The 257,487-nt window shown below is 42.4% G+C and overlaps 3 long non-coding RNA genes across 3 annotated transcripts; 1 reads left to right on the top strand and 2 right to left on the bottom strand.

Annotated features, from left to right (window-relative positions):
- Positions 1 to 31,645: 31,645 nt before the first annotated feature.
- LOC132393316 (uncharacterized) lies at positions 31,646 to 74,513 on the top strand. The gene is made up of 3 exons (XR_009511837.1): positions 31,646 to 31,741; positions 64,677 to 64,803; positions 69,928 to 74,513. It is a non-coding gene; the product is annotated as an uncharacterized LOC132393316 (long non-coding RNA).
- A 22,134-nt stretch (positions 74,514 to 96,647) lies between these two features.
- Positions 96,648 to 109,975, bottom strand: LOC132393315 (uncharacterized). Its single transcript, XR_009511836.1, has 4 exons — positions 109,835 to 109,975; positions 103,110 to 103,286; positions 101,672 to 101,806; positions 96,648 to 98,730 (listed from the first exon to the last, which is right to left on the bottom strand). It is a non-coding gene; the product is annotated as an uncharacterized LOC132393315 (long non-coding RNA).
- A 19,319-nt stretch (positions 109,976 to 129,294) lies between these two features.
- On the bottom strand, positions 129,295 to 250,467 carry LOC132393314 (uncharacterized). The gene is made up of 8 exons (XR_009511835.1): positions 249,264 to 250,467; positions 244,029 to 244,394; positions 241,856 to 241,987; positions 211,656 to 211,766; positions 209,937 to 210,077; positions 207,809 to 208,306; positions 144,186 to 144,294; positions 129,295 to 137,021 (listed from the first exon to the last, which is right to left on the bottom strand). It is a non-coding gene; the product is annotated as an uncharacterized LOC132393314 (long non-coding RNA).
- Between the last annotated feature and the right edge of the window lie 7,020 nt (positions 250,468 to 257,487).

The raw sequence follows: 257,487 nt of genomic DNA, 5'->3' as shown, positions 1-257,487 counted from the left end.
AAGACTCCCAGAAAGTTAATTTACAGGTTGAGTCTGTGGTAAAGAATGCAAATGCAATGTTAGCAATTATTTCAAGAAGAATGGAATATAAAAGCAAGGAGATAATGCTGAGCCTTCGTAAGGCGTTAGTCAGGCTGCACGGAGTATTGTCAACAGTTTTGGGCCTCGTATCTCAGAAAGGAAGTGTTGTCTTTGGAGAGAGTCCGGAGAAGGTAATGAATGAAGGGAATGAAGGGGTTAACATATGAGGAGTGTTTGACAGCTTTGGGCCCGTACTCACTGGAATTTAGAAGAATTCGTGGGGATCTCATTGCATTTAAGAAATGCTTTGTGCTTGATGTTTTATGTTCAAGAAACACTTTGTTCTGAAATAGTATGTAATTTATAACTGGGTAAGATAGAAATTGTCTGAGAGAAATTGGGAGATAGAGATTCTTTGTGAATTTTAAACTTTGCTTTAAAAATGTTGTTTGGATTTAAACATGTATCACTGAAAAGAAGTGAACTGCTTTTTTTAAACAAACTTTTTCAGCTGGAAGTTTCTTCTCATTGGTAGGGAAGGATGACCCACTGTTCAGATAGTGGGTATTGGCAGCTAAACTCACAGTGGAGAAAAAACAGGGAACTAAACTCGTCTTTGAAGATTGGGTAGATACAATATAATCTTTCTTTTCTGACTGTACTCATGGCTATTTATGTTTGATAATGTTTAAGGTCTTTGTTTGAGTTTAGAACTTTGCAGTCAGCAAGCTACTGATAGGAAGCAGCAGAGTTTGAGCAGAAGAGATAGCTCGTGTAAGTTCTTGATGCTCACCAAAAGCAGCAGTCTATCAGGGGAAGGCATATTGGTGCTCAGGTGGAACAGTGTTCATTTCCTAGGTGGCATGGTATGTGTTTGTCCGGACTTAAAAATATATCTGTACTATGACTATGCACACAAAGAGTGTGCTTTTTTGTTCTTCTTTCCCAAAGAATATAAAAATTGGATAAGAGGCAATGATAGATTTTCATAATCAGAGGTCTGTACAATGAAGGAGTGAGTCCTGAAGTTCTCTGGAATTTAGAAAGAGAATCAGCCTGGATTATGCACTCAGCTTTCTGGAGTCAATTTTGAATTTATAATCTTTAGCCTTGGAGGCACTGAGTTAAAGCAATGACATAAATAAAAATTAGGTCATATTAAACTTGGATTTCAGAAACTAGTATTATTTATTTGAGGAATGCATTTTATACTATTTAATATGTTAATTAAATTCATATTGCCATCCTTCAAGCAAAGGCTACACTGTTGTGCTGGAAAGTTTGTGAACCCTATAGAATTTTTTCTATTTCTGCATAAATATGAACTAAAATCTTCAGTACGTCCTAAAACTAGATAAAGAAAACCCAATTAAATAAATAACACCAACAACATAATACTTGTTCATTTATTTATTGAGAAACATGTTCCAATATTACAAGTATTTGTTGGAAAAAATAGATGAACCTCTGGGAGTAATGCCTTCTACAAAAGCTACAGTGTTTGGAGTCAGATGTTCCAATCAATGAGATGAGATTGGAGGTGTGGGTTGTACAGGTGCCCCTCCTTATAAAAGAACACATACAAAGTCAGGCTACTGACAGAGCCTGCTTTTCTCAAAAAAGATCTGTTGGTAGCAAGAGGTGGGATCCGGGGTTGGTGGGGTCTTTACTTCTGCTCTTTTTACTCCCAGTATGCATTGTATATAGTTCCTCCACCCAGACCGCACAAGGTACCTGGAAGCCTTTGTATTGTAAATAGCATTTGCCATCCCAGATAAAGATGCTCTTTTGGCCATCAAGTTGACAAGTGGTATTTTTGTAAAGTAGAAGTTACCGCAATAGCGTTCATCAGTCCACAGTGTTACGTACCCCATAACTGCGTCACTTAACAGCAAAGATAGAGAGGTCCGTTGAAGTCTGATGGTACTATTTTTAACAGTATTTATTGATAAAAATACATTGTTGTGGCACATTCTAACACCCCCTTTCTTCAAAGCGTTTTCACCAGCGGTGAAAACGAAGTAGTACAGAGTCTTACAGGATTTTAGAATCTAACACAATACAAAAGTTTTTTTTCTACACAGTAATACAGTTATACATTCAATTCAGCATCTAAACAGTTAATGATTACAGTGTCACTTCCTTTAATATCTTAAGATCTTTCAAACTTAACAGGCAGGCTTCCATGGGGTTGTCTTTATTATTCACATGCTTTGTCGAAATCCAGTAAAACCGGCTTTTACTATTTAAAAATGGCGTCCCCATTAACCCTCGCCTCTTTTCTGGTTAATTCCCACGTGGGGAGCTTGGGCCCCCTGGCAAAATAGGTTTTCGTCCGCTCCTTTCATAGGAGTTATTTTATCAACAATGTGTCCCAAACTTAGACCATCTTCTGAATTTCCACTCAATTCTTTAATTTTACGTAAGTTGCTAGATTTCTCTTCAGGACCCTTCAGGCTATTAGTTTTCAGTTCGAACTCTTTGTTTAAACAGCATTTCAAATTCTGCCTTTTCACACCACACTCTGGAATAACAATAGTGTGTGGGGCCCCGTCACCTTCCAACTCAACCTGTAAGTGATCTGCAGGCTTTGTGGTACCATGCCATTGTCTCTGTAGCCTGGTGGCTACCTTTGATATCAATCCAGCCTTTAAATTTTCTTCATTCATTTTGGGAACTACATATTTCCCGTTTCCTTCAATAATAATATTCATCTCCCCACTTTTAATCTCTGCATTAACTTTTAACACACCTTCGAGCACAAACACCTGGGAACTCTCACTTCCCACTATTACCAAGGTTAACCCTTTCTTCCCTGAACCAAGTCTATCTGACCCACAAGGACTGCATTCCTTTTCAACTGAATCAAATACCTCAGACTTCTTCTGAGCTCCATTACTAGGTTCAGTACCACGTGCATCCACATCTTGGACACACTCAAACGGGACATTTGCCTCTTCCAGGCTTTCAATACCCATACCCGGTCCAAATTCTAAATTCCCCTGATTCTCTCAGCTACTCTCTGGGCAACTCCCTTCTGGAGTAAACTCAACCCCGTGGGCTGAAACAACCTCATCTGCCAACCCAGCAGACTTCTTCAAGGTAAGGGCACCCTTTTCATCTAGGGCTGCCTTCACTTCATTATCGGGAACACCTTTAGAATTTTCAACTTCTTCAAACAGTTCTACCAAACCAGACAGATCATCCATGTCCAACTCTGGACCTTTTAACAGCTCCATCTGTTCCTCATCTTTATTTCCTGCGTCTAGAGCATTTCTCCTCGCTAAGGGCAGGTCTACCTCCTCTCCCTTACTTCCTTTCATTTTCCTTTTCTTCGTTTTACCACCCAATAAACCCTCGTGGTACAGGGTCGGTAGAAACGTCTCGGCCAAATTGATACTGGCCTGATTTAAACTGCTCTCTGTCTCATCTGCCTTTCTCAACATGCTGCTAGTGACCGCGCATGCGGGATAGATCTTGGAATCTAGGGGCGGAGCCTCAACACTCACAGACTGTTTTGTTAGCGTCATTGTTGACCAAACCTTACCACCAGCTAAATCGTTACCAAGAAGGACATCCTCGTCAGTTCTAGGGAATTCTGTTCTCACCCCCATTTCAACTGGTCCAGAGACTAGCTCACAATTCATAATGACCCTATGCAAGGGTACCATTTCCATCCCTTTGCCTATTCCTTTCACAGCTACCATTCCCATCTTGCGACCAAAATCTAGTACCTTACTGCTGATCAATGATAGTTCAGCCCCCGTGTTTCTCCAGATTCGTACGGGAACTGGTGTGTCTCCCTCCCTCATAGACACAGTTCCGTTTGACATACAAGTCTCAGACCCTTCCTGTACTCTATCTACCTGGGGATCTCTTGTCGATTTACTGATTACCACGGCACATCCGATAGGAACCACTGCTTTCCCTTTTCCTGTCTCTTTGCTCAGAGCAAAGCACCTAGATGCAATATGCCCCCCCTTTCCACAATTAAAACAGGTCAAGCCTGGAAATCTCTGGCCGTCTTGCCTTTCCCCCTCAATCTTACCACTAGCTCCTGGCGGGACCTCTGCCTCAGCTGGCGGGCTTTCTCGATCATTCCCATGGTCTCTCTGGGAACTTTTATTCAAGAAAAACTTTGTCTTGTGGGTTAGGGCATATTCATCTGCGAACCTAGCAAATTCTGAGATGGACTTATTCAGCTTCTCATTCAAATACATCTGGATATCCTCCGAAACACAACCTTTAAATTCCTCAATCAGAATTAACTCCCTGAGACGCCAAAGATCCTCTTCAACTATTTCTGCTGTACACCAACGATCCAAGAGCACACCCTTCTCATAGGCAAACTCGGTATACGTCTGATTCCACCCTTTCTTTAAATTCCTGAACTTTTGTCTATACGCTTCAGGCACTAACTCATAACTCCGGAGAATGGCCGCCTTTACTTTGTCATAACTCTCCTCCTCTTCCTCTTCCATGGACAACGCCGTATATGCCCGCTGTGCCTTCCCTTTTAACACACTTTGTAACAACGCCACCCACTGCTCTTTGGGCCACTTCTGATTCACTGCCACCTTTTCAAAATGCAAGAAATAACTATCAACATCGGTCTCCTCGAAAGGAGGTGCTAACCTCAACTCCCGACTAACATTAAACCGCTCCTCTCGGTCTGACCCTTGATCTCTCTGCCCTTGCCTTAACTTCTCCATCTCCAAGTCATGTTTCCTCTGTTTCTCTGCCTCCCCAAAATCTCTCTCCTTCTTGGCTCTCTCATTCTCTTTCTCAGCTGCTTCCAGCTGTTTTAACTTAATTGCATGTTCCAACCTTAATTTTTCCAACTCTAACTGAGCTGTCCCACTAGCTGGTACCTTTTCAGGGATATTTTCCAATGCCTCAGCTGAAAACACATTCTTCCCAATATAATACTGACTTATTGCCCTTCGCACCTCCTGTTTTTTCATGGACAACCTCACCTCTGCAAGGTTTAACCCCTTCGCCAAATTTATCAAGTCCAATTTGGTGGCCACCTCTAGAGTTGGGTTTTCTATAAATTCATCCACGTCCATCTTTGCTGGTTTCCCGTCCGGCTACCCGAGTAACCAGATCCAAGTTTGGACTTACAATCCCGATTCACTGGCCTCCCAATTTGGTGTCAAATCTCGAGACGAGAACCCCAATTGTTACGTACCCCATAACTGGGTCACTTACCAGCAAAGATAGAGAGGTCCGTTGAAGTCTGATGGTACTATTTTTAACAGTATTTATTGATAAAAATACACAAAAATAATATCAATGCAAACATACAGATAATATACGTCGTCAATACTAAATCTAAAAGCGCAGGTATAATAATAATCAATAAGAAATAGCTCTATCGTTGTCTAGGGGATAATGTATTGTCCGATGTAAATATAAAAGTCACTTTAGTTCATTTAAGCTGTAGGCTGCAGCCTTTGGTTGGAGTCAAGAGAGAGAGTTAAACTTGCCCATTCCTTTTATGATGTCAATCCTTCGAGAGTCGTTGGGGGACTGGTTTCCCCTTTGTGGTTAACTAAAGCCAGGCTTCCGTGGTAAAGACCCACCAATTCCGAGGCAAATGGAAAAGGACGCACCTGGGCTGTTTCCACGGCTTTCGCTATTACGCTGTTACAGGAGTTCTAGCATTTCTTCCGGTGCGTCTGAAGGGTCTGTTCCCACAGACCCTCTTTTATCCTGACTCACAGGGTCTCAGATGTCAATCAGGTTGGGATGATGCAATCCCTCCACCAACCCCCCTCCCCTCGGTTCATTGCCTGGGGGCTTCGATGCATTGTACAGGATTCAATACCGTCTCCAAGAAACAATAGCCAGTATCAATGGTTCCGCCTTTCGGAGGCCAGGGCACATTCCAAACTCTTTGTGGATTCTGCATGTCTTTCTCTCATTTCCTGGGTCTCCTGAACTGACTTAATAGTGATCTTGCGATTCTCACAAAGGAGGGGGCTACTTTGTACCCTTCGGCCCCTCAGAGTTGTGGCACATTCATAACAACAGTAAGAAAAATTGTCTACAAATGGAGGAAATTCCATACTGTTACTACTCTCCCTAGATTGTGTTCCTGTAAAGATCACACCAATGCTGAAGGAAATGAAAAAGAACCCAAGGGTAACAGCAAAAGACCTGCAGAAATCTTTAGGATTCGCTAAACTGAACAAGAATAGTGTTCATGGAAGGACACCACAGAGGAAAGCATTGCTCTCCAAAACAAAACATGGTTGCACGTCTCAAGTTTCCCAAAGACCATCTGGATGTTCTACAATGCTTCTGGGACAATGTTCTGTGGGTAGATGAGACAAAAGTTGAACTTTTTGGCAGAAGTAGATATTGCTGTGTTTGGAGGGAAAAAGGGCACTGCACACCAACACCAAAAGCTCATCCCAGCTGTGAAGGATGGTGAAAGGAGCATCAGGGTTTGGGGCTGCTTTGCTGTTTCAGGGCCTGGTCAGCCTGCAATCGTTGAGGGAACAATTAATTCAAAATTGTATCAACACATTTTACAGGAGAATGTCAGGGTAGCAGTCTGTCACCCGAAGCATAATAGAAGTTGCATAATGCAACAAGACCATGAAAGACGAGAGTAAATCAACAAAAGAATGGCTGACAAAGAAACTCCATGATTTGGAATGATCAAGTCAAAGTTCTGACCTTGATCCCATAAAAATGTTTTGGAAGGACCTGAAGCAAGCAGTTCATGCAAGGAAGCCCACCAACATCCCAGAGTTGAAGCAGGTTTGTAAGGAGGAACAGCCTGAAATTCCTCCAAGCTGATGTGCAGGACAGAGTAACCGTTACCAGGAACGATTGGTTGAAGTTATTGCTGTACAAGGGGGTCACAACAGTGACTGAAAGCAAGGGTTCGCATACTTTTTCCAACAACTACATGTCATACTCAATCATTTTTCTCAATAAGTAAATGAACAAGTATAATGTTTTTGTGTTATTTATTTAGTTGGGTTCTCTTTATCTGGTTTTAGGATGTGCATGAGATCTGATCATATGTGAGGTCATACTTATGCAGAAATAGAGAATGTTCTACAGGTTTCACAAACTTTGAAGCACTACTGTATATTCATTTCACTTAGTTGAATGAGCCTTTATGGGAGATGTGTAAGCCTCTGCTTTTTCTCATAAGTGAATTATAATTCCAGCGAGTCAATGTACAAAAGATTTATTCAATTCATAGTGATTTGGCAGATGACACTAAGAATGACAGAAAACATATTATTGCATACAAGTGCTAAATGCTGTTAAATTTGCCTCCCTCCTTTCCATTCCTCATTGTAGAATGGCCAAATCATTTGGGTGTTCCTTTGAGTAGCTGGGATGAAGGTGAAGCTTTCGGTTTTTCAAAAAAAATTTCTACACAAAACAAATTAATATTAGATTCATTTTGTTTTGAAAATTTCTGCTAAATCATCAACTCTTAAACATCAGCTTCCTAAGAATGTTCTTTGACTAAAAGCAAATGCCCTGATGCATCTTTTTATACAGGCATTTTTGTTTATGCTATGAAAAATCAAAAAAAATTATCTGAGTTTTCTGGTAATGTACTGCTTCTAATTGAAATATTTTAAGCCGTAATTTTTAGTATGTCATTTTTTTTATTGATGCACTATAGAAAGCATTTTGTCTGGATGCATAATTGCTTGGGATGGCAACTGTTATACACGTGACCACAAGAAACTGTACAGAGTTGTGGATACAGCTCAGCACATCACAAGAAACAGCCTCCCCTCTGTGCAAACACGAGGAAATCTGCAGAAGCTGGAAATTCAAATAACAACACACACAAAATGCTGGTGGAACACAGCAGGCCAGGCAGCATCTTTAAGGAGAAGCACTGTTGGCATTTCGGGCCGAGACCCTTCGTCATGACTAATCAAAAGAAAAGATAGTAAGAGATCTGAAAGTAGTGAGGGGAGGGAGAAATGTGAAATGATAGGAGAAGACCGGAGGGGGTGGGATGAAACTAAGAGCTGGAAAGGTGATTGGCGAAAGTGATACAGAGCTGGAGAAGGGAAAGGATCATGGGACAGGAGGCCTCAGGAGAAAGAAGGGAGGGGAGGGGAGCACCAGAGGGAGATGGAGAACAGGCAAGCAAATAAATATGTCAGGGGTGGAGTAAGAAGAGGAGGAGAGGCATTAACGGAAGTTAAAGAAGTCAATGTTCTTTAACTATGTTCACCAATGTTCATGCCATCAGGTTGGAGGCTACCCAGCCGGTATATAAGGTGCTGTTCATCCAACCTGAGTTTGGATTCATTTTGACAGTAGAGGAGGCCATGGATAGACATATCAGAATGGGAATGGGACGTGGAATTAAAATGTGTGGCCACTGGGAGATCCTCCTTTTTCTGGCGGACTGAGCGTAGGTGTTCAGCAAAACGGTCTCCCAGTCAGCGTCGGGTCTCACCAATATATAAAAGGCCACACCGGGAGCACTGGACGCAGTATACCACACCAGCCTCCTCACCTGGAAGGACTGTCTGGGACCGTGAATGGTGGTGAGGGAGGAAGTGTAAGGGCAGGTGTAGCACTTGTTCTGCTTACAAGGATAAGTGCCAGGAGGGAGATCGGTGGGAAGGGATGGGGGGGAACGAGTGGACAAGGGAGTCGCGTAGGGAGCAACCCCCGTGGAAAGCAGAAAGAGGGGGGGAGGGAAAGATGTGTTTGGTAGTGGGATCCCGTTGGAGGTGGCGGAAGTTACGGAGAATTATATGTTGGACCTGGAGGCTGGTGGGGTGGTAGGTAAGGACAAGGGGAACCCTATCCCGAGTGGGTGGCAGGTGGATGGGGTGAGGGCAGATGTGCGGGAAATAGGAGAGATGCATTTGAGTGCAGACTATGTTCCCTCTATGTACTCTGTATGTAATTCTCGCAGCCTTAGTAAAGCAACCTGCATTATCAAAGACCCCAGCCTCCTCAGACATTTCCTCTTCTTCCCTCTTCCACTGGCTGAAGAAACAAAAGCTTGAAAACACATACCACCGGACTCGATGACAACTTCTGTCATCAGACTCTGAACGGACCTCTTCTCTGATACAATGGATTCTAGGCCTCACAATCTACCTTGTTGTGATCTTACTCTTTGCTGCTTACAGGCGCTGAACTTTTGCACTTTATTCCTCATCGTTATTCTTTTACCTTTTTCGAGCTCAGGAGTTCCCAAGCTTTTTTATGCCATGGACCCTACCATTAACCAAGGGGTTTGTGGACACCAGCTTGAGAACCCCTGTTCTAGCTTAATGCACTGTGTGATGATTTGAGCTGAATAGACAGTGTGCAAGACAAGCTCTTCACTGCATCTTGGTATGTATGACAATAATAAACCAACACCAATAAGGAACACAGCATGCCAGGAAGGTACTGGTAATCACCTTTATTTATGGGGTAGCAAACAAGTTTGTTTGCCAGTTTTGGTTTTAGTTCCTATTTTGTTTCATGCAATAAAATGGAAGAACTGAATGCTGGAAGAAATATTAATTATTGATGAATATTATTTGCTCAAGTACCTCAAATTTTGCATTAAATTTAAAGCAAAAGTTAATTCTTGATCCTATTATAGTCCTTGCATTTTTACAATACAATGTTGTGGGTTTAAGAATTACTGCAGCATTTGAGTATGAACTAGGCATTCACAAACTTCAGCATGCATACACCAAGAAGTAGGCAAGACTTCACTGGAGTGTGAGGAGAGGAAATTCTACAATGGTGTAATTCCAAGTCTATGTGTGTAAATGATCATGGAGGTGCGGGGTATCTGCTGAAAGTGATATCACAGGGAGGGGTGTAAAGGACATAGTTGATAGTGACAGGCAATTGACAATTAAAGGATTAATGGCATTGAAAGAAGATGGGAAACTGGAGGAGAGCACGTGACTTTGGGACCTCTAATTTGGGACCACACTTCGATGTAGCGATAAGGAAATGTAGACCAGCTTCCAGGAGAGGCTTTAAGCTTAGTTTGCTCTCTTGGAGTCTATCATGATGTGCTTCTTCTTCAACAAAAGCAGGAATTATCCTTCTAACCATCAACAGAAGATTAGAAGTTTTTTTCCATCATGGGCCGCTTTGTAAAACTGTTCACTTACCTAAAAGAAACAGCGTCTGTGTTACAGAAGTACTTTGTATCTGTAGGCATCTGAATTGCTGTTTGAATCAGACTCCCATTTTCTTCATTCTTTGCATTAGCTCGTAATTTCCAGTAATAAGTGGGATGGCCTAATCTGCAATAAATTTAATGAGACAGATAATGGCGGATTCTCTAACTGGTATCTCTGATTGTTTCAGAGCAGGTTTAGAGAAAGCATCAAACTCTATTCACAAGGCTGGGTGTAAACCTGAATGAACCAACATTGAAACCTACTATGATGAATAATGCCCCATCTTTCATGATCAGGATTATGAGAAGATCAGAAACATTGCTAACTGTGATCTTGATCTATGTGGCCCAATCCCAAAAGCTTAACTTGTATGTAACTTCTGTGTTAATTTATTTGGGTTTAGAGGAATGTCTAAATTGCAAGTGATCATATACCATCTGCCCCACAACACCTGAGAGTTATCAGATTTTAGTCATGAAAGAAGGGCAGCTGTTTGTAATTGGCTTTAAAGACCTTAGGATCCTGGAAAAAAATCATGACAAGCACTTTATAATTGAACATCTTTCATTTGTTTTTGCAGTCGACTCAGTTTAAAGGCTGAACACCTCATTCAAAATGTTTCCGAAATCTGAATTTACCTGGAGTTTGAGGATGATGTGGAAATGTGAATGCAGCTGAATGCCAGCATGGTCATAAGTGCTGTCAATATTCATAATGGACACTTCCAACGATGACCTCTGTGTCTGATATCTGGGGTTTTTTTTCTACCTTCCATGATATCCAGATCCACAGAGCATTCACGTTCACTAGGGAAACTGCAGGAAGTAACATAGACAATGCAAGACAAATATTACAGTGAGAGAATGAATGGGGATATTGCAGTTATATTGTAGGTATAGATATTCAGCAAGAATTTTCTAAAATATACACAACCCCTTATAGACTGAAAAGAGGACAATGTTTGCATAGGTATGATAGCCTAGGACTTGAAGCAGAAGGTGGTGATGAAAAGCTCTTGTTTCTGAGAGATGTTTAATGTAATGTTCCCTTAAAGGGAGATTTAGAGTTATTGCTCCCCCTGAAATGGATTTTAAGTATACAGTTCAGAGTTGACACAAATTACAAACAGAGTTAAGGATGAGAAAGGAATTGATATTTCCAATAGTACAACAGTGATTCTACTTCAATAGTTGCGAAGTGTTTCAGGACATGCTGAGGCAGGTTTTCACAAATAAAACAGTGGAGGCATTTTACATTTCAGTAAAACTATAGCAACTCACTTATTGAACACCAAAAGAACGGAACACAAGACCCACTAAAAACCCTTTACTTAATTATGTCATCACGTCGGACGAGGCTCTTAATGTGAAACCCCGACTCAATGTCGGTGGATGTGAATTTTATACATTTCCACCAATTACATTACCTTACACAGCACCCCCCCCCCCACCCACCCCACCAGCATTGTGGGCCTGTTTGGAGCTCAGATGAGACGCCCGGCTCAGGTCCTGTGTTCCAAGGGGGGAGGAACAGCAGGTGTCTCTGGCTTGTCTAGAGGTGTTTTGACGCGCGCACGCATAAGCACACACACACACACACACACACACACACACAATCATGTCTTGACGAAAGGAGCATGGTAGTGGAATCCCCCGAAACCTGGTGGACCAGTTCGAGGTGATCTTCTGAAATATGTTCAGGTTTACCCCTCTTATCAATGATAAAAGTCTTTCCTCCCTTTTCCAAAATATAGAACAGGCCTTTGTCTGGGGCCTAAGGAAATGTTGGTGTGCATCATGGCAGAAAAAACAAATGAGGTGGAATGTAGGACAACAGGAACCCAAGAGTGCTATACGCCATGATAGGAGGTAGAAATTGGTGCAAGGGAATTGAATTTACTGAGGAGGGTGGAATGCTGTTAACAGGTTGACCAGGCAGTCCTGGTGTCAGGAATAAAATTATCTGGCACTCATAATGGCTGCCCGTATTCCAACTCAGCCGTGGACGACTGCAGATCCTCTTTTGGAGCTGTTCTGAGCCATGTGCGAGTGAGGCAAGGAACAGGAGGATTATAAAGATTAATACGTGGCTGAGAGGATGGTGCAGGAGGAAGGGCTTCAGGTTTGTAGATAATTGAGCCTTGTTCCAGGGAAGGTGGGATCTGTTCCCAAGGGACGGTTTACACCTGAACTGGAGCAGTACTAACATTCTTGCAGGGAAGATTGCTAGTGCTTCTTGGGGGGGTTTAAACTAAATTTGCAGGGGGCGGGGATCCAGAATGTGAGAGAGGATAGCGAGAGGAAGAATAAAGGACAGGTGGGGACTACACGGTTCCGGAATATTAAGTGTGTAGTAGAGGAAGGTGGGGCAGAACAAATGTTAAGGAGGACTCGTGTACAGAGGGATGGTCTGACAGAACATGGAGTTAAATGTGTTGAAAGAATAAGTAAATTTAGGAAGGACAACAAAATTCAAGGGGTGTATAGCACGATGGGATTTCAGGGTGCTGGGTTAAGCACAATAGGCAGCGATTCAAACAGAAAGAGGAGAAATGAGTTAAAAATTCTATATCTGAATGCACGAAGTGTCAGGAATAAGGCCAATGAGCTTGACGCCCAGGTGCGAATGGGTAACTATGATGTTGTTGTGATAACGGAGACATGGCTGCAGGGAGATCAGACCTGGGAAATGAATGTACAAGGGTATACGTGCTATCGTAGGGACAGAAATGTGGGCAGAGGGGGTGGGGTGGCCCTGTTGGTGAGGAATGAGATTCAGTCCTTTGCAAGGGGGGACATAGGGTCAGGAGAAGTAGAGTCTGTGTGGATAGAACTGAGGAACAGTAAGGGCAAAAGGACCCAAATGGGTGTTGTCTACAGGCCCCCAAACAGTAGCATGGATATTGGGTGCAAGTTGAATAGGGAGTTAACATTGGCATGTGGCAAAGGTAATGTCGCAGTAGTTATGGGGGATTTCAACATGCAGGTGAACTGGGAGAATCAGGTTGGTGCTGGAGCACAGGATAGGGAGTTTGTAGAGTGCCTACGGGATGCATTCTTGGAACAGCTTGTACGAGAGCCGACCAGGGACAAGACTATTCTGGATTTAGTGTTATGTAAGGAACAGGATTTGATAAGCGATCTTGCAGTAAAGGAGCCATTAGGAGGTAGTGATCAGAATATGATAAGTTTTTATCTGCAATTTGAGAAGGATAAGGGCAGCTCGGAGGTGTCAGTGTTGCAGATGAACAGGGGAAACTATGGAGCCATGAGGGAGGAGCTGGCCAAAGTTGACTGGACGGATAGCCTAGCAGAAAAGACAGTGGAACAGCAATTGCAGGTATTCTTGGGAATAATGCACAAGGTGCAAAATCAGTTCATCCCCCAGAGAAGGAAGGATTCAAAGGGGGGAAAGGGGCCTCAGTGGTTGACAAAGGAAGTCAGAGACTGCATAGCATTAAAAAAAAGGAAATGTGACAGAGCTAAGGTGAGTGGGAGGACAGATGATTGGGAAGTTTTTAAGGAACAACAGAACTTAACTAAAAAGACAATACGGGGAGAAAAAAATGAGGTACGAACACAAGCTAGCCAGGAATATAAAGGAGCATAGCAAAAGCTTTTTTAGGTATGTGAAGAGAAAGAAGATAGTTAAGAACAATGTTGGGCCCTTGAAGAATGAATTGGGTGAAATTGTTATGGGAAACAGAGAAATGGCAGAAGAATTTAATGAGTACTTTAGATCTGTTTTCACTAAGGAAGACACAAGCAATCTCCCAGATGTATGGATGGGCCAAGGACATAGGGTAACAGAGGAAATGAAACAGATTGACATTCGGAAGGAAACGGTAATGAGTAGACTGATGGGACTGAAGGCTGACAAATCCCCAGGTCCAGATGGCCTACACCCTAGGGTACTAAAGGAGGTGGCCCTGGAAATTGGTGATGCATTGGTAATCATTTTTTAATGCTCCTTAGATTCAGGATCAGTTCCTGAGGATTGGAGAATGGCTAATGTTATCCCACTTTTTAAGAAAGGAGGGAGGGAGAAAACAGAGAACTATCGACCTGTCAGCCTGACATCGATGGTGGGAAAGATGCTAGAGTCCATTATTAAGGATGAAATAGTGGCATATCTAGATAGCAGTGATAGGATTGGGCCGAGCCAGCATGGATTTACCAAGGGTAAATCATGCTTGACTAATCTGTTGGAGTTTTTTGAGGATGTAACCAGGAAGTTAGATGGGGGAGATCCAGTGGATGTAGTGTACCTCAATTTTCAGAAGGCATTTGATAAGGTCCCACATAGAAGATTGGTGGGTAAAATCAAAGCTCAGGGCATCGGGGGGAAGGCATTGACATGGATAGAAAACTGGTTGGCAGATAGAAAGCAAAGGGTAGCAGTGAATGGGTGTTTCTCGGAATGGCAGGTGGTGACTAGTGGGGTGCCACAGGGCTCGGTATTGGGACCACAGCTGTTTACCATTTACGTTAACGATTTGGATGAAGGCATAGAAAATAACATCAGCAAATTTGCTGATGATACTAAGCTGGGTGGAAGTGTGACATATGATGAGGATGTTAGAAGAATTCAGGGTGACTTGGATAGGCTGGGTGAGTGGACAGATACTTGGCAGATGATGTTTAATGTGAATAAGTGTGAGGTTATCCACTTTGGGAGTAAGAACAGGAAGGCAGATTATTATCTGAATGGTGTGTTAGGTAAGGGAGATATACAAAGAGATCTAGGAGTCCTTGTTCATCAGTCACTGAAGGTGAATGAGCAAGTGCAGCAGGCAGTGAAGAAGGCTAATGGAATGTTGGCCTTTATTACAAAGGGAATTGAGTACAAGAGCAAGGAAATCCTCTTGCATTTGTACAGAGCCCTGGTGAGACCACACCTGGAGTACTGTGTACAATTTTGGTCTCCAGGGTTAAGGAAGGATATCCTGGCTGTAGAGGAAGTGCAGCATAGATTCACGAGGTTAATTCCTGGGATGTCTGGACTGTCTTACGCAGAGAGGTTAGAGAGACTGGGCTTGTTCACGCTGGAATTAAGGAGATTGAGAGGGGATCTGATTGAAACATATAAGATTATTAAGGGATTGGACAAGATAGAGGCAGGAAATATGTTCCAGATGCTGGGAGAGTCCAGTACCAGAGGGCATGGTTTCAGAATAAGGGGTTGGTCATTTAGGACAGAGTTAAGGAAAAGCTTCTTCTCCCAGAGAGTTGTGGGTGTCTGGAATGCACTGCCTCGGAAGGTAGTGGAGGCCGATTCTCTGGCTGCTTTCAAGAAGGAGTTAGACAGGTATCTTATGGATAGGGGAATCAAGGGATATGGGGACAAGGCAGGAACCGGGTATTGATAGGAATTGATCAGCCATGATCTCAGAATGGTGGTGCAGGCTTGAAGGGCCGAATGGTCTACTTCTGCACCTATTGTCTATTGTCTATTGTCTTTTCCAAGGCCATGCCACACAAACTTTAGTGCAACCCGTTTCTGTCAGAAGCCACAAGTGGAGTCATAAACAGTCTATCTCCAGTTCGTGGACATGGTGGGGCAAGAGCAACCAGTTGAGACATCACACAGGAGAGATACCGCAACTTCCCCAAACTTAATGTCAGCCAGCCATGGGCCTGTGATTGCTACTTGGTAGGCCTTGACCTCTGGGTCAGTAGCTTGTTCAGCTGCCATGCTGGCAGAGTCAACCCCTATGCATATGGCCTCAACGCCTGGCTGTGAGAGGCAATCAGCCACAGAGTTATTTTCTCCCTTGTTATGTTGTACATCAGTTGTGAACTTGGCCAGGTGGCATTGCAACCATGCAGACCAAGGGTCTGATATTTTGCCCATCGCATGCACGAGGTGTTTGTGGTCAACAAATGCTGTAAAATGGCAACCCTCTAAAAGAAATTGAAAATGGTGGACAGCCAGGTAGAGAGCGAGAAGCTCACGGTCAAACATGCTGTTCTCCTTTTCGGGGGGGATGAAGCTGGCGGCTGAAGAAGGCGAGTGGCTGCCACACGCCTCCCACCGACTGTCCTTACACAGCGCCCGCAGCATAGGCTGAAGCAGCAGTAGTAATGGCTATGGGTGCACTGGGGAGTGAGTGCACCAGCACAGCCACATTGGAAAGAACTTGTGTATTATCATCAAATGCCCTGGTTATGTCTGCTGACCAGTCAAGCCCTTGACTACGGGTATTAAGTGCACTATACAGGGGTAGTATAAGTTCAGCAGCTCAGGGAATGAAGTGGTGATGAAATTCACCATGCCTAAAAACTCCTGTAGTTTTTTAGTAGATCTGGGCAGTGGGAAATCCATAACAGTGGCTATTTAGATAGAAGGGTTTCACATCTTTTGCGAAGATGTGATGGCTGAAAAAGTCAATGGCCAAGTCAACCCAACCTGGCATTTAGCAGAGTTAATAATCAACCCGTGTTGGCTTAAGTGCTCAGAGTGTGCAGAGATGGGACACATGTTAGGATTTGGATGTACTGGTGACAAGTATGTTATCCAGGTCAATAAAAAGGAAAAGAAATCTAAGTCTTTTCATACAGAGTCTGTCAGCGGCTGGAAGGTCTGTGCTGCATTTTTCAGCCCAAATGGCATGTGCAGAAACTCAGAGGTCAAATGGGGTTATCACTGCTGTTTTAGGAATGTCTTCTGGGCATACAGGCACCTGATGGTAGCCCTACCTAAATTAACTTTGGAAAAAATTGACTTTCTGGCTAAACGTGTGTAAAAGCCTTGGATGTTTGGGACTGGATAGTGAACAGGCATCATTAAGGTGTTGGTAATAGCCACATGGGCAGCAACCACCATTGGACTTATGGACCATATGGAGTGGTGAAACCCAGGGGCTATTCAACTGGCATACAGTGCCAAGTCTTTTCATGTTGGCAATCTCAGCCTTCGCGGTTGCCAGCTTTTCTGGGTCCTGTCTACGCATGCGGACATGGATTGGCCAACCAGTTGTGGAAATCTGGTGCTCGAACCATGTTTTGCAACTGTTGAGGAGAATGTGGGCTTGGTGATGTTTGGGAATTCACCCAGCAGTCGAGTAAACTGGTGCATGTGCTTGACAGAGTCATTGTGGGGAACTTACTGGGGGAGCAGGGTAATGATCCAAAGTCCCTGCTATCTACAAGCTGGCAGTTCCTAAGATCAACCAACTGTCCTGGGGCACACAGGAAATCTGCACAGACTAGAGGTCTAGCTATTTTAGTCAGGACAACATTACCCACTGAAACAGAGTGTCACCCATCATGTCCTATACGTCTGGATTTTGCTGTCGTTGGGGGCCTCCGGAGAGGTTTCATCACTCTTTGCCTCCTCATCAATAGATAATGCTGGCAGCACAATCACTTAGAACATAGAACACAGAACATAGACATCTACAATACATTACAGGCCATTGAGCTCACAATGTTGTTCCGACTATGAAAACTACTCTGGAAACTGCCTAGAATTCCCCAACCACATAGCCCTCTATTTTTCTAAGCTCCATGTACCTATCTAAGAGTCTCTTAGAAGACCCTATCGTATCCACCTCCACCACCATCACTGGCAGCCCATTCCATGCACTCACCACTCTCTGAGTGAAAAACTTACCCCGATATCCCCCTTGTACCTACTTCCAAGCGCCTTAAAACGATGCCCCCTCGTGTTAGCCATTTCAGCCCTGGGAAAAAGCCTCTGGCTACCCACACAATCAATGACCCTCATCATCTTATATACCTCTATCAGGTCACCTCTCATCCTCCATCGCTGCAAGGAGAAAAGGCCGAGTTCACTCAAGCTATACGCTCAACCTATTCTCACAAGGCATGCTCCCCAATCCAGGCAACATCCTTGTAAATCTCCTCTGCACACTTTCTATAGTATCCACTTGAGCCCCCATATCACACAAGAGGTGTCGCCCTGAAACACCCACGGCACTTCCTAGTGTACCTACCAAAGCAAGCATAGTAAAACCATAGGCCCGGTGTTGTCTGTTTCACAGGCACCAGCGTGCTTAGGCTGGGAGCCTTACTGACTGGGCTTATTGAGGTAGAGAAAGGTGGAGGAATGATACATCTCTGCCCAGTTCAGTGTAGACTATCAGCTATTTTAGCAAGTCCCTACAGTCTATCATGGCTACATCACAGGGGCTATATGAACCTGATTAGGCACTTGCAGCATGAAAAGTTCTTTAAAAATAAAGTGAGGGTGCTGATATTCCAGGAGGGATAGCATGTGGTCCATTAGCTCCAAAGGCTTAGCGTCACCAAGGCTGGCCAAGGAGAGCAGCAGTTTGGCGCGCTCAGACTCCGATAGTCCAAAAGTCTGTAGAAGTTGAGTTTTCAGTGGCCAATATTTATCATGTTCAGGCGGGTGTTCTAGTAGACTCAACACTCTTGCATCTGTGGAGTTGCTGAACAACGCTAGTACAAATTTTGCCTCGGCTTGTATGGACAAAGTGACGGCATTTTGCTCCCAGAACTCTGGCAGTTTCAAAGCGATTGCATTGACCGACATGTTCAATAACTCCGGAATCTTCCTAGAGCAATGGGGTCACCAATGTACGTTTTTGCAAATAAAACAGTGGAGCCATTTTATGTTTCAGAAAAGCTGTAAAACAACTCATTTCTTGAACACCAAAAAATTGAGCACAAAGCACACCAAAAACCCTTCACATAATTACATCATCGTGTCAGACCAGGGTCTTAACTAAAACTCCAACTACATGTTGGTGGTTGTGAATTATGTACATTTCCACCAAATACATTACCCTCCAAAGTAAGTCCCATACAAATACAACCAACTTTAAAAAATTACTACAGTGATATAGAATGAGATGGGGAGCCACAGAGCAGATACAACTTAATGAAGAGAAGTGTGAAGGGAGTTATTGCGTAGGAAGAACAAAGAGGGGAAACTTAAAACAATAGATACAATTTTAAATCAGAGTTAAAAATAAGGTTTGAAAAATACAGAACATGTCAAAAACTGTTAAAATATAGAAGGAATGCTTGACATTCAAAATATAAACATACAATACAAAAATAGAAGTTAAGCCAAAATTTTCTTTTTCAATATTTTTATTAATTTCTACATAGAAGAATACAGAGTTCAAGAAAATACATATTATAAAACAAAAGAAAGATATAACAATACCAAATACATTATATTTAAATCATATTAATGAACTCCTTACCCTATATTCATGTAGATTAGATTAATTTGTATGTTGAGATATGAATAATTTTTTATATAAATATAAAAAAATCTATGCCCACTACCAAAGCTGAAGCTGTTTGGTAAAGAAAAAAAGGAAAGCAAAACCTTTCATTCATTCATTCATTCATATGTTTTGGACATGTCCAAGTCTTGAAAAGTTTTGGAAGGAAGTATTCCAAACTTCTTCTGTACTTATAAAAGTAAGTTTTAAGCCTAATCCTTTGACTGTCTTATTTGGTATTGTTGGAGGGGAAGATATCATTTTGAAGACATCTGACTCGCACATTCTGGCTTTTATCTCTCTTATGGCTAGGACGGCGCTCTTGCTTAAATGAAAGGATGCTGCTCCGCCTAATCACGCTCAGTGGTTACGGGATGTTACGGCATGCTTAAATTTAGAAAAGATTCATTGTTCCATTTCTGAATCTAACCAAGCCTTTCAAAATTTGTGGGGACCGTTTTTGAATTATCTTCAAAACCTTTGATTTCCCATTAAAGTAGAGATGCTGGTTAATAGCATATTTCACTATCTGATCAGCCAAAGTTTTCTAAAGCAGTGCTCTGGCATCAGCTAGACTTCCATGGCTAATTCTACGCAAAATGCTCCAAGTACTCAGTATGGTTCTGGAGACATTTTCTTGGTATCCATCATGAAAGACATAACAATATGTTAACATAAAAAACCCAAGTTTCTTTAGACCATGTATAATTAAATCAAGACATCTTTACACTTGTAGTCAAATACAACAAAGCCAGCCCAATTACTGGCTGCATTTGTATGTTTATTTCTCGTGGTCCATGTACAAGGATAGTGTTCTCTCTGAGAACCAACAACATTCAATCATTCATAACTTAAATACTCCGTTTCTCTAGTTTTTCTACATATTTTTTGTGTATTTTTCCATAGTGTATTCAATATTCCCTCACCCTCTGTGGTGAACTATGTGCCTGTCGGGACACGCCCCTGCTGACTGCTCCTGTGGCTCCTCCCACAGGCCCCTGTATAAAGGAGACCTGCGGCCTGAAGATCGGCCTCAGTCTCCAGGACCTTGTATGATAGACACTCACTCCTGGTTCCTTCTTCCAGTCAATAAAAGCCGATATCTCGCCTACGTCTCAGTGTGAGTTATTGATGGTGCATCAATTTTATTGACTGGAAGTTTTAAAACATGGAACCCGTTTTGCGTCCGGACCGGTTGGATTTGGACCCTCAAGACCCTGACGCAGCTCTCGCTTTTGAACACTGGCTTGCATGCTTCCAATCGTACTTGGCGGAGCTTCGTGCGACTGAACCCGCCGTTATGCACAGAATCCTACTCTCGAGGGTCTCCTCCAAAGTTTACTCCTTTATCCGGGACCTGCCGACCTACGAAGGGGCACTGGACGCCCTCAAACGACAGTACCTGCGGCCGGTGAACACCGTCTACGCAAGACATCGCTTAGCTACCCGGCAACAGCGGCCTGGCGAATCGTGCGCTGAGTTTCTCCGAGCACTACAGACACTCGTCCGAGCTTGTGACTGCAAGACGCTCACGGCAGAACAGCATGCGGAGCTGCTGGTGCGAGACGCCTTTGTGACGGGACTGAGGTCAGTGTACATGCGCCAGCGGCTGCTGGAGAACTCGGATCTTACCTTAAGCTCGGCGATAGAGAAGGCCAACGCTCTAGAAGCTGCGCGGCATAACGCCGACGCTGTCCAGTCGCGCGATTCCCCGCCAGTTTCGTGGACGCCTCAGACCCCGCCACCGCCGGCTCCCGGGAGCGAATTCGCCAACGCCGCCGCCAGTCGCCATTCCACGAGCTCCCCGACCCAGACCACGGCTGTGGCCCGTAAGAAACTCGTGCTTTGTTATTTCTGTGGCCAAAAGAAACATCCTCGACAACGCTGTCCAGCGCGAGAAGCGACCTGCTCCAGCTGCGGAAAGCGGGGCCACTTCGCCAAGGTCTGTAAGTCTCAACCTCGAGCGGAGTGCAGCGCTGCGGGTGAAACGTGGGGGCCGCCATCTTGCATGCCGGGATGTGGGCGGCCATCTTTGTCGACGTCAGCACGCCCCGCCCCCGATCCTCGGATGCTGACCGGGTACCCCGGATGTGAGCGGCCATCTTTGTCGGCGTCAGCATGCCCCGCCCCCGACCCTCCGATGCTGACCGGGTACCCCGACGATCCAACTCTGGCCACTGTGACTCTCGACCAAAGCGCCCCACACCAGCTTGCAAGGTCCATGATGGACATCCAGGTGGAGGGGCACTGGACTGGATGCCTGTTTGACACGGGCAGCACTGGGAGTTTTATTCACCCGGACACAGTGCAACGCTGCGGACTTGCAACGCGGCCGGTCAGTCGGAGGTTCCATTTGGCCTCTGGGTCGCAGTCCGCAGACATCCGGGCGGGTTGTGTAGCGACTTTGGTGGTGCAAGGCACAGAATATCGGGACTTTGAACTGCTGGTCATGCCTAATCTGTGTGCACCTGTGCTATTGGGGCTGGACTTCCAGAGCCATCTCGAAAGTGTGACTATGGTATACGACGGGCCCCTCCCACCATTCACTGTCAAGAATCCTCAGTTTTGTGGGACTTCTTCACATACCCCGCTACTGACCACACACACACACACGGACACACACATCCCATCCAGAACCAGGCCAACAGCTGCGCTACCGACACTTGCAGCCTCTCCACTCTCAAGATCCCTCCCCCACCGCTGTTCGCCAACCTGACCCCCGACTGTAAACCTGTGGCAACCAAAAGCAGGAGGTACAGCGCGGGGGACCAGGCCTTCATTCAGTCGGAGGTGCAGCGGCTGCTCAGGGAGGGGATCATTGAGCCGAGCACAAGCCCTTGGAGGGCCCAGGTGGTTGTTGTTCGGACTGGGCAGAAAAATAGGATGGTGGTGGACTATAGTCAAACCATCAATAGGTTTACGCAGCTTGACGCATACCCCCTACCCCGCATCGCGGATATGGTCAACCAGATTGCTCAGTATAAGGTGTACTCGACAATAGATCTGAAATCCGCTTATCACCAGCTCCCCATCTGCCCAGAGGACCGCCCCTACACCACCTTCGAGGCGGGCGGCCGGCTCTATCACTTCCTGCGCGTCCCTTTCGGTGTCACGAATGGTGTCTCTGTCTTCCAGAGGGAAATGGACCGGATGGTGGACCAGTACCAACTGCAGGCCACATTTCCCTATCTGGATAACATCACCATCTGTGGTCATGACAGGCCAGATCACGACGCCAACCTCCAACGGTTTCTCCAAGTGGCCGCAGCTCTGAACCTTACTTATAACAGGGACAAGTGTGTTTTTGGTACCACCCGCCTTGCTATACTTGGGTATGTCGTGGAAAACGGGGTTATTGGGCCTGATCCCGAACGTATGCGCCCCCTGTTAGAGCTCCCTCTTCCCACCACTCTCAAGGCCCTCAGACGGTGCCTGGGGTTTTTTTCCTATTACGCCCAATGGGTCCCCCATTACGCAGACAAGGCTCGCCCCCTGGTCAAGTCTACCTCGTTTCCCCTCTCTGCTGAGGCCTGCGCGGCCTTCAACTGCATTAAAGCGGACATTGCCAAAGCTACGATGCATGCAGTGGACGAGACCGCTCCCTTCCAAGTGGAGTGTGATGCCTCCGATTTCGCTCTGGCTGCTACCCTTAATCAGGAAGGCAGACCAGTAGCATTCTTTTCTCGCACCCTCCAAGGCTCTGAAATTCGGCACTCCGCGGTGGAGAAAGAAGCCCAGGCCATAGTGGAGGCTGTTAGGCACTGGAGGCACTATCTTGCTGGCAAAAGATTCACTGTGCTGACCGACCAGCGCTCGGTTGCGTTCCTGTTCAGCAACCAACAGCGGGGCAAGATCAAAAATGATAAGATTTTGCGGTGGAGGATAGAACTCTCCACCTACACCTATGATATCCTGTACCGGCCTGGCAGACTCAATGAGCCCCCTGATGCCCTATCCCGGGGAACATGTGCTAGCACACAGCTCGACCAGCTGTACGCCCTTCATGCACAACTTTGCCATCCGGGGGTCACCCGATTTTACCATTTTGTGAAAGCTCGGAACCTGCCGTACTCCCTGGAGGACATCAGGACGATGACCAGGGACTGCCAAATTTGTGCCGAGTGCAAACCGCACTTCTACTGTCCTGACACGGCACAACTTGTCAAGGCCACCCGCCCTTTTGAACGCCTGAGTGTTGACTTTAAGGGCCCCCTTCCCTCCACTGACCGCAATGTCTATTTTCTCAGTGTTATTGACGAGTTCTCACGGTTCCCCTTTGCCATCCCCTGCCCCGACACCACTGCCACGTCCGTCATAAAAGCCCTGCGCCAGCTCTTCACTCTGTTCGGGTATCCCTGCTATATCCACAGTGATAGAGGGTCCTCCTTTATGAGTGAGGAGCTGCGCCAGTACTTGCTAGCTAGGGGCATTGCTACCAGTCGGACCACGAGTTATAATCCCCGGGGTAATGGCCAGGTAGAGCGGGAGAATGCCACAGTGTGGAAGGCCACACTTTTAGCCCTTAAGTCCAAAGGGTTGCCGGTCTCTCGATGGCAGGAGGTCCTCCCTGAGGCACTGCACTCTATCCGCTCTCTGTTATGTACGTCCACCAATGCCACCCCTCACGAACGCCTATTCTCTTTTCCCAGGAAGTCTGTCACTGGGACCACCCTACCAGTTTGGCTGACGTCCCCGGGGCCAGTGCTGCTCCGGAAACATGTGAGGAGCAATAAATACTCCCCGCTGGTGGAGAGGGTTCACCTTCTCCATGCGAACCCCCAGTATGCTTACGTGGTCTTACCTGATGGGCGGGAGGACACGGTCTCCATCCGCGACCTGGCACCCGCAGGTGCAGCAGACCACTACCCTGAAGGCTCTCCGGTAACTGTGAACCCTGCACCAGAGGTGACACCGTACTCACCAGGCCCTACACAGACTCCTCACGACACTTGTATACCGGGCGTTTCGTACGCATTTATACCAGGCGCCTCGCACATGCATGAGGGATCACCGGCGCCTAGTGGGCAAGAACACGCGCAACCCCCGTCCCCTGTGCAATCGCCAATGTTGCCGGCACCTATGCGGTCACAGCCGGTGCTACGTAGATCGCAGCGACAGATTCGACCGCCTGATCGGCTTGACTTGTAAGAACCTTCGCTACATGAGGACTTTTTCAAACGAAGGGGGGGTGAATGTGGTGAACTATGTGCCTGTCGGGACACGCCCCTGCTGACTGCTCCTGTGGCTCCTCCCACAGGCCCCTGTATAAAGGAGACCTGCGGCCTGAAGATCGGCCTCAGTCTCCAGGACCTTGTATGATAGACACTCACTCCTGGTTCCTTCTTCCAGTCAATAAAAGCCGATATCTCGCCTACGTCTCAGTGTGAGTTATTGATGGTGCATCACCCTTTTACCAGCATGTATACATTCTCCTGAAGCCTTTATACATCCATTTTACTACCCAATCTGCCAACTATCTTTTCACAAGCAGCAAACCTGCATATGATACATTTGGTCCCCTTATTCAAATCAGTGATACTGAACATTTTAGCTGACAGGGCCAGTCCCTGTGGTACACCACTTACCACAACCTGAAAACACTTACCCAGCCTGAAAAGGGCCAGTTTTATCCTACTTGACTTTCTGCCCCGTTAACCACCCTCAGTTTATTCCAGTGTATCCCTCCCGATTCAGTTTTGTTCAATAACCTCTTGCATTGCATCTCATCAAAGGCTTACTCAGAATACAGATACACAACCTCTGTTTCCCGCTTATTTTATTCTGCCACTTACAACGCCACAAATTTGGGTTTACTAAATGTTATAGACACAAGGAAGTCTGCAGATGCTGGAAACCCAAAGCAACACAAACACAGAGAATGCTGGAGAAACGCAACAGGTCAGGCAGCATCTATGGAAAAGAATAAACAGTCGATGTTCCGGGCCGAGAGACCGGGACTGACAAGGACTGACAAGGAAGGGGGAAGACACTGGAATAATATGTTGGGGGGGGGGAGGGAAAGGAGGCTAGCTGGAAGGTGATGAGTGAAGAGAGATGGGTGGGAAAGATCAAGAGCTGGACAAGAAGGAATCTGATAGGAGAGGAGAGTGGACCATAGGAGAAAAGGAAAGAGGAGAGGACCCAGGGGAAGTGATTGGCAGGTGAGAGAGATAAAAGGTCAGAGGGTGGAATAGAAGAAGAGATCGATATTCATGCCATCAGGTTGGAGACTACTCAGACGGAACATGAGGTGTTGCTCTTCCACCCTTCTTGGGCCAAGAGGAGGCCAAGAACAGAGCTATCAGAACAGGAATGGGAATTCAAAATGTTGTGCCACTTATGCTGGATGGAGCCAAGGTGTCTGATGAAGCAGTCCCCCAGTTTATAGTGGATCTCACCAGTGTGGAGAATGTTGCAGTGTGAACACCGGACTCAATAGATGACCCCAGCAGATCCGCAGGTGAAGTGTTGCATCACCTGAAAGGACTGTTTGGGGCGCTGAATGGAGGTGAGGGAGGAGGTGTTGGAGCAGGTGTAGCACATAGGCTGCTTGCAGAAGTAAGTGCTGGGAGGAGATTAGTGGGCAGGGGAGAATGGACAAGAGAATCATGGAGGGAATGATCCCTGCAGAAGGTAGAGAGGGGTGAGGAGGTAAGGGGGTGTTAAACATAATTTAGTTTAAAATATTAAACAGAGTGAATGTGGACTAGTGACAGGGGCGTTGTGGATGACAAACTCTGCCTCTATTTTCCTTAATAATGGGTTCCAGTACTTCTCCTCTTCCTCCTCCTGGCTTCATACAGACGTACAACAAAGAAACAGACCCTTTGGCCCAGTGGTCCGATCTGACCAGCAATCATCTATTTACACTAATCCTACATTAATCCTCGTATTTACTTTCATTATCCGTATGTCTGCTGACTGCCCCCGCTCATCTGCATGCTGGTGGTGATTTCCAGTGGCCAGTTAAACTACCAGCCCACAAGTCCTAAGAATGTGGAAGAAAAACTGAGCACTTGGAGGAAACCCGTGTGGTTATAGGGAAAACATGCAAACTCCACACAGACAGCACCCGAGTCAGAATTGAATGTAGGCCTCTGGTGCTGTGAGTCTCCATTTGCTGTGCTACTTTGCCACAGTGTCTGTGATGTCAGGCTAACTGGTCTTTAGTTTGCGATTATGTTCAAACTTGTAAAGTTTCTGTTACATGGAGATGAGCAAGGAGAAACATCTGGGGTTTAAATGGGTTCAGGGAGGAGTACATGAATAATTTGGTATAGGTCAGTATTCAGACTGAGGAAGCCTTAGATGGGCTGCATGAAGGTTGGTAACTCTGCAGGGCCAGAGTGGATGTTGGTAAACACTTAGGGTATCAAAGGTTATGGGGAAGAGAATGAGATGGAGAGGGAAAATAAATCAGCCATGATTGAATGGTGCAGCACACTCAATGGGCTGAATGGCCTAATTCTGCATCTATGTTTTATGGACACGTGCTTGAGGTGAGGGCATGGGTTTAAGGTGAGAGGTGAGAGTTTTAAAGGGGATTTAAGGAAGTGGTTGATGTTTGGAACTCACTGCCAGTGGAGGTGGAGTCACATACAATTCCTATACCTTCAAGGGTCGTTTATACACTCGAACAGAAAAGGCAGAGAAGGATATTGAGATAGGACAGGCAAATATGACTGATGGAAGTTTTGACAAAATAGAACTGTGTAAGTAATTAAAAGAGACAATATTTCAAGCCAAAAAGAAACAGAAGGGTAAGATAAGAAGTTCTTTCTAAGAACTGGTACGCCGCCTATCCTGTTTCTCTTCTGGAAGATTCTATGAATCTATTCTGTAAATATTGCATAATCAAAGTTTAACCCAGCTGTGCAATTAAATTTCAGAGCCTAACATTATTTGCAGATGAAAACATAATTAAATCCCTTACCACATCTACTTGGAGTTAAAACCATTTATAATAAATCTCCAGTCATCCATCTATCATCACGAGTGTCTAGTGAGTGTGAATGGTTACTTTAACATTATGTAATATGAATATTCTAAGATGGTCTTGAGGCTCATTTTTTTATTGATTAATTTACGTGGAGTGTGATGATAAACTATTATCTCAGGCAGCAAAATTACGTTTCAGGATATTTGTGCAGTAAAATAACCAAGGATTAATAAAGCCAACATTCTTATAAACACACTGGGACAATTCCAGCATCGATCTTGCTGGCATTCCTGTTGTTAGCAAGAGGAAGCCTACCTGTTCTGTGCAATTCAGAGCAGATCTCAGCTGACTAACTGTTACACGATGTGATAGAATTTTCTCAGCTTGATATTTATTCATTGTGCATAAGTGATGCAGTTCCAAAGCTGGATTAGCATACAGCTTACTAACAAAGGGTCTTCATATTTTATGAAAACATTTTGTGATGAAAACTCTGCTTTGTCTCCATGGGTGCTTTGACCTCCCACTGAAAATTTATGGACCTGCTAATATTTTGCCAAGAAGCATTCATAACGACAGGGTAGATGTGGAACCGAGAAAGAGACAATTCAAATCAAAAGTTGTAAGTACTTGGTGTGGGACAACATAGGTAACTAAATGTTATTGAGTGTGAAGAACGTGACACCAGCGGCGGAGGGCCTGATCTGAGGTGAATGCTGTCAGTCTTTGACTGTCTGATATACTCTTAATGTCAAACCTGTGTATATAACTACCATCTTAAAGTTGCAGCACACTGATAGTCACTTTGTAATCTTTTGTCTTAGCCTTACAAATTAAAAAGTATTTTTTCTTTGAGAAATATCTCATCAGATGTCTTTTAACTGATAACATTCTGGATAACCCAGAGCAAAACATTTTGTAATGTGGTATTTACATATTTAGTGTTCTACACTAAACAACACAATGGAAGAAAGCAACATTAATTATGCACTGCTGGAATTATTTATTGAATCCATTCAACTGTTCTGTGCACTCTGACATCAATCCATATTTTGCATTTTACATCCTCCATAGGTCCGCTTTCAGTTTTAATATTTTATAACTTTAATCTTGAAGATTGTTAATCATTTCTAGTTCCACCCATAATAGTAATAGAGAATATACTGAGTAGATTTGCCACCGATTTCTGAACTGCTGGTATGGTATATTTCTTCGCACTTCTGAATTTTACAACTCTGAAGGGCATTTACCGCAGTGTGTGGAACATCTTCCCCAGTTTTCTTCCTTCCGCTCTACAGCATTGCTGGAGTACGGTGCACACATGAGCAGACCTCTGCCAATGGGTTTCATGACTATCCTTCTAAAATCTTAATAGATAGTTTATCAGGACATTTAATCTTGAGAAGAACATTGTGACCAACTGATTTTAAGGAAGCAATATGGTTAGATCTGAACTGCAGCTCAATACCTGCAGTACCCATCCACATTCATTAACCTGATCAGCATACAAAGGATAGACAGAGTGTCACTCATGTAAAAGACCCTTGAATGATTTTTAAATGTCTTTGAGATACCTTTCAAATAGCCTTGTCTGAAAAATGTTAATAAATACTTGCCCTAAGTGCAAGAAATTAATTAAAGCATTAGCTCTATAAAGAAAAATAAACATATCTCTTGCTTCTCTTTAATTTATGCAAAATAGACCAGTCTCACTGATCAAAGGTTCAGGCTGCTGCCAAGCCGAGGAGCTGGAATTGAACTGTGTGCCTTCCAGCTCAGCAGTGCAGAGCTCTGCATCTGGACTTGGACCCAAGCTCATTACTGACTTTGTGCTTCAGCATGCATGCTTAAGGATCAGAGCATTTCCACACTGGACCCCGCTGGCAGTTCGCTAATGAACTACCAACTGGAAGTGAGTATGATTCAGGTTACCATGAGCATCCAGAAGAGGAACCATGCCAGTATCAACACAGACGTCAACATGAAGATCAAATTCTTTAACTTCTGGTAACTACTCCCCTCTGTTGCACCCTCTCGCCCACCACACCTCTCAGTTTCTTTTATCCTTGTGGTACCATTAACCATTCTCTCTTTCTCCTCCCCTTCCCTCACAACCTACTCATCACCTTCACTTTCCTCCCTATACCTCTCCACCTCCTTTCCTTCATTCCATTAGTTGGCAATGTCTCCACCCAACCAAGAATAGACACGTAGCAGTGAAAGAGGTTCATTGATCTTGTTTGCCAGTTCACAGCCTCACATGTTATTCAGCTTTCTCTTGGCTTCTTATGTCCTCTAGTCTGTCTTTTTCAGACACTCAATTGCCGGGCAAAACAGAGAAGGAAATCTTCTCCAGACTTTTAACCAATTTGAATGAACAAATGATAAACCAACTGGTAGCATTCAAAGGATTTTCATTCAAAGGGAAAATTCATCTTTCTCTGCCAGTATCTGGAATAATCATATAGAATGTGTGTCCTTATCTTCTTCCAAAAGATGCAGTTGACCAATAACTTCAGCCACTCAATCACCCTCAAAACATGTCCATTTATTTTGGAGGAATTTGGACTTTGACCTGACATTACAGAGATTCATAAAGAACTTTAAAAAATTACTATTTAGAGAATTTCCCAGTTTAACGTATCAGAGAATTCAAGGATGCACAGATTTCATCTCTGGTTTGGGAAGGATCAGTTTGGAACATATCACCATTATTTGGAGTTTGTTCTCCTTGTTCCTTCAGATGGGCCTGGATCAGATCTGGGCCGAGGCAAAGATGACATTATATAGAAGGTATGCACGTGGAGACTTCTGATCCATGTGAACTCCTGGTGAACTCCTGGTTTGGTTTCTATTGCCAGAGTTGAATTTCCAGCCTTATTTTTACAATTATCCCATGATTTTGCCTTTTTAGTTTGACTCTTCCTGGAAATTGCATAGTTGAAGAGCTGAGCTGGGAAAATGATAGTGCTGAAGTTAGGGGTACTAAGGCAGGAAGTTTGCCCTTCTTCATGATGATGTAAAGAATTACCAAGTGGACAGTGAATACTTCTCGCATCAATTTTGCATTTCATCAGAATTATGCTCTCCAAATAGTGAACGGTCCCTTTAAGACTTAATGTAGCTCTGCAGATAAATCTAAAAAAAAGCTAGTATCAGGCAGAATATTCTCAAGCTATTCATGACTGAAATAGATGTTGACAATAACTGCTTTCTGGAATTGTGGTTTTATTTGCTAAACAAATGATGTGGCTGGCAATAAAAGTGTGAGAGACAGCAGAAAACAAATTGCATTGTATAGCAGAGGGTGATGTGAATCACATTGGGGCTGGGGACCAACACAATGTGGAGAAAACAGAAATGAAAATTATACATCAAGTCTTCATTATCCAGCTTATCAAATCCTGTACTTTTAACTTTGAGCTCCTACCAATAAGTGGTCTGGTCTGGTATTCTTCATTTCAATAGCCTGATTACGAAAGTGAGGAGAATGTTGCTTCTAACAGCACTTAATGCTGGGTTGCAAACATGCTAATTGCGTTCAAATTAATTACAAGAGGAAAGATATATTTGAAGTCTGAAACATGATTTATTGAAGTTTCACACAATGTGAAGGACCCCTGTGGGTAAATCAATATGGAGTAATTGTCTTATTACCAAGACTTGTCCTGGTGCCTAATAACATCGCAACACGCATACAATGGTTTTAAATCAGAACAGTAATCATCTCAATGGTCTGAATTCACTGTTCTGAAATTCACCAAAAAAAATCACAAGTTCACTTAACTTTCTGGTAGCTGTGTTTCATTTGTTTCCATTATCTAGGTAGAGACACAGGAGCCTCAGGACCCACACCTCCAGGTTCAGGAACAGTTACTACCCCTCAACTATCTGGTTCATGAACCAATGGGGATAATTTCACTCAACATCACTAATTCCATCACTGACTCGCAGCCTATGGACTCACTTTCAAGGACCCTTCATTTCATGTTCTTGATATTTATTGCTTATGTATTTATTATTATAATTATTTATTTTTCTTTTGTATTTGTAGAGTTTGTTGTCTTTTGCACACTGGCTGTCTGTCTGGCCTGTTGGTCATTGATTCTTCTGAGTTTCTTGGATTTACTTTATATGCCCGCAAGAAAATGAATCTCAGGGTTGTATATGGTGACATATATGTACTGAGATAGTAAATTTACTTTTAACTTTGAGCTTGAAGGATATTATTTAGGATTTGGAATGAAGAGCATGTTTGTGTACTGCAGAAGATACTGTAATAATGGCAAACATTATTCTTTCTTTTCACCCAGGTAGCAAAATGATGCTGCAAGCAGTTGGGTATCTCACAGCTCCAGGCACCCAGCTTCGATTGTGACTTCTGTTGCAGAGTGGAGCTTGTGTATTTTCCATGTGAGTTTCCCCAGACAGCTTCCTCCCTACCCCAAGGAAATGCTGTTTCTTAGGATAATTGGACAATGTATAAATTATTATTCCTGGTGAATTCCTCCTTTCACACACAAACGTAGAGGAAAGACCTTTGACTGCATTAAACTGGTAAAGTCTACTCTCTGCATGAAACCTTGGGCTTTGAGAAATAGATGGAAGGGTGGTGAGAGTATTTGAGAGAATAGGTGGCAAGGCAATGTGGGGAAATGAGGTTGATAAGATTGCTGTCAGAGCCAGTATAGACTCAATGGGCTGAATAGCCTTCTTCTATGTAATGTGGAGAAAAACAGAAAGACCGAAGCCCAATGAGTTTGAGAAATGCAGTGAGAGTTTTACTGTTCCTGATGGATTTCTTGGTTTCCATATTGATCTATTCTTTGAAGTCAACTCTTCATTGATGCATATGCAAGAAACTTGGCAAGAATTGCCCCAGGAAGTTATACAGCCTTTTAATCTCTTCCCCATCCCCCCACCTCATTCACTACACAAACGTTAGCCCTGTGACGGGAAATGTTGCCATTGCTCGGAAATACTAAGTCAATGTTTCTGTGAAGAGTGGGAGAACATCAAGTACTGAACAACACTTTTCTTTATGACTATGTTGAACTGAAATTCAAAGGGACCTATAATTTCCCCCGATGTTTAGTAGAATACAGCTGTAAGCTCAACTATCGTGTGGATGATAAATTTCTATTTGTAACCTCGAAAGGGAAAATCCCCATTGCCCTGCTACTGTGTGAAGTATATGCAGTATGAAAGTTCAAAAGTTAATTTCCATTACTCTTCAACCTAATATGACTATTTTGAAGCCCTCATTCTTCCGTGGGTTGTTATCTGATGCAGTTTATCCAGTTAAAGAGGCCAAGTGAAAGATCAGGGATTTGTAAGTTCCCTTCCTTAACTGTTGACACCAAATGAACTGAAAGGATTGTTTTGTGTTTTTTTTGTCATTTTAACCAAACCCTTCTTTGTAATGATTCAGGATGTTTCCACTCTTTCACAAGTTCCAAAGTGGCCAATAAGTAACAAGGGATATTTAGACTTTAATACTAAAAACACTTCTGTTTGATTCCCTCACTAACCAGAACTGTTTCACCTCCACATTAACTCTTCCATATATAAATTTAAACCTCTATTTCCCAATGTTTTCCCCTCCTGTCCAGTATCCTTGGCTTCTCTCCCCAGTGAGTGTTCAACTATGTGTTCCTTGTCTAACGCCACATGTAGAAAAGAGACCTTACTGTATAAAACAGGTAAAGCCTACTCCTCTGTGTATGAAGCCTTGGGCTTTGTACAGTAGGATTTTGTGATGGTTCATTGCATACAGCCTGTTAAACATAATTTTAGAGTCAAAGGAAAAATTTTGACCCCTATTTCCCTCAAAACATATCCAAGTTTGGTTAACACTCACAGAGATATAACCTGCAAACTTCCTTTTTATAGATCCATACCAAACTGTATAAGGGTTTTAAAGGTGTAAAAAAGAAAGCAGCTGCATTTAGGCCTCCACAAGTTTAGAACAACAAGACATAATGTTTAATTTAATATTTAACCTGCATCCAATTTCCATGTGCACAATTGTGAAAAGGTCTGTTTACAATAGGCAATATATAAATAATTTAAAAACTGATAAGCAACAGATAGCCTTAGAGTAAATGACATCAAAAGCTAATAAAGCCTTGAAACATGTTATGTTATTTCAATATATAAAATCAGATGGCAACTCAGACACAAAATACTTATTCCGTAACTGTAGTGAAACTTGTCTCAGTGACTGCTTATTACTTTCTCAATCGGAACCGGGGATGGACAAAAAAGTGCTGGTCATTTTACCAATGGCCATACCTCATATTATGGAGTTATAGGCTCATAAGAGCGGGATTTCAATTTCTACTTCGTCAGAAAACTGAGGTACTGAAGAGGGGATGCAAGAAACTAAGCACTGTCAGCATCTCCCTGATCATGACTCAAACTATGATCAAATCTGATCTACATGAGGGTAGTAACTTCCATGTTGTAAAATTCCCCAACGTACTTCACAGGAAATGTGACAATGACCTAGAAGAGATTTTGGCACATGCCATCTAAGTGGCTGGTTAAAATGGGATTCTTAGAGGAGGAAAGTGGAGATTCTGGGCCTTGGGGCCTTGGCATATGAGCACACAGTTAGAATTAGAACAGGGATGGAGATGTGAGCTGAAAGTAAAGCCTGAATTGGAAGTTCACTAGATCGTACAGCTGTAAAACACTATGGAGTTGTAAGAAGGCAAGATCATAGACTGATTGGCACATAAAAGGTGAGAATTTTAAATCACAACTGGACATAGTAATAGGCCACTTAGCTCCTTGAGCCTCCTCTGCCGTTGAATAAGCTAACCTGATTTTAACTCCTCATTTTCAGTTCCCCCCCCCCACCCCCGTACCCTTTCACAGACTTGCTTATCAAGCAGTCAGTATTGAAAGACCCAGATAGAGTGGACTCGGAGAGGATTGTCCTGTCATGGGTCAGTCTGAGACCAGAGGAATCAGCCTCAGAATACAAGCACCTCCATTTAGAACAGAAATGAGGAGGAATTTCTTTAACCAAAGGGGGCAAATTTGTGGAATTCATTGCCACGGATGGCTTTTGAGGCCAAGTCATTGGGTATACTTTGTTCTTGATTTTAAGGGCATCAAAGGTTATGGAGAGAATGTTGAGAGGGAGAATAAATCGCCACTCATGGAATGGTGGGTCGGCTGCTGGCGTAGTGACATCAGTGCCGGACTCCAGAGCAAAGGTTCCCAAGTTCAAACCTGGTCGGGCCATTCCCAGGCACGCTTCCCATCCGTGCTGGGTTCAGGGTCGAGCTCGCAACTCAGCCTCACAAAAAAAAACACAACTGCACTGTGAGAAGGACGTGGGGGCCCTCTCTTTCCTCTAAGACAACCACTTGAAAAATGGAATGGTGGAGTAGATTCAATGGGTTGAATGGCCTAATTCTGCTCCTATGTCTTATAGTTCAAGTATTTATCTGCTTCTGCTTTAAAATGCTCAAAGACTCAGACGTTTACCCTTTGAAGAGAGTTTCAATGAATTGTGAGTTTCAGAGAGGGGGAAAATTTTTCAGCCCTGTGTTAAATGGGTAAATCCAAATTCAATGGATTGCTAAATGGGCATACAGCGTGATGGGAAATATGACATAATGTAAGATGGAATGGCAGTAGTAAGGTTTTGGATGAGCTTGTTTCTAGAAGACAAGAGACCAGTCAGCATATTTTTGATACATTCTCTTTTAGCAATCACTTATTCAATGGTTCAATGGTCCCATTTAATGTCAGAGAATGTATATAGTATACAACCTGAAATTCTTACTCTTCACAGACATCATGAAACAGAGAGAAAGTACCATATACTGTGCTGTGTTGTAGGTTTGTAAAATATGCCCTTTTTTTTACAATCTATTGCTCTTATCCTTTAACTAGACATGACCAAACCATTACTCACCCCAAGCACAGCAAGGAAGCTCTAGAAAATGTCCAATATTTGGCATGGGTTATTCAAGCAAGTGAAATGAATTGCTTATGTTGGTCAGATTTCATGAGCAGAATTGGATAACTAGATTTACCTTCAATTGCATTGTGTGCACTTGAATAGAACTCTGTAAATGTGTTCAAGGTTACTTGATAATCAGTAAACCTTTATCAATATCTGTTTATTAAACAGTTAACTTTTTGGCCTGCGGGTTATTAAGAAATACTCAACTCTTTGTGATCAGAGACATGCTGAAAATTTGCACCCTGCAGTTATGTTTCAAATTAACTAGTACACAGGCTATTTAGTATATGATTCAAAAGGGTATTTCCCATTTATATTAGACCATAAGAACATAAAACAAAGGAGCAGAAGTCAGTCATTCGGCAAAGTCAGTCATTCGGTTCATCAAGTCTGCTCTGCTATCTTATCATGAGCTGATCCATTCTCCCATTTAGTCCCACTCCCCACCTTCTCACCAGAACATTTGATGCCCTGACTACTCAGATACCTATCAATCTCTGCCTTAAGTACACCCAATGACTTGGCCTCCACTGCCACCCGTGGCAACAAATTCCACAGATTCACCACCCTCTGGATAAAAAAATATCTTCGCATCTCTGTTCTGAATGGGTACCCTTCAATCCCTAAGTCATGCCCTCTCGTACTAGACTCCCTCACCATGAGAAACAACTTTGCCACATCCACTCTGTCCATGCCTTTTAACATTCGAAATGTTTCTATGAGGTCCCCCCTCATTCTTCTAAACTCCAAGGAGTACAGTCCAAGAGCAGTCAACCGTTCCTCATATGTTAACCCTCTCATTCCCGGAATCATTCTAGTGAATCTTCTCTGAACCCTCTCCAGCCTCACAGCCTTTCTTAAATAAGGAGCACAGAACTGCACACGGTATTCTAGGTGAGGTCTTGCCAGTGCCTTATAGAGCCTCAACATTACCTCCCTGCTCCTATACTCTATTCCTCTAGAAATGAATGCCAACATTGCATTCGCCTTCTTCACCACTGACTCAACCTGGAGGTTAACCTTCAGGGTGGCCTGCATGATGACTCCCAAGTCCCATTGCATCTCAGAACTTTGAATTTTCTCCCCATTTAAATAATATTCTGCCTGTTTATTTCTTCTACCAAAGTGCATGACCGTACACTTTCCAACATTGTAATTCATTTGCCATTTTTTTGCCCATTCTCCCAATCTATCCAAGTCTCTCTGCAGACTCTTTGTTTCCTCAGCACTAACGGCCCCTCCACCTATCTTTGTATCATCAGCAAACTTCACCACAAATCCATCTATTCCATAAACCAAATCATTGATATACAACGTAAAAAGAAGCAGCCCCAACAAGGACCCCTGTGGGACACCACTGGTAACCGGCAGCCAACCAGAATGGGTTCCCTTTATTCCCACTCTCTGTTTCCTGACAATCTGCCAATGCTCTAGCCACGTATGTAACTTTCCCGTAATTCCATGGGCTCTTATCTTGTTTAGCAGCCTCATGTGTGGTGCCTTGTCAAAGGCCTTCTGAAAATCCAAATACACAACATCCACTGCATCTCCCTTGTCTAGCCTACTTGTAATTTCCTCAAAAAATTACAATAGGTTTGTCAGGCAGGATTTTCCTTTAAGGAAACCATGATGAGTTCGGCCTATCTTGTCATATACCTCCAGGTACTCCGTAACCTCATCCTTGACAATCAACTCCAACAATTTCCCAACCACCGAGATCAAGTTAACAGATCTATAATTTCCTTTTTGCTTCCTTGCCCCCTTCTTAAATAGCGGAGTGACATTTGCAATCTTCCAGTCTTCCGGATCCAGGCCAGAATCTGTTGACTTTTGAAAGATCATTGCTAAGGCCTCCGTAATCTCCACCGCTACTTCCTTCAGAACACGAGGGGGCATTCCATCTGGTCCGGGAGATTTATCTACCCTTAGACTATTCAGCTTCCTGAGTACTTTCTCTGTTGTAATTGTGACTGCGCACACTTCTCTTCCCTAACACCCTTGAGTGTCCGGTATACTGCTGATGTCTTCCTCAGTGAAGACTGATGCAAAAGTACTTGTTCAGTTGCTCTGCCATCTCCTTATCTTCCATTACAATTTCTCCAGCTTCATTTTCTATTGGTCCTATATCTACTCTCACCTGTCTTTTACTCTTTATATACTTGAAAAAGCTTTTAGTATCTTCTTTGATATTATTTGCTAGCTTGCTTTCATAGTTCATCTTTTCCCTCTTAATGACCTTCTTAGTTTCCTTTTGAAAGCTTTTAAAAACTTTCCAGTCCTCTGTCACCCCACTAATTTTTGCTTCCTTGTATGCCCTCTCCTTTGCTTTTACTTTGGCTCTGACTTCTCTTGTCAGCCACAGTTGCATCCTTTTTCCATTCAAAAATTTCTTCTTTTTTGGAATATATCTGTCTTGCACCTTCCTCACTTATCACATAAACTCCAGCCACTGCTGCTTTGCCGTCCTTCCTGCTAGCGTCCCTTTCCAGTCACCTTTGGCCAGTTCCTCTCTCATGCCACTGTAATTTCCTTTACTCCACTGAAATACCAACACGTCGGATTTCGGCATCTCTTTCTCAAATTTCACAGTGAAATCAATCATGTTATGATCACTGTCTCCTAAGGGTTCCTTCACCTCAATCTCTCTAATCACCTCTGGTTCAATCCAGTACAGCCAATCCCCTAATGGGCTCAACAACAAGCTGTTCTAAAAAGCCATCTCGTAGACATTCTACAAATACTCTCTCTTGAGATCCAGTGCTGACCTGATTTCCCAATCCACTCGCATGTTAAAATCCCCAACAATTATCATAACACTGCCCTCTGGCAATCCTTTTCTATTTCCTGTTGTAATTTGTAGTCCACATCACTGCCGCTGTTAGGAGGTCTATATATAACTGCCATTAGGGTCCTTTTACCCCTACGATTTCTTAGCTCAACCCATAAAGATTCTGCACCTTCCGATCCTATGTCACCTCTTTCTAATGATTTAATATCATTTCTTACCAATAAAGCCACACCACCCCCTCTGCCTACCTGCCTATCCTTCCGACGCACTGTGTATCGTTGGATGTTCAGCTCATGCATCCTTTAGCCACGTCTCAGTGATGGCCACAATATCATACCTGCCAATCTGTAACTGTACAACAAGATCATCCACTTTATTCCTTATGCTGCGTGCATTTAAGTATAACACCTTAAGTCCAGTATTTGGTACTTTTTGCTTTGATTGCTCTGAAACTCATCCCAATGGCTGCAATTTTGCCCCATCACTTACCTGTCCTTCCTGACATCTTTACTGCTCACTAATCTTAGATTTATTTCTGTTTTCCCCCTCCTCCGCTCTAACATTCCGGTTCCCATCCCCCTGCCAAATTAGTTTAAACCCTCCCTAACAGCTCTGTTAAACCTTCCCGCCAGGATATTGGTCCCCTTTGGGTTCAGGTGTAACCCGTCCTTTTCGAACAGGTCATACTTCTCCCAGAAGAGATCCCAATGATCCAAGAATCTGAAGCCCTGCCCCCTGCACCAGTCTCTCAGCCACGCATTCATCAGCCTGATCTTACTATTCTTGCCCTCGCTAGCACGTGGCACAGTTAGCAATCCTGAGATTACTACCCTGGAGGTCCTGTCTCTCAGCTTCCTTCCTGACTCCCAGAAATCTCTCTTCAGGACCTCCTCCCTTTTACCTTATGTCATTGGTACCAACATGTACCAAGACAGCTGGCTGCTTGCTCTTTCCCTTCAGAATATTCTGGACTCGACCTGAGACATCCCGTATGCTGGCACCTGGGAGGCAGCACACCAGGCGGGTATCTCTATCAGGCTCACAGAGTCTCCTGTCTGTTCCCCTGACTATGGAATCCCCTATGACTACCGCATTCCTCTTCTCCCTCCTTCCCTCCTGCACAACAGTGTCAGGGTCAGTGCCAGAGACCTGGTCACCGTGGCCGTCCCCTGTCAGGACATCCCCCTCAACAGCATCCAAAACGATGGCGTTGCTGAGGGGGGGCAGCCACAGGGGTGCTCTCCACTATCCGGGCATTTCCCTTCTCTCTCCTGACAGTCACCCAGTTTTCTGACCCTGTAGCCTAGGGATGACTATCTCCCTGTAGCTCCTGTTTATCACCTCTTCACTTTCCCTAATAAGCTGTAGGTCATCAAGCTGCAGCTCCAGATCCCTAACACGGTCTCTGAGGAGCTGTAACTCGGTGCACCTGGTGCAGATGTGACCATCAGGGAGGCTGGAGGTCTCCCAGGATTCCCACATCTGACACCCCGAACAAAGCGCTAACCCTGCAGACATGCTACCTAATTCTACAGGAATGAAACAAGGAAAAATAGGTCTACTCACTCATTTACCTCGCCAAACACACAAACTTTTTAAACTGTTAGCTTGTACTGTTAGCGGTGTGAGCCCTGCTTTTCCTCCTTCTGTCTGGGCCGATTCACCAAGGGGAAAGAAAGAGTTGGTGTCTCCCTTTCGCCTCTTCCCGTTACCGCCTAAGCCCATTGAGCCAAAGCCCTGAACTCTGTTGCCACTCACTCCGCTGCCTGCTGTATAGAGTGGTCTTCTTTTTAAACTCTCCACACTGTCCTGTCGACGTCACCCGCCTGCGCAGTCTCGCCCTTCTTGTACTGAAAGAAGTTTTTTAAAAACTGCCTTCCTTCAGAATTTAGCTGTCACACCACCCTTCTTGTCCTGATCCCAAAAAAAATATTAGAAACAACACCGGTCACCAAATCTATTCTGGGCTGTTCAACTCTGAAATCTTCCTGGCATCATTTGTGTACGTATCAATGTCTTCATCCAGGTTTGTCTGTGCTTTAAACGTTGATGGCTGACATTAGGTTACCTGATTAGACACCTTTAAAGCTCAAAGGGATTTGTTTAAATATTGCTCAATTTTATCAGAGTTAATAACAATTCCCAGAGAATATTCTAAATGGCTCATGCCATTATGGCCAAAAATTACAGAAGTATCTTCAGTGGCCACTCCTATATCCATAGATCCTTCAAAGTGTCAAATGCTAGAAATATTGAGTAACACACACAAAATGCTGGAAGAACTCAGCAGGTCAAGAAGCATCTATGAAGAGGAATAGACAGGTCCCGATGAAGGGGCTTAGCCCAAAATATGAAGTGTTTATTCCTCTCCTGAGATGCTGCCTGAACTGCTGAGCTCCTTTGGCATTTTGTGTGTGTTACTCAGATACAGGCATTGCCAATAGGATACCTTTACAAATGTCACCATGTGGCTGCTATCATCGGGGGGAAGGCAATGTTTAAGAATGGTCTGGAGCATGCTCATGCAGCATGTATTGTGTTCTCAAACTTCCTCCATGAAACTGCAGTCCGAACAACAGGGTCTGCACCTGACGCAGTGGTTTCAGTTGGCTCCACACAGTGACAGGTGTAATCAAAATGACGTGAAAACACATTTCAGCTGCAATGTGAATGCATTTATAAGTGTAACAATTGAAACAGCAGAGAAATACTCAAACGAGTAATTTGTCTTAAATGTGAAGTCCCAGAGCTATTGTGGCTCGTTCTCTCACATGTGGGATTCAAGTGCAGGCACCATGTGGCTTTAGCTTAGCTATTGGAAGGCTCCTGCCTCTCCGAGCTCCATAGATGTTCACTTGTCTGGAATACCATGCTCAGACTGATGCCAAAAGCCAATCAGTGGAAAAGCCTGGACTTCTGCTTATCCTGAGGCATGTGAGAGCCTGCTATGAGAACTCAGCGAAGAAAGCAGCCAATGCTCTCAAAATGCCAGAGGAACTCAACAGGTCAGGCAGAAAAGAGTAAACAGTCAATGTTTTAGGCCAAGACCCTTCATTAGCTAACTGCTTACTCTTTTCCAGAGATGTTGCCTGGCCTGCTGAGATCCTCTAGCATTTTTTGTGTGCTGCTTCACCCCATCTTCAAAGTTTTACCCCCGTGAGTTAATTTGATCAACCATTCTAGTTAGTCACCTCCACCTCCCTCTATCTATTACCCCTCTCACTACTCTGTGCGGTAAACACTTTAAACCACTTTTTATAATTTTGATACATTGTGAATACCTGTTGGTATTTATGTATTTATACACATTTTATTCCATGTTCTACTTCAACCTCTAGCATTATTTTTATATGTTTCTTTATAATCATTGAACGTTCCAGTATTTCATTGCAACACACCACAGCAAATCCCTAATCCATGGAAATATGTATGGCAAATAAAGTTGATTCTTGATCCTTGATCCAACTATGGAAGCTCATTGTTTCAAACTCTGCATTCCCATCTGAAGTAACCTCATCGGCAGCTGGGAGGGGAGGATGGTTTCTACTTCTGTATATGAAGCAAATTCCTTCATGTTCTGTTCCCTGGTAGGGAAGAAAGGGCCAGCATCATTGAGATGTTTGTGAGAGCAATGGGTTGATAAGCTGCAACTCTCTCTGATCATGGATAACAGATGGGCTAAACATTGGCAGCATCCCTTTGTTCCCAAGTCTTAATTCTCTGGATTCTGGAGAGATGATGGTTGTTTGGAAAGCTGCACATGTAAAGCCAGTATTCAAGAAAGGAGAGAAGCAGAAAACAGGAAACAATATTCTTTCTGCTTCTGCTTTTCTCTCAGTATAAATAACTCAATAGGTCTGGCAATTCGTTCCATCACCACAAATCATCTAGAAGTATCATCTTTCTGGAATAGGAACAGCTCAACTTTTCCAACACAGGCTAGAAGAATTTTAAAACATCATTATTCTAACTGACAACGGTCAGTTATCATTAGGAAGCTGCAGTCATGGGCCACACCTCTGCTAGAATCTGCCTTGTTATTCATATGGATTCATGCATTAGAGTCTGCAGCATTGCAAGAATAACTGGCATGATCTCAAAGTGCTATCTCTCCACCACTTATGCCTCGAATGACATTAATATGAAGAAGCACAGACACTTGTTACACATACCATGTCTTGTATCATGCACAGATATTGACAATGTAAACACAGTGGAAGTGTGTCCCATCTTGAATCCTGTGGCCATGCCATCCCAACGATGATGTTGCTGGGTAGCACCTCCTTTCTCCACCCATGCAGTTCACCAGTCTCCAGGCCTAGGTAGTTCGTGATCTTGCTAGGAAAGAGCCTACAGATTCTAACTATGTACACAACAGATCTTTAGTTATACACTGTGTCCACTTTATTAGGTGCACCTGTACACCTGCTTGTCAATGCAGGTATCTAAACAGCCAATCATGTGGCAGCAACTCAGTGCAAAAATGCATGCAGACATGGTCAAGCAGCTCAGTTGTTATCCAGACTAAGCATCAAAATGGAGAAGGAATGAGATCTAAGTGACCTTGGCTGTGGAATGATTGTGGGTGACTTGATTATCTCAAAAACTGCTGAGCTCCTGGGATTTTCAGCACAACAGTCCCTCGAGTTTAAAGAGAATGGTGTGAAAACAAAAAGCATCCAGTGAGTGGAAGTTCTTTGGGAGAAAATGCCTTGTTAGGTGAGGGGTCATGGATGAATGGAGAGATTGGTACTGGAGGTGCCTGACAAAGTGGCCACTGAGGGTACTTTTCCAGCATTAAAGCACCTCAAATATCTTCATTCAAAATAATTCCCTTCTCTGTAGATTTACATTGTCTACAAAACCTTAAATGGAATAACACTTTAAAACATTACTTCTCCAATACTTAAATAATAAAGCTGTAGCTTTAAGAAATAATGTTCTGGATGACTTCATTATGCAACATTGTTGGATTAAAGCATTTTTCAATATATTTTTATTTGTGAGTCAGTGGGATACACAGAGCTATATCTATGCCTCTTTTCATCTTGTACACCTCTAGCAAGTTACTCCTCATCCTCCTTCACTCCAAAGAGAATACCCCTAGCTTGCTCAACCTATCCTCATAAGACACGCTCTTTAATCCAGGTAGCGTCCTGGCAAATGTTCTCTGCACCCTCTCTAAAGCAACCACATCCTTCCTATAATAAGTTGACCAGTACAGAACACAATATTCCAAGGGCGGTCCAACCAGTTTCATAGAACCACAACACAATCTTGCGGCTCTTGAACTAATGAAGGGCCACACACCATATGTCTTCTTAATCACCCTATCAACTCACACAACATTTTTAAGGGATCTATGGATGTGGACTTTCCACAGTCCTAAGAATCTTCCCATTAACTCTGACACATTCTGTCAACAAAACAACCTCTCCTTCAATGTAGCAAACACAAAGGAGTTGGTTATGGATTACAGGAGGAATGGAGATGGACTAACCCCTGTTGACATCAATGGATCTGGGGTGGAGAGGGTGAACAGCTTTAAGTTACTTGGCATCCACAATCACCGAGAACCTCACATCGCCTGTCCACACCAGCTGTATGGTGAAAAAGGCTCAACAGCACCTCTTTCACCTCAGACAGTTGAGGAAGTTTGGTATGGTCCCCCAAATTCTAAGAAATTTCTACAGGGGCACAATTGAGAGCATCCTGACTTGCTGCATTACTGCCTGGTATGGGAAATGTACCTTCCACAATCACGGGATTCTGCAGAGAGTGGTGCAAACATCCCAGCGCATCTGTAGATGTGAACTTCCCACTATTCAGGACATTTACAAAAGCAAGTGTGTAAAAAGGGCTCAAAAGATCATTGGAGACCCGAGTCACCCCAACCACAAACTGTTCCAGCTGCTACCATTCGGGAAACGGTACTGCAGCATAAAAGCCAGGACCAACAGGCTCCGAGAAAGTTTATTCCAACAGGCCATCAGACTGATTAACTCATGCTGATTTGACTGCATTTCTATGTTACATTGAATTTTCTATTTATTATAAATTATTATGATTGCATATTGCACATTTAGACAGAGACATAATGTAAAGATTTTTACTCCTCGTGTATGTGAAGGATGTAAAAAATAAAGTCAATTCAATTTAATTCCATATTCTACCTTCAAGTTCGAACTTCTGAAGTGTATTACTTCACTCTTTTCTGAATTAAACACAATCTGTTACTTTTCAGTCCTATTAATGTCCTGTTGTAAACTACAGCAAACTTCTACACTATACTCAGCATCACCAACTACTGGTAAGCCGAATAATTAGAAAAAATTCTGTGACAACATTGTTCAATGTACGTAGGTCTGCTGCTACCTTCCAGTGTTTTACTGACAGGAATTGTTCTGTATCTCCATGTATGCATCAGAAGTCTTTGTTATCCCCATTACAAAGTATAATGTAATTACACATGCTTCAAAAAGTAGCTGAATTTACTTGTCATTTAACTCCAATGAAATAACTAAATACAGACAGTATGAACCATTTTGTTTTCAAATATTAACATTTGATTTGTTCATATTTATAACGTGATGACAAAAATCATAACACCTAATCATTTAAAACGAGTTTCCTAATCATACAGCAAATACCCTCGTTGGCTTGAGAATATGATTTACAAGTGACTGGTCAAGCCGTGACATCCTAAAATTGATTAGGAGAGGTTAAAAGTACTTAAAGGCCAGCAGAACTGATCTATGTTTCAATTATTAATCAGTACGTAGAGTTGTCCTTACCATTTCTTTAAGGAGGAACATATATGAAATCCAAATCAGCCCAGAGAGCCATTGAGGTACAACATGTTTTATTTTAACCATGTTGATGATTTTTGCTATGTTCATCAGCACAGATGCTAGAATATACAAACTTCAGATTCATAGGGCAGATAATGGCATGCATTGTATAAACAGATGAAACTCTGTTTCACAGTCCGTGAACTTCCTGCTCAGACATGGATGAACGATGCCTCTGCAGAATCTGCAGAAACCTCCTTTCCTGCTGCACCTCCACCCCTTCACTCCACAGCATTTCCCAACAACTGTGTCAGCACCATGCCTGGGAGCAGACAGTAAATTTTTAAAAAGCTGCAGATGCAGGAAATCTGAACTAAAAACAGAAGATGCTGGAAACACTCAGTGAAAAAAGAAACTGGGTTAATGTTTCCGCTTCTTTGCCTGAAGATTGCTACATTTTCTGTTTTCTAACAGAGAATTCCCTCTCAAGCTGGCTTGAGACCTAATGCGATTGCCCAAGTACAGAATACAGGAAGAGTAAGATGTCATGCTGGAGGCTTTGCACTGGTCTTAGACAGGCGTCCAGGGGTGGATGTGGCCCTTGTACTGCACCAAAAATTGAGTTCAATGCTCTGAAGTTCAGGGGATTCATCAGGATATTTCAACTTTGCACCATTTCTACTTTTAAAGCTACCTTTGGCAGGATACATTTCAATAAACCAACAAGTTCTGCGGGAAAGACAGGAGATTACCTGAATTTAAGAATAAGCTGAGTTTGAGACTTCAATGCATAGACATTATCAGATTGTCAGTGCTGATATCCTGCACTTTCACGCATGCTATCATTCCAATATACTGTGTGTTTACATTACCCATCCTTCCACCTGGCTGGATGTTTGATGAGTTCTTTTGGTATTTGGAAAAGCATGGGCTAATAAATGAAAACCAAAATAGATTCATTAAAGGTAATACATGTCAAGCTGATTCACTTCTCTGAAGAACCAATGTAAGGGGTAGATGTGGCTAGTGTAGCTGGTGGTGTAAACCTGGGCACAGAGACACAATTTGATTTTATTTAATGCTCTTAGGGCATTCATTTGAATTGTGGGTCAATTTTCAAGCATTGGAATCTCACTAATAGTAAATAGATAATCTTTCTTTTAATCTTTCCATTAATCTTTCTTTGAAGGTTCGAATAAAATACTTTCCTCCTCTGTATATACAGAATGATACAACACAGAAAAACTCCTCGTGCTTATTATAGTTATGTTGGGCATTTTCTGGAAATACAGTATGTTATTGATCCCACTTTCCTGCTCTTTCCCAACATCCACCATACTTTTCCTTTAAAGTGTTTTTTTCAATCCTCTTTTGAATATTATTAAACCTAGTTCCACTGTGTTTAGAGGCAATGCATTTTAGATCACAAAGCATTCTGCAAACATTTCTTCATGTGTCTTTTTTTTATTTAAAAATTTTTTTAATTCAATTTTTTAAGAATTACATAGAATAGAATAATAGAATAATGATATATATCAGCCCTCCCCCCTCCCCTTAACCCTTCCCCCCTCCCCTTAACCCTTCCCCCCTTAACATCCCTATCTAAAAGGAAAAGAAAGAAAGAAAAAAGAAAGTCTGCCTGGATATCGGAAGATCCCCACATGCTCCATGGAATTCAAAATAGCTTTAATATATGTATTTATTTCTTTCCCCAGATGATTAATAACTTTATCTTTGGAGCACCTATATATTTAATCCTATCTTTTGTAAGTAAGGGTGCCAAATTTTCAGAAATATGTCATATTTATTTCTTAAATTATAAGTAATTTTTTAAAGTGAAATGCAGCTAAAAATTTCATTATTCCAACGATCCATAGTTAAGTATGAATCCGATTTCCAAGTAACTGCAATAGCCTTTTTGGCTACTGCCAATGCAATTTTTATGAATTCTTTCTGATATTTGTTCAATTTAGATTCCTTCAATATCACCTAGTAAAAATAATATTGCGTTATGTGGAAATTGTGTTCCAATAATTTGTTCCAGTAAAACTCTTAAATTTATCCAAAAATGTTGAATTTTAGCACAAGACCAAGTAGAGTGTAAAAAAGTACCAATGTCTTGATTACATCGAAAACATTGATCAGATAAGTTTGGATTTAATCTATTTATTTTTTGTGGTGTTGTAGCGGTGTGCTACACGCAGCGCTAAAATTACGACACGGAGTCGGTAACTGCAGTCGAAGGAAAAAACTTTATTCGAAAACTTCAGCCTCACTTTTAAGCCCCCCTCAACCGGCCCCCCATGGCGCAGAGGCTCCAAAGCTCTGTGCTCGCAAACCCCCGTAGGCTATCTAATTGTGAGTCGGTTCGGATGCGCCAGGAAATGGGTCGCCACATAACCCCCCCCAGAACCGGCGATACACCCCCCAATGTCCACAGTCTGGGCCAGAACCTGCTTGGGAGGTCAACCTCTGCACCGAGGTGCCGGAAACTCGGCCAGTTGCGCCAGGTCCACATGGGCCGGTTTGAGGCGGTCCACCGTGAAAACCTCCTCTTTCCCCCCAACGTCCAGCACGAACGTGGACCCGTTGTTCCGGAGCACCATAAACGGCCCCTCGTATGGCCGCTGCAGCGGCGGCTGATGCCCGCCCCTTCGTACAAACACAAACTTACAGTTCTGTAGGTCTTTGGGTACGCAGGTCGGGTGCCGCCCGTGCTGTGAAGTGGGTATGGGGGCCAGGTTACCGAGTTTCTCGCGTAGTCTGCCCAGGACTGCTGCGGGTTCTTCCTCTTGCCCCCTTGGGGCTGGTAGGAACTCCCCGGGGACGACCAGGGGCGCGCCGTATACCAACTCGGCCGACGAGGCATGCAGGTCGTCCTTGGGCGCTGTGCGGATGCCGAGTAGGACCCAGGGAAGCTCGTCCGCCCAGTTGGCTCCTCGCAGGCGGGCCATGAGGGCCGACTTCAGGTGACGGTGGAAACGCTCCACTAGCCCGTTCGACTGTGGGTGGTAGGCAGTTGCGTGGTGCAGCTGAGTCTCCAAAAGGCTGGCCATAGCTGACCACAGGCTGGAGGTGAACTGGGCGCCTCTGTCGGAGGTAATGTGGGCTGGTACACCAAAGCGAGATATCCAGGTGGCGATCAGGGCTCGGGCACAAGATTCGGAGGTGGTGTCGGTGAGCGGGACCGCCTCTGGCCATCTTGTGAACCGGTCCACAATAGTCAGGAGGTGCCGCGCTCCACGCGACACTGGCAGGGGGCCCACAATATCCACATGAATGTGGTCGAAACGCCGGTGGGCGGGATGGAACTGCTGCGGTGGGGCTTTGGTGTGCCGCTGCACCTTGACCGTCTGGCAGTGCATGCACGTTTTGGCCCATTCACTGACCTGTTTGCGGAGTCCGTGCCAAACGAACCTGCTGGAAACCATCCGGACAGTTGTCCGGATGGAGGGATGCGCCAAGTTATGAATGGAGTCGAAAACGCGGCGCCGCCATGCTGTCGGGACGACTGGACGGGGCTGGCCGGTGGCGACGTCACAGAGCAGGGTCCTCTCACCTGGGCCTACGGGGAGGTCCTGGAGCTGCAAACCGGAGACTGCGGTTCTGTAACTCGGAATCTCCTCATCCGCCTGCTGCGCCTCTGCCAGTGCCTCAAAGTCTACCCCTTGGGAAAGGGCATGAACGGTAGGGCGAGAGAGCGCATCCGCCACGACATTGTCCTTACCCGAGACGTGCCGGACATCCGTCGTGTATTCAGAGATGTAGGACAGGTGGCGTTGCTGGCGGGACAACCAGGGGTCGGACGCTTTCGTAAACGCAAAGGTAAGCGGTTTGTGGTCCATGAACGCGGTGAAGGGCCGACCTTCTAGGAAGTACCTGAAATGCCGGATTGCCAGGTAGAGCGCCAACAGTTCCCGGTCGAAAGCACTGTACTTAAGCTCGGGTGGTCGCAGGTGTTTGCTGAAAAACGCCAGGGGTTGCCAGCGACCTGCGATGAGTTGCTCCAGCACCCCACCGACTGCCGTGTTTGATGCGTCCACTGTGAGGGCGGTAGGGGCGTCCATTCTGGGATGTACTAGCATTGCGGCGTCCGCCAAAGCTTCCTTCGTTTGAACGAAAGCGGCGGCGGACTCCTCGTCCCAGGTAATGTCCTTGCTCGGACTCGACATCAGGGCGAACAGGGGGCGCATGATCCGGGCAGCTGAAGGGAGGAAGCAGCGGTAGTAATTGACCATACCTACGAATTCCTGAAGGCCTTTGATCGTGGTGGGTCGGGGAAAGAGGCGGACCGCATCTACCTTAGCGGGCAGAGGGGTTGCCCCGTCTTTAGTAATCCTGTGGCCCAGGAAGTCAATGGTATCGAGTCCGAACTGGCATTTGGCGGGGTTGATTGTACGAACTCCGCGACCTGGGCCGCTGTGTCCTGGTCGAGGGAGCTCACCACGTAGTAGTAGCGGGTGTCTTCTGAGGTGATCTGGCGAACGTGGAATTGGGCTTCGGCTTGCTGGAACCATAGGTCCGGGCGCTGTGTCCAGAAACCCGGCAGTTTCAACGAAACCGCATGAACAGAGGCGGCGTCGGTCATTTCCAGTCCAAAAATCGTTTGGACCATCGGGGTCACCAATTGTAGCGGTGTGCTACACGCAGCGCTAAAATTACGACACGGAGTCGGTAACTGCAGTCGAAGGAAAAAACTTTATTCGAAAACTTCAGCCTCACTTTTAAGCCTCCCTCAACCGGCCCCCCATGGCGCAGAGGCTCCAAAGCTCTGTGCTCGCAAACCCCCCCGTAGGCTATCTAATTGTGAGTCGGTTCGGATGCGCCAGGAAATGGGTCGCCACAGTGTAATATATAATTGATGTAAAAAATTGAATTGTACTAATCTAAGTCGGACATTTATTGTACTTGTCATACTATCAAGACATAGTCTTGACCAACTTGTTTAATCAATTTTAATATTCAAATCAATTTCCCATTTTTGTTTTGACTTATGAATTCCTGCTTTAATTGTCTGTTTTTGAGTCAAATTATACATACAAGAAGTAAATTTTAAAATTTTTCCTTTTTGAATTAAAGTTTCTATTTCATTAGTTTTCGGCATTAACATTGTTTGATCCAGTTTATCTCTTAAATAAGCCCTTAATTGAAAATAACAGAAAAGAGTGTTATTTGATATTTTATATTTATTCCTTAATTGATCAAACAACATCAATATACTTCCTTCAAAATAATCTCCTATATATCTGTGCTGTCTTTACGACAGTTATTTAGTTTATAATATTTTCGCTTAGTAATTCATTCAATAATATTTTCTAGATAGAATTAGAAGTGTTTAAAGTGTATTCATTGCATGTAAAATATATCGGCATGCGATGACGTCACATCCGGTTTCGCCGCGTCTTGTGGGAAAACACCGGTTTGAAATTAGCGCGAGGGTGGGGGCTTTCCACGAGGCTCACCTGAGCAGAAGCAGTTTTGCAGGCATGAGAAATCACAGTGAGAGCAACGCTTTTTCACCATATGTTAATGTGAAGAGTGAACAGTAAATGGTTAATCTTACTGCGATCTGGTTTGCATTGGCTGTGGTTTATCCGGACGTTAAATTCGGCGTTTCGTTACACCCGAAGGAGAACGTTACAGTGAAAAAGCGGCATTATCAGGTGTTTCAAGTGCTGCAATGTCAGCTCAATCCAGCATCAAGTCGACGCCGCCCAGCGACAGGGGCAGTAAACCGACATCAAGTAAGCCCACCCGGGCGTTATCAGGTGTTCCAAGTGCTGCAATGTCAGCTCGATCCGGGATCAAGTCGATGGCGCCCAGCGACAAGGGCAGTAGAACGACATCAAGTAAGTCCGCACAGGCAAGAGCCAAGGCAGAAGCCGCCAAGGTGCGACTGCATTACGCCAAACAAGAAGCAGTTTTGAAAATTAAACTGGCTGCCAGAGAAGCCGAAAGGGCCGCCAGAAAGGCAGAAGCCGCCAAGGTGCTACTGAGTTACGCCAGACAAGAAGCAGTTTTGAAAATGAAACTGGCCACCAGAGAAGCCGAAATCCAGAAAGAAAGGGCCGCCAGAGAAGCCGAAAGGGCCGCCAGACAAAGAGAAGAGGCTGCCAGAGAAGTCGAAATCCAGAAAGAAAGGGCCGCCAGACAAAGAGAAGAGGCTGCCAGAGAAGCCGAAATCCAGAAAGAAAGGGCCGCCAGAGAAGCCGAAAGGGCCGCCAGACAAAGAGAAGAGGCTGCCAGAGAAGCCGAAATCCAAAGAGAACAGGCCGCCAGAGAAGCCGAAACCCAGTTGGAAATGGCAAAAATATCGACAGAGTTGCAAGTGCTGCAGCTAGAAAGAGAAGAAGAAGCAGCCATGGCGGAAGCAAAGTACATAGAAGAGGCTGAAGGGTCGCGTGATTTGACCGAAGTAAGATCTACTTTAGAAGGGACCAGACTGGAGCGCACAAGCGACTATGTACAATCTCAAATAGACAGGCAGGCTCGTCTCCCCTCTCCATACGTATTTGATAACTTCCCCAGCTACGAGGAACCTCAGAGAGTCACGATTGCATCACATCCATACAAGGAAGGAAATTTACCCTCACGGCTCCGTGATGAAGTCAAGAATGAAAGAACCGACAACGCTCCTTCACCCCCACAACAGGACGGCGGGGAGGGAGAGGTTCACTCCAGGACAACAATTGTCGGCTCGAACTGTACAGAAGTTTGCGGTCAAACTCAGTCAAGCCGTTCTTGTTCCGAGATCTGCCTCACTGAGGTGTACCCTAAAGAAGCACAACAAGACATTACCAAGCGTAAAGTAACCGACGAGACGCTAGGTCAGTCAGTTTTCGTTCAAACCGAGGACGGAAACAAACTTGCACAATCAGCTCAAGATACCATTTCTTTAAAACCCAAAGACACCAAGGTCTTCAGAGATGAAGCAAATAATGGGGTTGCCCCATTGCCTATCAGAGAACCATGCCAGCGCTCACCAGATAACAAAGAGCAGGCAGTCAAACAGTTCACGTCCTTACGGAAAACCCGGAAAAGGAAACCTGAGATGCAGCAACACACCCTATTGGCCCACGAGGTACTGTGCACCCTAATGGCAGAGGTCACAGCCATTATAAACGCACAATCATTCCTACCTGTGTCTTCTGACCCAGAAAACCCCTTTATACTTTCGCCATCAACGCTCCTTACGCAGAAGGCAGGAGCACCTCCTCCACCAGGAGACTTCTCAGACAAGAATTTGTACACAAGGCAATGGAGACAAGTCCAGGCTCTGGCAAATCAGTTCTGGCCTCGCTGGAGACAAAAATATCTACCTTTGTTGCAACAGAGACAAAAGTGGACAGAACCCCGAAGGAATCTTCAAGTTGAAGACTTAGTCCTGCTCAGGGACAAGCAAGCCACCCGCAACAGCTGGCCAACGGCCAGAATCACTGCTACATTCCCTATCGGGGATGGACATGTCAGGAAGATCGAATTGAAGACTACCGACCAAGGCGATGTGAAAATTTACCAAGGGCCAGTTACAGAAGTTATTCTACTTCTACCCAATGACTGATTAAGAGACTAAGTTTTGTACTCTGCTCATTGTGACCTTACGAAGGTCAAGCAGGGAGTGTGCTGTCTTTACGACAGTTATTTAGTTTATAATATTTTCGCTTAGTAATTCATTCAATAGTATTTTCTAGTTAGAATTAGAAGTGTTTAAAGTGTATTCATTGCATGTAAAATATATCGGCATGCGATGACGTCACATCCGGTTTCGCTGCGTCTTGTGGGAAAACACCGGTTTGAAATTAGCGCGAGGGTGGGGGCTCACCACGAGGCACACCTGAGCAGAAGCAGTTTTGCAGGCATGAGAAATCACAGTGAGAGCAACGCTGTAAGTTAATAGATAATCGATATATTGAACTAAGATGTTAATGCTGATCCTGTTAGAGGTAACGACGGTAGATAATGTTTATGCTTTCCTTAGTTAAAGAGTCGCGGATAGTTTGCATGGAAGTGTATTTAAAGTAGTCAATGGAGCAGGTAAACTCTGCCTGTATACTGCACCTTAGTGTAATGTAGTTATAGTCACCTTTGCAAGTATTTACACTTGAAATGTGATATTAAGGAAGGAACAAATACTGTATCAATCTTGTATTGTTTTATCAACAGTTTTCACCATATGTTAATGTGAAGAGTGAACAGTAAATGGTTAATCTTACTGCGATCTGGTTCTTATTAACTGTGGTTTATCCGGACGTTAAATTCGGCGTTTCGTTACACCCGAAGGAGAACGTTACAATATCTAATCCCTTGTTGAACAAGACAAATGTTGATAATGAGGTAAAGAAATCTTTATTAGCAAAGAGACCTCTAATTCAAAATAGACTCATTCATGTGTCTCCTTGAATCACCTCCGCTCCTTCTGATAGTGTCATACCTTCCTTGACTCAGAGTCCCTCTCATTGACCACAGCAAAATAATCCATGACTTTGATTTTAGTTGTGACGTCAACTCAGTCAGCATGGACCAGTTCTAAGCTGTATGACTCTGACTCTCTTAGTCTCTGTTCCAACAAGAACTAAAACTTCCCAAGTCTCTCCACGTAACTGGAATTCTTCATCACTCATTCCATCTTAGTAACTTGAATTTCACACTGTATCCATCACTGACTACAGCACCAACATATCAGTCTAGATACATTGTGATCCACTGTGGCTAAAGCTGTAAGAGACAATAGGAAACTTCTAGCCACTGGGGGGGTGGAGGTGTGGGGAGGGGGTGTGTGATGGTGAATTCAAAATAGTGCTATTACTCTTTCCAGGGCTCAGAAAGTAAGTTAGTGTTAGCTGAAAATTGCATAAATTAAATACACTCCATCGTGATATAAAAAACCATCTCCATCACTGTGGAGGAGTCCTGTGGAACTTGACAGTCTGTGTGCTTCCACTCACCCCAGCAGTTCTCAATCTATTTCCCATCTCATGCTCGTGGTGGGATGACTATCCTGAAATGTGGAACAAGCCAGCTACTAACTGAACCAGAGAAAGAGATCATTCAGGATGTTGGGTCTACTCCACCATATGATCATGGCTGCTTTAATATTCCCTCTCAACCCCATTCTCCTACCTTCTCCCCATCACCTTTAATAGCCTTACTAATTAAGAACCCATCAAACACCACTTTAATTATACCCAATATCTTGGCCTCCACAGCTATCTGTGGCAATGAATTGTACCGATTCACCACTCATCAGCTAAAGAAATTCCTCCTCATGTCTATTGGAAAAAGGATATTTGTTTATTCTGAGGACGCACCTTCGTGTTCTAGACTACAGGAATTGTGGGCACACTACCGGAAGCAACCTCTCCATGTATACTCTATCCAGGACTTTCTTCATCCTTCTAAACTCAGTTGAATACGGGCCCAGAACAATCAAATGTTCTTCATACATTATTCCTTTCTCTCTGGACCTCCTCTGGACCCTCGCCAATACTAGTAAATTCTTCCTTAGGTACGGGGGCCAAAATGGCTTACAATATTCCAAATATGAACTAAACGATGTTGGATCTGACTGGTTAATTCCTAGGTTTTTTGTAGACTATTTAATTATTAATTTCTTTGCAGCTTAACAATTAACTTTCTACTAGTATATTAAGTATTTCTGATATGCATGTAACAGTTCAATATACTTCCTAGTGGCCACGGTATGTACATGCGGTTATTATGTCTCCTAGTAGTTATATTGGTATATTTCTGGGAAGATCTGGGAGCTCCTCTCAGTGATGTGTTATTTGAATAAGAGCTTTCTCATTAGTTGATTCTTACCTATGAATTTGAATGGGATTTTCCTTAACTATAATGAGCTGACCACCAGGCCAGCACCATCTTTGTTCTTTTGACTCTCCCTCTCTTCAACGAGTAGGCCTCTATCACTGTCCATGTTCAACACTCTCTGTTCTATTAACACTCAATAAAACAAACATCAAGCAACAAGACTTGTACCTTTTGCCTAACGTCTGAAAGAATCTTGGATTGAAACATCAGAATCTGACACCAATGTCTTATAAAATCTCGACATTAGATCTTTGATTTTTTGGCTTTGCAAAATAAATGCCAACACTGCACTTGTCTTCCTTACTACTGACTCAACTTGCAAATTAACCTTTAGGCAATTCTGCACTATGACTCTCAAGTCCCTTTGTATCTCTGATTTCTGAATTCTCTCCCCATTTAAAAAAATAGTCAATGACTTGATTCTTTCCACCAAAGTGCATGGTCATAAATTACTTTATGTTGTATTCCATTAGCCACCTTGTTCATTCTCCCTACCTGTCCCTGTCCTACTTCAGATTCCCTGCTTCCTTAACACCACCTGTTCCTCCACCTATCATTGTATTGCCTGCAAATTTGGCTGCAAAGCCATCAATTCCATCATCTAGATCATTAATATAAAGCATGAAAAACAGCAGACCCAGCACCAAATCCTGCAGAAAGCCACTAGTCACTACCAGCAAACCGGAAAAGGCCCCCTCTACTCCCACTCTGTCAGCCAGCCAGTTTCCTGACCGTACTGATATCTTCCCTGTAATACCATAGGCTCTGTTTTGTTTAGCAGCCTCATGTTCAGCACCTTGTCAAAGGCCTTCTGAAAATCCAAGTAAACAATGTTCTGCAATTCTCCTTTGTTTATCCGTTGTTACTTCCTCAAGGAAGTCAAAGAGATTTGACAGGCAAAATTTCTGGCAAAGAGTGATGTTGATATTTAAGTATATATATTGGTTGATTAAGAATCCATGTTTGTTTAAACAATTCATGTATAAACACATGAAATACAGACATCATGATGCTTCCATATGATAAACGCATGCTTCACTTAAAAGCAAACCCGAAGTGACGCTCACATTTCAGGCTCCCATGTCTTCCTTTGAATTAGTTTAGTGTTGTGAAGTTACAAAACATAATAGCGGTGTTGAGCTGTTTTTAAAACAAACCCAAGATATTGTTGAAGCACAGCGAGACATTCAAGTTTAAAAAAAAAGCGCAGCAAGAAAGGGCGAGTATAAAAAAGCAGCGCCGCTCTTGCAGAGGTGTCAAGTTAAAAAACAAGAGGCAGAAAACGGAAGAATTCAAAGTTCATAAGGAGTGAGTAGAACAACATAAAACGTAGAAATCTACGTACATCACAGACTCTTCGGCCCACAATGTTGTGCTGATACGTAACCTATGTTAGAAACTGCCTACAAATACCCTACTGCATAGCCCTCTATATTTCTAAGATCCATGTACCTGTCTAAGAGGCTCTTTAAAGACCCTATTGTATCCGTTTCCACCACCACCGCCAACAGTACATTTCACACAGCCACCACCCTCTGTGTGAAGAACCTACCCCTGGTATCCCCTCTGTACCTACTTCCAAGTGCCTTAATACTATGCCCCCTCGAGTTAGCCATTTCAGCCCTGGGGAAAAGCCTCTGGCCATCCACATGATCAATGCCTCTCATTATCTTATACACCTGTATCAGGTCACCTCTCATCCTCCATCGCTCCAAGGAGAAAAGGTCAAGTTCTCTCAACCTATACTTCCAGCCCTATTGACTCCCCAACCATAGGGAGCATCCTCTCCACATCCATTCCATTGAGGCCTTCCAACATTTGATAGGTTTCAATGAGGTCACCCCTTTCATTCTTCTGAATTCCAATGAGTAGAGGCACAGATCTATCAAACACATTTCATATGACAAACGTTTAATTCTGGAATCATTTTTGTGATCTTCCTGGGAGCCCTCTCCAATGTCAGCGCATCCTTTCTTAGAGAAGGGGCCCAAAACTGCTCCTGATATTCCAAATGAGTCCTCACCAGTGCCTTATAAAACCGCAGCATTACATCCTTGCTTTTATACTATAGTCCTCTTGAAATGAATGGTAACATTGCATTTGCCTTCCTCACCACCAACTCAAACTGCAAATTAACCTTTAGGGAATCCTGCAATAGACTCCCAAGTCCATTTGTACCTCAGAATTTTGAAATTTCTCTCCATTTAGAAAACAGTCTACAATGTTATTTCATACACTTCTCTTCAATGTATTCCAACTGCTACTTCTTTGTCCATTTTCCTAATCTGTCTATGTCCTTCTGTAACCTCTCTACCTCCTCAAAGTCACCTGCTCCTCCACCTACCTTTGTATTGCCTGCAGACCTGGCCATAAAACCACCAATTCTGTCATCCAAGACATTGACATATAACAAAAAAAGAAGCGGTCCCAACACAGACCCCTGTGGACACCACTAGTCACCAGCAGCTAACCAGAAAAGGCTCCCTTTACTCCCACTATTTGCCTCCTGCTAAATAGCCACTGCTTTATCCATGCTAGTCTCTTTTCTGTAATAGCATGGGTCCTTAACTTGTTAAGCAGCCTCATGTGTGGCACCTTGTTAAAATCCAAGTACACAACATCCATCAACTCTCCTTTGTCTATCCCACTTGTTATTTCTTTAATGAATTCCAACTGATTTGTCAGGCAAGGTTTTCCCTTAGGGAAACCAGGCCGACAATGGCCTATTTTATCATGTGCCTCCAAGTACCCTGAAACCACATCCTTAACAATTGACTCCAATATCTTCCCAACCACTGAGTTCAGGCTACCTGGCCCAGAATTTCCTTTCTTCTGCCTCTCACCGTTCTTGTAGATTGGTGTGACATTTTCAATTTTCCATTCTTTCTGAACCATGCCAGAAACAATTGACTCTTGAAAGATCATTACTAATGCCTCCACAATATCTTCAGCCACCTCTTTTAGAACCCTTGGGTGTATACTATCTAGTCCAGGTGACTTATCTACCTTCAGACCTTTCAGCTTCTCAAGAGCCTTCAGTCTAGTATTAGCAACATCACTCACTTCGTGAGCCCTGACAAACTTGAACTTCTGGCATACTGCTAGTGTCTTCCATAGTGACAAAAGCTTATTCAGTTTGTTCACCATTTCCTTATCCCACATTACTACCTCCCCAGCATCACTTTCCAGTGGTCCAATATCTACTCATGCCTCTCTTTTACATTTTATGTATCTGAAGAAGCCTTTGGTATTTTCTTTAATGTTATTGGCTAGCTTACTTTCATATTCAATCTTTATCTTCTTCATGACCTTTTAGTTGCCTTCTGTGGTTTTTAAAAACTTCCCAATCCCCTGGCTTTCCACTCATTTTTTGCTCTCCTATATGCCCTCTCTTTGCCTTTTATGTTGGTTTTGACTTCTCTTGTCAGCCACAGTTGTGCCATCAGGCCACTAGAATCTTCTTTCTCCTTAAGACATATATATCCTGTACCTACCGAATTGCTCCCAGAAATTCAAACCATTGCTGCTCTGCCATCATCCCTGCCAGTGTTAATTTGCAATCAATTTTGGCCTGCTCCTCTCTCATGTGCCTTTAATTCCCTTTACTCCACTGTACATCTTAAATGCCCTGAATATTATCTTAACAAAGGTTATGTTATTTAGTGATTTTAATATTTCAAGCACTTTTTCCTGTTCTTACATTGGATCTTGTGATTAAATATAACGTAATTCAGCCTTCCCTCAAACTATTATGGTCACTTTGTAAAACAATAATGTTTTTAGCTGAATTCCATCATTATGTAATCTCAGGATTACTGCCTGTGCCACGTGACAGTGAGAATAGGAATAGGATGAGGTGGAGGATAAATGCGTGGCTGAGGGATTGGAGCAGGGGGCAGGGGTTAAAATTTCTAGATCATTGAGACTTCTTTTGGGGCAGGTGTGACCTGTAAAAAAAGGACGGGTTGCACTTGAATCGCCAATATCCTGGCGGTGAGGTTTGCTAAGGATACTGGGGAGAGTTTAAACTAGAATTGTTGGGGGTGGGAACCAAACTGAAGAGGCTGGGGAAGAGGGGATTAGCTCACAAATAGAGAAAGCTTGTAAACAGTGCAAGAGGGAGGATAGGCAGGTGTTAGAGAAGGGATGCGCTCAGACCGAAGATGCAAGGAGTGTTGTGAACAAGGCAGATGAGTTTAGAGTGTGGATCAGTACCTGGAGATATTATGCAGTGGCTATTTCAGAGACTTGGATGGCTCAGGGACAGGAATGGTTACTTCAAGTGCCGGGTTTTAGGTGTTTCAGAAAAGACAGGGAGGGAGGCAAAAGAGGTGGGGCGTGGCACTTTTGATCAGAGATAGTGTCACGGCTGCAGAAAAGGAGGAAGTCATGGAAGGATCATCTACGGAGTCTCTGTGGGTAGAGGTTAGCAACAGGAAGGGGTCAATAACTTTACTGGGTGTTTTTATAGGCCACCTAAGAGTAACAGGGATATCGAGGAGCGGATACGGAAATAGATCCCGGAAAGGTGTAATAATAACCGAGTTGTCGTGATGTGAGATTTTAATTTCTCAAATATTGATTGGCATCTCCCTAGAGCGAGGGGTTTAGATGGGGTGGAGTTTGTTAGGTGTGTTCAGGAATGTTTCTAGACACAGTATGTAGAAAAGCCTACAAGAGGAGAAGCTGTACTTGATTTGGTATTGGGAAATGAACCTGATCAGGTGTCAGATCTCTCAGTGGGAGAGCATTTTGGAGATAATGATCATAATTCTATCTCCTTTAAAATAACATTGGAGAGAGATAGAAACAGACAAGTTAGAGAAGTGTTTAATTGGAGGAAGGGGAATTATGAGGCTATCAGGCAGGAAATTGTAGGCTTAAACTGGAAACAGATGTTCTCAGGGAAAAGTATAAGAAATGTGGCAAATATTCAGGGGATATTTGTGTAGAGTTCTGTAGAGGTACGTTCCAATGAGACAGAGAAGTTATGTTAGGGTACAGGAACCGTGGTGTACGAAGGCTGGAATAAATCCAGTCAAGAAGAAAAGAAAAGCTTACAAAAGGTTCAGAGAGCTAGGTAATATTAGAGATCTAGAAGATTATAAAGCTGCTAAGAAGGAACTTAAGAAGGAAATTAGGAGAACCAGAAGGGGCCATGAGAAGGCCTTGGCAGGCAGAATTAAGAAAAACCCCAAGGCATTCTACAAGTACGTGAAGAGGAAGAGGATAAAATGTGAAAGAATGGGACCTATCAAGCGTGACAGTGGGAAAGTGTGTATGGAACCGGAGGAAATAGCAGAGGTAATGAATACTTTACTTCAGTATTCACTATGTGATGCACCATCAATAACTCTCGGAGACTGGAAGTGAACGATAGGCTTTTATTAGCAGCAAAAGGGAGCACGGCAGCTCGGAGACTGAGGGAGGAGCCATGCCTCCAATTGCCTTTATGCAGGGGTCTGTGGGAGGAGCCACAGGAGCAGTCAGCAGAGGGGCATGTCCAGATAGGTATACATAGTTTACCACACTATGGAAAAGGATCTTGACAATTGTAGTGATGACTTGCAGCAGACTGAAAAGCTTGAGCATGTAGATATTAAGAAAGAAGATGCGCTGGAGCATTTGGAAAGCATCAAGTTGGATAAGTTGCCGGGACCAGACGAAATGTACCCCAGGCTACTGTGGGAGGCGAGGGAGGAGATTGCTGAGCCTCTGGTGATGATCTTTGCATCAACAATGGCAACGGGAGAGGTTCTGGAGGACTGGAGGTTTGCGGATGTTGTTCCTTTATTCAAGAAAAGGAGTAGAGATAGCCCAGGAAATTAGACCTGTGAGTCTTACTTCAGTGGCTGGTAAATTGACGGAGAAGATCCTGAGAGGCAGGATTTATAAACATTTGGAGAGGTATAATATGATTAGGAGTAGTCAGCATGGCTTTGTCAAGGGCAGGTTGTGCCTTATGAGCCTGATTGTAATTTTTGAGGATGTGACTAAACACATTGATGAAGGAAGAGCAGTAGATGTCGTGTATATGGATTTTAGCAAGGTACTTAATAAGGTACCCCATGCAAGGCTTACTGAGAAAGTAAGGAGGCATGGGATCCAAGGGGACATTGCTTTGTGGATCCAGATCTGACTTGCCCACAGAAGGCAAAGGGTGGTTGTAGATGGGTCATATTCTGCATGAAGGTCAGTCACCAGTGGTGTGTCTCAGATCTGTTCTGGGTCCCCTACCCTTACTCTTTGTGATTTTTATAAATGACCTGGGTGAGGAAGTGGAGGGATGGGTTAGTAAGTTTGCTAATGACACAAAGGTTGGAGGTGTTGTGGATAGTGTGGAGGGAGGTCAGAGGTTACAGCAGGACTTTGATAGGATGCAAAACTGGGCTGAGAAGTGACAGATGGAGTTCAACCCAGATCAGAATCAGAATCAGAATCAGAATCAGACTTTAATCGCCAAGTACCTGTACACATACAAGGAATTTACTTCCGGCAGATGTTGTCTCTCTGCTCATAACAGATGATAAATATAAATGAAAATATAGATTATACATACAAGTAGTGCAATCCAAGTAATAGTTAGCAAAGTGACCGCAGTAGGGAAAAAACTTCTCCAGTGCCTATTAGTCTTAGTCTGGAGGGATCTGAAGCGCCTACCAGACGGAAGCAGTTCAAACAGTCCGTGCGCAGGATGGGAGGAGTCCTTTATGATGTTCCCCGCCCTCTTCTTCAACCTGGAAGAGTACAGGTCCACAATAGAGGGCAGGGAGGCTCCAATGATGTGCTCGGCAGTCCTCACTGTATGCAGATAAGTGTAAAGTGGTTCATTTTGGTAGGTCAAATATGATGGCAGAATATAGTATTAATGGTAAGACTCTTGGCAGCGTGGAGGATCAGAGGGATCTTGGAGTCCGGGTCCAGAGGAAGCTCAAAGCAGCTGCGCAGGTTGACTCTGTGATTAAGAAGGCTCATGGTGTATTGGCCTTCATCAATTGTGGAATTGAATTTAGGAGCCGAGAGGTAATGTTGCAGCTATATACGACTCTGGTCAGACCCCACTTGGAGTATCGCGCTCAGTTCTAGTCACCTCACTATGGGAAGGATATGGAAGCCATAGAAAGGGTGCGGAGGAGATTTGCAAGGAACCCAACTCTCCATGTTGTTAAAATCAGGATATAGATATCAGAGAAATTCTCTGATGGATGGGTGCTTGTGTGTGCTAGTTTGCTGCCACGTGGTGACAGTAACCTCCACTATTTCACGGGACTTCAGTTTTTCTAGAATTCTTATTCAATCAATTCTTTGTCCTTGCTCCTAGAGTTTCCAGACTCCTACAACCAAAACCTGGCACAATTTAATCACTGAATCCAAAGTTAGCCTGCTGCTTTCTTTCCTCCACTTTTATTGCTGGTCCAGACTATGTCCTCAGCCATTCTCTCTGATGCCTCAATGACAAAACAATGTTGTCGCTTACCACAGGAAGTATAAAACATTGCATTAGAGGCACATACCCACCTTGAATGCAAATTTATTTTTTATGATCACAATTGAACAAAGTTTGGTAATTATTTAGCTTGAACATCATGTTAAAGAGATATCAGTTAGAATCATTATATAGACCATAAGACCATAAGATACAGGAGAAGAAGTAGGCCATTCAGCCCATCAAGTCTGCTCCACTATTCAATCATGGGCTGATCCAATTCTTCTAGTCATCCCCACACCCCTGCTTTCACCCCATACCCCTTGATGCCCTGGCTAATCAAGAACCTATCCTTCTCTGTCTTAAATACACCCAATGACTGCCTCCTCAGCTGCTTGTGGCAACAATTTCCACAGATTTACCACCCTTTTACTAGAGTAATTTCTCTGCATCTCAGTTCTCAAAGGACATCCTTCAATCCTGAAGTCATGCCTTCTTGTCCTAGAATCCCCTACCCTGGGAAACAACTTCGTCATATCTAATCTGTTCAGGCCTTTTAACATCTGAATGTTTCTATGATATCAGAATCAGAATCAGGTTTATTATCACTGGCATGTGACGTGAAATTTGTTAACTTAGCAGCAGCAGTTCAATGCAATACATAACCTAGCAGAGAGAGAAAAAAAAACATAATAAATAAACAAGTACATGAATTACATATATTGAATATATTTTTTAAATGTGTGAAAACAGAAATACTGTGTATTAAAAGAAGTGAGGTAGTGTCCAAAGCTTCAATGTCCATTTAGGAATCAAATGGCAGAGGGGAAGAAACTGTTTCTGAATCACTGAGTGTGTGCCTTCAGGCTTCTGTATCTCCTACCTAATGGTAATTCCAGGGAATACAGCCCAAGAGCTGCCAGACATTCCTCATACAGTAACCCTTTCTTTCCTGGAATCATTCTCGTGAATCTTCTCTGAACCCTTTTAGTGTCAGTATATCCTTTCTAAAATAAGGAGGCCAAAACTGCGCGCAATATATGGCTAGAGTAGCTGTTAGAAGAGAAAGTTATTGGTAACTATAGTGTGTATGCCAATTTGTCAATAGTTTCATATTCAAAGTCATGGTTCAAGTAAAATTCTTGATCAAATTATTATACATTAACATATATTACCATGAGATTCATTATCTTGCAGGCACTTACTGGATAATAAAGAAATACAATGGAGTTTACGAAAAACTATTGATAAAGACTGATAATAACCAATGTGCAAAATAAGGTCAATGTTAGTGCATGGTGTTAAGATTTTGATATCCTTATTCCACATGTCTGTGATTCACTGAAGAGACTCCATCTTTATGATAGTCTATACATCAGCAGAACTAAGACAAGAATACTGAGCAAAACAAGCAACAGGATGCACTCAGCAAGTTAGGCCGTTTCTACGGAGAAGAACTGATTCAGAGCTGTGGGGTTGGTTCTGTTACTGCCATTCTACCCTTATACAGTCCAATATTTTCCTTCTTTACATCCAATTTTGCTGATTAAGCTGTCCAATTCATCAAAGACATTTAATTGCGTTCTTTCCTTCTCTCCCAACTTTGCCTCCCTCATTTCCTATATCCCTAACATTGACTGGTTCCAGTTCATATTCTCAGAACATGCAGCATTTTGCTTTTGTATCCCTGAGCCGAGGAATCCAAAGAGGGGAGAAGGATATGAATTCTGTGATTTCTTGGGAGAAGGATGTGATTCTGTGGAAAAGGCAAATTTTGAGGGGGCTTCTTGTCTCTGCAGACTTTGCAGATTTAGTAAAGAAGTGGAAGAGGGTTTAAAGAACAATCTGGCAATCATTGGAACAGCAGACCTGGGCCAGATCGCAGACAGGAAAAAAAAGTTATTCACAATAGACAAGAAGTTCTCTGTAAGAAAAGACTGAAAACAGTTATAATTTTTCCATAGTTTTCCTTTGGTCCTGCTCATCATGAGTCAATGATGGATTACTGTGGTCTGGCAAACAGAGAACTCCCATCTGTTCCTCTTGGATGAAAAGTATTCCAAAAATCAAACAGACCTGTTCTTGGATGAGTGTGGCACATTGCCTGCCAGATCTTTTCTCAATCACATCATGGAGATACTTCAGAGTTGTAAGTGCTGTACATATGTATGTCTGGACCAACACTAAAAGAGTTTGTGTTTATGCCAGGAATAAAAGATCTGTTGCAGTTGCTCCTCAGTAATATATGTTGGGGTAAACAACAACTTATATGAAATTCTTGTTTTCATTCATGTGCCTAGACAGCTTTCTTCCATTGCTCTTGCTCCAAATAATTACATATCTATCTGGATAAGCCCTGGATTCACCACACCTGGAGACAGAGCAGAGTGATGATGGTGCTAAACAATGACTCCCTTTCTTGCATCTTTGGAAACAGCTCTATTTCCATCTTTAATATCTCTATTTTCCCCTTTCAGGGTTCTTTTGAAGACCCTGATCTGGAATTACACGCTGACTCTGGTTCTTTGCAGGAATGGGACCCGCTCCCAGGTTTCATAACCGGCCATTATTGTTCGGCACACCGGGAGCTCGGCCTGAAAGTCCGGCTCAGCGTTGGAAGCCTAGGATCTCGGGGCTCTGGGGATGGGCGAATCAAAGGTCAGTGTCATGGCAGGAGACCCCTACGTCATTGGGGGAGTTGGAATATTAATGGCTGTGTGCCCAGATCTTTGGGCACAGAGCTCAAAAAAAAGTGACATAACAGACTTTTAACATTGTAATCAGCAAGCTGTTATGTCTCCCCTCTCACTGTGAAATCGGAGACACCCCTTTCTCCCTTATTAAGGGGAGAGAGAGAGAGAGAGAGAGAGAGCCTGTGGTATGTCGAATACCGGGTGAAGTGTGAACTCTTTGGAGTACTGCAAGTCTGTGTCTTTCTGTTGCTTTGCTCAGTGAGTGCTCAGTGGCAGGTGCTGATGCTTTTTTTGCTGGTGGGCGAAGGGGGATTGTTGCTTGTTGCTGCTTACGCACAGGAGGGAGGGGAGCTGGGGGTGGAATTTTTGGTGTTCTAACATTTAACTGTCATTCATTCTTTGGGGATGGTTGTGAAAAAGCGTTTGAGGATGTATATTGTATACATTTCTTTGACATTAACTGTACCTTTGAAACCTTTGAAACCCTGCTGAGGCGGGACGGCAACTCTCAGACACCCCTTCTTACTTACCTCTTGAATAGGACCAAACTAAGGAGCATCAGGCCATTGTCTCCTGCACCAACACTGACCTCATTGACTCAGAAGATCTCCCATCCACTACCACCAACCTTATTGTTCACTTACCCTGTACCTACCAGTTCTACCTCCTACCCAAGATCCACAAACCTGACTGTCCAGGTAGACCCATTGTTTCTGCCTGCTCCTGCCCCACAGAACTCCTGTCTACATATCTTGACTGTTTTATCCCCTTTGGTTAAGCCCCTTCCTACCTGCATCTGTGACACTTGCGATCTTTTCAATGACTTTAAGTTCCCTGGCCCCGATTGTCTCACTTTCACTATAGATGTCCAGTCCCCATCAGTAGTTCTCTGCTTCTTTTTCTGGACAACAGTCCCAACCAGCTCTGCTTCATCACCACTGTCCTCCGTCTAGCAGAACTCGTCCTCACCTCAACAGTTTCTCCTTTGGCTCCTCTCTCTTCCTTCAAACCCCAGGTGTAGCCATGGCACTCGTATGGGTCACAGCTACGCCTGTCTTTTCATCAGCTACATGGAACACTCCATGTTCTAAGCCTTCCGTGGCAATGCTCCCTAACTCTTTCTGCTCTACATTGATGACTGCGTTGGTGCTGCCCCTGCACCCATGCTGAGCACATCAATTTTATCAACTTTGCCTCCAACTTCCACCCTGCCCTCAAATTTACCTGGTCCACTTGCAACATCTCTCTCCCCTTTCTCAATCTCTCTGCCTCAATCTCTGAAGTCCGTCTATCTACTGATATCTTTTATAAACCTACTGACTCTCACAGCTATCTAGACAATACATCTCCCTGTCCTGCCAGTTGTAAAAAATGCCATTTCCCCTTAGTTCCTCTTTCTCCACAATATCTGCCATCAATGCTGCCATAGCCCTAATTTCTTTCATTTTACCACATCTACCCTCGCCCATCCTCCCATGCCACACCAGGGATAGGGTTCCTCTTAACCCACCAGCCTCTGCATCCAGCACATAATTCTCCATAACTTCTGCCATTTCCAATGGGATTGCACCACCAAGCACACCTTTCTCTTCCACCCCCCCCACTCCCTCACTTGCCACAGGGATCGCTCCTACATGACTCCCTTATCCACTCATCCCTCCCCACCGACCTCCCTCCCGGTACTTATTGTTGCAAGCAAAAGAAATGCCAGACCTGCCCCTATCCCTCCTCTCTCACTACCATTCAGAGCCTCAAGAGTCCTTATAGGTGAGGTGACTTTTCACCTACAAGTCTCTTGGTATCATCAACCATATCCGGTGCAGGCTTTGGAGAGGGTCCAGAGGAGGTTCACAAGGATGAGTCTGGGAATGAAAAGCTTCTCATATGAGGAAAGTTTGTTAGCTCTGGGGCCTATACTCACTAGAAATTAGAAGGACAAGGGGGGATCTCATTGAATCTTTCAAACGTTGAAAGGCCTATTGAGAATAGATGTGGAAAGGATGTTTCTGTTAGTGAGGAAGTCTAGAACAAGAGGGCATAGCCTCAGGATAGAGAGGTGTCAGTTTAGAATGGAGATGCAGAGAAATATCTTTATTCAGAACGCGGTGAATTTGTGGAATTTCTTATCGTACACAGCTGCGGAGGCAAGGTTGTTGGCTGTATTTAAGACAGAGTTTGATAGGTTCTTGATTGGATGTGGCATCAAAGGTTACGGGGAGAAGGCTGGGGAGTGGGGCTGAGGAGGGGAGAAAAGGATCAGCCATGATTGAATAGTGGAGCAGACTTGATGGGCTGAATGGCCTAATTGTGCTCCTATGTCTTATGATCCTATTTTCTGTATGGTAATCAACCAAAAGTCATGTCAAATCAAAGTAATTTTATCATCAAAGTGTGTGTGTGTGACCATATACTATTTTGAGATGCATGTTTTTGTTGGCACTTACAGGAAAATAAAGAAATACAATAGAATTTATGATAAACTACCCATAAGCAAAAAGAGACAAACAACCAATGTTCAAAGGAAGACAAATTGTGCAAATAAAAATAAATAAATAATACCTAGAAGATGAATTGTAGGTTATGGACACAGTTCATAGTTGAGGTTAATGAAGTTTGTACAACATCTTTACATTTTCTACAATGATTGTACAATACATCATTATGAGCAGACAACATACTTTTGCCCTGAGAGATTCAGCACATTAGTATGAGTGCAGGTCTTTATTTAGTGGCTGGAAAATTGTACACAGCTCTACCGAAATAGTGAGTAAAGGAATGGTGAACAGACACTTTAAACACTGGTCAACTGAATGTGTAAAGTAATTTCTATCACTTAATCATATTTTGTCATCTGAAATTGAATGTGAGATTAGCTGTTATAATATTTTACTAAATTATCATAGGGTTTAAAATTAACATATATATGGAAAAACAAATTTGCTATGACATATCTTTTAAAGGTGATGAATGTAGAAACTCAAGGCCTTTAAGTAGCTGATAAGGGAAGGTTGAATTCACCAGCTGGTCTGTGGTCTGCTCTGGGCTGTCCAGTATCCCAAATTAAACAATGGCAGTATCAGTTTCAACAATACATATAGACTTATGCAAATTTATCAGAAGTAGGATGCTTAACTCTTACATTTCTTTTGCTGTCTCCATGCAAGCAGTGCAGTGAAGAATGATTAAGCATGTGCTCTGTTAAAACATAATCTAATTTGGCAGAGGATGGGATCGATTAGTATACAAGTCGATGCAATGTGCAGAGAGAATATGAGGAAGGATAGCCCGATGATAAAGTAAAATTACAGTCAGAGGGATGAGTTGAAGTGTGACAGAGGGGCAAACTCAAAAAGTTGTTGAATACAGGACAGAAAGTGTTATACTTGCAAAAATTAGTAGGGAATTGTAGGATCAGAAAGCTTTTGACAACCAAAAGAAGAGGAAATATGAAGGTAAGCTAGCCAATGATATAAAATACTTTATCTCAGATATACGTATATAGAGTTATAGAGAGGCGAGAGTAGATATTAGACTTGTGGAAAATGATGCAGTGGGGACAAAGAAATGGTAGATAAACTGAATAAGTATTTTGCATCAGTCTTTACTGTGGAAGTCACCTGCAGCATGATAGCAATTCAAGAGTGTCAGCAGGTAGAAGTGAATGTAGTCACTATTACTAGGGAGAAGGTGTTTGAGAAGCTGAAATGTCTGAAAGTAGGTGTTATCTAGACCTGATGAACTACAACCTAAGGTTCTGAAAGAGGTAGCTGAAGAGACTGTGGAGACATTAGTAATGATGTTTCAAGAATAGGACTGAAAAGTTGCTCATGTCACTCCACTCCTTTAAAATGGAGGGAGGCAAAAGAAAGGAAATTATAGGCAAGTTAGCCATGCGTCAGTGTTTGGGAAGATGTTGGAGTCTATTGTTAAAGATGTGGTTTCGGGATACTCGGAGTCACATGACAAAACAGGCCAAGTCATCATTTTCCTTAAGGGAAAATCTTGCCTTGCAAGTAGACAGGGTGGACAAAAGAGAGTCGGGGGATGTTGCTCCAGTGGATTTTCAGAAGGCCTTTTACAAGGTGCCACATATGAGGCTGCTTAACAAGATAAGAGCCCCTAGTGTTACAGGAAAGATACTAGCATGGACAGAAGATTGTCTGACTGACAGGAGGCAAGGAGTGGAAATAAAAGGGACCTATTCTATAACCTACTCTAGAAATTGCCAAGAATCCTCTTACTGCATAACCTTCTATTTTTTCTAAGTTCCATGTACCTATCTAAGAGTCTCTTAAAAGACCCTATTGTATCCACCTCTACCACTGTTGGAGGTAGTGCATTCCATGCACCCACCGCTCTCTGTGTGAAAAACTTACCTCTGACATCCCCTCGGTACCTATTTCCAAGCACCTTAAACTATGCAACATCGTGTTAGTCATTTCAGCCCTGGGAAAAACCTCTGACAATCCACACAATCAATGCCTCTCATTATCTTATACACCTCCATCAGGTCACCTCTCATCCTCTGTCACTCCAGGGAGAAAAGGCCGAGTTCATTCAAGCTCTTCTCATAAGGCATGCTCTCCAATGCAGGCCACATCCTTGTGAATCTTCTCTGCACTCTCTCTATAGTATCCACACCCTTCCTGTAGTGAGGTGACCAAAACTGAAAACAATACTCCTAGTGGGTCTTATATAAAGTCGTACATAGCTTTAACATTACCTCAAGGCTCTTGAACTCAATCCCATGCTTAAAGAAGGCCACTACACCATAATCCTTCTTAACAACACTGTCAACCTGCACAGCTGCTTTGAGCGTCCTATGGACTTGGACCCCAAGATCCCTCTGATCCTCCACACTGCCAAGAGTCATGCCATTAATATTATATTCTGCCTTCAAATTTGACCTACCAAAATGAATCACTTCACACTTACCTGGGTTGAACTCCATCTGCCACTTTTCAGCCCAATTCTGCATCCTATCGATGTCCCATTGTAACCTTTGAAAACACTCCAGACTATCCACAAAACCACCAACTTTTGTGTCATCAGGAAACTTACTAACCCACCCTTCTACTTCTTCATCCAGGTCATTTAAGAAAATCACGAAGAGGAAGGGTCCCAGAACAGATTCCTGCGGAACACCGCTGGTCATCGACCTTCATGCAGAATTGTCTACTACCACTCTTTGCTGTCTGTGGGCAAGCCAATTCTGGATCCTTGGATCCCATGCCTCCTTACTGTCTGAATGAGCCTTGTATGGGGAACCTTATCAAATGCCTTTCTGAAATCCATATATACTACATCCACTGCTCTACCTTCATCAATCTGTTTTGTTACATCCTCAAAGAATTCATTCAGGCTCGTAAGGCATGACCTGCCCTTGACAAAGCCATGCTGACTATCCCTAATCAGATTAAGTCTCTCCAAACGCTCATAAATCCTGCCTCACAGGATCTTCTCCAACAACTTGCTAAGATTCACTGGTCTATAATTTCCTGGGTTATCTCTACTCCCTTCTTGAACAAGGGAACAACATTTGCAACCCTCCAATCCTCTGGAACTTCTCCCGTCCCTATTCATAATGCATAGATCATGCCAGAGGCTCAGCAATCTCCTCCCTTGCTTCATGCAGTAGCCCGGGGTATATCTTGTCCAGTCCCTGTGACTTATCTAACTTAATGCTTTTCAAAATCTCCAGCACACGTTGAGAAAACAGGGAAGCAGCAGAAAGGCTTAGACAGATTGGAAAAATGAGCAAAGAAGTGCCAGATGGAATACAGTGTAGGAAATTGCATGGACATACATCTTGGTAGAAGGAATAAAAGCATAGACTATTTTGTAAATGGGGAGAAAATTCAAAATCAGAGTTTCAGAGTTACTTGGGAATCCTTGTGCAGTGTGGTAAGGGAAGGAAATGCAATGTTAGGATTTATCCTGAGAGGACTAGAATATAAGAGATAGATAGAGTAGTTAAGGAGGAAATGTTTTCTATAGTGAGTGAATCTAGAACAGAGGGCACAGCCTTAGAATAGATGGATGCCCATTTAGAACGGAGATGAGGAAGAATCTCTTTAGCCAGAGGGTAGTGAATCTGTGGAATTCATTGCCAGAGGTGTCTGTGGAGGCCGATTCATTTAGTATATTTAAGTGGAGGTTGCTAGTTTCTTGATTAGTCAAGGCTTCAAATGTCAGGTGGAGAAGGCAGGGAATGAATTGAAAGGAATACTAAATTAGCCATGATGAAATGACAGAGTAGACTTGATGGGCCAAGTGGCCTAATTCTGCTCCTGTGTCTTACAGACATAAATATGAGTCATAGAACACAACCTCCAAGAGGACCACAAACTTGTTACCTGAAGAACAATGTCGGCTGGAGTCAGGGCCTTGTGATTTGACTTCTGGTAGAGTCACCCATGCCAAACAGATCAAAAGGTAGAGGCCAGACTAAGAGTGGTCCTCTGGTCCTCCAGGTTCAAGGGTTCTGCTTAGGGCTAACAACCCTGGCTGTTCAAAAAAAAATTGTTGCGAAAAGAGCAATGAAGAATCCTATATCTGTGTGTGACAGTATTCCTGAGTGTCCACCTGGGATTTGCATGTCGGACAGTTATGAAAACCGCAAGGAAGCTACTGGCATGTTGAAGAAAGCCCTGAACATGACCAAGATCAAGACCAATATTAGGTTTTGGGACTACACACTTGTTCAAGTATAATACACTAGTTTTAGATGGGCTGGATGGCCTACTCCTGCTCCTATTTCTTATGTTCTTATGCTCTTAACCATGTACAACACTGGCAAGCTAGCAGAAATATCTGCTGAAATTTGTCATTGCAACCTACATATACTGGGTGTCAATGAAAGCAGGTGGACAGGGTCCGACAGGCTAAAGGCAGCAACTGGTGAAGCAGTTTTATACTCAGAAACGGAAGCTGGTACAGTGTCTACACTAAGATGAAGCTGTACCAGAGCTGTGTTCTGTTCGCATTCTTGTATGGGCCAGAACACTGGCACATGACGGGAGAACAAACTTGCCAAGCTGTTGTCATTCCACAGCATGAGTTTTTGGAAGAGTCTTCATATTTTCTGGCCAAGGAAGATCTCCAACCAGGCCCTACTCGTTCAGTGTCACCAAGAGGACATGGCCACAATCATCATGAGGAAACGTTGGAGAAGGATTGGATATGTGATGAGAAGAGATGTCAACTCCATCATTGAGGCAGCACTTTCTTGGACCCTTGAACATGGAGGAAACACGGGAGACCAAAGGCAACTTGGTGCCATACTGTAGGGCTGAAATGAGAGCCCTGAACCACATGGGGCACAATATAGAAGATGGCCAAGGACAGACAGAGGTGGAGGATCTTCATTGCTGCCCTAGACACAAGTGATGTAACAGGCGGTAACTAACTGGAACACAAGGGTTACATTTTCTTTCAAAAATCTCACAAGCCAACCCCACTGAAATGTCAGCATTCCCTAAACTGTCTATCTTTACCATTCACAAGGCAGAACCAGTGAGTGAATATGAACACCACCAGCTGTAAATTCCTTCAATATCATATCACATCCTAACTTAATATACACGTGTCTTTTTTGGGTCAAAAATAATGAAGGCCCTTCCTTCATTATATAGACTGTATCTGTTTTCCCAAAAGCTATAAGCATATCGACTTTGGCTTTGCCTTAGATGCTGATGACACATGACGAATTAAATAAATTCTATGTTCCACTACAATACCCATCTTGCCTTCCCTTTGTAACTGATTAACTCAGTCTGTTTGTTTGACCATAATTATTGACTATAAGACCATCTGAGCTCAACATTTGCTTAGAACATAGCTCCTAAAAGAGTAAACAGGCCCTTTATCCCACGATGCTGTGCAGGACTAATTAAACTAGTAAGAAAATGCCCGACTGAACTAATCCCTTCTGCCTAAGCAATATCCATATATACCTCTAGACTTCTAGTCCTGAGGAATGGTCTTCATTTGAAACATCGCCTGTCCATTTCCTTCTGAGGAAGCTGCCTTGACCTGCTAAGTTCCTGTGGAAAATCACGTGGAAAGTAAATGAGTGTTGGGTGCACGAATGTTGAAATAGATTGTGGCCCACCTCTGTGCTGGAAAGGAGGGGCTGCAGATTCTGTACAAAACACATACTGGTCTATCAAAAGCTCCCTGTTGCATGGAAGGTCCTTGTATTTCATTATACACACCCTTCAGCCCTCAGTGTAGGATGTCCTTATTCAATTCTTTGTAACAGAACTCATTTGTGACCTCGCCCTCCTGGAAAATCAGCATCTGAATTACTCTTTGCCCTTCCCCAGGCTCCAGAATCACTAGGCACAGATCTCGCCTCCAAGCTGATATTAGAGTAAAGAGAGGATCCAATGAGTCGAAACATTGAATTTTTTGAAGGGCACCTTTTTATTAATTACTTGGTACTGTCCCACTGTCTGAACCAAGTGGAAATTACACCATACAACTTGTGAACTCTGAGAGATTGTCAAAAGAAGGGATAAAGAGACATGATAAGGAAGATTGGGTATAAATATACATATATTAACAAAGGGCTCAAGTTTTATATTCATTGAAAGAAGATTCAGTAAGAGCCACTATTGTTTCTGATGACAGGGTAAAATATTCCACCTTCTATTGCAAAAGAGAGAGAGAAGTGTATTCAAGGCCTGCAAATTGTTTCTGTTAATGTACTAGTACAATTGATTGGTTAACAGTATTTGTAAGCTGGAAGTGTTTTGGAATGGTGATGATTGTGTGAGGTCTCTTGCCTATTTGTATGTCAGGTTTCAGCCCTGTATAAACTGAGTAAACCATTCATTTTGATCATGACTAATTTGATTTTAATTTTCTTGTGAATCTCCATAATCCTTGATTTTCCCTTTGGTGCAATATCTTCCCAAGCATGTGTTGGAGGGATATCTATGAGGTTAGTGATGAAGTTGATTGAAAGTGAGGAAAAGTTTGTGATGTATTTTCTGACGTTGAGCCAGTCTGAGAGATCATTGAGCTTCTCTGGCAATATGTCCATATCCTTGGCTACTCATATTGATTGTACAAACTGTTTGTTCCCAGTCCATTTGGATACACATTAAGAAGCTTTCTTGTTTCCTTTGTCTAGAGAACACCCTTTCTATCTCTCTCCTCATTTAGCAGATTTCTATATCCACGTACAAAATCAAGGTGCCTATTCTTACCCTTGCCATCTCTTCCTTCAAGCTTCTATAGCACCAAGAAAGTATTTCATACTGGTCTCAGCCGTAATCTTATCTCATTTAAGAAGTACAGACACAGCTGAGATATGCAATAAGGCAGGAAACAACATGGTTGGCAGAGGCTGGTCACTGAAGTCTTCATAATGTAAGTGCAGCATGAACTCTTGATTTGGATCAAATAAATATTGATTGATCACGTATTGCAATCCTTGCATCTATTTTCTGGCCTCCATGTAACTTCATATCTGTGAATCCAGAAGATTTGGAAAAAACCTGCAGAGGACTGCAAACACAGCCAGCTCCATCATGGGCGATAGCTTTCTCACCGTCGAGGACATCCTCAAAAAGTGATGCCTCGAGAAGCAGCATCCATCATGAAGGATGACCACCATCGGGGACATGCCTCCTTCTCATTATTACCATCAAGGTTAATGTACAGGAGCCTGGAGACAACAGTTAACATTTTAGGAAAAGCTTACCCTCTGGTAGTACTCTCTGGATTGCTGCCTCTGACACACACCATTGAGGACAGGAATAGGATGACTTTGCATCCAATTTGGATGAATGTGTAGCTGAGAAACAGGTACAGGGGTCAGGGGTTCTGATTGATGAATCATTGGAATCTCTTCTGGGGAAGGTATGACCTGTGTAAAAAGGATGGATTACCCCTGAACCCAAGGGAGATCAATAAGCTCCAGCAAACCTTGCAGGCAGTTTTGCTAGAGCAGTTTGGGAGGGTTGAAACTAATTTAGCTAAGGGATGGGAACCAGAGTGTTAGTGCAGAGGATGAGGTAGCTGGTTGACAAACAGAGGCACTGTGTAGTGAGATACCTAGCAAGGAGAGGCTGATGATAGGGCAAAATTTGCAGTCAACAGGATGAGATGTAATGTAAAAGGTGGACAAAATTGAAAAGGGTAAATACAGGACTGAAGGACTTGTATGTGTACAGTATAGGGAATATGCGAGAAAAACTTGAAGCACATTTATTGATAGGCATATATGACGCTGTGGGTGTCACTGAATTGTGGGTGAAAGAAAATTTTAGCTGGGAGATCTATGTCCAAGGATACATATTGTATTGTAAATCTCCTCTGCACCCCAATCCAGGCAACATCCTGACAAATCTCCTCTGCACTCTTACTATGGTTTCATAGAAACATAGAAACATAGAAAATAGGTGCAGGAGTAGGCCATTCGGCCCTTTGAGCCTGCACTGCCATTCAGTATGATCATGGCTGATCATCCAACTCAGAATCCTGTACCTGCTTTCTCGCCATACCCCCTGATCCCTTTAGCCACAAGGGCCATATCTACCTTCCTTTCTTTCTACATCCTTCCTGTAGTGACGCAACCAGAACTGAGCATAGAACTCCAAGTGGGGTCTGACCAGGCTCTGATATAGCTGCAAAATTACCTCTTAGCTCCTAAACTCAATCTCATGATTGATAAAGGCTATTGCACCGTATGCTTTCTTAACCACACAGTCAACCTGTGCTGCAGCTTTGAGTGTCCTATGGACTCAGACCCCAAGATACCTCTGATCCTTCACACTGCCAGGAATCTTATCACTAATACCATATTCTGCCATCATATTTGACCTACCTAAATGAACCACTTCACACTTAACCGGGTTGAACTCCTTCTGCCACTTCTCAGCCCAGTTTAGCATCCTATCAATGTCCTGCTGTAACCTCTGTTAGCCCTCCACACTATCCACAACACACACAACCTTTGTGTCATCAGCAAATTTACTAACCCACCTCTCCACTTCCTCACCCAGGTCATTTATTCTCATTTCCATTTCTCCTGACAGTCACCCGGCTACTCACCTCCTGCAACTTCGGGGTGACCACTTTCCTGTACCTCATATTAATTATCTCCTCACTCTCCCATACAAGCTGAAGGGTCTCCCATGACTCCAACATTCAATAGACAATAGACAATAGGTGCAGAAGTAGACCATTCAGCCCTTCGAGCCTGCACCACCATTCTGAGATCATGGCTGATCAACTACTATCAATACCCGGTTCCTGCCTTGTCCCCATATCCCTTGATTCCCCTATCCATAAGATAACTATCTAGCTCCTTCTTGAAAGCATCCAGAGAATTGGCCTCCACTGCCTTCTGAGGCAGTGCATTCCAGACACCCACAACTCTCTGGGAGAAGAAGCTTTTCCTTAACTCTGTCCTAAATGACCTACCCCTTATTCTCAAACCATGCCCTCTGATACTGGACTCTCCCAGCATCTGGAACATATTTCCTGCCTCTATCTTGTCCAATCCCTTAATAATCTTATATGTTTCAATCAGATCCCCTCTCAATCTCCTTAATTCCAGCGTGTACAAGCCCAGTCTCTCTAACCTCTCTGCGTAAGACAGTCAGGACATTCCAGGAATTAACCTTGTGAATCTACGCTGCACTTCCTCTACAGCCAGGACATCCTTCCTTAACCCTGGAGACCAAAACTGTACACAATACTCCAGGGGTGGTCTCACCAGGGCTCTGTACAAATGCAAGAGGATTTCCTTGCTCTTGTACTCAATTCCCTTTGTAATAAAGGCCAACATTCCATTAGCCTTCTTCACTGCCTGCTGCACTTGCTCATTCACCTTCGGTGACTGATGAACAAGGACTCCTAGATCTCTTTGTATTTCTCCCTTACCTAACTCTACACTGTTCAGATAATAATCTGCCTTCCTGTTCTTACTCCCAAAGTGGATAACCTCACACTTATTCACATTAAATGTCATCTGCCAAGTATCTGCCCACTCACCCAGCCTATCCAAGTCACCCTGAATTCTCCTAACATCCTCATCACATGTCACACTGCCACCCAGCTTAGTATCATCAGCAAATTTGCTGATGTTATTCTCAATGCCTTCATCCAAATTGTTGACATAAATTGTAAACAGCTGTGGTCCCAATACTGAGCCCTGTGGCACCCCACTAGTCACCACCTGCCATTCCGAGAAACACCCATTCACCGCTACCCTTTGCTTTCTATCTGCCAACCAGTTTTCTATCCATGTCAATGTCTTCCCCCGATGCCCTGAGCTCTGATTTTACCCACCAATCTTCTATGTGGGACCTTATCAAATGCCTTCTGAAGAATGCATGAAGAATACACATCGGCCATTTGCTACGCTAAGCAGAGCAAGAGAGAAAAACAAGAGAACCTTAAGAGGCTTCCTTAACAGCAACTCAACCTGCAAGTTAACACTTAGGGACTCCCGTCCCATTGCATCTCCGATTTCTGAAATTACTCCCCATTTAAAAAATAGTTCATGCTATATTCTTTCAACCAAAGAGCATGAATATGCAATTCCATACACAGTAGTGCCAAAAGATTGGATGGGTGACAAATGTTATTCTTTTGATCAAGAAAGGTAATAGGGATAATTTTGGGAATTGTAGACCAATGATTCCTACATCAGTGGTGGGAAAACTATTAGAGAGGGTACTTACAGCCAGGATTTGCAAGCATTTAGAGAAGCATAGTCTGATTAAGGATAACGAGCATGGCTTTGTGAGGGGCAGCTCTTGCCTGTTTGAATTCTTCAAAGAATACTTAAAAACATTGATGAAGGTAGAGCAGTGGATGTGGTGTAAATGGATTTTAGTAAGGCATTTGACAAAGATCCCCATGGTAGACTCATTCAGGATGTTGGGAAGCATCGGATGCAAGGGAACTAGGCTGCGCAGATTCAGAAATGACACCATCAGAAGTCAGAGAGTGGTAGTAGACGGAGATCAGTTGCTAGTGATGTTCCACAGGGATCTGTTCAAAGTTCAAATAAATTCAATATCAAAGTACATATATGTCCACACATACAACTCTGAGATTTATTTTTAACATAGAAAACCCACAGCACAATACAGGCCCTTTGGCCCACAAAGTTGACCTGAACATGTCCCTACCATAGAAAATACTAGGTTTACATATAGCCCTTTATTTTTCTAAGCTCCATGTACCTATCCAAAAGACTCTTAAAAGACCCTATCATATCTGCTTCCACCACCATTGACGGCAGCCCATTCCACGCACTCACCACTCTCTGAGTAAAAAAACTTCCATCTGATATCTCCTCTGTACCTGCTCCCCAGCACCTTAAACCTGTGTCCTCTTGTGGCAACCATTTCAGCCCTGGGAAAAAGCCTCTGACTATCCACATGATCAATGCCTCTCATCATCTTATACACCTCTATCAGGTCACCTCTCATCCTCTGTTGCTCCAAGGAGAAAAGGCTGAATTCACTCATCCTATTCTCATAAGACATGCTCCCCAATCCAGGCAACATCCTTGTAAATCTCCTCTGCACCCTTTCCATGGCTTCCACATCCTTTAATATATAAAATTCTATTTATCTTTTTCTTGAATACATTCAATGACTGTACCTCCATAATAAATTATTTTTTAAAAAGTGAAGAAATTTCTTAACTTCTTTGCCCTAAATAACTTTTTTTTGAATGTAGGTCCTTCCAGACTTGAATATGACATTGGACTGTGCTTAGCTACAGTCATAAGTGTAAAGCAAGTAGAACACACAGCCTAGTGATGCATCACCTGTGCTGATGGAGAATGTGGAATGGGTGTTGTTGGCAATCCGAACTGACAGGGGTCTACAAGTGAGGAAATCAAAAGATCCAACTGCACAGGGAAGTATTGAGGCCAAGTATTGATCAGTCCTAGACCCCTGCTCCTTGTGATTTTTATAAAAGATTTGGGTAAGAAAGTGGAAGGGTGGATCAGTAAGTTTGCAAATGATATGATGATTGGTGATACTGTAGATAATATGAAAGGTTGTCTTCGATTACAACGGGGCCTTGATATGATGCAGAGCTCTGCTGAGAAATGACAGATGGATTTCAATCAGGAAAAGAGTGAGCTGATACACTTTGGAGGTTGAACCTCATTGGCAGGCTTCTTACTGGTATGGACAGACAGTAGGATCTTGGGGTCCATGTCCGTGGAGCTGTCAAAGTTGCTGCACAAGTTGTTGAGGTGGTTAAGTACACACAAGATAATATCTGCAGCTGCTGGGAATCCAAAGAGGACAGTCGGCGTTTCTGGCTAAGGCCCTTCATCAGATATTTTGAGTGTGTTGCTTGATTTTCCAGCATCTGCAGATTCTCTGTTGTTTGTGATTTTAATCATTGTTGCAGGTACAGCTTTTAATTCCTACTTTCAATAGCAGTTAAGCACAACAATAGTTAAAGGAGTTACAATTGATTATTACTGGATGTTTCATACAACTTTTAATGTTACGAAAAGCAATGTCTTCAGAGTATATGATTTCCCAAAATGATGGTATCCAGTATAACTGCTGTGACTTTTACCATAAGCTGCAGAAATACACAGTGTGTTCTACTTTTAGTGGGATAGAATTTTCACATTTAATGAATTATAGAGAAAAATAATTTGAACAATACAGAGGAGTACTTCATATTTTCCATAATAATGTTTTCTCCAAGACCAGTGGAAATCTATAAGAGAATTTTTGCTCTCAAATATTCATTTGTTACCAATAGGCAGAGGGCAGCCCAAGAAGCAATTGGTCATTCACAACACAGACAAAACCATCAAACCCAACCTTCATTCTAATCTTGATTTTCACTGCTGTCATTTTTAGCACACCGAATGCAGCGGCGAACCTGTGGAACTCTTTGCCACAGTTGGCTGTGGTCATTGGTTATATTTAAAGTGGAGGTTGCTAGGTTCTTGTTTAGTAAGGACATCAAATGTTACGAGAGAAAGTAAGATAATTAAATTGAGAGAGGGACAATAAATCATCCATAATGGAATGCAGGAGCAGACTCAATGGGCCAAAAGGCCTAATTCTGTCTGAAAAACGTTTGCCCTGGGGTAAGCAGTGGCTAGCTTCACTTAAGTTACTTTGTGTCATGATCCCAAACATTATTTATTATTCAGGCAGGTCATATATTTGCAGAATAAACCTACTAGCAATTATATTTATAAATAGATATTGGATCAATCTTCCAATTATGTGTCAGAGGTTTTGTTGGACCCATCTAAACATCATTGCTGAAAGCTAATATTGGAGCAGGATTAACTAGTGGTGGCACCTACTCTGCTGAACTCTCCATGGAGTCATTCAGGGCAACAAAGTTATCTGTGGGCTTTCCAGATGGGGCACTTGCCCACTGACTCCATGCCTAGTTAATATTAGTACATGCACAACAGCTTTACTAACCTCAGCAGAAAGAAGTTAGACATGTACATTTTCATTATTTTTAGCAGTACTGAAGTAGTTTTGCTCTATTTTTCATCACAAATGAAAAAAACAAGCATCCTTTCTGGCCTCAAATGGATGTTAAGCCGTGTGATTGTGCTTGTATCTTGGTCAAATCTTATTCCACAAACAAACTCACTTAATGAATTATCAGATCATTAATATCACTGATGCTGAGATGTTTCAGCAAATGAATAGACCATTACCTTAACCTAATCTGAATTTGACTTCTGTATTTACTTGGGAGACAGACACAGAGTCTATAGAAGTGAGGCAAATCAGCAGTGAGGCCACAGACCATACACAGATTACTTCGAGGAAATGCCTGCTGTCTTGAGGCAAATTAGAGTGAATAAATCCCCAGGGCCTGACAAGGTGCTCCCCCAGTCCTTGTGGGGGACAGGTACAAAAATTGCTGGGGCCCAGCAGAGGTATTTAAAATGTCCTTAGCCATGCGTGAGGTGCCAGAGGATTAGAGGATAGCTAATGTTCCGTTGTGTAAGAATGACTCTAAGAATAAGCCAGGAAATTATAGGCCAGTGAGCCTGACACCAGTAATGGGTGAGTTATTGGAAGATATTCCAAGGAACCAGATATATAAGTACAGTATTTGAATATACAGGGACTGATTAGTGATGGTCAACATGGCTTTGTGTCTGGTAGATCATATCTAACCAGTCTTACAGATATTTTGAGGAGGTTACCAGGAAAGTTGGCAAAGGAAAGGCAGTGGATGTTATCTACATGGACTTTAGCAAGGCCTTTGATGATGTCCCACATGGGAGGTTAGTCAAGGGGGTTCAGTCACTTGGCATAGGGGATGAGATAGTAAATTGGATTTTACATTGGCGTCTTGGGAGAAGCCAGAGAGTGTCAGTAGACACTCCTGACAAAGGGTCTTGTCCTGGAACGTCGACTGTACTTCTTCCTGTAGATGCTGCCTGGCCTGCTGCTTTCCACCAGTATTTTGTGTGTGTTGCAGTTTTAGTAGATGCTTGCCTCCCTGATTATTGGTGTGCCACAGGGGTTGGTGCTGTGTCCATTATTGTTTGTAATCTCTATCAATTATCTGCATGATAATGTAGTAAACTGGATCAGTAAATTTGCAGATGACACCAAGATTGGGGGTAGACTGGACAGCAAGGAAGGATATCAAAGCTTGCAGTGGGATCTGGACCAGCTGGAAAAATGGCAAATGGAATTTAATGCAGTCAATTGTGAGTTGCACTTTGGAAGGGCAAACCAGGGTGGAACTCAAACAGTGAACAGTAGGGCACAGAGGAGTGTGGTAGAACAGATGGATCGAGAGTATAAGTCTCTAATTTCTTGAAAGAAGCATCACAGGTTGATAGGGTTGTACATTGGCTTTCATAAATCAAAGTATTCAGTAGAGGACATAATATTGTATAAAACATTGGTGAGGATAATTTGGAGTGTTGTGTGCAGTTTTTGTCAATTATGTACCGGAAAGATATCAATGATTGAAAGAGTACAGAGAAAATTTGCAAGTGTGTTGCTGGGACTTGAGGACATATGTTATATGTATAGGTTAGGACTTTATTCCCTGGAGTGTTGGAGAATGAGGGGAGAGTTGATAAAGATGAGTGATATGGACAGGGTAAATGCAAACAGATTTTTTCCTCTGGGTTTGGGAGAGACTAAAACTAGATATAATGGATTAAGGGCGAAAAGTGAAATGTTGAAGGGGAACATGAAGGGCAACTTCTTCACTGCAGAGGATGGTGAGAGTGTGGAATGAGCTACCAATAGATAGGAGGGGTATGGAGGGCTACGGTCCAGATACAGGTTGCTGGGTCTAGCGAGACTAATAGTTTGGCATGGACTAGATGGGCCGAACGGCCAGTTTCTGTGCTGTTGTGCTCTATGGCACAATGACTCTACCTCCTGATGAGGGGTCTCAGTCCAAAATGTAAAACCATTTATTTCCCTCCATTATTGCTGCCCGACCTGCTGAGTCCTCCAGTTTTTTTGTGTGTGTGTTGCTTAAGATTTCCCACATCTCTTGTGTCAACTTTTCCTCTACCTTGGCAACAGTGCCAGTGTTTCAGATATGAAATACCCTATGTCTCTGTGGGTCTGAAAAATGGTTCACACCGTGAGGACTATCACATTCGTCCAGGAGAGTCAGATGCTATTATTAGTCTACTGGGCAATCAACAGGCACATTAAACTGAGATGATTTGACCATAGGCTGGCACACTCCTCTAAGGGGCAAATGGTTGTTGAATTAAGCTGTGGGCACTAGAATATGGTTTGGCACTTTCTGCTGGTAACATTAGGCAACCAGTTGAAATTCTTCACTGGGACAATCAGATAACCAATCCACATGTTTCCCTGAGGATACTAGATGTTCCTTGCTCGGATTTTGAATGAATGAATGAATGTCATTTAACATTGTCACTCTGTCTCATAGTCTGATGTTTGTCAGCCGGACAGCAACCCGAACTGCTCTTGTGCAACAATTTATCTTAATGCCTGTTTGTAAAATACACACAAGTTTAAACCCAACCACTGTAGGTGATGTATAATTAGGCAGTTTTCATCTGTGGGATGTGACCACAGGCATGATGAGTCATCTACCGAATATTTGCATTGTGCATTTCTGAATCAGTCACATTAAAAAAGCTACCACAGAAGAACACTTCCAGGAACTTGGGCTGATTCAGATTATTACCACGTGGAATTACTAAAATCTACTGACCGCTGGAATTCAGCAGGATCCATGGTTAATCCATGTGGACACAATTTGGATGAGAGTTATAAGATGTACTTCAAGTGAATATTATCTAATGGTACTTATCATGACCAATGCCCCTAGTTCAGTCCATAGCAAATTACAAGCTCAGTACAATGAACTAGTTTTACGTTTATCCAATGCTTTGCAGTACGCCTTTGGTCTTCTTCTGAGAGGATGCTGCTTTTATCCAAAGCTTTAATCTCTCTTTGTGCTTTCCATAGGAAATATAATGATGAATGTCACTAATGTTGTGCCTGAGTTTTGCAATGAACCGAACAGACAGATTGAGTTTACACGAACACACATCTGCTGAGCTACAACCAAGTAAAAAAATTCCATCAATCACTTCATGCTCAGGCAGTCTTTTGAGACCAGTGCAGCCTTCCTTTGAGAAGACAACTGGTCATCATTTGTTTCACTTCGTCACAAAGTGTTAAAAACAAGTGGTTATAATACAGTAAATTGACCTTTAATGAAAGTTTAGCAGGAATATATGTAGTAATAAAAACCTATTTAATATAACACCTGTACGTGTATGTTTGTTCTTAACAATTCTTCCATTGACACGAGAAGTTTCATGGAGCAGGGACCACACATGCTCTTCTCCATAAAAACTTGTTTCATGCTGCGACACTGAGGTGGTAGTGGAAATGTGAGCGTCTTCATATGGTGTGCAGAAGAAAAGCAGATGTACTGGAAAATTCAGGAAACCAGGAGCAGGCAGCTGAGGATCACAAAAGTAGTGGGGAGCTCCAGGTAAGTACTTTGCCACAAAGGCAGGTTCCTGAAGCTGGCACTTAATGCTAATCTTCACAGCCAAGAACCAGCGCAGACAGACCTTTTCCATGTACAGCTGAAGCAATCCTCTCTCAGTTCAGGTGAAAAGTCTTTCCGTTTTGTTGCTTGTCGTTAGATGCCTTTACACAGGTCTAGCACACCCGTGCACAGGCTTGTCAAACACATGTTGGAAGCAGAGGAAAATCATAGATATTGTGTGATACAATAAGTCCATGATTTTCCTTTAAATTGATTTTTATGTTGGAATTGAATCATGTAGCCTTCAAAAAATCCATTTTACACACCTTTATATCTTAATTTCAGGATTTTTATCCTTACTGACTAAAACTTAAGTTATACATAATCAAAGGATTCCAAGGAATTGTTAGTGGGTAGTGGGAGAAGCCAGAATGGTAGTAGGTAGTCTCCTCGCTGACTATGGGCTTCTGACTAGTCCTGTGCCTCAGGATCGGTGATGGGTGTGTTGTTTTTTAGTTATCTATGTTAATGATCTGGATGATAATGTGGTAAACTGGAAGAGCAAATTGGCAGGTTCAGGGGCATAGTGGACAGCAAAAAAAGGCTATCAAAGCTTACAGCTGTATCTGGACCATCTGGGGAAATGGGCTGAAAAAATGGCAGATGGAAGTTAATGCAGACAAGTGAGAGATGTTGCACTTTGGAAGGATAAACCAGGGTACAGAAAGTACTGAGGAGTGTGGTAGATAAAAAAAGGAGTCTAGCAATACAGATGCATAATTGCTTGAAAGCGACATCACGGTTAGATAGTGCTGTAAAGAAAGCTTTTGGCACATTAGCCTTCATAAATCTGAGTACTGAGTGCAGGAGTTTGGATGTTAGCTTAAATCTTAAATCATTGGTGAGGCCAAATTTGGAGTATTGCGTGCAGTTCTGGTCACCTACTTACAGGAAAAATATCAATGAGCTTGAAAGAGTGCAGGGAAAATTTATAAGGGTGTTGCCATCACTTGAGGACCTGAGTTATAGGGAAAGGTTGAATAGGTTAAAACTTTATTCCATAAAATGTAGGAGAATGAGGGGAGATCGAGGTATACAAAATTATGAGGGGTGTAAATAGAAGCAAACTTTTTCCACTGAGAATGGGTGAGAAAGGAACTGGAGTCCACAGGTTAAGATAATTTTAAGGAATAGAGAGAGAATCAGAACAGTTCTAAAAGAGTACACTAGCTTTAGGCCATCTCAAAGCAGGAAAAGCAATGTTGTGGTGATCAAAATCAGGATGTGCAAGAGACTGGAAGCTCCCAACAAGGTTTGGTTGTGAGGATGAAGAAAGCTGTAGCAATTGAAAAGGGGAACCACAGAGAGATTCAAAAATAAGAATGACCATCTTAAAATGAAGGCATTGATTTTCTTCTTCAATAAAATGACGATGTGCGTGGTCACAGCAGTCTCTCTGGGTTCAACCAGTGGTGCGATTGTTTTTTACATCTTTTTTTCTGATTGCAAAATGCTGTTGGATATTAAGAGCTTTGAGTACAGCAAGCTTACCTCACTGGCATGTTGCTGAATAGTGACGGAGCTGGACTTGTTGCATACCGTGTTGTCGCCTGGATTGTTGTTGTGTAGAGGTGGTGTGTTTTGGGCCCTTTTATTGTGATTGCAAAATCCTGTTGGACATTGGTAATGTAGAATACTGAAAGTCCGGTTCATTGGTACATTAGCGACACCAGCAGCAGGGGAGTTGTGTTGCCTCGGTTTTTGAGTGGACCAGACCCTCATGCCACGTGTTGCCTGTTGCAGCCACCCAGGAGAGGGGATGCTGGTGGCAGGGTAGGAGAGGACAAAGGCCTTTGTGGGCGTGCTGGAATCTGCTGGGTCGGGGGCTGGCCCTCCTGTCGGCACTGCTCTCCAGTGTTTACTCACTGGAAGGGAAACTGGATTGTGTTCCTCTGTGGCTGCACTAGTGCACGATGAGGAACTACTACGTGCTTGTATTTGTGGAAACATGGCTCCAGAATAACGTCACATTCATCATCAATCTGCAGGCCATGCCATTCAGAGACTAGCTTATATTAGCATTTTGTGACTGTATGCTTTTTTGCTATCCTGACTCTATGTGTATATTGTGCTCGTAACTCTATGTGCTATATGTTCTTGTAACTCTACGTACTATATGTTCTTGTAACTCTATGTGCTATATGTTCTTTGTGCTGTGTGTAATTGTTGATACTGTGGCACCAGAGGATCGTATTTTCACCAGGGGTGACTGATAAGTTCGCGGCCTAAGATAGGAGATGAGTTATTAACTTCAAACTTTCTGCATAATCACTCAGAGTTGACCTGCATGTGCATGTAAACGGAGCTGTATAACTCATCTCCTTCCACCTTAGGCCATTAACTTATCAATCACTCATCTGTAGACACTTTCTGGGGATCCAAGATCTGTATGCTCCATGACCGCTGGACTAAGTGTGTAACTGTAGGAGGGGACTATGTTGAAAAATAAATGTGCTAGGTTTTCTAAAATTGACTCCTTCTACCTTAGGACACAAACTTATCATTCACCCCTCGTAAGTCAGCAAATGTGATGGATGCTTTGGTCTTGGTGTGAGTAACAGTGGAGAATCTGAATTTTAGCTTAGCTGAGCTCATAACTGACACAGGATGGAAAGTGGGAGACTGGCCAGGAGAGTATGTCAAATGGTTACAAATGCATGCAAAAAGATCCTAGTAGAAAATCACCTAAGATATGCTTGGACATTTGCAATAAGAAGCAATTTTAAATTGTTTTGGAGTATCCAGAAGTTAACTTCATGGTCAAAAAGGAGAAAGAAGTGGTGAGTGGTGGGTTTAGTTTTAAGTAACGGCCAGTCAAAGTGATTCATTGGCTTGGGGCAGGACTATACTTCAGTTGTCCGAAAACTCAGTAGCCAAGTAATTAATTTGTTAAGTAAACTGTTGTCAGAACAGTTATGTGTGGAAAATTAAGCATATGCACATGGATTTTGGTGTGCAAAGTTTCCGTTGCAAAATGTACTTAGCAATGATTTGTGAGCTTTATTTAGCTGTAGTATGTACTTGACTCGGGTAAATGTGTGGGTTTGGAAGTTGCATTAACGTCACTAAGAATAAATATGACTCAGTTTGAATGGGACACTTGTGCTGATGGTTTTGCTCTGCTATAACGTGATGGTTTTCTCACATCCCTGATGTGAAGGGGCAGAAGTTTGCCTTGGCTCACCTTTTGAGCAAAAAATAGCACCAGCTGCACCTTCATGATAATGTGGCTGGGCCATGGCCAGTAAATTGGTCAGGAAGCTTCATTTTCATTAAGTTAGGTCTTCCATTTATATTCAACTGTTTACACCGGTACCTCAAATTAGCTCTGATTCAGAAGTTCAAAGATCAAATTAAATTTATTATCAAACCACCTATCTGTCACCATGTACTACATTAAGATTCATTTTCTTGCAGGCAATGAAACCCGTGAAAAACTACTCACTAGTAAAGACAGACAAAGAAGACAAACCCTGTAAATTAACAAATAAGTGAATGAGTAATACTGACTCATCATTGTGCTTTTGGCCCTCATAGGTGGGTACCCCATTTAAGTTTTAAAAAGGCATTAAGTTTAAAAACTCAGCTACACTGCTCTACAAAAACACTGGCTCTTTCACAGCAATGGAACAAAGGTGCACAGTCCCTCTGGTTAGAGTTAACAAAATGCACACTGATAGGAAGCATGTACAGGCCACCAAACAGAAGCCAGGACAAGGGATATAAATTATAATGAATAATTGAAAGGCATATAAAAAGGGCAATCTCATGATAATCGTGGAGGATTTCAATAGGCAGGTAGACTGGCAAAATCCATTTGGTGCTGGGTCCCAAGAGAGGAAACTTATAGAAAGCCTATAACTTGTAAGAGAAGCTTGTGGATGAGTCCTCCAGGGAAACGGCAATTCAGGATTGGGTGTTGTGTAATGAATCAGACGAAGGAACCCTTGGGAGACAGTGATCATAATATGATAGAATTCATCCTTTGCAGTTTGAGAAGAAAAAGATAAAATTGAATGTATCAGTATTACAGTGGAGTAAAGGATAGAGACCTGAGAGAGTAGCTGACCAAAGTTGATTGGAAGGGGACACTAGCAGGGATGGCAGCAGAACACCAATGGCTGGCGTTTATAGGGGAATTTCAGAACGTGCAGGAAAGATACATCCCAAAGATGAAGAAGTATACTAAAGGTGGGGGTGGATGAGACAACTACAGCTGAGAAGAGAAGTCAATGCAGCATAAAAGCAAAAGAGAGGGGATATACTATAGCAAAAATTAATGGGGAAATTAGAAATTTGGTGAAGTTTTTAAAAACCAACAGAAGGTAACTAAAATAGCCATAAGGAGTCAAAAGATAAAATATGAAGTTAAGCTAGCCAATAATATAAAAGAGGTTACAAAACATTTTTTCAGATATATAAAAAGTAAAAGAGAGACAAGAATGGATATTAGACCACTGGAAAATGACACTGGAGAGGTAGTAATGGGGAACAAAGAAACGGCAGAGGAACTTATTAAGTATTTAGTGTCAGTCTTCACAGTGGACGATACTAACAGAATGCTAGAAATGCAAGATTGTCAGGGGTCAGAAGTTGGTGTCATTGCGTTTACTTAAGGAAGAAGATGCCTAGGAAGCTGAAAGGTCTGAAGATGGATAAGTTACCTGGGCCAGATGGACTACACCCCAGGGATCTGAAAGAGGTAGCTGAAAAGATTGTGGAGGCATTAGTATTAATCTTTCGAAAATCACTAGATTTGGGAATTATTCCTGAGGACTGGAAAACTGCACATATCACTTCACTCTTTAAGAAGGGAGGGAGTCAGAAGAATGGAAATTATAGGCCAGTTAGCCTGATTTCAGTGGTTGGAAAAATGTTGGAGTTAATTATCACGGATGAAGTTTCAGGTGCATGGAAGCATATGATAAAATAGGCCAACATCAGCATGGTTTTTTAAAGAGGAAATCTTGCCTAATAAATCTGTTGGAATTATTTGAGGAAATAACAGGCAGGATAGACAAAGGAGAGAAAGTGGATGCTGTTTATATGGATTTTCAGAAAGCCTTTTAAAGGTTGCTCCCCGTGAGGCTGCTTAGCAAAATAAGAGAGCATGGTATTATAGAAAAGGTACTAAAATGGATAGATGTTTGCTTGACTGGCAGGAGGCAAAGAGAAGGAATTAAGGGGCCCTTTTCTAGTTGGCTTCCGTTGACTAGTGATGTGCTGCAGAGGTTAGTGTTGGGACCTCTTCTTTTCATGATTTATGTCAATGATTTGGATGCAGGAATTGATGGTTTTGTGGCCAAATTTGCAGACAATACTAAGAGAGGTAGAAGGGCAGATAGTGATGACCTGTGATGTCTGCAGAAGGACTTAGACTTAGACAGATTAGAGAATGGGCAAAAGTGGAATATTACATACAATTAAGAGAAGCACATTATCAAGCACTTTGGCAAAATAAATAAATGCGTGGACTGTTTTGAAAAGGGGGAGAAACAGAGGTGCAGAGGGACTTTGGAGTCCTTGCACAGGCTTCCCCAAAGGTTAACTTGCAGGTTGAGTCAATGGTAAGGAAGCCAAATGCAATGTTAGCTTTCGCTTCGAGAGGACAAGAATACAAAAGCAAGGATGTAATGCTGAAGCTTTATAAGGCATTAGTCAGACCACACTTGGAGCATTGTAAGCTGTTTTGCACCCCTTACCCAAGAAAAGATGTGTTGGCATTGGAGAAGGTCCAGAGGAGGGTCACGAAAGTGATCCCAGGAATGAAACGGTCTGTACTCACTGGAGCTTTAGAAGAATGAGGAGGGATCTTATTGCAACCACTTGAATACTGGAAAATCTGGATAAAGTGGATGTGGAGGGGATGTCCCCTACAGTGAGGGAGCCCAGGTCCAAAGGACACAGCCTCAGAAGTAAGGGGCATCCATTTAGAACAGATGAGGAAAATTTTCTTTCGCCAGAGGATGGTGAATCTATGGAAATCATTGCCTCAGATGGCTGTTCAGGCCAAGTCATTGGGTATACTTAATGCGGAGGTTGATAAGTTCTTCATTAAGGTTATGGGGAGAAGGCAGGAGAATGGATTTGAGAGGGATAGTAAATCAGCCATGATGGATTGGCTAAGCAGCTGAATGGCCCAATACTGTTCCTATGTCTTATGGTCTTATGAAACAGGCTGAAGCAGCATGCAGAGGCTGCCTTTAGAAGACCAGTGCCAAGCAGACTAGGGCAAATCATGTCACCTCTGTGTGGCACAGGGCTACACAGTAAATCTGACATCAGACTTGTCACCATGCAGATTCTCAGGGCTGGGGGAAGCTGCGTGGTCAGACAAAGCAGATATGTTTTCTTTCATCACATCCACTGTGAGAGACGGCAGGCTCTGGGTTTTTCAAAGCACGGAGCAGGCACTGCCAATCCCCAGCAATGATCCACAGTCACCAGCGAGCACAGCCCTAAGCTCCACGCTTAGTTGTGAATGGCCACTTCACTCACACCAGTGTTCATAGGCAGCCTCCTCACACTCACTCGGAGGCTCTCCTCAATCTAGGTCGTGTGCTGATGAGCTCACACCAACTATTTCACAGCTACTGTGAGAGAAGCAGGAATGGGCCGAGCCTTCTGCCAAGTTCCTGATTCAGCAGGGAAGGGAATGTTCAAGCCAGCTTCCTAACACAGCAGTGCAAATTGCCCTCAGGGAAAATTCCACTAGAGCTCTCATTGTGAGCACAAGCTGAGAACCAGCCTACGGGATACCTTTAACCTACTAAATGGTCATTATCACCTCTTAAACTGGGTGGCTTGTGGCTGGAGCCAATCTAAATGAAAAAAGCAAAACTAAAAAGGGATCATGCTGGAAAGATTTAGTGGGTATAGTCAACCTCAAGGTAGATTTATTATCAAAGTGCTTTCTTGACAGAAAGACCACAGTCAGTTCCTGTTGGCAGCAACACCTCCAGCTCCATCACGCTGAGCACCAGTGCTATCCAGGGCTGTGTACTTAACCTGCTGCTGTTCACACTGCTGATGCATGACTGCACTGCTAGATCCAGTTCAAATCGTATATGAACCGCCTTATTAACAATGTCGATGAGACAGCATACAGGGTGGAGGTGGAGCAGCTGGTAGAATGGTGCGAGCACAACTCAAGACTAAAGAGACGACTGCGGAGTTTGGGAAGGTACAGACTGACTGCTCCTCACTGCATGTAAATGGCTCCTCTTTGGAGAGAGTTAGGGTTAGAATCATCAAGTGTCTGGGAGTGCCCATAACAGATTATCTCACCTGGCTCCTCAACACCAATACGTAATCAAGAAAGCACAGCAACGTCTCCACTTCCTGAAATTTCCTTTCCCTCCCACCTCCTCCTTTAACAATTTTTTACAGAAATTCCTTTGAGAGTGCCCTGACCAGTTGCATCACCATCTGGTATGGGAATTGCAGCTGATCACAAACCATCTGACAATAAAGGAACTGTTTGTGGACTACAGGAGGAAAGGAGACAGGCTAACCCAGGGGTGGGCAAACTTTTTGACTTGTGGGCCAAAAAGGGTTCTAAAATTTGACGGGGGGCTGGACCAGGAGCAGGTGGACGGAGTGTTTTGGTAATACACCTCATAAGAGAAAATAAAATATCATGGGATATGTAGAAAACATGTGCTTTAATTTCAATTGAAAATGAACAAATGCATTACAACAAAATATCTGTCTTTGAAGTCCCATGGTATTTAGCTATTTATTGAAATGATTTTTAAAACACTGAAAATTAAATGAATAAAATACAGCTTTTTTAATAGTAACAGTTATTATTTTAAAGCACTGAAAATTCTGTTATCCTTCAAGATATTATCATCATCACTCTCCTCCTGACTGTCTTTATTTCAAAAACGGTAGGAGATGCAGGTCGACTTGTCCTGCTCCTTCTTATTCAATTGTCCCCTGTGCCAAAACTCAACAACGACCAGCACAAGGACAGAACAGTGACAGCGCGCCAGTATGTGGAGTGCGTTATTTGATCTGGATCGCATTTTTTATTTTGAGAACATACGTGCACCTGCGCACTACTCATGTCCATCACTTAACAGAAATGACATGTAACATGTAAGGCTTATTGAAAAAAATATTTTCAAATGCACTCTTTACATAACACAACAAAGAAACTTATTTTTAATTTCAGTGGGAACAGTGCTGTTGGTCTCCCTTTTTAGCCAGCGCATCAAAGTCTGGATTTAGTTTTGTTGTGGCGATTCTCAGGATGGATCTGAGGTGTTGGTCAGTTAACTTGGATCTGTGGCTGGCTTTGTTGATGTTCATGACGCTGAACGCCTGTTCACACAAATAGGTCGAGCCGAACAAAGAGTAAAGCGCAAATGTGGAGTAATACGCTGCACCTCAACAAAGGTCAATGGATATAGAGTGCGTCATCTATTGGGAAAATGCCAGAATTGCGGGGAAAAAACGTTAACAAGGTTTATTAATATAATTTCATCAAGTTCTGCGGGCCAGATTAAAAAGCTTAACGGGCCGCATATGGCCCCCGGGCCGTAGTTTGCCCATGCCTGGGCTAACCTCTATTGACATCAATGGATCTGGGGTTGAGGGGGTGAACAGCTTAAAGTTCCTCGGCATTCACATCACTGAGGATCTCACGTGGTCCATACACACCGGCTGTGTGGTGAAAAAAGCATAACAGTGCCTCTTTCACCTCAGACAGTAGAAGAAGTTTGGTACGGCCCCCCCAAATCCCAAGGACTTTCTACAGGGGCACAATTGAGAGCATTCTGTCTGGCTGCATCACTGCCTGGTTTAGGAACTGTACCTCCCTCAATCACAGGACTCTGCAGAGAGTGGTGCGGACAGCCCAGCACATCTGTAGAATGTGAACTTCCCACTATTTAGGACATTTACAATGACAGGTGCATAAAAAGGACCTAAAGGATCATTAGGGACCCGAGTCACCCCAACCACAAACTGTTCCAGCTGCCACCATCCGGGAAAATGGAATCTCAGCATAAAAGCCAGGACCAACAGATTTGGGGACAGCTTCTTCCACCAGGCCATCAGACTGATTAATTCACACTGACGCAATTGTATTTCTATGCTGTATTGACTGTTCTGTTGTTTATCTTACTATTTATTACAAATTACTATAATTTGCACATTGCACATTCAGACAGAGATGTAGCATAAAGATTTTTACTCCTCATGTATGTGAAGGATGTAAGAAATAAAGTCAATTCTTTCAATTCAAGTCCCTACAAAGGATTGAGAGGATTGCTGAGAGGATCATCGTGGTCTCTCGTCCAACCATCAGAGATATTTATCAGGAGCGCTGCATACACAGGACGCTTAGCATGTCCAATGATCCCTCTCATCCATTCAACCATCTCTTTGACCTCCCTACCATCTCTCTGACACCCTACTATCAGGTTGGAGGAACTGTAGCATTAGGAAAAGAGCTGTCAGGATGAGAAACTGTTTCTTTCCTCAGGCCGTAAGACTACCGAACTCCCTGCCACCACCCAGGTCTCATCATGTATGAAGCACCTGTAGCATTATACTGTTTACTTTTTAGCTTTTGTCATAATTATACCTTATTATATATTAATTTATTTGTGGTAGTATTACTTTAAATGTTGTGTGTCAGTTATATGTATGTGTTATGCACCTTGGTTTGGAGGTACGTTGTTTCATTTGGTGATGTACATGAATATGGATTGAATGACAATAAACTTGAACTCGAAATTGATAAACTGTACCTGTGAACTTCACCTGAAAATCTGCTGGGGTCATCTATTGTGTCCGGTGCTCCCGATACGACCTCCTCTGCAATGGTGAGGTCCATTGTAAATGAGGAGACTGCTTCATCGAGTACCTCTGCTCCAGACACTAAAAGCAGAACTTCCTGGTGGCCAAACGTTTCAATTCCCATTCCCATTTTCATTCTGACATGTTTGTTCATGTCCTCCTCTTGTACCACGATGAGGCCACCCTCAGGGTGGAGGATCAACACCTTAAATTCTGTCTTCAACCTGATGGCATGAATATTGATTTTGCTTTCCAATAAAAACAATTCTCTCCCCCTCCCCTCTTCTATTCCTCACTCAAGCCTCTTACCTCTTCCCACCTGCCTGTCACCTCCCATTGGGTCGCCTCCTCCTTCTCTTTCTCCTATGATCCTCTCCTATCAGATTCCTTCCTCTGCGGCCTTTTACCCTTCCCATTCACCTGGCTTCACCTCTCACCTTCTAGTTACCCTCCTGCCCCTCCCTCCACTCTTTTTATTCTGGCATCATCCCCCTTCCTTTCCAGTTCTGAGGAAGGAGCTTGGCCTGAAAAATCAACTATTCATTTCCATAGATGCTGCCTAATGCTGGGTTCCCCCAGGAGTTTGTGTCACAAGATGTTCCCAACCGTGCCAGTGTCCGGGATTTAGTTGTTTTAACTCTCTGGAGTATGGATAGCTGTTGCAGCCCAGTTAAGGGGTCAGAATGGTCCTGATGTTTGGCAATCATGTTTTGGGTGCCAAGAATTGATTATTTAAAGAGCACCTGAACTGTTCGATGCTCAGTCATAAGCCTACTAGTGATCCGGTTTCATCCAGTCTCTCAATCCTTGCTTCGAACCTCCAGCATTTGGGTCCAAACCATCCTCATCAAGGACTCTCATCATGGTATGATTGAACCAATGTGGATCCAGTGGGGTATCAGTGTCTCTCGGCTGCTTAGCCAACCACAGCGAGAGGAATTCCAGACGATACTTGGAGATACACGACCCCCAGGCTGCTATTGCAAGGAGGATTCCACAGGCATTCAGGTGAGACTGTTGGTCACTCTGTGGAGCTAGTACATTTTCTGACCCTGGAGAGATTCGAGGGAGACCCTGGTTCCTGCCACGGCTCCCACATTCAATGGTCACTGGTCTTCAAACTCCAGCTGTCCTGATTCCCTTTGGAGTGCGAAGAAGTGGCTATCATGATCTCTCTCCTGACAAGGAGAGCCCTTGCCTGAGCTGCCGCACATTGGGAATGAAGGTCAGAGATTTGTGTGGATTCAGAGCAATTCATACACCAGGAGACAGGTATTTTATCATCATTCTGGCACAAACAGAGCCTCAGATGTCAGTCAGCTTCTGGCTATGTTGTTGGGTTATGAACTTTGATGCAAGAGAGTGGTTGGAAGAGGCAAGCCTTGACCACTCCGTACTGCCATGGACTCCGGGACAAACTAAAGGATGCCCGCGCCTTGGGAGAGCCAAAAGGGGACTTAGGGGTCCTCTTGACCTTGACAATTAACTGGCAGAGTGTAAGAGGGACTACATTACGAGGCTGAAGAGGGCTAGCACAAACCCAGCCTCAGTCCTTTGTGGTTTGACCGCCCGATCTCAGACCATGACCAGCCCATGTCCTGCTCAGGACTCTGTTAGCTCATGCAGATCAGTTGCACAAGGCTCTCCACTGGTAAGAGGGCCCAGCATCAGATTCAAGGCTACTGTTATTACTGCAGGGACGCAAGCCTTCTGTGGGTGGAATGCCTGAAGCTGAAGTTGTTAAGGTCTCCAATCACAGTATGACCTTTACAAAAGGGACAGGTTACTTTTGAACCCGAGGGGGACTAATATCCTATCGGCAGGTTTGCTGGAACTGTAGGAGAGGGTTTAAACTAATTTAGCAGGGGGGTGAGAAACTGTTAGGTCTGAGGATGAGTTAGTTGGTTTACAAACAGGCTGTCTGCAAATGATAGGCCAAAATGATAGTCAGTGGGATGAGTTGCAGTGTAACATGGGGACAAAATCGAAAAGGGTGATGAGTACAGGACTGAAGGTGACAAATTTACTTGTACACACTATATGGAATAACATAGATGATTGTGTAGGGCAGTTGTGGACATCACTGAGTTGTGTCTGAAAGAGGATTATAGTTGGGAGCTTACCATCTAAGGATACACCTTATATCAGAAGGATAGACTGGTAGGTAGAGGGGATGGAGTGGCTCTGTTGGTAACAAATGAAATCAAATCCTTAGAAAGAGGAGATATAGGATCAGAGGATATCGTGAGTAGAGTTAATGAAATGCAAGGGTAAGAATACCCTGATGGGAATTTAATGCAGGCCTCTGGACAATAGCTGGGATGTGGGCTACAAATTGCAATGGGAGATAGAAAATGTATGTCATAAGGGCAAAGTCACAATAGTCACGGGGGATTTCAATATGCAGGTAGATTGGGAAAATAAAGTTATTGCTGATTTTGGATTCCAAGAGAGAGAATCTGAAGAATGCCTATGAGGTGGATTTTTAGAGCAGCTGGTGGCTGAGCCCACCACGGGATCAGCTATTCTGGACTGGGTGTTGAATAGTGGACCGTTTTTGATTATGGAGCTTAAGGCAAAAGATGGCAATGTTCATAATATGGAATAGAGGGAGAAGCTAAAGTCAAATCTATCAGCATTAAAATGAAGTAAAGGGAATTACAGAGGCATGAGGGAGGAGCTAATCAAAGTTGATTGGAAATGACTACAATTTCTGGGAGCAATTCGGAACGTGAAGAATAGACACTTCCCGAAGACGAAGAACTATTCCAAAGGTAGGTTGATGCAACCATGGTGAGGGAAGTCAAAGCCACAATAAAAAAAGGGAACAAATATTAGCGCAAAAATCAGTGGGAAGTTAGAGGGTTGGAAAGCTGTGAAAAACTAACAGAAGGCAACTGAAAAAAAAAGCCGTGGGGGGGGGGGGGGACAATTAAATATGGAGGTAAGTTAGCCAACAATATCAAAGAGGATACCAAAAGTTTGTATTCAGGTATGTAAAGAGTAAAAGAGAGGCAAAAATAGATATTGGACTACAGGAAAATAAAGCTAAAGAGGTACGAATAGGACACAGAAAAATGGTGGACAAACTGAATAAGTATTTTTCTCCGAATAATCAGTTTTCACTGTGGAAGGCACTAACAGTATGCCAGAAATTTGAGAGTGTCAGGGAGCAGAAGAAAGTGCAGTTGCTATTACTAGGGAGTTGGTGTTGGGAATGTGAAAGGTCTGAAGGTAGCTAAGTCACCTGGACCAGATGTACTTTACCCCAGGGGTAGCTGAAGAGATTGTGGAGGCATTAGTAATGATCTTTCAAGAATCGCTAGATTCTGGCATTGTTCTGGAGCACCGAAAATTTGCAAATGTCACATAACTCTTCATGAAAAAAGGGAGGCAGAAGAAAGGAAATTAGAGACCAATTAGCCTGACATCAGTTGTTAGGATTGAATGTTAGGATGCTATTTCATTGTACTTGGAGGCAGATGATGAAATAAGCCAAATTCAGTGAGGTTTTATTAAGGGATATGCTATTGGAATTATTTGAGGAAATAACAAGCAGACTAGACAAAGGACAATTAGTGGATGTTGTGTACTCTGATTATCAGAAGGCCTTTGACAAGGTGCCACAAATTATTCTGCTTGGCAAGATAAGAGCCCAGGGTATTACAGGAAAGATACTAGCATGGATAGTGCTTTGGCTAATTGGCAGAGAGGGCCTTTTCTGATTAGCTGTCAGGGACAGTGGTGTTCTGCAGTGGCTGGCGTTGGGACCGCTTCTTTTTATATGATATGTCAATGATTTGGATGACAAACTTTGTGGCCAAGTTTGGGGACAATATGAAGATAGGTGGAGGGGTAGGTAGTGTTGAAGAAGCAGGGAGGCTACCGAAGGACTTAGACAGATTAGGACAATGGACAAAGAAGTGGCAGATGGAATACGGTGTCGGAAAGTGTCTGGTTATGCAATTCAGTAGAAAGAATAAAGACATAAACTACTTTTGAAATAGAGAGAAAATTCAAAAATCAGATGTGCAAAAGGACTTGGGAGTCCTTGTCCAGGATTCCCCAAATTTTAACTTGCAGGTTGAGTCAGTGGTGAGGAGGACAAATGCAATGTTAACATTCATTTCAAGAGGTCTAGAATATAAAAACAAGGATCTAATGCTGAGGCCTTTAAGGCACTGATGAGGCCTCACTTGGAGTATTGTGAACAGTTTTTGGTCCCTTACCTAAGAAAGGATGAGCTGTCATTGGACACGGTTCAAAGGAGGTTCATGAAAGTGATTCCACAAGTGAAAGACTCATCATATGAGGAGTGTTTGATGGCTCTGGGACCGTACTTGCTGGAATTGAGAAGAATGCAGGGGGGTGGAGCTAATTAAAACTATCAAATGTTGAAAGGCCTCGATAAAGTGGATGTGGAGAGGATGTTTCATATGATGGAGGGAGTCTAGGACCAGAAGACACAGCCTCAGAATAGAGGGACAAACACTTAGAACAGAGATGAGGAGGAGTTTCTCTAGCCAGGGGGTGGTGAATCTGTGGAAATTGCTGCCAGAAGCGGGCAGTGGAGGCTAGGACATTGGGAGTATTTAAGGCAGAGGTTGATAGATTCTTGATAAGTCAGGACATGATAGGTTACAGGAGAATGGAGTTGAAAGGAAAATGGATCAGCCAGAATCAAATGGTAGAGCAGACTCAATGGGCTGAATGGCCTAATTCTGCTCCTGTATCGTGTGGTCTTATGGTGGGAGATAGAGGTAGGTGTCAGGGTTTTGGAAGGTCAAGAATTCCATTAGTGGGTGTAAATCTATTGCAGTGCCATCACCATATACCCCATCCTTTCAACTGAGTGCTCATTAGTGCCGCAATGGTCCGTTCTTCCATCCCCACCAATACTTATTCCCCTCTCACAGAACACAGTTAATACACACTTACCCTTTTTATCCCCTCACTTAGAGAAAGTCTTCTTACATCCTTAGTGAATGTCTCCAATGTTTACAGTCCGGTTTCCTCTACCCTGGGAAAACCAAAAGGAATTTAGGATAATTTACATAACGGCTATGCATAGTCCACAAGGACAAATGTCCACTTGCAGTCTCACTCCCACTCCCACTCTGCTTCTTGGTCTTTAGCCTCCTACACTGTTCCAGCAAAGTCTAATATAACTTCAACACCATCATATCAGTTGTAAGCACATTACAAATCTTAGGCACAGCCTAGCATTCAACTTTTTCAGATAATCTGCCATTTTTATCCCGTTCAGTTCTGTTATTTGGTTCATAAAATCTCCGCTTCTGGTATCTTATGCTTCATTTGTTTTTTTCCTCCAGCAGCATCGTAGCGTGGTGGTTGGCATAACACTTTCCAGTGCGGGTGGCCCTTGCCGCCCCTGTAAGGAATTTGTGCATTCTCTCCATCACTGTGTTTGCCTCCTCCAGGTGTTCTGACTTCCTCCCACAGTCCACCTATCAGTTGGTAGGTGGTTGGTTGGTAGTTCATTGGTCACAGTAAATTGCTCCGTGATTAGGCTAGGGGTAAATTGGGGCTCGAAGCTCTGCCACTCTCTGTTGCTGTGCATCTTATCATTTCTCCCAATTCTAATAAAAGATCACGGACCTGAAACATATATTTGTTTTTCTGACAACACATACAAAATGCTGGTGGAACACAGCAGACCAGGCAGCATCTATAGGGAGAAGCACTGTCGACATTTTGGGCTGAGACCCTTCGTCAGGACTAATTGAAAGGAAAGATAGTAAGAGATTTGAAAGTAGGAGGGGGAGGGGAAAATGTGAAATGATAGGAGAAGACCGGAGGGGGTGGGATGAAGCTAAGAGCTGGAAAGGTGACTGGCGAAAGTGATACAGAGCTGGAGAAGGGAAAGGATTATGGGACAGGAGGCCTCAGGAGAAAGAAAGGGGGAGGGGGGAGCTCCAGAGGGAGATGGAGAACAGGCAGAGAGAGAAAAAAACAACTAAATATGTCAGGGATGGGGTAAGAAGGGGAGGAGGGGCATTAACGGAAGTTAGAGAAGTCAATGTTCATGCCATCAGGTTGGAGGCTACCCAGCTGGTATATACCGTGTTGTTCCTCCAAACTGAGTGTGGCTTCATCTTGACAGTAGAGGAGGCCATGGATAGACATATCAGAATGGGAATAGGATGTGGAATTAAAAAGTGTGGCCACTGGGAGATCCTGCTTTCTCTGGCAGACTGAGCGTAGGTGTTCAGCGAAACGGTCTCCCAGTCTGCATCGGGATACACCAATATATAAAAGGCCACACTGGGAGCACCGGACGCAGTATACCACACCAGCTGACTCACAGGTGAAGTGTCGCCTCACCTGGAAGGACTGTCTGGGGCCCTGAATGGTGGTGAGGGAGGAAGTGTAAGGGCAGGTGTAGCACTTGTTCTGCTTACAAGGATAAGTGCCAGGAGGGAGATCGGTGGGAAGGGATGGGGGGACGAGTGGACAATGGAGTTCCGTAGGGAGCAACCCCTGCGGAAAGCAGAAAGAGGGGGGGAGGGAAAGATGTGTTTGGTAGTGGGATCCCGTTGGAGGTGGTGGAAGTTACGGAGAATTATATGTTGGACCTGGAGGCTGGTGGGGTGGTAAGTGAGGACAAGGGGAACCCTATCCCGAGTGGGTGGCAGGTGGAAGGGGTGAGGGCAGATGTGCGGGAAATAGGAGAGATGCGTTTGAGTGCAGACTATGTTCCCTCTATGTACTCTGTATGTAATTCTCGCAGCCTTAGTAAAGCAACCTGCATTATCAAAGACTCCAGCCTCCTCAGACATTCCCTCTTCTTCCCTCTTCCACTGGCTGAAGAAACAAAAGCTTGAAAACACATACCACCAGACTCAATGACAACTTCTGTCATCAGATTCTGAACGGACCTCTTCTCTGATACAATGGATTCTAGGCCTCACAATCTACCTTGTTGTGATCTTACTCTTTGCTGCTTACAGGCACTGAACTTTTGCACTTTATTCTACATCGTTATTCTTTTACCTTGTTCGAGCTCAGGAGTTCCCAAGCTTTTTTATGCCATGGACCCTACCATTAACCAAGGGGTTTGTGGACTCCAGCTTGAGAACCCCTGTTCTAGCTTAATGCACTGTGTGATGATTTGAGCTGAATAGACAGTGTGCAAGACAAGCTCTTCACTGCATCTTGGTATGTATGACAATAATAAACCAACACCAATAAGGAACACAGCATGCCAGGAAGGTACTGGTAATCACCTTTATTTATGGGATAGCAACCAAGTTTGTTTGCCAGTTTTGGTTTTAGTTCCTATTTTGCTTCATGCAATAAAATGGAAGAACTGAATGCTGGAAGAAATATTAATTATTGATGAATATTATTTGCTCAAGTACCTCAAATTTTGCATTAAATTTAAAGCAAAAGTTAATTCTTGATCCTATTATAGTCCTTGCATTTTTACAATACAATGTTGTGGGTTTAAGAATTACTGCAGCATTTGAGTATGAACTAGGCATTCACAAACTTCAGCATGCATACACCAAGAAGTAGGCAAGACTTCACTGGAGTGTGAGGAGAGGAAATTCTACAATGGTGTAATTCCAAGTCTATGTGTGTAAATGATCATGGAGGTGCGGGGTATCTGCTGAAAGTGATATCACAGGGAGGGGTGTAAAAGACATAGTTGATAGTGACAGGCAATTGACAATTAAAGGATTAATGGCATTGAAAGAAGATGGGAAACTGGAGGAGAGCACGTGACTTTGGGACCTCTAATTTGGGACCACACTTCGATGTAGCGATAAGGAAATGTAGACCAGCTTCCAGGAGAGGCTTTAAGCTTAGTTTGCTCACTTGGAGTCTATCATGATGTGCTTCTTCTTCAACAAAAGCAGGAATTATCCTTCTAACCATCAACAGAAGATTAGAAGTTTTTTTCCATCATGGGCCGCTTTGTAAAACTGTTCACTTACCTAAAAGAAACAGCGTCTGTGTTACAGAAGTACTTTGTATCTGTAGGCATCTGAATTGCTGTTTGAATCAGACTCCCATTTTCTTCATTCTTTGCATTAGCTCGTAATTTCCAGTAATAAGTGGGATGGCCTAATCTGCAATAAATTTAATGAGACAGATAATGGCGGATTCTCTAACCGGTATCTCTGATTGTTTCAGAGCAGGTTTAGAGAAAGCATCAAACTCTATTCACAAGGCTGGGTGTAAACCTGAATGAACCAACATTGAAACCCACTATGATGAATAATGCCCCACCACTCTTTCATGATCAGGATTATGAGAAGATCAGAAACATTGCTAATTGTGATCTTGATCTATGTGGCCCAATCCCAAAAGCTTAACTTGTATGTAACTTCTGTGTTAATTTATTTGGGTTTAGAGTGTTACGTCCGTAGCCCCCTCCTTTGTGAGAATTGCAAGATCACCGGTGGGTTGGGTCAAGGGGCCCAGGAAATGAGAATGGGACGTGCAAAATGCCTCATTTCCCCAGCGATGTAAAGCTACAGGACATGGCCATTGTCTCTTGGAGACGGAATTGTGTATTGAGTACTGTACTATTCATTGAAGCCCCTCAGGGGATGACCAGAGTGGGCTGGTTGAGGGACCGCATCATCCCAACCTGATTGACATCGGAGACCCCGTGAGGAAGTATAAAAGAGGGTCTGGGGAACAACCCCTTTAGACGCACCAGAAGAAACATTAAGCGAGCACGTAACAGCAGGAAGTCATCTGAAGGAAGCCACATGCGTTCGATTCAGTGGCTGGGATTGGTGGCTGGAACCAATGGAAAACAGCTTTTAGCTAACAACGGGGAAGCCCGCTCCCCTGACTCAACGGATTGGCATCATAAAAGATATGGGGCAAGTTAAACCACATCGTTTTTAAACCCAACAATGCTGCAGCTTGAGCGAACTGATAGTGATTGTTATCTTTCCATCGGACAATACATTATCCCCTAGACAACAATAGAGCAATTTCTTATTGGTTATTATTATACCCGCGCGCTAGATTTAGTATTGACGACGTATATTATCTGTATGTTTGCATTAATCTTATTTTTGTGCCCTTTATCAATAAATAATTTTAAAAATAGTACCATCAGACTTCAACAGACCTCTCTATCTTTGCTGGTAAGTGATCCAGTTATGGGAATTCGTAACAAGAGGAATGTCTAAATTGCAAGTGATCATATACCATCTGCCCCACAACACCTGAGAGTTATCAGATTTTATTCATGAAAGAAGGGCAGCTGTTTGTAATTGGCTTTAAAGACCTAAGGATCCTGGAAAAAAATCATGACAAGCACTTTATAATTGAACATCTTTCATTTGTTTTTGCAGTCGATCCAGTTTAAAGGCTGAACACCTCATTCAAAATGTTTCCGAAATCTGAATTTACCTGGAGTTTGAGGATGATGTGGAAATGTGAATGCAGCTGAATGCCAGCATGGTCATAAGTGCTGTCAATATTCATAATGGACACTTCCAACGATGACCTCTGTGTCTGATATCTGGGTTTTTTTTTCTACCTTCCATGATATCCAGATCCACAGAGCATTCACGTTCACTAGGGAAACTGCAGGAAGTAACATAGACAATGCAAGACAAATATTACAGTGAGAGAATGAATGGGAATATTGCAGTTATATTGTAGGTATAGATATTCAGCAAGAATTTTCTAAAATATACACAATAGATGTAAGACAAACCCCTTATAGACTGAAAAGAGGACAATGTTTGCATAGGTATGATAGCCTAGGACTTGAAGCAGAAGGTGGTGATGAAAAAGCTCTTGTTTCTGAGAGATGTTTAATGTAATGTTCCCTTAAAGGGAGATTTAGAGTTATTGTTCCCCCTGAAATGGATTTTAAGTATACAGTTCAGAGTTGGCACAAATTACAAACAGAGTTAAGGATGAGAAAGGAATTGATATTTCCAATAGTACAACAGTGATTCTACTTCAATAGTTGCGAAGTGTTTCAGGACATGCTGAGGCAAGTTTTCACAAATAAAACAGCGGAGGCATTTTACATTTCAGTAAAACTATAGCAACTCACTTATTGAACACCAAAAGAACGGAACACAAAACCTACTAAAAACCCTTTACTTAATTATGTCATCACGTCGGACGAGGCTCTTAATGTGAAACACCGACTCAATGTCGGTGGATGTGAATTTTATACATTTCCACCAATTACATTACCCTACACAGCACCCCCCCCCCCCCACCAGCATTGTGGGCCTGTTTGGAGCTCGGATGAGACGCCCGGCTCAGGTCCTGTGTTCCAAGGGGGGAGGAACAGCAGGTGTCTCGCTTGTCTAGAGGTGTTTTGACGCGTGCACGCATGCACACGCATAAGCACACACACAATCATGTCTTGACGTAAGGAGCATGGTAGTGGAATCCCCCGAAACCTGGTGGACCAGTTTGAGGTGATCTTCTGAAATATGTTCAGGTTTACCCCTCTTATCAATGATAAAAGTCTTTCCTCCCTGTTCCAAAATATAGAACAGGCCTTTGTCTGGGGCCTAAGGAAATGTTGGTGTGCATCATGGCAGAAAAACAAATGAAGTGGAATGTAGGACAACAGGAACCCAAGAGTGCTATACGCCATGATAGGAGGTAGAAATAGGTGCAAGGGAATTGAATTTACTGAGGAGGGTGGAATGCTGTTAACAGGTTGACTAGGCAGTCCTGGTGTCAGGAATAAAATTATCTGGCACTCATAATGGCTGCCCGTATTCCAACTCAGCCGTGGACGACTGCAGGTCCTCTTTTGGAGCTGTTCTGAGCCCCAGTAGGACCCATGGGAGCTGATCAAGCTAATACTCATCAGTTGGGGAGCCGTCTGAGCAGCCTTTAAGAAGCAGTGAAACTGTATGTATAGGCCATTGGACTGTGGGTGACACACTGTGGTGTGATGTTGCCTAATGCCAAGGTTCTGGGCTGTCACAGCCCAGAGGTTTGATGTGAATTGGGGACTGCTGTCAGAGGAAATATCAGACGGGGTACCAAATCAAGCAAACCTGGTGCTGATGTACGCCCAAGCCATGTCAGTGGCCATAGCCGATGCAAGAGGGATGACCTCTGGCCACCTGGTGGTGAGATTTACCATGGTAAGGAGGTGTGTGAGACCATGGGGGGGGGTGGAGGAAGGGGACCAACAAGGTCCACATTGACACAGTCAAACCGTCACTCAGTGATCTCAGAAGGTGCCAAAGGCTTGAATATGATGGTTCAGTTTTGCCTGCTGGCTCTCCACACAGACTGCAGTCCAATCACTCACGTGTTTTCCAAGGCCATGCCCCACAAACTTTAGTGCAACCCGTTTCTGTCAGAAGCCACAAGTGGATTCATAAACAGACTATCTCCAGTTCGTGGATATGGTGGGGCAAGAGCAACCAGTTGAGACATCACACAGGAGAGATACCGCAACTTCCCCAAACTTAAAGTCAGCCAACCACGGGCCTGTGATTGCTACTTGGTAGGCCTTGACCTCTGGGTCTACTTTCTGAGTGAAAAACTTACTCCGACATCCCCCTTGTACCTACTTCCAAGCGCCTTAAAACTATGCCCCCTCATGTTAGCCATTTCAGCCCTGGGAAAAAGCCTCTGGCTACCCACACAATCAATGCCCCTCATCATCTTATATACCTCTATCAGGTCACCTCTCATCCTCCATCGCTGCAAGGAGAAAAGGCCAAGTACACTCAAGCTATACACTCAACATATTCACATAAGACATGCTCCCTAATCCAGGCAACATCCTTGTAAATCTCCTCTGCACACTTTCTATAGTATCCACTTGAGCCCCCATATCACACAAGAGGTGTCGCCCTGAAACACCCACGGCACTTCCTAGTGTACCTACCAAAACAAGCATGGTAAAACCAGAGGCCCGGTGTTGTCTGTTTCACAGGCACCAGCGTGCTTAGGCTGGGAGCCTTACTGACTGGGCTTATTGAGGCAGAGAAAGGTGGAGGAATGATACATCTCTGCCCAGTTCAGTGTAGACTATCAGCTATTTTAGCAAGTCCCTACAGTCTATCATGGCTACATCACAGGGGCTATATGAACCTGATTAGGCATTTGCAGCATGAAAAATAAAGCGAGGGTGCTGATATTCCAGGAGGGATAGCATGTGGTCCATTAGCTCCAAAGGCTTAGCGTCACCAAGGCTGGCCAAGGAGAGCAGCAGTTTGGCGCGCTCAGACTCCGATAGTCCAAAAGTCTGTAGAAGTTGAGTTTTCAGTGGCCAATATTTATCATGTTCAGGCGGGTGTTCTAGTAGACTCAACACTCTTGCATCTGTGGAGTTGCTGAACAACGCTAGTACAAATTTTGCCTCGGCTTGTATGGACAAAGTGACGGCATTTTGCTCCCAGAACTCTGGCAGTTTCAAAGCGATTGCATTGACCGACATGTTCAATAACTCCGGAATCTTCCTAGAGCAATGGGGTCACCAATGTACGTTTTTGCAAATAAAACAGTGGAGCCATTTTATGTTTCAGAAAAGCTGTAAAGTAACTCATTTCTTGAACACCAAAAAATTGAGCACAAAGCACACCAAAAACCCTTCACATAATTACATCATCGTGTCAGACCAGGGTCTTAACTAAAACTCCAACTACATGTTGGTGGTTGTGAATTATGTACATTTCCAGCAAATACATTACCCTCCAAAGTAAGTCCCATACAAATACAACCAACTTTAAAAAATTACTACAGTGATATAGAATGAGATGGGGAGCCACAGAGCAGATACAACTTAATGAAGAGAAGTGTGAAGGGAGTTATTGCACAGGAAGAATGAAGAGGGGAAACTTAAAACAACAGATACAATTTTAAATCAGAGTTAAAAATAAGGTTTGAAAAATGCAGAACATGTCAAAAACTGTTAAAATATAGAAGGAATGCTTGACATTCAAAATACAAACATACAGTACAAAAATAGAAGTTAAGCCAAAATTTTCTTTTTCAATATTTTTATTAATTTCTACATAGAAGAATACAGAGTTCAAGAAAATACATATTATAAAACAAAAGAAAGATATAACAATACCAAATACATTATATTTAAATCATATTAATGATCTCCTTACCCTATATTCATGTAGATTAGATTAATTTGTATGTTGAGATATGAATAATTTTTTATATATATAAAAAAAATCTATGCCCACTACCAAAGCTGAAGCTGTTTGGTAAAGAAAAGAAGGAAAGCAAAACCTTTCATTCATTCATATGTTTTGGACATGTCCTATTCTTGAAAAGTTTTGGAAGGAAGTATTCCAAACTTTTTCTGTACTTATAAAAGTAAATTTTAAGCCTAATCCTTTGACTGTCTTATTTGGTATTGTTGGAGGGGAAGATATCATTTTGAAGACATCTGACTCGCACATTCTGGCTTTTATCTCTCTTATGGCTAGGAATGCGCTCTTGCTTAAATGGAAGGATGCTGCTCCACCTAATCACGCTCAGTGGTTACGGGATGTTACGGCATGCTTAAATTTAGAAAAGATTCATTGTTCCATTTCTGAATCTAACCAAGCCTTTCAAAATTTGTGGGGACCGTTTTTGAATTATCTTCAAAACCTTTGATTTCCCATTAAAGTAGAGATGCTGGTTAATAGCATATTTCACTATCTGATCAGCCAAAGTTTTCTAAAGCAGTGCTCTGGCATCAGCTAGACTTCCATGGCTAATTCTACGCAAAATGCTCCAAATATTCAGTATGGTTCTGGAGACATTTTCTTGGTATCCAGCATGAAAGATATAACAATACGTTAACATGAAAAACAGAAGTTTCTTTAGACCATGTATAATTAAACCAAAACATCTTTACACTTGTAGTCAAGTACAACAAAGTCAGCCCAATTACTGGCTGCATTTGTATGTTTATTTCTAGTGGTCCATGTGTCCTCATCTACCACCCGACCAGCCTCCAGGTCCAACGTATAATTCTCCGTAACTTCCGCCACCTCCAACAGGATCCCACTACCAAACACATCTTTCCCTCCCCTCTTCTTTCTGCTTTCCGCAGGGATCGCTCCCTACCCGACTCCCTTGTCCACTCGTCCTCCCCTTCACTTCCCACCAATCTCCCTCCTGGCACTTATCCTTGTAAGCAGAACAAATGCTGCTTACACTTCCTCCCTCACTACCATTCAGGGCCCCAGACGGTCTTTCCAGGTGAGGCAACATTTCACCTGTGAGTCGGCTGGTGTGGTATACTGCGTCCGGTGCTCCCGGTGTGACCTTTCATATATTGGTGAGACCCGACACAGACTGGGAGACCATTTCGCTGAAAACCGACGCTCGGTCCGCCAGAGAAAGCAGGATCTCCCAGTGGCCACACATCTTAATTCCACATCCCATTCCCATTCTGATATGTCTATCCATGGCCTCCTCTACTGTCAAGATGAAGCCACAGTCAGGTTGGAGGAACAACACCTTATATACCAGCTGGGTAGCCTCCAACCTGATGGCATGAACATTGACTTCTCTAACTTCCGTTAATGCCCCTCCTCCCCTTCTTACCCCAACCCTGACATATTTAGTTGGTTTTTTTCCTCTCTCTCTGCCCATCGCTCTGCCTGTTCTCCATCTCCCTCTGGTGCTCCCCCCTCCCTCTTTCTTTCTCCCGAGGCCTCCCGTCCCATGATCCTTTCCCTTCTCCAGCTCTGTATCACTTTCGCCAATCACCTTTCCAGCTCTTAGCTTCATCCCACCCCCTCCGGTCTTCTCCTATCATTTCGCATTCCTCCCTCCCCCCACTACTTTCAAATCTCTTACTATCTTTCCTTTCAGTTAGTCCTGACGAAGGGTCTCGGCCCGAAACGTCGACAGTGCTTCTCCTTATAGATGCTGCCTGGCCTGCTGCGCTCCACCAGCATTTTGTGTGTGTTGTTGGAATTTTCAGCATCTGCAGATTTCCTAGTATTTGTTTTTCTGACCTGTGTTTATCCAACAGATTCTGTTTTATTTCAGATTACCAAAGAGATTCTGAAAAGTATTTCTCCCTGAGTTTGGCATTCCCAAAGACTCTTCATGGCTTCACGGCTCTGGAATCTCTCTCTTCCCTCCTACATAGGACCCCTTCTCCAACATCCACACGCCATTGAATGGTCCCGCACTATTCTAATTCCCGTCCGTTCAAGGTCCTGGGCTCTGCTCACTGGAAAATTCTATGCATTCCCTGGCATAGGCAATTCTCACAATACATCAGAAGCACAATGTACTCATGCCACCTAGGCATTAAAGATAAATATTCATTAACAAATTACGTTCCAAATTTCAATTGAATTCTGTTTCCAACATCTGGAGGCAACTTGTGAATGTCTTCACTGTTTTATTATCCCTAATTTATTTATGTAATCCAGAACCAAATTTTGAGTGTGAAATTTATTTTCAAGGATGGGCTCTGATGTAATCCACATTAAATCCCAGCCTATTTTCTAATCCAATTTCATTACTTTTGGGAGTTATATTATTTCTCCCTGTTCCTTTCAGCTATAAAAAATTATTTCATAAAGCCTGCTGTTGGAAGGATTTCCAGAGTTCATACTCCCTTTATGGCCCTATGATATATTTTGGGAAAAGTGGAAAATATAACAAATGGTCCTCCCTTTATTCTGCAACCCCACTTGTTCTAACAAATGGAAATACAGAGTGCTGGGTTCAGAGGCAGTATATCCTTCTGAATCTTTTTCCATAAAATTATTGCAACTCATTAAAACCATTAAAATATAAACTTTCCACAACATATGATAAGACTAGGAACTGTCAATATAGCTTAAACAAACTGGAAGAGTAATTCAGAAATGGATTCTAAAAGTAACTGGAAATAATGTATTTGCACCTCTTTTACAAATGTTAATAGGTTCATTTCATCTCTCCAATTTCCAAAATCCCTAAACTCCAATAGCCTGTATTCCTACTTCAGATATTTATTTATCGAAAAGTCAGGATGTTGGGGCTGGAGGTGAGGATGGGCCAGTTTAAATGCTGTTCTGCAAATTTTACTCAGCACAGGAGTAAACTCCAGCTCACTGCTCCACGAGGTTTTCTCACCTCTGCACCAAACTGCGCTGTGGTTTGCAACTATCAAAGTGCAGACTCACCTTCTGTGAACTTCAGTTCTAAATGCTACTTCTTATTTTTATTGCTTGCACTTCTTTTTTCTCTGCACATCAGATGTTTGATGGTTTTCTTTTTTTATAAAATAGGTATTCTTTGTTTCATAGCTGCCTGTAAGAGAACAAATCTGAAGGATGTATAAAGTCTGCATACTTTGATAATCAGTGTACTTTGAACTTTTAAACTTTATACTATACTGCACTGAAGTGCAAACAGGAATTTTCATGTGGGCTTACTAAGGTTAGTGGAAACTTATTAACAAAAGGTTGTGAATGGAATCTGGTTCAAAGTGGCAACTGGTGTGCAGTTTGGTGCTCCAAACTTCAAGCAGGAAGCATTAGCCTTCTTTTATTGAATTAGCTCCATTGCTCAGAAGTAACTTCAACCAGAGTGGGTAGGGGAGGGAAGAATCAATAAATTGAGCCCCTAAGTGGTGCAGGTCAGCTGAAGGAGCAAAACTGCATCCTAAAAAACAATTGTTTCCATCAGTCGGGTAGAATTGCAGGTGACCTTGACAATGGTTGTGCCATGATAAGCTCCAGGAGGTGACTGTTGGACAACCATATGTTTTGGTCCCATTACTAATACTCACTAAGCAAGGTTCCAATTTAGAAGAAAACTTGCTTTGAATGACGAAGTATTACCCAAAAGATAAAAAAGGTATCTAATACTCATTTGTGAATACACTGGACAAGACTAGGGATGTTGTGGACAAGTGTCAGGCCAGAGTGGCATGGACGGAAATAGCCCGCCAACTGGAAATTCCGGATGTGACCTAACGACGATGACGACAACATCATTTACTTCTGATTTTGTATAACAATGATCCTGGTTCTCCCTGGAGATGAATTCTGAATGCTGTGTATTTGTATTTCCAGCAATTGAAATATTTTACATAATTATAATTTATTTACAATGCTGCTAACCAATACGTAAATATTATTTTCTCCAAATGTAAGTTATTGGAGGGGTTCTGAGTGATGTTATTTGGCCATGGATGCAGTTCATCCCTTCATAAGAAGCACAGTTTAAAGCAATGGACTTTTTCTGTTTTAAACAAAACAGGAAGACTTCCAAATATAACATAGCTATATCCTTCAAGCAGACCACAACCTTGTCATAGGATTTGGAGGCTTGCATGCCTCAATGATCCAGAGAGAATGTTGGCTGGAGTAAGAGCCTTGTGATCTGGCTTTTGGTAGAGTCCCCCATACCAAACAGGTCAAAGGGTAGAGACCAGACTATTAATGGTCCACCAGTCCTCCAGGTTTGAGGGTTCAGCTCAGGCCTAAAACCCTGACTGGTTGCTGATTGCAACATATAAGATTATTAAGGGATTGGACAAGATAGAGGCAGGAAATATGTTCCAGATGCTGGGAGAGTCCAGTACCAGAGGGCATGGTTTGAGAATAAGGGGTAGGTCATTTAGGACAGAGTTAAGGAAAAACTTCTTCTCCCAGAGAGTTGTGGGGGTGTGGAATGCACTGCCTTGGAAGGCAGTGGAGGCCAATTCTCTGGATGCTTTCAAGAAGGAGCTAGATAGGTATCTTATGGATAGGGGAATCAAAGGATATGGGGACAAGGCAGGAACCGGGTATTGATAGTAGATGATCAGCCATGATCTCAAAATGGCGGTGCAGGCTCGAAGGGCAGAATGGTCTACTTCTGCACCTATTGTCTATTGTTATGGAAACAGCAATGAAGAATCCTTCAATGTCTGTGTGCGACAGTATGGACAGACAAACCTTCACTGCTGCCTTAAATGCCAGCAATGTAATGGACAGTATGTAAGTAAGAATATCCTTAGTGATCCAATTGCAAGACATATTTTGTGGGAAATGGTTTCTATGCATTATATTGAATTATCAAAACACTTCATAGGAGATTCCTAATTTGGCAAAGTAAGAAAGCAATATATCAACCTAAATAATCATTATATTGAATCTTAGAATGATTCCCATTGTTCTGCTGGTGCCCTCTTGCTATCTTGAGCAGTGATGGGTTGGAAAAGATTAACTGTCCAGCATCTTCCATTAAGGTGAAGGGTAAAAACGACAATGGAAATTAGGAGGGCAAAGAGGGTATGAGATGGATCTGGTAGGTAAGGTTACTGAAAATCACCAGAGGTTCTATAGCTATATTAGGATTAGAAAGATGGCTAAGGAGAAGGTAGGTCCCCCAGAGAAATGAGCAGGACTGCCTAAATATTGAACCGCAGGAGATGGGTGGGATTTTTAATAAATACTTCTTTTTTGTTTTTTTATGGGGAGAAAATCAAGGTTGTTCAAGAGAAAAGGGAAATAAGCAGAGATGTTTCAGAGGACATTCATACTACTAGAGAAAAGGTATTTGCAGCCTTACAGTGCAATAAGTTGCAGAAATCCTCAGGCCGTGACTGTCAGTGCTTCCTTGGACTTTGTGGGAGGTTAAAGAGGAAACTACAGAGATCCCTGCAGAGATATTTGTTCCATTGTTAGGCATGGTGAAGTTCCTGAAGACTGGAAGGTAGCTAATGTTGTTCCATTGTTTAAGACAGTTAGCAAGGATAAGACAGCAAACTGCAGGCCTGTTAGCCAGCCTTCAGTAGTGGAGAGGTTCCTGAATGTTGTTGTTAATAGCGAAGGAGATTATCATGGATTACAAAGGGATCTTGATCAGTTGGGGAAATGGGCCAAGGTGTGGCAAATGGATTTAAGTACAGGTAAGTGTGAGGTGATGCAGATTGGAAATTCAAAGCAAAGTAGAGTTTGCACTATGAATAGTAGGTTTTTAAGGAGTGTAATGGAACAGAAGGATCTATATTTCATTGAAAGCACTTTCACAGGTAGACAGAGTGCCTTCATCAGTCAGGGCACTGAGTATAGGAACTGTTTATGCTGCAGTTCTACAAGGTGTTGATGAGGCTGCACTTGAAATACTATATACAGTTTTGGCTGCCCTATTATAGAAATGATGTGGTTAAACTGGAAAGAGTGAAGAAAAGATGTACAAGGATGTCATCAGGAATAGAGGGACTGAATTCTGGGGAAAGGTTCACTGGGCAAGGTTTTTACTTCTTGAAATGTAGGGGAATGAAGGGCAACTGATAAAAATGTTTAAAATTATGAAGAGGCATAGATAGATTAATGCTGTTTTGTTTGGCTGTATGCGTGGGTTTTATGTATGGTTGAATGACAATTAAACTTTAAATTTAAAGGGGAAGATAACAGTCTTTACCCCAGGATTGTGGGATGCAAAACTAGGGAGTATAGATTTAGGGTAAAGTTTTAAGAGGGACCTGAGGATCAACTTCTTCATGAAGTGGTTGAGGCAGGTACATTAGTATCTTCTAAGAAACACTCCGATAGGTACCTGGAGGGGTGGGGCTTAGGAGGATAAGAGTCTAATTCAGGAAATTGGACTAGCTGAATGGGCTCCTTGTTCAGCATGGGACTCACTGGGCCGTGGACCTGTGTCTGTGCTGTAATGCTATATGACTCCCTGAATAACTAATCTTCTAAGCAGATTAAGTTGAGTTCATACTCATCAAAAAACTAATCTGCCTAATCCTGTTTTCTATCGAGAGGGTCTTAACCTTACCGGTGACAGTTCTATACATACATATCAGAGTATTGTTTAACTGTAATGAGAGTTTCCATCTCTATGCCCTTTCAGACATTGTTGCAGACTCCTCCCATCATCTCCTGGTTAATGCGTCCAGCAATTAATTTAAGTCAATGCTCCCTGACGTTTAATCTCTCAGGTAATGGAAATGGGTCCGTCCTATTTACTGCAGCTAAATCTCTCATTGTTTTGTGTACCTCCTTTGAGTGTGTCCTCATCCTCCTCTATTTCTAGCTTATTCTTTTATTCCTCTAGGGGTGTTTACAGTTCTAGTACAGCCTTTCTACTGTTATGTTGTGTGCCATAAAGAATAACATCCCATATGGCTTGCTAGTTTAAATTCCTTCAAACAGCACTAGCAAGACTAACAACAACAACACACAAAATGCTGGTGGAACACAGCAGGCCAGGCAGCATCTATAAGGAGAAGCACTTTCGACATTTCGGGCCGAGACCCTTCTGGTCCCCTTCCCATTGAGTTGCAACCTGCCTGACTCATGCAAAGCTTATCTTTCCCTGAGAAGAAGATGCCCTCAGAACCTCAAGTCCCTGTTCCTACACCTTTCCTTCTGCCTTTCATCAATAACACCTACAGATTTGCTGTCACGTCACACTTTAAGTAATCTGCAGATTTCTTTCAGCAGCCTATTTGTTAATCTCTTTCTTAATCCTTTGCATTTTACTTGTATGACCTCATCTGCTATTCTCCCTGATGCTGATATAGGCCTCAGTTTGGTTGTAACCCGTGGAACATTGTGGGGAAAGCTTGAAGTGTACTGTAGAGTTTTCCTTTAACCTGCCACAGAGTTCATTGAATTCATATCTTAAACCCTGTCAAGATCTTTGAATACTTTGTGATTGATGAGTTGAATCGAGAGCGGTTAAAAGTTAAGTGGTATCCTATCAAACTCATTTTGGCAAGCATTAAATGTCAACAGTTCATAAACAAAGTGAATTGGAAACGGAAAGCAGATCGTTTTTGGATCAGCACTAATATTTTTGACAAAAATATTACTTTAGTGGAAACAGTTTCTTCAGACACAATGTAGTTGTTACTTAAATTACCTTTCGAGATTTCAAATACAGACTCAATACACCAGAAACCTTAGTAGGTGTGTAAAAACCAGGTGCATGGCAACCATCACACAGGTGGAAACTTACTTGTTCCATAGTGGTTAAAATTATTTGGCATATGCATATGGAATCTTTGAAAAAATAGTTTATGTCAAATCTTAGAGTAAATAATTGGCATTCATAGCAATGTGAACAGTGTGTACAGTTAAACAGACTAAGCAAACTTTATTATCAATGTTTATCAACATTTTTCAGATTAGTTAAAATTATTTGTCACTAAAAAGGTTAGCGTTGGAGCTGGTGTCCCTAAGCCAGATGGTTCAAGAGTTATAAGAGCTATACAGTGAAATGATAACAAGTAAATGAGCTTGTTTGAGTTGGATCAAAATTGAACTCATTTACATCAATTGCCGTATTGAGGTCTGAATCTTTGCAACGCCAACCTTTTCCCATTACTTATAATAATAACTGGAATTTCTCAGAAAAAGTATTCCTCTTTAACAATAAAATGTGTCTGAAAGTTGCAATAATTTGGTTAACTGCAATTAGGACATATTTAATAGACTATTCCTCAGTGGTATAGAAGTCATCTCTGAAATGCACTGGTGTCACCTTCTATTTTCCTTTTCTATTTCTGAATTCCCATCCTTTCAGCCTCTGCACCGAGATCCTTCGTCCTTTGTTCTTCTGACCATACCTCTTACTGAATTTAATGTTTTACCAGCATTGCTGATTTCTGTCTTAAATTCACCTCCCTAAACAATCCTGCACATTCATTCCAATGACCATGAATCATGACCTACAATTTACCACTATAGTGTAGAGGGGAGTAAAGGTTAGTAAGAATCTGTAGGAGTACTAAGCTAAGGAGCAGTGGGAGAAGATTGCAGTGAAAGTCAGTGCAGGAGTCCAGTGCAAGGGCCTGGACCTCACAAGGGCAGTTAAGGTCAGTAAACATATTTTCATATCTATTCTCCCAAATATGCAAATAACTTTACACACTGATTCATGCTATATATCCCAACATCACCTCACATTTATCATATAGTAGTTCTATATAGTACTTCCACTCAAACTCATTCTAATATTATCATCCTTATATTTTAGCTCTAAAAGATGATATTTAAATATGACAGTCACATCATCCAAACAGACTTATTCATCCACTTTTTCTCTTGCAAGAGAAGAAAGCAATCAAAGGCAATATAACAACAGACAGGCAGGAGACGCAAAGCTGCCTTGGTTCTTTATTCTAGAGAAGAGATTTTGATAATTATTGAAGATGTTCTCGGGGAAACATACAGAAGAAATGTGGCAAATGTTCAGGATATGTGCATGAAGTTCTGCATAGGTACGTTCCAATGAGACAGGGGAAAGATGATAGGGTACAGGAAATGTGGTGTACAAAGGCTGTAGTAAATCTAGTCAAGAAGTAAAGAAGAGCTTACAAAAGGTTCAAAAAACTAGATAATGATAGAGATCTAGAAATTATAAAGCTAGCAGGAAGGAGCTTAAGTTTGAAATCAGGAGAGTCAGAAGGGGCCATGAGAAGGCCTTGGTGGTTAAATTAAGGAAAAACCCAAAGCATTCTACAAGTATGTGAAGAACAAAAGGATAAGACCTGAGAGAATAGGACCAATCAAGTGCGACAATGGAAAAGTGTGTATGGAACTGGAGGAGATAGCAGAGGTACTTAATGAATACTTTGCTTCAGTATTCACTATGGAAAAGGATCTTGGCGATTGTAGGGGTGACTTACAGCGGACTGAAAAGCTTGAGCATGTAGATATTAAAGGAGGGGGATGTGGTAGAGCTTTTGGAAAGCATCAAGATGGATAAGTCACCAGGACTGTATGAGATGTATCCCAGGGTACTGTGGGAGGCAAGGGAGGAGATGCTGAGCCTCTGGCAATGATCTTTGCATCATCAATAGGGATGGGAGAGGTTCCGGAGGACTGGAGGTTTGCGGATGTTGTTCCCTTATTTAAGAAAGTGAGTAGAATTAGCCCAGGAAATTATAGACCAGTGAGTCTTACTTCAGTGGTTGATAAGTTGATGGAGATGATCCTGAGAGGCAGGATTTATGAACATTTGGAGAGGCATAATATGATTAGGAATAGACAGCATGGCTTTGTGAAAGGCAGGTTGTGCCTTACAAGCCTGATTGAATTTTTTGAGGATGTGACTGATCACATTGATGAAGGTAGAGCAGTAGATGTAGTGTATATGGATTTCAGCAAGACATTTGATAAGATACCCCATGTAAGGCTTGTTGAGAAAGTAAAGAGGCATGGGATCCAAGGGGACATTGCTATGTGGATCCAGAACTGGCTTGCCCACAGAAGGCAAAGAGTGGTTGTAGATGGGTCATATTCTGCATGGAGGTCGATCACCAGTGGTGTGCCTCAGAGATCTGTTCCAGGACCCTTACTCTTTGTGATTTTATAAATGACCTGGATGAGGAAGTGGTGGGATGGGTTAGTAAATTTGCTGATGACACAAATGTTGGATGTGTTGTGGATAGTGTGGAGGTCTGTCGGAGGTTACAGTGGGACACTGATAGGGTACAAATCGGGACTGAGAAATGGCAGATGGAGTTCAACTCAGCTAACTGTGAGGCGGTTTATTTTGGTAGGTCAATTATGATGGCAGAATATACAAGGGATGATTGATAAATATGTGGCCTAAGGTAGAAGAAGATGAGTTATTAACTTCAAACTTTCTGTATTATCACTCAAAGAGTTGAACTGCACGTGCATGTAATGAGAGCATCTTGGACCGCCAGGTGATCCACAGCAGGGGTGATTGATAAGTTGGTGGCCTAAGGAAGAAGGAGATGAATTATACAGCTCTTCTCACATGCGCATGCAGTTCAACTCTGAGTGAAAAAGCTGAAACTTTAACTCACCTCCTTCTACCTTAGACCACAAGCTTATCAATCACCCCTGCTGTGGATCACTTCTGGAGGTCCAGGACACTGACTTCTACAAAGAATGGATCCGTATGCTCCACGACCGCTGGACTAAGTGTGTAAATGTAGGAAAAATAAATGAGCTAGGTTTTCTAAAATTGACTCCTTCTACCTTAGGCCACAAACTTATCAATCACCCCTTCTTGTATTAATGGTAAGACTCTTGGCAGTGTGGAGGATCAGAGGGATCCTGGGGTCCAAGTCCATAGGACACTCAAAGCTGTTGCACAGTTTGACTCTGTGGTTAAGAAAGCATATGGTGCATTGGCCTTCATCAATCGTGGGATCAGGTTTAGGAGACAAGAGGTAATGTTGCAGATATATGGGACCCTGGTCAGGCTCCACTTGGAGTACTGTGCTCAGTTCTGGTCGCCTCACTACAGGAAGGATGTGGAAACCATAGAAAGGGTGCAGAGGAGATTTAAAAGGATGTTGCTTGGATTGGGGAGCATGCCTTATGAGAATAGGTTGAATGAACTTGGCCTTTTCTCTTTGGAGCGATGGAGGATGAGAGGTGACCTGATAGAGGTGTATAAGATAACGAGAGGCATTGATCATGTGGATAGTCAGAGGCTTTTTCCCAGGGCTGAAATGGCTGGCATGAGAAGGCACAATTTTAAGGTGCTTGGAAGTGGGTACAGAGGAGATGTCAGGAGTAATTTTTTTACGCAGAGAGTGGTAGGTGTGTGGAATGGGCCGCCAGCAATGGTGGTAGAAGCGGATACGATAGGTTCTTTTAAGAGACATCTAGATAGGTAAATGGACTTAGAAAAATAGAGGGCTATGGGTAAACCTAGATTATTTCTAAGGTAGGGATATGTCCAGCACAGCTTTGTGGGCCAAAGAACCTGCATTGTGGTGTAGGTTTTCTAATGTTTCTATGTTTAATCCATGACCTCTCATTCTAATCTCACCCAACCTCAGTGTGAAAAAGCCTACTTGCGTTTATCTTATCTATACCCCTCATAATTTTGTATACCTCTATCAAATCTGCCCTCATTCTTCTATGCTCTATGGAATAAAGTCCTAACCTATTCAACGTTTCCTTATAACTCAGGTCCACAAGCATTGGCAACATCTTTGTAAATTTTCTCTGCACTCTTTGAATCTTATTGATTCCTTTTCTGTCAGTAGGTGACCAAACTGCACACAGTACTGTAAATTAGACCTCACCAAAGTCTTCAAGAAAACATGGCAGCACCTGCACTCAATACTTTGATTCATGAAGGCCAGCGTGACAAAAGCTGTCCTGGACTACATAAGGGTCATTACAAGGAAGTATGACAGCACCTCTTCTTTAGTAGAAGTTTGTGTACAGTTGTCATGCCACAAATTCTTTGACAAACATCTATAGATGAACAGTGAAGGACATCCTAGCTGATTCCATTATGGCCTGGTATGGAAATATCAATTCCCAGGAATAGAAAAAGCTACAGAAAGCAGTGCATACAGCCCAGTCTATCGCAGGAAAAGCCCTCCCCACCATTGAATATACTTACATGGAATGCTGCCTCAACAAAGCAGTATCCATTATTAAAAGCCCCCACTGTCTGGACCATGCATTCTTTTTACTATTACTATTGGGTAGAAGGTACAATAGCCTTAGGACCTATCCCATCAGTATAGGATCAGGAACAGTCCCCTGCAACCTCAGTCTTCTGAACCGGCATAGATAGTTTCATTCACTGCTACACTGAACTGATAGGATGATCTGTCAACTCACTTTCAAGGACTCTTTACAACTCATGTATTATATTTATTTATAGTTTGTCTTCTTTTGCACATTGGTTGTCTGTAAGTCATTATCTGTTCATGTATAGATTTTCATAAAATATTGCTGTATTTCTGTTTTCCTGGAAATACCCCCAAGAAAATGCATGTCAAGGCAGTATATGATAATACATATGTACTTTCATCATAGACTTACTCTGAACTTTGAGCTTTGTGTCGATGAGCAGTGATAGATATAGCAACACTCAGCAAAAATATATCCCAACTAGAAAAAGTGATTCCATGAGAAAGAATAACCAAGTGTGCTCACAAAAGTAGAGTGGTCAAAGATATTGTTAATCAAAAAGAAGGATACACAAATTTACACAGGCTAGGTGCTGGAGCAGAGGACTTGGTCTTTTTCAAGAACCAGCTACAAGCTTGTAAGCTTGCTCCCTTTTGTGCCTTTTATTTTTTAAATGTATTGTACCGTATTCCTGCCAAAAAACAACAAAGTTCATGATATATGAGAACAATAATAATTCTGATTCAGACAGAAGAATCTAATACATGAGAGAAAATTGTATGTAATATCAAAAGCAGCAGCAAGAGTTTCTCAGGATATAGAGAAAGAAAGTGGTCGGGCCTAGTGTGGGGCTTACAGAGAGTGAGGCTGGGAAATTAAAATCAGGAAACACAGAAATATACAGGATCATTACACCAATCATCTTCACTATGGAGAATGCAGCAAATATCCTGATGAAAATGGGTGGGGTAATTTCAAGAGCTTGCAAAAAAAAGCATAAGATACGAAATATTAGAAAATCTCTCAGGGCTAAACGTGGACAAGTTGACAAGTCGCCAGGACCTAATGGTCTGCATTCAAAGCTTTCCGAGAAAGTGTCTGCAGTGGTGGTGAACCCATTGGTTGACGTCTTTCAAAATTCAATGAATTCCAGCAGGATACTAATGGACGGAAAGGAGCAAGTAGACTCTTACGTTCAAAATGTGATGGATATTCACTCTGCAGGGTCAAGAGGCTTTTTGCAAAACTCAGCTTTTTAGCACAGCAAAGGAATCTGTTCAAAGTTTAAGAAGTTTATTGTAAATTTTAACCGGTATTATTTATCCATCCTCTTGAGAAGCAATACTGCCAGGTTCAGGAAACCTACTGTTGACTTAACTGAGACTGAAACCTAATCAGAAGCAACAATGTTGTCTATGTTAACCGAAGACTCCTGCCATCTGACCTGATCAATGCAATTGTAAAAACATCAGATACAGATGAGCTTGTCACAAAGTCACTGTCAAAAGAAAAATCTAAATATTAGAAGTCATAAGGGTGGGGTAGAGTTGCAGTGATAAAAGCATAAAGTCCACGCCTCAGTCTCGACCTGAGAAGGACCTCTTCACAGAGCCTTACTTTTTGTGACAAACAATATGTTCATCTGTAATTTATTGATATGGTTTTTTAACTTGTTAGGATTGTACGGTACGTGTTTCTTAGAATTATTTCTCAGACTAAATGTGTTCCATTTAAAATAAAATAACTTTATTTCATTTGGATGAAATTATCTCTGCTTTGGTTGGGAGGGGAGCTCACCACTCAAAGTAGTGATTATTGACAGCTAAAACGCTTTAGAAAAGCAGTTAAGTAAAATTGGTCTTTAAATTATAGGCTGATATAGTACAATCTCACTAAAGTGAGGGTACTTCTTGATAACCATAATTATAAGACTTAAGGTCGTGGATTAAGTTTAGGACTCTAGAACGGGTTCACTCAATATCATCACAGAAGAAAGATAAAAGGAAGGAAGCTACAGGCCAATTAAGTAAGCTTTTCTTGTTGGCAAGATACTAGAATATATAGTGAACCAAGAAATAATTAACTAATCATGTAGGAAATTTAAATATAAGTAAACCAAACTAGTGTAATTTGATGAAAGTTGAATCATGTTTGATATACTTACTTGAGTTCTTTATGATTGTACGAAGCAGAATAGATAGAGGGGAGAAGTAGTGCATTTGTGTTGTGTTTGGACTTCCAAAATTGACAAAGTGCCATGTGAATGTTCAGTGCATAAGTTATGATCTCATGGCATAGGAGGAAATATGTTAGCATAGATAGAAAACTGGGTATTACATAGGAAACAGTGTTGGAATAAATAGGTCATTTTTAGATTGGAAGGATGTAATGAGTGGACTGCCCCAAGGATTAGTTCATGACCTTTAATTATTTATGATTTATGTTCATGACCTGGAGGAAGAGGACATAATGTAAGATACCCAAGTTTGCTGATGATGTAACGACACTGTAGGTAGTAGGGCAAGCTGTGATAAGGATATATTATAATATATAGCAGACTGTATATTGCAAAAGTTTTGGAGTTTAGGTATAGGAAAGTACTCTTGCAGTTATACTAGGCACTGGTCAGGGTACACTTGGAAAACCACACAGAAATATGGCCTCTTTAGCTCAGTAATATTGGAGACTGTTGAAAGGACTCATTCTTGGATGAGTGCAGTGTTCTATCTAGAGACACTAAAAGGTTGTGTCTATTCCTCAGAGTTTAGAAGAACGAAGGACAGTTTTATTGAAACATATGCAATTCTTCAACTGATGCTAATTTGTTCAACAATCAAAACTCTGCTTTAATCTGTTTCCCTTGACTAGTTGAAAGTGGGCCCAATTTGTGTACAAAGTGTGTTACCTCAGGCAATATTTTCTGAGTTATAATTTGGAACAGTTTTCAATTCTGATGGCAACCTATAAAGTGAACATATTAATGTTTTTGTGATGAAAAGTCTAATTTAGGAAAATGCGGCGACATTAAAGCAAATGGAATAGCTAGGTAACTCCTTTTCAATAAAGCTCTATGAACGCTGGATAGAACTGTTCCACAACAGCACAATCTTAGCAGTATAAAAAAACGCTTTCCAAAGATAAATTGGGAATATGGAGTTTAAAATGAGCTTTGAATTGGCCCTATCTTCACCAGAACATGTGAACTAAAAAATTTCAGGATTAGACAATATTGCTATTGACAGTTCCTAACTATCACCTTCTTCTCCTGCAATGATAAAGTTGTAGTATTATTGCCAGAGTGGAAATAGTTTTTACCATATGTTAGCCATTACTGGAAAGGAAAATTCAGTAAAAACGTAGGCGATAAGTTAACTGCCAAAATAAAAATCAGGCCATTGAGCTACATGAGAAAGCAACGTACATTAGCTTTCACTGTTCTGAAACCATGATTGAAGCTCAGAGGTGATGGTTGAGCATCTATGTGGCCATTCTGTGTGATGTCTTGAGGGTTATGTTGGAGAGTTAAGCTGTTATTTGTAACATTCATCTGTCACAGACTAAGTCAGCTGTGAAGTACACAGCTGACTGACTGGCACGAGGAGATCAGAGCTGGCTGTGACTTGCTCTGGCTGACCTAACCTTGGAACTGACAGAAGGTTTTTGAATCATGCCAGGAAAAAAAAATACAGATAGGAATCCTAGAACTAATTTAACTTTATGCTGAAGCATGAAATAACTTGGCTAATTGAATTAAGATATCTAAAGTCCCAAGTCAATGGCTCAAATCAATTTCTAAGGTAGATTGCAGAAATATAAGACCACAAGACCATAAGGGATAGGAGCAGAATTAGGCTATTTGGCCTATCGAATATGCTGTGCCATCTCATTACAGCTGAATCAATTTTCCTCTCAGCCCCAGTCTCCTGCTTCCCACACCCCTCCCCCATATCCCTTAATGCCTGACCAATTAGGAATCTATCAATCTCTGCCTTAAAGACTTGACCTACATATGCTACCTGTGGCAAAGAATTCCACAGATTCACCACTCTCTGGCTAAAGAAATTTCTCTGCTTCTCTGTTCTAAAAGAACACCCCTCTATTCTGAGGCTGTGTCCTCTGGTCTTAGACTCTCCCACTATAGGAAACGTCATTACCATATTCACTCTATCAAAGCTTTTCGCCATTCAATAGGTCTCAATTAGGTCATGACTCATTCTTCTGAATTCTAGTGAATAGAGGCCCAGAGCCATCAAAAGCTTTCCAATTATCAAGCCAATCAATCCTGGAGTCACTTTCATGAACCCTTTCTAATTTCAGCACATCCTTTCCAAGATAAGGGTCCCAAAACTTCTCACAATATTCCAAGTAGGCCTCACTAGTGCTTTATAAAGTCTCAACATTACATCCTTGCTTTTATATTCTAGTCCTCTTGCAATAAATGCTAACAATCCAATTGCCTTCCTCACTACGGACTCAAACTGCGAATTAACCTTCAGGGAATCTAGCACAATGTCTTCCAAGTCCCTTCCCTTTGTGCCTGAGTTTCTTTTTATTTTCTCTCCATTTAGAAAATAGTCAACCTTTTCATTTTTTCTACCAAAGTGCATGACCATACATTTCCCGACACTGTATTCCATCAGTCACTTCTTTGCCCATTCTCCTAGTCTCTCTAAGCCCTTCTGTAGCCTCTCTTCTTCCTCAAAACTACCTGCCCCTCTACCTTCATATCATCTACAAACTTTGCAACAAAGCCATCAATTCCATCATCCAAATCATACATATAACGTAAAAAGAATCGGTCCCAACACAGACCTGTGTGGAACACGACTAGTCACTGGCATCCAGCCAGAAAAGGCTCCCTTTATTCCCACTCTTTGGCTCCTGCCAATCAGCCACTGCTTTATCCATGATGTAATATTCCCTGTAATAACATGGGTCTGTAGCTTGTTAACGTGTGGCACCTTGTCAAAGGCCTTCTGAAAATCCAAGTACACAATATCAACCGATTCTCCTTCATCTATCCTGTTTGTTATTTCTTCAAAGAATTCCAACTGATTTGTCAGCCAAGATTTCCCCTTGAGGAATCTATGCTGACTAAGGTCTATTCTGTCATGTGCTTCCAAGTACCCTGAGAACTCGCCCTTAACAATCGTTTCCAACATCTTCCCAAGCACTGACTTCACACTAACTGGCCTATAATTTCCTTTTTTTTGCCCCTCTCCTTTCTTGAAGAGTGCAGTCATATTTGGAATTTTCCAACCTTCGAGAACTATTCCAGAAAATAGTGATTCTTGAATGATCATTACTAATGCCTCCACAACCTCTTTCAGAATCCTGTGGTGTACAAAATCTAGTCTGGCACACTTACCTACAGACCTTCCAGTTTCTTAAGAGGTACTCTCATTGATGCTCTGCTGTCGTCCCTGCCAGTGTTCTTTTTTAATCAATTCTGGTCAACTCCAAAAACAGAGGCCAATTCTGGCAGCTCATTCCACACTTTGAGTTAAGAAGATTCCCCTCATGTTTTCCTTAAATATTTCTCCAATCACCTTTAACCCACCACCCCTAGTTGTAGTCTCACACAACCTCAGTGAAAAAAGCCTGCTTCCATTTATCCTATCTCTACCCCTCATAATCTTGTATACCTCTGTCAAATCTCCTCTCAATTGCCTGCGTTCTAGGGAATAAAGCTCTAACCTATTCAATCTTTCCTTATAACTCAGCTCCTCCAGTCCCAGCAACATCCTTGTAAATCTTTTCTGTACTCTTTCAATCTTATTTACATCTTTCCTGTGGGTTTGTGACCAAAACTGCTCATACTACTGCAAATTAGGCCTTGTCAATGTCTTGTACAACTTCAATATAATGCCCCAGCTCCTGTACTCAGTTCTAAAATATATGAAGACCAAGGAGCCAAAAGCTTTATTATTGGCCCTGTCTACCTGTGATGCAACTTTCAATGAATTATGGACCTGTTTTCCCAGATTCCTTTATTTCACCACACTCCTCAATGCCCTACCATTCGCTGTATAAGACCTACCCTGATTGGTTCTGTGAAAGTGGACCACCTCACACTTGTCTGCATTAAATTCCATCCTCCATTTTTCAGCCCATTTTTCCAGCTGGTTCAGATCCCACTGCAAGCTTTGATAGTCTTCCTCGCTGTCTACTACACCTGCAATATAGGTGTCATCTGCAATTTTGCTGATCCGGTTAATCACATTATCATCTAGATCATTGATATAGGTGATAAACAACAAATAGAGGGCATATAATTTTTCAAAAATTAGTGGGGAGTCAGAACTTTGAAAAACCAACAGAAGGCAACTAAACAGGATATAGGGAGACAAAAGATGAAACAGGAAGGTAAACTATCCAATAATGTAACAGAGGATACCAAAAGATTGTTTTTCAGATATATAAAGAGTAAAAGAGAGGCAAGAGTGGATATCAGATCACTGGAAAATCATGCTGCAGAGGTAGTAATTGGGATCGAAGAAATGGCAGATCAAGTTACTCGGTGTTTTGCATCAGTCTTCAATATGGAAGACACTAGCAGCATGCTGGAAGTTTGAGAGCGTTGGGGGAAGAAGTGAGTGTAGTTACTATTACTAAGGAGAAGTTGCAAAGATACAATGAAAGGCAGAGGAGCAGATAGCATTGAGGAAGCAGGGAAGCAGAGGGAGAATGGGCAAAGAAGTGGCAGATGGAATATAGAGTAGGGAAGTGTGTGATCATGCATTTTGATAGAAGGAATAAAGACATAGTCTATTTTCTAAAAGGGGAGTAAATTCAAACATCAGTGGTGTAAAGGATTTGGGAGTTTTTGTGGAAGATTCTCGACATGATAACTTGTAGGTTAAGTCAGTGGTAAGCAAGGCAAATGCATTGTTAGCATTCAGTAGTGGGGGACTGGAATATCAGATCAAGGATGTCATGTGAAGACTTTGTAAGGCTGCATAGAGAACTGTGAGCAGTTTTGGGCCCCTGATCAAGGAAAACATATGCTTGTGTAGAAGAGGGATCAGAGGAGGTTCACAAGAATGATTCCAGGAATGAAAGGGTTATTGTATGAGGAATGTTTGATGGTTCAGGGCCTGTACTCACTGGAGTTCAGAAGAATGAGGGGGGATGTCATTGAAACCTATCAAACACTGAAAGACCTATACAAAGTGGATGTGGAAAGGATTTTTCTGTAGTAGGTGAGTCTAGTACCAGAGGGTACAATCTCAAAATAGAGAGACTTCCATTTGGATCAGAGATGAGGAGGAATTTCTTTAGTCAGAAGTTGGTGAATCTGTGCAATTCATTGCCACAGACAGCTCTGGAGGTCAAGTCAATGAGTATATTTAAAGCTCAGGTTATAGGTTCCCGATTAATCAGGGTGTCAAAGGTTACAGGAAATGGCAGGAGAATGGGGTTGAGAGAGATAAAATATCAGCCATGATGGAATGGCAAAGCAGACTCAATGGGCAGAATGGCATAATTCTGTATCTATCCCTTATGGTTTTAATGCAACTATCTAATTAATCATGTGGCAGCCACTCATTGCATAAGAGGACACAGAAAGGGTCAAGAAGTTCAGTTGTTCAGACGAAACATCAGAATGCAGAAGAAATGTGATCTAAGTGACTGAGGGGGGAATGCTTGCTGGTGCCAGGTGGGGTGGTTTGATTGTTTCAGTAACTGCTGATATCCTGGGATTTTTAAGCAGAACAAGACAGTTTAATAGAGAATGGTGTGACAAACAAAAAGTACATTTATTATCAAAGTATATATAAATTATACAAACTTGAGATTCATCTCCTTACAGGCAGCCAGAAAACAAAAACACAAGAGAACTCATTAACAAAGGACTAACAGACACCCAATGTGCAGAAAGAGGGAAAAAACATCCGGTAAGCAGAAGCTCTGTGGGTGAAAGCGCTTTGTTATTGAAAGACGACAGAGGAGAATGGCCAGACTGGTTCAAGCTGACAGGAAAGCGACTGTCAAATATAATTTGCAGAAGAACATCTCTGAACACACAACTCCTCAAACCTTGAAGTGGGTGGACTATAGCAGTATATCACGAGCCTACACCCATGGCCACTTTATTAGGTACGTGAGATACCTACTAAAGTGTCCACTCAGTGTAGTTCTTCACAGACTTTCCTACTTTTCGGAAACATGAATAGATATCTACAGATTAGTTGATAAACTTCTCTGATTATATGATTATGGTTTGTAAAACACGCTATTTTACACTCCTCAAGAACAAGTATGTTTTGACACAAAGTTTGCTGCAGCATTTTGCTGTATAGAGCAAATACTGTATAGAGGGGAATAAATAGTCAATGTTTTGAGCCAAGACCTTTCAACAGGACTGGAAAGGAAGACGGCAAACGCCAGAATAAGCAGGTGGCAGGAGGGGAAAGAGTTTAAGGTGGCAGGTGATAGCTGAGACCAAGGTAGGTGGGTGGGGGAGAAGGATGAAGTAAGAAGCTGGGCAATGATAGGTGCAAGAGGTAAAGGGATGAAGGAGAAGGAATCTATTAGGAGAGGACGGAGAACTATGGAAGAAAGGGAAGGAAGAGAGGAACCAGAGGGATGTGATGGGTAAGTGAGAAGAAGAGAAAGGATGAGAGGACAAGCAGAATGGGGAAATGAAAAAGAGAGATGGAGGGAAGGGGGAATATTACCAGAAAATGGAGAAATCAATATTCATGTGATTGAGTTAGAGGCTATCCAGACAGAATGCGAAGGTTGCTCCACCAAACTGAGCGTGGCTTCAGCACTGGAAAAGATGAGGCCATGGACAGACATGTCAGAATGGAATGGGAGGTCAAATTGAAGTGGGTGGCCATCTGGAAATCTTGCCTTTTGTAGTGAACAAAGCAAAGGTGTCCCCCAATCTATTTCAGGTCTCACTGTTGTAGAGAAAGCTGCACTGGGAGCACCGGATAGGGTAGATGATCCCGACCGCCGCACAGGTGAAGAGTTGCCTCACCTGGAAGGACCGTTTGGGATCCTGAATGGTGGTGAGGGAGGAGGTGTTGGGACATGTGTAGCTCGTGGGACATGTGTAGCTCGTGGCATATATAGTATGCCAGCAATTTGAGAGTGTTGTTCAAGATTTTACAACATCTGCAGAATCTCTTGTGTACAAGTTTGTAATGTATTTTGGTTGTAAAGCTGGCTTGGCAAGCCAGGCATCTTACGAAGCAAATCCAAGAAAATTAATAGCATTTAGGGGTTTATTTCAGCTGCTAGGGCAAATGATCTGAAAAAAAAATCAGCCTTCAGCAGCTATTGAATTGAAAAGTGAATTATAGGGAAAAAAGATATTGCTAGCACTGTGGCTGTTCTTTTAGATAATTAGCAGTAAGAATGATACAAGTTATTGCCCTTGTCACTAAGTACAAAACTGATTAAATACTCATTAATACAATAAAACTATGTGGATGATTTCTGCTGGCATGTTAGCAGAAGATGGTGGATGGAAGTTCCATTCATTACAAAGAAGCTGGTTTACAAAATTTTCAAAGCACCCATCTTGTAGCATTTTCATTGGGCTTTTGCTGATCTTTTGTCAGAGTGAGTACAAGGCCAACATAACCTCAGCAAAATTCCAGGGTCAATGAATTTAGGAGGACATCATAACACCTTCAGAATCCTTCTATCTGCACAGGAAAGTACAAATGTGCATAGCATTAGAATTCTCAGCTTGCATTTTTGTAAGAAGTCTATCAGTTCACATAGCATTCATTACATATGAGAAAGTCTCATATTAAATTCTACAGTAAGATTGTTAAATATACAAAGGTCATGATAAACATAATGGAATCTGGAGGTAATTTCTATCTCAAGGTCAGCAACACCTTGCAGTGTTTCAGTCTGGCAATGCTTTCCTTTGTCCTTTTTAACTCTCAGGCTTCCAGCTTGGAAGGAGAAGGAGATAAATTTCTAGTAATCTGCCTTGTTTAGTTTTTGTTCTCTGAATTCGTCTTTTCATTGACTTCTATCCTATGTTTTTTAACTAGAAAGACCAACATCACATAAGATCTGTTACAAAAGCTAAACTTATCTTCACTCCTCTTGTGTGTAACATTTGCAATATTGCTTGCAAACAATGAATGAAGTGCTTTTCAATACATTGAAATATTGAGAGAGTGCTAATATAGTTTATACAGAAGGGAAGGACAAAGATTTTAGAATAAGGACATTTCATTTCATTTCATTTTAAAATCTTTTTTATTGATTATTATTGAAGATTAACAAAAAATATACATTACGTCAATATATCATTATGTACAATAAGGAATTAAATTAGCAAATAACTATATAAGGACATATACAAGTACAAGGAAGTGATCTTGTTAGTCAAAATAGGCACAGGTAATTCAGTGGCATTAGTAAACACACCATTCTTATTCCTAATCAATGTCACACTAACACAAGATATAGGAAAAGTATGCAATTTGACCTTAGTTCTATCATTAGCAAGACTATAGCTAATCCCATTTGACATATTAATAAAGAAAAGTGGCAAATGAAATACAATGTTGGAAAATATATGGTCATGCATTTTGGTAGTAGAAATAAATGTGTGGATGATTTTCTAAACAGGGAGTAACTCCAGGAATCTGAGATGCAGAGGGACTTAGACCCGCTGAAGGTTAACTTGCAGGTTGAGCTGGTGGTGAGGAACGCAAACGCCATGTTAGTTTTCATTTCAAGAGGTTTAGAACACAAGAGCAAGGATGTGATGCTGAGGCTTTATAAGGCACTAGTGAGGCCTCACCTTGAGTATTGTGAACAATGTTGGGCCCCTCATCTTAGAAAAGATGTGCTGGCATTGGAGAGGGTCCAGACGAGGTTCACAAGGATGATCCCAGGAATCATACGAGGAACATTTGATTGCTCTGGGTCTGTACTGACTGCAATTCAGAAGAATGAGGGGGGATCTCATCAAAACCTTTCAAATGTTGAAAGGCCTAGACACAGTAGATGTGGAAAGGATATTTCCCATGGTCTGAGAGTCTAGGACAAGACGTCACAGCCTCAGGATAGAGGGGTGCCCTTTCAAAACAGAGATGCAGAGAAATTTCTTTAGACAAAGGGTGGTGAATTTGTGGAATCTGTTGCCACATGCAATTGTGGAAGCCAGCTCATTGGGTGTATTTAAGGCAGAGTTTGATAGGTCCTTGATTGGACATAGCATCAAAGGTTACGGGGAGGAGGCTGGGAACTGGGGTTGAGGAGGAGATAACAAAAAAAGGATCAGCCATGATTGAATGGTGGAGCAGACTCGATGGGCCAGATGGCTTAATTCTGCTCCTATGTCTTATGGTCTAAAAAGGTACAGTGCAACATCTCAAGAAATTGTGAAGAAGTCTAAAGTCAAGTTTATTGGCACAAGTACAAGCAGGCGCAATGAAAAACCACGTGCACATAGCATCATGTGATCAGTTGTACTGTATCATGGGACTCATCGGAAGAACAATTAGCGATGACATAGAAAGATTAGTCATGGCACCTCAACTTTGATGACTTTCTGATCTGAATGCTCAGAGATAATTTTGCGTGTGAACTAAGGGATCGTTATATCCAGCAAATGGTATCCAATATTAAAGAGTTAATGCTAAATCAAACATGCATGACAACTGGATCAGTGAAGTAGCCTCGAAAGATTCAATCAGCAAGGACATTAGTGTAAATGTGGTACACGGACAAAAAAGCAGGAACTATGGCTGGAAATCCAGCTTTGAGGACTGGTAGAAAAGGAGTGGTGCAAAGAGCAGATCTGGCAACAGACTTTGCTGTTTCACAGCAGGAATTTGTCGGTACAAACATGTGATGCTGAGATTTATTTGTAGTAACAAGGCCATAGAGCCTCTGTATGCAAAACTAAACATTATATAGTACAACTCAACAGTGGCACCCAAGTAGTTCCCTAATGCAAGGATGGCAACTACAGGAAGAAGTTATTAAAGGGAGTTTACACAACATTAAAGTGAATGAACTTGCAACATGTCCGATTTACATAGCAAATTGCATTGAGATTGAGAATGGGCTGGAAAAATATATTTGACATGAATGTGTCATTGTTGCATTTAAGCAATTTTCTAAAAGCATAATGAAGTATTGAAGGATTTAGGCAGGAGGGTTAAAGTTAGAAGAATAGAAAAACTAACTTGACTAATGATGTGGCACCAAGTTATCAGATGACATTTACAATATTGTCCAATATTATGGGCACAGCTCATGCGGCAGTCATAAAGTGCCCTGAACTAAAGAGCAGATTGTGAGCAATACCTGCTTCCCTGATCTCAAGATTTATATCTTGAGTCGTCAGGAGAAAGTCTAATTACTTCATTGGTTCTGGGCCGAAGTTAAAGCTATCTTAATATCAAGAAAGAAATGTGATACTGCTTGACAATTAACACCAACAAGGGTCTATACCTCTGTAACAAAATATCATATGAGGTTAAATCAACACCTAAATGACTCCAAAGCATTGCAGATAAAGACGTTGTCAGGAATCCAGTATTACTTGTGCATGAGGAAAACCATTCCAATTGCAACAAACACAGAGAAAGAAAACCTTCACTTGCTTGAAACTGTTTTTGAAAGGCGGGATTAACATAATGTGCAGTTAATAAAAAAACAAATGCACTTCTATGAAGAAGAAACTAATTTACTGAGTTCAGATCATTTTCAGCTATCATCCTGTTATAACCTACATTTCAATGTGGCCTTGCCAGTTCTGATGTTTACCAATTTCAAAATACCATTGAATACAAATCCAGGCTTATTAAACTATGGGTGTTACTTATGTATGTGTTCACTTGTAACTCTACTGAAAATTGTATCCTAACTTTTAAAATTATAATTATATTTGGAGAAAGAAACATAGTTAAGTTCATGCAACATCCTGTTTATCTTTGTATTAGTAGCTTTCGAGCACTTCTTCAGCTTGCAGCTTATTTAAAAAGTTCATTAAAAACCTTTTGGTTCCTCTCAGCATGCCGAGATAGAAACTTTGGTCAATTTGCAGTCAGTGTTGGATTATAAGGTGTTAAATGCACACTTGCATTTGGTTGATCACAGAGAATTCCACATACTTTGTTGACCTCCTTTATCTCATATTAGTTTGTATATCCTGCAATAACCTTCAAGCACACATAATATACAGTCAGTCAAAAAGAAATAAGTATGGGTATTATTTTATCCCTTCCAAATAGTCTGAAAAATTGGGGTAAGGAATCCTTAAATGACCACTCAGACAGCTTACATGATGTTGTATGATGGTCACTTGCTGCTTGTGTTTTCTTCCAGCCAATAAAATTGATGCACCATCATAACTCTGAGATGTGGGTTAAGGTAAATATGGTGAACTACATATACCTGTCTGGACACACCCCCCACTAACTGCTCCTGTGGCTCCTCCCACGGACCCCGGTATAAAGGCGATTGGAGCCACAGACCCTTCCTCAGTCTCCAGGATGTTGTGTGATGGTCACTTGCTGCTGACAGTGCTTTCTTCCAGCCGATAAAAGCCTACCTTAACCCACGTCTCAGAGTTATTGATGGTGCATTACATGACAATGGCACTTGTGTGATCCAACATGAACTTGTACCTCTTGTCTAGGAGAAGCCTCTTTCCTGAAGGAAAACTGCTTACATCAGTTGTTACTTAACTATCTGGGCCTGGCCAATATCTCAATTGCCTCTGCAAACAAAAATAGTTGGCAGAGCTCAAATCTGAAGCCCTGATTGCTCAGAATCACCTATAGAAAAAATTGCCACTTCAGACAGCCTGCTGTATGCATCTGTGATCAGGGACAGAATCTATGTTAATTGGAGGAACAATATGGGTATCACTGCCCATCCTTAATTATCTTTTAAATTAATTGTTTCAGATCACTCATGTGTGTCTAGGATCAATTATAAGCCAGCCCAGATGGGACAGCATACATCCAACCCTGCAGAAAATGAGTGACTCAGATGGCAATCCAATTGTTTACTAATTCTTATTTATGATAACAGCTTGCAGTAATTTCATATATATTTAATTACTAGAATTAATTTTTTTAAATTGCTACTGTATGCTTTGAATTAACATCTCCAATCAATAGTTTAGATCTTGGTAAATTATTCCAGTACCATATACCATATTCAAATTAGGTAGGTTCTGTTTAAAATGTGAAGGAACGTATAAGTGAACTTTCAATATAATTTGAGAGTTGTAGGTGGAGCCACGGCCAAGTTCTTTTCAAAGTTTTCTTTTGCCACCATAATGTAGACTCATTCACACCTCCTCCAGTGCAAGTTTTAGAACCAAGTGATAAATTTAAATATATGCTCTTCGTAAACAATTTTAACTCTAATATTCCTGGTAGATGTTGCTTTTTGCACAATGAATACATTTTAAAGGAATCCTAGACATAATTTACCAGCTACACTATGATTTCACCACCAGCCATATCTTCCCTCCCAACTCCTTTCTGCTGGGATCACTCTCTCCATGTTATTCATTCTTCCACAGGCACGTTTGCAGGCAATCCCGGGGGATGTCTTTGTCAATATTTTCACTCTTCCCTCAATTGCCTGTCAACTACCACCACCCTCTTCCCCACCATCTGGATCGACTACCACCAGCCAGCTCTTTCTGCACCCATCCCCTCATCTCATCTCCTCTCTGTCCTTCAGTCCAAGTTGAGGGTGTCAGCCTGAAACTTTGATGGTCCACTTCCCTCCATTTATCTGCCGAGCTCCTTCAGCTGTTTGCTTTTCACTTCAATCCCTTGGATAAGTATTTCAAAGTTAACAGATATGTTAGTGGTTAGTCCTGATGAAGGGTCTCGGCCCGAAATGTCGACAGCGCTTCTCCCTATAGATGCTGCCTGGCCTGCTGTGTTCCACCAGCATTTTGTGTGTTGTTGTTGTTTGAATTTCCAGCTTCTGCAGATTTCCTTGTGTTAACAGATATGAGATGCTTTTTTAAGGAAATTTGTTTATAATATTATAATTCCTACCTAATTGAAATCATAGAGCAATTTGAATTTCAGTCTGAATTTAATTTGAATTTATTTAAATTCCCCACCCATCTCACAATGTGAGGGAGTAAAAATCTTTGTGTTATGACTCCATTGCAATGTACAGACATGTGAATTTAAAAGTCTAATGGCTTGAAGAAAGAAGCCGTCCTCCAGCCTGTTTGCCCTGGTTTTAATACTGTCGTACCGTTTGCCAGACGGAAACAGCTGAAACAGTTTATGGTTGGGGTGACTGATGTCCCTGATGATCTTCCAGGCCTTCTTTCCGCACCTGCTGCTATAAATGTCCTCAGTGGAGGGAAGCTCATATCCACAATTGTGCTGGGCTGTCTGTACCACTCTCTGTGGTGCCCAGCGATCAAGGTTGGTGCAGTTCCCGTACCAGGCGGTGATAGAGCCAGTCAGGATATCACAAAGGGACATGGAGACTGGACCCAAATGCAGGACACAGGCACCGAAGTACTAGGGGCAGGACAGGAACAACTAAAGGATAGAACAAGATGGGACGTGGCATGTGTGAGGGATGTGGCATTCAAAGGTGATCCTGGGGTTCAGAGATAGTTTGGGCAAGGCAGGATCCTGGCTAGGCTAGAGGATGGGTCTATGGGACAAGGAATGCTGGGAGGATAGCCCTCTGGGTGGGTCGCATAATTCCAGGGGAGGGCCCGGCCTCCCAGGCAGAAACACAGGGGCCTGGGGAGGTGCAGGGCACAACCCGCCGTAAGAGAGGAGTAGGAAGGGGTCGGAGTCCCCTGCCGGGCAACAACAGTCTGGCCTGGCTTACCCAACAGAGGCAAGGAATAGGAAGGGGCAGAGTCCCCCACTGCACAACAGCAGTCCAGCCTGCTTACCCGACACAGGCAAGGGATCAGAAGGGAGCTCAGTCCAGGGTGACTATGAGAACAGACTTATAGTTGATTAACGGTGGGTACTCCAAGCCGGGACAAACAGAACAAAACCAGGCGAACAGCACAAGCAGGACAAATATGATACACAGGTCGGGACAGGGAGGAGGAGGAGGAGGAGCAGCAGCTCCAGACCGGACCATATCACAGGATGCTCTCAATGATGCCCCTGTAGAAGGTCCTGAGGATTTGGGGTTCATGCCGAACTTCTTCAGTTGGCTGAGGTGTAAGAGACACTGTTGTGCTTTTTTTGCCGCAAAGCCGCTGTGTACAGTCCAGGTAAGATCCTCAGTGATGTGTATACAGAGGAACTGGAAATGACTCACCCTCTCAACTGCGGGTCCATTGGGAGAGCCTGTCTTCGTTCCTCCTGTAATCCACAATCAGTTCTGTTGCTGTTTGGAGATTGAGGGAGGAGTTGTTATCTTGGCACCACTGCGTCAGAGTGTCATCCTCTCCTCCGTAGGTTGTATCATCACTGCTAGAAATAAGGCCAAGCTGATTGGAGCTGTGTGTGTCCGCACAGTTGTGGGTGTAAAGGGAATAGAGGAGGGGACTCGGGACACAGCCATGGGGGGCATCTGTGTGCAGGGTCAGATGGACAGAGGTGATGGAACCCAGCCCTACCATCTGTCAGCAATCCGATAGCAAGTTTGGGATCCAGCTACACAAGGTGGGGAGCAGGCCAAGATCTCTGAGCTTCCTGTCAAGTCTGGAGGGAATTCCAGTGTTGAATGCTGAACTGTGGTCCAGGAACAGCATTCTCACATATGCATCCCTCTTCTCCAGGGGAGTGAGGACAGTGAGTAGCCCTGTGGCTATGGCATCATTGATAGGCTGGTTCCATCAGTAGGCGAATTGTAGGAGGTCCAGTGTGGGTGGTAGCATGCTGCAGATGTAATCTTTAACCAGTCTCTCACAGCACTTGCTTATAATTGTGGTGAGTGTGACAGGGCACCTATTGTTCAGGCGTGCTACCCTTAGGTACAGGGACATTAATGGACGATTTGAGACAGGAGGGCCCTACCCACTGGGAGAGGGAAAATTTTTAAAAGGGTAAACACACTAGCCAGCTATTCCGCACACACTTTGCTGGCCCACCCTGGGTTGCCGTTTGGCCCTGCTGCCTTGCGGCTGTTGATACTTTGGAATGTTCTACGTACCTCAGCCTCGGAGATGACCAAGGCGCGGGTCTCGCCGGCAGCTCCCCTTGAGCGTTCAGTCCTATCATCCTCAGATCGAGCGTAAAAAAAAGTTAGCTCATCCGGGAGCGAGGCAGCAATGTTGGCTGTACTGTTGCACTTCCTCTTGAAGTCTGCAGTGGGGTGTAGCCCTTGCCATACTTTGTGTGTGTGTCATTGTTGAGGGCTGTGACTGGATTTCATCCCCGTGTTGCCATTTTGCCACCTTGATGGCTCTATGAAAATCATAGTAGCATCTTTTGATCTCCCATTGCCTTTATCCCTTGTGCTGAGAGCAACATACACTGAATTATTTATCAAAGGCTTCTGGTTTGGGTAGACCTGGAGCGAGTTTTGGGATCTGAGCACAGATACAGGCTCCTTGGCCCAACAAGTCCATGCAACCAGGTTGCACCCAATCAAGTCCCATTTTCCTGTGCTCAGCCCCACCCCTCCACTGACCTATTCAAATGCCTCAATCCACTTACTCTGGTAGTTCATTCCATATACTCGGCACCCTCAGCATGGAAACGCTGTCTCTCAGGTCTCTTTTAAATCTTTCCCTTCTCACCCTAAACTCATGCCCAGGGCAGGATTAACCTAGTAGCAAAAGTATAATATGCTGCAGGCCCCACATTTTCAAGGGCCCCACACTAAATGCTTGCAAGCTGCAGTCCGGTGAAGTCGGTATCTCTCACCGTATTCTCACGACGATCTGGCAGCGCTGCTGTTTTCATGTTGGGCGAGCTGCATGCTGTGTGGTATCTGTGTCCAAGTGTGTGTTGGCTCCTTGCTGGTGACCTTTGTGCTATCCCCCACGCTCCCAAGCCGCCACAGCTTGCACTGTTACGCCGCTGGAGGATGTGCCGCCACGGTGAGTCTGCAACAAGGAATCAGCGAGTCAACAGTTTCATGTGACCCAGTTCATGATTCCTCATTTTTTTTCCTGATTTTAGGTAGTCTGAACCAGCCCAGGAACATACAAGGTCGGATTAAACTGTGAATTTCGTGTTAATAAACGCATCAGTTCCCACCTTGTGAAAGAAATGGAGACTGAACAAAAGTGTTGGCGCACACTTCTAGAACAAATAATTGAAGTTGTAAAGTTTTTAGCAGAACGAGGTCTTTCATTTCATGGTAGTGATGAAACTGTTGGCTCTTGTCATAATGGAAATTACTTGGGGTTGTTAGAATTACTGACCGTGTTTGACCTTTTCTGGCAGAGCATATGAATGCTCATGCAGACAAAGGAAGGGGACATAAATCATACCTATCTAAAACAACATGTGAGGAATTCATCAATCTGATTGGATCCAGCATACTGGATCACATTATCAGTACAGTGAAGAAATACAAGCATTATTCTGTTCCATTGGATTCTACTCCAGATATATCTAACATGGACCAGCTGACTTTGACTGTGCGTGATGTTTTGCCATTTGGACCAGTTCAAAGATTTGTGAAGTTTTTGGATATGGAAGGCCATAGTGCTGAACAGCTCGCTCAAAGTTTACTTGAGTCTTTGAAGGAAAATGGCATTGATATAAAAAACTGCCATGGTCAAAGTTATGACAATGCCAGCAACATGAGTGGCAAGTACAGTGGCTTACAAGCACGAATTAAAGAACTGAATGAGTTTGCAGATTACATTCCATGTTTTGCACATTCACTAAATTTGGTTGGAAAATGTGCTGCGAATGTTGTCAAGAAGCATTAATTTTCTTTCCTCTACCTCGCTGAGGCCAAACGGCAGCTCTCTGACACCTCCTCTTACTTACCCCTGGAACAGGATCCCACCAAAAATCATCAAACCGTTGTCTCCCGTACCATCCCTGCCCTTGTCAACTCGGGAGACCTTCCATCCTCAGCCAAAAAACTAAAATTCCCACACCCCGCACTGCTTGGTTTTACCTCCTCCCCAAGATCCACAAGCCTGACTGTCCCGGTAGATCCATAGTTTCAGCTGCTCCTGCCCCACCGAACTTGTATCTGCCTACCTGGACTCCATTTTGTCACCCATAGTTCAGTCCTCCCCACCTACATCTGGGATACATCCCATGCCCTCCACCTCTTCAATAACTTCCAGTTCCCTGGTCCCGACAGCTTCATTTTCACTAGGGATGTCCAATCCTTATACACTTCGATTCCCCATCAAGGAGGCCTCAAAGCCCTCCACTACTTACTTGACAATAGACCTCACCAGTTCCCCAACACCACCACACTCCTCTGGTTGGTGGAACTGGTACTCACACTTACTAACTTCTCTTTTGGCTCTTCCCACCTTCTTCAGACCAAGGCTGTAGCTATGGGCACTCGCATGGGCCCCAGCTATGCCTGCCTCTTCGTTGGTTATGTGGAACAGTCCATGCTCCAAACCTATACTGGTACTGCTACCCAACTTTTCCTTCACTGCATTGATGACTACATTGGTGCTGCTTCCTGCACCCATGCTGAGCTCTTCAATTTCATCGACTTTGCCTCTAACTTCCACCCAGCCCTCAAATTCACTTGGTCCATCTCAGACACTTCTCTCCCCTTTCTTAATCTCTCAGTCTCCACCTCTGGAGTAAGACTGTCCACTGACATCTTCTATAAACCCACTGACTCTCATAACTACCTCGACTAGACCTCTTCCCACCCTGGCAAATGTAAAAATGCTATTCCCTATTCCCAGTTCCTCCGTCTCTGCTGCATCTGCTCCCAGGATGAGGCTCTCTGTTCCAGGACATCTCAAATGCCCTCTTTCTTTAAGGATCGTGGTTTCCCTTCTGCCGTCATCAATGATACCCTCACCCGCATCGGCTCCATTTCCTGCACCGGCCCTTACCCCATTCTCCCATCACCACAATAAGGACCAAGTTCCCCTTGCCCTCACCTAGCACCCCACCAGCCTCCAGATCCAGCACATTATCCTCTGCAACTTCAACAGGACCCCACCACTAAGCACATCTTTCCCTCTCTACCCCTCTCTGCTTTTCGCAGGGATCGTTCCTTCCACGACTCCCTGGTCCACACGTCTCTCCCCACAGATCTCCCACCTGGTACTTATCCCTGCAAGCGTAAGTGCTACACCTGTCCCTATACCTCCTCTCTTACCACCATTCAGGGCCCCTGCTCCCGGTGCGGCCTCCTCTACATCGGTGAGACCCGACGATTGGGAGACCGCTTCATCGAGCACATCTGCTCCGTCCGCCACAACAGACAGGATCTCCCAGTTGCCACCCGCTTCAACTCTGCTTCACATTCCCATTCAGATATGTCCATACACAGCCTCCTCTACTGCCTGATGAGGCCAAACTCAGGTTGGAGGAGCAACACCTCATATACCGTCTGGGTAGTCTCTAGCCCCTTGGCATGAACATTGAATTCTCCAACTTCCAGTAATTCCCTCCCCCTCCCTTCCCCCATCCCACTTTCACTCTGCCTCCTCCTCCAGCTGCCTTTCACCCCTCTCATCATTCCGCCTTCTTCAACTACCCATAGTGCTTTCCCCTTACATTCCTTCTTCACCTTTCCTGCCTATCCCCTCCCCCACCCCTTGATCTTTCCACTTACTGGTTTTTCACCTGCAGGGCCCCTGCCCCCTCCCTCTTCAGTCCTGGCGAAGGGTCTCAGCCCGAAACACTGATTGTTTGTTTCCACGGATGCTGCCCGACCTGCTGAGTTCCTCCAGCTTGTTGTACGTGTTCCTTAATTTTCTTTCAATTTGTAGAAAGCCTGTAAACATTTTTTCTGCTTCTACTCATCGGTGGGATCCCCTTCCTGCTGCATTATCTGGTGGTCATGCTCATTTGCCCATTGTGAAAAGAATGTCAGATACCAGGTGGTCAGCTCATGCAGATGCAATGAAAGCACTTTTACACAGCTTTTCTGCAATAAAACAAGTCTTGGATGACAACAGGCCCGTGGACTACATTCAACCATGATGAAGTTGGAAATACAATGGTCATATTGTGGGATCAAGTATTACAGCGTTTTCAAATGACTGGTGCTTCTTTGCAATCTTCTGGCCAAGACTTGAACGCAGCTTGTGCACTCTACGAATCCTTGCGTGGATATATTCAAGCTATGCGATCTACTTTTTCAGACATTGAGCAAAAAGCCAAGGATCTGACTAAGTGTGAAGATTATCAACAGCAAACTCGAAGAAAGCACAAGCAAAATCGCACGTATGATGATTTCAGTGGTTCCAGCACTCTTGATCTACATGTTGAATCTCAAACGCCTTCTCAGAATTTTAAAAGCCAAACATTTCTTGCCATTATTGACAACTTTCTTTCTGTCCTGTCAAAAAGGCAGAAGGCTTATCTAAAGGTGAGTGGTGTTTTTGGATTCCTTCATCAGTTACAGTCGTTTATACCTGAAGAGATCGTAAAGAGGTAATCAAATCTTATTAAATGATATCTGGAAGAAAGTTTTGATGAAGAACTTGTGCAGTTTACTGAACTGTTGAAAACTGATCTTGCTTCTCATATTGGCGCCAAACAAGACCTTGTAGAGTTACAGTTGTACTGTTTAATAACTGACAACTCTTTGGAGTCATGCTTTCCAAATGTAGAAAATGCCTTGCGCATCTATTTGTCACTCATGGTTACCAACTGCAGTGGAGAACGCTCATTTTCAAAACTGAAAAGGACTAAAAATGAACTAAGGAGCACCATGGGTCAAAACAGATTGAACAATCTCACTCTAATGAGCATTGAACATGATCTTCTATGTGAAATAAACATTTCCAGTATCATCAACAAATTTGCTCATGCTAAATCTAGAAAATGTAACTTTTAAATAGTAGTTTTGTTACTTTTGACATTTGAAATTGATACCTACATGTAAGTAATACTATTACTGAAGTGGCAGAAATTTGTCGTATTATCTGGCTGTATAGCAAATGAAAAAATTGAATTACTTTACTATGCAAGTAAATAAATTATGTTTTAATACTTATGTGCATTTTTAATATTTAGGGCCCCTTTATAACATATGCTACAGGCCCCGCACTAGCTTAATCTGGCCCTGTTTATGCCCCCTAGTTTTGAACTCCCCTATCCTGTGGAATAGAGTGCCATCATACACTCATCTCTGTCCCTCATAATTTTAAACACTTGTATAAGATTGCCTCTAATTCTCCTACATTATATTGAATAAAGACCTTGTTTGGCCAACTTCTTCCTATATCTCAGGCTCTCGTGTCCTGGAAATATCCTTGTAACAGTGTTCTACATTCTTTCCAGTTTAACATTAATTTCATATAACAGGGTGATCAAACTGCACACAGTACTTCAAGTGCAACCTGGACAATAACTTACATATAATATCCCAATTTTTCTACTCAGTGCTATTACTAATGAGAGTCAGCATGATAAAAGCCATTTTTTTTTACCACCCTGACTACCTGTGACAACACTTAAAATGAACTATGCACAAGAGCTCCTTAGTCTTTATGTCCCATTCCACTCTCTATCAGTCCTTTGTGGGCTTTGTCTTTCAAAATGCATCACCTCACACTTACCTGAACTGAAATCAATTCACCATTCCTGGTTCCCTTCCCTAACGGAAGAAAATCCCCTTGTTATCTACGATAACTTTCTTCACTATCAACAACACCTCTTAATTTTGTGTCATCAGCAAATTTACTGTTCAAGTTTTGGGCATTCACATCCAAATCATTTATATACATAATGAATAACAACGATCCCAACACCAACCCATGTGGTAAACCACTAGTCTCTGGTTTCCATTCAGCACACAACCTTTAACCAACATGCTTTGATTCTTCCATCTGAGCCAATCTTGAATTTATCTAACCATGGAATTCCCTGGATTTCATGCAACCCAACCCTCCAGACCAGCAACTTAAGAGAATAATATCTGTAGTGTTCTCGCTCAGGTGTAAGAGACCGCTGAACTAAACACCGAGGTAAACTGTAGTCAATGAAAACAGGATTGCAGTAAAATTAACCGTTTACTGTTCACTCTTCCTCATTAACGTATGGTGAAAACTGTTGACAAAACAATACAAGATTTGTACAGTATTTGTTTCCTTCTTGATATCACATTTACATCATAGATACTTGCAAAAGTAAAACTACAACAACTACATTACATTAAAGTGCAGCATACAGTCAGAATCTACCTACGCCATTGACTGCTTTAAATACACTTCAACACAAACTTTCCGCAACTCTTTAACTAACGAAAACATAAACCTTATCAACCGTCATTACTTTTAACAGAATCAGCGTTAACATTTTTAATTCAACATATCGATTATCTCATGAACTTATGGCGTTGCTTCACTATGTATCTAATGCGTAGAAAGACAACTTTTCTCGTGCTGATCCTGCACATATGAGCCCCCTCCTTCCCGTTTCTCCAAACCGGTATTTTCCCACAAGATGCGGCGAAACCGGATGTGATGTCGTTGCATGCCGCGATATATCACAGACAATGAACAAATTTACTTTAAACAATCCTAACTTTAACTAAAAAATGCTAGCAAATGACTTACTAAAGTGAAAATATTATAAACTAAATAAATGCCATAAAGGCAACACAATATCATATTCAGTTTACCTTGCACTGTGAAAAATGCTTTAGCTCCTAAATTTATTCATACATTTTCTTTCCCATTTTAGTGTCTGAAAGAATCCTTCATTGTGGTTGGCTTTCTAAGTGTGGCTGACCCTCAGAACCAATACCTGGCAGGAGCATTCCTTAGGAAATGAGAGGTTCAGATGGATCATTAGATCATTGTGAGAAACTTTCTAAAGCCAGCAACATGTGCCATCAATTTGCCTTTAACCACTAAGTCCAGGCAATAACTTACGGTTAACAACCATATTTTGTGTTTTATTTTACACATCAAACTACAGAAGGGCAGTTTGAAGGACCAAAAAGAATTGAGTTAATGGCACTGGCATATAAAGTAAGTTCCATTTAGTTTACATGGCTGTGCTGCTTGTTGCTGGAATCTTTGTCTTGGCTGCAATTGCAAAGGTTTATGTCCAATGAACATATTGACAAATGGGAATTTTTTTGGATTTAAAAGAATGACAATATTTTCACAAATGCTAAAGGGAGCACAAGGATTTGGAATTTCCTTTCCTATCCTACCCCAACACCATGGATTGGCAAAGTCACCCCAATTCACTGCTTCTAGACTGATTTCTACAGTACACCAGATCACCATCCATTATCTCCAGAGGAATGCTGAAGGATAGGTAGATGCTCCTCTGCGGGGTATCAGTGGCTTGTGAGGCTAGAGATTTGCATTGCTCCTTCTCATTAGGCCTCTCTCCTCTACTATTTGAGTCCTGGCCTAGTGTAGAATTTCAAGGCATTTCCCCAAGTTTAAATTTTAGGTAGAATTGTTTTTTTGGGAACGGAGTGAAATAGGAAATAGTGAATTGGGATTTAGGAACAATTCTTTGTACCTCACTACTGGCTCATTTGCCTGCTTTCAAAGGAAGAACAATTAAATCTTGTTTTGTTACTTTTGTTGCGTTAACTGTTCCTTGCATACTTTTATCCATTTAACAGTGGACAAGCAATTATAGAGGATGTGTTGTTGTTCCTTTCCATGCCTTGTGGCGCATCAGATGGTAACCTTGCTGGTTCTTTAGCAACTATGAGGCTAAGTTGCTAGCTGGATACTCAATTCAGCACGGATGGAAAGTGTGTAAGGAGCCAGCCGGATTCGAATCTGGGACCACTCACATCAAAGTCTGATGCAAATGCCACTACACCACTTAGCGTAGGTTGGTTAACGTAGGATGTGTAATTTTTTATAAATCCTACGGTTTAAGTTCGGATGTAAATTTGTTTTTCCAGGTTATTAGTATGTTTACCATTGATTCAACAGAGAAATACATGAATGTATTGAACCAGAGTGACTAAGTAATTCACAGGCTACATTGCACATCGACAGCCTGTCATTTATAAGGACTACTCACACCCAGAGATAGGTTCATTACTCTTGTTTATTTTGTGAGGCAGAATTGTATTAATCATCACTTGTTTAAGATCCTTGCTGAATATTAGTTACCTGGGAGAAGATCAGAGGAATGCCAGTGTGTTTAACTCTGCTTCTGTTTCAACCACTGCTGCCTGGCCTGGTGAGCATTTCCAGCACTTTCTGCTTTCATTACGAACCACTATGATGTTGAGAGCAGATACATGGGAACATAGACAAGATTTATTCAATGTATATAACAGTCAATAGTTTTTGGCACAGGGTCCATCAGCCAATACTAACTTGCAATCCACATTAATTTGATTATTACTGCATTGCAATTGTCTTCTTTCTTACATTACAACAGTGGCTACTTTAAAGGCATTGAATTGGCTGTAAACTCTCTGAGAGTGTGAAAATGCCATCAAGTCTTCCTTTTCTTATACAGCGGTCACTGTGGAAAAAATGGGATTTAAAACACAGATTTACAATATCTATAACATCTATAAATTTGATATTGTTGGCACAACTATTGCTGGCAGAATTTCAGATGGTGGCAAGAAGGCGTACAGGAGCGAGATAGATCAGCTGGTTGAGTGGTGTTGCAGCAACAATCTTGTATTCATTGTCAGAGAAACCAAAAAACTGATCGTGGACTTCAAAAAGGGTAAGACGAGGGAACACACACCTGTCTTCACAGAGGGATTAGAAGTGGGAAGTGTGAGCAATTTCAAGTTCCTGAGTGTCAACATCTCTGAGGATCTATTCTGGGCAGTTACAAAGAAGGCATGTCAGCAGCTATATAGGAGTTTGAGGAGATGTTGTACATCACCAAAGACATTCGCAAATCATGGAAAGCTGCAAGACCATCTGGAATGGAGTGGGAGGAAGATGCTACTGCACAGGGTTGAAAGAAGCTGCAGAGAGTCGTGAACTCATCACGGGCACTAGCCTCAGTTGGATCCAGAACATGTTCACGGAGTGCTACCTCAAAAAGGCTGCACCCAACATTAAGGACCTGCATCACCCTCTTCTTCTCATTGCTACCATCAAGAAGGAAGTACAGAAGCCTGAAGCTCCACACTCAAAGGCTCAGGAACAGCCTTTTCCACTCTACCATCAAATTTCTGAATGGACATTGAACCTATGAAGTCTACTTCGCTACTTCTTTAGGACTATTTATTCAATTTAAATATTTAATATATATATTTTCCACAGTTTTTATTATTATGTGTTAAAATGTACTGCTGCTGCAGAAACAACAAATTTCACGACATATACCAGTGATATTAAATCTGATTCTGATTCTGATATCTTTAATAAGCAGCAAGCTAACAGTATCTTGGAAGTTTTTTTTAAATTTAAGGAGTGGAGTGCCATCTAGTGTCATGAAAGCCAAGTGTGATGAAAAAAACAGATTGGATTTAATTGATTTCAAGCACCAAAACAAGTTTTTCTGTTAAACTGGAATTTAATTAGTCAGTAAGGTTGATTTTTAATTATATTATGCATTAATAGGTAGGTCAGAGGATTAGGATTTTAGAGGATAAACAGGTCAGATAAATAGGTTTTTTTAGATAATAGCAAAGAATAACTATAGAGAATACAACACGTAGAAGGTAAGAATATGAGAGAAAACTAGCTAATAATATAACAATAAGCTGTAAAAGTTTCAACACACATATGAAAATAAAATGAGCACTACTGAAGTAAGGATGAAACTGGGATATTAACAAAGAGAAATTATTTTCTCTTTTTTTCACAGAAGAGACTGTAATTATCCAGACAATATCAATATGATCAATGAACTAAGGGAGGGAGGAATTTCAAACAAGTTGTCAATAGAGAAAGTACTGGACCATCAAACAGGCAAAAAGCCAACATGATCTCTGGCAAGGTGCTTTAGCATCTCTGTCCCAGTTTCTCAAACACAAAATGCTAAAACACAAGTATAACAATTTTTAGGAAAACTAGTAAATTGCTAAAATGAGAAGATACTAGAAGCACACGGCATTTATGGAAATGACCTTTCATTAGAACTCTCGACAAATGGACTGCCAGGCACACTGAATATAAAAGTAGGGACACTTTATTGCAACTTTACAGGCTACTGGTAATTTACACCTGGGGTATTGTGCACCATTTTGTTCTCCATAGTTAAGGGATGATATACTTGCTTTGAAACTACTGCCGAGAAGACACGCTATGTTGATTTCTGGAACATAGGAAGGAAGGCTGAATGGGTTGAGCCTGGAAGAATACCAAATGATGTTATTTTAACATGTAAGATTCCGAGGAGTTTTTGACATGAAGCATTAGCTATGTTTTGATTTCCACAATTACTGGTAGACTTGCTGAGTGTTGCAGTATTTCATATCTGGCATATGCAAGTTCTTGATTTTTCAAGGAGTGGGGCGGGGGACAGAGTGACGGCTGAATAGATGGTCCTCCTGGTGGGGGTGTCTGGAACTCAGGGAGGGTTTCATTTCATAATGAGTCACTTATTAAAATGGAGATAAGGAAGAATGTCCCCTCTCAGGGTACTCTACACACTGGAGGGTAGAGTTAGTTGCTTAATGCTTGACAGATAGATATTTGAATTGCAAGGGAATGCAGGAAAGTGAATGGTGCCAAGACTGGGTCAACTGTGATCTCCCTAAATAGCCGAGTCAACTCAAAGGGGCATTTGGCCTATCCCTATTCCTGTTTCTTATGGACCGGGATTCATAAGCTTAGGATCAAAAATTTCAAACTGCAAGTAATTGGATATGGACTTTTAAAGTTGATTGGAAGATAGCATCAAGCTGTTTGGCTTGGAGAGTTTCACTCAGAATTCAAGATTTGACTGTACTGCTATCTAAAACAAAATAGTAAAACGTTAAACAATTCAAATTGAACAAAGCACTTGGTCCATTTAAATTTGACTGTGTAAGGTCCCTTTCTCCCAATGGATTATGTTTATATTCAATTTGGGACATGTGTCTTCAGAAAAAGCAAGTCGCATGTTTTCCTGGTGGAAAAGTTAGCTACAGTCAACAAGATGAAATACAAAGTAAAGACAGCATGTGAGGTTTCACCTTACGTGAGCTGCACTTGATATACATGGCTAAGGCTGTTTATTCACATTACAGCCGCAATGTTCAGAGAGGAATTAACTGTTTTAAAAATAGAGAAAAAGAAACAGAATTATTACAAAAATAAAATTTACGAGAAGGGGGCATGATAGACATGGAGAGAAAAAATAACAGTACACTTGGGGAGAAAGCCAAATGAGAGGGCTTTGACTTACAAAAAAGCTTTAGTATTACAAATGTAGAATTCAGAGGAAGCAGAGACCTGTGGTACAGGAGCAGATGGAGTGTACAATAAATATGCAATAAAATCCTTCTTCATTTTAAGCCATTTCTGTGCAAGCTTCAGTAATGACATTTTAGGTGGATCATCTTAGTGTCTTTCTTTGGAATAAGTGAGACAAGTACTGTACATTTGGTGACATTGATTTATTTCAAAGACACTCAAAGCTCAGTTGCAATCAGCTTCTAACAGAATTTAAACAGTCGATGTGCATTCATTTTTAGGATGAGGCTTGGGACCAGCAGATATTACCCACCTTTAATGGCTCCTCACAGAAGTCTAGAAATGAACATGGATCCTTATCGATTCTGAGGGATAGTTTAATGATTGTTCTCTTCCTCCTTTACATCATCCGTATGATTGCCTGCTAAATTACCCAGTCAGAGGAATGCTAGAAGTAGACAGAAATCCTTTGGAAATATATCTTACAGTGAAGAAATGGTACTAAACATTCAAGACTCAGTATTGCTGTTAAGCAATCTATAACCTAAGCAGCGAGATTAGAATGCTGTGAAGAATGAAGTTCTACTTGTATTGTATCATTAATAAATAAATTGAAATTAACAAATTTTCTGAATGAAATCAGTTTTGAATGGGCTGAGATTATTCTCATCCATGGACAAGTTTCGAATGAGCACATTAATGTTTGAAGATGATACTCTTGGGCTTGTTACTCCACAAGCAAATGCCATCCAAAATCTCTTGCTGGGTTTTCAGAGGAGATCTCAGAACCCTCTGGGTAATTCAGCCGCAGGTACTCAGGATTGCATGGGATTATACAGCATGAAGCAGACCATTTTGCCATCTTTTCTATACTGGTATTTATAGCAAACTTGAGTCTCCTCCAGTTTCCCTTATTTTGATACATTAGTGTCACCTACTGTTGTTTTCTCCCACTGAAACCTGTCAGATTTTTCATTGTCCAGTCTCCTACTGAATGCATCCATGGTAGTTGCTCTGTTCACTTCTGTGCTAGCAAGTTCCACATCCCACCATATATTGGACAAAGATGTTTCTATTTCTCTCTTATTTAGAGATGCAGCACCGCATCAGGCCTTTCTCGCTCAATGAGCCCGTGTCACCCAATTACATCTACGTGCCCAACTAAACTTCTAACCCATATGTCTTTGGGCTGTGAGAAGAAACTGGAGCACCCAGAGGAAACCCACATGGTCGTGGGGAGAATGTACAAACAGTGGTGGAAATTAAACCCGGGTCACTGACACTCTAATCATGTTAGGCTAACTGCTGTGCTACCATACCACCCTAAGTCTTCCAAATCCCATTTCAATCTTCTCATTGGCACTTTATATTGACTACATCTACCCCATCTGGTATCATCTGCAAACCTGGAAATCATGTTTTCAGTTCTAAGGTCTAAGTCATTAATGAACGTTATAATCTGCCGTTCTGCAGGGCTGGTCTGTGCAGAATGCCATTGCACATCCTTTATCCTTGTGAAGAGCCATTTGCTGTTTTCTGTTCTGAAGCTAACCATGTAGGAAAGAATTCTGTTATTTCTAACTTGAGTCAGATTCTCTGACCTTATCCATAAGTCCATGATGAAATGGCATTGATGCTTCACTCCCTGATGAGCTCAACACCCGTTGTGCATACTTTGAGAGGGAGAATAACATTAAACCTGTTTGAATCCTCAGAATATCCTGTATTGTCATTCAAAACATCTGATACCTTGTGAGAGCGAGGCCTCATGAGGCATCAGGCTCCTACAGTGTACAGTAACTAGGTGATGAAAACCTGTGCCGGAGTGTTCAAGGACATCTTCAACCTCTCATGGCTGCAGTCAGAGGCCCCCAATTGCTTCAACAGAGCATCACTCACACCAGTGCCCAGGAAGAGCAGGGTGTGTTGCCTCTTCAACATTCAACATTCTTCAACATTATCACCCTGACAATTACTGTGATGTGCTTCAAGAGGTTTGCCATGGCTAGAATTAACTCTTGCCTGAGCCTGGACATGGATCTACTGCAATTTGCCTAGCACCACAAAAGGGGTCGAGTGGATGCAGTCCCACTGGCTCTTCACTCTGCTTTGGAGCAGCTGAACAACAATAAAACATATGATAGGCTGCTGTTTATTGATTACAGCTCAGCGGTCAGCACTATTATCCACTCAACATTAAGATCAGCTGATTGAGTGGTGTGGCAACAACAACCCCACACTCACCATCAGCAAGACCAAGGAATCAATTGTGAATTTTAGGAAAGGGAAGTTGCAAGAACACACAGTTTAAAGAATTATGGGATGAAACCAGTCAGAATGCTTCCCAACGTACATCATTTGGTATTGAGTTATTATTGTCACATGTATTAAGATACAGTGAAAAGCTTGCCTTGCATGTTGTTCATAAGGTGAGAGGGGTTAATTTCAAAGGTGATCTGAGGGGCAAGTTTTATTTTATTTTACACAGAGAGGGGTGGGTGCCTGCAATGTGCTGCCTGGGGTGGTGGTAGAAGCAGATACATTAGAGACTTTTGAAAGACGTTTAGATAAGCACATGAATGTGAGGAAAATGGGAGGATATAAACGTTGTCTAGGCAGAAGAGATGAGTTCAGTTAGCCATTTGTTTACTAAATTACTTGGTTTGGCACAACACTGTGCACCAAGGGGCCTGTTCTACAGTCTATAAGGATCAAATCATTGCACAGTGCATTGAGCTAGAGCACGGTAAAACAAAAACAATGCAGATTAGTGTAAAAATAACCAAAAAAGTGCAGTTAAACAATTAAGTGCTCAAGCAGTTTTTGCACAGTCAAAGTAGATTGTGAATCCAAGGGTCCATCTTATTGTTCAAGCATCTGATAGCTGGCATAGAAGCAGTCCTTCAGCCTGGTGGTACGCACTTTCAGACTTCTGTAGCTTCTAACCATTAGGAAAGGAAGGAAGACTGAATGTCTGGGGTGGGTGGGTCTTTGATTATGCTGAATGTTTTGCTGAGGCAGTAAGAAAGAGAAAGAATCCATAGAGGGGAGACTGGTTCTTGTGAAGTGCTGTGTCCACAACTCTCAGCAGTTTCCTGCAGTGGCATGTGGAGCAGTTGCAATACCTAGCCATTATGCATCCAGACAGAGTGTTTTCTATGGTGCATTGATAAAATTCGTAGGAGATAACAAGGGCATGCAAGATTTCTTTAGCCTTCCAAGGAAGTAGATGTGTCGGCAAGCCTTCTTGTCTGTGACATCAACATGGTTTGACCAGAACAAGCTATTGGTGATGCTCACACCTAGGAACTTGAAGCTGTCAACTGTTAATGAGGACAGGATCAGGTGCACTGCACCCTTTCCAAAGTTAATGACATGCGCTTATGTTTTATTGACATTGAGGGAAAGGCTGCTGACTAAGCTTTCTATCTCCTTCTTGTACTCTGACTCGTCATCATTTGAGATGCAGCCCACTACAGTGTATCATCTATGAACTCGTAGATGGAGTTCGAACAGAATCTGGCCACCCAGCCTTGAGTGTACAGGGAGTAGAGTAAAGGTTGAGAACGCATCCTTGTGGAGCATCAGTGTTCAGAACAATCATAGTGGAGGTGTTGCTATCCATCTGCACTGATTGTGCTCTGCTGGTCAAGAGGTCAAAGATCCAGTTGCAGAGGGAGGCACTAATTCCCAGGGTCTGCAGTTTGGTGATGAGTTTGCTTGGAATAATAGTATTAAAGGCAGACAGTACTCAATAAACAATAGTCTGACTTCCAGAAGCTCCAAAGATGAGGCCAGGGAGTTGGCATCTGCTGTAGACCTGGTTTGACAGTAGGCAAATTGCAGTGGGTTGAGGTTTTCTAGAAGGCTGGAGGTGATTTGTGCCATCCCTTGAAGAACTTTATAATGGTAAGAGTTAGAGGCACTGGGCGGTAGTCATTAAAGCAAGTTATCTTGTTTTTCTTGGGTACTGAGATGATAGTAGTCTTCTTAAATCTGGAGACAACCACAGGCTGAATCAGGGACAGGTCAAAAATATCTGCCCACTGATCTACACAGGATTTGAGGGCACGACCAGGGAGAGCATCTATGCCAGCGATAGTGATTGCAGATTTTGATGCATGAGGACATACCCATACCCTTCTGTTAAAAAGGTGTATAAAATGTGTAAGCTCAGTGGGAAGGATTGTATTGCCATCAGTGATGCTGCCAACTGAATTTTGTAACCTGTGTATAAGCCTTGTCACATCTGATAGCTGATCAGGAACTCAACTTTAGATTGGTACTGGGTCTTCCAATCTCTGCTAGCTTTACAGAGGTTATGTCTTACTTTCTTATAAAGGTCAGGATAATCTGATCTGAATGCTGCAGACCTAGATTCAGAAAAAGGCGGACCTCCTAGTTTATCCATGGTCACCAACTTGGAAACACCTGGATTGTACTTCTTGTCACACAGAAATTTGCAGGAGTCTTTACTAAATCTTCCCAAATTCCTAATGAAGTAGAGCCATTAGCGTGCCTTCTTCATGATTGCATTAATCAGATCGCCCCAGGATAGAGCCTCCGAGATGCTGATTCTCCCAGGAACTTGAAGCTTCTCACTTTTCCCAACTCAAATCCCTCAAAGAGGTTTGTATGTGTTCTCCTGACTTCCCTTTCCTGAAATCCACAATGAATTCCTCACTCATGCTGCAGTTAAGTGTGAAATTGTTGCCCTGACACCATCTCTATGGTGGAGTTCCACTGTTTCTTATGTGAAATAATGCTTCCTGTTATAACTTTTCAATGTTTGGTCTCCTTGTTTTGGCTTCCTATATCAGAAGATTCAGCCTGTTTACAGCATTAAATCTATGAAACATTTCACAATTCTAAAATAGATCACCCATAGAGTTATAAACAGGAAGAAATATAGTCTAGCTAATACAACTTCTCATCATAAGCATTTATTATCCAATAATCATATAACCATATAACAATTAAAACATGGAAACAGACCATCTCGGCCCTTCCAGTCCATGCCGAACACTTACTCTCACCTAGTCCCACCTACCTGTACTCAGCCCATAACCCTCCATTCCTTTCCTGTCCATATACCTATCCAATTATTTTTTAATGACAAAAGCCAACCTAAAGCCTGGTTCATTCTGAGAATTCTGCTTTTCCAAGGCTAATATAATACATCTTACATGAGACAGTATACCAGACCTGAACACAATACTGGTCTTACCTTGGAATTCCAATTGCTAGAAACACCAATGCTGCACTAGCTTTTGAGTGTTTGTGCAGTCCTGCTTAGCACCATTATGAAATCATAATGATTTGTGTTTGCTGAGTGCAAGACACTTACCCCTTATCATTGAGTTCCATCCACCATAGTTTTGCCCCCCACCCCCATCCCTTAATTTGTCTCTCCCTACTGCCCATTATGCGGCTGGAATTTAGGACAGCAATGAAGGTCCTCCAACTCTGGCGGTGATCAGTTTTCTTTTCATCATGTCTGGTTTTCACTACTGTCAGTCATGTACGGCCCAGGTGGAGACGCAGGTATACCATCAAATTCTTCATTACTATTTCCATAACAGTTCTGTTAGCTCTAAGCTGAACCCCTGAACCTGAAGGACAGGTGGAGCACTCTTAATCTGGCCTCCACCCTTTGACTTGTTTGGCAAGGGTGACACCCTACTAAGAGCCAAAGCACAAAGCCCGGGCTCCAGCCAGCACAGCTCTCCAGGTCTATGAGGCACTCAAGCCTCCAAACCACAACAAGGTTGTCATCCACTTGGGGATAATCAGCCTGCACCATTTTCTAACTTAAAATTTTCAGAGAATTACTATGCAGCACATAGGAACAGTTTCATCTCTACATTTTTTTTCATCCAGTTTGCTAATATATTTAAAGAAAAGTGAGTTCCAATTATACTTCGATGCTTGCCCAAACTCTACCCAATTAAATTTGTTTTGAGATGTCACTTGAAGAATCTTGACTTTTACAGGGTGGGTGATTTATCAGATAATATCTTGTGAAAACATTCACTGGTGTCCCAATGTCTACTTCTCAGCACAGAGATAATGAAGCCAATTTAGATGTCCAACTATAGGTCCAGATAAGATCACCCATTTCAGTATATACTAAGAGCAGAACTTAGAACTCACTGACCTATGTGGTGTAATGTTATATTGTCTTTTGCAGCAAGACACTGAGAAACAACTGTTGAACTATATTGCTAAGGCTTGTTACCTGTTTCAATAGATTCCTTTTGTTTGAAACCTATAATCCAAACATGTTTTCATCTCTTATGAATACGAATTACCAAAACAACATTATGGCAACAGACAGAATGTGAAAGAATCCAGAGATACCTCTTTCCATTGGATGTAAATAAAAACTTAGAGCAAAGTAACCCAGTGCAGTAAGTACTGAATTTACCTTATAAAAAGCATTCCATTTTATACAAATTTTGTATGAAAATATGTTGCGATATGTACTATAATTGGAATCATATTTCATCTTTGTAAGCATGTGAATGTTAATACATTGTTGTTCCTCCTTGGCAACACATGCAAGTGAATAGACTGACTCAGACTTTGTATTGTTGATCTTTGTTCAGTTCATACTGGACACCTTCCAGAGAAATGAAGCCATTATCTAAAACAGCTTTGTTGGATGCTTGATATATTATTGCTACTGAAGCCCACTTGCTCCACTGTTGCCAATATTTTGGAGCAGATTTAAGTTTCCAAAGGACTTAGTAAAAATTCACTGAGAGAGGAGAATTTGATTCTAATTTCGTTTTTCTTTGGGTAACCACCCGATGCAAGCACCAAAAAGAACGAGATATCATTACAGTGAAAAAGTGTGTGTGTGTGTGTGTGTGTGTGTGTGTGTGTGTGTGTGTGTGTGTGTGTGTGTGTGTGTATACACATACACTCAATGCTTAGTTCTTCTGCTTGTTCAAATAGCTAGGTAACATTTGAAAACTGCAATTCTAAGATGTGTTAATGTCATTACATGCAGTAGATTCAGGCTCAAACCAGACTAACCCAGTTCTGAAGTGAAGTGCTATAAAGCTGATGGAAATAGCAACACTCTATTTTTGACATCCGAGTTTGTGTCAGGCATACTTTCATAGGTTACATGTTCTGGTAAAACAAGAATAAAACAACTTGAAACTGTTACTTTAAAGCCCAACTAATAACATGTCTTTTATTGTTTTGTGAGTGGTGATTCAAGAGTTCCTAAGGACATAGAAACAGGTTGTTAGAGAACTTAGGAAAAACACATGTAAATATCCTCCTATTTGATTCATGTCATCAGTGCCCCCAAGAGTTTGCCTTATAATTAACAATGAGGGAGAATGGAGAAGATTTTCCTTATAATATTTTGCCTGCGAGACAGGATTTTTCACTGGGTGCCAAGAACTGATGTTCTGATAACTTTTGATATCAGTTATTAGAACACAAGGTTATGGTACCAATGTTCTTTCTTAAGTACAATTTTAACTGGGAAAAATTGAGTGATTCCAATTTTCCACATCCTTGAATACTGATCTTAGATCAATTCTTTGGACCATAATAAATATCCCTTTAAACAAAATAAGATATTAATTATCCATTTTAAATAAAAGTTATTTCCTGATTACTTTCTGGATTCACATTATTATCAAAATTTGGCTCTTTTACGTAAACAGCTTTTCTTCATAAGCAAACCTTAAGCAATATAAGTCGGAATTCAAAGTGCAAACTACCATCTGGTCTCAGTCCCACAAGGAGTACATGGAGCTACTTTGTCAGTTTAGAAAATTACTTAAAGGGACATAAGGATAAGGATTGGGCAGCCTCAGCTTTTACTGCAGACTTAGTACAATATGCGGCCTGCTCAGATATACACTCTGTGACTACTTTATTAGGTAAATCTGTACACCTGCCCATTAGTGCAAATATCTAATCAGCCAATCATGTGGCATCAACTCAATCCATAAAAGCATGTGGACATGGTCAAGAGGTTCAGTTGCTGTTTAGACCAAACATCAGAATGGGGAAGAAGTCTGATCTAAGTGACTTTGACCATGGAATGATTGTTGGTGCCAGACAGGGTGGTTTGAGTATCTCAGAAACTGCTGATCATCTGGGATTTTCACACGTAGCAGTCTCTAAAGTTTACAAAGAATGGTGCAAGAAACAAAAAAGAAGCATCCAGTGAGTGGCAGTTCTGTGGGAAAAAATGCCCTGTTCATGAAATGGGTCAGAGGAGAATTGCCAGACTGGTTAAAGCTGACAGGAAGACAAGAGTAATTCAAATAAGCATGTTTACAAAAGAGTATCTCTGAATGGACAACACATCGAATCGTGAAGTGGATAGGCACAGTACCAATGATGGCTTGGGGGAACAACTTTAGAAATAGCAGAATAGCACAAATATACACTCAGTGGCCATTTTATTAAGTACAGAAAGTAATGGGAGTGATTTTCTGGAGTCACAGAATCATGGAAAAACATAGCACAGAAAGGGGCCAGGCCACCATGATGCTAATCCCATTTGCATGCATTAGGCACACATATCTCTAGGCCTTTCCAATTTAAGTACCTGACCAAATGCCTTTTAAACATTGTAAATGTATCGGCCTCAGTCAGATCATCTGGGAGCTCATTCCAATTATTCACCATGTTCTATGTGAAAAACCGACGCCTTAGATCAACAAGCTTTACTTGCTGACATGCTCAGTCAATGGAGGTAGTACTCCTAGCTGCTTTCCATGGGATCCTTTCCATTAATGATGCGATTTGCTCTAAATAAGGATGCATTTGAACGATTCTAGCATGTTCAAATGTCACACAACAACAAGAAAATAATTCATTATAATCAAATGTGTGCATTAATATTTATTTTTACTAGTTATGAGCATGTACAGGAAGATTTAAAGACACAGCATTGTGTGCTGTGTCTTTACTGTTGCTAGGTTATTGGGTGGCTATTTACTTTCACTTCTCATCCACATTGACACCTTGGAGTGCTGCCAAGGGATAATTGAGGGAGTGGTTTGGGAGGATTTGTAGAGGCAACACCAGCAAAACGATGACAGTATGGCCACTACAGAGACTTGGCTATCACCAGGACTGCAATGGCTACTTGACATTCTGGGGTTTAGCTGCTTCAAAAGGGACGGGGAAGGAGGTTAGATGTTGGAGAGAGCTCTGCTAATCAGGGATAGTATCGTAACTACGGAAAGGGAGAACATTGTGGAGGGCATGTCTATGGATAGAAGTCAGAAAAAGCAAAGGGGTTATCACTCAATTGAGAGTATTCTATATGCTCAACCCCCCCCCCCCCCTCCCCATAGCAACAGGAATACTGAGGAGCAGACTGGTAGGCAGATTTTGGATAGGTGCAGAAATAACAGGGTTATTGTCATGGATGACTACCTTCACTAATACTGAATGGACGTATTAATACGAGAGTTTAGATGGGCCATAATAAGACCATAAGACTGGAGCAGTTAGGCCATTCAGCCCATCAAGATTGCTCTACCCTTTCATCATTATCCCTCTTAACCACCATCTCCTGCCTTCTCCCTGTAATCTTTCATGCCCTGACTAATGAAGAATCTATTAACCTCTGTCTTAAATACACCAAGTGACCTGGTTCCAATGAATTCCACAGATTCACCACCCACTGGCCAAAGAAATTCCTCCTGATCACCATTCTAAATGGATGTCCCTCTATTCTGCAGTTATACCCTCTGGCCTTGACTCCTCCACTAAAGGAAACACCTGCTCCACATCCACTGTATCTAAGCCTCTCAACATTTGATAGGTTTCAATGAGATACCCCCTCATATTTCTAAAGTCTTGCAAGTACACACCCAGAGCCAACAAACCCTCCTTATTTACCGGGGACTCTTTCATCCCAGAATCATTCCCATGAACCTCCTCCAAATCGTCTCCAATGTCAGCACATTCTTTCTTCGATAGGTTGTCCAAAGCTGCTGTCAACACTCCAAGTGAGGCCTTGTCAGTGCCTTATGAAGTCTTAGCATTGTGTCCTTGCTTTTATATTCTAATCCCCTAAAAATAAATGCTAACATTGCATTTCCTTTCCTTGCCACCAACTCAACCTGCAAGTTAACCATTAAGGAATCCTGCACGAGAACTCCCAAGTCCCTTTGCACCTCAGAGATTTGAATTTTCTCCCCATTTGTAAAGTAATCGATGCCCTTATTCCTTCTACCAAGGTGCATGACTCCCTACACTATGCTCCATCTGCCACTTCTTTGCCCTTTCCCCTAATCTAAGTTTCTAAGTTCTTCTGCAGACACCCTACTTCCTCAACACTACTTGAACCTCCATCTACTTTTGTATTGTCCACAAACTTGGTCACAAAACCATAAATTCTGTCATCCAAATTATTGACATATAACGTAAAAACATCAGTAGTCACTGGCAGCTAACCAGAAAAGGTTCCTTCTGATCAGCCAATCCCCTACCCACGCTAGTATCTTCCCTGTAATACCATGCGCTCTTAACCTTATGTTCAGCACCTTGTCAAACAGTCCTGAAAATCCAAGTGTACAACATCCAGCAATTTGTCTTTGTCTATCCTTCTTGTTATTTTCCCAAATAATTCCAGCAGAGTTGTCAGGTAAGGGTTTCCCTTTAGAAAGCCATGCTGACTTTGACCTATTTTGCCATGTGCTTCCAAGTACAACTTCTTCACAACCACTGAGGTGAGACTAACTGGGCCTCCCTCCCTTCTTGAAGAGTGATGTGACATTTGCAATTTTCCAGGGTGATTGCTATTATATTATGATCACTATCTCCTAAGAGTTCCTTTACCTTAAGCTTTCTAATGAAATCTGGTTCATTACACAACACTCAATCCAGAATGCTATTTTCCCCAGCTGCCCTAAAAAAACTATCTTGTAGGCATTCCACAAATCCTCTCCTTTGGGATCCAGCAAGTTGATTGTCCTAATCTACTTGCATATTGAAATCTTTCATGACTATCATAACATTGCCCTTATGACATGACTTTTCTCTCTCCTGTTGTAATCCCACATCCCACCTTCCTTTTGGAGGCCTGTATATAACTCCCATTAGGGTCTTTTCACCCTTGCAGTTTCTTAATTCGACTCACAAAGCTTCTACATCTTCCAGTCCCACAGTATGTTACCTCTTCCTAAGGATTTGATTTCAGTTTTTATCAACAGAGCCATTCTACCCCTTTTGCCTACCTGCCTGTCCTTTCAATGCAATGTGCATCCTTGGATGTTAAACTCATAAATATAATCTTCTTTGATCCACGAATCATAATATCATACCTGCCAATGTCTACCTGATCATTGGCTACATTTGGCTGCAAGATCATTTTCCTTATTCCATATACTGCACATATTCAAATATAACACCTTCAGTCCTATATTTGTCACTTTTTTCAATTTTGTTCCCATGTTATACTGCACCTCATCCTGCTAACTGCAATTTTTGCCTTTCATTTGCCTGCCCTTCCTGACAGTCTCACTATGTATACTTGTCTCATCCTCAATCTATAAATGGCATTTGAGCTGTGCCTAGCCACACAATCATGGGTGTAGAAAGAGTAGAGCCACACAAACCAAATGCCTGATCCTCAGCCATATCAGTCCATATCCCATCCTCCTGCCAAATTAGCTTAAACCCTCCCCAAATTCAGTAAACTTGCACACAAAGATATTGATCCCCCTCAGGCTCAGTTGTAACCTGTCCCTTTTGTACAGATCATACCTTCTTCAGAATAAATCCCAGAGATCCAGAAATATGAAACCCTGTCCCCTGAACCAATTCCTCAGCCATGCATTCATCTGCCAAATCATCCTTTTCTTAGCCTCACCCGCATGTGGCACAGGAGGCGATCTTGCGATTATTACCTTGGAGGTCCCACTTTTCAGCTTTCTATCTAACTTCCTAAATTCCCTCTTCATGGCCTGCTCCCTTTTCCTAACTGTGTCATTGGTGCCAATATGTACCAAGACTTCTGGTTTCTCACCCTTCCCCTTTAGAATGCTGTAAACTCGATCGGAGATGCCCCCGACCCTGGTACCTGGGAAGCAACATACCATCTGGGTGTCACTTTCACATCCGCAGAATTTCATGTCTACTCCTCTATCTGTGGAATCCTTCTTCACTACTGCAGTCCTTTTCTCCCTTTTCACACGGGTACTCTGCACTGGCTGTCCATTTCCCTTCCCTCTCCTGGCAGGTACCTGCCTCCTGCAACCTCCCTGCAGCTCCCATCTATGACCACCTTATTTTCCTGTATGATCCGAAGCCCATCTTGCACCTTCCATACACACCCCACCTCAACCCCCATTCCAGTGACCCCTCTGCTCTGGGTCCTAGAGGAGAAACATGATCTTCCACTTCCTAACCAGCAGACCACAATCCGTGCGGATTGGAAATAGCATCTCCCCCTCGCTGACCATCAACACTGACACAGGTCAGGGATGTGTGCTCAGCCCACTGCTCTACTCTCTCTACACCCATGATCGTGTGGCTAGGCACAGCTCAAATGCCATTTATGGATTTGCCGATGACACAGCCATTGTTGGCAGAATTTCAGATGGTGATGAAAGGGTGTACAGGAGTGAGATATGCCAGTTAGTTGAGTGGTATAGCAGCAACAACCTTGCACTCAGTGTCAGTAAGATCAAAGAGATGATAGTGCACTTCAGAAAGAGTAAAACTATTTAACACAAACCAATCCTCATAGAGGGATCAGAAGCAGAGAGAGTGAGCAATTTCAGGTTCCTGGGTGTCAATATCTCTGAGGACCTAACCTGGATGCAACATATTGATGCAGCTATAAAGAAGGCAGGACAGCAGCTATATTTCATTTTGGAGTTTGAGGAGAATTGGTTATCAGAACATCAGTTCTTGGCACCCAGTGGAAAATCCTGTCTCACAGGCAAAATATTATAAGGAAAATCTTCTCCTCGAACAGGCCGAACGGGGTGATAAGTGCTGTTTTGGGCATGTTTTCAGGGTGCACCAGGATTTGATGGTATCCCCGGACGAGGTCTGCTTTGGAAAATATTCTTGCCCCGTGCAGGTTTGCTGCAAAGTCCTGTATGTGTGGCACGGGGTATCGGTCTGGAGTTGAAGCCTCGTTCAGTCTGCGGTAGTCGCCGCACGATCTCCAACCCCCGGCTGCTTTGGGCACCATGTGTAGGGGGGAGGCCCATGGGCTGTCGGACCTCCATACGATCCCCAATTCCTCCATCCTCTTGAACTCCTCCTTCACCAGGTGGAGCTTTTCCGGGGGAGCCTTCATGCGTGGGCGTGGAGGGGTGTTCCCTGGGTCAGGATGTGGTGCTATACCCCGTGTCTGGGCATGGCTGCCGTGAACTGCGGTGCCAGAATCGATGGAAAGTCCGCCAGGATTCTGGTGAATTCGTTGTCCGACAGCGTGATGGAGTCCAGGTGTGGGGCCGGCATCTTGGCTTCACCCAGGGAGAACGTCTGGAAAGTCTCGGCATGTACCAGTCTTTTCCCTTGCAAGTCGACCAACAGGCTGTGAGCTCGCAAGAAGTCTGCCCCCAGGAGTGGTTGGGCCACCGCGGCCAGTGTGAAGTCCCACTTGAACCGGCTGGCGCCGAACTGCAGCTGCACTGTGCAGGTGCCATAAGTCCGTATCGTGCTGCCGTTTGCGGCCCTCAGGGTGGGTCCTGGCTTCCTGTTGCGGGTGTCGTACCCTGTCGGGGGCAAGACGCTGATTTCCGCTCCAGTGTCGACCAAGAAGCGGTGTCCCGACTGTTTGTCCCAGACGTACAAGAGGCTGCTGGCCCTTGCAGGGTGGGTGATAACAGCGGGCTTTTGTGCCCCACTGCTGGTGGCAGAAACACCACTGTTCATGGCCTCCTCCCTCCTGCCTCTGTGTTGTGTGCGCCCCCCTGGTCCCAATGAGCAACGCTTTGAATGCTTCATACTTGCCTTCTTCTGGGGGCAACTGTATGAAATCCGCAACCTGGGTGGCCGTCTCCTGGTCAAGGGTGCTCGCCATGTGGTAGTAACGCGTGGAATCAGAGGATATCTGCCGAATTTGGAACTTGGCTTCTGCTTGGCTAAACCATACGCGTGGTCGCAGCGTCCAGAAAGTCGGCAGTTTTAGCGAAACTGCGTGAACAGATGAAGAGTCAGTCATCTTTGGTCCAAATCCCGTTTGGACCGTCGGGGTCACCAATGGAGCGATGTACTACATACAGAGCTAGAGACGACATGCAGTCAGTAAGTCGTTTCGAGACTAGTTTATTCAAACTTCGCGGCGCTGGCATTTAATCCCTAACGCCCGCCCTCTCCGAGCAGAAATGACGTCAGAGGTGCATTACCAACGTCTCTCCCCGTGCGCTGGCTATTTGTGAGCCGGTTCGCCTGTGCAGAAAGTGGGTCGCCACAGTGTATCTTATTGTACTCCTGCCATAAAGTTAACATATTGCAGGACATGTGTTGACGCTATTAAACCTGATTCTGTTTATGGTGATGAAAGTGCCCACCCTTCATCAAATGAAAGGGGATTGTCACAATCACAGTGAATTACTTTTTCTACTAAGTGTGCAACCTGGCAGATTGTCTCTGTTTGCTTGTGTGTGTGTGTGTGTGTGTGTGTGTGTGTGTGTGTGTGTGTGTGTGTGTGTGTGTGTGTGTGTGTGTGTGTGTGTGTGTGTGTGTGTGAGAGTGTGTGTGTGTGTGTGTGTGTGTGTGTGTGTGTGTGTGTGTGTGTAATAGTAATGAGGAGGAGGGAGGAACTGAGAAATGGGAATGAGCAATGGTTATCATTGGTGTATTTCTATGTATGGGTGTGTGAGGAATTGGGCTCTGCATGTGGACACAGAGGATACTGGAGTACAACGGTACCAGTTGTTAGTACACTTACCCTGATACATCTTGCTCGCTCTTTGGCTTCATTTGGCTGCCTCCAGCTGGGGCTGAAGATGTGGCTTCTGTTGCTAACGTCACCATCTCAGGCCCAGCACAGAATATGTACCTCTCTTGCTGCACCTCACCTGTGGGGACACTGATGTGGGCCCCATGAAATGTTGGTCCTCCATTCTGTCCGCTCCAAAACCTCTCCCTCAGCGATAGCAACAGAGAACAAAAAAATCATTTTCAGGACTGTTGTCAAAACTGACGACTTCCATTGAAACCCTGACTTCAGTCGGCACAAGGATTAGGAATTGGTGTACCAAATATCAGTAGTTATAGTCAGAGCCTGTGCAGTGTGCCAGTGGGCACTTAACTTCAGTTATTTGCTTTTGTTTAAAAGTTTTAATTCCTAATGATATTTTAAAATATTTTTGTGTGTTTTTAAATGTTTAATCATTTTGAATTTGATCACATTATGAATCATCCAAAGTTCTTGATAGGTTTGGCTGCTGTTTCAGATTTATTCTGTTTTGTGTGTGAGGCTTGTTCTGGATTCCGCCCCCCTCCCCCCGCACTCCACACACACACACACAATGGCATCAGGTTGCAGAGGAGCTCCCTGACTTGGATCTGGACTATCATGGACAGCATGTTGACACTCACAGATCTATAAATGTGACCCAATAGGTCAGTGACAGTCAAGTGTGAATCATTGCTGGTAGCACGTTCTGACTGATTATCTGAAGAACTGCATATGGAGCTGAACATTATGTATAAATAAACCCATTTCTGTCCTAATGAATGAAGAAAAGTCATTGACAAAGCAGCTGGGCCTAGAACTCTCCCCCCAAGAAAATGCTGCGATTGATGGCTTGGTGAGTGAACAGTTGACCTCCAACCACCACGGCTATTTCACTTCATATCAATTGTAGACAGGCATTTACCCGGGATTCTGTTTTACCACAATGTCTTGATTTCATGCTGAGTCAAGCGCTGCCCTTAAGTCAAGTACGTACACTTTGCTCTTAGAATTAAACTCTTTGATCCATATTTGTACCAGAACTCTGAGGTTGTGATCAAGCCTTGAGCCTGATTGTCCCAGTGAATCAGTATTAAAGGCTGATGGCCACACGTCATATTATTTTGCCAATGATTCAGAAGGAGATGATAATTGACCAGAGTAGGTTTGAGTGAGTGTCCACATTGTTGTTTGTATCAATATTAATGTCCATCATAGATATGAGCTATCAGACAACTGGCACAGTTCATTCTGAACCCACTGCAGTCTATAATATAGGGCAAGTATCTTTACTTTTCACACAGCATGAGGCTATTCAGCCCATCAAGCCTATGCCAGCACTCAGAGGAATTCCTCCAGTTCTTACTCTGTAACCTCTCCTTTCACACATGCCCATCAACACCCCCTATGTTTCTCATGCCACCCACCTACACTAGGGGCAATTTACAGGAAGCAATTAACCTACCAACCAGCACATCCTCAGCGTATGAGAGAAGACTGGAGCACCTAGAGAAACCATAGTTCACAAGCAGAACACGTAAACACCATACACACAGCGTCTGAGGCGAAGGTGAAACCTGGCTAGCTGGAGCTCTCAGGCAGAGGCACTATCTACTTTTACACCTCCCTGTCACCCTCACCTTGTCTTGCCTGTATGTGGCCCTAGTTGCCTAGTCATGCCACTGTCTTGAGCACTCACGAATAAATCAGAAGGCTTAGGAAACATACCTAACGACAACAATGGAAGATGCACCTGTGAGGTGCGCAAAGGCCTGCTCAGAAAGGTCTGAATGATCCCTGACTCTGGGCAGGCAAGAACTGCTCTTTTATACAGATAGAATGATATTTCCAGCAAACAAATCAAACCTGTCCACCACCAGTTCTGAGTAAGCCCTATTCTGTCAGCAGGCCAGTCCACCAGCGGTAGCACTAATCTGATGTGCAGTTGTGAGGAAGTCAATAACATTAACATCGGATCCCAGGAAGTCTCATTCCCACAGCTACCAATACCACCAACCATCTGGGGAAGACGTACACTGAAAATGGTCTGGTTTCACTTACTGTTGAGCAGAACAATGGTTGGCCTCGGTATCCATTGCCAGTCAGATCACACTGCTGCTCAGATTCCCCATTGCCCACACTTCACTGGCTCAATCTCCAGAAGGCCTCAAGTTTAAAAGTGTTCTGCACTCAACTGACTTAGAGTATTGCACAATGTAATCGGATCAGCCGTGGGCAGCCAAGAGAAGCCTCACACTGCACTATTGAGAGAATAGTCACAAAATTTAGTATTACCAAGAGTACTCATGAATCCCCTGTCCTTTGCCATGCTTCTGAACACTTCTCACATCAAAAACTGTTGAAGTGAGATAGACAATTTAAAACAAATTGCTAAAGATTCTCTGAAAAAAATCTTTTCCTAAAATCTCTTTAGAAGCTTTTAGGAAAACATGAACAGTGTAAAGAAAGAATACCTTTTCGTCCCCCCCCCCCCCCACCCCAGGGCTGTAAAATTTACATTGAATCAAAGGCTTTGTGATGGTGCAAATTTGGAATTAGAATTGGCTTGTTATTGTCACATGCACTGTTTGGCTGGCATATTGTTCATACATAACAGATGCAGAATAAAGTACAACAGTTACAGAGAAAGTGCAGTGCAGGTAGACACTGAGGTGCAATTTCATAACGAGGCAGTTTGTGAGGTCAAGAGATCATCTTGTCATATAAAGTAACCATTCGATATAACAGTGGGGTAGAAGCTGTCCCTGAGACTGCAGACTGTCTGTTCAGGTTTATGTGTATGCTGGCCAAAGGGGTAAGGGAGAAGAAATGATGTCCAGGGTAGGCGGAGTCTTGCTGAAGCAGCAAGAAGTATAGACAGAGTCCATGGAGGGAAGCTGATGTGCTGAGTTGTGTCCGCGAATCTCTGCAATGCCTTGTGGTCTTGGGCAGAGCAGCTGCTACACCACGCTGTGATGCATCTGGAGAGGATACTTTCTCTGAGAATTGATAAAAATTGGTAAAATTTGATGGGGACTTGCAAAATCTCTTTAGTCTGCAGAGAAAGTAGAGGTATTGGTGGGCTCCCTTGGCAGTGTGGTTGGACCAGGACAGGGGATTGGTGACGTCCACTCCTAGGAACTCAAACACAGCAGCACTGATGAAGACCAGAGCCTGTACACCACCCATTTTTCTGAAGTCAAAGACTAGCTGTTTTGTTTTACAGACATTGAGGAAAAGGCTGTTGTCATGACATCATGCCCTCTGTCTCCTTCCTGTACTCAGTTTCACTGATATTTGAGATACAGCTGATTACAGTGGCATCATCTGTACATTTGTAGATGGAATTGGAGCAGAATCTGGTCAAGCAGTGAGTAGAATAGGGGACTGTATCCACAACCTTGTAGAGCTCCAGAATTGAGAAGAATCATGATGGATGTGTTGCTGCCTGTCTTTACAGATTATGATCTGTTGGTCAAGTAGTCAAGGATCCAGATGCAGAGGGAACTATTGAGTTCCAGGTCTTGGAATTTGTTGATAAGTTTGCTTGTAATTATAATATTGAAGGTGGAGTGGTAGTCAATAAACAATAGTCTAACATACTGTCTAGATGCCCCACTGATGAACATGGCAAAACATCAAAGATGGCAACTGATGTACAGTAGACCTGTTTCAGCAATAGGTGATTTACGAGGGTCAGGAATGTCTGGGAGGCTGGAGTTAATGTGTACCATGGCCTGTCTCTTTCAACATTTCATGAGAGTAAATGTCATAGTCACTGGGCAATAGTCATGAAGGCAGGTTAGTTCATTTTTCTTAGGTACTATTAAGATGGTGTTCTTCTTAAAGCAGATGGGAACCCCAGATTGAAGCAGGGAGAGGTTAAAAATACTGCCACCAGCTGACCTGTTCAGGATCCAAGGACATGATCATGGACACCATCTGAGTCAGACGCTTCCTGCGGCCTCATTCTCTGAAGAACTTTTCTCACACCTGCAACATTGACTGCAGGTGCGGGCGTATTGAAGGCTGCTGGGTGGTGGTGACATACCAATCCCCTTCTGTTCAACAATGTGCATAGACTGCATTCATCTCATCAGAAAGCACCGTGCTGTTCTTGCCAATGTTGTCTGACCTCATTTTGCAGCCTGTTATTACATTGTAGCCATGTCACAACTGACGATTGGTCTTGTACTTAATTTTGCACTGGTATTGTCTTTTGGCATCTCTGAAAGGTCTAGAGATCATATCTCAATTTCTTGAAAAAGTCAGAATCATTAGATTTGATTTGAAAGCTACAATCCTAGACTGCAGTAGGGAGAAATGTCCCAATACATCCATGGTTTCTGGACATATGAGCAGATCCTCCATTTTAATTGTTGGGTTATCTGAGCAAGCTCATGCTTCACTGTTGGACTTAGTGTAGGGTCCCAGGCAGTACTGACAATGACAATACAGTATTTCCACATCGTCCCACTCTTATTGGAATAAGTAACAGATAATGGCAGCACTTTGCCAGGGTTCCATTGGTAATTTAGAGCAACTCTTGGCTCATTATATTTTCAATATAGGATCTTCAATGGGATTATATTGGTCAAACCTCATTTGGAGTATTTGAACAGTTTTTGGCTCCCTATATAAGAAATGATCTGCTGTCATTGGAAAGGGTCCAGAAGAGATTCACGGGAATGGAAGGATTAACGTATGAGGAGTATTTGATGGCTCTGGACCTGTACTTATTGGAGTATAAAAGAATGTGTGTGTGGGGGGGGGGGGGAGGGTGAATATAATTGAAACTTATCAAATATTGAAAGGCCAAGAGAAAGTAGATGTGGAGCAGATGTTTCCTTTCGTGGGGGAGTCTAGGACCAGATGGCACAATCTCAGGATAGAGGGACATCCCTTTAGAACCGAGATGAAGAGGAATTTCTTTAGCCAGAGGGTGGTGAATCTGTGGAATTCATTGCCTCAGACGGCTAAGTCATTGCGTACAGTTAAAGCAGAGAGTCGTTCTTGATGACAGAAGATGTGAAAGGTTATGGGGAGAAGGCAGGAGAATAGGGTTAAGTTAGCCATGATGGAATGGTGGAGCAAATTCGATGGGCCAAATGGCCTAATTCTGCTCCTGTGCCTAACGTTCTATCCTGTTTGTTCAACAAAGAATCATATTGCAGTGATTCATTTTCATTCTTTCCCGAGCATAGTCTCAGGTTGAAAACAGTTGTGCATTATTTATTTTGAATTGCCCAAAACATATGTAGTTCCCTTTCCATTGCATCACATTTCCTTTAATGATGAGCTGCTGCTTAAGCACCATTCCGAGTTGTGCATATCTAGTGTAAGATGAAGAATTTGTTCCTTTTCTATTTTATTAGTCTTTCAGTTTAGCTTCACCTTATGTAAAACTGACAGGCTCTACAATTCTAAGGTGAATGTTGTAAGGTTCTGAAATGGACTCAGAATATTCTCTCTCCGCTAGCAACAGGGAAATGTTAAATCTTCCCTCCTTCTTCCCTGCACTTCACCATTTGTGTCTCATCAAAAGTGCTGATGCTTTAAATCACAATTATTCTGACAGAACTATAAAGTTTTTTTATTGCTTGTCATTTTGTAAATAAGTTACAGCAAAACTGAAGGAATCTTACTGCTTAGTAAAGCATTTTCTAAAGTGTCTCGCTGCATGTTTACATTTCAAAGGAAAACTGATTAACAGGATAAATGGCATGGGTTGGTACATTATGTGCAGACTAATCCAAACAGCACTTACTTACAAATAGTATTAACTATCGATGCACAATATTCTCAATTTATTGTTCCGTTTCAGAACAGTGTTCATAGATTGTAAGATTATAGCAACCACACAAAATGCTGGAGGAACTCTGCACTCAGGACCTGAAGAAGGGTTTCGGCCCAAAACGCCGACTGTTTGTTTATTTTCATAGGCACTGCTGAGTTCCTCCAGCATTTTGTGTTTGCTGCTAACAATTTCCACAACCTGCAGAATGTTTGTCACTTGGCTCTCAGAGCCCCTTCATAGAAACTGTAAAAAACACTAAACATATCATCAATATAGCAATCATAATTAGCTTAAAAATGTAAAATTATACATGATTGATAAGTTCGTGGCCTAAGGTAGAAGGAGTCAATTTTAGAAAACCTAGCTCATTTATTTTTCAACATAGTCCCTTCCTACATTTACACACATAGTCCAACGGTCGTGCAGAAAGCTGGTTAATAACTCATCTGTTAATAAATAAATCAGGGTGATTGATAAGTTTGTGGCCTAAGGTAGAAGGAGATGAGTTATTAACTTCAATCTTTCTGCATAATCATTCAAAGAGTTGAACTGCATTGCATGTAACGAGAGCTGTATAACATCTCCTTCTATTTTAGGCCACTAACTTATCAATCACCCCTGCTATGGACACTTTCTGGAGGACCAAGATCCAGATGCTTCACAACCGCTGGACTAAGTGTGTAAATGTAGGAGGGGACTATGTTGATAAATAAATGTGCTAGGTTTTCTAAAATTGACTCCTTCTACCTTAGGCCACGAACTTATCAATCACCCCTTGTATTCTATAATTATCCAGTTATCAAGTAAGCACTGATCATAGAATCCCACGGCACAGATGACCTTGTCTGTAGTGCCTAGCTACACTAATCCCATTTGCCCGCATTAGATCCAAGTCCTTTACTTTGCAAGTACCTGTCCAAGTGCTTTTAAAAAGTCATACCTGTGTTGCTGTCTACTCCTTCCTCTCAGAGCTTGCCCCAGCTATTGTTTATCCTTGATGTGAAGAACTTATCCCTCTGCTTTCATTTAAATCTCTCCCTTCTCACCTTAAAGCTGAGGCTTCTAGTGCTTAATAAATAAATAAACAAACAAACAAACAAATAAATAGTCACCACTCAGCTTCCTAAATTCCAGTGTGAATAAACTAATCTCTTCAATCCCACTTTCTAATTACAACCCTCTACACCAAGAAAGTTCCTGGTCAATCCCTTCTGCTCTCTATCTATTGCTACCACTCTGTAGTGTAGTAACCAGAACTGTACACAATACTCAGCAGCTTATAAAAGATTTTGAATCTTTTCTATTATTTCTTTTGATTTCTATCAGCTGCATAACTTTTTTCACATGGAGCACCAGTTTGAGGTAGTAAGCATGGAAGATCAGGTCTGGACTTGCATCCAATGTGCATGAGTGCACTTGTGATCCAAGTAGTTCCAGCTCTACATTGCAAAGAACAAAGTGGCTGATTGTGATTTCCATTTAAGTGCAGTGTTTGATATGAAACCGGCCATGGCATCAGAGGTTTAACAGTCCAGCAAATGTTTCTTTGGATCTCACTGCTGAACATACAGTATGTGCAGCATCAGTCAGATAGATCCCACAGTTACTTGTTTGACTTAAACTGATCAGCGACTAATGGACTAATTCCTGACTGATTTCAAATTCTTTAGTTTTTACCTTGAAACTTGCAAAGAAGCAGTGTGGCAGGTGCTGAAGGACATTGAGCTCAAAGCTTTGGCACAGAACAGTTGGCCCTGGACATGGGTGGTTTAATGGGCTTCCACCTCTGATCAAGACTGTGCATGGTTCAGAACAGCAAATATGTGGAGATTGCGAAGGGCTCTCAGCAAGAGAACGTGCAAGGAGCATTTCCCTATCTGCATCTCGGCACACATGCATAAGAACTCAAATTAAACTGGTTTCGGAATGGTACTTCAATGGACGCAGAACAAATGCACGTTCCCTGTCAGCAACCCTCAAGCCTCACTGTAATATACAGCTTAAAGCTTGAGGTGACTTCAAAGACAAGATGGGGTGAAACAGTGGAGGGGTGTGAAAACTAGAGGAAAATTTGATAACTGAGCCATTGCTTAAGTCAGAAAGGATGAAGAGGTACACGGTAATTCACATTGAGTTTAGAATGACATCAGATGGAAATGCTAGACAGGAATGTATTAGAACAGTAAAGTCAAGTTCCATCTTTTTTCTGAATTTATCTAAAGAGGTTAGTAGTACAAATATAAATTGGAAGAGATGTAGCTTGTTTTCACCAGAATTGTGTTATTTATTTATTTAGAGATACAGCACAGTAAAAAGCCCTTCTGGGGCCTGTGCCGCCCAGTTACACTCTTGTGGTCAATTGACCTAATAGCATGTACGTCTTTGGAATATCAGAGGAAACCGGAGCATCTGAAGAAAACTCACACAGTCACGCCGAGAACATACAAACTCCTTACAAATGGTGGCAAGAAATGAACCTGGGTTGCTGGCAACGTAGTAGCATTACTCCAACCACCATGCTACTGTGCCTCCCATGGTATATTTATATTGTTGGCGCGTGGCCAAGTGGTTAAGGCATTCATTTAGTGAGGGTTGCTAGTTCGAGCCTTGGCTGAGGCTGTGTGTGTGCCCTCGAGCAAGGCACTTAACCACACATTGCTCGGCGACGACACTGGTGCTAAGCTGTATGGGTCCTCATGCCCTTCCCTTGGACAACATTGGTGGCGTAGAGAGGGGAGACTTGCATCTTGGGCAACTGCTGGTCTTCCAGAAAAAAACCCTGGCCAGGTTTGCACCCTGGAAACTTTCCAAGGCGCAAATCCATGGTCTAGCAAGACTAATGGAGGCCTACACACATGTATACATATTTATATTACAAGTCAAATGAAACCCTTTATTTCTATTTTACTTGTTTACTGGTGCATTAGGGTCGAGATTCGTCTCTACCAAAGAAGGTGTAAGGGGCTCCTTCCCTTGGCTAGTCATCTGCTTATCCGGGTCACATGAAGCGAATGGAGGAAGGTTGTATGAGAAGCTAGTGCATATGTGACCACTAACACCAGGCAGACTGTCTCTGAAGAGTATTGATAATGGATGGGGAGGTCACCCATCTTATAAAAACACTGCCCAGAAGAAGACAATGGCAAACCACTTCTGTGGAAACATTTGCCAAGACAATCATGGTCATGGAAAGACCAGGATCACCCATGTCAGGTGACACAGCACATAATGAACGAACGAAATGTCGGTGGCACACTTCTCATTGCTGCTCAGATGTGCTAAGTGAGTTACCTAGCAGCTGGTGCACTGTTTTCTCTATCACCCAAATTCAGTTCTCTTGAAGCCAATCAGATAAATTTCAGATGTAGAGTACATGGCATTGCCATCGCACACCAGTACAATTAGCTCACCCAGCTGCTAAAGCATTTGTATGTAGATAACTATGGGATTGTTTTCATTTGACTTACTCACTGATTTTTCTCCCTGTCTGGAAAACCAACCTCTTTGCAGCAGAGAGCGCACTGATTCCTACCCTAACAGTGTGTTGAGGGGAGAAACCTTCACAGCAAGCTTAATCTAGAGGAGCTCTTCCTCTCTACTATTGATGCTGCCCTCACCCGCATCTCCTCCATTTCCCATACATCTGTGTTCAAACCATCTTCCTGCGTCCCTCTTGTCCCTACTGCCCACCTCATCAGCCTCTGCATCCAACAGACTATTCTCCACAACTTCCGACATCTCCAAACGATCTTACCACTATACAGATCTTTACCTCCCACTTTCACTTTTCAGAGGGATGGCTCTCTGTGATTCCCTTGTTCATTTGTCTCTCCCCACTAATCTCCCTCCTGGCATTAATCCCTGCAAGCAGCCAAAGTACTACACCTGCCCATTCACCTCCTCCCTCACCTCCATTCAGGGCCCCAAACTGTCCTTCCAGGTGAGGCAACACTTCACCTGGGAATCTCCTGGGGTCATCTATTGTGTCCGGTGTCCCAGATGTGGCCTCTACATTGGTGAGACCCATTGTAAATTGGGGTACTGTTTCATTGAGCACCTCTACACCATCCACTATAAGCGGGAATTCTCAGTAGCCAAATATTTTAATTCTTATTCCCATTCCCGTTCTGGTGCGATAATCCATGGCTTCCTCTTGTACCAAGGTGGGGGCATCCTCAGGGTGGATAGCAGCACTTTATACTCCATCTGGATAGCCTCCAATCCAATGGCATGAATATTGATTTCTCCTTCCTGCAAACAAATCTCTCCCTCACCCCGACTTTCTCAATTCCCCACTTCGATCTCTTACTTCCTCTCTCCCATCTACTACCTCCCCCAGGTCCCCTCCTCCTTCTCTTTCTCCTATGGTCCACTCTCTTCCCTTATCAGATTACTTTTCTCCAGCCTTTGACCTTTCCCACCCTCTTGGCTTCACTTACCAGCATCCAGCTAGCCTCTTTCCCATCTCCCCACCTTTTTATTTGGGCATCTTTCCCCTTAGTCCTGAAGGCGGCTGTCATTCTTAGATGTCCTTTGTTTATTCTTTTCAATAGATACTGCCTCCAGCATTTTGTGTGTGTTGCTTTGTCTCCCCAGATGATTGAACTTCGGTGCAATATAGAAAAGAAAAAGCACCATTTAATGATTTAAATAGAAAGTGCAGATGCCATTTTAGAGAACCATGAATATATTTATATTCCTGCACAGACATTCTTTCCCGAAATTGTGTTATTGTTCACATAACTCTCAGAGTTCACAAAAGTTTAACATTCAGTGAATCTCCTTTCAGTTGTTCACAAAGTAATGTTTGGTCAGAGAGTAGAATCATGGAGAAATCATGCTCTTTCTTCAAGCTTATGCCCATCAAAACCCAACAACATTAGAAAACAATTTAAATCTACTGCATGTCATTTTCTGTTTTTAATTTTGTCAAAACATTTTTTCATTTCTGAGACGACAGCAGGCAATCATTTTATTTTCAGTGGAATGTTGAGATAAACCAGAGACCTCAACTGCAAGGCAATGTCTGAACATCATTAATTTTGCGTATGACAATTGACAAGAATAAATTGTCAAACTTCCTCTCTCGCTTGGCAACATTTCTGCTTTACTTGAAATCAGATAAAGTTGTATATAGAATGTGACTTATGTATAACACCAGAGTTCACACATATAACATTATTTTGTTTAGTAGAATTGAAGGACTATCTGAAAAGAAGATTGGTCTGTGGTCAGATAAGATTCCTAAGTGGAACTTGATTCAAAAGAACAAACTAAAACACTAGATATGCAAGGAATCTGGAAGGTTAACTATTTTCTTCTCTCTCCAATTCCAACACAACATCAATCATCCACATCCAAAAATATATTCCGATATTTTAAAGCAAAGTCTTTCATGGCAAAGTTGTACTGTTTACTCTACTAGCAAGCCCTTAGCTTACAAGCTTACTGGACCCATCAAAACATTAGAAACAAAAGCTTCCATGATAAATTCTGATATTGACTTCTTTCTGTTGCATTGTAAACAAGACCCAGATTGAAGATTACTGATATATATTACCTTTGAACAAAGCACTTGAACATGAATAACTTGAGAAATTGCAAGAAAACCTAGAAGAATATCAGAAATGATGTCAAAGATACCATTGAATACAAGTCTCAAGGTTTCTGAAAGTGGTAACATTTGCATTGGTAGATATAGATATTAATGCTGCTATATTTATAGAATTGTCCAGTTATTACACAACAAAAGGAAGCTATCAAGGACATTAACAACACACACAAGATGCTGGAGGAACTCAGGAGGTTAGGCAGCATCTTTGGAAAAGATTAAAGACACGGCATTTTGGCCAAGACCCTTCAACAGGACATTTGAGTCCATGGAAGTCCCACTACCTGGTCTTCCTCTGTAGCGCTGCCATTTACTTTTCCTCAATTTTCTTTACAGGTTGTCAACAAACATTTTTCTCTTTGTCTTGTATTGTGCTGTTGGTTTTCTGTGTGTGTTTACCTTATCTATGAGATGGTAAGTGCGCTGTATGATATGCTAGGTAGAAAATCTGACTGACAGATGGCTTTCTCAACAGCTTCTCTTGGTTCTGACCATTACTGCACCACCTCCCATTTGATCCCCAACACCAACCCTGTGCAAGTGGCATAAGAAAGTTTGACACCACAACCCTTCCCTGCCCCACCGCTTGAATAGAAAGATGAGATCAGACAGCACACCTCTACGTTCATGGTCGATGCTTCTAAGCTCCAATCAAAGCTTCAATTGACCTTGAGATTTTGTCAGCCAAGTGAAATTAAAGATAACCAAGGAAGATGGAAGGTGGAGTCTATAAGACTTGGTATGCAGAAACTAACACTTGGAGTGATGCTAAAAAGGAAAGAATATTACAGAACGCTAGTCCCAATTGTCTGATCTGCAGTCTCCTACTGAGACAATGTGAGCAGTAAATTTATGATTTCAACTTTAAGTGAATTACAAACTTCTATAAAATTTTACTGCCTCAGTCTTTGGCCTAACTTCAGTATAAGTGTTTCACTTGAGTCTCCTCCAGCACTATCAGCTAGGGAAAGGGTGAGGGGAGTTTAAGGTTCCTGATCAGGTCTTAACTATGAAACTGCCAGAGAAAGCTTTAATATCTGACCAAGTCATTTCCCTAGTTAAGCTTGTCAAACACAGAATATCCAAGATGCCAGGAATATTTAATATCTTCCAAAATATTCAAATTAGATATTTTAAAACTTAACAAGAACTATATTAAATTAATTTTAAAATGCAGATAAATTAAAGTCATTAAAAAATTACAAATCAACCGAAATGCTTCCTTGCCACTCATAAGCAACTCCATGCAAATGACTGGAGATGCAGGAGAAGCAGACTCCCTGGAAGATATGTGAGGGAACCACAGCAAGTTTCAGCTCTCCTGTTGGACTCTGATGAGGAATCCAGCAACTGTCAACCATAATTCCTGTATTCTGCTCATTCATATTATGAGTTGAATTTCTCTACAAACCCAATTTCCTCTGGTGGTCCTACATTTCCCTTGAGTTGGTGATTGTTCCATTGGACCTGAAATGCGAATTAAGATGACTTAATCCATCTCCTGCATGTGGGCTGAACTGTTTTATGCTGGTTGCAGTGTGACTAAAATGACCACACAGTCAAACTGTTTTAAGTGGCTAGGCAGCGGACTGACTTTGTTCTGATAGAAGTTGTTCATACTGCTCAGGCTTTAAAGATAACCATTCCCTTTTCTAACAAGGGTGATTGTAATTAACCTACCAGGAATGATTCAGAGAACAAAGGCTTAACCGGACTAATCAAATAAATACCATGATTGCAAGAGCAAATGTGAGTCTGGGTATCCTTTTGGACTCCTGACACCTCAAAGCTTTTCCCAAGGTCCAGGTCAGAAAAGTGGGAAAATTTCATTCCAACATTCAAACCATCCAAGGCAAAGTAGCTTGATTTGTTGGGACTCTATCCACCACACCAAATATTCACTCCTCCCACATGGGTGCAAAGTAACTGCCTTCTGTATCATCCCTTAAATGGAGTTACTCACCCAGGCTACTCTAACAATGACTCCAAGCCCCATATTCTCTACCACTAAGCAAGACAAGATAACATGGAAACACCGCCGCCCACAATGTCCCTCCAAATCACACATCACCCTTTCATATGACACAGAACACAGAAGATTACAGCAAAGAACAGGTCCTTCAGCCCATGTTGTTGTGCCAACCTCTGAACTTACTCTTCCCTCCCACCCTCCATTTGTCTATCATCCACGTGCTTATCTAAATGCTCCTAATGTATCTGCCTCTGCCACCACACTCAGCAGGGCATTCCAAGCACACACCACACTCTGTGTAATTGACTTAATTCCTTCTTCCAATCACCTTAAAATTATGCCCCCTTATATTAGCCATGTCTTGGAAGTATATTGCTCAACCTTTGTCTTTGTTGGGTCTAACTCCTGGAGCTCACCAGTCAATGGCACTGGGAACTATAGGCTCTGCTGTGACTCATGAAAATTACTCAGAACCACATTCTTAAGGGTTACTAGGAGAATAGATGCTTGCCTCATCAGTGACAGTACAAACAGAAAGATGTTCAAGCGATTTTGCAAAGTGGTGGATAAAATTGATTTAATGTTTGTAATCTTAATCTTGTCATGGGAGATCTAAATGCTAAAGTAGGACAAGGTGCTGATGGAAATACCATAGGAAAATTTCTTCAGGTGAATGTTTGAAAGCAAAGGACGGTACCATTATCATGGAAAAAGATGAGATTAGGAACAGGTGGACCGAGCATACTCAGGAATTGTTTGAAGACGATCGGGGCAAGAAACCAGAAAGTAAGAAGAACATTGAAGGTCCAAGTATTTTAAAATCTGAAGTTCGTAATGCAATAAATAAGATGAAGAAAGGAAAAGCAGCAGGTCCTGATGAATTAGTAATCGAACAAATTATCGCCCTTGAAGACTATGGAATTGAAAAACTTACTGATTTAATCAATGACATTTATGAGACTGGAATAATACCAGAAGAGATGAAAAAATGAGTCATTATTAATCTTCCTAAGAAACCTGGAGCAATAGACTATGAATTACATAGGACCATAAGTTTAATGAGTCATATCACCAAGATACTTCTAAGAATTTTGATGACAAGAGCTAAAAGTAAGATACAAGCTGAAACAGGTAAAGAACAATGTGGTTTTGTGAAAGACAAAGATACAAGAAACACAATATTGATGTTAAGGATACTATCAGAACGAGCTATTCAAGTGCAAAAAGATTTGTTTGCTTTATCGACTACACAAAAGCATTTGATAAAGTGAAGCATAATAAGTTATTTGAAATATTACGGGAAACTCTAGATCTAGATTCGAAAGACCTCCGCCTAATCAGAAATCTGTACTAGGAACAAATTGCCGCAATAAGAATAGATGGAGAAGTGAGTCATTTTATGAAAATCAAGAGAGGCGTTAGACAAATGTATGTTTTCTCCCCTGATTTGTTTAATGTGTACAGTAAAACAATATTACAAAAAAATAAGAGACATCTTGGGAATCAAAGTTGGCGGTGAAAACATCAATAATTTCAGAGATGTGGATGACACTGTGTTAATTTCAAGTACGGAGGAAGAACTACAAAACTTAATTGATATGGTTGTTGAAGAAAGTGCAAAAATGGGTCTATCTATCAATTGGAAAAAAAACAAAGTATGGTGATATCCAAAGAGAAGGAGAATCCTATCTGCAGGCTGAGAATAAATGGGGAGGACATAAAACAAGTACAGAACTTTTGCTACTTAGGAAGCTGGGTGACATCAGATTGCAGGTGTGACATGGACATCAAAAGACACCTTTACGAGAATGAAGAGTATACTGACCAACTCTAAACTAGGCATGACAATCCGCCTTAGAGTACTGAAATGTTATGTTTATCCAGTTATGTTACATGGCTCAAAATGCTGGACAATATCTAGTAATATGAAGAAACAAATTGAAGCAGCAGAGATGTGATTTTTGAGGAGGATGCAAAGAATATCATGGACAAAACAAATATCCAACGAGGATGTCATGAACGGAGCAAGCACAAAAGGAGAAATAATGTATGAGATCATGAAAAGGCAATGTAACTTCATTGGACATGTGATTAGGAAAGAGGAGTTAGAATGCACGGTAATTATGGGAAAGATTGACGGGAAGAAAGCAAGAGGAAGGCAAAGGCAAATGATGATGGAGACAGCAGCCAGAGAACTGGAAATGAATACCATTGAATTGATCCACTTGACCCGAAACAGGAGTGTGTGGGCCATGACAGACAAAGCTCAGACTGGGCATGGCACCTGATGATGATGAACCTTAATCTCAACTGTTGGTATTTCAAAGACTGTTGCAAATGTCATAAATCATCTTGGATAATTTGGAGCAAAAAGGTAATGTTGTCAGAAATGTAATGGACCAGAAATTATTTTGGTCACAACGATGAAGAAAAACTTTAAATTATCTGGTATCTTTCACAACTTCAGGATGATCCATAAGGTTTATATCTAGTTACATGCCTATTGAAATGTTGAAATGTGGCTGCTAACTTGCACATTGCAAGGTCTCACGGGGAGCTCAGTGATAACGACCTGACAAGCTGATCTAATGCAGTGTTTAAGGGATAAGTACTGGCCAGAACAGCAGGAGAAATCCTTTGGGTTTTCTCAGGATTATTCCATGGAATTATTTACATCCAGCGACGAGGGTAGACGAAGCTTTAATTATAAAAACATCTCCTCACTCCACCTGTAATATCAGCCTAGAATTTATAATCTGATTGTTGACATAATTTGATTGATCCAATCAGAATTCTCTTTTATAGATTTTATTGGTTATAACATAAGGTTATCTGAATGTGGGATTTGACTGGCTGAAAAAGCACCATACTTTCACATGATCCAAAGGCTTAATAATATGAATACAATATAAATACTGATTTCTTCATTGCTACAATAAGTTTATTTACCAAACAAATACTATATTATTTCATTAAAATATCTTTATTTTGCTGAGACATGTACTCTAGGTGACCTCAAGGGATCACACATAGGGTTTTCATCAATTTAAAGCATAACACATTCAACTAATGGAACAAAATATCTGAACTGAAAGACTGCTGCCAAAAATTAATAAAAATCTTAAGATTTTTACCATCTGGGGATCTGGCTTTATTTATATGGTTAAATGTTGTCCAAAGTCTACATAAGAAACACAATAACGTGATATATTAGGAGAATGTTATGGAGACATATGTCTTGGTGGAAAAAGTAACACTTTATGGTGAACATATGATTCCAAGAGATACACAGAAATATAGGGACTATTTTCCATCTTCTAAGGCTCAGCCTCAGAATCGAAGGATGTCCCTTTAGAACTGAAAACTTCTTTAGCCAGAGGTCGGTAAATCTATTGAATTTGTGGCCATGACCGCAGGGGAGGACAAGTCATTGAGTATATTTAAAGGGGAGGTTGACAGATTCTTGATTAGAAAGGGAATCAACAGTTACGGGGAGAAGGCAGGAGAATGGAATTGAGAGGAATAATAAATCAGCCATGATGGAATGGAGGAGCAGACTCGATGGGCCAAATGGCCTAATTCCATACCCATCTCACATTATGGACTTTTCTTCCTCACCAAAACAACAACCTTGGTTGTATTTTCATACATCTTAAATAATTTGAATGAATATTCAAAGTCTCTCATGATTAAAGTAAATGCAGAACAGTTTTAACAGAGCTTAAGTAAATCCACCTTCTCACAGACAAAGGGGCCAGATGATCACATCAGAAAGATAACTGCCAACAGGCATTTTAACAAATTAGGCATGTAATATATATCATTTGGGCAAAGACAGTAGAATAAGAACAAGTTTAAGCACGCTTTACTAAATAAAATGAGAGTTCACTCTCAAGGTTGTGACTGCAATAATATAAAAACTTCACCATTTCCTTTCCAATAAGCTACTGGTATCATACTCAAGAGTCCATAGCATCTTCAAACAAAGACCTGAACAATACACATTAAAGGAAAAAGATGTTTTGAGTACAATAATTATGGTGATATAAGTATGAGCATTTAATAATCAAAGTACTCACCACAATGTCTGGCCAATGCAGTGAATGCAAAATTAATTACCCTGTGATTGAAGGTAGCTTGAAAATCACAGAAAAAAAGTAACTTCCTGGGTATGAGCAACATTCACAAAGGCATTCAGATTTACTATATTGAAATGCCCTCTGAAGAGGTGTAGGAAAACAAAATTACATGTGAAGCCCATCCCAATTCAAACAGAAGACATGTTAAGGAAGGTGAAGATCTGATATAGTGACATTGAAGAACCATTGGACCTTTCCTATTCTCCTGCATCTGTACTGATGAAGGGTTTCAGCCCAAAATGTTGACTCCTTGTTCCTTTCCATTAATAGTGCTGAGTTCCTCCAGCATTTTGAGTGGTGCTCTTCTGCAACTATGTACTTCTTTTTCTAGGTTGCCATACCAATCTGCTGGATTTAAGGTGCCCTGGAAAGTCATATTTAGCAACTGCCCCTATGGCTTGTAGATGCATCCCATACATCACTACTTCTAATAGCACTGATAATATTTTTCATCTGGTCTTAACTACCCATATTAGAATGAATGGAACAAGTGACACTGTTAGTTGTGAAGTTTCAGCATGACTAAAGAGGACGGAAAAGCTTGAGCAAGTGGATTAGAAGAAAGAGGATGTGCAGGAGCTTTTGGAAAGCATCAAGTTGGATAGGTCAATGGGACCAGACGAGATGTACACCAGGCTACTGTGGGAGGTGAGGGAGGAGATTGCTGAGCCTCTGGTGATGATCTTTGCATCATCAATGGGGACGGGAGAGGTTCAGGAGGATTGAAGTGTTGCAGCTGTTGTTCCATTATTCAAGAAAAGAAGTAGAAATAGCCCAGGAAATTATAGACCAGTGAGTCTTACCTCAGTGGTTGGCAGGTTGATGGAGAAGATCCTGAGAAGCAGGATTTATTAACATTTGGAGAGGCATAATATGATTAGGAATAGTCAACATGACTTTGTCAAAGGCAGGTCATACATTACGAGCCTGATTGAATTTTTTGAGGATGTGACTGAACACATTGATGAAGGTGGAGTAGTAGGCCTCCGTTAGTCTCAATAGACCATGGATTTGTACCTTGGAAAGTTTCCAGGGCGCAAGCCTGGGCAGGGTTTTTTTATGGAAGACCAGCAGTTGCCCAAGCTGCAAGTCTTCCCTCTCCATGCCACCGATGTTGTCCAAGGGAAGGGCATTAGAGGTAATGAAGTAGAGCAGTAGCTGTAGTGTATATGGATTTCAGCAAGGCATTTGATAAGGTACCCCATGCAAGGCTTATTGAGAAAGTAAGGAGGCATAGGATCCAAGGGGAGATTGCTTTGTGGATCCAGAACTGGTTGTGCAGGTTGTCTCTGTGGTTAAGAAGGCGTAGGGTGTATTGGCCTTCATCAATCATGGGATTGAGTTTAGGAGCTGAGAGGTAATGTTGTAGCTTTTTAGGACCCTGATCAGACCCCACTTGGCGTACTGTGCTCAGTTCTGGTCGCCTCACTACAGAAAGGATGTGGAAGCCATAGAAAGGGTGCAGAGGAGATTTACAACACTGTTACCTGGATTGGGGAGCATGCCTTATGACAATAGGTTGAGTGTACTCGGCCTTTATTCCTTGGAGCGATGGAGGATGAGAGGTGACCTGATAGATGTGTATAAGATGTTGAGAGGCATTGATCATGTGGCTAGTCAGAGGCTTTTTCCCAGGTCTGAAATGACTAGCACGAGAGGGCACAGTTTTGAGGTGCTTGGAAGTAGGTACAGAGGAGATATCAGGGGTAAGTTTTTTATGCAGAGGATGGTAAGTGCATGGAATGGGCTGCTGGCGCCGGTGGTGGAGGTGGTTTCGATAGAGTCTTTTAAGAGTCTCCTGGACAGGTATATGGAGCCCAGAAAAATAGAGGGCTATCGGTTACCCTAGGTAATTTCTCAGGTAAGGACATGTTCGGCGCAGATTTGTGAGCTGAAGGGCCTGTATTGTGCTCTAGGTTTTCTATGTTTTTAAATACATTTGAGAAGTTTGTCTCAGGTCATCATCGAGAATGGCAGCTTAAGTCACTAGCTCCAGAAAAACTCGTATTAAGCCCCATTAACCCATCAAATATAGTATTTTTCAAAAGTATTTGAACCGATAAGAGGGGCAAGAATGGGGAAAAAGAATGGAAATAAAAAAAGCAACAGTGTGGAGCCTGTGGATGAGAGGAGTGCAGCGAGTGGTTCTCCTACCCAACCACGTGCTAGCAAAGGCGGACGTTGGGCCTCGTTCAGGCGAAGCGGCGAATATGATCGAAATTTTGAAAGAGTTAAGGGAGTTCCAGAAAGATATAAAACAGCAGCTACATGATATTCAGTCAGAGCTTGTCAACGTCAATCAAAAAATAGCGGAGGCAGAGACTTGAATTGAGAAGGTGGAAGATTGCGTTCAAAACGTGGAACGGATACTAAGTAAGACAATAAAAATATTAAATCAACAAGAAGCTAAACTACTTGACCTGGAGGGAGGATCACGATGGAAAAATATCAGAATGTACAACATTCCTGAAGGAGTGGAGGGCTTGTCTATGACAGAGTTTGTCAGAAAGTTGCTGCAGGATGCGTTGGAGCTTCCCTCGACTGTGGAGCTGGAAATTGAGAGAGCGCATTGTGTGCTCGTCCCGAAGCCTACCCAAGATAGAGCAGATAAGCCACGCTCAATAATAATTAAATTCCTTCCATACAGTACCAAGGTGGAGATTCTACGAAGGGCCTGGGGTAAGAAGAGGGTGTTTTTAGATGATAAATTAATATATTTTGACCAAGATTACCCCCCCCCCCCCCGCAGTCCTGCAGAAATGTAAAGAATACTCTGAAGTAAAGCGAATACTAAAGCAAGAAAGGATTAGATTTCAAACTCTGTACCCTGCTAAACTTCGAATGTTTTATCAAGATGGGATCCAATTGTATCAGACAGTGGAAAAGGCAACTACAGACTTGAAGGCCAGAGGGTTGCACATCAGTGTGATCAAACCAAGGGAAAGCCTGGCAGAGGAATTATCCCGCTCCGCTTGGGAAATAGTACGAGAATCGAGAAGGCAGGAGATGGGAGGAGGCCGAGAGAAATATATCAGGAAGAGACTGGGAGTTTTCCAAAGACAGTCCTCACCCCCTTCAGAAGAGCCATAAGGTTTGGCTAACTTTAAAAATGTTGAGAAGCTAAACGGAAGCAAAAATAGACGTTGTTATACCTATCTCGAGAAATACTTATTATAATGTGGATTTTATATTACTTAGTTGTTATTCTTTATTCGCTCACTTTCTCCTTTCTCCCCACCAAAATAGGAATATATATATATATGTGTGCATATATGTGTATGTATATGATATATGATATATATGTATATGTGTGTGCGGGGGGGGGTGTATATACATTTATAGGAGGAGTATGCAGGGAAATCTTTTCTGTGTAATGGATTTGTTTACTGACTTTTATGAATACTGCAATGGGGGCTCTCAACTCACAAGTAGGAGGCGTTATCCCCCACAGCCAGACATCTCCTCTAGCTCAACACAGGGTTATCTACCAGAGACCTCAGCCTTGGAATCACACATTCATTGCCATTTTTGTTACTATTTGCATTTTTTGGTCTTTATTTGTTCAGGGAGCAGATCGATTAAGTTTTATTCTGCTAATTTCAATGATACGTTGACAGATAAATACAGATGGCTAAGGACAAAGTAAAATTCATTTATTTTAATGTCAATGGGCTATTAAATCCAAACAAATGTAATCAAATTTTTTTCTAAAATGAATAAAGAACTAGCCCATGTAGTATATTTACAGGAAACTCATTTAAGTGATAATGAGCATAGAAAACTAAAGAGAATGGGCTTCACTCATTTGTTTTTCTCCTCATATAAATCAGGACATAGGAGAGGAGTTGCTATTCTTATCTCAAGTAAACTAAATTTTGAAAAAGTATTTGAAATGGGAGATAAAGAGGGCAGATATATTCTGGTAAGGGGTAATATAGATGGAAATTCAGTTATTCTATTGAATATATACACACCCCGGGGAAGTGATATTGGTTTCTTTCAGAAAATTACTGATATTGTGGTAGCGGAAACAGAAGGTCTCCTGATATATGGGGGAGACTTAAATTTACAACCAAACTGAGACTCTTCCAATAGAAAACCCTATGAAACAAAACCCTTTCATAAGAAAGTTAATACACTTTTTGAGGATGTTGGTTTACTCGATATATGGAGGGACGTTTTCCCTGACAGAAAGGATTACACTCATTATTCTGCTCCCCATTCTGTATATACAAGAATAGACTATTTCATAACATTTTTAAAAGACAAAGATAAAATAAACACCTGTGGAATTGGGACAATAGATGTAAGTGACCATGCACCTATATATTTATCTGTTGATTTTGACCTACAACCAAAGAATACTATTTGGAAATTAAATTCAAGCCTACTCAATGATCCATACATTAAGGAAGAAATTAAAAAAGAAATTGGTCTCTACTTAGAATTTAATGATAATGGAAAGGTTTCACCTCCCATTCTATGAGATACTCTGAAGGCTATCTTAAGAGGGAAAATTATAGCGATATCTTCACATAAGAAAAAAATAAGGAATAAAACATTAGAGGAATTACAAAATAGGCGGAAGGAACTAGAGAAAAAACACAAATTGAATTTGGCACAGGATATATTAGGGGAAATTAATAGTTTGGCTACGCAAGAAATCAGGAAAAATTTAATGTTTCTGAAACAGACATTATGAAAGTGGATCAAAGTCTATGAAAATACTGGTATGGAAACTGAAAAAAAAGATAGCAGAAAATACAATTCATAGAATTAGGGTCCCAAGAATGAAAATGATCAAAAATAAGCTAAGTGAAATTCAAAAAAGCTTTTGAAGTGTTTTACAAAACTCTATATTCCAAAGTTCCAGGGGGAAGCATAACCCAAATTGACACCTTCTTGAATTTTCTAGAGTTACCCACTTTAAGCAAAGAACAAAATAGAACAATGACTGCTGACATAACTGAAGTTGAATTAAAAGCTGCAATTAGTAGGCTTAAATTAAGCAAGTCACTGGGATCAGATGGGTATACGGCAGAGTGGTACAAAGAATTTAAAAATGAGTTAATTCCTGTTTTACTGAACTGGGCTCTAAAAAAGGAACAAATGCCACCCAGTTGGAAGGAATCAATAATCTCAGCTATAACGAAAAAAGACAAGGACAAAATGGAATGCGGGTCATTTAGACCAATATCTGTTCTTAATGTACTTTGTAGATTACTTACCTCCATCATGGCCAAACGATTAGAGGAGTTTCTACCCATACTGATACGTAACGATCAGACAGGTTTTATACGACAACGCCAAACACAAGACAATATATGAAGGACACTTCACATTATGGATCATATACAAAAAAAAAATCAAAGCAATAGTGATAAACGTTGACACTGAAAAGGCATTTGATTCGGTTAATTGGAAATTTCTTTACAGAGTTTTACATAGATTTCATTTCCAAGACACAATTTTTAAAACTATACAGACACTGTATGACAACCCTACTGCTAGGATTAAAATCAATGGATATCTATCACATAGCCTTACCCTAGAAAGGGGCACGAGACAGGGTTGTGCATGGTCACCACTACTCTTTGCATTATGATATATTGACCGTTAGCTCAATACATCAGACAAAATGAAGATATCAGGGGAATTACTATTAAAGGGACAGAACATAAATTGGCTTGTTATGCGGATGACATTTTGATCTATCTAGGGACACCAACATACTCTTTACCTAAATTGATGCAATCCTTTGAACAATATGGTAATTTATCAGGATACAAGATCAACATAGATAAAACCCAATTATTTTCATATTACTATAGCCCACCAAGAGAAATTGAAAGTAGATATCCCTGGGCATGGCATACAGAGTCTTTCAAATATTTGGGCATCATTATGCCAAAAGATTTGGCAAAATTATCAGAATGTAATTATCAGTCTTTATGTAAAAAAATTAAGGAAGATATGGCAAGATGGAACCTGATTCCTTTTTTCAGTCTCAGTTCAAGGATTGAGTCTATTAAAATGAATATATTGCCCAGACTGTTATATCTCTTTCAGACCCTACCAACAGAGATTAATCAAAATCAATTCAATGAATGGAACAAAATGTTATCCAGGTATATTTGGCAAGGTAAAAGGCCTAGAGTTTATCTCAAAACTTTGCAATTAGCAAAAGAAAAGGGGGGCTGGGGCCTACCTTGTCTTAGAGATTTTTATTTTGCAGCACAGTTGAGAGCTGTGATATGTTGGTGCAACCCATCATAAGACGCTCAATGGAAAAACATTGAGGAGCAGGTACTTCCCATCCCCATACAAGCAATTTTGGCTGATAACAACCTGCAAATGTACATAAATACTATTGATAACCCATGGGTGAAATTGACTCTTAAAATATGGAAAACTACTATAAAAGAATATAATCTAGAGGGAGATATTGCAATTCTTAAATGGTGTGTGTATGACTTGGATTTTACACCACATAAATTGGATGCCAGATTTAAGGACTGGACAGATAAAGGAATAACAGTTCTTTGCAACATAATGAAAGAAGGAACACTGTTCAGTTTTGAAATGCTTAAAGAGAGAAACACTTATTAGAAAAACAAGATTTTTATCAGTATTTACAAATGTGACAATATGTTAATAAGATGCTTAAAAATGTAACCAAGGCAAGTACATGCTTGATAGAGCTATTTAGAAAAACATATAATTCAGATAACGGTAGTAGAATCATTTCAAGTATGTATAAGGGGTTGTCAAATCTTAAAACACATTCGACTTCATACATTAAAACAAAATGGGAGAAGGGAGGAGGGATAATTATATCTGAGGAAGAATGGACAATAATATGGAGGTATCAATGGAAATGTACCAGTTCACAGAAATGGAGGGAGTTTGGATGGAAAAACTTGATAAGATATTTTATTACACCCTCTCAGAAATCCCATTCTGATAGTAACCTCCCTGTTTGCTGGAGAAATTGTGGACATCAAAATGCAAATCATTATCATATTTTTTGGGACTGCCCTGTTATCAAAGACTATTGGAGGGGAATACACAATGCCCTACAAAACATCATTAAATGTGAAATACCCTTAGAGAGTAAGACCATATATTTTGGATATATACCTCAAAAATGGTTGAAAAGAGATAAATATTTAATGAATATACTGTTGGTGGCTGGTAAAAAGACTCTTACTAGGAAATGGTTATCACAGGAGAGCCCAACTTTAAGTACATGGATGGAAATTACAATGGACATTTACAAAATGGAGAAGATAACAGCATCTGTTAATCATAAGCTGGAACAATTTGATTCATACTGGGAAAAATGGTTTAACTACATAATACCTCATAGGCCTGATTTTATTCTCACAAATTAATATGTTGTAATAAAAGATCACTCCCTACTTATACATAGTTTTTTCTCTCCACTCTTTTCTGTAAGTGTATACCTCAAATAAATAGTATGTGGAGATTTGTGAGATGTATGATTATATGATATATATGTACAATATCTGAAATACATCTTATGGAAATGTTTGTTTGATGATGAATTTCAATAAAAAATAAATTACAAAAAAAGAGAAGTTTGCCTTAGATCATATGCATTTCATTTTTTTTTATCTGGCCTTTGCTTCCATCAAGCAAAGATCTTTTCCATTGGACTCATGATGTTTTCATATGGCATTAGATTCAGCCCGGCCGAGAACTACGCATTTGTCAGGCCTCGTGATAACTATTAATGTACATTCCTGAATTTGGTTTCCTCACTTCACTCTCCATAATTCTCTGCTCCCTCACATCAATCCCTGTTCATATGTCACCATTGTGCTTGCTGGTCTGCACTGGATACCAGTTAAGCAACTTAATGCTGTTTCAATATTATTTTCCACTCCTACCAAGGCCTCAGCCTTACAGTAGAGATAGAGGAATTGAAAGAAGGGGATGTTATTTTTGCAAGAGACAGGGTGGGAAGAGGAATAGTCAATGTAAAGCCTCATCCCACCACCCCGCTAGGGATAGGGTTCCCCTTGTCCTCACCTACCACCCCACTAGCTTCCAACATATAATTCTCCGTAACTTCCACCACCTCCAACAGAATCCCACCACCAAGCACATCTTTCCCTGCCCCCTTCTGCTTTCCGCAGGGATTGCTCCCGATGCAACTCCCTTGTCCATTCATCCCCTCATCCCTTCGCACTGCTCTCCCTCCCAGCACATCCTTGTAAGCGGAACAAGTGCTACACCTGCTCTTACACTTCCTCCCTCACCACCATTCAGGGCCCCAGACAGTCCTTCCAGGTGAGGCGACACTTCACCTGCGAGTCAGCTGGTGTGGTATACTGTGTCCAGTGCTCCCAGTGCAGCTTTCTATATATTGGTGAGACCTGACGCAGACTAGGAGACCATTTTGCTGAACACCTACATTCTGTCCACCAAAGAAAGCAGGATCTCCCAGTGGCCACCCATTTTAATTCTGCATCCCATTTCCATTCTGATATGTCTATCCATGGCCTCCTCTATTGTCAAGATGAAGCCACACTCAGGTTGGAGGAACAACCGTGTCTGGGTAGCCTCCAACCTGATGGCATGAACATTGATTCCTCTAACTTCTGTTAATGCCCCTCCTCCCCTTCTTACCCCATCCCTTAATTATCTATCCATTCATCCATATCTCTCTCTCTCTCTCTCTCTCTCTCCTCCCCCCCACCCCCCTCCCTCTCACAATCACTCCTTCCCTGCTCTCCATCTCCTTCTGGTGCTTCCCTCCCCAGGCCTCTCATCCCATGATCCTCTCCCTTCTCCAGCTTTGTATCCCTTTTGCCAATCAACTTTTCAGCTCTTAGCTTCACCCCTTCCTCTCCTGTCTTCTATAATTTCAGATCTCCCCCTCCCCCTCCCACTTTCAAATCTCTTACTAGCTCTTCTTTTAGTTAGACCTGATGAAGGTTATCGGCCCGAAACGTCAACTGTGCTTCTTCCTATAGATGCTGCCTGGCCTGCTGTGTTCCACCAGCATTTTGTGTGTGACACTTAGATTAACCAGCTAGGACAGAAGGAGGAAGAGGAATAACAGATATAAAAACTTTACACAATATTCAGATAAGACATCTCAGGATATACTTTCACCATGAAAACAAGATTCATCACTTCATGCAAACATTTGCAACCACTAAACTCAAATGAAAGCACAACCCAGAAAAATGAAGAAATTATCACTAGAGAAGAAAAGATTAACCAATGGAGGAGCATGACCCTCCATGGAAGACGTTCTTACGTTCTGAGCAGACTAGATGTTGACAGGAAGCATTGAATGCCTGGCTCAAAGCTGGAGATCTCTTCCCAGAAACAGGGGAGCTACTTGCGGTAATACAGGACCAGGTCGTCAAAAATACATAACAAAATACAAGCAAATTCAAGATGATAAATGCAGCAAATGCCAAGAGAAACAAGAAACGATCCAACACATTACAGGACCCTGCAGCAGTTTAACTCAGTCTGATTACTTACACAGGCACAATGAAGTGACAAACATCATTCACCAAAATCTTGCTTCAAAATAAAAACTCATTAAAGCCAATGTACCTTACTACAAATACAAGCCTGATCCTGTTTTCCAGTAAGAGACCAGCAAATTATGAAATGACAGATCCAGTATTATAGATAGGATAATCAAGAATATTCATCTGGATATAATAACACAAGATAAACAAGCAAGAACAACTTACTTAATAAATATTGCTATTCCAAACACACATAACAATTAGAAATTAGTACATGGAAAACACCAGAAATATGCTGAATTAAAAGAGCAACTTGAAAGACTATGGAACATGAACAGGTATACATTGTCCTGATAGTAATAGCTACAACTGGTATCATCCGAAAATCACTAAAAAATACCAACAATTAGGCCTACACAACAATATTGATGTAACTCTCCGGAAAGTCACAATAGTAAACATCACTAGAATAGTTTGAATGTTACTAGCAATTGAGGGATGAGTGTGCTTGGCTATGCCCAGATCTCAGTTTTCACTGGCTTGAAAAAATTTAAAAACACAATAATACTAATGTAATAAATAATATTGAGAATGAGTTCTAGAGTCCTTGAGTCTGAGTTCATTGGCTCTGGAAACAGTTCAGTGATGAGCTGAGTGAAGTTATCCATACTGGTTCTGGAGCCTGATGCATGAAGCGTAGTATTTGTTCGTGAACCTCGTTGTGTGGGACTGAAGGCTCCCATAAATATGTGATGTGATTTCCCTTCATCTGCTAAGGGGTTGAACTCTTGATTTCCTTCCTAAAATCTTGCAAGCTTTAATTTTTTTCTCCGATGAGATAATCCTTGAAACTCACCTCATTGATCAAACCTTTGGATGAATGTATTACTATCTCAAAGGGCACCATATTTGTTTTGCTTCATAATATTCCTCTGAAGGATATAGTGATTCTTTTTGTTATGTTAAAGGCACAGAATAGAAAAAATTCAGCTTGGGTCATCTTTCTTTATGTAACTCTTAATGGAATTATGAAATGGACAGGTATGGGTGAATTATTTGGGATCTTATATACATATCAGTAAGCACAAAGCTGAAGCAGCAACACACATCTCAAAATTTGGTGTTTCATGGCAAGCCCATTAATTTGGAAAGGATGTTAGATGAAATTCTGGGATAGAAGACTGATGTGCCACACCAGTGGCCCACAAAACAATATATTCTTTATGCAGTATTTTTGGAACATAGTTTAAGATTTTCATGTTCAACATATGAACATCATTGGCAAGGCTGAACATTCCCAGAAACCTCAAGAAGCTAATAATATGTTGTCAGCTTGAAGATCTCCAATCCATGTGATAGAAGTGCTTCTTGAATCCTGCATTTGATGCAGTAGTAAAGAGTTTGAGCAGAAGAGCTATTAATTTAAAAAAAACAGAAATAGATTGCAAGATCAGCCCAATCTTCAGACATCCATTAACATAAATGTAGGTAATTCCCAATTCTGCAGCTGCCTTGAACTAACTGGGGTGAATCCAGCAGCTCCATTAGCCCTACTCATTACATTACAAATGCAACATATGATACAATTTCTTGGACCAGCCTGCCTTGTAATAAACTCAAGTTGCCAAGTCACACATTTAATTACTAGGCAATGTGAAACAACTGCTTTATGTTCAGCCAAAATCTGGTTAGAAATTGTTGTTGACTACATTAGTGCACAAGCACTTAATATTTTTATATGGAACCTCTTACTCCACTATTTTTACAGAGCTGTTAACAGCTTTAAACTCGATTAAAGCAGTGCACCTCAATTAAATTGCACTGAAGAATGATGTTAACAGGTTGCTTATAACATTGAGAGGTTGGTCACTGACCTGGACCAACTGTAATTTGCCTATTTCCACAATAGGTAACAATAGTGAGAAAATCTCAATGGCTCTCCATGTGGCTTTGGATCACCTGGACAGTGCAAATACTTATGTCAGGATGCTGATAACTGATTTCAGCTCAGCATTTAGCACCATCATTCCAGTCACAATCAGAAAGCTACTGACCTTGGCCTCTGTACTTCCCTCTGCAACTGGATCCTTGACTTCCTAACTGGAAGACCACAATCTGTGCAGATAGGAAATAGCATCTCCACCTCACTGACAATCAATACTGGTGCACCACAGGTGCCCACTGCCCTGCTCTCTCTACACCCACGACTGTGTGGCTAGGCAGAGCTCAAATGACATCTATAGATTTGCTGAGGACACAACCATTGACAGCAGAATTTCAGATGGTGACCAGAGGGCGTACAGAGCAGGATATACCAGTTAGTTCAGTAGTGTTGCAGCAACAAACTTGCACTCCACATCAGCAAGACCAAAGAACTGATTGTGGACCAGGAAGGGAAAGACAGGGTAACACAAACCAATCCTCGTAGAACAATCAGAAGCAGAGAGGGAGCAATTTCAGGTTCCTGGGTGTCAATATCTCTGAGGACCTAACCTGGATGCAACATATTGATACAGCCTTAAAGGCGGCAAGACAGTGGCTATGTTTCATTCTACGACTGGGGAGATTTGGTTTGTCAACAAAACACTCAAAAACATCTACAAATGTACTGTGGAGAGCATTCTGACTGGCTGCATCACCATCTGGTTTGTAGCGGGGGTGGGGGTGGTGGTAGGAGGCTCCTGCACGAGATTGAAGTAAGTTGCAAAAACTTGTAAAATTAGTCATCTCCAATCATGGGAAACTGCCTCCACAGTATCCAAGACATTTTCAAGGAGTGGAGTCCTAGGAAGGCAGCACCCATCATTAAGGATTCCCACTACCCAGGACGTGCCCATTTCACACTATTACTATCGTGAAGGAGGGCCTGAAGGCACACACTCAGCAATTCAGGAACTGCTGTTTAAATCCCTCGATGGATAGATCTATGTCTAATCAAGTACTTCTGAACAAATTGGCTACTTTCATCAATTCTTTTATGGTTGATATCGGAATTTCAGAAATTTGGAGAGTTTTACATCCTAAGGATAAAGAGTCTTCATTCTTTTCTCATGTATATCACAATTATTCTAGAATTGACTATTTCTTTATTGATTCTCATTTAATTCCATTTGTTATTGACTGCAACTATGATTCCATTGCTATTTCTGACCATGCACCCTTGAAACTATCTATCAACTTAATGGATACATGTTCTAGTATTAGACAATGGTGGTTCAATTCTATTCTGCTTCAGGACTTGGACTTTGTTAATTTTATTAAGGAACAGATTGATTTTCTCTTTTCAACAAATTTTACGGAAGAAATTTCCAGCGGGTATTATGGGACACTTCTAAAGCATATATCAGTGGGCAAATTATTTCATATTCTGCTGGATTGTAAAAAACGAATTAATAATGAAATACTTATGCTGGTTGACAAGATTAAAGAAATTGACAAGAAATATTCTATTGCTCCTAGTAAGGAGCTTTATAAGAAGAGAATCAAACTTCAAATAGAGCATAGTCTATTACCAACATCCTCGACTGAAAATCAATCAATTAAAACTAGGAGTTGGTTTTATATATACATGGTGATAAATCTGGTAAATTACTGGCTAATCAATTGAAAATTGCTTTGGTTAAATGCCGGATTATAAAGATCCATAAATGAGATGATACTTTGATGGTTGATCATGATTAGATTAACAAATCTTTTCAAGAATTTTATACTTCTTCATATCAGTCAGTAGCACTCACATCTATGGTGATGAAATGCTTTAAAAGGTTGGTCATTCCTGTCTCAGGAAGGGTCTGGACCCACAACAGATATGATCTCAATAGCTCTCCATGCGGCCTTAAAATCACCTTGACAATTCAAATACCTATGTCAGAATATTGTTTATTGACTATAGCTCAGCATTTAACACCTTCATTCCCACAGTTCTGATCAACAAGCTACAGAAACTTGGCCTCCGTACCTCCCTCTGTAACTGGATCCTCAACTTCCTAACTGGCAGACCACAACCTGTGCAGATTGGAAATAACATCTCCACTTCACTGACAATCAACACTGGTACACCTCAGGGATGTATGTTTAGCCCACTACTCTACTCTCTTTACACCCATGACACATGTGGCTAGGTACAGTTCAAGTGCCATCTATAAGGGTGTACAGGAGTGAGATATACCAGCTAGCTGAGCTGTGTCACAGCAACAACCTTGCCCTCTATTCTACCCCTCTACTGCCATGATGAGGCCAAACAGGTTGGAGGATCAACACCTCATATACCTTCTGGGTAGTCTCCAGCCCCTTGGCATGGACATTGAATTCTCCAACTTCTGGCAATTCCCTCCCTCTCCCTTCCCCCATCCCAGTTTCACTCTGCCTCCTCCTCCAGCTGCCTATCAACTCTCTCTCATGACTCTGCCTTCTTCTACTACACATAGTGCTTTCCTCTTACATTCCTTTTTCACCTTCCCTGCCTATCCCCTCTCTGCTTCCCCTCCCCTTACCAGCCTTCTATTTCCCACCCTCCCCCCCTTCTTTATAGGGCCCCTGCCCCCTCCCTCTTCAGTCCTGACAAAGGGTCTTGGCCAGAAACGTTGATTGCTCATTTCCATGGATGCTGCCCGACCTGCTGAGTTCCTCCAGCATGTCGTGCACGTTGCTTTGACCCCAGCATCTGCAGTGCACTTTGTGTTAACCTTGCACTCAGTGTCGCAAGACCAAAAAACTTACTGTGGTCTTCAGGGAGGGCAAGATAAGGGACCACAAACCAATCCTCGTAGAGGGATCAGAAGTGACAAGAGTGAGAAACTTCAAGTTCCTGTGTGTCAATATCTCTGTGGACCTAACCTGGACACCACATATTGATGCAGTTGTAAAGAAGGCAAGACGGTGGCTGTGTTTCATCAGAATTTGAGGAGATCTGGTTTGTCAACTAAAACACTTGAAATTTTCTACAAATGTGCTGTGGAAAGCATTCTGACTGACTGCACCACTATCTGGTACAGTGGCGGGGGGTGAGCTACTGCATGATATTGAAGTAAGTTGCAGAAATTAATCAACTCTATCATTGGGTACCAGTCTCCACAGTATCTAAGACATCTTCAAAAAGCTGTGGCTTAGGCTAATCTGTCATTAAGGACCCCCACCACCCAGAACATGTCCTTTTCTCATTGTTATCATTGGGAAAGAGGTACAGAAGCCTGAAGACATGCAGTCAATGATTCAGATATAGCTTCTTCCCCTATGCCATCCAATATCTAAATGAACATTGAACCCATGAACACTACCTCACTACTTCCTCTTTCTTTCTTTTGCACTACTTGTTTTAACTTAACTATTTAATAGATGCTGTGTTTGTGCAACTACCTATCAATTTAATAAAGGCGCGAACATGGGACGTAGGGTTAACTGATGTACTCACATTACAGAGAGAGAGGGAGAGGGAGATCAGGTCAATTCATGCGTGTAATAATCAGTCAGTAATCAGTGCTAAAGGAAGTCATTGTGCTAACAGAAATAGATCCATTACACTTCCTCCCCCTTTAGTCTAATGTAACATAAAATGGTATATGTAACAAAACATTCAATTTCCTTTTCACAACCCGTAATTGCCTCATGGTGTCATGTTATGAGACATGATCTTCATAAAGAGGCAAGTCCAGAGGCTGTAATTTGTCCGTCTTGTTGAATGCATTCGACTCAGGTGCGTTCTTTGGCTAAGCATCCAGTATCTGGTCCACATGACATCTCCATGAATGATCTCCAACATCCACAGTGTACCTCAGTGGTTCAGTTCTTGTAGCTACCTTACCGATGTCTTCTTGTCTCCTCAGTAATCACATACTAGAACTTCCTGTCCAAACTCAAAGCTCCTTGCTAATTCATTGGGTGAGCTGGTTGAACTGTTTTTCAGCACTTCTTTCCGTAGATCTGGTTTCAGGAGGTCTATGCAAGATCTCAGCTTCCTGCTTATAACAGCATGGCAGGTGTTTGATTTGTCATGGCATGAACAGAGTTCCAATACACAAAAAAGGAAATCATTCACCTTGTGATGTAGAGAAATGTCCTCCTTGTCCATATTTTTAATAGACTTCTTGAAGGTTGGGATAAACCTTTCAGCTAACCCATTCGTTCCTGGGTGGCGAGGAGCTGATTTGGAATGTTTGGTGCCATTTTTCTTTACGAACATTCTGAATTCTTCTGACATGTATTGTGGTCCATTGTCACTCACAATTTGTTCTGGTAAGCCACTTTTGGTTAAGATACCCCTTGGGGCAGAAATATTCTTTTGTGATGTGGTTGACTTCATTGGTGTAACTTCCGGCCACTTCAAATGAACATCCACAGCAATCAGAAACATAGAGTCCATAAATGGCCCAGCAGAGTCAATGTGTACTCTTTACCATGATGACGATGGCCACGCTCACTGGTGTAATGGTGCCTGTGGGGTGCATTTTGAACTTTGTAATATCCTGAACAGCTTCTGGTCAAGTCTTCAATCTGTCCATCTATTCCCGATCAACGCACGTAGCTCCGGGTGAGATTTTTCACCTTGGCTGTACCCAGGTGTCCTTCTGCAGATTCTCTGACACTCTGGTGTGCAGCTTAAAGGGAACAACAATACGAGATCCACATGTCAGCATTCTTTGTCATACCAACAGTTGGTCTTCTCTCACTGAGAACACTGGGAACATAGGATTGCCATGGGCTAGCGGTCCTTGCCAGGTGATGTCATAGATGTTCAACAATGTCGGGTCATTCCTTCTTTCCCTTTGCATTTCAGAGTTTGTTCCTGCCAACTGGTCCACCAGTGCTGTATGGAACACCTCTGCTGAGTCATAGAATGAAGACTTTTCTTCTTTAGCTGCCAATATTGGAAGATGTTACCATCTGTGTTGCTGTGCTGTTTGGTACATAAAGAGTCTTTTGTCAGAAAGAGTGGGCTCCTAGGAAAAGTGCCCAACGCAGTCATCACAGGAATTCCCTTCCTGGGATTGAAAATGGACACAAGGGGCTGGTGATGTGTCACTAGCACAAATGTTTATCCGTAAAGGTAATTGTGGAACTTCTTTATTCCCTAAACTAATTATTCCCTATCGGCCTCTTGGTCGATCTTTGTGTAGTTGCATTCTATGCTCGTCAGCGATCTTGAAGCAAATGCAGTTGGATGTTTAGATCTATCTTTCATAATATGTGACAAAATGGCACCAATGTCATAAGGGGATGCATTGCATGCCAGTCTGATGGGCAGAGATGGGTCATTGCAAAAATGATTCTTGGATTGAATGGCTTGTCATATGAAAAGTGTCTGATGGCTCTGGGCCTGTATTCACTGGAATTCAGATGAATGAGTGGTGACCTCATCAGAAACCTATCAAATGGTGAAAGACCTTGTCAGAGTGGATGTGCAGAGGATGTTTTCTATGGTGGCAGAGTCTAAGACCAGAGGATACAATCTCAGAATAGAGGGGTATTCTTTTAGAATGGAAATGGGGAAGAATTTCTCATAGCCAGGGTGTGGTGAATCTGTGGAATGCTTTGCCACAAACAGCTGTGAAGGCCAAGACTTTATGTATATTTAAGGCAGAGGTTGATAGATTCAATTGTTCAGGGCATGAAGGAAGATAGGAAGAAGGCAGGAGATTGAAGCTGAGGGGAAATTGGATCAGCCATGATGAAATGGTGGAGCAGACTTGACAGGTTAAATGGCCTAATTCTGCTCCTAAGTATTATGGTCTTATGGTCTTATAATGGTTGAGCAGTTCATCTGAAATTATTGTCTCTTTGTTTCCTTGAGTGCTCTTTTAAATCTTTCTGACCATTTCCACTTTGTTTCTGTCTGTAACAGGGCATTCAATGGATGCAGTACTGTAGCAAAGTGGGAACAAACTTGTGGTAGTAGTTTTAACAGGCCCAAGTATGACCTGAGTTGTGACACATTTTCTGCTTTGGGTGTCCATAGCCCTGCTTCAGTCTTCTCTTGTGACCTATGTAAGCCATACTTGTCAATGACATGTCCACAACATGAGATTTCATTCTTGAAAAACTCACATTTCTCTCTCCTTGCATTCTGACCATACTCACTCAGCCTGGTAAGCACTTTACCAAGGTGCTAGAATCACTCTTGCCAATCACAATGTTATCATTAATGTAACACTGTGTTCCTGGAATAGCTTGGAGTACTTGGACCATTGCTCTTTGCTAAATTGCTGGAGCTGATGTGACAGATTATTATACTGGAACAGTCCCTTGTGAGTGTTGATTGTGAGGAACTTCCTGCCTGACTCCTCATTCTCCATTTGCAAATAGGCTTGTGACAAGTCAATCTTTGTAAAGCTCTCCCTGCCTGCCAAAGATGCAAAAATGTATTCTATTCACGGCAGGGGACACTGCACAGTACACAGCACTGGTTTGATGGTTACTTTGAGGTCCCCACATACACAAGTAGCTCTGGCCTTCCTTTTCTTGATCACCAGGATAATAGCTGTGTTCTCATTGCTCCACTCAGCCTTGGAGAGAATGTCAGAGGCCCTCAGGCTCTGAAGATCAGCATCCACTTTAGGATGTAGTGCATAAGGCACTGGATATGCTTTAAGGAATATTACTGTTGCTGCTTCATCCAGTTCAATCATGGCCTTCATGTTTTTGAGTCTACCGATCCCTTTCTCAAACACCTTCTCATTAGCATTAAACAGCTCTGTCAGTCTCTGGTTAGCGCTCCCATTTGGGCTGTAGTTCCCTGTTGATGACACATTGAGAACTTTGAGTGTGTGCCTGTCTGGTAGGATTGTTCTCAACCATTCACGTCCAATAAGTGCTGGCTCTCCACTTTTTAACACTTTTTAACAGAGCTCTAACTGCTCTGTTTTGTCTCTGTACATCACATTCACTTTCAGTTTGCCTTTGGGAGACACTTTATTGCCTGTGTCGGTCTTTGGCATCACCAAGGTTTTTTCCAATGGCCGCTTAGCTGTTGTAGTCAGTCTTTGAAAACTGATCCAGCTCCATTTTCAATTTTACATCAGACACATCCATTGTGATCTGCTTCAGTAACACTATGCAATTCCAGGCATGACAGCTCACCTTTGTCAGACTCTGTGTTGTCTGATTCTGTTTCACATTCAGTCACTTTACGCATTTGCTTAGTTTTGTGTTTGAAACTTTTCACTTTGTGTTGTTTTTCTCTTTGGTTGCATTTTTTTGTCTGACTCACACACTATTTCAATGTGACCTTGTCTATGACAGGTCTGCAAACCTTTTCTTTGAACCAATTTGAACCAATGGACCAAGATTTGAAGAATGGGAAGATTTTTGAACCATCCAGAGACATTTTGAGCATTTCATATTCTAAACGCTTTTTCCCTAGCCTTGCTACATCCTTTGCAGCAGTCACTAAAGATATTGTAATGGTCAATGCCCATTCTAAGGTTAGGTCTCTTTCTGACAGTAGCCTCTTTTGAGTGCTTTGACTGTGCATGCCACAAACTACTCTGTCCCTTAATGCATCAGAAAGTCCATCCCTGAAATCACAGTGTTGGGAAAGTTTGTGCAGTTCTGCAATGTATACAGAAATGCTTGCATCCTTTGACTGGTTCCTTTGTATAATCAAAATTCCTCAGCTATTATGAGCAGTTTAGGGCTTAAGTGATTTTGTAAAATTGCAACAATTTCATCTAACTTCTTGCTTGCTGGGTTTTCAGGAATTATTAAACTGCCCAAAAGGCAATACGTTTTGGTACCCATTAAGCTAGGAAACGTGGAGACTTTCTTTTCCTCATCCACATCATTCACATTACAATACAGTTCAAGCCTCTCGATATTCAATTCCCAAACTTCATTAGCACTATCACATTCATCAACTTGCCTGATTAAGACCATTGTTATGTTATTTTCACTTTAACTTTGCTAGTTGTACATCTCTCACTGTGTACCGTGCACTATAACTCAAGTGTTCTTTGTTAGCATCTGTGACTGCCTTCTCCGTACTGTTTAACTCTTTCCCCTCGCTGTCTCTCTCCCTCCCTCCAAATTCTGTCGTCTTGTAAGTGTCGCTGCAGTTGGTGATGTTCGCAGACGTTCAGGTTCGTACTCATCGCCAGTTTGTTGTGTCTGTACAACTACATTTTAATTAAATAAAGGCACACACTCGGGAAGTGAAATTAACAGGTGTATTCACATTGCAGAGAGAGAGGGAGAGGCAGATCAGATCAATGTACATGCGTAGACAACGGATTAGTGCGCATGTGTAGTAATTAGTTAACAATCGGTACTAAGGGGAGTCATTGTGCTAAAAACAAAGATCCATACGTTGGAAAATACAAATATATACTTACTGTAATTCATATTTATTTATCATGTAGTTCATCGTACTGCTGCCATAAAGTTAACAAATTTCATGACATATGCCAGTGATATTAAACCTGATTCTGATAAATAGGGCAAAAGATGACTATCGAGAGAGTGTTCAAGGGTTCTTGGATCATTCACAAATCTGATGGTGGAGGTGAAGAATCTGTTCTTGAAATTTTGAATGTGAGTCTTCAGGCACCTGTATCACCTCCCCAATGGTTGTAATGCAAAGAGGGCATAACCCACATGATGAAGGTCATTAATGCTGTATACTGCCCTCTTGGATTGCATCAATGTGTTGGGCCCAGACTATGGCTTTGGATATGCTGACGTCCAGAAACTTGAAGCTACTAATGCTTTTCACCACTAACCCTGTCAAAGAGGGCTGGTCTGTGTTCCCCCAGTTTCCCCTTGCTGAAGTCCATAATTATTTCCTTGGTCTTGATAACGTTGAATGTGAGGTTGGTGTAACACTACTCATCTAGCTGATCCATCTCACTTGTGCATGCCTTCTCAATGCCATCTGAGATTCTGAGAAGAAAAATGGTGCATTTGGTGAATTTATTAATGGCATTTAAACTGTGCCTAGCCACACAGTCACAAGTGTAGAGAGAGTAGAGCAGTGGGCTAAGCGCACATCCTCGAAGTGCGCCTGTGCTAATTGTCAGCAAGGAGGAGATGTGATTACTGATTCGCAATGTCTGAGGTCTCCTGAAGAAGTCAGAGATCTACTTGCATTGGGAGGTACAAAGTCCCAGGATTTGAAACCTGTGGATTAGGGCTGAGGGGACGATGGTGTTGCATGCTGTGTTTTAATTATTCAACTGGTTTGTCTGGTGCACTTTTGAAGCAGGTGAGAGCCAGTGTTTCAGCAGTGAGAGGTACGAGATGTCCATGAGTACTCCAGCCATTTGGTCAGCATAGATGTTATTATTTATTGTAATGCCTGCACTGTTTTTCTGTACTTTATGCTGTCCAGTGTAGGTCTGTAGTCTAGTGTAGCTTTCTCTGTGTTTTCTTTATGATGTAGTTCAGTCTAGTTTTTTGTACTGTGTCATGCACTGTGTCATCGTGGTCCTGAAAAACGTTGTCTCATTTTTACTGTGCACTGTACCAGCAGTTATGGTTGAAATGACAATAAAAGTTGACTTGACTTGACTTCAATACTCTGCTAGGTACACCAACGAGGCCTGAAGCCTTGCGAGCTGTATTGATGTCAGGCTCTGAGACCGAGATTACAGGTCGCCAGAAGTCGGGGGTATTCATACAGGCATAGTGTTATTTTCCCCTTCAAAGCTTGCATAAAAGGCATTGAGCTAATCAGGAAATGAAGTATCACTGCAATTATACTGTTATCTTTGCCTTATTGGAAGTTATGGCATGCAAACCCTGCCACAGCCATCATGCATCTGATTGTGTTTTTAACTTCACATGGAATTGCTCTCACAGTGGTGTTCCATGGGTTGTACCTGGACTTCCAGTAGGATTCTGGCTTGCTAATCTTGAACACTGCAGATCTGGCCCAGCATATCTCCTGGTCGTCCACAGCTTCTGGTTTGATTATGCTCAATTCATTCTTAAAGCACACACTCATCCACACAGGTCTTGATGAAGTTGGTGAAGCTACTTAAGTATGATTAGTCTATCAATTCAAAGAATTCCTGAATTCTCCTCCCTTGATCATACCTTCATCATCCTTACCACTGGTATTCCTCAGCCTCTGTCTAAATGCCAGGAGTAGATGTACAACCAGATGATGAAACTTAACAAAGTGCTGGCTGGGATGGTACAATAAGCTTCTTGATGATATTGTGACAGTGGTCAAGTGTGTTGACTCCTGTAGTTCCACAGTGATAGTTTTTTCAGAGACTCCTTCAAGTTAGCTTGGTTGAATACCATACAGTGATTGGGATGGTAACTGTGTGTGGTGTCTCATGAAGGCTGATCATGCTACTTGGCTCCTCTAAGTGCCCGCTTGATGTCTGCCACGGATGGAAGAGACACCATTACCAGGATGATGGCGGAGAACTCCCTTGGCAGATAGAATGGACAACTCTTGACTGCCAGATGTTCCAGGTCAGGGCAGCAGGAATTAGACAGAACTGCCTCATGGTTGATATATGTGGTCAGGATAAAGATAAAGGCATAAGAGATGTTTCCTAGATTAGAAATTGTAATCTGGCATTATGTTCATACTGAATGATGAAAGAATTGCAAGTAAAACTATTTAATAGAACACTTAACATTTGTGAGAACATATAAATGGGATATCAGAATGAAAATTACCTTTTAGAAGTAGCTTTGAGGTAGCTTCATATGGGTTACAATTCCTGAGTGTGAGCATCAAGCAAGCAAACAAGAGTAGTGAAGGTAATATCCCCCTACTTAGCACTTAGTATTGATTGTAGAATCACAGAAAGTATCTGTGGCAGGAAAACCCTGGATCACAAGGGCAGTAGAGTTCAAATCAGAAAGCAATAATGGGGACACCCATAGACCATGCTGCAAGCACACCATGCAGAATTTATCACTGTAGATGTGGCCTACAAAGTCTTGGCTATGTACCTGGTTGTCCAGTAAGGATGATAATTGATATGTATATGGATCACTCATTGATAGGAGGCACTATGTCAGCAGTGTTGACGGCAAATTTCATTCATGAGCTGCAATGTCATTCTGTGGGTGCATTTCTCCACTCTTCAATAAAAGGACATCATCAAAAGGAGGTACCTGAAGAAGGCACCATCCATCATTGAAGACCCTCACCATCTCATTACTATCAGCAAGGAAGAGGTACAGGAGCCAGAAGAACCACACACAATGTTTTAGAAACCGCTTCTTCCTCTCCGCCAGCAGATTTCTAAATGGTCCATGAACACTATCTTGCATTCTTTATCGTAACTTATAGTATTTTTATGTCTTGCATTGCATTGTGGTTCCAAAAGAGTGAATGTCACAACACATGCCAGACATGCCAGTGATAATAAATCTGATTCTAATTCTGAATATGGTTGTGTTTGGCAGCACAGTCTGACACAAAAAGATAAATGAAGGAAATGGAAAGAACGCAGCAGGTGCAGAAAAAGTTAGAAGCTCAGCCACCCACGGTAATGCTCTGGCCACTGGCAAATGAGGATTGTAAAGTTGAAGCTATGGATGGATTGTAGGAGTCAGGAACTACATGGTGAAGATGGGTGACATTGGTCAAAGTGTTCAGAACATCATTTGGTATATATACAAGAAGATGGTGATTGAAAGCAAAACTATGAATGGGAGCATGGATCTGAGTTACACGATGGGGCCTCACTGGACACGACATGGGTCAGGAACACAATGTCAAGTAAATGACATTGAGACCCTTGGAAATGAGGGTACCCTGAAACAGATGTTGTGAATTGCTTTTGCAGTTCAGACGATCTTAGTGACTAAGAGCACCAGTAGATTGTTTGAATTTACAACTGACTAAATTTATAACTCTGGAGACATACCTATCAAAGCAGAACTTCCTATGCTTTGTTTCCATAGGCTTATTTTAGTTTTAAAGGGAAAACTATGTAGCATGGGTAAGTGTAAGAAACAAATGCACCAAATGATATAATCTCGATATGCTTTTATAGCAGACATTGCAGTTTCGGTATGAATCAAGCAGATAGGCAAAATGACCTATTATAGGGTAGGGTCATGTTCGGAACAACCTTGTGGGCTGAAGGGCCTGTATTGTGCTGTAGGTTTTCTATGTTTCTATAAAACATGCTACCAATTTATTCCTCAGTATCACCTGGAGCAAATTAAACCAGCTTAATACTGGTTTCTATGATATATCTGAATGACCCATTTTTATGATGATTATTATCTTTTTATAACAGAATAAGTGAATTGGTTAAATTTAAATTCTCCAAACTCCCATTCAACCAATGACTGCTTGATTTCCCATTTTCCAGGTTTTGTCACCAGTACCTCCAAAACTATACATCTCCAGTTCTTAGAAGGACACAGGCTTTCTAAGGTTGAGGAACACACCTTCTTCAAATTTCCTTCTTCATCACTTATGATCCTGACCCAGAAATAAACCTCTATTGTCCAAGCCTCTGAACCATTAGTTGAATAACAAAGCTACACTCTTCTGTACTCTTTTAGCAGTTGAATACTGTGATGCAAGGTGAAATAGTCAGATTTTAACAATATGTTAATTATTTCAATAAAGAAGAGAGAGGTTATAACAATGACAAGTATGAATCTAAAGGAAGCAATCCATTGGCATGCCCAGTTCTATTAAGTCTTGCAGCTGCCACAGAAGATACTGTATCTCTAAAGCAAGTGATTTGTAATGCTCTTTTCCAAATTTTACTGCCTTCAAAATGGAGAAACAACTAACATTTCCTACCTCCTCAGACAAATCTCCTTCTCTAGATAGCAATGGATTCAGGGATGTGGCATGTTCAAACTCATGAAGCAAGAACAGAAAATAATGGAAGCAGTAAGCCGGCCTAGCAACTTCACTGGAAAGAGAAATAGCTTGTTCTTTTCTTAGGTAAAGGATTCTTTTTCAAAATTGAAAAAGTGAGAAAACAAAAGTGCTTTAAGCTGCAAAGAGGAAAAGGATGGAGAGAACAAAGGAAGTGTCTATGATAGCATGCAGACCACATCTGTGAAGGTAACAATCTTTGTAAATAATGCCACTTAGAGGAAAATTGAAACAAAAAAGTCCAGCCAAATCTATGGAGGACGGAGAAAAAGTTTTTCCTTAAAATGGTCAAATTCAACATTAATTTGCAAGATTAGTAACATGCGCATATGAAAGATCAGATATTATTCCCCAAGCCTGCAGTGGGCATTCTTAAAGCAAGGTAGGAAGTCAAAGATAGGGGTAATGCCCTGGTTAAGATTTCTACTGTACTCTGTGAGGTATCTTAAGTTAGCCGATTCTGTAAAACCAGTGTATCCTGCTGGTAGGAGTGTTTTGCTTTCAGCTAAGGATGATGAGCAATGTTGTTCAACTTAGGAAAGTTGAATCAGCCAATCAGGATTGGGGATGTGAGAGATGGTTCCAGAGAGCTGGGTGGGTTGGAAGAGATTTCTGAAGGACAGTAGTCTGTGTTGGGTTCCACTGGCAGGAGCTGCAGAGCCGGGCACAAGGGAAGATGCTGCAGAATGAGAGACCCCATTGTAAGGAGTACTTTGTGCAGATGAATCGCTCCTAGAATGAAGGGCCAATACTCCTGAGAGAGCCGATTCATTCGAGATGGTCTTTGGGGGAAGTTCAGGCTGTGGCAGGTGCTTTCACACAGATTATGGGTCCAGTGCTTGAGTAAAGTGAAACACCCCCAACTATTCCAGAAACGAGCTCCAACATTTATGCACACATTGGACTGGTTTAATTGTAATGGGCCCTTTTATTGTTTTGCTGTACCTGTAACTTTGGTAAATAAATTTCTTTATAATTTTATATCAGTGTACAATCTATTAATTTTCTGGCAAATGATAAGTTTGCATGCATCAGTATTTACACAGCATTCGCAACAATCAATGTTCCTTAATCAGAACGCCCCAACTTTCCTGCCTGGTTGAGCCCAAAAACATACTGACCCTAAATGTATATTGTTTATGAAAGGTGGCCTTGTCACCACTGAGCCACGTGGCTATAGCGGAGTTAACTAACAAACCAAGTTTGCATACAAGCCCAGGGAGAGGATCACGCAGGAAACCAGAGTGAGAGTGGGATAGAGTATTAAAGTCTTTTTCTCCTTTTTCAAGATTGAAGACAAGATAAAAACAATTAGCTTTATTTGTCACACATACACCAAAACATACAGTGAAATGCATCATTTGTGTCGATGACCAACAGAGTCCGAAGAGTGTGCTGAAGGCATGGCACACTCCCAGCGTCAACATGGCACGCCTACCGCTCACTAACACTAACCTTTAGAAAGCCTAACTATGTGTAACACTCTGGGAAAGGTTTCACTGCTAATGTAATGGTCTCTCTGTAGCAGCAGTGTTTGGGTTATGGCTAGAGATACCGGGGGCTTTGGAATATGCGCCGTCCAATGAAGGGAGTGTTTCTTTCTTGTTCTGTGCCTGAGACCGAGGTGATCTGGGTCTTTTATTTGGTGGAAGATGGAGAGAGAAGATGTCAGAATGGAGAGGTCGTAGACACCAAAAGGGAGTGGACTTGGAGTGGGGTCAGGAGTCGGCGAAGCCCGGGGAAATCGATGGAGGACAAGGGGAAGGGAAACTGTGAGCTCCAGCTTGAGTACGTTAGGCAGTTTCATTGAAATGGGTCCTCTTCTTTTTGTTTTACTTTACGAACCCTTTAGTCAAATTAAGAATTATAAAGCTAAATCGTTTAATTGCATATGGGGTACTGTCCGTTATCTTGTGGCACTGATTTGTCATGGGGAACACATCACACAGCATCCACACCAACAGGAGGTTTTGCTTCTCAATCTCATACGTTTGGTGGAGCTGGAGATTGTCTTCCCTGGACTCCCGCAGCCGACAGAACCTGAGGGTCACACGTATATCTTCGGAAAGTGGGAGAAAACTAAAGCAATGGGGGGGAAGCCATGCGGTCACAGAGGGAACGTACAAACGGCTTACAGATTGTGGTGGAAATTGAATCCAAATCGGAGATCGATGGAGCTGTACAGCATTCCACTAACTGCTTCACCGTCTCCAATCGAATTCTGCGTGATGAGACCAATGCGGGAACAGAAGGCTCTTCCACATGTGGAGAAGGTGCTCACTGATGGATCATCAGCTGGGGAGCCTGCAAGTAATACCAACCCCCATGTTCCTTGTGCACTTCAAGTGCACACAGGTTAGAGATTTCCAGGGGGCAATAGGGACAGTACATTTCTTTGACTATGTTTTTGAACCCTCCATCTTCTGGTTACCCCCCCCCCCCCACCCATGATAATTTCTTCCCATGACAGAGCACGGACTCGGCAATCTGGTGTGGGCCATGTGAATGGTCGGGGTTTGCTCAACTGAGTAACTCAGCCCTCTATACAGGGAATGTTACCCCGGGAAAGGAGAACATTCAGCTTCCCAGTGAATCTATAGGACTTTGCGGAGACAGTGGTGATTAACATTTTTCCAGTGACTGGGGGTGTCTGTGGTAAATAGACCAGGTCTCAGTGACCCATAACTAGAAGCTCAGGTTGAAAGTAGATTAAAGTGATAAGAGACTGGGATTTGTCACCATCTGTTCATGTTACCTAGTGGTCTGATGAAATGTCCTTGACTTGCAACGTGAATCCTATGTCTCACACAGCTCTTGCTGCTTGACCCACTAAGGAGGATACTTTTCCCTAAAGCCTATGCTGGTTCACAGAGAAATCCCTGTTGTTTCTCACACATGCAGATTGACACTCACTGGATTCACCTATAGTCCAACTACCATGGAGATAATTCACAATGGCCATTTAACACAGCAAACTGGGAGGAAACCAGAACATCCACGGAAAACTCACAGGGTAACACAGAGTGGATATGTGTACTGCACACAGAGAGTACCCGAGGTCCGACTTGGACTCTTTCTGCTGGAGCTTAAGCAGAACCAAAAAGTTTTTTTGTTGTTTTGAATTTCCAACATCTGTAGATATGTTTCCACGGGATGAGAAGCATTCTGGAGCACAATACAAAGTTCAGACACTGTGCTAATAAACTGTTTGTGACAGCACTTTGGAACACTTCCCTATGGACTCCACTTGGCAGTACAATCTGATGGAAAACACGTACAAACTTAAGTCTATTTTCAGCATTCCCCTTTTTTAGCTGCTAAAATTTAGCTGTAATCTTTGAGTTCAAGGGTGTAACTGTTGTTCCTTTCAGAACTGAAAATAATAACACTCTAAGTAATTAGGCATTCTCTATGGACCACTGACATCGAAATGAAATCCATTTGTAGGGTGCAGTCAAAAGCATGTGAGGCTCCTGGAGCTTATCACAGACCGCTTCCCTGCAAACACCTGAGCCATTTTTACAGCATTTGAATACAGTTCACAACCTGTATCAAAGTAACAGCTATAAAACAGTAATTATTACATATATTGAAATCACAATACAGTTTGCTGATATTATCAATACAAAATGTGTTTATAATGTAACAGTCATAAGCATTGGGCTCACCTGAATCTCTCAATTAAAACAGATTCAAAGTTTGATGTAATTCCAGTATCTTCTTTGAGGCTCATTGTGCAAGGATTCACTCAGGAAAAAGTCTGCTGACCTTATCCGGATACACTCTGTGAATTAGACCGATTACTACTTGCACAGATGTAGAAATGATTCCAGAGGGGGAAGCAAAAAAAGGATAATGTGATAAAACTCTTTGTAAATCATGAGTAGAAAGAAACTTAGAAAAAAAGTTCTTGAATCCTCCAGGGCTTAAATTCGGATCAATCATGTTGATGAGATGAAAAGTCCACAGTGCGGACTCACTTGGAAGAAAGCAAGAATCGTAGTGAAGTGAAAATTCTCTAACAGCTGAGGTATGTGTGCAAATTGCAAGATGTCATTCCTCTATGGTACAGAGCCATCCTTCTGAGGTTTGGAGAAAGAAAACTTGAAACAAAATTGATGAAGCCTTGTGTTTTATCTGGATGCTCCTTACACTCCTGTAAATCACTGAATGACAAAAGTGGAAAGGAAAATCAGGCTACCAAGCTTACTCACTTGACAGATGAATGTTCACTAAAAACAAATACTATGGTGCTGAAAGAACATGTTATTTAATCAAAAAATCTCATTACAAACTGGTTGAGAAAAAGTCCTAAGTTGATCAGTATTTAAGAGAAAGCACACCATATTTAAATATAATGTCTTGGATTGTGCTGGGCCTGATCTGCGCCCAGATTAGCTGCCAGCAGACCCCACCCACTGTGTTTAAAATTTCCACTACTCCAACTCCAGAAACCCCAGATAACATTTGTCAGCATCAAAGGCTTTTTAACCAGTTTTCACATCTGAAAGCCATTCCAAAATCTATAGAACACACCCCTTCCCAAAAGTGAATTGAAGCAACTTTAAATAAAGTTAAATAAGACACTGCACCCCCATTTAGAGTTTTAAACTGCTGGACTTAAAGATGTCCCACAATGGAGTGGACCCTCCTATGTGCAAGTATCTGTTCCTCAGCTCATTTCAGACTACAGTTTCTTACTGCTGGCAATAAGTCAACATTAGTCTTGCCACTATGTATGCTTCATATTAATTAAGATATTATTTATTCCAATGCAACTCTTTATGCTTAAAGAAATAATGGTTTTGGATTCAAATCAATATTATTATTGGACATCTTTATAGTTTATGAAACTGTATCTGAACTGTGCATTTATTCTTGATGGGAAGAAAAGGGTAGGGAACTAAACAATCTCCAGTCCATGTAAGGAGAACTCCTACTGCTTGGGAACAACATTCAGCCATAGAATTTGAAAATTTTGGTTATATTAGATAGCTTAGGATGCGGATAGAGACAGAAAAACTGAAGGTCAAGAAATCTGAAAAAAAACATTAAATATTTGAGCAAAAGTAAATAAGAGGAATAATGGAAAGTACAGCCATCTGGACATGATCGAGAACGAAAGACATAAAATCAAATCAAATTGTTTTGAATCAGAGGAAGGAGTTGCAAATGCAGTCAAAGTTTGAATATGTGATTAAAGTGAATTACTTTTATTTTTTAAGACACTAACTTCTACTAAAAGTGATAAGGGAATTAAAACTTATGGTATTAAAAGTGAGCTGACCAAACTCTACACAATCATTTTTGAGGAGTTTACATTAAAACTGATTTTGAATCCAGAGGCTAGAGAGGGAAAACAAAGCTGCTTTTGAATAAACATACAATTGTTGTGTTGACTATATGGCAGGCAGCTCTCTTTGAATGTGAGTGACATGAAACTGCAAAAGGAGTGACTGTAACAGGTGCAGGGTATATCATGATGTGTTATTTTTATTGGGTGGTTGCAACCAAATGCAAACCAGGAAGTTAGGTTAATCCCCCTCCTCTTCCCTAAGTACTATCAGGGGATCTTTTTAGCATTCAAAACAGGTGTGTGGGACCTAGTTTCAGTGGCACTTAAAGACGGGCATCTGATAATGCAAACCTTCTAACTTCCTGACTTACACAACAATGTGCTACCATAGCAAATGAGTTTAGCGAAGGCTCTCAGGCTGCTTATAGGGATATTTGCATAATACAAGTTGCCAAACCACTGCTTTGGGACTTGTGTTATGACGAGTGAGACAATCCTACCTGAAAATATAAGGGGGCACCCTCTTCATTGTTCTGAACAGCTCCCGATTAGCAGTTAGAGCCATAAGCAGGTTTAAGGCCAGTAAAGTCCTTTGTTTCAGAAGTTTCTTCTCACCACAGAGAAGGACCTTTAAAATATGTCTGTAATGGAAAGACTGGACTGAAGTGAGAGCACTTAGAAAGTTGTGCGCAAGCTGCAGATGAATTATGAAAACATATATCATTGATTAACTGTCATCTTTAGCAGAGCATGACAGCACTGAGTTCAGCCTCCTCTGCTTTGATATTACTTCCAACACGCACTGGACAAGCAAAAGTCCCCGGGCCTCACAATGCTGGGCTCTGAATTTGTTGCAGTAATAACATAAAGCATTGGGTTTTGCTGCTATTGTGAGGTCAAACTGACAGCATCGTCTGCACCCTCACATACACAATTAACCAGGTAAATCCGCATAGTTTCCAGCAATACTTCTCTCCTTCTCTAGTGCTGAGCTGCATGTTCCCAAATTGAACCTATGATATCACTGCTGTGCCAAGTCCATTATCAAAAGGTATTAAAACATTAGACTCATTAGACGATAATGACTAACTGAATTTGAATGGTGTAACAAGTGATATGAACCCTCATAAGGCAGTAGGCCCTGATGGAGTACCTGGTAAGGCTCTGAAAACCTGTGCCAACATTTTCAATCTCTCACTGCTACAGTCAGAATATCCCACCTGCTTCAAAGGGGCAACAATTACACCAATACCCAAGAAGAGCAGCGTGAGCCTCAATGACTATCACCCAGTGGCAATCACATCTACTGTGATGAAGTGCTTTGAGAGGCTGGTAACGGCTAGAATCAACTCCTGCCTCAGCAAGGATATGGACCCACTGCAGTTTGCCTATTGCCACAATAGGTATACAGCAGATCTCAATGGCATTCCACTAAGCCTTGGATCACCTGGACAATGGAAATACCCGTGCCAGAATGGTTTTATTGACTACTACATAGCATTTAACACCATCATTCCTACAGTCCTGACAGAAAAGCTACAGAATGTGGACTTCCATACCTCCCTCTGCAAGTGGATCCTAGACTTCGTAAGCAGAAGACCTCAGTCTGCACGGATTGGAAATAACATCTCCACTTCACTGACGATCAACCCTGGTGCTCTACAAGGATGCATGCTTAGCCGGCTGCTCTAGTCTCTCAACACCCATGACTGTGTGGCTAGACATAGCTCAAACAGCATCTATAAATTCGCTGATGATACAATCATTGTGGGCAGAATTTCAGATGGTGAAGAAGGGGTGTAAGAAGCAAGATATACCAGTTAGTTGAGTGGTGTCACAGCAACAACCTTTCACTCAATATCAGTAAGACCAAAGAGCTGATTGCAGACTTCAGGAAGGGTAAGACGAGGGAACACAGACCAGTCTTCATAGAGGGTTCAGAAGTGGAGAGAGTGAATGATTTCAAGTTCCTGGGATTCAATATCTCTGAGAACCTACCCTGGATGCAATATATTGATGCAGCTATAAAGAAGGCAAGACAGGGGCAATATTTCATTAGGAGTTTGAAAAGATTTGATTTGTCAAATAAAACACCCAAACTTCAACAAATGTACCACGGAGCAGATTCTGACAGGCTGCGGCACTGTCTGGTATGTAGGGAGGGGTGAGGGGCGCTACTGCACAAGGTCAAAATAAGTTGCGGAAACTAGTAAAATTACTCAGCTCCATCATGGGTATCAGCCTCCGTAGTATCCAAGAAATCTTCATGAGCGGTGCCTTAGGAAGACGGCGTCCATCATTAAGGATCCTCACCACCCAGGACATGCCCTCTTCATGATGTTACCGTCGGGAAGAAAGCACAGACACCTGAAGGCACACACTCAGCGATTCGAGAACAGCATTTTCCCCTCTGCCATCCCATTTCGAAATGGACATTGAACATTATTTCTGGAGTTTTTTCACAATTTATTTTAACTTAACTATTTAACAGACGTATATATAACCGAGTGTTTTTTCTCTATATTTATCATGTATTTCATCGTACTACTGCTGTAAAGTTAACAAATTTCACAACATATGCTGGTGGTATTAATCCTGATTCTGAAGATAACAAAAAAGAATAAAATTATCTCACCTTAGTCTGTGCTCAAGCGTACACAAAGTGAATGGTATAAACTTACCATTTGCAGAACAACTAGTCTTTGAAAAGTGACTTGTTCCATAAATCCAATAAATCATGTAAAATGAGCAAATTTACCACAGTGATGGTTTGATTTAATAAGTACAAGCATCATCAGCCACAACTATTAAAAATCAAGCAATCCAAAGTTGTTGAACTAACGTCTGTAGTCTTGTAAAACCGTAGAGAGTCATTATCACAAACACGAGGAATTATCACCATTGTTCACCAGATTGAATTTATTTTTTCTTTCCACTATTAGTTACCAGGGCAACAACTGGAGTGGCACTATTAGTTACCAGGGCAACAACTGGAGTGGCCTTACTGAGGCCCTCATTCAACATTCATCAACAAAATGGACTGAAGAACACTGCCAAAAATCACGCTGAACTGTTGTTTTTGGTTTCTGACATTGTACCCCGTTCAACAGGGAAGCAAAAAGCACATCAAGATCAACAGGGCTGGGAGTCATACTAACACAAACCCTGATGGTTGGTTTTAGGTCAGGAAGAGCATGACAACTCTTTGCTCTTTTAAAATACCATTCTAAGTTAAAAAAAACCATTAATATATGATTGAAAAGCAGAGGCAAGAAAAATCAACATGTTCTCTACAAGTGAGACACTGAACCAGGTATAGTAACACAACCAACAACTACCACTCTAAGAACTAATATAAGTCAGTCTTTGACACTAAAATTCATTCAGTAATAATAAGGGTTTCAGTTGTGTAATTTCATACTGAACAATGTTGGTCTGGCTCACTTAAATAAATAAGTTCTCTGAATATTTCAGGGGATTTGCTTCTCCACATTTGGTTCCGCTGTGGCCAATCACCTCGGCAACATGTATGAAGGATACTGCTGGGAGGGGATAACCTACCAGGGCACAGCAGCAGCCAGGCCAGTGGCACTGTGGCCAGCCCTGAGGTTCAGCAAGGAAGGGTAACGCCCAGCAGAGTGGTAGCGATAGGAGACTCGATAGATAGGCCAGGCAGCAGATTAGGTGGCTGTCAAAGAAAAGCCAGGTCCTAGGGTCCTGGATATCTCAGAGCAGCTGCAGAAGATTCTCAGGGAGGGGTTGAGCAGCCAGAGGTTAGGGTATACATTGGCACCAATGATATGGGTAGAAAGGGGGAAGAGGTCCTGTGCAGTGTGTATAGGGAGTTAGGGAAGAGGATGAAGAGCAGAACCAAGGTAGTCACTTCCGGATTACTCCCAATACCACCTGCTAGCCAGGGCAAGAATAGGATGACAGTACAGATGAATATGTGGCAGATTTCTGGATCAATAGGATCTTTTCCAAGGAAGGTATCACCTGTACAAAAGGGTCTTGACTCCGAGGGGAACCAGATAAATGGGTGACTGTCAGGAGAGGGAAGGGGGAATGTCAAATAGTGGTGAGCACCCCCATGGACATCCACCTCAACAATAAGCACTCCATTTTGAGTACTGTTCTGGGGGTTGTCTTCTTCAGGGAAAGCAACAGCGGCCGTGTCTCTGGCACTGAGTCTGGCCCTGTGAAGGGCAGGGAACTGAAGAGGATGATAGAAGTAAGAAGGGACTCTGTAGTCAGGGGGACAGATAGGCAGTTCTGTGGAAACACGAGTGACAGTTTGCTCCCCAAGTGCCAGGGTCCGAGATGTTTCTGGACGCATCCACAATTTCCTGAAACGGCAGGGTGAGCAGGCTGAAGTCGTGGTACATATCGATACCAATGACATAGGTAGAAAAGGGGAGGAGGGTCTGAAAAAAGAATCAGGGAGCTAGGAAAGAAGTTGAGAAGCAGGATCTCAAAGGTAGTAATCTCAGGATTACTACCTATGCCACATGACAGTGACGATAGGAATAGAATCAGGTGGCAGGTAAGTTCTTGGCTGAAGAATCGGAGTGGGGGCAGGGATTCAGATTTCTGGATCATTGGGACCTCTTCTAGGGCAGGTGGGACCTGTACAAAAGGGATGTGTTGCACTTGAATCCGGGGGGTCCAATATTCTTGTAGGGATGTTTGCTAGACCTGTTGCGAGTGGCTTAAACTAATACGGCAGGGGGGTGGGAACCACAATGATAGAGCTGAGGATGAGCCAGCAGACTTACAAGTACGTGATGGGTGTAATATGAATGTAAGGAAAGACAAACCAACGATGTGTACAACTGCAGACAGTTAAGTTATACCACAGAGCCAAAATTCATAAGGGTGAAGACGGCAAGACTGAAGGTGCTGTATTTAAATGAGCTCAGCATTCGGAATAAGGTGGACAAACTCGTGGCACAATTAGAGATCGGTCGGTATGACACTGTGGGCATCACTGAGTTGTGGCTGAAAGGTCATAGTTGGGAGCTTAACATCAAAGGACATACTTTGTATCGAAAGGACAGGCAGGAAGGAATAGGTGGTAGTGTGGCTCTATTGGCAAGAAATGGAATTACATCTTTAGAAGAGGTGACATTGGGTCAGAGAATGTTGAATCTTTGTTAGTGGAGTTAAGAAATTGTAAGAATAAAAAAAACATTATGGGAATCATATATAGGCCGCCAAATAGTAGACAAGTTGTGGGATTGAGATTGCAAAGGGAGCTGGAAAAGGCCTGTAATAAGGGTAATGTCAGAATTGTAATGGGGGACTTCAATATGCAAGGGGATTGGGAAAATGAAGTTGGTGTCAAATCGCAAGAGAGGGAATTTGTTGAATGCCTACGAGATGGGGGCTTTTTGGAGCAGCTTGTGCTTGCGACTGGTCAGGGAAAGGCCATCTTAGATTGGGTGTTGTATTATAATCCAGACCTTATTAGTCAGGTTAGCGTAAAGGAACACTTAGGAGGCAGTGATTGAATTCATACTGCATTTTGAGAGGGAGAAGCATAACTCAGGTGTATCAGTATCACAGTGGAATACAGGGAATTACAGAGGCATGAGAGAGCTTGCCTGGGTAGATTGGAGGAGGATACTGGCAGGGATGAGAGCAGAGCAGAGATGGTTGATGTTTCTGGGAATAGTTCACAAGCCGCAGAATAGGTTTGTCCCACAGAGAAAGAAGTTCTCAAATGGCAGGGGAACGCAACTGTGGCTGACAAAGGAAGTGAAGGACTGCACAAAAACCAAGGAAAGGGCATATAAGATAACAAAAGTGAGTGACTTGGATGATTGGGAAGATTTTAAAATCCAACAAAAGGCAACTAAAAAAGCTACAAGAAGGGAAAAGATTAAACGTGTGGGCAGACTAGCCGATAAACTAAAGCAGGAAAACAAAAGCAACACGAGTGAATCTGCAGATGCTGGAAATAAATAAAAACACAAAATGCTGGCAGAACTCAGCAGGCCAGACAGCATCTATGGGAGGAGGTAATAACGACGTTTTGGGCCGAAACCCTTCATCAGTGAAGTAACATGGGATGGTCGAGGGGGGATAAGAAGTGGGGGGAGGGATGAAGTAGAGAGCTGGGAAGTGATAGGCAGGAGGGAAATGGGCTAGGGGGGAAGGTGGAGAATTATGGGAAATAAAGGAGAAAGAAAGGTAGGGCTGGGGGGAGATTATAGTGAGGGGGGGAAAGAGAGAGAAAGAGAACCAGACTAAAATTATAGGTAGGGATGGGGTAAGGGGGGGGGCAGGGGTATCAACAGAGGTCTATGAGTTGGATGTTCATGCCGGCAGGTAGGAGGCTACCTAGGTGGGAGATAAGGTATTGCTCCATCGACCTGCGTGTGGCCTCATCTTGACGGTAGAGGAGGCCGTGGACAGACATGTCGGAGTGGGAATGGTCTGTGGAATTGAAGTGTGTGGCCACAGGGAGATCCCGCCACTGCTGGAGGACTGAGTGCCGGTGTTCAGTGAAACGGTCTCCCAGTCTGCGGCGGGTCTCCCCAATGTATAAATGGCCACATCGGGAGCACCGGATACAGTATATCACCCCAGTTGACTCGCAGGTGAAGTGGTGCCTCACCTGAAAGGACTGTCTGGGGCCTGGGATGGTGGTGAGGGAAGAAGTGTGGGGGCAGGTGTAGCACTTCTTCTGTTTGCAGGGATAAGTGGCTGGAGGGAGGTCCGTAGGGAGGGATGGGGGGATGAATGGACAAGGGAGTCACGTAGGGAACGATCCCTGCGGAAAGCCAAGAGTGGGGGGGGGGAGAGGGGAAGATGTGTCTGGAGGTGGGATCCCATAGGAGGTGGCGGAAGTTACGCAGGATTATCGTTGGATCTGTAGGCTGGTAGGGTGATAGGTGAGGACCAGGGGGACTCTATCCCTGGTGGGCTGGCGGGGGACGGGGTGAGGGCAGAGGTGCGTGAAATACGGGAGACGCGATGGAGGGCAGAGTTGATAGTGGACGAAGGGAAGCCCCTTTCTTTAAAAAAGGAAGACATCTCCTTTGTCCTGGAATGAAAGGCCTCATCCTGAGAGCAGATGCAGCGGAGGCGGAGGAATTGAGAGAAAGGGATAGCATTTTTGCAGGAGACAGGGTGGGAGGAGGAATAGTCTAGGTAGCTGTGGGAGTTAGTAGGTTTGTAGTAGACATCGGTGGAAAGGCTGTCTCCAGAGATAGAAACAGAAAGATCTAGAAAGGGGAGGGAGGTGTCGGAAATAAACCAGGTGAATTTGAGGGCGGGGTGAAAGTTGGAGGCGAAATTAATGAAGTCGATGAGCTCAGTATGTGTGCAGGAAGCAGTGTCGATGCAGTCGTCGATACAACGTAAGAAAAGAGGAGGACAGATACTGGTGTAGGCTTGGAACATAGATTGCTCCACATGGCCGACAAAAAGGCAGGCATAGCTAGGACCCATGCAGGTGCCCATGGCTACACCTTTAGTTTGGAGGAAGTGGGAGGAGCCAAAGGACAAATTGTTAAGGGTGAGGACTAATTCTGCGAGGCGGTGAAGCGTGGTGGTAGAAGGTGACTGGCTGGGTCTGGAATCCAGGAAGAAACGGAGAGCTTGGAGATCTTCCTGATGGGGGATAGAGATATATAGGGACTGGACAATCAAGGTGAAAATGAGGTGGTGGGGGCCAAGGAATTTGAAATCTTTGAAGAGATGTAAAGCATGGGAAGTATCAACACAAACAACAAAAGTATTTATTTCAGTTATATAAAGAGTAAAATAGAGGTGAGGATTGATATTGGACCACTGAAATATGATGCTGGTGAGATTGTAATGGGGGACAAAGAAATGGCAGATGAATGTAATGGGTACTTTGCATCTATCCGCTCTGTGGAAGACACTAACAGAGTGCCAGAGATCTGCAAGTGTCAGGGAGCAGGAGTGAGTGCCATTGCCATCACAAAGGTGCCACACATGAGGCTGCTGTCAGGAGCGGGGGCAGGATTGGACCCAGATGCAGGAAGCAGACACTGAAGTACTAGGGGTAGGACAGGATGGGGATGCCATGGCATGAAAGGGGTGAGGCAGGTGGGGCTGGATCCCAGAGTTCGGACGAGGCAGGGCAGGAGGATTCCTCATGGCGGGCCACATGGGTCCCGGGCAGGGCCACCTCCCAGGCAGAAACACAGAGACCTGGGCAGTCGCAGACACCTGGGCAGGTGTGGGGCAAAACCCATGGGAAACGAGGGGAGGAAAGGGTAGGAGTCCTTAGGGCGGGTCACATAGATACCAGGCAGGGCTGCCTCCCAGGCAGAAACACAGAGGCCTGGGCCAGTCGCAGACACCTGGGCAGGTGCGGGGCACAACCCTTAGGGAGCAATAGGTGGAAAGGGCAGAACCCCCACCGGGCAGCAGCAGTCCAGCCAGACCCACCCAACAGAGGTAATGGATAGGAAAGGGCAGAACCCCCACCAGGCAGCAGCAGTCCAGCCAGACTTGCCCAATGGAGGCAACAGGTAGGAAGGGGCAGAACCCCCACCGGGCAGCAGCAGTCCAGCCAGACCCACCCAACAGAGGAAAGGGATCAGAAGGAAGCTGGGTCCAGGGTGAACAGCAGGACTACTGTGATACACAGATAATTTGGGAAAGGCATCCAACAGTGTGGCAGCACAAGCAAGAGGAATAAGGTGGAACAGCAGGACCAGCACACAGGAGAGAAGCAGGGAAACAAGACCAACCAGATAGAGCAGATACAGAACAGGATTCAGAGCCAGCAGTCCAGGTACAGAGCAGGTTAAACCAGTTTCACAGCAGGAGAACCCCACCACTAGGCTCACTCCCCAAGCCCCTTATAAACACCTGCCCCCTAATAAGCAACAGGTGTACCTCCTTAAGCCAAGATGATCCAATGGCCCCGTGTGACAGGAGGGCTGGCTGCAAGGCCCGGAGTCCGGAGTCCGCAGACCAGAGCAAGACCCGGAAGACGGGCTCAGGACCAGATCCTAACAGCTGCTTAGCAACATAAAATCCTCTGGTGTTAGGAGAGTTACTGGCATGGATAGAGGAATGGCTGACAGGCAGGAGGCAGTAAGTGGGAATAATAGGGGCCTTTTCTGGTTGGCTGCTAGTGGCTAGTGGTGTTCTTCGGGGTCAAATTTGGGGCCACTACTTTTCACGTTGTTTGTCAATAATTTAGATTATGGAATTGATAGTTTTGTGCCAAAGTTGTGCATGATACGAAGATAGGTGGAGGGGTAGGGAATGCTGAGGAAGCAATTTGATTGCAATGGGACCGAGACAAATTAATTTTAAAGTCTGTATACCATATACAGCTTTGGGATTCATCTTCTTGCAGGCACTCACAAAACAAAAAATCACAACAGAATTCACTGAAGAAACAAATAAACAAGACTGTTACATATCCAAATTGTAAAAGAGGACAAATCACGTAAAGTGTAAATAAAAGTAAACAAAAACTCACGGAACATAAACTTCAAAGTTGTAGAAAGTGAGTCCACAGATCAGACACCCCACCTCTCCCAGAAGTTCTGGGAGTCTCCTGCATATTGATAGTGGCTCCCTGATGCCTGCAAATGATAATCAATAGCCCAGAAATTGATTTTTTTGAGAGTGAGTGAGGGAGAGGGAGAGGGAGAGGGAGGGGGAGGGGAGAGGGAGAGGGAGGGGGAGGGGAGAAGGGGAGATGGAGGGGGAGTGGAAGAGGGGGAGGGGGGGAGAGAGAGAGAGAGAGTGAATGAATGAATCCTGATTGGTCTCACTTTGTGCTAAGTAGACCTATCAGTTTTCTCTGTGGACGGGCTTTACAGTTGACCTCTCTCTCTTTCATTGTCCATCAGTTCAGTTTAGTGTCCTGCAGCGCCATGGCAGAATGTTCCAAAAACAGAAAATATAAAACCTACTTCACCCCAGACTACACTAAAGTGCACCCCTGCCTAATAGGGGTCAAAAATAATGACAGTGTTGCTCGCTACACTGTTTGCAACAGTGATTTTTCTATTGCCCATGGTGGGGTAAAATGTAAAAGACATGTTGAGGTGAGTTTAACAGGTGGCATTCGTTCATTAGCATAGCTAATGTTATTTAAACTAGCTGGCTAGCTGCTAAGGAGCTACTCTATTGATTTTCAATGTGATGAGGCCAAACTCCCTGTAGACTTGCTTAAAGTTGTGATAGAATAATATAAGTACAAATTTTAATGTCACATTTTCTACATAAGACACTATAATAAGGATACACCTTATGCTTATGTACGTGTTGATTATGCTTTTATTTCTTTTAGGGACCACAACATATTAGGGAGGTTGCTCAAGTATTTCACAGTTCTTTTCAGCAGATAACCGAAGTCTGACAGAGAAGGTCACTAGATCGTCCATTGTTGAGCATAACCTGCCATTCCAGGGGTGTAAGCACACAGGTAAGCTATTCAGGAAAATGGTTCCTGATTCAGAAATAGCAAAACACTATGCCTGCTCATCAACCAAGACAGTGGCTATTGTGAACATGGCACTGGAACCTGAATGTTCAGAGGATCTCTACAAGTTTATCAGGACATTAAAAAGGCCATACAGTATTTTGGTTGACGAAAGCAATGACATTATGTGCAGATGTAAGAGAACAGCTCCACTTGGAAGTCCTGGATTATGTCTCAATGAACCTTGAAGGACTGGTGCCAAACTACAAAAGTTTGCCAGTTGATGAGTTCTGGGGGAAGCTGTCCAAAGTAAAATCTGTGAGCACAGGGCAGTAGAGATTCAAAGAGCTCTGCCAGTTGATGAAGCTGCTTTTGGTGCTGCCAAGTTCTAATTGTGATGTAGAAAGGGCATTCAGCATGGGGCGTCACATTAAGACAGAATTCAGAAGTCAGCTGTCTCACAAAACACTTGTGAATCTGATGTCTTGCAAGATGAACAAATTCATTGACACAGACTGTTATGAGGTTGAGACTTCCGGCAAAATGCTCCAATCTGCCAAGCAAGCCACATCACAGCACAAGGAAAGTTAGCAAAAGAAATAGGAAAGCTACTTGCATTAGCGTTTAGCTATTAGCATTGGGACTGCCAACAAAATACTCAACAAGGAATATATATATATATATATATGTGTTTGTGTGTGTGTAAATAGTTTCAAAATGTGATCAAATAAATTGTTGTGTTCTTTCATAATCAAATGTCCTGTATACATACACCCTTGCAGATCGACCGGTATGTGGGGGGGTGGTATATGGGGTTGCAGGTGGTGCTACTTCCCTGAAATTAGTTTTTGCAGGGTGGGATGTCTGGCAGATGCAGAGCCTGGTTTAGTGCTGAAGCGAGTGAAGCCCATCTAACAGCCCAATAGCTGCAGGGCAACAACGCGTGATTCCAGGAATGAAAGGGTTAATATATGATGAGAATTTGATGGCTCCAGGGCTGTACTCATTGGAGTTTAGAAGAGTGCGAGGGGAATCTCATTGAAACTTATTAAAAAATTGAAAGGCCGAGATGAGTAGGTATGGAGACAAATGGACTGGCTTCAGAATAGAGTGATGTCCATTTAGAACAGAGATGAGAAGAAATTTATTTAGCCAGAAAAGATTTAGACTAGATAAAACCATGTGCTTTTCTCCTCTGCTGTGATATTCAAAAGAGATTCATACCAGCAAAAAATTATGTTCTTTCTTAATTTATATTCAATGTTTATCTCTGGAATAGATACGCAAGCTTCACTGACTTTTTTTTCTCCAACTATTTTTCTGTTTTTCTTATAACCTGTGCCTAGATTTTTCATATCTTTTGCATCAATCACAAAAATATATCTTGGATCTTTTTGCACAAATTTCAGCTTTTATTCTTTTAAAGTATATTGTTTTTATTCAAGAAACAAAAGAAAAGTTGCCTAATTTTTACATTGGTTTGCCAAATCAGTATCTGGGTACGAGCCCTATTGCTGATGATGGTAACTGGTCAAAGACATAATTAGTTCACTCAGGAACTTTTGAATAATGAAATCTCTCTCAAAAACTGAAAATTCTTTTTCTTCAAGGCCTATCTAATTTCTTATGGAAAGCTCTAATTGCCTCTATTACGACCATCATTACTGCCAGTAATTTCAGATCACAATCATTTTCAAAATAATTTTTCCTCCCCACATCCCCCTGTAGTAAAAATAATTGTGTGACTCATTACCTGAGGCACTTGGACAAGTGTACTTTTTCTGACAGAGTACCTCAAATAAACGAGATATGCCTTTTGAAGCTCTCCATGTTTACCATGGATTACTGCCCCAGAGACTGGGAATCCATGGGGACACATACCTTCCTGTATACCTCCATCATTTAGGAATGCAAAAATTAAGCTACTTACATTATGAAGAGAGATTTTGTGGGCAAGGCCTATTTTCCATAGTTTAAAATTCAAAGTAAATGTATTATCAAAGTACATACATATATGTCACTATATACAACCCTCTGATTCATTTTCTTGTGGGCATACTCAATAAATCCAAAATAGAATAATAACCATAATAGAATTAATGAAAGATCACATCAATCAGTAGGGAAAAGACAACAAACTGTGCAAGTACAAAAAGAAAGAAATAATAATAAATAAGTAGGCAATAAATACCATGAACATGAGCTGAGAAAAATTATAAATAAGCAATAAACATCAAGAACATGACAAAAATAGTCCTTAAAAGTGATACCATAGGTTGTGGGAACATCTCAATGACCGGGCAAGTAAAGTTGAACGAAGTTATCCCCTTTAATTCAAGTGACTGATGGTTGAGGGGTAATAAGTGCTCCTGAACCTGATGTTTCAGAAGGTACTGAGGCTCCTGTACATTCTTCCTGATGTCAGCAACAAGAAGAGAGCATGTCCTGGGTGGTGGGTGTCCTTGATGATAATAATAGTAGGAGTTATTATCAATTATATGTATGTACTTCCTGAGGCAAATGACAAAAATTAGGAGACCATTTCACTTGGCCTGGAAATCAAAGTTCACACCGTCTATAAATAAGTGATCAATAAATTAGGACTGAGAAGAGAATTACTTCACTCAAAAACTTGCTATCATTTGAAAATTCTTCCACCAGAGTGTTGTAGATGCTCAGTCTGGTCATGAGTATATTTAGAGTCACAGGTTCATAGAAATATACATTATGGAAACAGTCCCTTCATCCATCTCTGTGCATCATTGATAGGTTGTTAAATATCAAAGTAATTAAGACATAAGAATTGTATTGAATTGAATTGACTTTATTACTTACATCCTTCATATGCATGAGGAGTAAAAATCTTTACATTACTTCTCCATCTAAATGTGCAAATTATAGTAATTTGTAATAAATAGTATGTACAAAAAAACAGGATAGTCAATATAACATAGAAATGCAGTTGTGTCAGGATGAGTTCATCAGTCTGATGGCCTGGTGGAAGAAGTTGTCCCGGAGCCTGTTGGTCCTGGCTTTTATGCTGCGGTACCATTTCCTGGATGGTGGCAGCTGTAACAGTTTGTGGTTGGGGTGACTCGGGTCCCCAGTGATCCTTCGTGTCCTTTTCACACACCTGTCTTTGTAAATGTCCTGAATCATGGGAAATTCACATCTACAAATGCACTGGGCTGTCTGCACCACTCTCTGCAGAATCCTGCGATTGAGGGAAGAGCAGTTTCCATACCAGGCAGTGATGTAGCCAGTCAGGATGCTCTCAATTGTGCCCTTGTAGAAAGTTCTTAAGATCTGGGGGTCCATACCAAACTTCTTTAACCGTCTGAGGTAAAAGAGACGCCATTGTGCCTTTTTCACCACACAGCTGTTATGCACAGACCATGTGAGATCCTTGGTGATGTATATGCCAAGTAACTTAAAGCTGTTCACTCTCTTATATAAAGTTATATAAAGCCCTGCATCTGGAATATTGTGTACAAGTCCAGCCTCCCTGCCACAGGCAGAATAACACTGTGACTGAAGGTTGATCAGATTGGTGGCCAATGGAGAAAGGCTCTTTTACACTGAATTGCTCAATTATTACAGTAATGTCTTGCGGGCTGTAAAATTTTAAAGGGAATCAGGAAGGAAAATCTTTAGTGTCTGGAGCCATATATTGCACATAAAATGATTGTTGTGGTGGCTGGAAGCCAATCATCTCAAGCCCAGATCGAGACTACAGCAGTCTGTTAGGATGTTGGTCTTATCTGAACCATTCTCAACTACTTCACTAATGAGAGCATAGGAAACTGTAGCAGGTGTAGGCCATTTAGTCTCTGGCATCCATGCTGGTAGTTCAAGTCAGTGCCATTTCCTTAATTCACTTATTATCTGAGTTAAGACTCTGGCTCTCAGTCAAGGCACCCCAGCCAAAGCAAACAGCACCTCTGCAAATACCCTGTCAAATATCTTAAGACAGTTGTGTGTTTCAGTGTGATCACATTTCATTCTTGTAAACTCAAAATATCCCCGAATGTAAAAGAGCCTTTCTCCATTGGTTCTGGTTATCCACGCAGAGACGTTACCCCTCTCCGCTGACCACCGTACAGAATGACAGCTCTTCAGCCCCTTACAACCATCGGTGTGGATAACTTCACTCGCCTCAACACTGAGCTGACTCCACAAGCTAGCCACTCACTTTGAAGGACTCTGCAACTCATGTTATCAGTAATATTTATTTATATATTTGTTAGTTTTTATTTGTACAGGTTGTCTTCTTGTCAGTCTGTGTGCACAGTTTTTCAGTGATTCAATGATATTTCTTTGCTTTATTGTGAATGCCTACAAGAACGTGAACTCATGGTACTGTATGGTGACATATATGTAGTTAGATAATAAATTTACTTTGAACTTTGATAGGCTCCGTTGACCTGTAACAGAATATAGTAAAAGACAGGAACATAGTCTTTGACCTACAATGTTGAGCCGAACTACTTAAACTAGTAATTAAATGCCTAACTAAACTAACCCCTTCTGCCCACACAAAATTCATTTCCCTTCATTGTATGCATATTCATGTGCCTTCCTAAGGGCCTCTTAAACACCTCCATCGTAACTGCCTCCACCACTATCCCAGGCAGTGCATTCTGGGCACCTGCCATTCTCTATAGAAAACTTACCTGCACATTTCCTTTAAAATTGTCCTCTCTCACCATAAAACCATGCTCTCTAGTATTAGACCATAGATCATAATGCATAGGAGCAGAATTAGGCCATTAAGTCCACTGAGTCCACTCTGCCATTTCATCATGCTGATCCTGGATCTCATTCAACCCCAGACACCTACCCTCTTGTCATATCCCTTGAAGCTCCGACCAATCAGGAATCTCCCAACTTCCATTTTCAATATACCACGGACTTGGCCTCCATCGCAGTCCGTGGCCGAGCATTCCACAAGTTCACCACTCTTTGGCTAAAAAAATTCCTCTTTACCTCTGTTCAAAAAAAGTCACCCCTCAATTTTGAGGCTGTGCCCCCTAGTTCTGGAAACTCCCACCAGAGGGAAAAACCTTTCCACATTCACCCTATCTAGTCCTTTCAATATTTGGTAGGTTTCAATGAGATTCCCATGCATTCTTCTCAATTCCAGAGAGTACAGGCCCAAAGCAGCCAAACACTCCTCATAGATTAACTCCTCCATTCCTGGAACTATCCTTGTGAACCTCCTCTGGACTCTCTTCAACGACAACACACTCTTTCTGAGATAAGGGGCCCAAAGCTGTTGACAATACTCCAAGTGTGGCCTGACTAGTGTCTTACAAATCCTTGATGCTATCTCCTTGTTTTTATATCTTATTCCCCTTGAAATGAATGACAATATTGCACCTCTGATGTTTGAATTTTTTCCCCATATAGATAATTGTGTGTACTATTGTTCTTTTTACCAAAGTGCATTATCATACATTTCCCAACACTGTATTCCATCTGCCATTTTTTTGTCCGTTCTTCCAATCTGTCCGTCCTGTTGAAGTTGTCTTGCTTCCTCAGCACTACCTACCCCTCCACCTAGCTTCATATTATCCATCAGCTTTGGCACAAAGCCATCAATTCTACGACCTAAAACATTGACAAACAACATGAAAAGTAGCGGTCCCAGTACTGACCCCTGAGAAACACCATTAGTCACTGGCAGCCAACCAGAAAAGGCCCACTCACTGCCTCCTGCCTGTCAGCCATTCTTCTATCCATGCCAGTATGTTTTCTGTAACACCGTAGCATTTTATCTTGTTAAGCAGCCTCATGTGAGGCACCTTATCAAATGCCTTCTAAAAATTAAGTAAATGACATCCACTGCCTCTCCTTTGTCCACCCTGCTTGTTACTTTCTCGAAGAATTCTAAGAGATTTGTCAGGCAAGATTTCCCTTTACAGAAACCATGCTGACTTTGACTTATTTTGTCATCAGTCTCCAAGTACCTCAGAACCTCATCCTTAATAATAGACTCCAGCACTTTCCCAGCCACTAAGGTTAGGCTAACTGGCCTGTAATTTCTTCTCATTTGTCTTCCTCTCTTCATAAAGAGTGAAATGACACTTGCAATTTTCCAGTCCTCCAGGACTATGCCAGAATCATGTTTTTCTTGAAAAATCATGACCAATAGCTTCTTTCAGGACTTTGGGATATAGTCCATCTGGTCAAGGTGACATATTCACCTTAAGCTCTTTCAGTTTGCCTAGCACTTTTTGCTTTGTAATAGCAATGGCACCCACTCCTGCTCCCTGACACTCACGGACCTCTGGCTCACTGCTAGTGTCCTCCACAGTGAAGACTGATGCAAAATACCATTAAGTTCATCTGCTATTTCTTTGCCCCCCATTACTACCTCACCAGCCTCATTTTCCAGTGGTCTAATATCAACTCTCACCTCCCACTTATTTTTCATATAACTGAAAAATTTTTTAGCATCCTGCTTTATAGACATATTTACAGTTATAGCTAGTCTGTCCTCATGATTCACCTTTTCACTTTCTATAGCTTTTTAATTGCTTCTTCTTGAATTTTAAAAGTTTCCCAATCATCCAACTTCACACTCACTTTTGCCATATTATATGCCCTTTCCTTGGTTTTTATGCAGTTCTTAACTTCTGTTGTCAGCCATGGTTGCCTAGCCCTGCCATTTGAGAACTTTTTCTTTTGTGAGACATATCTAGCCTGTGCCTTGTGAACTCTTCTGAGAAACATCAGCCATCTCTGTTCTGCCATCATATCCGCAGGTATCCCCCCACCAATCCACCGGGGCAAGCTCCTCTCTTGTGTCTCTGTAATTCCCTTTATTCCATTGTGATACTGATACATGTGACTTGTGCTTCTCCCTCTCAAATTGCAGAATGAATTCAATCATATTATGATCACTGCCTCCTAAGGGTTCCTTTATTTTAAGCTGACTAATAAGATCTGGGTTATTACACAACACCCAATCTAAGATAGTCTTTCCCGACTAGGATCAAGCACAAGCTGCTCCAAAAAACCATCTTGTAGGCACTCAACAAATTCCCTCTCTTGCAATCTGACAGCAACCTGGTTTTCCCAATTCCCCTGCATACTGAAGTCCTCCATTACAATCGCATCATTACCCTTATTACATGCCTTTTCCAGCTCCCTTTGCAATCTCAACCCCACATCTTGGCTACTATTTGGACGCCTATACTGTATATGATTCCCATAATGGCTCTTTCACTCTTGCAGTTTCTTAACTCCACCCACAAAGGCTTGACATTCTCTGACCCTATGTCACCTCTTTCTAAAGATGTAATTCTATCTCTTACCCATAGGGTTGCATCACTTCCTATTCCTCCCTGCCTGTCCTTTTGAAATGAAGTCTATCGCTTAATGATAAACTCCCAACTATAACCTTCTTTCAGCCATGACTCAGTGATGCCCGCAATGTCATACTGACCAATCTCTAATCGCATCACAAGTTCATCCACCTTATTCCAAATGCAAAGTGCATTTAAAAACAGCACATTCAGTCCTGCATTTTTCACCCTTATGACTTTATTCTCTGTGGTACAACTCAACTCTTGGCTTTGGCTGCAGTTGTATCCAATCATTGACTTAACCTTCCTTACATTCATATCACATAATCTACCTGTAAACCTGCTGGCTCATCCTCAGCTCTATCATCCTGGTTCCCACGCCCTGCCATATTAGCTTAAACCAGTCCCAACAGTTCTAGCAATCGTGCTAGGTCTCTCTCAGATTCATGTGCAGTCAGTCTCTTTGTACAGGTCACACCTGCCGCAGAAAAGGTCCCAATGATCCAGAAAACTGGCATTTCGACCCTGGGAAAAGGATCATTCTGTCTGCTCTATCTTTGCCTCTCATAATCTTATAAACTTCAGTCACAACTCCCTCACCCTTTGCTACTTTGTCCAACCTCTCATAACACATGTCCACTAATCCAGGGAACATTCTCGCCCGCACCCTCTCCAAAGCCTCGAGATCCTCAAATAAAATAAACACATCAGAATTATCCTAGAACACATAAACATTTGATTACAGGATCTTCTCTCACAAAAATAAACTTTCAGATGGGAGTATTGGAGCCTTCTGAGGTTAATATATTAACAATTTCAGAACATTTTCTGCATTAATCTGGATATAATTCATCCCTTCTCCCAGAGTGGAGTGTGTTGTCTTACAGAGATTTCACTGTCAAGTACTTCAAAGTCATCTAAAAGAATCATATATGTGAACTATATTTCATGAAACACAGATCTTTTTATCTTTGTAAATCTGTTGTTCCTTGATCCATCCTGTCTCATCCGTGGCTTTCCACATTTGGGATTACAGTTCAGGTCACTGATATGACAAAATATGAGCGTCATGTTTTAACTCATTCAGACCTGAGCTCAGATATCTATTTTGATATCTTCAAACACTGGTGCTAAACCTGTACTGATTGGCTCTGAATTGATTCATTACCCACTACTCAACATCGATCTGCTTCAATTCTCTCATGCATTAAATTAGAAAGGATCCAGAATGGAATGATAATGATTATGAACAGGAAGTGACTTTGAAGCAAAGCCTGTCCACATATTTTGATTTACCTGCTTTCTCACTTTTAGTCTTTTCTCTTAATTACAGGGAATGCAGTCATAACTCTCCAAATTCGGTAATGGCCAGTATGGGACATTCAAATGAAACATATTCTACCCATTAAATAGAAGGGGTAGAAGGATGTTGAGTTTTCAATATCCTTTCAATACCTCCCCTGAAGGCTCACCAATTTTTCAACCTGTACTCGTCCCCAGCTCCTGCTACTGAACATCTGCTCTCCTCCCTTGAGAACCACAGCCAATCTCCCATCTCTTTCTTTGCCCATCATCTCTATTTGACACCTGATTAATCTGCACCCCCACGGTTCTATAATTTCCAATATCTCTATGGCGTCCACTTAAAAAAGGAATGCTTTAGTAATATTCATCGTGCAATCTCACCTTGCTGCCTCTACAAGCACTGACAGCTGCCGCCATGCTTTCAAAGGAGTCTTGAAGGACATTTAACAAACTATCCTTCAGCTACTAGAATGACAGAGGAAATGGCAGTGCGTCAGTTTATTCTTCTATCTCTGTCTCTCCACGTTAGCATTCCTGATTGCACTGGTGCCTTTCATTCTGTCAGTGAGGCCACCCAGATGCTATCACCCACATGAGACAGAGTGGTCTGACCAGACCTGCCATGTGTTGCTCCTCAAGCCATCCCCAGCCTGTCTCCCTGCTGGTGTAAAGCTATCCATCAGCAACAGCACCAATACCAGGGGAACCACTGCATAGAAGTAGTTAGTCAGCATGGGGAAGATTACGAGTACATAAGACAAAAGTGTTGGTTTGCAATCTGGTGGTGTATAATGTTCAGAGGGCTGATTTTGTTGTGTATTAATATTTATTACCTGTAGCTGAGTGCTGCTGAGATCATCTACAAAAAGGCAAGGGCAAGGAAATTGAGGGAATATGTTCTGCTCTTTACTCGTGCACTATCATTCCCAATTACCCTTGCAAAGGGGAACAGGGCCCATCATTTAACTGCTAAAGAATTTATGGAAGTATTTATAGGACTCCGTCAGTGAGTTCTGGGTTTCTGTGCCAACAATAAGATGCATGTGATACTTGGCAATAAAAGGATTGTGCCATTTCTCCAGGCTATAGATGATACACACTGTAGATCTAAAGATAGACAAGCCCCCTTTTCCTGGTAGGATGCATCCCAGGATACTGAAATAAATGGCAAAATTATCAACATGTTGTTGATAATTCACCAAAATTCTTTCGACTCTGGGCAGGTGACAGTAAACTGAAAGACACTTTTTAAGAAAGGAAGTAGGCAAAAGGTAACTATAGGCCAGTTACACGCACAATATGCTGTGGGAACTCAGCAGGTTAGGCAGCATCTGTGGAAATAAATAAACCGTCAATGTTTCAGACCGAGATCCTTCTTCAGAACTGAAAAGGAAGGGGAAAGATGACAGAATAAAAAATTGGAGGGAGGAAAAGGAGGCAAGCTGGAATGTGATAGTTGAAGCCAGGGGGGTAGGAAAGGTGATGGAATCTGATAGGAGAGGAGAGAGGACTATAGGAGGAAGGGGACCTAGGAGAAGAGAAGAGCTAAAAGGCCAGAGTGGGGAATAGAAAGAGAGGGGAGGGGTAGGGGAATAGAAAGAGAGGGGAAGGGTAGGGGAATTTTTTTTACCGGAAGGAGAGATCAATATTCATGTCATCGGGTTGGAAGCTACTCAGATGAATACAAGGTGTTGCTCCTCCACACTGAGGGTAGCCTCACCTTGCCACGAGAGGAGGCCATAGACTGACGTGTTGGTACGAGAATGGGAGTGGGAATTAAAATGTTTGGCCACCAGGAAGTTTGCCAGATGGAGTGGAGGTGCTCGACGAAGTGGTCACCAATTTACAACAGGTCTCACCAATGCAGAGGAGGCCGCATCGGGAGCACCGCGCACAATGCACAACCCCAGCTGATTTGCAGGTGAAGTGTTGCCTCACCTAGAAGAACGGTTTTGGACACTGAATGGAGGTGAGGGAGGAGGTGAATGGGCAGGTGTAGCACTTAGGCCATTTTCAGGGATGTGCCGGGAGGGAGATAGTTGGGATGAATGAATGGACAAGGGGATTGTGAAGGATTCAACATCTTCTGATCCTATGTCACACCTTTCTATTGATTTGATGCCTTTTTTTTTACCAGCAGAGCTATGCCAACTCCTCTGCCTCCCTTCCTACCCCTCTGATACAACGTGTAATCTTGGACATTTAGCTCCCAACTGCAACCATCCTCCCAGCTACAATTCTTGCCAATAGGCCAGTTAGTTTAATGTCAGTCAGGAAAATGCTTGAAGCTATTATTGAGGAAATGGTGAGACATTCAGATAGAAACGGTTCTACCAGGCAGACGCAGACATGAAGGGCAGGTCCTATTTGACAAATTGCTTGGATTTCTTTGCAGATACAGTATAGTGAGTGCACTGTACAGAGAGGAACAAATGGATGTTGTGTACTTGAAATTCCAGAAGGCATTCGATAAGGTGCTGCATGAATATATCAGATAGATAGAGGACTGGTTAACAAATAGAAGACAGCGTTGGGCTAAATGCGTGTTTCTCTGATTGGCAGTCAGTAGTATATGGGGATCAGTGCTAGGCCTGTAGCGGTTCACTGTATATATTAACAATTTGGAAGAGGGGGCTGAGGTCAGGGTATCTAAATTTGCTGATGACACTGAAATGAGTGGAAAAGCAAATTGTTCAGAAGATACAGAAGGTCTGCAGAAAGATATAGATAGCTTAAGTGAGAGGGCAAGGTGCTGGTAGATGGACATTTAATGTTAGTAAATGTGAGATCATCTAATTTTGAAGAGAAAATAGAAGATCAGATTATTATTTACATGGTGAAAGATTCCACCATGCTGTTGTGCAGAGGGACTTAAGGGTGCTTGTGCATGAATCACAAAAGGTTAAGGGATTGAATTAAAGAGCAGGCAGGTTATGCTGCCACTGTACAGGGTATTGGTGATGCCACGCCTTACCGTGCTGTGCCCAGGTCTGGTCTCCTCACTTGAAGAAAGATATTCTACCTTTGGAGGTAGTCATGAGGAGGTTCACCTGGTGAATTGGACTGCGAGGAATGATTGAGTTACCTGGGATTATACTTATTGGACTTCAGAAGAATGAGATGGGATCTTATAGACAAATATAAATTTATCAAAAGGCATTAATAAGATAGAAGCAAGAAGGTTACTTCCATTGAAAAGTGGGACTAGAAACAGGGGACATAGACTCAAGATTCAGGGGAGTAGATTTAGAATGGAGGCTGCTTTTCCCTAGAGTATAGTAAATCTACAGACTTCTTCATCTGGAGAGGAGTCGAGGCTGCCTTACTAATATTTAAGACACAGTTAGAGAGGTTTTTGCATAGGGTTATGGAAAAAAGGCAGGTAGGTGGAGCAGAGTCCATGATCAGATCAGCCATGATCTACTTGAAAGGAAGAGCAGGCTTGACAGGACAGTTGGCCTACTTCTGCTCCTATTTGTCATGCTGTTATAGACGTAGTGACTGAACAAGGGAGTATTTCGAGTGGTAGATAGATTGCTAATCAAGGAGGCTGCATTCTCAAGAACAATATCAGGCTCCTTGAGCTGCTACCATTCCTGCAAGTGGTTTAAACTTATATGACAGGGTCATGGGAACCGGTATGACAGAGCTGAAGATGAGCCAACACGTTTACAAGTAGATGATGGGTGTAACATGAATGTAAGGAAAGACAGCTAATGATTGAGTACTAATGCAGACAGGGCAAATTGAACGGCAGAGGCAAAATCCAAAAGGGTGCAGAATGCAGGACTAAAGGTATTGTATTTAAATGTGTGTAGCATTTGGAATAAAGTGGATGAACTCATGGCTCAATTCAAGATTGGTCGCTATGATGTTGTGGGCATCACTGAGTTGTGGCTGTAAGAAGGCCATAGTTGGGAGCTTAACATCAAAGGATGCACCTTGATCAAAAGGACAGGCAGGAAGTCAAAGGTGGTGGTGTAGCTCTGTTGGTAAGAGATGGAATTACGTCTTTAGAAAGAGGTAATGTAAGGTCAGAGAATGTTGAATTTTTGTGGGTGGAGTTAAGAAATTGCAAGGATAAAAAAACATAATGGGAATCGTATATAGGCCTCCAAATAGTAGTTAAGATGTGGGGTTGAGATTGCAAAGGGAGCTGGAAAGGGCATGTGATAAGAGTAATGACAAAATTGTAATGGGGGACTTCAGTATGTAAGGGGTCTGGAAAAATCAGGTTGGTGGTGGATCGTGACGGGGAGATTTGTTGAATACCTCTGAGATAGCTTTTCAGAGCAGCTTGTGCTTGAGACTACTCGGGGAAAGGCTATCTTAGAGCAGGTGTTGTGTAATAACCCAGATCTTATTAGGGAACTTAACATAAAGGAACCCTTAGGAGGCAGTGATCATAATGTGACTGAATTCATACTGAAATTTGAGAGGGAGAAATATAATGCACATGTATCAGAATTACAAAGGAATAAAGGGATGGGCTCCGTCAGGTATCAGATGCCCATAACACACTGTACGATGAGCAATCACCAAAAAGATGGGTGCAAAAAGCTTGTTATGACGAAGCCCTGACAACTCCACCGGGAGTTAAGAGCGCGCACACACACAAAGGGATTTATAAAGCCATGTTGGAGAAGCTTACTTGGGTGGATTGGAGGAGGATGTTGGCAAAGCAGAGATGGCTGAAGTTTCTGGGAATAGTTCCAAAACCTCAGGATAGATATGTCCCATAGAGGAAGAAGTTCTCAAATGGCAGGGGTAGGCAACAGTGGCTGACAAAGGAAGTGAAGGACTGCATAAAAATCAAGGAAAGGGCATATAAGATAGAAAAAGTGAGTGAGTTGGATGACAAAAGGCAACTAAAAAGCTATAAGGATGGAAAAGATGAAACATAAGTGCAGACTAGCCAATAATATAAAGTAGAACACCAGACATTGTTACAGTTATATAAAGAGTAAAACGTGGATGAGAGTTGATATTGGACCACTGGAAAATTATGTTGGTGAGGATAGTAATGGAGGACAAAGAAAGGCAGATGGTCTTAATGGGTACTTTGCATCTGTCTTCACTGTGGAAGAGAGTAGCAGTGTGCCAGAGGTCCATGAGTGTCAGGAAGCAGGAGTGAGTGCCATTGCTATTGCAAAGAAAATGTGCTCAGCAAACTGAAAGGTCTTAAGGTGGATAAGTTACCTGGGCCAGATGGACGATATCCCAGAGGTTGCTGAAGAGATAACGTATGCAATGGTCATGATCCTTGAAAAATCACCTGACTCCGGCATGGAAGGACTGGAAGATTGCAAATGTCACTCCACTCTTTAAGAAGGGAGGAAGGCAAAAGAAAGGAAATTATAGACCAGTGAGCCTAACCTCAGTGGTGGGAAAGTATCTATCATTAAGGATGAGGTTTCAAGGTAACTGGAGACTGATGATTAAATAAGTCAAAGTCAGCATGGTTTGTGTAAAGAGACAGATCTGTTAGAGTTCTTTGAGGAAGTAACAAGCAGGGCGGGCAAAGGAGAGGCAGTAGATGACACTTGGATTTTCAGAAGGTGTTTGATAAGGTGCCACACTGCTTAACAAGATAAAATCCTATGGCATTACAGGAAAGATATTGGCATGGATAGAGGAATGGCTGACAGGCAGAGGTAGCACATGGGTATAAAAGGGGTCTTTTCTGGTTGGCCACCAGTGACTAGTATATGGGGTCAGTATTGGGACCACTGGTTTTCACATTGTTTGTCAATGACTTACATAATAGAATTGATGGCTTTGTGGCAAAGTTTGTGGATGATATGAAGATAGGTAGAGGGGTAGGTAGTGGAGAGGAAGCAATGTACCTATCCAAACTTCTCAAATGCTGCAATTGAACCCGAATCTCCCACTTTCACTGGCAGCTTGGTCTACACTCTCACCACCCTCTGACTGAAGAAATTTCCTCCTCAGATTTCTCTGAAATATTACACCTTTCACCCTAAACCTATGACTTCTGGTTCTATTCATTTCCAGACTGAGGGGAAACACTTGCCTGCATTTACCCTTTCTACAACGACCTTGCCTTATTCTCCTGCAGTCCAGGAAATAAAGTCGCCATGGTGGTGTAGTGGTTAGTGCAATGCTATTACAACTCTGTGAGGAGTTTCTACATTTCCCCCATGACCCTGAAGGTTCCTGTCACAGACCAAAGACGTACCAGTTAGTATGTTAATTGGGCTTTGTAAATTGTTCTGTGTAAATTGTAAACTGGCTGGTGTTAAACATGTCAGCTTGTGGGCAACGCAATTGTGTTCTGTGCTGTATCTCAAAATAAATAAAAATCAACCTTTCCCTGGAAGTCAGGTAATCATACCCCAACAGCATTCCTGTAATCTTATCATCTGCTCCTTTTAGCCCTCTCATCCAACTTCCATTTTTTTTTGCCAGAGTTTAAAAAACAGATGCAAATAGGGTGACTGTTTTGCAGGTCACCTGTGTTCAGCCACTCGGACAACCCTGGGTCCCCTTTCGCCTGCAACAAAATCTGCATCTTGCTTTGAACCATCCGTCTGTGGCCTTGCGACAGCAAGGGGCAGGGCATGTTTGAGGAACAACAGCTGATCTTCCATCTGAGCATGTTGCAGGCACCCAGACTCAGTGTCACTCCGTTCTCTTTGTTTGAAAACCTCCCCTTCCTGCACCCATCCACCTGTGACTTTGGTTTAGCTCTTGCTCTTTCCTGACACACCCAGCCACAGGCCTGCTATTAGCATGCACCATATGCTGTTCTCTTCCTCTGCTGAGAGTTTCCCACAGTTTCTATTTCTCTTCCCAGTAACTGAAATTACCCTGCAACTTAATTATCCCTCTTGTCATACCCAGCCTGTGATATTTCCTTTATCAGCTCCTCTATAATTTAAAGCTAATTTAACTTCTTTCTTCCCCAGTTCTGACAAAGTGTCTTTGAACAGAAAAAATACTGTGTTTTTCTTTCTACACACCCTGCCTAGCCCAGTGAATGTTTTCAGCATTTTCTGTTTTATGTGTGGTTGTGGTATCAGCTGCATTTGCGTAAAAGCTGGGCTCCTGAGAATGCAGCAAGCATTAACTCTGGGAGAGAACATTCAGCATTTTATTAGAATGTGCTCCAGATCAGACCACGTCCGTATCAGGGCTTCAGTGTGCCACTCGTGAACTCCACTATCTTTCTGAAGGCTTACTGACACAGAACATTCAGCTCTTATAGCACAGACACTGTCAAGATCATAGTACAAGAACTTCAGTCTGCAAAGTCTGTGCCAATCAAAATGCTAATCTAAACTAATTCCAGCTGCCTGCACATGGTGTAGATCCCTTCATTCTCTGCCTGTTCAAGTACATGACTATATGCTTCTGAAACATAATTGTATTTTCCTCCACTACATCCCAGGCACCTACCATATTCTGCTTAAAAAAAACTTGTAACTCTCCATTAAACTTTCCCCCTTTCATCTTAAACCTATAATCTTTAGTATTTTACATTTCTACCATGAAGAAAACAAAGCTATCTACAACACACAAAAAGTGCTGGAGGAACTCAACAGGTCAGGCAGCATCTATGGAAACAAATAAACAGTCAAACGTTTCGGGCAGAGACCCTTCATCAGGACCGGAATTGAAGGGGGAAGATGCCAGAATAAAAAGGTGGGGGGAGGAGGAGGACAAGCTGGAAGGTGAGAGGTGAAGCCAGGTGGGTGGGAAAGGTAAAGGGCTGGAGAAGAAGGAATGTGATACACACACACACACACACACATATATATACACACACACACCCTGTATATTCCTTGTTGAGTATTTTGTTGGCAATCCCAATGCTAATAGCTAAATGCTAATGCAAGTAGCTTTCCTATTTCTTTTGCAAACTTTCCTTGTGCTGTGATGTGGCTTGCTTGGCAGATTGGAGCATTTTGCCGTAAGTCTCAACCTCATAACAGTCTGTGTCAATGAATTTGTTCATTTTGCAAGACAACGTTAGCTATGCTAATGAACGGATGACACCTGTTAAACTGGCATCAATATGTCTTTTCCATTTCAACTCACCATGGACAATAGAAAAGTCACTGTTGCAAAAGGTGCAGCGAGCAACACTGTCATTATTTTTGACCCCTATTAGGCAGGGGTGCACTTTAGTGTGGTCTGGGGTGAAGTACATTTTTTATTTTCTGTTTTTGGAACAGTCTGCCACGGCGCTGCAGGACACTAAACTGAACTGATGGACAATGAAAGAGAGAGAGGTAAAGCCCGCCCACAGAGAAAACTGATAGGTCTACTTAGCACAAAGAGAGACCAATCAGGATGATCCCTTGGTCTCTCTCTCTCCCTCTCTCTCTCACACTCATTCTCAAAAAAATCTATTTCTGGGATATTGTATATACTCTGCAGGCGTCAGGGAGCCAGAGACTTCTGGAACTTTCAGGAGAGGTGGGATGTCTGCTCCTCCACACTGAGTGTGGCCTCATTGTGGCAAAAGAGAAGGCTGTAGACTGACAAGTCAGAACTGTAATGGGCATCGAGCAGAGGTGCTCGAGAAAACAGTCTCCCAGTTTATGTCAGGTCTCACCAATACAGAGGAAGTTGCATCGAGAGCATCTGATACAATGGATGACCTAACATATACACAGGTGAATTGTTGCACCACCTGGTGTTAGGATCTATTGAAGTAGCCGAAGTTGTGAACAATGACGTATTGGATGCAGAGGCTCAAGGTGTGTCAGGTGAGGACAAGAGGAACTCTATCCCTGCTAAGGCAGCGGGAAGATGGGGTGAGCACAGATGTCCAGGAAAATGAGGAGATGCTGTTGAGGGCAGCATCAATGGTAGAGGAAGGTAAGCACCATTCTTTGAAGGAGGAGGACATCTCTGATATCCTGGAAAGGAAAACCTTACCCTGGGAACAGATGTGGTGGAGATGAGGGAACTGAGGAAAGGAGACTGAGTGGGAAGAAATATAGTTAAGATAGCCATGTGAATCAGTAGGTGTATAAAAGATGTAGGTCGACAGTTTGCCTCCAGAGATGGAGACAGAAAGATGGAGAAAGGGGAAGAGAGGTGTCAGAAATGGACCAAGTGAATTTAAGGGCAGAGTGGAAGTTGGAGGCAAATTAATGAGAGAATGGTTGTATGAGCAGCACTAATGCAGTTGCCAATGTAGTGGAGGAAGAGTTGAGAAGCATTACCAAGGAGGTCTTGGAATGTGGAACTGGAGCAAATGCAGGTGCTCATGGCTACTAGAGTTTGGAGAAAGTGGGAGAACCAAAGGAGAAATTGTTGAAGTTGAGGGCCAGTTCTGCCAGATGGAGGAGGCTGATGGTGGAGGAGAAATGGTTGGGTCTTTTGTCTGGGATAGAAATGTATAGGGACTGGACGGACATCCATGGTAAAAATGAGACAGTCAGGGCCAGAGAACTGAAAGTTGCTGAGAAGATTGGAAGCATGTGAAGTGTTGCAGATGTAGTTAGGAAGGGACTAAACCGAGGAGATAGAATGGAGTCAATGTTGAAGCAGGTTCACGGGTTTGGTGAGTGAAACAGAAAACACTGACTGACACAGGGAAGAGGGGAATCATTTCAAGGGATAAACCAAGGAGACTACGCTCCTCTCTCTTCCTTATTTTCACCATTCAGCCATACACTGGGATCATCATCCCACATTAAAGCTCAAATCTTAACAGAATCGCTGACAATTGGCTCATTGGGCAGCCTGTAATTGCTGTACCTTCATTAGCTGATTAGTTATGTCTACATTCTTAACTCCTATCTTTGCAGCACAAGTTAAGGCCATCAGCAGGGATCCTCTCAGAATGATACAGTGCTAATTTAGGTCCTCCCCTCATTCTTAAGACCACTGGTGTCTTACTATCACTGCAAACAACCAGAAGGCATCCTGTTTGCTAATCTTTCTCCTGGGAAAACCCAACGATTTAAGTATGGACACAAAGTGGTCCATTTCAACCCCAGTGAAATCTAACTGGTCTGACCAATCTACTGGCATCCCATAACCCATTATTAGGTTAGAGACACTCCCAAAACCTTCACTATTATCAATCCAGCCTGGAATTCAGCACCTCTCATATGGGGGGGGGGGGGGCTTTCTTTTAAATAACCTTTTAAAGAAATGTATTTTCTACTCAAACAATAAATCTTGCTTACAGTGCCAAAATGTAACATTGAAACAGGTTCACAGGTCTGGCAAGTGAGACATAAAACACTGAGTGCAAATAAGTACATGAATCATTTATTTACAAACAGTGAATAGTTCGACCAAACATTTACATCCCCACCCCCCCCCCCAAGTTACACACTCTACCGAATCAAATATTCAAAAAACAGATACTTAGTTAAAAGTGCGTGCGGAGCATACCTTCCCGATGGTTCTGGGGACAAAGGGAGAGAGAGAGCATCTCTCACTTTGCTATTTTTTATACCCTCAAGATGTTTGGAAGTGCTGTGACATGCAAGCCAACCAACGGGAAGAGCAGCTGTAGTATTTAAACTGACCAATCAGAACCAACACGATGCAAGTGGTTTTTGACCAAAATAAGCCACAATAGACATGCAGATGTGAGTTCAGTGGGGCAGGAGCAGGCAGAGACCTGGACAGTCAGGTTTGTGGATCTTGGGTATGAGGTAGAAATGATCAGTGCAGGGTAAGGGAACTATAATTTTGGAGGCAGTGGATGGGAGTACTCTGGAATTGATGAGGTCAGTGATGGTGCGAGAGACATAGACTGAAAGGACTGTCTCTCATAAATTTACACAAAGTGCCTGTAAAAAGTATTCTCCTCCCTAGGATGTTTTCTTTTTCTATTGTTTTACAGCATTGAGTCACAGTAGATTTAATTTGGATTTTTTTTATATACTGATCAACAGAAAAAGACTCTTGTGTCCAAGTGAAAACAGTTCTCTACAAATTAATCTCTAAATTAATTACAAATATAAAACACAAAATAATTGATTGCATAAATATTCACCCCCTTTGATATGACATACCAAATTATCTGTGGTGCAGCAATTTGGTTTTAGAAGCCACATAATTAATTAATTGGAGATCTCTTTCTGGAGACCTATATGCAGTCAAGGTATTTCAGTTAAAAATTAAAAAATACACCTGTCTCTGGAAGGTGCAACTGCTGGTGAGTCAGTATCCTGGCAAAAACTACACCATGAAGATAAAAGAACGCTCTAGACAACTCTGTGAAAAGGTTATTTAAAAGCTCAAGTCAGGAGATGGATACAGAAAATTTCCAAGTCACTGAATATCTTTTGGAGTACAGTTAAGTCAATCATCAAGAAATGGAAAGAATATGGCCCAGCTGTAAATCTGCCTTGAGCAGGTTGTCCTCAAAAGCAGAGTGACTGTGCAAGAAGGGGATTAGTGATGGAGGCCACCAAGAGACCTATGATAACTCTGAAGGAGTTACAAGCTTCAGCGGCTGAGTTGGGAGAGACTGTGCATACAACAACTGTTGCCCGGGTGTTTCACCAGTTGCAGCTTTATGGGAGAGTGGCAAAGAGAAAGCCACTGTTGAAAAAACTCAGACAAAATCTCACCTAGCATTTGCCAGAAGGTATATGGGAGACTCTGAAGTCAGTTGGAAGAAGGTTCAATGGTCTGATGAAACCAAAACTGAGTTTTTACCCATCAAACTAAACGCTATGTTTGGCATAAGTCAAACACCACATAACATCAAAAACACACCATACCTACCCTGAAGCAAGCTATGGAGATGCTTCACTGCAGCAGGCCCAGGAAGGCTTGTGAAGGTAGAGGGTAAAATGAATGCAGCAAAATACAGGGAAATCCTGATGCAGTCTGCAAGAGAAATGCAACTTGGGAGAAGATTTGTTTTCCAGCAAGACAATGACCCCAAACAAAAAGCCAAAGCTACACAGGAATGGCTTTAAAAAAACAAATTAATGTCCTGAAGTTCTCAAGTCAAAATCTAGAGCTCAATCCAATTGAGAATTTGTGGTTGGACTTGAAAAGGGCTGTTCACTCATGATCTCTATACAATCTAACAGAGTCTGAGCAGTTTTCTAAAGAAGAATGGGGAAAAATTGTAGTGTGCAGATATGCAAAGTTGGTAGAGTCCTGTCCACACAGACTCAAGGCTGTAATTGCTGCTAAAGGTGCATCTACCAACATGAAAGGGGCGAATTCTTAAGCAATCAATTATTTTGTGTTTTATGTTTGTAATTAATTTAGATCACTTTGTAGCAATCTGTTTTCACTTTGACATGAAAATCTTTTTCTGTTGATCAGTGTCAAAAAAGCCAAATTAAATCCATTGTGATTCAATGTCATAAAACAATAAAACATGAAAACTTCCTGGGAGGGAGCAGTGAATACTTTTTATAGACATTGTACATCTATGTAGGTCACCTCACAGCCTCCAACATTCCAAAAAATATAATCCAAGCTGTCCAAACTACACTTATAATGAATACTCTCTAATCCAGGCAACATCTTGTTAAACCTCTTTTGTACCCTCTCCAAAGCCTCTCATCTTAACTCTAAATGTGGTGATCAAAACTGCACACAGCATTCCAAATGTGACCTAACCAAAGTTCTTCACAGTTGCAAAATTGCTTCTGAACTTTTATCCTCAACCTCTGACTAATGAAGGCAAGTACAGCATGTCTTCTTTACCACCCTACCTTCTTGCGTTCCCACCTTTAGGGAGCTATGCACTTGCACCCCAAGATCTCTCTGCACATTAATGCACATTGGCACCCTTCCATTTACTGTATACCTTCCTCTGTGCTGTCAGGATCCAGGCTGATTGAGAAAATCAGTCTATTCTTTCAAGTCTAATATAGTGGCAGGAGTGCTTAATAATTTGTGAATGATGTAACTTTGGAAAAAGTTTGCTATTGAAAGTGGCCTGACATCACAGTACACAAATCACTGAAAGGAACATAAATTTGCGGAAGACAGTTAGTATGGCAAATTATATATGACATTTAATGCAACAAGATTTCAGTTTAAGAGTAAAGATGTCTTGTGATAGTTGCTTTGGGTATTTGGTGAGACCACATTTGGGGATAATGAATAGTTTTGGTGTATTTAGCTAAAAGCCGGTATACCTGCTATAGGACTGCAGCAAAGTTTTATTGAAGCTGGTTGGCAGGTTGTCACACAAGAAGAGATTGAGTGGGCTAGGATTTTATTCACTACCTCTATTATTTACCAAACTCTAATCTCACTGAAATGCATAGTTCTTGGCAGACTCAACTGGATAGACAGATACTTGATCAGCAAAATGTTTAATATTCTGACTCTTCTTGCATGTCACAGAAAGATTCATAATTTTGCTCCTTACTACTTCTTATCCACAAAAGAGTAAATCAGTTCCACTCACCTTGCAAATCTCACTTGCTTCTTTATCACAGTAAAGACTGTAAATTATGAAATGTGAATGAGGGTTTCTCCTTGTCAGTAGGAGCCAGATGCAAAGAACCCACAGGGCAGTCCAGGTGTGCTGCTACAGTGCCTGCATTGGGAAGATATTCTGGCTGAGTAGTCATCCCAGACTTCATGATGTAAATTAAACTTCCTTGGCTGTAGGCATTTTCATCGTGGTCAGGATGTTACCAGGCCCAACAAGCCCATGCCACCCATTTACACCTATGTGACCAATTAACCTACCAACACTTTGGAAAGTGGGAGGAAACTGGAGCACATCGAGGAAACTCGTGTGGTCTGGGGGAGAACATACAAATGCCTTACAGGCAGTGGCTGGAATTGAACCCAAATCACTCCTGTTGTAATAGTTTTACTATATAACCACTATGCTACCCTGCTGCTTCCTAATAAGCACATTAGTCAGTCCTTCGAACAATCTCTGCCGTGCCATTAATGATCTGTATATTAGCACTCTGTACCACCTTGGTTTGTAACTCTTAAATGACTAACGTGATTTTTAATATAACCTTTCAATGTTTCCAAATGAATTAAACTCAGGACCATGTTTAATATTTCTACCTTCTGTTTGAAGAAGTCCTTCTTGGTCCAGTTTTATGTTTGTACCCCTTCACTTTGGACTTCCTCAGCAGATAAGTAGTTTCCACTTCCTATTTCAGCTCCTCTATTTGATAGCTCTTTTAATGTTCAGTGTTCAGATGGATTCATCCCTATTTCATTCAATTTATTCTAAAAGCTTATCCTGCCACTGAACTAGAACTGTACTCTTTCCAAGGCTTTCTGAGGTATGGTGCCCAGAACTGCATGCACTGCTCTGAGCTTTAAAATCTCTAACACTACATCCACTGTCCTTCCAGGAGAGGCAACACTTCACCTGGAGTCTCTTAGGGTCACCTACTGTATCCGGTGCTCCCAGTGTGGCCACCATATATCAGTGAGACCCAACGTAGATTGGGAGATTGCTTCACCAAGCACCTACGCTCTGTCCACCAGAAAAAGCGGGATCTCCCAGAAGCCACTCGTGTTAATTCCACTTCCCATTCTGACATGTCAGGCCACAGTCAGGTCGAAGGAGCAACATCTTATATTCTGTCCGCTGGCATGGAATCGATTTCTCAAACTTCTGGTAATTGCCCCCTTTCTTCACCATTCCCTATTCCCCTTTCCCCCTCTCACTTCATCCCCTTATCTGCCTATCACCCCCATCTAGTGCTCCATGTCCTTTCCTTTCTACTATGGTTTTCTGTCCTCTTCTGTCAGATTCTTCCTTCTCCAGCCCTGTATCTCTTTCACCAATTTCCCAGCTCTTTACTTTACCCTTCACCCTCCTTATCACCTTGTGGTTTTTCCTCCCCTCTGCCCACTTTCTTACTCTGAATCTACCTTTTTTCCCAGTCCTAATCAAGGGCCTCGGCCGGAAACGTCGACTGTTTACTCCATTGATGCTGCCTGACCTGCTTAGTTCCTCTAGCATTCTGTGTTGCTCGGATTTCCAGCACCTGCAAATTTTCTCATTTGTGATTGGACTATATCCACATGTTTGCATTCCAGCTGCCTTGAGATAAGGACAACAACCCATAAGCTTTTGCATTACTTTTTGTAGCTGCCCATCAATGGTTGTGTTTTATGTTCTCTGTACCTCTCCAAAGTTTCAGAAAATAATCTGAGTTAACTTTCTCCACCTCTATCAAAACCCATAAGTAAAAAAATATACATTCTCCCTTCCTACAGTCACATCTGAATATTGTGCCCACTTAAGCGTCAACTAATTAACCTGTCAGAGCTGAATGAAATGGGATTGAGAGATGGAAGAGATGGGATAGTTCATCTGGAGCTCTGCAGCCATCTGTTCCACAGGAAACTTCCTGCAAGTGTTTGCTGGGCAAATGAACAAAGCTCTGTCACGATTCAACCTTGGAGATGGAATTAACTAATGGAATTATTTCCAATCAACAGAAATGATATGCAAGGCAGTGAAACCACATAAAAGAGACTTAAATAAATATTACTAAAGGGGCAATAAATAAGTACTCCATCTGCCTGACAGAAAAAAGATGGTAAAAATCTTGAAGTAGCTGTGAGCAGTTACAGTCATATGCCCGAACTCTCACCGTGTTCACACAAGGCCCTGTCAATGTGTGCAGCAGGTGGCCAACAGAAAGAGAGCAATTACTTTATGAGGATCATATTGCTTGTAGAATTATCTTGCAATCTCAAAACTCAACTGGGTGGAGCACATGGCGGTTATAACAGAGGATGAAGACTCAAAGAGGAAGCTGAAGGTCACTTTTGAGCCAGAGACTTTCAAGGAGTCCACCAAAAAAGCAATTGGAATCGTATCGGAGAATTGGAGCTGACAACTAGGACTGCACTTGAGCCACACTTCCAATCCTCTTCATGTAATTGTCATTAGCAATTGCTTGTTGTTATCAATACAGGAAGGCCTTCACCACAGAACTGTCGGGGTTCAATTATTGCTAAAATTCAAGAAAAGGCAAATTCAGAGAATTAAGAGAAATGATTAAGCCCCAGTTATACCACATGTATGTAATGAGGTCTGCTGGAAAAGAATGGAGTTAACAGAATTTGACAAAGCATAACTGGAACAATAAAAGAGTTGGGGAAAAGTGCATGAACAATGACTTGAATTAACCAAGAAGCCTCTTAATCTTTTATGTCTGTGATCTACTGCAGAGGGCAGAGTTGGCAAAACGTCTTCCAAGAAAATCTTACTTATTTCAACTTATCACATGAGAGTGTCTGTGTATTAATGAAATCTCATTAAAGCCTTGTCACTTGATACACTAGTGATTTTGTTCTTTGATTTACAAAGTGTAATTACTTTCAATAAATATCAGCTGTTACAAATTTTTAAAATAAAGCCCAAGTTTAAACATAAGTAAGTAGTTACTCAAAGTGTTTCTTTTTTTCAAATAACTGCAAACATGTCTGCACCCTTAGATTTGACAAATGGTATCAGTCAGCAGTAACTTCAAACATACTAAAGAAAACACTCAAGTATGGTTTCTAGACTGTTCTCTTATTTATTTAAAATATTTAAAGTATATATTAAATGCTGACCGTAATCAGAATTCCCAGACTGCACCTACATCTATAAATTATTTATGGTACTTAAATAGCCAAAGACATTTTCAGGAAGTAATGTTTTCATATACAACAGTTTCAATGCAAATTTGGCATCTCTACACATAAGTTACAATTCTTAAGGACTTACTTTGAGCTTTATCATAAAAGTTTAGTCACATTTTCTTTCTTCCAATATTCCAAAGGCAATTAAGACAAAACTTACATCTTCAACTCAAGAACCCACCACAGCTATTGAAAATATCTGCAGCAGGTCACTTATCTTAAAACCTTTCAGCAGCAGGAAGCAATGGGCCAGCATTACCATTTTATCCTCACTTGAATATACTCAAAAGTAGCTTCAGCATTTTTTGGGCAGAATGTTGCTTAGATTGTGTTGTGGAAACTGGCAGAGGCACAGTTAAGCCAACAGGAATAACTTACCCGTAACATCACGTGTGTGTAACTTTGCTTCCAGTCTTACATTTTTCTTTTGAGCATGAAGACATTCATTGAAGGAAAGAAGGATGATAGAGTTCAAAGTAAGTTTATTATCAATGTATATATATATTTATAACTCCACATACTACTCTGAGATTCATTTTCTTGCAAGCATTTATAATCGAACAAAGAAATACAAGAGAATCAATGAAAAGCTGCAAAGACTGACAACCAATCAATGTGCAAAAGACACACTGTGCAAATACAAATTATAATAGTGCTGCCAGGTGGGGTTTAAACTAGAGTTCCAGGGGATGTGTACCAGAGTGCCAGAACAGATAGTGGAGAGGCTGTGGACACAGGTACTGTAAAGACCTCAAAGTCAGGAATCAAAGGGTTGAGCATGCTGTGACTAAAATTCTGGGCTGCATATATTTCAACACACAAGTATCATAGGAAAGGCAGATAAGCTGAGGGCATGGGTTGACACCTGGAATTATGATATTGTAGCCATTAGTGAGACTTGGGTATCAGAGGGACAGGGCTGGCAGCTCAATATTCTGGGGTTTTGTTGTTTCGGAAGCAACAGAACAGGAGGGATTAAAGGAAGAGAGGTGTCATTACTAGTCAGGGGAAATGTCACAACAGTGATAAGTCAGGACAGACTGGAGTACTTGTCTAGTGAGTCATTGTGGGTAGAACTAAGAAATTAGAAAGGTATGACCACATTAATGAGGCTATATTACAGACCACCCAATAGTGTAAGGGATTTAGAGGAACAAATTTGCAGAGAGATTAAAGACTGTTGCAAGAAATGTAAGGTTGGTATAGTAGGTGATTTTAACTTTACACATATTGTTTGGAACTCCTATATTGTAAAAGGACAAGATGGGGTAGAGTTTGTCAAATGTCTTCAGGAAAGTTTCCTTTATCAATACGTAGAAGTCCCAGTGAGAGAGTGTGCTATTAGGGTACGAGACAGAACAGGGGATAGAAATTTGTGCAGAGGAACTTTGCATCTAGTGATCACAATGCTATTTGTATCAAAGTAAAGATGCAAAAAGACAGGTTTGGTCTGCGGGTTGAGATTCTAAGTTAGAGAAAGGCTAACTTTGATGTTGTCAGAAAGGATCTGGCAAATGTTGATTAGGGCAGGTGGTTTTCTGGCAAAAGTAAACTTGTAAGTGGAAGACATTCAAAAGTGAAATTTTGAAAGTACGAAGCTTGTATGTGTCTAAAAGAATGAAAGGTAAGGATAACAGGTGTAGGGAATCTTGGTTTGTAAGAGATATTGAGGCCCTGGTTCAAGAAAAGAAGGTGCATAGGAGGTATAGGCAGGTAGGAACAAATGGGGTGCTTATGGTATAAATGCAGGGGAACACATAGAAAAGAAATCATGAGGGCTAAAAGAAGGCATGAAGTTGCCCTAGTAGACAAGATAGAGAATCCTGGGGGATTCTACAGATATGTTAAGAGCAAAAGGCAAACAAGGCATAAATTTGGTCCTCTGGAAGACCAGAATGGTAACCCAGGGTGGAGCTGAAAGAGATGGGGGTGATTTTAAACTTGTTTTGCATTTGTATTTACTTAGGAGAGAGACACAGACTGGGTAGAAATGAGGCAAAGCAGTATCAACTTCATGGACTCTAAACAGATTTCAGAGGAGGAGGTATTTGCTGTCCTGAGGCAAATTAGGTTGGATAAATCACCAGGGCTGGACAAAGTGGTCCCTCAGACCCTGTGGGAGGCAACTGTAGAAATTGCCGGGGTCCTAGAAATTATATTTAAATCACCCTTAGCAACAGGTGAGGTACCAGAGGGTTGGAGCTTAGCCAATGTTGTTCTGCTGTTTAAGAAGGGCTCTAAAAATAAACTAGGAAATTATAGGCCAGTGAGCCTGATATCAGTAATGGGAAAGTTATCAGAAGATATTCTGAGGGACCGTATATACAAGTACTTGGATAGGTATGGACTGATAGTCAGCATGGCTTTGTGCATGGTACATCATATCTAACCAATTTAATAAAATTTTTTTGAGGAAGTTACCAGGAAAGTTGATGAAGGCAAGGCAATGGATGCTGTCTAAATGGACTTTCGTAAGGCTTTGACAAAGTCCTTCAGGGGAGTTTGGTCAAGAAGGTTCACCTGCTCGGCATTCAAGATAAGGCAGTAAATTGTATTAAACATTGGCTCTGTGGGAGAAGCCAGAGAGTGGGAGTAGATGGCTGCCCCTCTGAACGGAGGCCTGTGACTAGTGGAGTGCTGCAGGGATTAGTGCTGAGTCCATCGTTGTTTGTCATCTACAACAACGTTCTGGGTGATAATGTGATTAACAGATCAGCAAATTTGCAGATGACACTAAGATTGGGGGTGTAGTGGACAATGAGGAGGGCTATCATGGCTTGCGGAGAGATATGCATCAACTGGAAAAGGGGCTGAAAAATGGCAGATGGAATTTAATGCAGACAAGTGCAAGGTGTCGCACTTCAGTAGGACCAACCATGGTAGGTCTTACACAGAGAACAATAGGGCACTGAGGAGTATGATAGAACAAAGAGATCTAGGAATACAGGTCCATAATTCATTGAAAGTGGCGTCATAGGTTGATACAGTCATAAAGAAAGCTTTTGGCACATTGGCCTTCATAAATCACAGTATGGAGTACAGGAAATGGGATGTTATGATAAAGTTTACAAGATATTGGTGAGGCCTTATTTGGAGTAATGTGTGCAAATTTTGTCATCAACCTACAGGAAAGATGTAAAAAAGGTTGAAAAAGTACAGAGAAAATTTACAAGGATGTAGCTTGGTCTGGAGGACCTGAGTTACGAGGAAAGATTGAATAGAAGTTTATTCCCTAGAAGATTAAAGGAAGATTTGATAGAGATTTTTCAAAATTATGAGGGGCATAGATTGGGTAAATGCAAGCGGGCTGAGGTGGGATAGGACTACAACCAGAGGTTAAGGTTAAGTGTGAAAGGTGAAATGTTTAAGGGGAACATGAATGGAATCTTCTTCACTCAGAGGATCATGGGAGAGCGTGGAATGAGCTTCCAGCACAAGCGGTGCGTGCAAACTTGATTTCAACTTTTAAGCGAAGTTTGGTTAGGTTCATGATGGTAGGTGTATGGAGGGCTATGGTCCCAGGACAGGTCAAAGGGAGTTGTCAGATTAAATGATTTGGCATGGATTAGATAGGCTGAGGGCCTGTTTCTGTGCAGCACTTTTCTATGACATAATAATAACAATAATAAATAAGTAAATAATACAGAGAACATGAACTACAGTGAAGGTAATCTAAAATTGATAGCAAAAGTGAACTTTTTCACATAAAGTGTGGGTCAGGCATTATATACAAAGGTAAATGGACAGTCAACATTTCAGATAATGACCTTTCCTCTAGACTATTTCAGTACAATTTGTGCCAATGTACAATTTGTACATTGTCCAATTTCTGGCAATTCACCCACCCCAGTCACATTATCTCATCCCTAAATATGCACAACGAGTTTTGATAACATCAAGGCCAAACTTAACCCAAGAACTGAAAGGTGGGGCTATGGAGAGCTTATCACTACATTAATTTACTGACAAAAGGAGTTGTAATCTTGAGAGGAACTTCCTGGACTTCCGGTCAGCCAGTTATACTTCCTGAAACGAGCCACCCCACATTTGTGCATTGCCCGAGTGTAACGTCTTCAGACCATCTTTGCAACCAGCTCACCAAGTTTTAGAAGATCCTGGGAGTCAATTTTTGCAGTGTGAACTTCTACATCTTTGCTGCATTCTGACTTCCAACATCCACAGTTATTTTTACTTACTTTTCGTTGCTAAAAGAATATATGTGTAATCCTCATTTTGTTTAATCAACATTTTAAAGAAAATTCAAGAGCACGACATCAGGCGGTCTGTTGGAAATACCACTGTAATAATTTCCAGTTGATTGTCAGTTGTGGTAGAATGCAATCCTGGAGATTTCTTCATGGTCCACCTGCAACTACAGCCCCAAAATCAATCTGTCAATGTATTCCTCCTCAAGATACGTGGCCTTCCTTCAGAAACCGAATACATTCTTCCTTATCCAGTCACTGGGCCTATCATTGCTCTAACTTTTTAGATTTATAGGATCAAAGATTCAAGGGTTCAAAGGTTAATTTATTTTCTAAGTGTACAACTCTGAGATTCTGCTTCTCCATGTAGTCACAAAACCATAAGAGAACAGCAACACAATTATCAACCTCCAAATCCCTGTCCCCACACAAACAAAAACAAGAATAAATGGCTAAAAAAATACAGAATATATCTATAAGACTGAAAAAAAGTCCATTGTCCATTGTTCAAAACCATATTCATATCCACCACACAGAAAACCTCAGTAACATCCTCCAGGCACAGAGGCTCCTCTCTCCAGCAATAGAACGATCCCACCAGTGATCCCAAGGCAGGCAGCCAGTGCTCACCTTCCACACTCGCCTTGATGTTTCAACCTCCCTCATCGCTTTGGTGGAATGGAGTCAAACGTCGGCTCACGCCCTGTCCTGTAGCCTTCTCACCTCAAGGCTTGCACTTGCTGCCTTCCGGAATCCTCTCTGAGATGGCAAAGCACTGGACCACCCAAACAATCTCCAAACTGCAAATCACAGACTTCAGCAGTTCCAGAAACACATTCAAGATGAAAAACAGATGTAAAAGACACAAAAGGATTGAAATGAATAGCTTTGTGATCTATTAAGAAGACATTGACCATGGGAGTGTTGTACGCAGGCATCAATTTGACCACAACTGACCATTGCATTTAGACAATTCTGCGCAAGAACCTTTGCTGTTCCCTTGATTCATTCTTAATAGTTCTGTATTTCTGATTCTGCTCCATTAACGTTTTCATCCAGACATAAACAATGAAAGTGAGTAAATAAATTAAAGCAGCTACAGGTTTGCTCATTGTTTTACCCTGAAGATCAATTCCTGAAAATTTCATGCCATTCAAGAGAGTTGCCATTCCTGACCACCAATATTTCAAATAGATTGTTGGTCTCTTCATAAGAAATCCCAATGTCATTGATGAATTAAATATTATCTAAAATTAATAGCACACTCTGTACATAATGTCATTAATTTACAGGTAAGGTTAAGGCTAATGGCGGCTTCCACTCCTCGCTTTTCATTGCAAAAGCACTTGGCACATGTGCAGCATTTTATTAAAAAAATCAGAGTTGCTAGACTATTCACCTTGTGTATCTTATCACTTTGCTTGCCTTTATGTTAAAATGTTCTCTGTTGGGCGACATTGCTTTAACTGCACACCAAAAAAAAACCCAAGATTAACAATTTATTGATTTCCTTTTCAAATGTTCCCAGTGATCTAGCTTTCACAACTGTCTGGGTTAAAGATTTTCAGAGTTGATGGGCCCAATGACCTCCTGCTCTGTCATAAGGAAACCAGCAAAATAAATTAATGTTGGAAGAAAGGTATGAAGAAACAATTACACCTTCCACAAAAGCAAGTGGTTCTAAATGCTTCAAAATTGTTCAACCAATGCACATAGTTCCACCCCTCAAGGTGTTGTAATTGTCCTTCACAAGGCAGCAATTTAATCTTTAGCCTGGTAGTCTATGCTGTTCAGCTTCTAACCACTCACTGTCCTCAGACTGCCTTTAGGACTTTTTTATAATCTTAAATTTTGCTTGAAAGAAAGAATCCTTTTGTTCTAGGACTCCATTTCTTACATAGCATTTCCTGAATTCTTATGCATGATTGGAAGCACAAGGCTGGGGAGAGCCAGTCACAATTCCACACAGAAAGCATAAAGTTGTTAATAACATTTCTTTCACCTTTTACAGTCATTTAACCTTAAATTGTTTCTTTAATTCTTTCTATTTTTTCCATTTTCCTACTATGTTAATCTGTCGCTCCATGATTCACCAAATACCATTTCCACTTGACAGTATTGGTAGAAAGACCTTATCTTACATGAGGCTCGGGAAATCAAGTCAAGTCACTCATTGTCATTTTGACCATAACTGCTGGTACAGTACACAGTAAAAATGAGACAACGTTTCTCAGGACCATGGTGCTGCATGAACAATACAAAGACTACACTGAACTACGTAAACCAACACAAAAACTATACGAGACTACGGACCTATCCAGGACAGCATAAAGTACACAGAACAGTGCAGGCATTACAATAAATAATAAACAAGACAATAGGCACAGCAGAGGGCAGTAGGTTGGTAGTCTGATGGCTTGAGGGAAAATCTGTTACATAAATAAACAGCTGAATGGCGGCGTCCGGGAGTCCGTCCGTTTCTGTACTCCCGCTGAGTATTTTGTTACTATGTAGTCCAATTTAATGTACATTGGAGAGCAGAATGGACGGAAGAGCCAGCCGGCTAGGGCTCTCCCTATCGTTTAAATATAAATGATTATATTTATATCAATTACCACTAGGTGGGCAATTCTACTTGCTTGAATCTTGCCAGGCATAAAAATGTGGCCTCAATTCCTCTAAATTATTAATTCCATTTTAGAGGTGTAGGGTAGTAAGTATTTTTATGTGGAAAATAGTGTGTCATTAAAATGGGCCCCAATTTTATAAGTTTGCTTATAAAATAATGAATCTGAACAATCTTAAATTACCTTAGGTTTGACTCTAATTTAGTTATATGGCATGAACTTGTCCTTTTTTTTAATTGCTTACACAATTTTTCGATCCTTTTTTTGTTCCATTATGTTCCATTTCATTGATCCATTATGTATTCAAATTCTGTTCCAATATCAAGCAACATGGTCAGCACAACATGTTTAAATGCCAAATAAAGTTCCAAGCATATTAACTTATTCATAAAATCTTCCTTCATAAAATATGAGTCTATAAAAACTTGGCTCTGTTCTAATTTTCCATACTATGTTATTAAATACATAAATGAGTGTACAGTGTCCTGTGTATGTTACTCAAAATGGGTTTTTTTGGTTTGTTAAGAGTAGGAATGCTTCTTTGTCTGATAAGTGTTTCTCTCGCAGTTGTTTTGCTTTATACTTGTTGATATGGTAATTGTATTCATTTGCTAACCAATGGGGAATGTTATTTTGTCTTGTGAGGCTGGGAACTTGGGGGAGGGGTTTTTCGTGGGCTTTTGGGAGAGAGCGGGAGGAAGACGTCGAGGAAGGTGGACGTGCGCTGAAATGCTCGGAAGACCACCAGGCGTGGTCCTAGGTGCAAAGACGTGGAGGTCGGAGGCAAGCGACGAGGGGTCGAATGGTTCGATGTTTGAGATCCAACGATGTGCACTAAACTGACTGAACTTCGATAAGTTGGCGCCTTGTTGTTTTGTTTGTTTCCCTTGCATATATATTGTATTGCCTAATACTCTTTTCATTTTAGTAAACTCTTTAAAATGTATTTCATAACGGTATTTGTTGTGGGTTTGATATTGTGGGCGGGCACGAGGCATAAACTCGATTCTCACAGCACCTGCGTGTACGGGAGGTGGGATTGGTGTGTGGCTGGATCTCCTTTTCCCCTAGACATATACCAGCCTGTTGGGTAAGGGTTACATTTGTGGGGTGCTCATCCCGGATTGGATTGTCAGGGGCTGTGGAATCGCGCGGGCAGCAGAGCGGAGATGGACAGAGATAAGATTGTTAGCTGGTGTGAATTTGAAGGTATACCGGCGCAGTATGCTTGTGCAGTGAGCAGAGTGGATTTTTGAGTTTCGGGAGACGCGATAGTGTGGGGTTTAAGTTCGGTGAAGGGTATTGGGCAGGTAGAATTGGTAGCTAGACGGTGTGGTAAAGAGGTGGAGTCTAGCTGGGTGCTGGTTCGTACGAGTGCTGACGTCAGGACGTTGGAACTGCCAGCGATGGTCAGTGTTCCGGGGGAGGAGGGGCTGTGGGGGCTCCACTCCTTCTCCAAGGATGAGGCTGAGGAGACATCGGGGGAAGAGCTAGAGCTAGAGGTGGACCCCAGAGAGGTGCCCGGCACTAGTAAAGGGAGGTGGGAGGAGGGAGTCGTGACTAAGCCCCGCTCCCCAGGTAGGTTGGAAGCCTCGGAGCTGGCAGCCGCACTTAACTCCCTGGTGGGAGTGGCCGAGAGGCCACGGCTGAAGCTGGGGGTGTTCTCCGGAGCCAAGCCTACTCCGGATGGGGAGGTGCACTATGAGACCTGGATCGAGCATACGTCCTTGATGTTAGAGGAGTGGCCAGGCTTGGAGAAGGAGAAGAGGCAGCGATTGGTGGGAAGTTTGAGGGGTTTAGCAGCCAAAATAGTCCGGGAGTTGAAAGCTGAGAAGCCTGGGGCCTCAGTGGAGGACTGCCTAGAAGTTTTGGAGGGAGCGTTTGGGTTGTCAGGGGAACCCTGGCTGCTTTTAGCAGAGTTCCAATGCCTGGAACAATGGAGAGGGGAAAAGCTCTCCGAGTACATATTTCGGATGGAGGGGATGCTTACGGGATTGCGGTGCCGGGGGGTAGTGAAGGCGCCTGACGTAGCTAGCGTAAGGATGAGTCAAATATTCAGTGGCTCTCTGGAGGAGGACAAGGTGGCATGGACTGTCCGGCAGGTTTATAGGAAAGGTCCCCCTCCATCGTTCGGGCAACTGATTAGAGAGGTGTGAGAGGAAGAGAGAGTGTTGGGGCGGAAAAGGGGAGCGGGCCTACGGGAGCGATTTTCAGCGATACAGGAAGTGGTGGCTGGGTGGAGGAATGACAACCCCCCGGAGAGTAGGGAACTCCCTCTGGAGGGGAGGGACAGGGGAGGTTCCCACTCCTGGGGGCGACCAGTGCAGTGGGTTGGGAGCGGGAGCCGTCCTGGGAGAGGAGGGGTGGCAGGCAGCGTGTGCTTTAACTGTGGGAAAGAGGGGCATTTCAGGCGGGACTGTGGGCAGCCGAGGGTGTGCTATAGCTGTGGAGAGGAAGGACACTTTAGGTGGGATTGTGAGAGACAAGGAGTTCCGCGGAGGACAAGCCCCCCTGCGACTAAAAAGGGAGAGGTGTCGGGAAACTTAGGAGAGGCTCAGTGAGGGAACGGACTGAAGCCTCTGGAGGAACACGTTCCCAGAGATCAGCCGGAAGACCACCGGGTGCCCACACCTCTATTCCGGATGGGCTGGTAGGCCCCCGTGCCAGTGTGGGTCTACGGATAGAGGGAGTTTACGCAAAAGCCGTTCTTGATACAGGATCACAGGTGACCTTATTGTACCGGTCTTTCTACAATCAATATCTAAAGCATTTGCCCGTAACCCCATTTGACGCCCTGCAGATTTGGGGTGTGAGCGAGGGTGACTACCCGTACGATGGGTACCTATCGGTGAGATTGGAGTTCTCGGAGGGCGATGTGGGAGTGTCGGAAGCTATTGAGACGTTGGTGTTGGTGTGTCCTGACCAGGTGGAAACCGGTGGTGCTGCCCTCCTGGTGGGGACTAACTCCCCCGTTGTGCGACGGCTCCTGGGAGCTTGTAAGGAGAAAGGGGGGGAAGACTTTCTGGAGACCCTCTCGGTGCATCCAGTGTTTCGAGCAGTGTTCGAAGAAGGGGTTGCCTCCCAAAGGCTGGACACGGAGTGTAAACGAGGGACGGTGTGGTGTATGCAGGCGAGGCCCAAGGTGATCCGACCAGGGGAGGTAGCACTAGTGATGGGGGCCCCCAGATTCCCAGGAGTGCCAACGGGAGAAGCCCTGTTAGTAGACGCCCCAGACGATCTTGAAGGGGAGACACGATTTCCGGCGGGGGCGCTGGTGAGGCCCGAAGTGCGGAGACCAGGGGTGGTACATGCGAGGCGTATAGCTATAAGTGTCAGGAACACCACGGCAAGAGAAATCACCTTTAAGAGGGGAATACCGCTGGCACATCTGTTCCCGGTGACGGTAATGTCTAGCGCACCAGTGAGGACCCCTAACGGGGAGGGATCGGAGCATCGAAGGGAGCTGACCACTGAAGCCTTTAACTTCAGGGATTCCCCTGTGTCGCCAGAGTGGAAACGCAGGCTAGTGGAGAAGATGATGAAGATGGAAACTGTTTTTTCTCAGTGCGAGTTTGATGTTGGCTGCTCCAAAAGCACTCGCCACACCATCCGGGTGACGGAGGACACCCCGTTCCGAGAGAGATCCCGGCGGCTGGCTCCGGTAGATGTTGAGGACGTGCGACAGCACTTGTGCAAGTTGAAGGAGGCCGGAATCATAGCTGGGTCTCGAAGTCCTTATGCGTCCCCAATAGTGGTGGCATGGAAGAAGAATGGAAGGGTGCGCTTGTGCGTTGACTACAGGACTTTGAATCAGCGAACTGTCCCTGATCAATATACCATCCCAAGAGTCGAGGATGCGTTGGCCTGCCTGAGCGGTGCGAAGTGGTTCAGTGTGCTGGATTTAAGAAGTGGGTATTACCAGATCCCGATGAGTGCGGCCGATAAAGAGAAGACCGCTTTTATCTGCCCGCAGGGGTTCTTTCAGTTTGAACGAATGCCCCAAGGCATATCGGGAGCCCCAGCCACTTTCCAGAGGCTCATGAAGAGAACTGTGGGGGATATGAATCTGTTAGAGGTGCTGGTGTGCCTGGACGATTTGATAGCGTTCGTTTCGACTTTGGAGGAACATGAGGAAAGGCTGTTAAAGGTGTTAAGCCGGCTTAATGAAGAAGGGTTGAAGCTTTCCCTGGACAAATGCCAGTTCTGCAGGTCATCGGTTAGCTACGTTGGCCATATCATTTTGCAAGAGGGAGTGGCTACTGATCCAACCAAGATAGAGGCCGTGACCACCTGGCCGAGACCCCAGAAAGTGGGCGCTCTGCGCTCATTTTGGGGTTCCGTGGGTATTACCGCCGATTTGTGAAAGGATACGCAAAAGTGTGTCACCCGTTGACTCAGCTGTTGTGTGGCTATCCCCCGGTGGGGAAGAAAAGGAAGGGGGACCAGAGGCAGGATACTGGAGGATACTGGAACCCGGCGGAAACTTTTGGCTCGAGATGGGATGATCGATGTGAAGAGGCATTCCGATCTTTGAAAAGGGCACTGACACAGGCCCCGGTGTTGGCTTTTGCCGATCCCCAGAAGCCATATGTGCTGCACACGGATGCCAGCCAAGAGGGTCTCGGGGCTGTTCTGTACCAGGAGCATGGCAAAGCATTGAGGCCGGTAGCCTTTGTCAGCCGAAGCTTGTCGCCATCGGAGAGAAACTATCCCACTCACAAGTTGGAGTTCCTGGCGCTGAAGTGGGTGGTGGTGGACAAGCTGGGCGATTACCTGTACGGAGCCAAGTTTGAGGTGAGAACGGATAACAATCCTCTCACTTATATTTTGACTTCGGCGAAGCTGGATGCCACCGGACATCGGTGGCTGGCGGCATTGTCGGTATATGATTTCAGCCTGAGGTACCGCCCCGGAAGCAAGAATGTCGATGCAGATGCTTTGTCACGTCGGGAGCCGGGGGAACAGGAGAAGGACGAGGAGTGGGAGAGTGTCCCTGCCCCTGGAGTGAAGGCGATGTATCAGTTTGCTATCACCGTGAAGGCCAAGGGAAGAGGGAGGATGGAAAGAGCCGTGGACCACTTGGGGGTTTTGACGACGCCATACCCCTAGTTTACTGTGACCTGACCGCACTGGGGACTAAACAGTTGCCGGAACTGAGTCCGGGGGAAGTGGCAACTGCTCAGCAAAATGACCCGGGCATTGGCACAGTGTGGAGAGCGGTCGAGAAGGGGGATGGGGCGTTGGCTGAGAAGGTGAAACACCCATTCGTGCCTCTGTTGTTGAAGGAGTGGCCTCGGTTAAAGTTAAAGAACAAAATCTTGTACCGGGTCACGGCGCCTCCGGACCAACCCCGCCGTTTGCAACTGGTCCTGCGGGAGAAGAATCGGCAGACTGTACTCCAGGCCTTGCATGATGATTCCGGACACTTGGGGGTGGAAAAGACCTATGGATTACTCAAAGACCGGTTCTACTGGCCCCGGATGAGGGGGGAGGTCGAAGAATACTGTAGGGGATGCAGTCGTTGCATCCGGAGGAAGACCCTGCCAGCGTCGGTGGCTCCACTGTCGCACTTGCAGAGTGCGGGACCT

Source organism: Hypanus sabinus, chromosome 4 (assembly GCF_030144855.1).
Source record: "Hypanus sabinus isolate sHypSab1 chromosome 4, sHypSab1.hap1, whole genome shotgun sequence".
Taxonomy (NCBI): Eukaryota; Metazoa; Chordata; class Chondrichthyes; order Myliobatiformes; family Dasyatidae; genus Hypanus; species Hypanus sabinus.
Note: the sequence above shows the minus strand (reverse complement) of the source record. Positions and strands in the feature narration are given on the sequence as shown.